We start from the raw sequence: 273888 nt of genomic DNA, 5'->3' as shown, positions 1-273888 counted from the left end.
CCTTCTTCCCCAAATTGGGCACAGACACACTGCATTTCTCTCTCAAGTGCCTGTGTTTTATAGGTGAATCTATTTACATAACATTTATCACTCCCTTCCCACGAAGTCTACAGGGGTTCTCCTTCCTCGCCTTTATTGCGGAGCGCACCACCATTATTTAGCTCCTTTTCACCGCTGTTTTTCACCCTATCACACTGGTGCAGACACTCATTAGGCAGGAGCGCCGAGGTTCCTCCAGCAGTACAGTATCGTTCGTTTAATCCAGGTTATGCATAACTAATGAAGCATGGCACATTGTTGCATGAGGAGACATATCTGATAGGACTGCTGCGGTACACGGGAAGCACGGGACTAGAATAACTTCGCTTTGGTGCCTCAGCTTCACAGCTCAGCTTACAGGGAGTCTCCTGAATCGCTGGTGCTGGGTACTGAGGAACGCAACCTGCCATCAGCCCTACAGACCATGCCTGCACTGGGCGAGGACCACAGGCAGGAGCAAAACTCCCCAGGTCCTGCCATTGCTCTGCAAGGGTCCTCACAGAATCTGGCTGCCTGTAGGACCATGCACAGTACTTGTAGGGTGTATGGGCAGGCCAAGGGGCCAGTGCTGCTGCTGGGCTCAGCAGCCTGTGTCTCTGCAGTGTGAAAATACTTTATTGGGTTACATGAATAAGCCTTTCCTGACTCAATCTTGAGTGAAGGGCTTTTAAGAGGTGATGGCGAGCAGGGAAAAAGAGATAGAGTGCAGCAGCAGCTTCACGCCTCTCTCTCTCTCTCTCCCTCCAAAGAGGGTCATCCTTAGAGAAGCTGTTCCAAGAAACCAAATTGACACAGGCAATTACAGGGATATCCACAGCAGCCGGGTCCAAGTCCCTGCAGTTCAGTAGGCAAGAGCAGACATCACTGAAGTGTACATGCTTGCTCAAACTGCCCATGCTTTGCTGCTGCTCCCCGTATTTTGGGGTGATACATCGCAGCAGCTGGGGTCAGCACACAGGCTGTCAAGCTGTGCAAGGACTGCTCCCAGCTCCAGGAGGGAGCACTGATGTAGCCAGTACATGGCACTGTGTGGCACTAAGATAGGATACGATCAGGTGCAGTCCTTAGCCCAGTGCCAAAGGGTTTGGTCACATCAGCAAGGAAGGGCTGGGCAGACAGCATTTACACGCAAGAAGCAACACTGCTCTAGCTGGAGAGAGCTGCTGCATTTGACCTTACTTTGTTCTGTTCCTCTCTGCAGCTTTTGGCCACTCTCCAGTTTCGCCAAGCATTTTTCAATTCTTCTCCTCAAAACCAGGCTGGGGCAGCCCAGCAGCAGAAGCTCTGCAGCGATGAACCCAGGATGCCGGGAAGCACCCGTCCTGCACCATGCAGCTCCTGCTGCTTTCCAGCTGCCACCTGGAAGCAGCACAGGAGCAGTGTGTGGGGACACCGTCCCTCAAGACCTGCAAGCACCGCTGCAGCCGGCCACCCCAGCCGGGGCTGGAGCCAGCCCACTGTGGCAGCGCTCCAGGAGGAGAGCAGCGCCTGTCCCACCCCAGCGCATTCTCCTCTGAAATCTTTTGGCAGGGACAGAGTCAGCTCTAATTGCAATTTCCATTCTGGTGGCTGCGCTCTGCAGGCAAAATAGGTTCTGTCTATATAATGAGTCACTCCTGAATATCAATCTACACAGGATAAAATGGAGACAATAGCTGCTTACATGCATAGTGAGTTAATTATGAGCATCTGCTATTAATCTTGCTATCAGACTGCTAATTGCTCCTTCTCCTCCACAAAGACATGCTGGAGGTGAATCAGCTCCGCCGCCCTTCCCCAAGCCCTGACTCTTTCCCAACAGGAGGTCTCGGCTCGCAGCTCTGCAGCACACAACTACAGAAGGAAAGAGCAGAAGCTCCACGCCGAGGCGTTTCAGCCTTTTCTGGAGCCAGCGGCTCCTGCCCACGTGCCTGTAGGTGCTGGGGCCTGCTCGCTGCTCAGAAACAGGCACAGGGGTGCAGACTAAGGGCTCCCACAGCCTGGAGGAGCAGAGCCTCACAGGAGGATGAGCAGGCTGGCAGCCTGCTTTCTGGCTGAAGGCACCTCCACACCAGATGGAGGGGTCCCACCCTCCCCATGGGGGCTGTGGGGCAGAGGGGAGGGGTGCACAGGTGGAAACCACCCCAAAGGGCAGCAGGGCCAGGAGGCAGGGACACCCGGGAAGGCATGTGGCAGCTCCCCTGTGCCAAGCACCTCCACGAGGACATAGCAGGGACCCTGTCAGACAGCTGCTGTGGGAGATGGAAGCATTTCAGGAGGTTTGCACGCAGAAGAGATGTCGAGCCGCACTCTCACAGGTGAGGACTTGACATATCGCGTGTAATGAGGAAAGAAAATGCATCAGGAGCATTTGGGGAAGATGACAGCGGATCAGAAATGCCTCCTTCTCCCACAGATTTATTTTGTCAACCAGTCACTCAGAAAGCGGGGGAGAGCCCAGCAGGAAGAAGGCACTTTGAGGAGCCAGGGCCCTTTGAACCCGCAGGCGTTCAGCAACTGCCTCAGACCAGCTCCTGCTCAGGGCTGGCACCCCGTTAGGTGCCCAGAGGGTAGCCAACTCCAGGCCTGTACTAAGGCTGCTCTCGGAGGAAGGCTGAGGAAGGGTTGGGGAAGCTCCAACAACAAAGAGGGCCTGGCACGGGAAGCAAGGACCTCATCAGCATGTGAATAAACGTGAGATCAAATCTAAGCCCTGAACATGTTCCCTGCCTGATGTAGGAAATGTTTACTCCTGTCTTCCGAAGAGCTGGAGAGGAAAACAAAGCCGCAGCTTCCTCCTTTTTGCCCAACAGCCCCACCATCAGGGTGCATCCCACCCCTGCCGCCGCCTGAGGGCCAGGCCCAGGCAGCCGGGGCTGGTGGTCCAAGGGCTGCAAGGGTCAGGACTGTGAGCCCCAGCCCGCTGCTCTCCCCCCGTAGCAGCTGGCAGAAGCCAGCCGTGGAACGAAGCACAGGCTGAGCACAGCTCGTGCTCGTCGCCATGAGCTTGCCTTGCTGTTCTCCATCGAAAACTCCCAGATCCCTCACCTGAAGCTGGCAGGTATGATTTGCAGAATACATATAACCTTTGAAAATGGACAAACTCATTTGTTTATCTTTAATTAGACTTCAGGCAGACGGAAAAATGGAACTAAGTTTATCAGGGCCTTTGGAACACACCACGGTCCCTTCTCCTAGCAGGAGAGCTCTTTGCGGGGTTCCTGCAGCATCCCCAGCACACCCGTAGAGCCGTGCCCCTGAAAGGCAGAGCCCTGCCACCCTCTGGTTCGTGTGGCCTGAGCCAGCCAGGAGAAGTTAAGTTAAATTGTTCTGATATCCCCGGTGCAAAATGAGTGAGCTGGGCAGGGAGCTCTGCACAGTTACCAAGAAATCCCAGAAAAAACTCCCACGTTCCCACTGAAACTATCAAGCAGCACCATGAGAGCAGAGAATTTAGGGTATTTTATGACTCTCAGAAATCTTCTGTATCGATTTCCCCTTCTCGGTAATTAGATGTAGTGATTAGACTCTCCATTACATTGCAATGCTGTTTTGAGCAGAGGCAAGTAGAGCTTAACATCCCTGTTGTAAACACTGGCAATAACATAACCTAATCCATATGCACGGCAAACAGCCCAGCTGTATGACCAGAGAAACCTCCCTATGAATCTGGATGCTATATACATAATATATAACAAGCATGTTTATCAGATGATAACACTTCGCAGCTGCTGTTAAACGCACACACAAGCCTTGAACTGCACGGAAACTTCATGTATTATTTAAAATACTTTCCCATGAATGCTGTCAAATCAAAACCAGCTACTGTGCCCACGAGGATAGTGGTCAGGGTACTGCAGCAATGTCTCTCAATGATAATGCCTGCTGTGCTCCTGCCGGCGAGCAGCGTGGAGCGCTGAGCCTGGCACACGGCCATCCCGGGCTGCGGGGAGCCCAGAGTTACACCACCAGCAAGCAGAGCATGCACGGATGGGACCAGTACAGCACAGGTTGCTCTGGTTTCCAGTGGGAAAGAAGCCTCTGTGGCCCCGAGGAACTTGACTTCTGAACCGTGGGCCTCTCCTTCCAGGAGAAGAATCAAGCGCTTCATTTTGAAGGAGATGAAGTGAAGGATTAGAAATCTCCAGTGGGATTTTATTAGATCATTTTAGGTAACTTCCCTCTGATCTCCCCAGCCTTCCCAGGTAGGATCCTGAGCAGCATAGCTCATAGCATCCACACCTTACCACCTGCACAAACAACAGGATGTGGAAGATAACCTAAACCTGACTTTTTTATTTAAGCTTACCACTTCAAAGAGTATTTCTACTGATTCATTTCCTCCAGGGAATTATGTCACATCTGAGACCATCTCAAGTATTGAAAGCTTCCAGAAACACTGCACAGACCTTGTAAAATACCATGCTCTTCACCTCCCTGCCTCTTGGTTTGTCTGTCCATACAACTCCCCTCACACATCAAGTGATGTTCAAGTGCTCCGCGCACTCCCAGCCCTGTGCCAGCCAGACCAGCTGTCTCACAACTTGGTTTTGCTTCATCTACTGAATGAAAATCCAACAGCTATCCCCTCCCACATGCAGGGCATCCCTCAGCTTGCCTCGTGCAGCCTGGGTCAAACAAATGAGGATTTAGCACCACTTCCTCCAAAATAGCAGCAGCAGGCACAGCACGCTATTGATCCATTCTAATGCAAGCAGCCAGTGTAACCTTGTTTGCTCAGAGCCAGTATAATTTGGAGATTATGCTTTAATGAACAGATGATGTATGTTTCAATATACAGAACAAGAAAAGTAATGGAAATTTCAGACATGTAAATAGAACGCATAATTCGTGACTGATGGTAACAAATCCCCGGCACTGCCATAATGAGGTCCTGCCTTCACACTTGGTCACCCGAAGCAGAGGACCTGGCCCCGCACCGCCCTCACCCAGGGCTGCTCTGGCCATGGATAGTCAGGAAGCCAGCCCATGCTGGGAATGGCAGCAGTACAGGGAAGGCTCTGCCATATCCCAGTGAGATGCTCTGATGCAGCTTCCAACAGATGAAGGCAGAGATGGAGACAAAAGTGCTCCCCTCTCACTCCCAGCGGCTGCAGCCATCCTGCCCTGCAGAGGCTGCCCCAGCTGAGAGCCTGAGCTTGCTCTCAGGGCTCAAACACAGCAGGAAAAAGAGCTGCCCTACAAGATGGGGGGGAGAGCAGTCCCTGCAAAGCAAGGGAGCTGCCTGGAGGGGCCAGACCCTGCAGCACGCCCTGTCCACAGGGCATTTTAGGGCCTCCCCAGGCTCAGCTGCACCCCATCAGCCCATGCACCCAGGCTGAGCTGCAGCCCAGCTCCAGCACAGCCCCACACAGAGGGGAAACAGCTCACAGGAAAGCACCTGCCTGCTGCCAGGGAGCCGAGCTGCCCTTTCTTCCTCCTCAGGCATCACCTGTCTGCACTGGCTTTCTCTCAAGACTTGAGGGCTCGAGCAGCCCTGTACAGTTAAGCTCAGCAGGGGAGCTAAAGACAAATGGTTTAATATGTGCTAAATCCAGACTCCAGCTTCAACACTTGTTTTTCCTCTTCTCTTTCTTCTTAATATTTCATACTGCTCCAGATAAGAATGAATACAACTACTGTTATTAAAATCTTTTTTTATATTATACACACAGGTCAATGTGGTTTGCCCTACTATCTGCATTTTTAAAGGTATTTCAAATACAGGCTTTCCTTTTCACTGGGAAAATAAACCTGCACACCAAGCAGGACTAATACATCCCCAGCCACAACTGGGGCTGGAGGCTGCTGCTGGGGAGGATTTCTCTTCCAGACTGCAACACACTCTCTGCAAGGTCACTTCCCTGCTCCTTGCCTATCCCTTCTGCCAAGAGGAGCAACCAAAGCCCAAGCCCAGGCAATTTCCAGCAGCCAGTGAGGCATCTCCCATCCCTGTTCACCTGATTTTTCTAGACATTCACTGCAGCAGCATTTGCGGGGTGCTGCCCCATCTCGTTCAGCACCCACCGCAGAGCCAGGTGCCGACCTCAGAGGCAATGCCCACCCAAACCTCCTCACCCTGGGGCACTGAAGAAGACCAAAGGGAGGAGCAGATCACCCGTCTTCCCCCTGCTGCCCCTGGTGGGGCTGGGATGCCAGCACCCAGCCACCTGCCCATGGCACCCAGCAAACACGGGGCCAAGCAGGGCTCTAGGCAGCCTTTCTGCTTATTTATTTCCATTAAGCCTTCTGCCCACATCCTGGAAGAAACAGCCATGGGATTTTTTTTGTTGTTTGAGAAAAGAAAAACTGCCATAAATTTATTTACTTAAAGGATTTCTCACCAGAAAACAGCCCCTCGAGACTCCCATTTTCCGAGAGTGAATCTCTCACCTAATCACAAAGTGCTGCTATTTACTGTATCTGCTATCAAGACAGGCAGTCTCTGTCCCGCCTTTCCTAACATCTATTTACCAAATCCATTTGCAAGTCTAAAATTTAATCAGCCAGGTTTCATCTTAGAGGTATTAACATTCAAATGGGACTCACTCCCAGAGATGGAGCTGGAGTAAACCGACAATTCAGGGGGAGTCTGTGCATTAATAACGGGCGCCTGCGAGCCGGGCGGCTCTTCGGCTGCTGATTTAGGTATTCATCGAGTTATCCACAGGTTATTCACAAGCAAACTCTCCGTGGCAGGCCTGGAGGCAGTATGTGCATGTGTGCAGGATGGGTCCACACACTGCCAGCCCCTTTGGAAAAAACAACACCGCTCTGCAGTAAAAACCCACAGAACACCAAGGAAATCTATTCAAGAAGGATTAAAAAAAAATTCCCAACCACCTCACTAACACGTGCCTCGTGGGAGGGATTCATTAGCTAATGCTCATAAAGCATGTTTTATGGCCTGCCCTTCTCTCATTGAAATGGATGGGAGGACCACACTTGACCTCAGTAGGAACAGGAGACAACAGTATTTTATACAAACCAGATCAGCAGTCCCTTTAAAGCACCCAGGCTGCCAGGCCTCCCACAGGACAGACTGAGGCTGTCTTGCTCTGAGGAGCAGAGAGCGAAAAAATTAGCAGTCCCATCAAAACCAAGAGAACCCTGATTTTTTTTTTGTTTTAGGATCTCACAAGCTTTTGGCAGGCACACAGCCTCGATGCCACCAGTGGGTGCACAGCCCCTCATCCACGCTGAGCTCCTCTCCTCAGCGCTGCCATGAACTTCTCCTACATGCTGCTTTTCCCACTTATTTCACCAGTTCCCCAGCTCCTCCCAGGAGAGGAGGTTTTTGGCCCTGCTGCTCCAATGTGCCACAAGTAAGAGATCATTAACTGACATCTCCCCTTCCCATGCCTGGCCTGGGACTGCAGCACTTTAATGAAGTGTCTGTTCCAGCTGATATAGCCAGCATGTCAGACATCATCTGAGCTTCTTTCATTATTTTCACCTTTTGCTGTCTCCAGCACTGACAGATTAAAATTATTTGCACCACTTTCTTGCATATTTCATTAGATTTGCTTTAGCATCTCTGGCACCCGGAGCCAGCAGTGCCCAGGCAGTGTGGACGGGCTGCACGCTGGTGCCACACGTGGGGGCTGTGCTTGGGAGGAGGAGGAGAGCTCAGCCAAGAGGCACTGAGCAGGCTACCCTGTCCACAGCACATCACGGACTCAACATGCAGCAGCTGATGCAGCATCTCCTGTGATCGAGGGTGGCTTTGGGAAGGCACCAGCACTCTCCCTGTTTCCCCATCAGTAAATACAGCCAGTACATGTCTCTTTCCAGAAAGGGCAGCGCAGGACAGCATCAGGTGGGCAATGAAATACTGACACACTAGTTCCTAGCATCCACCATGCTCTGCTGAAGCCTGAGATTCACTGCCAAATCCGAGCAGGCTCAGTGCTACCAGAGGGACCAACAGGTTCCAGGCTCTGCAATGTCAAGCGAGCAATGTTATGCTGTGCTGCGTGATATTTCATCTCTGCTGCAGCTCACCTTCCTCCCTGGCATCAGCACACCAAGCACAAACCCGTGGAAGGAGCTGGTGCTGGTTTGAACATGTGCAGGAGCATCGCCTGGGGATGCAGAGCCCAAACCCGCACTCAGCTCCACCAGCAGGGAGGCTCCACGGACGTTTCACCCAGTGCTGCTGGGTGCAGGCCAGCAACAGTCCCTCCTCGTGGAAATACCCTTTGTGTGATTTGTTACAAGTCATCAGAAGAGAGCAAGTGTGAGAGTAAGGAGACATTATGCGTCTTACTACAATAGCGTGCGATGTCTTCCACTCCAATAAATAAAGGCAGAAATATTCCCCCAGGTCCCTCTCGCATATCTAGCTGATATCACTGGGGATCTTCCATGCAGCAGACAGGAATCTCATCTACTGCCTCGTGCAGTCAAATGGAAGCAGCGGGGTTCCTGCCACTGAGCCTCTGGCTCCTGAGAGGGACACACATAATGAAAATGGAAACAGATTACATCCAACCTGATACCCAAATAACAAATAGGGATCCTGGAGAGAAGCTTGTTTTATTGGTGTTGGAGGGGGATTCTGCTGATTTGCCATCAGCTCATCCCCACTGTGCTCCTCAAACATGGAGCCAGGTAGAATTGTGCTCCTCCACAAGAGTGCTTGGCAGCGACGGTAAAGGCAGCAGTGTCAGTACCCAAACATTCCCTGCGTGGGAGGACATCAGTGCTCACACCTCGTCTGCACCGAGGCAGTTCGAGGAATAATTGCAGGAACAAAGAGGAGGGGCAGCCACAGGTCCCCAGGGAAGGCACCACTCCGCTCTCACCAGGCCAAGTGCTGCAGGATGGTTCTGACAGCAGGGATGGGGCAGACCCAGGAGCACCCAAATTCCTGGAAAAACTAATTTCCAGGGAAACCCAGAGTGAAGGAAAGGAATAGCAGGGGCTGCAGAAGAGACAGTGGCACTGGAATCCTGCACACCACCCCCTCCCTGAGAAGCACCAGCCCTGACGTGACCAGACAGGGTTTGAAGGCTTGCCCTCGTCTGGCGTGGTGTCCAGAGAGCAAACGTGTGAGTAGAGCCTCGCACCATGCCAGAGCTGTGCCTCTGTGGAGATGCCCCCAGCCACATCAGCTGCCACCTCCCACCTTCCTTATTTAATTAACTCCCTCCTGATGTAGGTAATGGAGCTCTGGAGCTCTTAAACAAAGATTTAATCAGCCCAGACTCTGCACTCACAGCAACTAACTCCCTTTGTTAGATTGGTGTGAAATCCAGGGCATGTTTAGCCCATGACAATGTCCTCACTGTTAATAGCTTCTAGCATCGTGCGTGTCCCTGGATAGTCCAGCACTGAGTCCTTTGGACTCTCTTCTCTGTGCATCAAAGAGTCACCTGGGTCATTGATTTTTAGCATCATGCAAATCGAGCCAGCAGGGAGCTGGCAACTCCAGTGCATTATTATTTAGGATGGATAAACTCTTATTCCTGGTTCTCAGCATCTTGCCGAGACCAAGGGAGGGTTTCTGATTTATCGTGATTGTTTTTAATCCTGCGGAGGAGCCACAACAGAAAAGCAGAGGGGAGGGGAAGCGGGCAAAATTGTTTCCATCACCAAAGACCTCGCAGAATAAGGTGCTGCCCAGGAGGAGGGTCCCCACCACATTTCCTGCTCCTCTACAAAAGGCAACATTTTTGACCCCCATCAGCTTTGTGGGGATCAGAGATGGGCACCAAGGGAATGCCCAACAGATTGCCCCACAGCACGTAGCCTTGCGCCAAGATGTCCCTCGGTAAGTCACGGCCAGCCCCACGCAGCCCAGGCAGAAGCTGGCACACGCACCGCTCACCGCAGCCGCTCCCAGGCTGCACAAAGTGCACCCCGAGTCCCTGCCAGGTTAGCAAATGATCTCCTTCAGCAGCAGACGATGAACAAGACAGTGATCTATCGGCAGAAAGTAGACATCCAAAAGCCCTTCCAGACCTCTCCCCCACCCCCAGCTCTCTCTCTGCCCCCACCAGCAGCTCCTTCCCGACCCGAAGCGAATTGCAGATAGATTGGCTCCCGGTAAATGGCAATAACTTCGCAGAATGCCATCTTAATAAGTGCATCTCCCAGCCAGGGGTGAGAAGCAGCAGCTGAAGCACCAGCGTGGATGTCAAGTTACAAATGAGACATCCAACTGCTTCATTTATTAGAGGGAATCAATTCGACTTTTCATATTCACCAGGAGTTTCAGGCAGGAAGGACCCCATCAACAGCCTGCACTCAGCCCATTGCGTTTTAGCACAATGCAACACATGGGGGGGCAAAGGGAATGAAAAATCTCTCACCGCACAGCATCACTGGAAAACACAAGTGCTATTTTCCAGAGCCAGGAAGGGAAAGCACGAGGAGAGCACGCTGGATGCACTGCCCCATCCTCCCAGCGCTGCTGGCTGCAGCTCCAGCAGATGCTGGGGAATCACAGCAGGAGCACAGGCTGTGTTCATGGAGCACGATTAAGCTACATATCTGGGAACAGCAAATGTAATTTTTGTCACTGAAAAAAAAAGGAAAAAAAATCACAGAACCATCCCAGACTCCCCTTCTCCAGCAAGAACAGCTGGCAGGCTAACAAATGGGAGCACAACAGCACAGGATCCAAATGCTAACAGGGAGCCCCAGTGCTGCTGCCAGCCGGTCCTGAGCCCAGGACCAAACCTCTGTTCCCTACAATCAAAGCCTGCTCATGTGCATTCTGGTTTTACAGTGTGCTGGCCTCATTAGGCTAAATGGGGTGAGGTAGAAGTGTTGGTTCTCTTTGCACTGGGGAGCTTCAATGCTGCCCTTTAGACTAAGTTAACAGGTTGTGTGTGTGCATGCAGTTTAATCCTCCAAGAGCTGTAATTGCGACTGTACAAAAATATTACAGGCCACTAGAAGCAATTTAATGATAATAATTTTTTTTAATAGAAAATGAAGCAGCTGTCATCCTTGATTTTCAGGCTTCTTTATCATGCAAAAACCTCCTGTTCGTTTCCCCACAGACAATTAACATATCTGCAATCACAACAAGAAGTCTGCACCAAGTATAAGGCCATGGGCAAACCTCTTCCAAGGCAGAGAACACTTGCTCAGCTAAGTGCGCTGGTGGTCTTCAAGGCAGCCCCGTTTCCCACATCTCCAATCAGTGTGGAGAGGAAGGACATAGTCGGGACCTGGGGGAACACCAAGCAGAGGTTCACAGCCAGATTTCTCATCTGTCCAGCTCCTGACTCCACACACCCACACCTCCCACATAAATGGGACTGTGCCCAGCTGCCCCATCACCTCTGCCTTCCCCACAGCTCCCCAAAGGGAACCCTCACCTTAAACCATACCTAAAACACACGTAATCACAGGCATGTCTGTTAATTAACAAATAAATCAAGTTCATCATGCCGATTAAAAGTATCGAGTGCTGCACTCGTGGCAGGACACCTCTGTCCCACCCCGCTGACTGATGGTGTTTGCCACCAGATGCGTGCAGGGGGGCTGCATCAGGAGCAATCCCCCCTCGGTGCGGTATTTGTAGCCGGATTCAGAGCACCCCAGAGCTGCTCAAGAGAGACACCTGTAGGCAAAATACCGAGAGACCCTGGAAACCAGCCCAACACAGCCCTGGATAAAGGGAATGTTTCACTGCCACCATGATCTCTCCATGAGCAGGGGCAGGGATGCAGCAGGGGATGCCCCCTGAGCTGGCGGGCAGGCAGGGCACAGAGGCTCCCAGTGTCACAATGAGGCCAGGAGCACGGCCCCACAGCTCGGCACCACCACCGAGGCAGCAGGAAAGGTCACACCACTGGAGATCACCTCCACGTCTCACCTGCCACGCTGCCCATTACAAGGCTGTCACATCCTCTCCAAGACACTTGTAATGAGAAAGGGGAAGGGAGAGGGGAAGGAAAAACACAGAGCTAAATTAATTCTGATGACAAAGATAATAACAAGATCAGGAAATGGTCAAAATGAATCCATTATAATTACAGTGTCAGCACTGTCAGCCCCAAGGTCTTCCTCCGGGCTGCTGGAGACGAGCAGAGCAGCGCTCACAGCAGCGCCAGGGCACTGGGCACAGGCAGATCAGCTCCACAGAGCAAGTTGCCATCTAGACAAATGCTCTCAGCTGGTACGAGACCTCTCCTCCACCACCCAGGGACATGTTGATTCTCACAAAGAGGGCTTTAAAGCACCCAGCAAACTCATATCCCACCTGCTTTGCTATTGCATTTATACTCCAGCTGTTACCCTCAGCCGCCGTGCACAGTGCTCACGGCCCCCTGCTCCCCTTCCCAACCTCAGACCCCGCTCCTCAAACCTTCCTCCAACAGCTGCCAAGGCTCACGCTGTTCCCAAACCCTGCTGAGCCCAGGGTATGGCCTGGCTCAAACAGTGCAGGATTTGGGATTATCGTTGGGTTTTCCAACATCAGGCTGCTGCCCTTCTGGCCCGAGCACCAACTCCCCGTGCTCCGCAGAGCCAGGTGCCATGCCCTCCTTGCTGGTGCTACTTTCCAAATGACTAACTGATAGCATTTGGCAATCTTTCAACTCTTTTCAATCTCTTCAAACACCAACTAATTAATCTTCACAACCAGAGCTTGGCTGACTCTTTGTCACAAATGATTTACCCAATTAATTTGGCCCTTTTCTTTGCTCAGCTAACTGCAATCAGATAGATTTTAGCAAATAACTTTGTTATTCACAATTGTTCAATGAACCTGCTACGTGAACTTATTTCGGTCTCTGGGCAGCTCAGATGTATTTGCTTCATTTGTGTCATTCCTCGTTATGCCTTAACAGTGGTCACAGGATTGGGTCCTCCAGAGCAGGAGCTGCACCTCGGCTTGCTGGTTGAGCAGGCGAGGCACAGCAGCCTCCGAGTGTGCAGGCAGCTGGAAACCCTTCATGGGAACACACGTGAGCCAGGGGTTCGCACAAGCAGGAGCAAAACAAAAAATCCCAGAGCACAGAACCCAGTGGTTACTGCAGCCACATAGAAGTGTTGTTTGCTTCCTTATGCACTACCTGCAAATGCCAGTGTGGTGGAGGAGGGAAGTCATCACCTGGGCAAAGCAGCACAGCCATGTGAGGAGCAAACCTCAGCTTCGTGGCCTCCAGTTTTGGCTGCAGCAGCCTGAGCAAGCAGGAACGAGATTTCTGCCAGCACTGCGCTCCCTGTCCCATGTCCCACTGACCCTTTGGGCACTTCTGCAGGGACCATCCACATGCTGCTTTCCACTGCACAACCTAAAACCACAGATCCCTGCACAGACAAGGCTGGTGCTCAGCAGCTTGGTGCTGCCCGAGCCAGCTGGGGCTGGGTGACAGCGATCCCCTGGGACAGGAGCACTGCCCCACCACGCTCTCACCCCCAGCAGCCCCCGACACCGGAGCACAGAGCAGCACATGGGAGCAGCACAGGTACTTGCAAGCTGCTCACCAGCTCTTGGCAGCACGTTCCTGCCTCGGGGTCCCCTCCGGGGCACAGAGGAGAGCAGCAGGGTCTCGGGGCCCTGTCCCCTCGTGCCATGCAGGCACTTGTCAGAGCTAGGCAATGGCGACACTGTTATTATACATGGCCTCACAGCCCATTCAAGGCACTGGAAGATGAATTATGTTTCATTTATATCAAAGAAGCAATCTCAGAGCCCATTTGTGATCAAATTTGCTGTCAGAGAAACTTTGCTTTATCTCATTACATCTGATATCTCTTGGCTTCTTGTCCTTGAGACTATTAAAGTTTAATGTCAAATTCAAGATGAAATGGAATCTTTGCTGTATCATCTCATCAGGACCTGGTGCGCCCCGTCCATCTTCACATTCCTGACAAGTCATTACAGCGGGGCAGCTGGGGGGTAAGCCTTCCTCCCCTGCCAGCACTGCCCTGCCCAGCAGCATCACACCTCAGAGGCGGTCAGCATCAAGGGAGCAGCGCCCAGATGGGCTCTGCCAGCCCCCTGTGGGGCAGAGCCACCCCCAGCATCCCTGAACACCTTCACCCATGCAATGCCTTCTCCAGAGCACGGGGCTCAGGGCAGGAAGGGGAATTGTCAAACACAAGTGGTTTTCTCTTCTGCTGGAAGCCAGCACACTGCTGTGCCCAGTGCCAGGGACGTGGCACGCTGGGGACATCTGAGCTACGTGCCCAGGTAAGCCTGGTCCTGAAAACCATCAGCGAGCAGCTTGCACTTCGGTCCTTTAGGGACCGAGCTGGGCCACAGCACAGGGAGGAATTTGAAATTCAGAGCAAGGCTGGGAAGCAGACCCCTTTGAGGTGATACGCCCTTTCTGGATCATTTAGTCTTTGCACAATGTTTCCTGCAAAGACTAAGCATCTTTGATGATAGGCTTTAGTGGGCTCCCAGGAGGCTTTCCTGGAGCTAACTTGTGCAACCTCCTAAATATGTTGTGCAGAAGGGTCTGCTGGGTCTAGATTAAAGCAAGCCCTCCTTGACTGATCCATGAAAGCTTTCTAAGATGAACACGCAGTCATTTTCAGCTCTCCAGGAAAATAACTCGCATATGCTGCTGCTCCCACCTCCCCAAAGACAGACAACATTTTCTTCTACCACCACGAAGGGGGGAAAAAATACCAGACCACAACATTCGCGAACACAGCACTCACCCTGCCTGCAGAGGCCAAGTAGCGAAGGAGAAGCAAGCAGATAGCAGCAATTCCTCATCTCCCCCATGCACAGGGGGGCAGGCACACCGGCACAGGGCAGAGTGCAGCCGGGGGGGAACACTCAAAAGAGCCTGTGCTTCCCTGGGAAAGCCATTTCTGAGGAGTTACCATCCATCACAGGAGAAAAAAGGAGAGAAAATGAACAGAAACTTCCCAACCATCGCTAGCACAAGCCCTCTAATCTCAAAGCCCGGTGCAAAAAGGGGGAGAGGAGCACAAAGACGTAATGGGGTGAGTTCTCTAAATACCCTCTCGTTTTCAGGTGCCCAACCTTAGACTCTCTGGCTGGGATTTTCAAAGCAGCCGAGGGACGCAGAGGCACAATTCCTGCCTTATTGCAAAAGTCTCAAGGAGTTCAGTCTTTCCAGATTAACAAAGAGAAGGTGATGAGGTGACTTGATCAAAGCCTTTAAATACCTACACAGAGAACAAAAAAATTGATAGTAGAGGGCTCTTCAGTCTAACAACAAAGGTGTAAAAAACTCAGTTGCTGGAAGCGAAAGCCAGACAAATGCAGACCAGACATCAGGTGCACAGTTTTACAGCAAGAGTAATTAAGCAGAGGAATTTCGTAAAAGGATTCTCAGCACCTGGAAACTGCAACCCCAACGGGGTGTTTTGGTGAGAAATCTCCCCTGCTAAACAAAAAGCCGCTTGGGAACTTCCCCATTCCCAGTAACACAGGATGCACAACTACAGCAGCCACTCCCCAGCTTTGTGATTTACTGGAAAAGTGACTCCTTTTAAATTAAGGGAAGCTGGCTATCTAGGTCCCACGTGTATATAAATCTGGAAGCCTCTGTCCACAGAGCTTCAAACTATGATGGAGGCCTTGGTAAAAGCCGAGGTCTCTGGTGCAGACCGAGGGGACGTGTGGCTGGGGAAGTGACCCCAGTTCTCAGGGTAATGAATTAGCCCAGGCAGCTGCCACGTGCCCCTTGGTTCCTCAGCCCTTGTGCAGAAGATCCTGCAGAGAGCAGTTTGTGTGATCTGCTGTCCTGGTGTGAAATCACTCTCTGCATGTTCTCCCCTGGTCAACTTCAGGCACTGTCTGCCTAAGAGAGGTACAAGAGGGGAAGCCACTGCCGCCCTGCTTCAGCTTGCATCTTGCCAGAGCTGCATTTATCCAGAGCACCGCACGATTGTTGCATTTGTCAATGTGTATTTAACCACAGAAACGGTAAGTGAACATACACCAAACGTAGCTGCACTCCTAAGCGAGGCTTTACCATTTAAAAAGCAGCTTGCAAGCAAAGCAAGCGTAGCCTGACTATTTGCATCAGTAATTTAACACGGAGACAATAAGCGATCCAATCGATGGGAGGTAATTCCCCGAGGGAACTGCCATAGACACTGTTACGTACTACCCCAGCGCCATATTTTCAGAGCCTGATCCTGTGAGATGTAACCCAGCAAGCTTCAGCCCTGCCCTGCCCAGAGCCCGTCCCGGTGCCCCCCACCAGAAGCGCAGCAGGCTGAGCCCAGCTGCCCCGGGATTACATGCAGGAACAGCACCCAGGGCCAACACTGCCAGGGATAAACACCAACGCCTTTCTTCAATGCATCAAGCAGCTTTTCCAGCCTCGGCTAAACCTCCGGCATCAATAGCTGCTAAACACATCATCATCCACACTTAAAAGAATAAACAGCAGCCTTCATTAGGGGACCCAGGCAGGGGCCAGGGCTTTTCTTTTTTGCTTTTTTGTTTTTAATGGGTTAGTTATGGCACTTTCAAAATGAATGAACTCCCAGCCCAAAACCCACAGTTCAATTGTCAGTTATTGCTGGCAGTTTATCAGCATTAGCTGATTAGACTCAGAATGATGGATTCCCCTGCCTAAGACCGGTGCAAGGCAGAGGAAAAACCTCCTTTCCCTTGGTTTTCTCTGTCACCCAGCAGTAATTGCTGTCTCTAATTCTCCCCAACTGCTTCCCCACCAGCCCCACCACAGCAACCTCTAACAGCAGCAGCTTTTGTTTTCATCCTCCTGCAATCACAGAGAAATAATAATAATAAAATAAAATTCAAATGAGAAGGAAGCTCAGCCCCAGCAGAATTTAATTGATGATCATTACACTTTGGAATCTAAACTCTTTTAATTTCATTGTGTTTCACAGAGATGAATTATGAAATTACAGCTGGCCAATTATAGATCGTGCCTTTTGCTTTGTGTGCCTTTCAATTCCTTTCTCCCTTCCAAACGTCTGACTCTTTCCTTTGAGTCAAGGATTGATATCAAAGGGGAAACGCTGTCCTTTATCATCCATGGAGCATCTTCCACCCATTGGAGGAAAGAAACAGAGGAGAAAAGCAGTGCTGGGGCGTTTAACCTGTTTGTTCCCATCGATAATTGGGGATTGATTGTGGTTCCCTACAGCACAGGCTGGGGTTCACCCTGCTCCCCAGCACCACCCCAGGCAAGGAGCAGTGCAGGAATGCCTATGGCTGGGGACAAATTGGGGATGCTGCCCTGGGCTCTGCACCCAGAGGTTGTTTCAGAGCTGGACCAGCAGGTGCCTGGCTGCAGTCCCACAGGACACCTTGCTAAAAGCCCTCACAGAATCGAGGGCGCCATCCAAGTACAGCAACATGGAGCTGCTGCTCCGTGCAGCCGGTAAGGGAGAGCCTGTCCTTAGGGCAGCGAGCACAGCCTGCACCACCCGCACAGACAGCGGGGCCTCTGCCCTCCTGGGGAGCTGGGGACACTCACTGGGGTCTGGGTGTCCCTGCTCAGCTTACCCATCGTGGCTCTGCAGAAGTCACAGCTGGCTGGCACCGAACAGGCTTGAAACCCATTTGGCACAGCATAACAGACATAAAAAGCATCACACCTGTAATCTCATTAAAGGAAGCTTTAAGGGAGCCTGTCCCTCAGGGCTCTAATAACAGTTTCACGCACTAAATTTCTTCTTGTTTTGTTTCATTTGCTGGGACAATTTTCACTATAAGTGGAGCTGTGCCTGCAAGGAAGGGGAGAGATTTAAAGACTCACATATTGCTAGGCACAGCCTCACAAGCCTCTCCCAAACCCCATCCCTGTCCCACCTGCTTCACTCCTTGCCCCTACGCTGCTCCCAGCACAAACAGAGCAGCAGCAGGGTGCAGAGCAAGTCCCAGCACCATGCCATCTGCTACCACTGCTCAGAAAGCCCAGTGCCACTCAGCACCCAATTTAAAAAATAAATAGTGGTGGACAACTGCTCCGCCACCTGAGCGGTCCAGCAGTCACTGCACCACTGCAACTGAGCACCAAGGTACCTCCTTTACCTCCATGTGGATTTTATTACAGAGCTGGCTTGCTCCTTCATTTTTTTTTTCCTAGGGCTGAATGGGAAAATAAAGCCTTTTGCAAAATGTCACTTGAAGAAAAATACATGCCACCACCACAGACTTGCAAAATAAATAAGTAAAAAGTGATAAATTTTGGCTGTCTTAAAAAGACAGGCCAGTATTGCTTATCAACCACGATTTGACCAGATAGCTGCTTCAAAAAACAGACACTGGTCTGTGTGTAATAAATGAAAGCAATAAAGCCAAAGTGCCTCCTCAGAGCTATAATTAAGAACTGCAGTGCCTCAGAGCAAGCAGAGCCAGCAGGAGCCGCTCCCCAGGCAGAGGGGCTGCAGAGGGGGAGCCTCCTGGGCACCCCAGGGGTCCGCAGGTGCCTTTGGGGCCCTGCCCCACCTCACCACACACAAACCGACCCTCAAAGCCATTCCTGCCTGTGCAGGCTGCTGGTGCTGCCGCTCAGCAAGCAGCAGGAGCAAGCCCAAGGCTGCGCGCCTCCCCGATCAACATCCCCAGAGCTGCTTTTTCTTAAAGAGGTGTCTATTTAACACCATTTCCATCACAAGCGGCTGCTTTGCATTTCTTCTGGCTTTATTAAAACTGATTTTCTATTTGCACTATACAAGCTGATCTGATTACATTTCCATTTTTTCCCCTAAAGAGAAGGGGCTCGCTCTCCAAAGACAAAATGGATATCAGGGCTGGCTCCCCCCTCCTGCTGGAGGGCTCTTCTGCAAGGGACCGGGGACAAGGGCCGACGCGCAGAGTTCGAGCTGCGAGATCAGCTCTGCAGCATCCCACATCTGTTTCCATGGGGACAAGCAGACTGCGATTCAGCAGGCCTGATCCTGCTTTTGCTTGTATAAATATCAGTCAGAAGCCATCTCACCAGAGACAGAGGATTTGCCTTGCAGAGCAACAGAAACCAGCGAGCCTGGGAAATAAATGCCTGCAGCCAGCAGCCTGCTGGGGGCCCCGCAAGACACTGCCCAGCGTTTTCCCTCTTCCTCCTCAGGGCCAGAGGCCTGGGCTGGTTAGTGCTGCTCTGTGAGCTGCATGCCCACCCACCGGTCAGGCTGTCAGGAATGGCAGCAGGCACTCGGGTCTGGCATCAGAGGGCAAAAGTGTCCCTAAAATAGGTGTTAATAGATAGGTCAGCATCTTGCCACGCAGCACAGCTCCCTGAGGTTTGGAAAGGCTGTCAAGCAGCACTATAAGCACGAAGAGAGGGGCAAATGCATGGGTCCTTCCAGGCTATTAGCAAGAGGACAAGTCAGGCTCAGCCAGGCTACCCATACACAAGACCTCGTCCCTGTGATCTCCAAACCACCCATACAGGGATCCTTCCATTAAGCATCAACGAGAAGTTTTCATTTTGGTTAAAGACTTCTTAAAATTAGGAAACATCCATTAGTGTCCCTGCATTCTACAAGGCTTCATAATTTGTCCCCATCTTCCTCTACCACTCTATCACCAACCTTGTGGGAAACCATCACTGGGAAGACACTTTGAAGTACCAACTTTATTAAGATTGATTCCGCCTGCCTCTGGTTTTGACAAGTCCAAAGCAAGCACATGGGGCCATGGGGAGATTTGGTAATAATTACCATCCTTAATTACTACTAAAACATCAATTGCTCTTGTTCAATTAGTATCACAGATTCAGGCATGGCAAATTTTGTAGCACAAAATAAGCTGAAAATTGATTTCTGAACACTTAATGCAGATCTGAAATTGCTAACCTGATAAGGGGGCAATAGCAGAACAAGCGCACCGTCAGTGAGGAATTTCGTGCTGATGTAATTGCTTTGGTGGAAGATTAATAACTTGTATACTTACATCTTGTACATCAAGTAGGAGTTACTCATTAGGGGGAGCGCAAAGAAGGGGAGAACATGTTAACAAGGACAGAGGCAATTAGACATGAAGCCACAGCAGAAACACTCGCAGCCCATTGACTAGCAAGCAGGGCAGTGGTTTGGAGGAGGCACAGCAGGGGCTGCTGCCCAGCAGCCCAGCACCACCATCCCCTCACAGCAGCAGCACAATGCCACCCACAGCAGAAGCACAAATTACTGGTCTCCCACCCAGTTCCCAGCCCCACTGAAGTAAGAACAGGGTGAGCAGAGACACCCCAACCACACCACTTATTTTCACCAAAACCAAGCAAATATTACAGCAGAACCAAGCAAACATCTACAGCAGAACATTTAAAAACTTCACCCAAATACGTATCAGCTTCGACAAGCAGCCAATGTTTTCATCCCAACTGCAGCAAGGAAGCACCTCCTCGTACCCCATCAGCACTCCGATACTGTGGCTCATTTGCAGTCCCCAGGGAGGAGGAGAAGGGGAAGGGGTGCACAGGCGAGGGGCCAGGTCTCTCATCCTGCCACCCCCAAGCCACCGAGCACCTTGAGGGAGGCAGCTAATTGCCGCAGCAATGGGCAGGAGCATTTGCATAATGAAGCACAGAAGGGATGTTTAGCTCATGTATTTTTTAGAAGGTTTATCTTTAATTTTATTTAGCTTAAGAAGGGCATGTCACTCAAACTCTGCTGGTCATTTATAAAAACATTTCAATTGTGTCTGTGCGAAGCTGTCTTTAGGCCTAAGTGGCTCTCGCACCAGCGCCGAATACTAATAGGAACAGCATCGACACGCAGGCGAGGGAGCCCACTATTAAACTGCCGGCTGGGAAGTTTTCTCCCTGCTATTCTCATGCGTGATTTTGTGCAGAAAAATCTCTACCTTTCTACATTGCAAGTAGCAGTTTTCTTTTTTTAGCCTTCTGAGAAACATTTTTGTTAGTGAAATATCAAGATTAAAGTATCGACTGCCTGTAGAAGTCCACGGGCAGCCGGTTTCTGAAGAAAGCTCTAAATGAAGGCTGCTTGCAGACTCTTTATGTAATTTAAAGATAGACTGCCTTTGTTTTTGTACAATGAGCAAGTGAATTAAATTAGCTTAACCCTCTGCTAGCCTATCCTCAGCATGCCAAAAGCCCTGTCCTACAGGTGGGGAAGGAGCTGCCCTTCAAGGACCACCTTGTCCCCAGGGCCACCAGGGCTTGGGGACACCAAGCCAAGCACCCTCAGCTAGGCCAACGAGCAGGCACCAGGCACAGCATCTCTGCCCCCTCATCCTTCCTTCAGCAACAAACCCCTGCAACAGCCCATTTTGGTGTGAGGACCAGGGGGATTGGCCAACATCTTCCCAAAGGCTGCCTGTGACTCAGCACCCAGCATCCCGCCCAACACCCCAAAGACAAGGCTTCCTCCAAATCTTTGTGACAAATGAAGGGCAAACGACTGAAAAGACACAAAGAGGGTGCAGTTGCCTATTTGCGTGTCATGTTTTATCCTCTTTTTCATCTGCTCTTCCTTCCATCTTCCCTCCCACACTGCTTCACCTCCCACACCTACCAGGAACTTAAAAGGAGAAACTTAGCTAAAATGTTGAAAGCCAGAAATTCAATGCGTGCCTTTATCTGTGTCACAGGTGGCTACAGAGACCTTTTTTACATTGTCTTTGGTCCCACACAACACAACCCTTCTTTTTCCTTCCAACACTCCCTGGAAACCTCTCACAGAGCCTATCTGCCTGTTTTGCTGTGGGTTGATAAGGTTTCTCAGCACCCCGTTACTCATCCTCATCCCAGCCACCAGCCAGGGCGCGGGGTCTGATGTGTGCCACAGAAGGGCTGCAGAAGGCTCCCGAGAAACGGCTCTACCAGGGGACAGCAGCACATCCTTCCAGGCAGCAGAGACCCCAGCGCAGCTGCCCACAGCTCAAACCACCAAGGCAGGCAGCAGCTGGCACCTGGCACCTGAAGCCATTCAGATGCGAGGACCCGGCACAGAGTGCTTCACAACTTGGGACTCAGAGACCCGTTGCAGCACAGAGAAAGGCGGCCCTCACACACAGTGCCCCACAATCAGACCTCCACTTCTCCCTTCCAAAGCCCACAAATTGTACAAAAGCCCCACAATTTGGGGAGGGACTTGCCTGGGCTTTCCAAGGCTGGAGAGCAGCTCCTCCTCGTCCCAGCAGCACGAGAAGGCCCCACCTGACCCAAGTCCTGCAGCCTTAGGGCTGGTGGGGGAAGCCTACCTCTATTTCAAGGCTCTCAATCTGCCCAATTATCCCTGCGGCTCCTGCTGAAGCCCTTGGTTGTTAATGAGCAGAACTCAGCTCAGGTGGGCAGCAGAGCTCGAGCTCACCTGAGAGCTTCTCGCCGCTGCTCGGCTCACGATGAGCTGATTAAACTGGCACGCGGACTGCAATGAAGTTGGAGAGAGGGCTCCAAACTAATTAGCACATGCACAGCCACTCATTGCTACCATTACTATGACATTATTAATTTCCCCACCTCTCATCTGCAGCTTTTCAGTCGCTTCATTTCAATCTGCTTTAGCATCGGGAGATGGGAATTAAACCCAAGCTAAACCTCTTCCTGTGCTCCATTGTGCCCAGCTGCCCCGTCCCTGTGCCCTGCTGGCTCTGCCCTTCTCCATCCTGGGCCGGGTCAGAGCTGACAGCCATTTCACCCCTAAAAGTCAGGGTTTTGCTAACAGCATCAGCATCAGGCACTCCCATCCTCTGCACAAGAGCCAGCGAACGCAGGAGCATGCGGAGGGCAGCAGCCACGCAGGGGAAGAGGATATCGTGGCTGAGACGTATTTGTTGGGAGTCATTAGCTACTCCCTGTGATCAGTCTATTACCATAAACTTAAGCTTCCATATTCTTTCATTTTAAATGAATTTTCATATCGGATTTCCAAATGAGCTCTGCCTCCAGTCAGCTCCCATTTATCTAATAATGCTATGTAAATATTTTGTTATATTTCAATGAAATATGTCGAAAACTATTACCCAGTGCGTTATCTTAGCATCAGCACGAGGGCTCCGGTCCCTGCTGCTGGCAGGCTGTCACTCATCGTGTCCCAAGTGACAGGAGGACACTAACTGCCCCGTGGCTGGAAGGTGACCCGAGGCAGGCACCAGCCCTGCCAGCGGTGGCAGGGATTTCTCAGAGGGGCCAACACTCCCTGCCTAAAGTGCCTCTAAGCATGTGCTGAGCCACAATCCTGGAGTGAGAGGAGGGCAGGACGTGGTCGCCCACCCCAAGCGTGCCCCAGCCCCACGGCAGGAGCCCTCCACACACCCTGACCCGTGGCCACGCAGGTGCCTGTTGCACGAGGATGGGTTTGTTGTGCAGAAAGGAACAGCAAAACGTCCCCTGGGGGGTGCAGACACTCGGGGGGAAGATGTGTTGCCAGCCCCTCTGGCTTTGGCAGGGATGCTTTCAGCCACATGTCCACTCGCAGAAGCTGTCCTGTTTGCGCTGACAGCAGAGGGAAATTTGGGAGTTTAGAGAAAAGGCAGACACCAGCCCGCTCTCATGGCCTTCACACAGCCCCTCCTCACACGGGTGCTGTGAGCCAGGACAGCTTCGTGGCTGCAGATCTATTTATTTACTATATACCCTGTGTCCACTTATAAGATCCACCCTCTCTTTTCCCTGGCTACCAAAAGCTCCCAAACCCCATCGCTGCAGCAGCGTTGTTGATCCCTGGATTAGCACACGGCAGAGCTGCAGCCCCATGGCCTTGTTAGAAGAAGGGAGAAACATCCCTGGGCAGGGAGGAGGCGGCACGGGAGCAGCTGGGAAGGGGAGATAGCTGATTTTACATGCTCGGAGCTTTCACACGGAGAGGCACTGTTTTCATCTCCAGCCCCTGCAGCTATCCTTCCTCCCTCTCCACGTCTCATCCACCCTGTATTTTGGGGAAATGGTGAAAAACTGAAGGGACCGTGCCCCTCCGGCTGCCCGCCCCCAGGGGAGCATAAGGACACAGCCGCTCGGAGCTCCTCCTGCACCCCCAGGGCCGTGCAGAGGCCAAGGCTCCTGTTGTCACCCGGTCCCTTCGGGCTTGGTGCTTTGTCCTTTTCCCTTGCTCCCCACAAGAGCAGAGACCTTGGTGGGCTCGGTGCCTGCAGGCAGCCTGCGAGGGCTGCGCTGGTTCATCGGCCAGCCCTCAGCAGAGGCTGGGAGCACGTTTTACACGTTAACCACCACGGCGAGCTGTAATTGCGTGTTGCTCCTTTTCTTTCCTCCCCAGGTAATGATTTCTGTCAGAGGGGCAGCTCCCCTGCACTCCCTGCTCTGCAGTCCGGGAGAGATGTGCCACTCTGCTGCAAGCCAGAGGGTGAGACACCCGGATAAATAACCCGCCTTTGATTTCCAGCAGACGCTGCTCTGGTACCCGTGCTATATCGCTTCGGTGCCCCTCCTCCCTCCCCTCAACTTGTTATTGCCAAATGACACAAAGTGCCATCCGCCCCCCTCCCCCCCGCACACACACCCCCTTCTCCTGATCTGAGGACTTGGCTTTACAGATTTTTTGTAAAAGTACTTTTATATTTTTAATTGGTATTCTGCAAACTCAGAGCCTTCCCCAAGGAACTGGGATGTTTGTCTTCAAAAAGCCTTTTTAAAACTATTTTTTTTAAAGTACAAATTTTCCTGGCACGGATGAATGAGCTGCCATGTGCCCCATGCGACCTGCCCGCAGATGAGGCTGCTCCTCCAAGTTTAAAGAGAGAGTTTGAGCTGGGGAGGAGAGGCAGCGCAGCAACACGCCACCTCCCACCAGCAATTCCTCGGGCTCGTGCCCTCGCTTTCCTCGGGGAGGAAGAAGTGGCTGCACGCCAGCAGGGCTCGCCCAGGGTGGAAGAACACAAGGTCCGGACCTGAGCCCTGCAGGAGCCAGGAAAGCAGCTGCAGCCTCCTCTGCCTGCACTCTCCTGCACTCGTACCAAATTAAATAACCGAAACTCCCTTTTTATTTTCCATTTGACAGTAACGTATTGCAAATGCAGCCAGTTTTGACATCCTAATATTCAGACTTGTATCCCTTGGGATAAACACGTCATCTGTTATCTGAGCAAATGATTTGTACCGGGACAGTACAGAGCAGGAAAATGGAGCAGACGGGCAGGGAGGGGAGCAGCGCGTGCGCCGAGCCCGGCACCCACCTGCACCCATCAGCCCAGCCCGGGCGGGCAGAGCAGCTCGCAGGGCTCTGCCTGCAGGCTGGGGAGAAATGTGTCCTCACCCCGGCCGGGGATGGACGTCCCCCTGCCTGAAGCACGGGGTTAATCTGCTGTCATCTCCGGCACCGCAGGTCACATCATTGCCAGGGTGAATAGGGAAAATGCTGAGAGCACGGTGAATAGGGCAAGAGCTGAGAGCTCGGCGGGGGACAGACGCAGTGATTAGCAGGGCGATGGCATTGCTCTGGCTTTTGTCTTTTCTCCAGCTCCGGCTGGCTGCCTTTTCTTTGCCAGGGGACGTGCCCAGACCATTTCTGGGGCCCGTGCAGAGAGCCCGGCGAAGACGATTGCCCGCTGCGCACCAGCCTCGTCCGGCTTTTCAATGGGCAGCCCTTGCATTTCACAGAGCTCTTTTGTCCCTGCTACAGGACGAGGTACGCAGGCAAAAAAAATCACAAAAAGCCTGATCGCTCCTTGTCAGCCCTGTGAACTGCTGAATAGCTCAATCACGGCCCCTCCATCGCCTCCCTTCCCAGGGAAGAGCGCGAGCCCTGCTCTGCACCACCTCGCCTCGCAGCCACGTTGTGAGCCCGGCCGTCCTGCGTGAGGCAGTGGGGACAGGACAGGACGGCTCCTGCTCGCAGTTTGGGGAGCTGGCTGCCTTGGCAGAGCAGCCACAAAGGCAGCTAATTAGCTTTGTACAGTGCCCAGCAGCACCGGGCTCGCCAAGCCGGCACTGACCCCCTTACAGAGCCCAAAACAACTTCGTTCCTGGTGCGTTAGGCACTCATCCTCCCGCTGCCGGGGCATCCCAAGGGCAGGAGAGGCAGCACCCGCAGCAGGAGACGTGCCTGGCTGCCCCGCGGGGCCTCCCAAAAGCTCAGCACCAGGGCTGCCTTTGGATGCCAGCAGCGTGGTGACCTGATCAAGATGGCAACAAAGCATCTGTCGCCCGGCTAATTTTATTAGGAGAGATCGCAAATGGCTAATTTCCTTTTACTAATGAGTAAATTAGTTGAATCTCTGATCTGTTTTTAAGGCACTTATACTAATAAAACATGGAGCGACAGCTAAATTTGTTATGAAATGTTGTGACACGTGGTGCTGAAGGCGTGAGAAAAGCACCGGCAGGGGATGCGCAGCAGATGCACAGGGCACGCGCAGGGCGCGCACGGGCCACTCGTGGCCCCCACCGAGGGCAGCCCAGGCTCGCAGCCCCTGCTGGCCCCAGGCAGCCGCACCGGAGCTTGGCCACGGACCCAGGCACAGGTGGCCATGGTGAGGAAGAGGCAAAGGAGGGATTTGTGTCCTTGTGAGCTCTGTGGTTGAAATGGCAGAAACAGTGAGCAGTGCGGCGCCCCAGCCCTGCTCTCCTGCACGGGCAGCAGCCTCCGGGGCAGCCACACCATGCCCTCATCCGTTATTCAGCCCTTCCCACTTCATAAAGACCTTCAGGCCAAAATGCTCCCGTTCTATTTCCTTTCTTTCATCTCTAAGGACATGGAAGGAATAGAGAAACCTTCTCGCAGCCCAGCCAGGGACGCCAGGGAAGGAGCTGCCCCCCTGGCAGCAGCTGTCAAGCTTTGCTGGTGTAAACGGGATAATTATTCGGGGTGGTGGAAGGCCGTGTGTGACTTCCATGCTGCACCCACCTCCGTGAGTGTCAGGCAGAAGAGACAGAGCTGCCATGCTCAGAAACCCTCCTGAAGAGGCATCAGGACGCAGCCGAGGCGCGGGGTGGCAGCACGGGCAGCCCGCCTCTCCCAGCTCACCCCCAGGCTTAGGCTGTATCAAAAAATCAATTGATTATGTTGCTATATGTTTAAGGAATAAAAGCGGGGCTTCAAAAAAAAATCCTTTGAGCACGCAAGACAAAAATGATGCTCATGGCTGAGTGCAGAGCAAATGTAGGCTTTATTTTTTATCTTCCCAAGCGCTGTTCTCCTGCACTTGCTCCACGGAGGAAATTGATTGTTGGGTGTCATTTAATCAAAGGCAGAAGCTGATTCCTGACTATCCAGCCACCCGCTGGGCCCGGCAGCTGAGCTCTAACCCAGGTACCTGTGCAGTGCCCCCTGCCCAGCTGCCCTCGTGGCACAGCCCCCGTGCTCCTGCTCCACATGCCAGGGAACAGCTCAGCATTGGGGGGGCAATGAGGCCCCTATGGGGCATGCATCGCCTTGGCAGCGGGCGTGTAGCAGCTCTGTGTGGTCAGCCACAGGGCTCAGCTGCTGGGGGGTCCCTGGGGCCTCCTCCCTGCTCCTGCCCATCTTCCAGAGTCGGTGTGCTTTGGGACATGGAAGAAGAGGATGGGGCGATGAAGGCCCTGGCAGCCAGCTTAACCTGCCCCTGCTGCAGGGGAGAGCCACGCTCGCTCTGGGAGTGGGAGAATTTCTGGGATTTTATCCTAGCCAGATCAAACAGCCTACATGGTCCCCATGGGCTTTGAGGTTTCTCTGCCGTGTGGCGCCCTCCTGTAGGACCTCGGCTGTGCCCTAGCCTGGATGGTGGATGGCAGAGGGGACTGCAGGCGGCAGAGGCTCAACCTTTTCCTCTTGTCTGAACGTGCCAGCTGAGCATCTCGCTGCTTTGCTCGCTTAATCTTCATTTTGCTCCTCCTTTTTTTGACTGGGAGGAAGGAGATTGCTCATCTCAGATGCTGTTAAGCCACCTCTTCCTGCCCAGACAGGCTGTGGTGCTTGGACCAGCAACATCCTCACACCCCAGCCAGTGCCTTGTAGGTGCCCTTTGGCTGGGACCAGCACACCAGATGTGGGTTGGGGGCAGGTGAATTGTGCTCTCCTGGCTACTCGTCTGGAGCCCAGCCCCAGGAACACGAGTTGGGTGTCCCAGAGCCCCTCCAAGCCTCTGCCTGGCAGGGTCACGCAGCTCCCCTCGTCCGTCTCGGTGCAGAGTGGCCAGGAGAGGCAGAGCAAGCTCTGAGCTGCGCCCCTGGGCTGCAGCAGCCAGAACACATCAACAGCCAAGGCTGCTTTGGGGGACTGCCAGGCTGAACCTGTAACCGTGGAGTTAATCCAACCCGCAGCCTCGCCAGCCCCGCTCTGCTGCCCCTCGCACCTCTCCCTCCCCGTGTCTGAGGATTTTGGAGGGGGGACATTTGCTGGCTGTTTGGAGGTTTTGTATTAAAATCTGTGAGGTAGGAAGAAAAGGGACCGGTGCCCATGAATATTCTGTAGGAGGAGATGGATTAGTGTCTGAGACGTATCTGAAGGGATTTGCAAGGGAATTATTTATGGTGGTAACAAGTAAGCACTCATTTAGCTTATATTATACATTATACAAACAAGGCGTCGAGCTCTGGAAGTTAAGGCAGTAATGCCACTCTAAATTAAATTCATCAGTGCCTTAATTAAGATCTATATTTAGTTCTTAATTAAGGGGAGTGGAGGTGGGGGTTAGATGTTTGTGGGGAGGGATGCTGCGTAGCAGCGAGGACGCAGAGCCCGCGCTTGGCACTTGCAGGCTGGTGCCGCTGCCTGCACCGGGGACGTGCCAGCAGTGCCATGGGCTCTCACTCACCCCAGGAGCAACCCCATCCCTCCAAAAATGAACAGCACCACCACACCAAAGCCATCAGATGGAAGGTGTGACCATGTGCTCCTTTCCTTTTGCAGGTATAAATGTCTGGGACAACTGAGCCGCTTTTCTGCATGCTTCCACTCGGCCATGGGGACCAACGGTGGAAACCACCCTGGTTCCTGCGGGCTGGGAGGGGAAAGGGAAGTTTGAGAGGAGAAAGTTAACTCGGCAACAATTGGGATATCAAAGCAGCGGCGCATGTGGCTTTCTTCTCCTGCCTCCCCTGTACCCGATTCATCAGCGGCTACCACACGCAGCTTTGATCCCAGAAATCAAACCCCAGTCTGATGGGTGACTTGAAGTTATGCTAATCCAAGTTGATTGAGCTGAGATAATTACACTTCATCCAGGTTTCCTGGGAGTTTTGAATAAATATTGATGCACAGCTGTCCCCCCACGCAGGTATGGCACGGAGCTCTTTGCCGGCTCTCCCTGCCTGCTCTGGCCAGGCCAGGCTCGAAGCTGCTTGGCACCAAGTGAGCTGCTGGTTTGTGCCAGGTGTGCAGGGGGCGGCCACCAAGGGGGGCCTTCCCCACAAGGGGACCTCCAGGAAAGCAAGAATTCCTAGGAGGTTTCTGTAGCCTACATGTCACAGCCGATGACCAGCCCCGAAGCGAGCACAGGATCAATCCCAAGCTCCATCTCCACCGCCAGGCCAGGGGCTGCCTGCACACATGCTCTTTCTTGGCGGCCTCCTTCTCCAAAGCAGGACAGCACAGCATCCTCTTGGAGGCCACCTGCCTCCCTTCCCCACCATCGCTCTCTTTCTATGCAAGAATCAGGAGCAACCATCCCAAAAACACACCAACACCACCAGCACTGCATTCCCCCAGCTCACTGGGACCAGGCTCCCCCACACTCCCAACCCCTGAAGCCCTGGGATGGGGCACCCCTTCCCAGGGCAGGAGCACTCAGCACGGGAGCACGGGCACGGGGAGCAGCAGGGGGGGCTCCAGCTGCCTGGGACCTGCCTGCGAGCACAGCTCCGTGTCCTCCAGCAACAGCGCCAAAGACAGAGGCTTGTGACGGCTTTGCTCAAGCCCGTGGCTGTCACAGCACAAACCAGCCAAGCTCTGATGCCTCTTCCCTCCCGCGTGACATTTAAATAAAATAAATAAGCACAAAGTTGTGTAAATAAATTTTGCAGAAGCAAAACACCACATTTCCCGCCCGGCTGACAACAGGCAGGCTCTGCTCCCACGCCTTCGCGTACGCAGGCGCCGCCGAGCAGCTTGGCCGGGCCAGCCTTCCCCTCGCGCCCCAGGTCTGCAAAGGGGGGATGCTCAGGGAAGATTTGGTGTGGTGTGCTGGCCCCGCTGCTGCAGGACATCTCCAGGAGGTTTTTCAGAGCCCACAGGGCCCAGGCTCCATGGCAGGGGAGGACGGGTGGGGACAGGGCTCGCCAGTGTCACCTCCGGAGGCGGAGAGCCCAGCACCGCGGGGAGCTGGAGAACAACCAGGGAGCCCCCAGGACCGGGCCTTCTCCACCAACTTGGGGATGAAAGAGATGCAAGAAAACAAGCTAATCAAATTATACATTCCTGAGAACCATTTATAAGCTGTGTGCATTCTTTAATCTTAATTAGAAATCTTAGCAGCTCCTGCCGACTCTGTAATCAACGTTTAAACACGGCTGACCCCCATCGCGCTAACCTTGAGAGTCTTGAGCAGGTATTTGATGAGGGAGCTGGGGAGAGAGCCAGCTTCGCCGCGCTCATTGTAGCTGGGGAAGCCTGGGGGTACGGAGCCTGAGATCAGAGCAGAGCTACGGGGTAATGATGAGTGTTATGTCTGAGCTCTAATTAAACAGCATTTGCTGACAACTCCACGAGCCCCTAATAATCTCTCTCATTTGGCTCAATAACATCCGTATTTGCAAATAAACATCATTTCCTTGCGCTCCCTGCAAGGGCAGGCGGCTGGGATGTGGGGAGGTGACCCCAGCACCGGAGCTCTGGGGCAGCGGGTGCAGAACAGCAAGGCAGCAGCAGGTCTTGCACACGTTCCCTCTAGTTCTCACTTCCAGAAGCTGCTGGAACAGCAATTCCCCCTAGAAGCCCCCCACTGATCAGAGCTGCGGGGCAGCCCCTGGCTCCCCATCCCGTGCTGGGTCACCGCTAGGCACCAGCACGTCCTGGGGACGCGCCAGCCTCCAGCAGCTGCTGCGCGCTGCCCTCCCGGCCCTCCCTAGCACAGGCAATTCCCTGTTGGAAGAAAACAAATGCAGATGCAACTGAAAGGCCTGTGCTTATTGGGAAATCAATAGCTGGTCGGGCGCTCCCCGGTAAGTATGACATGTTGTATACAGGCCCTCTGCAAACACCATCATCTTCTACGTTATTAATGGGCAGCGTTCACTGCCTCTTCATTAGTGCTGAATATAAACAGAAAATCGTTTACTTACTGCAGATTCCAGCTTGAGCTAAGCAAATTTAGACAGGGATAGTCAAACACAGCGTTTGTTGTCTGGCTAATTGTGCTCAGGGTGTAAAGTTTAGATGCAGCAAACCTGACAGCTGCCAAGGGTGCTGGGGCTGGCTGGGGCAGCGGTGCTGGGAGCCCAGCAGCAGCGTGGGACAGCCGAGGCAGGCTGGTGTGACTTGGCTGTCGGTTTTCCCCCTCCACCAGTCTCTCCTTATGCAGAGCCTCAGCCCGAGTCCTGCTAACTCGGTGCTAGAGGGGAGCTTTGTCTTTTCCACCAAGCGCATTGATGAGAACACGAGCGCTCGTTTGGCAGCAGGAGAAGCGGGGAGCGCCGGAGCCCAGCAGAGCCCCTGGGACATTGCCTGCGGTGTCAGGACTGCGGCTGCTATTAGGCTTGCGTCACTAGAGGAGGAATTAAAACAGTCCTGCCTCGTGCAATCGGATGAGCTTTGTGTTTTTATTATTGTTATTGCATTCTGGAGTCCTTCCAGGGTTTGGTGCCCGGCCAGCCCCTCCCTACCGAGAGCTGTGCACCTCCCAGCCCGCAGCACATACCTGCAAGAGGCGTGTTGGATGTAAATGTAAATAAACACAACGCTGCTGGGTTCATCCACACACAGACAGGGCTTTCTGCCTACGCTTTTCCCCGAGGGGAAAGGGGTATGGGGGCTCGGCCAGGCTCTGTGCCCGGCACACTGCACGCTCCCTGCCCCGCGAGCGCAGGGCCCTGGCTGCTCTCCGCATTTTCAAATTTTTCTTTGAAGCTTGGGAGTAAACAAAGCAGTGGTAATAAATAAGAGAACCACCATCCCAGGCGTTACTCATGTAATTTGCAGTTATTTAATAACCTCTTTGTGACTTTAAGCAATGCAGCCACAAATCCTTCCCTCCAAGGGAAAAACTACGGGGCATTGCATCCTGGGTACTGCCATGCATAACTGCTAATAAGCAATAAAGACAGAGTTTTAGCAATAATTAAAGCTACCAACGGAGGACTCCCACGTTCTCAGAGTTAATGACTGCAGCCGCTCGGCACAGAGCAGTCGGAAGGGGAAGGAGCATCGCGGTGCCCCCGCCACCCGAAGCATCGCCCAGCCCTCTCCCAGCCGCCCACCTCCCGCCTGCTGCCCGAACCGCCCCGTCCCCACCGAGGGACTCTGCTTTTGTTTTATTAAGGGCCTTGAAAATAACAAGACCTCACTGTTTTAATCTATTCTATAGATTAAACCAGTTGCAGACTCATGGACTGATTAAGCCGTGTCCCTCCCCTCCCAGCTGGCAGGGAGCGGGTGGCACCATCCCCGATGCCCGCAGCGCATCCCCAAACGCGGGTGCCTGCCACTCCTCCACATCAAGAAGGGAGGACTGGTTAGCATCCTTGCTTCTGGTCACAGTAAAAATAAATAAATAAGGGGGAGAAAAATCCCTGTGAACATGAGTAATGGGCCAGGAATGAGCAACCCGAGATAAAACTGAATAATAACATGTCAAAAACTACACGATGTGGGTTTTTATTCCCCAGCGGAGTTTCCTTCCTGCTAATCCATCACTGCGGAAGATGCAAGATTACTGCTTTCAGAAAAAAACTCCGGGAGATAAATGTGAGTAAATTAGGGTTTATTATATTATTTAGGATGATATAATTTCAAACATTCCGTTATTAAATTATTTATACCCCTTGTGGTGGCCATGCTGGGCAGCGGCCCGCCCCGCTAGCATCCCGCATGCCATGTGGCGATGGCTGCGTTGGGGACCACGGTGGTGGAAGCCCCCGGTGGGGCTGAGCCATCATGTCCCACAGCTGGGACACCCATGGGGTGGCTGCAGGAAGACAGGGGCTGCACCCCAGGTGTCGGCACGGCCAGCAGCACCTCGCGACGATCCGCACGCGGAGTGAATGAGCCCCGTCTCGCTCCCCTCCCTGCCGCCATTGAACCAAGGTGTCGGGCACTTTTCTGTAAATTGCAGCAAAATTACAGTCACATCAATAATGAAAGGCTTGTCCTCCTGAGGGGACGCTGGCAGGAACCAGCCATCCTGCTGAAAGACAAATGTACCCTGTATTTAAATCAAGCGGCACAAATGCTCACTGGTGTATGGCCTTTCTATTAGCAAGGAAGCAGAGCCTCGCAGATAGGTCAGGACTGTCAAAAAAAATGAAAAGAGACCACTGAGTCCGAGACAAGCAAAGCAGGTAGGGAAAGGTGAACTTTGTCACGGCAGGGAAAAGAGGCTTCTGACAGAAATTTAGCGTGCTTAATGAGCAGTTGGGCTCCTCCGTGTCAGGCCCGACGTCTCTGTTTGCCAAACCAAGCGGCACCTGCCCGTCAGCAGCACGGTGCCACCCGTCCCCTGCCCGACCTGGTGCCATGATCCCCACTCATCGCCTGCAGAACCGGGAGCCCTCGCAGCCAGCAGCCACGTGCAGAACCCAGCCTGATGCTCCGGGCTGTGGGCAGGGCTGAGCGGAGCCGGCAGAAGAAACGCCGCCTTGAAGGAAGCCTTCGGTTTGATGCCCTCGGCACGGACGGACCCCAGGGCTGCACGAGTCTCTTTGCAACCTCAGCCCCATCCGACCCCTCGCCCTCCGTGCCCCCCGACGGCATCGTCACCGCAGCTGGGGTCCCGGTGGGCAGCAGCGCCCATCCCTCTCGTTAGCAATCCCGAGCGCCTCCGCGGGCGGCTAACTAGAACGGAGCTGACAGGGGAGGATTACCCACTCCCAGGAAGCCAGCGTGATTGTGTTTACTCCGAAACCTGGGCCTATTTAGTTGTCGGTGTGCATCATTAATCTTCTTCTACAATCCCTTCCCCATCTGCTCCCACTTTTTAATGAACTGCCACTTGCCACACTCAATAAAATCAGCGCTTTGCAAGGATCGCGGCAAGAAGGGGGAAGCGAAAAGGGATGGAGGGAGGGGACAACGATAAAGATATGCGCTTTGGTTTGGGAAGATGCTGTCTTATCTACATGGGCAAATGAATCACAACATTGCTCCACGAGTCACTTTTGGCTGTCTTGCCCTCAAGCAAGTTACTAATAACCACATCAGACCGAGCTGAACGCAAATCTTACAATGCGAAATGTCAGCCCAAGTTTGAGCTCAGCTACACTGTTTTACACAATTATTTTCAGTGCGTGAATACTGCAGGCGGCACCAAGATTGTAGTTTTCCAGCTTGCTGGCAGCTCTGGGGATTCATCCGATATCAGGCTATTACCTTCTGATTACTTTACTTGGCAGTCAACCCATTCAGAGCTGGCAAATAAACAATAGGGAAGAGTGTGATGGGGAGCTTAGCTTTCAAATTACACTTTTCAATCATTTGTCACACCAAAGGTATAATGAGTGTTTAATACAAAACTCAAAAGACTGAAGGGCTGGGGTGGGGGATTGCTTTATTTCTGTGGAGAGAGCTTGGTTCAGGTGGAGCTCTGAAACTTCGGGAGCCTCCATTTCTCCACGTCTCTCCTGTGAAGGACTTCGGTCCTGCTCAAACCCTCAGCTGTGCCCTCCCTGCCACTGCCCACAGTGCTCAGGGATGGGGAGCAGGGGGGACAGGTGAGCACTCAAGGCTGAGCCCTCTTGTCTTAAAGACCCTGCAGAACAGGAGATCATCATCTTGCCCACAAGTGGTTCGAGATTCCCCTATCCCTGCCTCTCTTTTCAAAGCCCACGTTCATTAGCAGTCAGTGGTCACCAGCCCAGCCTCTCCAAACCTCGCTGCTCTCCCCGTGCTGCTTGCAGCCCCTCACTCTGTGCGAACACGCCCTTCAGAAAAGCATCTGCTCTGCATGCCGGGGACACAGCAGGGCCCCCCACCAGGCCATCACCCCATGCAGCACCACCTGGCACAACGAGCTCCACTTCACCCACCCACCCACCCCTCCCCTCCCTGCCCGCGCACTGCCTGCAGCTGCCTCATCCACGCAGTTTAAGTTTTCATGTGCTTCAGTTTGTTTTGTCTGCGAACCGTGCTGCTTTCTAGGCAGGAAGAGAGATGCTGAGCTTTCTTTTATTGTTTTCCTGCCTTCTCACCCCAAGACCTACAGCATTCCCTCGCTGCCGCCTCTCTGAGGGCTGCCTGCAGCAAGCGCAGCATTGTTGAGCATTCGCTGGTGGTGCTGAGCTGCTCCTGGTGCTGCTCCATCGCCGCGTGGGCAGCCAGGTACCTGCATGCCACCCACCCAGGCTGCCCTGCCAGCACACATCTACCTGCAGGGCACCACAGGCTTAGGCAGAAAGTGCAACCAGGCATCCTTCCTGGGGACTCAGTGCTGGAAACACATCTACAGCCTCGTACGTCACCTACAGAGCCTGGCTGTCAAAAACTGCATCAAACGCAGAGAGATGAGCATGGGCCATGCACACACACGGTGACATGGATGCCAGGACGCTGTCTTCCATATGCCCCACGCAGCTTCCTTCCCCACACAGCACACGTGAGGGACACAAGGGCAGAGCCATGCACCCACCGCAGCCCGTGCTCACTCTGCTGCATTCGCTGCCGTGATGCTGTGCGACCAGAATACCTCATGTTAATGTGGCTCTAATGTATAAATCCATACGAGCTCCAGAGTCATTCAGTATTAATTAAATGCCGCCATTATATTACTTGGATTGCTGTGTGTTTATTGCTCTCTGCAATTAGCAGATGAAACCTGCGCTGCAGCTGCGCTTGCCTCCCCACACCGAGCACCCCATGGAGGAGCCCTCTGCCTGGCACAGCAAGCAGGGTGCAGGGCAGGGAGCCCGGTCCAGGGCTCGGCGGCTCCCTCAAGTGTCCCCAGTGTCACCTATGGGTGGCCTCACCCCCGGAGCGGGGCCCTGAGACACTCGCAGGGAAAGCAGGGCAGAGAAGAGCCCAGGAGTTTAATGGGCGAGAGGTCTCCCACCAGCCCCAGCACCCACAGGCAGCCACCTCCGGCCCAGGACAAAAGTTCCTGCTGCAGAACGGGGAAGTAAAGGCAGCTTTCACAGGCAGGAGGATGCGTCTCGGTCTCGGCTCGCTCCCCCGAGGTGTTTAAGTCCTGTCTCGTTACTCAGGTTCACAGTCCCTCTGCCCACATGTCAGACGGGAGAGAAGAATAGAAATCGCTCCTTAAAGTTCACAACCCATCATCCAGCTTTCAGAAATACAAGCAAAAATGGCAAAGCAGTAGGGGGAAAATCCATTTCTTTCGTGATGATCTTTCCCTCGAACATGTCCTGTTGATTTGCAGTCAGGGAAAGGAGAGTGTGTTTGTCTGAGATAGGGGAATCAGATCTGTCTAAACTCTTCCTTACTCCAAACTATCCCCTTCAAAAGAGCTTTAAAAAAATAGAAAAACCACGAGAGAGAAATCTCTCCTGTTCGAAGGTTGTGAGTGTGCCCCTTGGGAACCTGTGGATTTGGGGTTCTGCCCTTCTCCCGCAGAGGCTGGGCACCGCGAGCAGCACCCGCAGCCAGCCGTGCTGCTGGGCCCCCCCCGGGGTGCCACTGTCGGGCTCCCAGGGGTGCTGGGGCTGGCGGGGACCTGGCACAGAGGATGATGCCCCGAGCCCTGATTTTTTTTGTCCAAAGGGACAAAGGTGTCAGCGGGGCTGCCTGAGGGCGCACAGCCCCAAAACGTGCACCAGTCAGGAGCGGGGCGCACGGGATGCTGTGGGACGGTGCCGGCAGCGGGGCCGTGAGATGCTGTATGGGGCTGAGAGAAGCTGTGCGGGGCTGTGCGGTGCGGTGCCGGTGCAGCAGTGCCACCTCCCGGCCGCGCCGTGGGGACAGCCCCAGGCTCAGCCACTGCCACCGGCAACCAGCGGGGAAGTCAGAGGGTGGCAGGTGAAATAGACCAGGAAAACATATTAAAAAAATACTAATAATAACACTAAAACCTAAATAATATAATAATTAATCTATACAATAAAACTATATAATATTATATATAACTAAATAACAAACAATATAAATAAGACTAAAAACTAAATAAGAGTATATGTAATATATTAATAATGTAAATATATGTAAAGTATATAATAAAGGAAAAACTAAAAACTGAAAAACTAAAAACTGAAAAACTAAAAACTGAAAAACTAAAAACTGAAAAACTAAAAACTGAAAAACTAAAAACTGAAAAACTAAAAACTGAAAAACTAAAAACTGAAAAACTAAAAACTGAAAAACTAAAAACTGAAAAACTAAAAACTGAAAAACTAAAAACTGAAAAACTAAAAACTGAAAAACTAAAAACTGAAAAACTAAAAACTGAAAAACTAAAAACTGAAAAACTAAAAACTGAAAAACTAAAAACTGAAAAACTAAAAACTGAAAAACTAAAAACTGAAAAACTAAAAACTGAAAAACTAAAAACTGAAAAACTAAAAACTGAAAAACTAAAAACTGAAAAACTAAAAACTGAAAAACTAAAAACTGAAAAACTAAAAACTGAAAAACTAAAAACTGAAAAACTAAAAACTGAAAAACTAAAAACTGAAAAACTAAAAACTGAAAAACTAAAAACTGAAAAACTAAAAACTGAAAAACTAAAAACTGAAAAACTAAAAACTGAAAAACTAAAAACTGAAAAACTAAAAACTGAAAAACTAAAAACTGAAAAACTAAAAACTGAAAAACTAAAAACTGAAAAACTAAAAACTGAAAAACTAAAAACTGAAAAACTAAAAACTGAAAAACTAAAAACTGAAAAACTAAAAACTGAAAAACTAAAAACTGAAAAACTAAAAACTGAAAAACTAAAAACTGAAAAACTAAAAACTGAAAAACTAAAAACTGAAAAACTAAAAACTGAAAAACTAAAAACTGAAAAACTAAAAACTGAAAAACTAAAAACTGAAAAACTAAAAACTGAAAAACTAAAAACTGAAAAACTAAAAACTGAAAAACTAAAAACTGAAAAACTAAAAACTGAAAAACTAAAAACTGAAAAACTAAAAACTGAAAAACTAAAAACTGAAAAACTAAAAACTGAAAAACTAAAAACTGAAAAACTAAAAACTGAAAAACTAAAAACTGAAAAACTAAAAACTGAAAAACTAAAAACTGAAAAACTAAAAACTGAAAAACTAAAAACTGAAAAACTAAAAACTGAAAAACTAAAAACTGAAAAACTAAAAACTGAAAAACTAAAAACTGAAAAACTAAAAACTGAAAAACTAAAAACTGAAAAACTAAAAACTGAAAAACTAAAAACTGAAAAACTAAAAACTGAAAAACTAAAAACTGAAAAACTAAAAACTGAAAAACTAAAAACTGAAAAACTAAAAACTGAAAAACTAAAAACTGAAAAACTAAAAACTGAAAAACTAAAAACTGAAAAACTAAAAACTGAAAAACTAAAAACTGAAAAACTAAAAACTGAAAAACTAAAAACTGAAAAACTAAAAACTGAAAAACTAAAAACTGAAAAACTAAAAACTGAAAAACTAAAAACTGAAAAACTAAAAACTGAAAAACTAAAAACTGAAAAACTAAAAACTGAAAAACTAAAAACTGAAAAACTAAAAACTGAAAAACTAAAAACTGAAAAACTAAAAACTGAAAAACTAAAAACTGAAAAACTAAAAACTGAAAAACTAAAAACTGAAAAACTAAAAACTGAAAAACTAAAAACTGAAAAACTAAAAACTGAAAAACTAAAAACTGAAAAACTAAAAACTGAAAAACTAAAAACTGAAAAACTAAAAACTGAAAAACTAAAAACTGAAAAACTAAAAACTGAAAAACTAAAAACTGAAAAACTAAAAACTGAAAAACTAAAAACTGAAAAACTAAAAACTGAAAAACTAAAAACTGAAAAACTAAAAACTGAAAAACTAAAAACTGAAAAACTAAAAACTGAAAAACTAAAAACTGAAAAACTAAAAACTGAAAAACTAAAAACTGAAAAACTAAAAACTGAAAAACTAAAAACTGAAAAACTAAAAACTGAAAAACTAAAAACTGAAAAACTAAAAACTGAAAAACTAAAAACTGAAAAACTAAAAACTGAAAAACTAAAAACTGAAAAACTAAAAACTGAAAAACTAAAAACTGAAAAACTAAAAACTGAAAAACTAAAAACTGAAAAACTAAAAACTGAAAAACTAAAAACTGAAAAACTAAAAACTGAAAAACTAAAAACTGAAAAACTAAAAACTGAAAAACTAAAAACTGAAAAACTAAAAACTGAAAAACTAAAAACTGAAAAACTAAAAACTGAAAAACTAAAAACTGAAAAACTAAAAACTGAAAAACTAAAAACTGAAAAACTAAAAACTGAAAAACTAAAAACTGAAAAACTAAAAACTGAAAAACTAAAAACTGAAAAACTAAAAACTGAAAAACTAAAAACTGAAAAACTAAAAACTGAAAAACTAAAAACTGAAAAACTAAAAACTGAAAAACTAAAAACTGAAAAACTAAAAACTGAAAAACTAAAAACTGAAAAACTAAAAACTGAAAAACTAAAAACTGAAAAACTAAAAACTGAAAAACTAAAAACTGAAAAACTAAAAACTGAAAAACTAAAAACTGAAAAACTAAAAACTGAAAAACTAAAAACTGAAAAACTAAAAACTGAAAAACTAAAAACTGAAAAACTAAAAACTGAAAAACTAAAAACTGAAAAACTAAAAACTGAAAAACTAAAAACTGAAAAACTAAAAACTGAAAAACTAAAAACTGAAAAACTAAAAACTGAAAAACTAAAAACTGAAAAACTAAAAACTGAAAAACTAAAAACTGAAAAACTAAAAACTGAAAAACTAAAAACTGAAAAACTAAAAACTGAAAAACTAAAAACTGAAAAACTAAAAACTGAAAAACTAAAAACTGAAAAACTAAAAACTGAAAAACTAAAAACTGAAAAACTAAAAACTGAAAAACTAAAAACTGAAAAACTAAAAACTGAAAAACTAAAAACTGAAAAACTAAAAACTGAAAAACTAAAAACTGAAAAACTAAAAACTGAAAAACTAAAAACTGAAAAACTAAAAACTGAAAAACTAAAAACTGAAAAACTAAAAACTGAAAAACTAAAAACTGAAAAACTAAAAACTGAAAAACTAAAAACTGAAAAACTAAAAACTGAAAAACTAAAAACTGAAAAACTAAAAACTGAAAAACTAAAAACTGAAAAACTAAAAACTGAAAAACTAAAAACTGAAAAACTAAAAACTGAAAAACTAAAAACTGAAAAACTAAAAACTGAAAAACTAAAAACTGAAAAACTAAAAACTGAAAAACTAAAAACTGAAAAACTAAAAACTGAAAAACTAAAAACTGAAAAACTAAAAACTGAAAAACTCAGGAGCCCGTTCCTAGCAGAGACCTGGGAGCCCCACACCCATGACAGCCAGCAACTAATGAAGGTTGAACAACGAGCCGTCCCCAAGAGAGGAGGGCACAGGTTTTATCAGACAGCCCATGGCAAAGAGGGCCCTGAGAAAGGAAGCGAAAAGCAAAACGCAGAGATAGACAAGCCACATCAGGGGAGAACAAGCTCAGGAGAGGATGGGTAAGTGGTTCGGGTAATCTTGGACACTGCAAGCAAACCAGTGGCACAGGGAGCACAGCACCAGGACGGGCATGGGCACAGCCACAGCACCACCAGCAAGCCCCTTCCCCAAAACTGCCCATGAACAGGGTGCAGGAGAGCTGGGCAAAGGGCCCCAGAACAGAGCCGAGAGCATGTGGTTCTGCGGAGAACCAATTTAGTGAAGAGAGAGCAGGAGGGTTAGGGAGATGAGATAAGGGAAGAAAAAAGAAGCAGTGCAGGAAAATAAAGAGAGAGAAGCAGAGAGGAGACGTTGATGCAGGAGAGAAGAAAAAAGATCAGATATGAAATACGAGAGAGCAAGGATAAAAGCTGTAAAGAGGCTGCACCGGCACTCCAGCTACCACGACACAGTGAGAATTGTCTGTCTTGTTAAACGCTATATCTATACTGATAAATCTTAACCATCATCACACTCTATTTCTCTAGAACAAGCAATTTCTGCAGTTCCTTCAAAACTTGGGCTTACTTTTTCCCTTTTTTATTTTTGTTTTGTTACTTTTCATCCGTCCCATCTAGCTCACTTTTTATTTTTCCCATTTTGTGGAAATCCTCTCGCATCCCACCACGGCTGTCCCTACCTGCCCGTTGCCTCCGGATTCCCTGCGGTGCCTGCGCTCGGTGCTGCCGTGCCATCCAGGGTGGGAAAAGCTGTGCCCAAACCCCTGAAAAAGTGCTTGATGGGAGCTGGTTTCAGGTGGAACAGCCAGGCGAGGAAGAGCAGAACTCGCTACCACCCCCTTTCTTTGTGGAGGAGTTGCAGTTGGAGCTAATGAGTGAGCCAGGCAGCGTTGGAGGAACATAAGGGCAACCGGGGGGGGGTGCCTTTTCTGCTGTGCCACACACAGTGTTTATGTTAAATAAGTAAAATTAACAAAAAATCCAGATTGTTACCCGTTGGGGCACAGACTCAGCAACGTGCTCTTTTACAGGGAAGCTCAGGTGGGGCCCCAGCTGCACACACTTGTTGTTGATCAGCCAGCACTGGGGTGAGGCTGAGGAGGTATGGCTCCAGAAAACAGCAGAAATCGATTTGGAAACAAAGCCTATGTTTCTGTTGCTTTGGGGAGAGGTTCATTTTCCTCTTTACTCACTGGAGCAGAGATATTTAAAAATTAGCTTTAAAAATAATTGGTAAGATACAGAAAATCTTGGAGTGCAGAGGGTGGCCTTGCTCATATACACTAAATCGTGCAGAGAGGCAGCACTACCCCGTGCAGAGAGGCAGCACTATTTTTTCCTTCATAACAAGGGACTGTGAGGCAGAGGAAGAAGAAGGCCACACCATGAGCAGGTGACAATGCTGGGAATGGGATCCAGCTGCTCTGCCACCTCCAACCCATTGCCCATGGCCTCTGCTGCAGCTTTGGGGACAGCTGCATGTCCCCTGCACGGCTCTGGAAGCAGCACCAGCCCAGGGAGCCCAGCTGCTTTCCAACCAACCCAACCACACCACACTTTGCAAGGGACAACTCGGTTAATGTAGGGCAGCAAACAGCCCACAATTAGCTCCCGATCTTAATTACACACATTACTGATGAGCTCATCAACTTAATCTAATTAGTCTGCAGAGCTCAATTGCCTGTCCCTTTTTCTTAAATAATGTGCTATGTAAGCCTATTATCCCTTTTGACAAAACCTGTTCACTTACATGATCTGTCAGCCAGGCTAACAGCCTGGCATGGGCAGCCCCACCTCGCACACCTGTGGCACACCACCCACCGTCACCTCCACGTCCCCACGGGCTGATGTGCAACAGCAACAGCGTGCCCATGTTCAGGCAGCCCTTAGCAAAGCACCAGGGTGCTGGGGCTAACCCACACACCCCAGGGGTCCTGCTCCCTGCAGAGGAGCCCTGTAGCATCGGAGCAGAAGGCAGAGAGGAGGCCAAAGGCTGAACATCCTTCCTAAAAGCCTTTCTAGATGACTGCCAAGGAGCCAGCTAGGCACCCAGCCCAGCCAGGTGCCCAACATGCCCTCCATTCGGACTAAAACAGGGAACAAAGCCTCCCATCACCCACCCAAAACTGTTCAGCTGCTGGCTGACCCTGCACCTCCCTGCTCCTCCTCTCGGCTCCCGGAGGGACACCCGGGCTGGCAACTGACCATGGCCAGAGCTGGCACTGCTGCCCCAGGGGAGCAGGGCTGGCCGAGGGGCAGCACTCGGGGGGTGGATGGCTCCGGTCCCGCTTTGGGGCATGACAAGCATGTCTCTGACAAAAACATTATGTTCATTGCTGATTTACTGCCTTTGCTTTCGGCTTGGCTGCGTTGTGTTTCTTTTCCTCCAGTGAAAGCAATAATCCCAGCGCTCACGACTGTTTAAACAGGAAACCTCTGATAGCGGCCACAGCTTTGTCACCTTTGTTCTGGTCCATCAGTCAGGGCCTGCATGGTCCGGCAAGAAAAATATCAGGCTTAAACAATTTGTTTTTCTTCCCTTAACCCAAAGCTGTCCTCTCCCAAAGCAGGGTGTGTGGATGGAGAACCTCCAGAGGTGCCCGCAGGACACAGCCCCCGCCAGCACGTGCTGCCCTCATTTTCCCCTGCCCTCTCCCTCTCTGCACAAGAATCAATGAAATCCCCTAAAAGCTCATAACTCGGAGGTAATTATAAGAAGCATCAATTACCCAGCTATGTGGATTTCATGAATTCAATTAATTTGCATAGTGATCGATTCAGGCGGGTCTTCTCCAGGTCCCTGGAGAAAGTTAGGACATTGTTCTGCACGCTATTGATTTTACAATGTAAAACCAAAGCTCTCTCTCCTCTTATTCAGAGCTGCTCATTCAGCCATATTAACTTTCAGATCATTTATTTTTGTATGTCTTTCAACTCTGTTTGTTGCTATCACACAAATGCAGAGTATTACATTGTAGAGAATAATTGAATCAATACAGTCATGGTACTCTGGGTCTCCCAGACTCTCAGGAACGCGAGCTGGCAGGAGCCTGCACGGAGGCTGAGAGGGTTTTTTTTTAACCTTTCCCGTTATTAAAACGCTCGTCTGTCTACATATTAACTTTCTGCACTGTGTATTTGTTATTGTTTCGCCTGCATTGGAGTGGGAGACGCTGGCGCTTTGCTGAATACAAGGAGAGGCTGGCTGGGTGTCTCTGAGCATCCTGCAGCCTCGGCTGAGAGGCTGTTGTGCAGCAGCCTGCACACGCCCGAGGGAGCAGGGCCGAGGAGGGCAGCTGTCCTGCTGTCCTGCTGTCCTGCTGTCCTGCTGTCCTTCCATCCCAGTGCCCAGCACCCGGGGGACGTGCAGGAGCCGGTGGCACAGGCAGCACGACCGCCCCTCGCCCAGCCAGCCCTCCTTCCCCTCTCCATTCTTCTCTGCTGTGAACGGCCACACACGCAAATAAGGGAATCAGAGAGAAAAAAACCCTTCAAGTGAAAAGCCACCAAATAAAAAGGAATCCTCCTTCAGATTCAAATGGCTCTGAAAAGAGAGACAGTTTTTAATTTTGCTTCCCCTCCCATTGGGATATTAGACAGCTAAATAGCAGCATGCCTGTTTCCTTCAGATAACCGGTTCCCAACGAGCACCCTAATTGTCCCCGGACCCTCTCTGCCACTGTACAGAGCAGGTCATTTACTGCACAGCACACGCAGCTAAATACGAATCCATTTTCCAAGGGAAAATTCTATTCTTATCTGAGTTCTGCAAGAGGGTTGCAAGCAGCCCGTGTTAATTGAAGCTTTGATGTTTGTTGGAGGAGGCCTCTAATCAGCTCCACAAAGGGGCCGCTGCGCCGCGGTGCACCTAGCCACACAGGGAGCGCGGGGCTGCGCCGGGCTCGCCTCGCCCAGAAGGGCTTTGAGAGGAAGAAATACAGGCACAGATAAATCCTGCCTGGGCAGCGAGGGGCAAGGAGCTGAGGCCCCCAAGCCCCCTGCAGGGGCACGCAGGGCTGACGGCCAGGGTCCCCTGCAGCACCCAGCGCCCAGCCGCGCACCCACGGCACGCGGGCTCTTCGGAAGGGAGAAGCGTCTTTTCAGTGCTTTGGCAGGTCTTCTGCAATATCCTCCAGCAAATCAAGCATCCCCTTCTTGGGATGTTTTCAATCTGCTTTATGTTGATTTTAATTAAAGAATTTGAAACTGAACAAACAGTTCGTAGCAGGTGGCCATACAAGTGTGAAATAAGCAAACTGTTTTATCTGCCACAAACTCCACTAGTAAATTCCTTTAAATTAATCCCAGCCTTCGAAAGGCTGCTGATTCCGACTGAAACGCTGAGCAATTTGGACTCTGCCATTCTCTAAATATTTGCCTTCATTACAGCATCAGGAGCAGGTGTGTCTGGCAGCTTGTGTGTGTGTGTGCCGACGTTGTTCACCAACAGGTCTGCCTTCCCGTTTCCACACGCCCAAGCCCTTTCCGGAGAGCAGGACGTTGGGCTTGCTGCTGGAAAACTTGCATGAGGATGGGTGAGCAGCCCCTGGAGCCCTGCAGCCCCTGCCATGCCCACCACTGCTGTTAGAAAGCCACGAGTGCGTGGTGGCACAACCTGCCCGGCACGGTGGCACCTCCTGCATGGCACGGGAGCAGCCGGTGCCGCGGTGAGGCTGGGATACTCTGCACCCTCTGCGGAGCTGAGCGTACTGCAGAACACGGCGCTGCGGTAACCTTGACGGTACAAAGGCAGCACAGGCCCTTTATCGAGGTAACGGGCCCTGCATATTGATAGAGCCCTGGGGAAGGGAGAAGTGGAGCACAGATGCCCACAAGCTTTTCTTCTTGCAAGGCTGCGCCGGAGATAGCTAGGAAAAGAATAAGAAGGGAAAAGAAACACATACGCACACTCTTCATCTTGCAGTCCTGCCCTCTCTCAGAAATCTTATCGGCACCTCTGAGAGCTAACACGTTTTGCCACCTGGAAGTGCCACACTTCCCTCCGCTGGAGGGGCAGAGACACCCCTGGCTCGGGCAGTGCTTTGGGTGCTGTGCCCCTGTGTGATCACTGGTGCCCGTGCAATCCCCAGGCGGGTGGCAAACGGCCGCGCTTCCTGGGGCTGCCGGTGCTGGTTCTGTCTGTGCTGCTGGCTCCCGTCCCCGTGGCAGAGTCCAGCACCACCCGTTGCTGCTGGCCGTGCAGGAGAGTGCTCGTGCCATGGGGCAGCCACACGTGGGCACCTCAATGCCCGGTGTCCAACGGCAGTGGGCTGGCAGGGAGGGCGGCTATCGGCTGCCTGCCCGCTCCTTCCAGGAGGAGAGACAATTGTCTGTCAGCTCCTTTTATCCCACTAATGTTCAGAGCATGTTCAACATCAGATCCATCCTGTTTGCCCTCCCTAATGACCCAGATCTGGGAAATTAGAGCAGCGCTCGTGGTCAGCATCCACTCGCGGGAACCTGTGTTTGCCTGTGCTAGCCAAGCTACTGAGATAATTACAAGATGTTCTGCTTTCCTGGGATTACAGTCAGTTTTTCTTCTCTTCCCCTCAATAAATATGGATGCACAGCTGCTGGTAAAAAGAATCAACAAAAATAAAAAGGGGCAGGCTCCAAACCCTATGTGCTTCCCTTCAGTTATGCAGTGCTGCCTCTGCCCTAAATTCAGACAGGTTGGACTGGGGGAGGGCGGGTTGTTTGGTGCTTTTTTCCCCCCAGATATCAGGCTCAGGTGGCTGCAAAACCAAAACAATGAGAACAAATGTGTTGGGAAGGATACAGTATGCAGTAGAAAACGATGCAGCACTCCCTCTCCTGCACCCTCATCCCAAAATGCGGTGTCAGACCCGCAGCAGGGCAGAGCCTGTGCAGCTGGGACCCCTGCACCCCCAGCCTCCCCTGAAGACACTCAAGCATGTTTTTTGGAAGGATGTGTTCAGATCAAACAGGGCTAGCACCTTTCTGGTAGGAATTGCTGGAGTTTCCCACCCTAATAGTTCCTTCTGGCCTTTAAAAACCAGGATATGCTCTGCTCCATATATATTAATCTCCTAATCACTAAATTAATTTCCATCTCAGTTACAGCACATTCAGAGTCTATTAGTAAATCATGTCAGAGCTGCTTAGCAACTTTTGTTATAAGACTCCTATTAGGCCGCGTCTCAAACCAGAGGAGATGGAAGAGCTATAATCCTAACAGGCGGAACTTTGAAGCCACTACAGCAGGGCCGGGCAGTGGCAGGGCCCCGGGCAGCGGCTGCCCCCAGGGGTACCCGTCCTGTGCCCTGAGCATCGCGGTGCCGCAGTGAGTATCCACACCCCAGGGGAATGGAGGGAAAGAAGTCTGTTGGCAAAGGGACAGACCCTGACCCTCAGCACGGGGATGCAGGACCCTCGAGGCATGTTGGGCAGCAGCTCCTTCGGCAGGCGTTTTATTCCCTCAGCCTCGCCCCTCTGAATGAGAAGTGGCAGCCTCCCACGGGGAGGCAGGGGAGGGCTCTGTGGTGCTGCTGAAGGAAGGAATAGCTGGCTATGGGTCCCCAAACTCCTGCCGTCACAGCACAGGGGGAAGCAGCCCCTCTTGCCGCAGTTGCCTGGGCCTGCTCGGGATGCTGGGCACAGGAGGGGCCTTCGCTCGCCGTCTCCTGGGGACCAGCCTTTGGCGAGAGCCGCTTTGAGGCGCACATCAGAGCACGAAGCACATTGCGGGGATGCTGCTGCTCCCTGTGCAGGAACGGCTGCCAGCTTGTGCTCACAGGCACCCCTGAGCCCGGGCTGACCCCTGAGGATGGGGTGAGCAGGGCTAAGCTGGGGCAAGGTGTGCGGTGTCGGTGCAGCCGTCCCCGTGGCGTCAGGGCAGCAGGGCAGCACGACATTGCATCTCTCCCTCCCTCCGGTCCAGGCAGAGCTGTCCCCCGCTGGGCTTCATTTCAGAGTCCGGGGCTGTCATTACAGGGAGAAAAAAAATATAACAGTTTGCTCACTCGTCTGTGCACCAATTTTCATCAGACCTCGCCGCTCCTCTCCCGGGGACGCTGCTCTGGAGCCGAGGAGCCCCCGCAGACCTCTGTCTCCTGGCACAGGCAGACCCGGCACAGCATCGGGGCAGCCCCCGGCTGTGGGGCCACACTCCCCCCTTGCTCCCCAGCCGTGGCAGCGCTGCGCCAGCACAAGCACCCCTGCGGAGTTCAGCCAGCACAGGCTGGGGGCTGCACAACGAGGAGCCCCAGGCAAGGCCCAGCTGGCTGCAGCCCCATTCGGCAGGGCCGGGCGCCCTACGTGCACACCAAGGCGCTGCTGGCAAGGGCTCACTGCAGGCAGCCTCGCCACCCAGCCCTCTTCCCCCCTCGCCATGCCACATGCCAGCTCCTCCGGCTCATTGCCGTGAAATTTAATTTGCAACAATCAGCTGGAGGTGAGGCAGGCGCGGAATTAACTCGACGTGCTAATGTCGCATCCTGCCTGAGCCCCGCGGCTCGCAGCCAGCTGCGGCACAGCCCCCTGCCCGGCCCCTGCCCGGCCCCCCAGCCCCCAGCACCCCTAAATTGTGCAAGTCTGAGCAGAGCGAGGGGAAGCACGAGAGCAAGGGCTCTCCCCCGCTGCCAAGCACACGTGCCCCGCAGTTAATTCAGGACTTGCCAGGGCCGTGCCGCGGAACGCAGGAGATTTCAGGACTCCTCCTGTCTCGTTCCACAAGCGACGCAAAGGGTGAGTTATAGCGTAGCTGGATGCACACATATTCTGATAAGGAAGAATAATAACTTGTCAAAGATATATATGATATGTGTTTTCTTTCCAGACAGAATATATATTGGGATAATTCATCAACTTGCCTAGCACTGGCCAAAAGAGAGAGAGAAAAGAAGAATCCTAACAAAAAGAAGCCAGCGTGGAAAAACCCCTTTGCATCAGGTGCCTCCTCCCTGCTCCCGGCCAGCCTGACAGGGCCCCACGGCTGGATTTGGGGCTCGCTGTGGCCCTGTGCCGGGCTGGGGCAGGATGAAGCTGGGGGACACCCACACGGTGCCATGCAGAGCCACTTGCTGCAGGCAGGGTGGCCGAGCGGGCAGAGGTTTTAGCACCAGCCTCTGTGTTATCCAAATGGGCCTTCTGAGATAACAGCAGCTTTACTGCACCGAGCCCTAAATCCAGCTCAAATGCTAGCGAGGAGCAAGGTGGCGTTCCCTCCGGGCGGGGAATAAAGCAGGCTGCAGCTAAACCATCCCCTGCAGCACCCACCGCCAGGGCCAGCCCTCGCCCAGCCTCCATTTCTGCCTCATTTCCTCACTGCAAACAGCGCTGCCCCTCCGCCGTCCGCCCAGACAGGCTGTTACTTCCACAAACATATGCAGAAATACATAGATCTGTCCATCGGCAATTACCTGCTCCCCAAACTGGACACCTGCTAATTATTTTCAGCCAGCCAGATGGTGCAGTCATAAAGCGCTCGCCACAGCCGTACATGTGTGCGCCCACAAAAATGGCCAGATTTCCCTCCTGTGAGCCGAGGGATTAGAAATAAAGCTCTTCGCCAATTAATTAGTAATTACTTTGTTCAAAAAATAAACATTCTGGTAAATAAAAGTCACAGCGAGGCAGGGCGGTGCTGAGAAGCAACGGCAGCATCCCCAGCGTGCGGCCGGCGGGACAGCCCCTAAGCAGGTTTCACGGCAAGGAGGAGCAACACAAGAGTGATGGAAAGAATGATCTGAGAAAAAGAGAACATATAAATGTGCCCCCACACTCTGCTTCGTAACTGAGCAAGTAGAAGTGGTACCAGTGGGAAAACCGTGCACCTCCCGTGTGTCCCCCCGCGGCTGCGTGCAGGAGCTGCTGGCACAACTCTCCCTGGTATGGGGACCTCAGGAAGCTGCAGAGCGGATTTACAAAATGATTTGTCAACTGACAAGCAAAAATATATTACCAATTTAGGGCCGTGATTTGCCTGCAACTTTTTAATCCTTGAGCTGTTGTTGAATAGATTAAAGTGTCTGCTTTGATCCAGGCTTTTAGATGGAAACATAAATATCACATCGCTGATGCTCCCCGCAGCCCGGCCAGCTCTGCCACGGCCCCGGGGGCTGGCATCCTGAGGGGTGATGTGTGACCCCAGCCCCCCAGATCCCACTGCCGTGCAGCAAGGGCTTCTCCCACCTCCTGGTTTTAGCAGGCTGCTCTTTGCCCACCTCACCGGGCTGCCACGTGCAGGGCTACATTGGCGTACAGCTCGCAGTGCGGCAGCACGCATCCCGCAGCCCCAGCCCTGGTCCCTGCCTCTGCCCCCCCATGCTCAGAGGGAGGGCTGTGCACCTCCCAGCCCCACCAACAGAGCAAATCCCTCTGGTGCTGAGCCACCAAACAGCACCGGGGTGCCCACAGTGGTGGTTCCCCCCTCTGCTGCCCAGGGCTGCGCTGGGGATGCTGCGCGCCTCCACCAGGGCTGGGGCGAGGGGAGCTCGGCTCTGCACCAGGAGGATTTTCCACTTTCCGGCTCTCCTCCACTTCTCTGCCCTTTTGCTGGGAAAACAGCTTGGTCTGGATGCAGATGTCATGCTAGAAAGCCTCTTCCGTGGCTCACAGCAAGTGCCAGGCCCTGTTTTTATTTCTGCTGTGAGCCCCCAGGCCCAGGCAGAGGCGAACAGTGGGATAAAGGTCCTGAGCAGCACCGAAGTAACAGCAAAGCCCAATAAGATCTGGGGAAAGCAGCTCCCAGCAGCATGCAATTAGCTCTCAGACAATGCCCACAGAAATGTCACGGTAGCAGGGTGAGACACGGAATTACCCTGACATTTTATTTAGTGGAAATTTCTGTGGACTTGCCAATGTTTTAATTATGGTATAAAAGCTGCTGGCTCCGGCGCTGCCTCGGCAGGAGATGCCACCTGCCAGGGGCCACTTTGGTTTGTGCCATGCAGAGGGGAACGTGGCCGCACACGGAGGTCCCCAGCTCGTTGCTCGGGCATGGGGCACGTCCTGGTGTGGGACACGGGGACCGCGGCCACTGCCACGCATGGCACAGCCAGCAGCCAGGCAGCATCCCCGCCACGGGACGTCCCCCGAGCACTTTTTGCAACCCCAGCAGTGATTGTGCTGCGAAGGCGCAACCCGAGCATCTCTTCCTGAAACAATAAGCAGAGATCAATGTTCTGGGTAATTTTATGATGCAGAAATACGGAGCATAATTCAATTTTCAGCAACATAAACAAATGAATCTCTCTTTGCTCCCCTCTCATTTTTTCCCCTCCTTCCAGCCCTCATTTGATACCGCTCCATGTGGCAACATCAAACAATCTTTGAATATTTTAGCTCCTGTAAAATATTTATATTATAATGCAAGGAAGGAAATTGGTTGCTTCCAAGCCATGTAAACATATGCCTTCTAACAGCTGGATTCCTGGCAGCGCTCGCGAGGCGAGGGAGCGGTTGTACGACTGTCACACTCTCAGGTACTTAAAACAAAACCACAACGCCTCTGCCAGCTGAAAAGCCCTTCAAGCAGGTGAGTGGCACGATGGCAGCGGGCACATGGCAGCCACTGGCACTGGCACAGGGCGCACAACCCTGCCCCGCTGGCAGTGTCAGGGGCAAGACCCCCTCCTTGGGAGCTGTGAACCCGCTCCCTGCAGAGCTGCTCGCTGGGGGCAAAGGGGGCAGCCTGTTCCCACTCATGGGGCAGAGGGGGTGCAGAATCCAGCCCCGTGGCAGCGAGCTCCGGCTTTGTCTGCACGTGATGTGGTGGCACTGGGTGCCATGCATCTCCCCGCCGCAGGAAAGCCTTCTGCAGCCTCGCCACCTTCTGAGGTTACCAGCTGCAAGGTAACCTCCCCAAAACAGCCCGCCTCTGTTCATCCCGCTCTCCTTAATCCTTTAATCAGCATTGCTAATTAATTATTAGTCTGATCCAGTGCTAAGATCCTACTCAAAGCCCGGCATCCCTGCCTGGCCAAGCGATCAGCCCGCTTCCTCCTTGTGCTCCCCCGGCAGCGCGCTGGGAATTGCAGCGGCACTTGAGGCCCCGTGTGGCCCCGACGAGCCCCAGCTGCAGAAGAGGCCGTGCCGTGCCGTGCCATACCATGCCATGCCATGCCAGGGAGCACAAGGGCCCGCCCTGCGCCCGGGGCGGGGGCTCTGCCTCCAGCCAACAGGAGATTAATTGAGGACTGCCATTAAAATGTCACCAAGAAAATTATTGAGTTAAGGTAAACCACTTCCACGCGTCAAAAGCAAAGGCAATCAGTCCCAGGCATGTCCCCCTAGGAAATTATGTGGAGTAATTAATCAAAAAGCTAATGAGAAATGTGTTTTCTTTCCCAGCCTAACACCACATCATATTCTTATTAGCCAAGGTTATTACAATAGTAATCATGCATGCTCTGAGTTCAAATTGGGTTTTTTTGCTCCACTGCCGCCAATTTAGAAAGCCATTAATGGAAAAGATAAACCCCGATACACAAACCAGCCCTTTGTGTTTATTCACCTGTCAGGTGATAATCGCCGCCTGCGACCCGCACCCCACCAACACATGTTTGCTGTTACACAGTTACGGGCTGACCCCTGCCCGCTGCGCCGGCGCCTCGGTGCCGCTGCCGTCCGTGCCTCAACCCAGGTGCTGTGCACGCATCGCCCGGCCCAAACAGGGCGAGCACCGTATGCGCCATGAGCAGGGTGTGCAGCGGAGCCGGGCAGTGATGCACCCAGCCACAGGGATGCTGCATCTGCAGTGCTAGCACCTGGCCAGTGCCGTGGGTTACGGCACGGCAGGGTTATGGCACGGCACGGTTACATCAGCCAAGTCTCTGCACTTCATTTCCTGGGCTCTCAGAGCGGGTGGCAGAGCCTTGCTCACAGCTCCATCGGGCACCACTCGCCAGGCCCTGCTGGAGCATCCTCCCACCGCGAGCTGGGGCAGGACCAGCAGGTACCAGCTCGGCGGTGCCGGCACGCAGCCAGCTCGCGCCTCGGCACCTTCCCAGCCAGGCTCGCCCCAGGCATCTTGCGGCAGCCAAAAATGCAAAAAGGAGTTGTTTTGGCGGTGCTGGTTTCGGCGGCACCGCCAGCTCCACCCCCCCCCCCCCCCCCCCGCAGGTCTCCCCTGCTCTGCTGTTCCAGCCGTTCCCAGGGATGGAAATAAATGCTCAAACTTCAGCAGATTTTCGTGCCGCACACAAAGAAACGGAAACACTCTGCCTTTGTGGGGAGTTTGTAAGTGTTTAGTGCTGGGTGTATCTCAGCAGAGCCACTGGGTGCTCAGCACTTCAGCAAATCTGGCCTATTTATTTAGACGCCTTTAAGTGGGATCTTAGTTATTCTGTAAATCTGGCTGTAAGTGGGTAATTTGCTCTGTATTATGGGTTCCCCCTCCGCCCACCTCGGAGAACAACCATCTGCCAATCTTTCCAGACCTGAAGTGCACAGTCAGCAGCCCAGCAAAGGGAAAACATCGCTGCTTAATATTCAGCATTAAATAATTCAGCCCCCCTGCAGAGAGACCGGGGAGAAGAATGAGTCTGACAAAAAATGTAAAGATTTCCTATGCCATGTTAAAAATGCATTGACCTGATTAGCTCGCTCAAGAGATGCTGAGCCAGGGTGGATCAGAGCAGGGAAGCTCGCTCTCGATGACAGGAGAAGCAGAGAGGACATCTGTGGAGCAAATAAAACTCTCCAGCATGATGGCCTTGTGTGCATTTTATAGAGAGCTTTTCCTTCTTTTCTGTGCTGGTGGAGGGGGGATCTTGCTGCAAACGGGAGTTCCCTCGTCCAGGAGCCATCTCCCACCTTCCTCTCGCAGCTCCGTGGCTGCCTTGCCTGGACTTTGCATTCCTCGTGGAGAAGAGAGCTCCTTGCTCCAAAGGCGAGATGCCCTCTGCGTGCCCATTGCTGTCCCAGGGCTGCTCCCCCAAGCTCCAAGCTCCCCGCACATGGTGCTGGTGGCCTTGGTGTGCGCCTGCCCCGCGCACCGCCCTGGCAGCCGGCACCATCCCTCCACGCTGCTTGGCAGCTCGGGCTCTGATGTGCAGCTTAACGAGAACTGACGAGCTGGAGACAAGCCTTCAGAAGCCCAAAGACAGGGCCTGGAGCAAGCCTGGAAGGGACGAGACGTCTCGGCGCCCTGCCTTTGATTGTGCCGCGCTCGGCCTTGCCTCTGGCAGCGGGGCGAGATGGCCTCAGCGGGGCCAGCACCCGCCTGGCTTGGCGAGGGCACCCGGGCACCGGCGGGCTGAGAGGCAGGGCAGTGCTCTGGGGGGTGAGGCTGGCCCCGATGTGCCCAGAGACGCCGATACCAGCATCAAGGTGCTCTGAAGAGGAGCGGATGCGCTCTCATAAACCCCTAATCTGCCAAGGGGGTGACCCCCAGGCACAGCACCTCCTGGCAGCTCAGCGGGCACACAAGGAGCAAGCCAGAGGCAGGGGCACTGCTCGGCTGTGCCCAGCACAACGCAGCTGCAGCTCCAGAGGCAGCCAAGTGCCACTAATCCCCTCCCTACAGGGGGCTTCCCTCCCTCTGGAGCCCACCACCCACAGCGCCCCACTGGCCGCCCCACCGGGACAGCCCCTGCTGGGCACCAAGCGCCCGCATCGCCCCTGGTGCCCCCACTCTGCGTTAAGCCCTCCGACGAGAAATCTATTAGCTGGTAATTACGTGCAGCCTCGAACATTGCGGTTTTATTACAGCCATAAAGCACTCCACAATTATATCTGTAAGTCCTGGTGCAGAGCGTTTACCACCAGAGGCACACCTGGGTTGCAGCGCTGCGCCGGCTTGGACCTGAGGGCTGCGGATACGCTCGCACGCACCAAGGATGCTGCTTGGAGCTGGATCCAGTGAAACAGCCCCTGGCAGGAGGAGAGGAACTGGTGCTGGTCCCCAGCGGCCAGCCTCCTGCTCCCGCTGCAGCCCCAGCCCCGTGGTGCTGGGGCAGGATGAGCCCTGCCAGCAGCCGGAGGGCTGCGCAGCCGGGCTGCTTTGGCTGATGAAGTTGCAATTTCTGAAGTTCCTCCAGAATGAATATGGATGCACATCTGTCTCCGCTTAGGTGTAACAAATTGTCCGAGACTGTGTTAAATTATCCCAAAACCGCGTCCACCGCTGACATCCCAACTACCACGGGCACGTACCGGTGGTGGCCCGGATCTGCCAGGAGCTGTTCCGTAGCCTGGAAAGAAGAAGCACTGCAGGCTTTTAATGTTTCATCAGCACCATGCACTAACACCCTCCGCTGCCTCCTCCTCCGGCCGTTCCCCGGGCACGCAGCCGCCCCTGCAGCCCCTCACCTCGCCGAGGGACGCTGCAGGGAGGCAGCAGGGGCTTGGGGCTCCCTGGGGAAACTGAGGCACGGGACTGCCCCCGCTGCCCTGCTCGCCTCGTGGCCGCTACCAAGTGGACCTGAACCTGAGCCCCAGGACTCAGTGCTTTGCTCTAACCGCTAGGTAACGCGTCTTAACTGTGTTTATTTCCATCCAGGCTGCTTTTTAATTTGATTATTTATCTCCCGTTTAGCCTTTGACAGATCAAAGGCTCGGCAGAGGGGAAGCAGAGCTGGGCTGCGCATGAGAATGAGCCTCGATACATAATTAATTAACATAAAACAGTTTCATTAGGAGACGGTGTTACACGGCTGCTTGTCTTAAAAATTTAAACTGTGTAAAGAGAACGAGGGAAAACCCATCTCCCTGCCGGGCGGCCGGCGGAGCGCTGCGGGCTGACCCAGCCTGCCCCGGGTCCGTGTCCCAGCCCTGCCCAGTGGCACCAGTGACACCAGTAAACACCAGCCCAGCTCCCCCCAGGCAGCGGGACCGAGTTTGGGAACACGCTCCCCATCCTTGCTCCCCACCCTTCCACCTTAATTGCATGCAGTGTCGCCTCCCGTTGATTATTAATCTGTTTTTAATTCTATTAAGAGATGGCCAGGAGAAAGAGTATCAATTTTAGATTAACAAGGTTATTAGCACTTCATTATGTGAGGTGTCTTTGTAATTGAAAAGGAAAAGAGGAAGCGCCATAAATATCCCCAGCCTCTAAACTCCTCAGGGTTTGCGGGTGGCTCCTTTTATTCACGAGGATATGGAACCATAAATATTAAATATCTTGTGAAAAAAATTACGAGGAAGAGAGAGGATGCCCTCTGGATATTCCCGCGCTGAACGTTCTTGCATTTACAAATATTCATTAACTGGGATCTGCAAAGTTATTTCCACCAAGACTCGGAGAATGAGCAAGAGAGAGAGGTTGTTTAAAAAAAGTAAGAGTCTAGAGTAAATATTATTGGTAATTTTTATCTCGGCATGTCCCTAATTATTCCATAATTAGGAAAAGCGCACACATGCATATACAATCACTAACCTGTCAGGCTTGGTGGTTTTCGCTCCTGGCCCCGCTGCCAGCCTGGGGAAGGGGTCGTTGCGCAGCCCAAAGCGGGGGGCTCAGGGTGAACCCCCCCACGGTGCCCTCCCCTCGGCCCCAGCTGCCCTCCCCTACCCTTCCCCTGCCCTTCCCCTGCACCCCAGGCCCTGGAGGAGGCCGCAGAGGCGCTGCCAGTTGGAGAAAAATTTAAATGACAAATCTTGGGCTCTTTTTAATTAAAAAATAATAGGAGATCTCAGCAGGAACCAGTTACAATAATGTGTCATTTGCCAGAACCTGCTTTATTGGAGCTATTTAAAAAAAAAAAAAAAAAAGAGCCTGGTGGCCGGGAGAAGCCACATTTCCCTCCGTCAGTCTCGCTGATGGATGTCTGCCCCGGGGGCACGCACGGAGACAGCGGTGGGGGTACCCCGGCCTGGAGAGCTGCGGCAGGGCACCCAGGGCTCGTTAGCTGCAGAGGGGCTCGTTAGCTGCTCCCAGGAGGCCCCAGCACCCTCCTCCCCCAGTCACCCCCTCAGGGCCCTGGTGGGGAGCAGGAGGAGAGGTCGGTGCCCCCATCCCACCTCCTGGTGGAGGCTGTAACCTGCTCAACGGAGCCAGGCGAGGAATTTAGAGGTGAGGATGGGACACCAGGGAGGGCAGGGACTGGGACCAGGAGCCCTGGAGGAGTGCACGGCCTCTGGGAGCCCCCCCAGCCCCTGCTTCCTCAGCAGGGTTTCCCAAAGCAATCCCCAGCAGCAGCAGAGCCCAGAGCAGCGCAGGGATCGGGGGAGCGGCGCATGTCGGGAACCAGAGACGGAGGGGCTGCAGGAAATTACAGCATTTCAGAGAAACCGCTTTCATCTGTTTCCCAGTGTGAAGTATCGACAGGCATACGCCTTTCTGCCTTCTGCAAATCTGCCCCATTCATCTGCGGAGGGGGGAGCACAGCGAGGGTCTGCGGCTTTCTGGGGACTTCCAGCAAAGGGCGATGGGGAGGAGGAGGCTGGCACAAGTGTCCAGAGAGCTGGCTCCAGGTCCCTGCAGAGGGCTCCCAGTCTGTCCGCAGCCACGCCTGACCCCTCAGCAGGAGGACAGGGGGGCTCTCCTGTCCCCTCTTAAGCTGGAGGGCCGGGTTAGATCCCCTACATTCACCCCACTGCACCCAGAGCAGCCAGCGCAGCACTCACCCCTTGCCAACACGTGTGTGTGACCCCTCCAGCTCCCTCCTCCTGTCCCTCCCTCACATCCCTCCTGTGCAGAGCGACTTTCCCCGGGCCGTGGTGGGGCAGAAGGACAGAGGCAGGGCTGGAACCCTCGGTCCGAGGCTGTCCCACGCCACCCACCCCCCTGTGACCGGGCAGGGGGCGTGGGGGGCAGCTGGTGTCACCCACCAGGAATTAAGCTCTTAATCTCAACTAAACACATTACTGATGAGCTCATCAACAAAAATCTAATTATTATGTGTGAGGCCAAGCTTAATTGCTTGTCCTTGACATGAATAATGCACCACGTAAGCCTATTAGCCAGTGTAAGCCTATTATTATTATTATCGTGCTCACTGTCAAAAGTATAAAAGTAAAACAGTCGAACAGGGGGAAAAAATAATGTTATGCAATTAGCAGCAAAATGCCAGACAAATAAGCTCATTAATTCTTAGAGGGAGCAAGCTCCACCAGTAATTAGCAACTGCCCGTTTTGGGGGCTGGTCAGGGGTGAAGCCTGCTCCTGGCTGCCGGGACACCGGGCAGAGGGACGGGGAGGGCAGCAGAAAGGTTATGATGGGCAGGGGCTGGCAGCCACCCCTAGCACCCCCGGGACAGCAGGAGCAGGGGCCCCCCAAAAGAGTGCAAATCCCTGGGGAAGTGTCTGAGAGGGAGCTGGAAGCCAGGAGCTGAAAGTTCACTCCCCGTCCCGGCAGCCGCAGCAGGGCCGGGGCTGGCAGCGCTCCCCCCTCCCCTGAGCGCAGGCAGCGGCCCTCGACCTCCCCCCAAACCCCGCTCGGCTCCTCCGCAGCGTTTGCTAATTAAATCCCGCTAATGAGAAAATCAGGATGCAGGAGCCGGCTGAACAACGCTGCCTCCCGCGCACCCGCTCCTCGCAGACTTATCAGTCGTCACAGGATGTTTACAATAATTTTTAATTTGTGCAATTATTAATCATTTTTCTATCTGCCTAATTTGCATAATAATTACTCTGCTTGGTGTTTGCCATGACTGTGAATGACAGTGTTTTAAATTAAATTAAGATTTTAATATTCTTTTTTTTTTGGTTAAAGCTAATCAAAGTTGCTGGTAGATGCCAACCATGGCTGCTGCCCTTCCAGGAACAGTAACGAAGAGGTTCGCTCCCGGCGGCACTCGCTCCATCTCCGCCACCCCTCTCATCCCCGAGGAGCCCGGAGCATTTTCCAATTTCTCTGCTGCCAAAAGCACTCACGCAGAGCCACGCCGGGGACAGGAGAGCTGCGTCAAAGCTCAGGACACGGACCAAGGGCGTGGGGGCAAACCAGCCTCCCTCCTCCTTGGCCCAAACCGTGCCAGGCAGCAGCTCCCCGTGCCCGCAGGGTCTCCCTTCCCCGGGCTGGCAGCCCCCTCTGTCGGCTGGCAGGGCCTGGCCGGCCCAGCGAGGGGAGGCAGGGCCCGTCCTCACCCCCCTCCTGCTGCCTCCCAGGGTGCGGGAGCCTTCAGCTTTCCTCCTTTTGCTGTCGAAGCAAAATGCGTGTTCAACATCCTCCTGACAGCGATGCTGCCGTTTCCGCTCCTTCATATCCCGGTCTTCGCCGAGCAATAAGCCAAGGGCTGACCTGAGACGAGCCTCCCAGGCCAGGCCCTGCAGCTTTCCCGAGAGCTACGAGAGCTCCGCTCTGCTTCCAAAGGGTGGCTGCTGGCCGGCCCTTCTGCTCAGAGCTACAGGGAAAAGCATTCACACCTACTGTCAAATCTCAAAACTCCCTTGGAGCCACTTCCCACTGTCCTCCCGTCCTCCTAACGGGGCCCAGCACAGCGGGACGCTGTGCTCAGCGGGTCAGGATGCTCCGCAGCAGGTCCGGGCTCCCCAGCGACTCCTGCTTGCACCAGGTGCCCGCAGAAGGGGCCCTGCGTGGATCACAGCGCTCGTGCTCCCTCCACCAGCTCATGTTTGCAGGCCGGGCCTGCGCCACACAGCACGCACCTACCCCGGGGAGGTGAGGACGGCACGAGCGGAGCAGGAGAGCCCCAGACCTGGTTTCTCCAGCGGGCACAGCCCCAGGGAGCTGCGGCAGCACCTCGGCAGCAGTCTACCAGCAGGCCCTTGGCAAGGCACCGGCACGACTCGAGGCTTTTTCAGTCCAGCGGCGCTCCCAGGCCGCTCAGCAGATGGGGAGAGGCGGCTCTCCTGTCCCTTCTCACGCTGAAGGGCCATTTCAGTTCCCCTGTGGTATTAGTCCAGCTGCATCCACAACAGCCATCACCGCACTTGCCAATTTGCATCCAGGCAACGATAGAAAAGGATTCATTTTAATGGTTAAATTGCATCATCTAAGCTCTCCTATACTCTGTTACTTCGCACAGATATATCTTGGCAAGGAAGTATCTGGTAATAAAATTGTAATAGATGTAATTATATAAATTCAGTACCGTACTGAGCTCTGCTCTAAGGTCCCTGTGGTAGGAATAAACACGTACCTCCATTTAGAATTTTAAAACTGGAGCCTTCAGAATAAGTTGCAGGAGCAGAAGTTTATGCTGTTTGCAGGTGCTAAAAAAGCACCGTGCTTAGTACCAGTGCCAAGATGGCTCTGCCTTCCTAAACAGCAACTTATGTTCCCTACTTCCATGCTAGCTAGCCAGCTGCGCTCTTCTGCTCCTCTGTAAGAAAGCAGCACGCTTCCACCCAGGCGGGGTGAACAAGAAAGTACAAGCATCTAAACACAGCAACAATTCTAAGGTGAATTCAGTAATTCAACATTAAAAAAAAAGAAAAAAAATAACAACACAAGAAAATACATCTCCAGAAGCGCTCTTAAGTGAGATCAAAAATGAGCGTGTTAAAAGTAACTTTGTCCTTCAAGGCTGCAACTCCTCCTGGTTACAGGAATAAACCAGGACCTTGGTGGTGAAGGGAAAAGTACACGCAGAACCCGCGCGTGACTGAAGAGCGGGTTTTCAATATGCTGCAGCAAGCAGCTCTGCAGCACTGAACCATTACTGCTGCTTCCCACTAGTGCCTCGCACTCCCAAACTACTTTCCTGCCTGACAGGCTACAGCAGGGCCCACACAAGCCAAGTGTTCCTTTACACCGCCTTTGTGTCCACAAAAAATGAGCCCTGCTCAGGGCTGTTTCCCTCGGTTTAGCTATTAAAGTAGAAACCACAACTCACTCCCACAGGATCTACGAATGGTGCCTCATTCTCCATTCCTCTCCTGACCCCAGTCGCTGGCTGTGGATAGAAGTCCGTGGTTTATGTACTCGCAAGCAGGGATGGAGGGTACCTGTGCCCAGCAGCGAGGCTTTTCTGACTACCCCATAAATACCAGCGGGGCTGTCAGCGCAGCTACGGTCCAGCAAGTTCCCGCTTTTAGCTGGATAGTTACCAACAGACTCAGAAAAAGATGTTAGCAAAGTACAATTTGTTCGGCCAAGCAAACCACGGACTGTGATGGCAGCAGAGGAAATTACATCCAACCCTTTTACCAGCAGGCTGACAATTATTTACCCACCTCATCCTTGCCTTGGAAAAAAACAGCACACGCAAATCAAGTAAAAAAAGAAAGCTGTTATTTACAAGTGTACATACAGATTTCAGGACGGCTAGAAACATAACAGGGAATGAAAAACAGGGAAGAAAGTCTCAAGGCTCACACACTCCAGAGAAAACTTTGTCATTATATTCTCACCCACAGCCCTCCTACTGCTCGCGAATCGCTGCAAAGAGCAATGCTGATGACTGGCCCCTGATCACTACTGAAGACAAGGCATCTCCATGGAAACTGCTGGCTGCAGTTAATACATGCTCTCTGGGACGTAAACAAGAACAACTGTATTTATTTCCAGAAGTGCTTTCTCGCAAGCAGGGTTTGAGTGAAACACTCCGCCTGGCCTCCAGCTCCAAGCCCGACAAATCTGATCACAAGAGAGGGGTTACGTCCCGCGCTGGAGCGAGCCCCCAGGCAGCAGTGGTAAGGAAGTGCCAAGCAGCACTGTCCGGAGAAACATCTGTGGGGACTAATCCATGACCATTAGCTACTCTGAAGCAAATAATGGTCAGGGGAAACAGTTTAAGCAGCCTCTGCATGTTTATTTCCACAAGAAATCGACCCCCAAGCAGCTGCCGGAGCTTCTGAAGATTTTGCCTTCAAGTATAACATCGCGTGTTGTTCTTTCAGCCTCTTCCAGGGTAGAACCAGAGCGACAGATACACAGCAAGCGGCTTCCTGCCACAGACCAACCCGCCTGGCACAACTCCAGCAGGACAAGGAGCAGCTCTGCTTTATTAATTTCACTGCACGCCGATGACTCCGTGAACTAGCGGGCACAATAGCTGCACAAAACTGAAGAGAAGCCCTCTGGGCTCACTAGCAAGGACATGGGGGCAGATCTGACAGGAGCCCAGAGGCAAATCAGCTCACAGTACTGAGCGTTAGGGCACGGATGCTCTCTGGAAGAACTCAACCACGACTGGAGCAGACTGACCTACTGGATGAGGTTAACTCTCCAGCGACCAAGTTCTCAGCATACTTTCACCATGAAAAACCCTGAGATTTAAGACACCTGAAGATCTGTAAACCACCTTCAGAGGACAAAGCATTTGGCATAAAACAATTTAGCACAGTTTCTACAGCTTGTTAGACGAGGAATACATGGGCCAGGAGTCTGTGTCTGCAGCACCACACGAGGGAGCGCCAGAGAGCAGCGGCAGGCAGCAGCCACTGCACCTCTCCAGCACACTCGGCCACTGCGGCACCCCACGTAGCACCGCTGCAGCTCTCCACACTAGTCCACGCTGGCTGGCAGGAAATCCTCTTTCAGCAGCTCTCCTCTAAATGCAGCCTTGCCTCTTGGCAGGCGGCCCACCGGGATACACTGAGGGCAGCGCTTGGTCCAGGCAGAGGGAGCCGCTACTTAATGGCCCCGGCAGCGGTAGAAGGTGGCCCTCTAGTCCAGGCGTGCTGTTCTGCATGGTTTTCTTCTGCCTACATGTCCTCAACGCTCCACTTGTACGCAAGCTCCTGAACCGCCTTCTTGTTGGCTATCCTGGCAAAGCGCTGCTGCTCGAATCCATTGGACCTACAAAGCGATACCAAGACTGCAGTACAGGAGATTTTCTAAAGCGACAACATTTTTTTTTTAGAGACATCACAAGTTTTTCACTATTTTTGCTTTGCCGTCTCCAGCTGAGCTTCCACCTTGATCTGTGGTTAACAGCAGCTAGTGCCTTTGATGAGAGTTCAGCGACTACATCCTGAGGCTGAGGCGGTCTCTCTGCCTCCTGCCCCCTGTTCCCGTTACAGAAGCTATTTGCACCGTTGCTATCAGCCAACAGATGCAACACAGTGCCAACACACAGCACAGCATGCTCCCCTGGTGCCTCGTCAGAGCCACTACAGGCCTTGAAGGACCTGATCAGATTAGAGCCTTGCTCCTTTCTGTCCCAGGCAAGGACGTATTTACCACCCACTCATAATTGTTGGCAATGTAAAGGCTGAATATGCTAAATCTCATTCACTGTAAGCTCTTTGAAGTAAAAGCCCTTTTAGTTTTACTGCTGTTCTACGATATCAATGTCTCAGGAACATTTATATACCTGTCCACGCCATCCCAGCGATGCCCCGGCCATATGTTAAATCTGTTGAGTGGAGGTGCTGGTCCATTGTACCTAGGTTTTTCTAGAGACAGAAAGAGCAATACAACCATTTACTACTACAGTGCAATCTTGTGATCACATCAACCTAAAAGCTATGTATATATACACAGACCTAACACACAGACTGCCTAAGAGCCAGCTGGAGCTCCCAGTGGAAATTCCCGACACTCCCTTAATCAAACTGCAGTATGCTGACTGCCTAAGTCACTGGATACACTCTCTAAGCTAACAAATAACAGTAACAGTTACTAGTAACAAGCCACTAATAGCAAATACTGCTGTGTCACTAACTCCAGACAAGGACTAAGCTGCCATGAAGCAACGTTATGCTATTAATTAAACAGCAGCTGCACTTCTACGCTCCTTGGGCCTTAAAACCTACACCAGTGTAGCTTAACACCCATACCTTTCTTTTCTTTGTTCTCCTTGGCCTTCCTTTTTTTGATGAAGTCAGCCATGGGGTCTCCTTCTCTCTCCTGTTCTCGCAGCATTCGATCCAGATCCTGATCATCAATATAACGGGCCAGTGGCTTCTGCATCTCTTTTATTGCATCTTCCACATTCTGCTGCTGTTGCCTCCCCTGTGCTAGCCTGAAAATGAACACAAACAAAGCTTTATCCCAAAACCACAGAATCCTTTACTGTGACTTGCAATCACAATCCTGAACTTCCGTTGCGTGCAGCATTCCCAAAGCACATGCAGCAATGGACAGGATAATTCAGGGGGTCTCTAAGACACGTTGGAGTATGTTGTACCCTGGTCCCAGGCTCAAACTCAAAACATTACTAACCTTCAGTCCCTGACCCTGTGAAACGACATGCCGCCAAAACCACCGCTATAAGCGGTACCTTTGGTGGTACCAAAACAGGACGAAAAAGCAGGGAGTGGAGTTGTGATGCGAGACCCAACGACCACGGATCTAGAAAAACCCTTACCCTTTTCCCCATCTGGCGTACTGTTCATCTCTCTCGGACTTGGCTTCATCTTTCTGCTTCTGCTCAAGTCGTTCCTGCGCAAGGTCCCTCTTGCGGCCTGACTTGTCTCGGAAGATGGTTTCAGTGTGCCGGGATTCCTCTGAGGGTGACAGATGCCCTAAGTCACTCATTTTGGAATATTTCACAGTCTCCAGATAATTCAGTGACTAATTGTAACTCATCTCAGCATATTTTCCTTTTACATGCTCTAGCCATTGAAAGAGCTTACCTACCGATAACAGGCAAGATCACAGCTTTTCCTTTTAGCTGCTGCCCCACATAGCCACGCTCATACCACGAGCTCTTTGAACACCAGTTCACTTCTTCAGATTAGGACTTGCAGTGTAAAAGCCTCTCACCTCCCCAACTATTTCACTAGCATTGCTTTGAAATCACCATTTATAAGCGTGTTTTCTTTTTCAGAGGCCCACTGACCCGACCCCCAGGAATCCATCAGCATGTCTAGATGCTGCTGCACAGAGTTGCTCTCCATCAACAACCAGCACTCAGGACAGGGCCTGACAAAGCATTGAGAACCAGCAGAAAGAAGAGAAAAATAAAGCAAGCTGGTGCTCGTCAGTGGTTTTAGACCCCTACCTTCCAAGCGCTTGTTACTTCTCTCACGCTTCTTGAGCTCTTGCTGCTCCCTCCGCAGCACATCAGCCGACACCAAGCCAGCTTTGACCCCAGACATCATCATGTTTGCCTGTGAATCAAACAAGAATCACACTTGCTGCTAGCTGAGAGCTGTCCAGTAACCCAGAGGCATAATGAGGGGATGGCCCAAAGTCAAGAGAAGTATCAGGAAGGACAGCCACGTTACAAAGCCGCACTGCTGCCAGCCCTGGGAACAGCTTCCACAGCCCTCCAAGAAAAACAGCGGACTGAGACAGAGTCCCCTTATGCCCACCTCACGCCTCATCTCATAGCAAGTTGACAGTCCAGCACAGCTGCCCGGATGAGGTGTATTTCTGCTCTACAGTCTGTAAGCCATTGGACTTGTGAAGTTTTCTATCAGAAGGAAGTCATCTAGAGCTCAGATGGAAAGACAAAACCCTTACCTTCTTGGGAGATCCCTTGGAGTCACGGTGGTGATGAGGCGAGAGATCAGTGGGACTCCTCGAGCTCTGCTGATCCTTCCCAGTGGGCAAAGTCCTTCACAGAAGAGAGAAATCAGAGTCGGAAGAGTTGCTCCGATTCTGTTGAAGAGGACCCTGCTTAGGGGAATCACTACAGAACAGGCCTAACCTGCGATCCTTCCGTTGGGGAGAAAGGTCTGCATCGGAGGCGTTCCGGGTGGCCCTCCGTGGAGGCGGCGAATCGGAGCCATGCCTCAGGCACCTCTGAGGCGAGGGCACGTGCCTAGGCTTTCTCGCGTCCGGGGAAGCACCTGTAACGCAAACACGTACTAGAATCACGGGAGGTCTAAACGTGGTGATGCACGAGGTAACTCACGGAAAAATCAATACCTTCAGAGGTGACAAGCTGCAGGGAAAAGACAAACACGCGGCATCAGTCTTTAAATTCTATTCCTTTGAACGTGCATTGCTTGGAGACAAGGTGTAAGTTTTCCTTTCAGACAAGTCTGTAAGCCTCACCCAGCTAACCTGTAGGTTAACTCTGCTCAAGCTAATAACAAGTAGGATTATGAGAACTAGTTTCACCAACGGAAGCGGCAAACTGCCTGCTACCATTCCCTGCTTACGGACTACTAATTCCACACTGCTCACCCTCAGAAGCATGCAAACACCACCACAGACCGGGCAGCCAGCAACGATCAGCAGAGACAGAACAAGCACTCTTACAGACTCACCTTTTGTTCTACTCGGCTTTTTCTGACTAGGTGACCCAGACCTCTTTTGCCGACGTGGCGATGAATCCGGGTCAGAATCGTCCCTCTTCTTCCGTGGAGGGGACAGATCTGGAGTAGCCTGCCGCTTCTGACGTGACGAGGACTTGTCAGAGAAGCCATGCTGGAGATGAGGTTGCTCTCCTTGCATCCCCCCTGACAGTGACTTTTCCGTTGTTTTGCAGCCCTTTTTTCCCATTGCTGAACTGACTCTCTTCGGAGAGACATCGGGGGAGTCATGGCGCTTCCGTCTCGGCGGGGAGAGATCCGGGGAGTCATGGCGCTGCCGGCTGGGAGCTGATGGCTCTGGAGAGTCGTGGCGCTTCCGTCTCGGAGGAGAGAGATCGGGGGAGTCGTGGCGCTGTTGCTTGGGTGGTGATGGCTCTGGAGAGTCGTGGCGCTTCCGTCTCGGCGGGGAGAGATCGGGGGAGTCGTGGCGCTTCCGTCTCGGCGGGGAGAGATCGGGGGAGTCGTGGCGCTTCCGTCTCGGCGGGGAGAGATCGGGGGAGTCGTGGCGCTTCCGTCTCGGCGGGGAGAGATCGGGGGAGTCGTGGCGCTTCCGTCTCGGCGGGGAGAGATCGGGGGAGTCGTGGCGCTTCCGTCTCGGCGGGGAGAGATCGGGGGAGTCGTGGCGCTTCCGTCTCGGCGGGGAGAGATCGGGGGAGTCGTGGCGCTGTTGCCTGGGAGGTAAGAGGCTGGGGGAATTGTTTCTCTCTCGCCTAGGAGGAGACAGATCCGGGGAGTCATGCCGCAGTTGCCTTGGTGGCGTGTTGTCTGGGGAGTCGTGGCGCTGTCGCCTAGGAGGAGGAGGGAGACTTCAAATGAGAATTAGCTTATTTGTTTTGCTTTGCTGTCTCCAGACCGGAAACAGAAACAAAATGGAACCTGTAAAGCTACAAGGAGGATAGAATAACAGCAACCTGCATCACTGAGCCACAGACTTACCAAAACAGATCCGAGAAACCTTCCAAGACAACTTAGATCACAGGAAAACTCTGTTAGTATCACTTTAAAGTCTGCAGGAACCCTCGTAACACTCAGACTATAAAACCCACTTTGTGCCCTCATAAAATCACCTTCTCACGACAAAACGCCCCACCAGGCTGTCTCTGAGCCTGGGCTCTGATCACAGAACATCCCACAACTGCTGTCAGAAGAGAGGCACATTGCAATGCTGCCATCCTCACTGTGTTCCAGGTCTGCAGCCAGTCACCACCCAGATTTCTCTGATATCAAAGGACTGCAGGATGGCTGTTTGCATATCTTGCAAAAACCTAAACGACGTGCCAGCTGACAGCTTTTCTCCCCCATCCAGAGGGGATTCAACAGCAGAAGAGGTATCCCCGTGTATGCTACTTCTCACACTGCAGCAGACTTTGAAACTGCAGAATGAGACAGAGGACGACCAAAACAAATAAAAAAAGGATTAACTAAGAGAAGAATTTCTAGCTGGAAATACAGACCTTGTGGTAGATTTGGCAGGTACTGAGATGTCCGAACTCTGTGAGTCTTCATTCTGGTCTGAAGAAAAACCATCAGTAAGTTACCATCAGTAAGGTTCTCCACAGACTGTGATCTCTTCAGCACTTAAAGACTTTTTGCGAGCTAGCAATATTTTTACCTTGCCGTTTTTTTGTTTAGAACGGCAAAGCATTCAGGGAGAAGTGACAGGAAGGCCTAGCCTCACCTCCTAGAAGCTTCCATTTCGTATTTGTTCGGAACTCCTCCATGAGCTTTACTTCATCGGGACGCTCATCAACGAACTCTGCCACCTAAGGATGAAACGCTAGAGTAAACAACGCAACTTATAAAAGGAAAAAGAAACAGAAATGGGCTTATGCTCTGCAAAAGAAGCGATTAGGTGCGACTATGTGGGTAAGAAGGATGTGTAAGCTGCCTGCTTGTGGGTGACAGCAGCAGCTGTCCAAGGGCTTGGACTCAAGGATTTTGGACTCGAGGCTTCTCTCCCCTTTGTCTTGAGTGTCCCGGGGGTGTTGGAGGAGAGGTTGGACGTGGTGCTGGGGACATGGGGACATGGTGGGAGGGGGCGGCCGGGCCGGATGATCGTGGGGGGCTTTTCCAGCCCTAACGACGCTGCGATTCCAGCCCTAACGACCACCCCGGCGGGATTCCCAACCCAACGACCCTGCGGCTCCCGGCCCGCACCGCAGCGCCCAGCAGCCCCGGTTCCTCTCCCCCCTCGCCCCCCGGGGCCGTTCCACCCCTCACAGGCCTCGCCCGGTGCCCGCCGCCCTCTCGGGGCGCTCACCACGGGCAGGTCGCCCTCGTCCTCCTCCTCCTCCTGCTCCCCGCCGGCGGCCAGGCTGCTCCAGCTCACGTCGTCGTCCACGATCCGCATCCTGCGGGCGGGCCCGGGGCCTCCGTCAGCGGGGGGGGGGGAGACCGGGAAGGGGGAACCGGGCCCGGCGGGGAGCGGGGAGCCGGGGGCCGGGCCCGGGGCGGCACTGAGGAGGGGAGGAGGCCTCGGCCCCGCACTCACCCGGCCCTGGCGGCGCCCGGCGGCTTCTTCCTGCGGCGGCGGCGGGGCTGGGCGGCGGGCGGGCCGCTGAGGTAGCGCTGCAGGTACTGCGCCTTCGACAGGCCCCGCGCCGCCATCGCGGGACGGGGACGGCGGGGGGGGGGACGGCGGCCGCCGAGGGACACGGGGCGGCGCGGGGGCGTGGCCAGGGGCGGCGCGGGCGTGGTCACCGAGCGAGGGGGCGTGGCTTGGGGAGTGGGTGTGGTCAGTGGAAGAGCGCTGTGATCGGCGGGTGGGCGTGGTCACCGGCTGTGGGGGCGTGGTCACCGGGTGTGGGCGTGGCCTCCCGCACCACCACCACCACCACCCCCCCGCGAGGAGCCGGGCGCAGGGTGGGAGCTGCAGGCGCTTTATTGGAACACCCAGAACACCCAAACCCACCCCAAACCCACCCAAACCACCCCAACACGGCCCCGGGAAGGAGCAAGTCCTGCTGCTGAGGAAGGCGGACGGAGGGGGCTTGGCCCCGCTGCTATCGGTCCTGCTATCGGTCTGCCGCCGCCGCCTCGTAGCCCTCGGTCCTCATGTCGTTGAGGCCCAGCTCCTCGTTCTGCTCGAACGTGCGCTCGTAGCGCTCCACCTTCAGCTCCGGGTCCTCCTCCGGGGCGTACACGTTCTGCGGGGCAGAGAGAAGCCTCCTGAGCCTCCCTCCCCTCCTGCCCGGGGCTGAGGAGCTCCAAACCAGACAAACCCAACAGCCCTGGACCAAGCCTCAGGCTCGTCCACCGTGCCCCAGACAGAACCACCCCATTCCCAGCCCCTAATCCCACACACAGACACTGCTGCCATCATCCCTCCCCCCAATTTACCAGCGGTCTTCCTTCCCCGGGCAGAGCCCGCAGAAACGCCCTCGTTACACAAGCCCCCAGGGAACCCTGACAGCCAACACACAAGGAAAAAAAGAAAATAGACCCAAGCTGTTCAGAACACTTCAGGAAGTCTGAGTGCACACCACTGTACCTGAAGGTAGCTGTTGCCTGCTGGATCATCCATTACAAAGTGAGCCTTTGTCCTTCCTTCTATTATCTGCAGAAAGAGAGCACGCCAATACATTAAGGCTTTCTAGTCCTTCGGCACTTCTGGTACCAAGAGATCCATGGCACACTTCAGAGAGTTTAACATCTTCCTTAGTTAACAGCAGCTGCTTGACAAACATGTGAGAGCAAAGAATACAAGCGTGGAACAGCTCAAAGAGGTTCTGTGGCACTCGCCATTGAGTTCAGTTAAACACACTCCATTAACTGCAACGACAAAACCACATTGGAGTTTGAGGGTTAAGAGGACACTCACCTCTTGCAGTCTGCCAACAAACTCTTGCAGCTTTTCTTTTTTGCTTGGAGTAGAGCTGTCCCCGAGAGTGAAGGGGTTTCTCTCAACCTGGAAGAGCAGACCCAGCGCTTACGCAGGGCAGGAGAAACCCAGTCCCACAGTGCCCTTGCCACACACAGGCCAAACATTAATACAGAGGGGTCTGAGCTCTGCTGGGTGTCAAGAAGGACCCTTCAAGCAGAAGACAAGGACCCAAGTAGACAGCATGCCCAAGTCTGACCTGTGCTGCCACTGAGCTAGGTGGGAACAGCAGAAACTGGAAGTAAGTAGCCACAAGCACAACCAGCACACTGTGCTGGGAAGGGAACAAGAAGCATGAGAGGAGCAGTGCACTGCTCTGCAGAGGAATACAAACACTTCTGGCAGAGCTCCACTAGACAGCAGCACAGGACCACTTACCAGGTCTTTGATGTCCTTCAGCAGCCCTTCCAACGTGGTGAATTTCCCTCCCAGTGCTCCCATTCCCAGCTCAAACTCCAGCTCTGGAATCTCTACGCTGCACGTCTCCGACTGTAACAGGAACCCCCACGTGAGTCCTGACAGCCCACCCCACAGCTGGGCCACCAGGCACCCTCTGCAGGAGGGGGCAGTCAACAAGCAGGGGGGCAGGTATCCAAAGGCTCTTTACCTTTAGGATGTCTCTTGTCATGTCTGAAGGATCTGTAATCCGAAGGGTAATCCTGGTGCCTTGGGGTTCTATCGCTCCTCCAGACTTCACCTAGGAACACCTGGCAGTCAGTGGCCCCGACTTTTACACTGGTCAGGCCATAATTTATATGGAAGTCAGGCCACGACGCCCTCGGAGGGCCTGCTCTGGCAGCTTTGAGCTCACAGTGCCAAGGCTGCACCAGACGCAGGGACAGCCCCTTACACTTCGGGAACCCGGGCAGGTTTGGAGCTGGATGACCCTCTTTCACTAAACGCAGCTCTTCTGTACAGAACTCTCTCCCCTCATTTGGGGAACTCAGGAGCCTTCCAGCGAGTTGAACAGACCCAGCCTAACCTCGCTGTACGCGTCAGCTTCAGCACAGCTTGCAGGTGATCTGGCCCCCACCCATAAGCAAGTCAGTTTTTCAGCTTTATGCTCAGTGCAGTGCACTTCATCAATGTACCTCATGAAACAGACTGTGAGCCCAGCCTCCCTGCTTGGCTTGCCCAAACTGCTGCGTTTTGAGCAGTGTGAAGCACTGGCAGGGAGTCTGAGAAACATCTATCCATGAAAGAATAGAAGAACTCCCCCCAACACACAAAAAGAAGAAGAGCTCCATAGTTTACCAGCTCACCTCATTTGTCCTGTGCCCACAGGAGTCACAGTTTGTGGCCATGATAATCACTTCCTTGAAGTGGGGGATTTCTGGAGCAGGCAGTCAAGGAAAATTCAACAATAGAAAAATCTCAAAGTGGCCTGCGCCCTCTGCTAGGTATCATCTATTCATGCCTTATGGATCCAGCAGAATAGATCTAGAGCAGCACACAAAGCAACCCTCACCCTGGCCTTTGCACAGACCCCAGCAGACGCCACCAGCCTGACCCCGCGCTGTCACTCACAGGATACGCACTAGCTTCATGTTTGTGTTAGCTGGAGCGTTGCACTCGGGGCAGTTGGTGTTGAACTGCAGTACCTAGATCAAAGGAACGAAAAGGGCAGTCAGGGAGTATCAGCCAGCCCCATGTACCAGAGTCACCTCAACACAGCCATCATGAGATTGCAAAGTCACCCACCTCATTCCTCAGATCCTCTGCAGAATCAGCTGGCTTCTCATCCAACTCCTCTCCCTGCAACAGGAGAGGCCAGAAACAGCATTAACTTCTACCTGCACCTGCCTTTTCATTTGGGGTCTCCCAGGCAGCGAGGGACAGAGGAGTGCATGCCCAGGCCACGTGGCCTCACACGTGCAGAAAGCTGACACCACACCACCAGCGATGGGGAGGGCACAGCCGGCCAGGAAGGGAGCACAACACCTCCACATTACCTCAATCCCCAGCATGGCAGCCTGCTGGGGAGTCCTCTTGTAATGAGTAACCACAAGAGCTTCATCCTTCTGTGGTGCATACGGGTTCTCCACAAAGCTGTTCCCTGAAGGATCATCTATGATCTACAGCAGAAGAGAGCCAAAGAAAGCCTTAGGAAGCCAGCCCACACTTCCAACGGAACGGGTCTGCCCTTCTGCACATACTTACAAATGTGAAAGGAGAATGTACTTCTTTTAGCTGCTTTAATTTAGCAATGAACTCATCTATTTTACTTGCCACCTCTTTGTCTGTTGCCTGCAAAAAGAGAGACACATTTGAGACTGACGTCAGGGGTAACCCAGAGCTGAAGATAATGCTGTCAATAGAACAAACCAGAGCCTGATACAATTCTAATCAGCAGAGTGGAGAGCAACAAAGTAAGCATGTACCAAATCTCTGAAGAGATTCCTCTTTCACAGCATCTTACCCAGCGGACAGGCTGGTCCTGCTCCAGGCCCGCAACAGCTCTGTCAATTATGCCTTCAATGGTGGTAAGAACTTGAAAGGGAGAGAAAACAGAAGCGTTGGCAGCATTAAGTACACCACAGCAGTGGTGCTGATCCTGCCAGCTCGCACCGACCACACGCACAGACACGAGGCCAGCTCCTCGCGCTGCCTTGGACGTGATGGAGGCATGCGAAGGGGCGCAGGCGCCATACCCACCTCCTTTCTGGGAGAAGGCAGGGATCTCAAAGTCCAGCTCTGGAATCCGAGTCGTGGCGCAGTCAGTCTTCACAACCTCCCTGTTCATGTCCTGCACACGACAGTTCACAATCACCACGAGCATCCTGCGCAGGCCCAGCACCTCCCACACCCTGCCGACCACGCCGGGGCACGCAGCTCTCCCGGAGCAGCCGCCTTAGCTGCGGGCCAGCTCCAGCAGCCTCCCCGCTTGCTGCGGCACACAGCCGGGACACCACGCTTGGAGTTGGGGTTTCGGGGACCGCTCAGCACCCAGCTCAACCCCAGCCCCCCCCGACCTGAGGGGCAGCCTCCTCGCAGCCCCGGCGAGGCCGGCGGACGCCCCTCATCACAGCAGGGCACGCAGGGAGAGCCCCGCACCCCCACGGCTGCGCGCTCAGCGCCACACCACCGTTACTCCCGTCACGGCTCGGGGCTCAGCGCTCTATTCCCAGCAGGATGAGGCCCGCCGTGGGACAGGGGCGCCGCTCACCTGCCGGGAGGCCACGGCCAGGGCGTAGCGCACGCCGCGCTCCTGGATGCTGCCGGCCGCCTGGATCTCGGCGTCGGCCCAGCCGCAGGCCCCGCAGGAGAAGGAGCTGACGATGAGCTCCCTGAAGAACGGCACCCGGGTCAGCAGCAGCCGCGTCACGCCCTGCAGCGGGGCACGGTGAGGCGCGGGGGCGGCTCCCGGCCCCGCCGCCGCCCCCCGGCCGCCCCCCGGCGCCTCACGTTGCGGTGGCACTTCATGCACAGCGACTCGATCTCCGCCGGCCGCTGCTCGCCGTCCTCGGCGCCCACGGGGCGGAACAGGGCGGCCGCGGCCCCCCCCGGTCCGGCTCCGGCCTCCACCGCGCCCAGCGCCGACATCTTGTGGCACGGCACGGCCCGCACCGCGCCTGCGCGCCGGGCGGCCACGTGAGGGCGGGGACACGTTGTGGGGGGGGCGGCCACGTGAGGGCGGGGACACGTGGGGAAGGGGGAGGGAACAGGGGGAAGGTGGGCGGGGCGGCGCTGCCATTGCGAATGGCCACGCCCGTGTGGCCACGCCCACTGCCCGATAACCACGCCCCCTCCTCGTGGCCCCGCCTCCTCCCACGCGTGTCCGCGTCGCCCCGCGGCCCCCCCAGAGCGCGTGGAGCCGAGGAGGAGGAGGAGGAGGAGGAGGAGGAGAGGAGGAGGAGGAGAGGAGGAAGGCCGCGGTTAGCGGAGCAGCCCGCAGAGCCCGGGGACGGCCGCCCGCAGCAGGACGTGGGGACCGGGTGAAAATCACCCAAACGTGGGTCCGGGTGGGGGTGCTCTGGGCGGGGGCAGGCGTCCCCCCGGCAGTGCTGGGTCTGTGAGCTCCTGCTGGTGGCTCAGCGAGTCACGGAACGCCCCGGGGACACGGACACGGACACGGACACGGACACGGACACGGACACGGACAGGGCGGCGCGCGGATGTCACGGGATGGGTTCAGGGCACCCTGCGAATCCACCCCTGAGCCGAGTGAGCAGGGGCGGCCTGGGGGGGGGCTGCTCCTTCACCCCCCTGCCTGGCTCTGGGCCGCCCGCATGCCCCGGGCAGCCTGGGGTAACGGTGGCACCCACCTGGCAGGGAGGCCAGGAGGGCGAGCGGAAGCGCAGCCGTCGGGGGTCGTGATCTGCGGGGCCAGCAGCGGCGGTGCTGCAGGAGGAAGAGGAAAGGAGGCGTCAGCTCGTGCCGCAGCTCCCGTCCCTTTGGTCCTGCATCGCGCTCCCCGGGCACACCGGGGTAACGTCGGTCCCCGGGGGAGCTGCGAGGCGAGGCCGGCCGTGCTCTCCTGGGGACGAGGTGTCCCAGGGCCGGGCGGCTCCCTGCCCCTTACCCGGCCGCTGCTCGCCTCCCGCGTCCCCCGTGCAGGGCGCCCGACACGGGCTCGCTTTATACAGGTGCCCGCGGGAGGCAGAAGAGCCCGGCGATAAGCGCGTCGGCAGCGGGAGGCCTTTTGGACCTCACACCGTGTAAATACAACGTGGATGTTCACCGGCGTGCCTGAGGCATGACGTGAGTGCAGGCATCTGACCGCCGCCTGCCCGCACATCCGTGCCCCCCATCAGCCCGGACCCCCGGCCGGCCGGCCTTAACCCCCCCGGGCTGCAGCCCCGAGCCCACCGGCTCCCCGAGCATCCGCACCTGGGGACCACAAAACCCCAGCCCTGGCAGGGTTCGCCCATTTCTTTTACAGATTTTCCCCCAGTGAAAAACACGTCCGTGTCCTCAGTCCGGGTCTTGTCCCCGTGAAGAGCGGCTGCTCCGAGAAGGGCAGGAGAGCCCCGGTGCCAGCCAGGCAGGGGCTGCTGCGGGCGGCTCCCCCCGGGTCGCTCACCCGAGCTGCTGACACCGGGCTTTGAGTGTTTGCTCTGAAGCAACCCAGCAAACAGGGGCAGGAGCAGACCTGCTGCAAGAGGCACCTCCGGGGCTGCCCCGCACCAGTCGGGCTGGGGGCCAGCACCTGCGGCGTCTCTGTGCGCCTCGAGCAAAGTCCGGCACGCGGGGTGAGGCCCCAGGGGACTCCTCCGGTGCCCACATCCCCCCTGCTCCTGTGCCCCTGCAACGACCCTGAGCACCCCGAGGCGCTCTGCTGGTGGAGCCACTGCGAGGTGTCCCCATCGTGTCTGGGTACCGGAGGGGCTTGGGGCTGGTCGTCCCTCTGGGGAAATGGGACCGGAGCAGGGTGTCCTGGTGCTGCAGAGAGCCTGCTGGTGAGGCTCGGGGTGCCCAGCCCCTGCCGTGCCAGTGGCTGCAGCGGGGATGCTCGGCGTTATGCCTCCTCCTCCGGAGCCCCGGGGGAGCCCAGGTGCCACCAAGACACTGCAGCACCGCGGTGCGGTGACGCCCCAGGCTCAGCCCCCGTGTGGGGGCAGCCAGCCCTGGCTGGTGTGCTCACCTGGCCGAAAGGTTCCTGGCCCCCACGCAGCACCCGCTGCCTGCCCTGGCCCCCTTCCGGCCCCACGTCTGTCCCCGGGCCCAAATCCAGAGGTGAGGCCAAGAAACACCCGGGGGGGTTCGGGACAGCAGGGTGCAGGGGGAAGGACGGACACAGACCACCGGGTGCATCACAACGCGCCAGTTTATTTCTGCCACGCGGAGAAGCCCTGAATGCTACTGGGGGAGGGGGGGAGGGGGCGGCTCAGCTCTCTGCCTGCTCTGTGGTGCTGAGGAAGGTGGCCACCTTCTCCCGCACCTCCTTCTCCAGCAGGTCCAGGTGGTCCTCCACCCCCGCGGTGCCCGACTCCAGCTTCTGCCGCATCTCCTCCAGCCGCTGCACCAGCTGCTGCCTGAAGGCCTCGCCGACGGGGGCCGCCTGCCTCTGGAAAGCCTCCACCGTCTGCCCCACGCGCTCCTCCAGCTGCTGGGCCAGCGGGGCCAGCCGCTGCTGCAGCCCCTCGGCGTCGCTCTTCAGCGCCTGCTGCAGCTCCAGCGCCAGGGGGCTGAGCTGGGAGCGCAGCTCCTCCAGGTTGGTGGCCAGGCGGGCGCGCAGCTCCTCGGCCGCCCGCTCCATCTGCAGCGAGAGGCTCTCCAGCTGCCGGTTGAGGCCGTCCTGCACCTCCTGGGTGTAGGGGCTCAGCCCCTTGCGCAGCCCCTCCACGCTCTGCGCCACCTGCCCCTTCAGGTCGTCGGCCAGCGGCGTCAGCTGCCCCCGCAGGTTCTCCACGCTGCTGTCAATCTGCTGCTGCAGCCGCTCGGCGTAGGGGCTGAGGGAGGCCTGGATGCTGCCCGCGTTGTCCCGCAGCCGCTCCCGCAGCTCGGTGGCGTAGGGCTCCAGCGCCCGCCGCAGCTCCCCGGTGCCCCGGTCCACCTGCGAGCGCAGCTCCTCGGCGTAGGGGCTCAGCTTGGCCTGCAGCTCGCGGATGTTGGTGCCGATCTGCTGGTGCACCTCGTCGGCGTAGGGCGCCAGCTTGGCCTGCAGCTCGGCCAGCTCCCTGCGGATCTGCTCCTTCAGCCGCTGCGAGTCCTGCGCCAGCCGCGCCTGCAGCTCCGTGGCGAAGGGCACCAGGCGCCGCTGCAGCTCCTCGGTGTACGAGTTCATGCTCTTCAGGTTGCTCTGCAGCAGGGTGCTGGGGAGAGCAGGTGGTCAGTGCCCAGCGCCCAGGGTCCAGAACCCAGCGCCCAGCACCCAGCACCCTCCCCTGCCCCGCAGCCCCCAGTGCCGCGGCGGCCGCTGCACTTACTTGATCTGCTTGGTGATCTCGGCTTGCTGCAGCTGGTCCACGGTCTCCTTGGCATTGCTGCCCAGCTCACTGAAGTACTTCCAGAGCACGGTGGCCACCTGGTCCGCGCTGACATCGGCCTGCGTCCCTGCAGGCGCATGGACACGGGGTCAGAGCTGGCACTTCCATGCCTTGAGACCCCCCCGGGGACGTCACGCCACATCCCCATCCCTCCCCAAGGCAGAGCCCCGTGCTCAGCCCTGCAATCCCCCCATGGGCCCAGGACCCCGTGATGCCTCACCTGCGATGGCAAGGAGCGCCAAGAAGAGGGCGGCCGCCTTCGGAGACATCCTGAGCGGTGCAGGAGAGGCTCCCCTGTGCTGCTGCCTCCTGTAGGACCTGCTGAGCCGGGCAGCGCCGCCCGCTATTTATGCTCCCCGAGCAGCCTCGCCGCTTCCACGCAGGCCTGCGCCACGGGCCCCGGGCTTGGACTTTAGCAAGGTCGCGACGTGGAAGCGCCTGACGTGTGCGCGGCGCTGATAGCACCCGCGGCTCTGCCAGCCCTCTGGCGGGGTGCCAGGGGCCAGCGCTGCCAGGACGTGTGGGCAAGGCCAGCGAGGGGACGGGGGGAGCACGGGGACCTGGGGCTGAGACCCTCCTGGGACGGGGAGGCTGGGGCAGAGGGGACAGCACTCCAGAGTGGAGGCTGGCGGGGATGTGCGGTGCTGGGGCGCAGCACAGGGGTGGCAGGGGCAGGGAGCAGCCGGGCACCGGCGATGCTGAGGTCCAGAGAGCCAAGGCCAAGGCCCTGCGCCGCTCCCGGCCTGAGCACCTCGGGGTGCCCGGGGCTGGGGACGCAGCCTGGGCACTGCCAGCAGCCCCCCCGGGGTCACAACCCCCTGAGCAGAGCCAGCCCTGCGTTACCCCACGCCAGGCGCGGGTGCCACTGGATGTCACCCTTGTGCTGTGCGAGCCCACGCCAGCCCCGGGCCTGTCCCCACGGCCAGCCTCACCCCGGTGTGTGCACACGTGTGTGCACATGCACATGCACAGCCCCCAGCCAGCCCCTGCAGCCTTGGCCCCCAGTGCTGGGGGATTTCTCAACTCGGGGCGGGGGGAGAAAAACCCATCCAGAGCAAACCTGGCAGCGGGAAAGGGCTCTGGGAACGCACCCCCTCCCCGCGGCCACTCCGCTGCTGACCTTTGCACAAGCACCCTCGGAGGCGGCTGTTGGGGAGGGTATAAAGTGGGAGGCCGGGGCTGCCCCCGCGGAGCAGAGCCCCAGCGCAGCACGGCCAGGTGAGTGGGGAAGCCCCCGGCAAGCGTCAGGGCCGGGACAGGCGCCAGGCACCGGGGAGAGGGGCTGGGGACGGGTCCCACGCCTGCCGCCCCACACCACGTGCTCTGCTCTCTCCCCAGCCATGAAGGTCTCAGTCCTGCTCCTGCTCGTCTGCGTGGCCGTCCTGGCGGTGGGAGCACGTAAGGGCGACGGGAGGAAGGCGGAGGACGGAGCTCGGGGTGCGCGGGGTGCAGGGGTGCGCACACACCGCTCCCACGGGGCTTGTGCTTGCAGGGGCCGACACGCCCGATGACACGGACACGGTGGTGAGGAAAGTGCAGGAGTACGTCAAGCAAGCCACCGACGTGGTCAAGTCGGTCTTCACCACGGTGCAGGAGTCAGAGGCAGCTCAGCAAGCCAGGTGCCCCCGCGCCCCCTCCCCCAGCTGGGCACCCTGCCCCGTGCCCCGTGCCCACGGGTGCGCCCCTGGTGCCGTGCTCTGACCCCGGTCCCCTTGCAGGAAATGGCTGTCGGACAACGCCGACGTGGTGAAGCAGCAGCTGGCCCGGCTGAAGGAGCAGCTCTCGGAGTTCTGGAAGCTGACGCCGGGCGCGTAGCCCCGCCGCGGGCTGGCGGGGGGCGGCCGGGTGCGGGTCCCACCTGGCCACCGGCCCCAGCTCCCCCACGGAGCGACGCGTCCCCTTCGTGGCGGTTCTTGTAATAAAGTGGAGCTGAAGCGAGATGGGTGGCTGTGCCGGGGGTCACCGGGGGCACGGGGTGGCGAGGAGGAGTGTGCAGCGTGGGCGAGGAAGGGCGCGGGCTGGGGGTGGGCACCTCTGCCGTGGGTGAGCACCGCGCAGCACCAACACACACACACGTGTGTCCGGGGTGGCGAGGAGATGGGGGCCTCTCCTGCAAGCTGGGGGGGTTCAGCCGACACCAAAGCAGCCCCCGCCATGCCTCCCCCCCAGCAGATGCTTCTCAAGGTGTTCAGCATGACAGAGCCCGTGCCGGCCCTGCACAGAGCCCTTAGCACAGGGAGAGCCGCGCGGGGCTGCGGCAGGCGCAGAGCTGGGGCTGTGCCCTGGGCAGAGCTGGGGCCGGCACCCGCAGGGCTCAGAGGTCGGTGGTGGCAGCAGGGAGAGCCCCGGGCACCCACCCTGCCACCTCCCTGTCCCTGCTTCCCCTGGCCCCCCCAGCACCCCCTGCCCCAGGGATGCAGCTGAGCCCGGTGCCACTCGCTGCACCCGTGCGTCCCCCCTGCAGGCTGCCCCCCTCCAGCATCCACTGCAAAGACTGAGTGAGCTCCAATAACTTAAGTCGTGTTTATTTGATAAAAGAGAGGCGAAGCTGAGACAGACTCCGGTTTGGGGAGGGAAGGGGGTGTGCGAGGAGGAGGTCCCTGGGGGGGCTCCCCGGGGCTGGCCTGGCCCGGGGCCCCCGGAGCCGGTCCCCTCGGCCACCCCGGGTGCCGGGCAGCCCGGGCAGAGGGGGGGCGGCAGCGGGGGCACTGCGGGAGCGGGACGGGGTCAGTCCCTGGCCGCACCAGCCGGCTGCTCAGGCCACGGTCTTCTGGAGTTCGTCCAGGAGGGAGATGAAGCGGGTCTTGAGGTTCTCGGCGTAGGGGGTGAGGCGCTCCTTGAAGTCCTGCACCAGGGGGGTCATCTTCTCGCGCAAGTTGCTGAGGTGCTCCACCACCTTGGCCTGGTACTCGGCGGCCTGGGGGATGCCCTTCTCCCGGATCTCCTCCAGCTTCTGGCTCAGCTTCTGCCGCAGCTCGTCGCTGTAGGGCGCCAGGTTCTTGCGCAGCTCCTCCACGTGCCCGCGCAGGCGGTCCCGCGCCTCCTCAGCCACCGGGGTCAGCTTCTGCTGCATCAGCTCCACCTTCTGCTTGGTGAGCTCCTTCAGGTCCTGGGCCACGGGTGCCAGGCGCTGGCGGTACTGCTCCAGCTCCTCCGTCCACTTGGCGGAGAACTGGTCCAGGAAAGGCCGGATCTTCTCCTTCACCTCCTCCAGGTCCTTGGTCAGCTCCGTGCGCAGGCTCTCGGTGTCCTTCAGCCACATCTCCCGCACCTCCTTGTAGTAGGGGGCCATGTCCTCCCGCAGCTTGGCGGCGGCAGCGCCCAGCGTGTCCAGGTTGTCGGCCAGCTTCAGGCTGGGGAGAGCAGAGCCAGGTCAGGCACGGCGCTGGGCGCGGGGACACGGCCGCCAGGACCCCCCCAGGCAGCCCCCCCCCCCACTTACTCCAGCTGTTTGCCCACGGCAGAGGCCTCGAACTGGGCGATGGCATCCTTGCCACTGGCCTTCACGGTCTCCAGGTAGACGTCCACCAGGTCCTTGAGGCGGTCCAGGGGCGCCTGGGGCTCATCGTGCTGCCAGAAGTAGCGGGCCTGGGTGCCTGCGGGGACAGACGGCGTGCTCAGGACAGGCAGCCAGGAGATCCAGGCAGATCCAGCCCCGCTGCTGTGCCCGGGACCCGCTGAGCCCTCACCACCCCGGGGGTATTCCTGGAGCCACAGGAGGCGCGTGGCCGTGGCTTGGCTTGCAGAGCGGTTGGGAAGCCGGGTGCTCCCCGCAGCGCTTGCACCGGGCTCGGCTGCCCCGTCTGTGGGGGTGAGGAGTGCCTGCCCCATCCCCGTCCCCGCTGCCCCCCTTTGGACCTACCCGTCAGGAAGAGCAGGGCGAGGGTCACCACCACGATTCTCATCTTCGGGCCGAACCTGGGGGCAGAGCAAGGCAGTTGGGTGAAGGGAGCCCTCAGCAGAGCCAGCCCAGGACCCGAGCCCCCCGACCCAGCACCAGACACCCCAAGGGTGTTCCCGGTGGATGAGCGTGTGGGACGGTCCCTGCGTGGCCCCCTCCCGCTCTGGGGCAGGACGCCGGTGCCGTGCCCCGGCCGGGGGTCCTGGAGCAGCCCCGGAGCCGGGGGCAGCCTGGGCGAGCATCCCGTCCCGGGGCAGCGCGGGCTCTTACCAGCGCTCTCCTGCCACCGCTCTGCTGCTGCTCGTCCCGTGTGAGCCCGCTGCTTCCCCACGGCTGCTATTTATGCAGGAGGGGCTGCTCCCGCCGGAGATAAGCCAGCGCTGCAGCCCAAGAAATCACTCCCCGGTGCGGGCGATGTGGCGCGGAGAGTTCAAGGATCGTGCGCACAGCCCGGGCGCGGGCCAGCACGCCAAGGAGCGCCGGCTTGGCAGGGCCGCGAGCAAACAGGAGCTCCCTGCGGGACGCGGCGCGCTGGCCAAGGAGCCTGTTTACGCTCCGGGTGACCCAGATTCCTGCCCGCTGCTCCGGCCCCACCAGGGCCCCTCGGCAGCCCCCAGGGATTGGCCGGGAGCCCGGGGACAAGGTTTATACCCGCAGGGATCTGGCCTGCTGAACCCGAACCCCTCGCCCTTCTTCCTCCGCTGTTGTGGGCCCCTGCCCCTTCCTTCCCCAAGCGCCCGAGCCCCTCACTGCTCACATCCCCCCAGTTCCCGGCATGTCCCCGTGCAGAGGGCCTGGAGCCGTGCCCCAGGGGCTGCTGCGTGCCCACGCCAGCATCGCCGGGGACCCGGGCAGCGAGGCAAAGGCTCAGCCCCGAGCTCAGCCAGCCTGGGCACAGCACCCCGGCACAGCCGCCCCAAAATTCCTCCTTGGTGCCCAGCTGCTCAGCAGCCAGAGCGAGCGCTCCCTGCTTGGTGCGAGGGCCGAGCCCGAGGGAAGGAGCCTGGTGGGGCCTGGGGACAGAGCAGGGCACAGCCCCCAGACAGCGCTGCGGAGGAGCACCAAGCACCAGGAGGGGCTGCTTAATGCCACCGGGAAGCCGCCTGCGGAGGAGCGATGCTCCCTGCTCTGGGGCAGCACGGGCGCTGCAGCCCCAAGCCCAGCCGAGTGGCCGGGCACCGCATCCCCATCCTGGCAGCTGCCCCCCGCTCTCCTCCCCTGCCCGCAGCTTCGGTCCTCCTGCTCCAGGCCTTGCCCCGGCTTGGGAAGGAGGCGCCTGGCACCGTGGCTTTGACCCCCGGCCCTGCCCTTCCCTGCACGCAGGGGGATGGAGAGGGGTGCAGCACGCACGGGGGGCCAACGCCGCATCCCGCTGAAGCGCTCCCACCCTGCAGGCTCCCGGGGCAGCCTGGGGGTCAGGACAGAATCAGGACGGGCACCTCGAGGCACAACCGGGGAGCAAAGGAAGCAGCAGCGACGCCGGCACCACAACAGCTGCTGGCAAAGCCAGGGTGAACGGCACCCGGCTGCACCAGCCGAGGGAGGGAAGCGCTGCAGAGGGGGCCTGGCTGCCCGCGGGCACTGGGGAAGCGCAGCTGGGAGCTCTGGGCTCGCTCTGAGAGCTCTGCTCCTGGAGCCCTCTCCCCAGGCAGGGCCCCGCAGCGAAGCCCCCGTCACCGTCACCGCGCAGGAATCATCCGCAGGATGAGTCAGCCGGGGCGCAGCGCTGCTCGGCGCCTTCGCGGGAGGCCCTATCGCTGCAGTGGGGGCAGGGAGATAAGCCAAGGATTTCAGGAAAACATCTCCAACCCAGGCTGCGGCTGCGCCTCCGCCATGCCCCGGCGCCCCTGCGGCCCCTGCCAGGAAGGCGCAGGCGAGGCCGGGAGCGAGGCAGCCCCGAGGCACCGGGCGCTGCACGGGGCCACGTGCGCCCCACGCCTGCCCCGAGGACGCGGCGCTGCGGCTGCCCCGTGCCCGGCCGCGGGAGGGGACAGCGGTGCCACCGCGCCAGCCTTCGCCCCCAGAGCCCCCGGCCGTCCCGCCTCCGCCCCCGGCGTTGAGCAACAAGGCAAACAAGAGAGCGGGGGAAGATCATAATCATGGTTTTATTTGTCATGATCCCACTGTCCAACTAATTGACTAGTTGCAAGTGACCCACAAAAAAATGGACTGAAGATTTACCGAAACTTGTTTTTTTTTTTTTAGTCCAACATAAATGAGGAAGAAAAATACTTCTGACATTTCCAAAAAACAGAAATAATAGCAAAGTATATTAATATACATTCAACATATACTGCGCGTATTGATTACTACAATACAAAGCAATGATAAAAAAAAGTGTGATACTGCGAAATGGCACGGTTAAGCGAGTCCCTGCTTTTTTTGGATGCTTACTGTAGGGTGGCTGTCAACTCTCCCAGAAATACAGTGTCATGTAAACAAAAGGAAAACAAACCGAAGGTACAGAGCGAAAGGCTTTCAGTGTTTCCTGGCATCTTCCCGCTGAAGCCCGGCAAGCCCTGCCCGGCTCCCCGCGCCCCCCGGCCCGCACAGGACCCCCTTCACCAGGTGGGGAAATAAATGCAGCAGGACAGCTACGCCCCGACTGAGCCCGAGCAGCTCGAGGGTGCCAGCAGGAACGCTGGCCGGGGAGATGCTGCTTGGCAGCTGCCGAGTTTTTCCTCCTTTCTGGTTTTCTGGGCTGCAGATCCATTTAGCATTATTTTCCTGGGGACAGGGTGGGGAGGGGGTGGGAAGAGGCATTGGTAGCAATAGCGAATTAACCTCTGCCATGCTGGTTTCACACTTCCTTCTGTGCAAATTCAGGAGGGCTGGGTCGATTTTTCCTTTTTTTTTTTTTTTTTTTAAAAAAAAAGATTCCCAAAGTGTCAATCAGAAGAATTTCAGCTGTAGCTCGTGAAGTCCCAAAGGCAATGATGACACCAGGCGCTCCCCGAGCCCCGGCTGCTGGGGGTTTGCTTTCTCTCAGTCAAGGAAAGAATGGAAAGGACAAAGAAGAGATGTATGCATGTCTGAACTGTATAAAGGAGAATACCACTTTCGCCACTGGCACGAGAGAGAAAACCAGTCACAATTACAAAGTCATTAAAAGAAATAAAATACTTTGAACAAAAGGTGCAAGTCACAATTCATATAGAACAGAATCTAGTTAAAAATTTCTCTCAAACAGAAATTCCTTTTGCCTTTTATTAATAACAATAATAATAAAACAACATTTACCAAAAAACAATTCCTACATGATCAGGAGGAAAAGCTAAGAAAACAAAGAAAAAAATCTGTCTTCCCTACATTAAGCCATGAGAAAAAAACAAAAACAAAAACAAAAAGTTGTATGCGGATTTGAAAAGAAAAGGTTAAAAAGGGGGAGGGTGGGGGAAGAAGTGATCCTCTTAGCACGATGACAAAATGAAGTAAGAACAAAAGCAGACGAAGGTGAGACAAGAAGCGTATTGCACCAGGGGTAGGTGCTCCCGCGGGGAGGGCCGGGCAGCGGGGCCCCCTCCTTCTGCCCCCGCTCCCAGGCTCGGTCCCGCCGGGTCCCTCCCCAGTGCAAAGGATTCGGGAGGGAAGGGCAGCACGGCCTCCTGGGGACGGCTCCGCTCCGGGGCTGCGATGGCTCAGCGCAGCGCTCAGCTTCCATCCCCGCCTGCTCCTTCCCCGTGCGCCGGGAGGCACCGGTCCCTCTGCTCCTGGACCAGAGCAGCCCCGCGGCCCTGCCCGGCCAGTGAAAGCCCTCCAAAACCAGACTCAGTGCTCAGGCTCCATGAATCCTCTGCTGACGTGTAGGACTCGGGTTCTCTGGTTATTTCTGTGATAGCTGGAGTTACAGGCAAATATGGCAAAAATTAAAGAAACCAAAGGAACAACACACTGGATGAACTGATTATGAGGAAAGGGGCCATGGTATTCCAGTTAGTCAGAAATACTACGGCAATTTGGCGCAATGCTGCTAGATACTGTTGGTTTAAAATGGACCTTTTTCATTTCAAAGCTGTACATAAAACCTGCAACAGAGAGAAAAAGCAGAGATGCGTTAGGGGATACCACAGGATGGCAATTCTGCTCCCACAGCCCCTTGCCATATTCATGGTCCAGACCCACAAGCTATGCCCAGAACAGAGCCACTGCCAGTGAAACGTGGCACAAATGTGTGACAGCAAGTGCGTGGAGGAGGGCACCTTCCCTGAAGGAGCAGAGGGGACAGCAGACAGCCACAGAGCGCAGAAGCTCCGAGTTGGTCTCTTCTCCAGCCTTGCACCAACACCAGAGCAAAGGCACGGGGAAGGAGACACGTGAAAGTCTGGCCAGCACATCTTTGGGTCTGCCATCCAGGTGAGCCTGGGTGAGCGGTTGGAGAGAAACGGACGACACAGATACTCACTCCCTCCTCGTTACACCCCTGCCTGCTCCATCCCAAAGGGCACCTCCGGGTGCTTGTAACTCAGTAGGACGTCCGTAATACATGTCGACGGGTAACAGGAGGTGTTTAGATGCTGGTTGCCATCACCTAGGTTGGGATGCTCTTGACCTTCCAAACCTTCTCCGCATTCTGTAAGATCAAAGACCAACATCAGGGCTTGCACTAGGAGCACTAAGGAGTTACAGCTTCTGCGTGGGGATCAGGCCAGCAGGTGAGGCTGCCTGGTGTTTCTGCAGGAAGCCCAGATCGCTGCCCCACCATCTCAGGCTCCGGCCAGGAGCACCCACGCAGTGAGCTCTGCAAGCTGTCACAGGCTCGTACCCAAACGTATGTCAGGGCCAGAGAGACCCCCTGCTGCGCTGCTCATGGGGAGCAGAGGTGGCTCTGCAAAGCAGACCGCGAGCTGTCAGGACCACATGGATTCTTCTCAGTTCCTGACCCACGCCCTGCGCAGGGTCCCACGGCCTCCACGTCTCTGCAGCTCGGCCACGTCCTTACCCTCGCTCTCCCTGTCCCGCAGCTGCTGGCTGGCCATGAGTGACGACTGGCTGAGGACGGCATCAGACATCCGAGCAGAGCTGAGTGCTTTTCCTGCCATTAAACTCATTCCAGGCAAGTTATCTAACTGCACCTGCGGAGACACCAGTGCACAGGTCAAAGGGGGATCAGAACCAGTCACCTGCTGTGCCCCCTGCTATCCCCAACAGGCTGCCCAGGGAGCTTCTGCAAGCCTTCAGTGATGGCTTCTAGGAAGAAGTAAAAAGCAGACATCGGGGACAGCAGAGGTGTGGCTGATGCCACCTCAACACCTGGGAATGGACGGGGTGATCGGACTGCGCTCCAGACCTGCATGTGACTAATGAGGGAAGAGCCCTTCTCCCTCGTAGCAGGAGGAAACTGTGGCAAGGAACACGCCAAGATGTGAGTATGACTGTTCTCAGAGATTCAAAACATGGGAAGCAGAGCAGCTGCTCTTTGTTCCTGGTCAAGGTCTGGGCTGTAACAGCCAGGTCATTTAGCAGCACTGCAGAACTGAAAGTTGGGCTTTGGGCTGCTGTAATCCTCTGCAGCCAGAGCCAAGCCTGGGGCAGCCCAAATGGCTTCACCAGAAACACCTTGGGAGAAAAAGAAGAGGTGCCATAGCTACAGCAGCCAGCTCTGGGGCAAATCAGGCAACACACGAGCAAAGCAGTACTTCCCATGTTGGTCTCTGCTAAAATGTTTTCAGTATTAGCAAACTGACGTGCTGACTGGGGCGTCTCAACAGCAATTCGTTCTCAGCAGCCCCGCGGAGCAGGGTGCTGTCCTTCCTACGTGACCCCTCGTCCATAATGCACACGCATCGAGGGGACTTGGCGCTGTCCCTAGATCTGCTGGGCACAGGCCTCTTCCCACTTACGTAGGCGTCATCGCTGTTCTGGATGGTGTGATGTCTCTGCAGGGTCCTGGGCCGTGGGTGCTCGCCGGCCGCGGGTCGCGCAGGGTAGCCCAGTCCGTTGTGGTCAGGCACCTGCATCGCTTGGCCGGGGGAGCTCCTGTCCATACAGTTCCCTACGATAGACTCTTGAAAACCAGACAAGACAGAAAAAGGACAGGTTATTACAAGGCACTGGCAGCTCTCGGTGACACGTGACGCTGTGAGGCTGCGGGTCTGCGCCCTGACAGCACGAACAAACACCGCTGCAGAGCAGCGCGCCGCCTGCCAGGTGGGACGGCACCGCTGGCTGCTCTCACACACGCGGTGCAGCATCTCCCCGAGATGGCAGGCAGGCAGACCTCTCCCTCCGTCGCACAGCGTGCCCCAGCTGCCTCCCCCTTGGACCCGAGCACGTCCTGCACCCTGCTCCGTGCACTGCCCGTATTACACAAGAGAAGAGGGAGAAGGGTCTCCCAAGCCTCCAACACAGGATGTTCTAGCAGGGCCCCTTGGCAATTGTATGCAACATATCTGGCTGGAGGAGTTGCCAGGATACTAGCTTTTATCAGATGACTTCTCCCTGCCCTCCTACAATCTGGCTGTAGGAGTACAAGAGTGTTCTGCCTGGCAAAGTCCATCTGCACCGCAAGCTCTTATGACCGAGGGTAAAGGCTACATTCCTATCAAGCAAAACCTATCGTCATCAAGTACATGATGTTTTGAATAAAGTCCTGAGGTATGGAGAGGCCTCTCATTGGCTCTGATGCATGTAAACAGTTCTCTCTTGGTGAGGAGTCCTGCAGAGCACAAACATGCAGACGTGGCCACGAGCACTGGGGAGCTGCCCCGAAGTGACACCCCGCAGGTGGGTTCCCGAAGAGTCACTGGGTTTTACAGGCCTTGCTCAGCAGGAAGCGATCCCTGCAAGACATTTCCTGGCTGGGAGATGCGAGAAGTGCTCTCTCCGGAGAGACTCGTCCCTAAAATTGCCAAAATCCAGACCAGACCTGCTCACAACCGAACTCTGCCACCCGGGCTCTCCGCGCTGCTCCCAGGCACGCGGCCACGCCAGCTCGCCCGCTCCAGCATCCTTCCCTGCGCGCAGACACGCGGGGCTGCCAGCACCACGTCCGGCAGCCAGGGACGCAGCTGGCCTCCTCTCCTTTGCACAACCAGGGGGTTAAGCTTGGTTAACGGTCAGCCTTCCCGGAAAACACAAGAAGGAAAACATGAGGTAACACCGAGCTGGCAGAGCCGTGCCACCCACGCACCGCTCGGGCCGCTCTTCCAACTGTGGGAACGGCCGCGCGGGCAGGCAGGCGCCAGCAGCCCGCTGCTGCTCCTCCATAACCCAGGCTGGGCCCGGCAGCGAGACCTGGCACCAGCCTGGGGGGGACAGGGGAAGGCCCCTCGGCCAGGCTCCGTGGCCAAACGGGGCCCCGACCCATGACAGCCGCACACCGGCGGGACACACCGGGGACACCGCCGCTCAGGCAGCAGAGGTGGGGAGCCCTGAATTCGGGCTCCTTTCCTCGCCCCGGTGCTGTTCCAGCAGCCTGAGCCCGCAGCCAGAAAGCCTGTTCTCCTCACCCCCCCCCGGCCAGGCGGGCTTTGTGTCCCCGCAGCATGTGACGCTGGCACCGCGCGGGGCCACCACCGCCAGCTCGGCTCCTGCGGCGCGGGGGAAGGCAGGGTTCCCACGGCAGGAGGCTCAGCAGGCCTGGCAGAGCTGCTCAGATGCAGTCGGGTCACATCCTGAGCGCAGGTTTGGTTGAAACGGGCACGATCCCCACTCACCACCTACGGCCGATGCAGGGGGCGAGCATCTCCCGTCCTTCAGCACCCGTGCACGGCACTCGGTAACCCCCGAGCTGTAGCACACACCAGTGAGTGACGTGAGCGCATTATGGGTGCTTACAGGGAGATTTATAGGATTTCAGTGTAGGTAAGCGTGCCCAGGCCGCTCGGATGCCCACTCCGCTGGGAGCCGAAGCAGCACAGGCCGGATTCCAAGTGGGTTATGGGAGCCCGGAGGAAGGCGCTCCGAGCAGCTGCGTCTCCGAGCATGGTTTACTACATGAGCCCTCCAAACAGCCCCTGTCAGAAGTGCTTACACAACACTATTTGTAAACATTTACTTGCTTTTACTCATTTACAAAGTCTTGTAGTCTAAAGTCCTTTTCCCTTGTGTAACCCGTTTTAGCACCATCAGTACCGGGGCAGAAATTTAGCTCTGACTTCACTAACCCCTCTCATTTCACACGTTTCAGCCTTACGATATTATGATGTAAACTCAAGATTGGGTCCAAAACACACTGCCGAGCTTCCAACCTCCGCTTAACCTGGGGCGATTCTTCCCTTCTGTGCTTCAAGCACCGCAGGGAAACCGAGGTCTGAGAAAACACCCGGTAACACAATTTCAGAAGGCTTCAGAAGAGCTGTGCCTCGCCCCCACGCCCCTGCCCCCAGGCTGAGGGCCACGGCTTGGCATGCCCGCGCTGCCCTCGGAGCCGCTCTGTTCCAACCCAGTACTTTCCCAACAAACCCATGCTGTGTCCCCAAACAAAACGCTGCCTCCTGTGCCCAGGACACTGCTCCTCTGCAACAGGGCTCTCTGTGCCAAGGGCGAGCTGATGGCTTCAGCCCAGCACAACTCAGTCCTGCAGTGAATGCCGATCCACCCCGCTCGGTCTGGAAAGCCTCCCTTCAAAGCCCTTTGAGCTAAGGGGTAGGATTTTGTTTTTCCTACAGAAAAGGCCTGCAATTGCAGCTCAGGCAGGGTTTTCTCTTACAGCACATCGCTGCCGATGCAGCCACCAAGGAGCAAGGGCACAACTGCTTCCAGCTAGCAGGGAAGGTCTTCGCACACTAATGGCAAGTTTAAACTCACTTTCTTCGGCATCATCCCCTCTAGCTCAAGCGAGCCTTGCTGCTGCTGCTGCTTCCCGACGGGCCGGAGCAGTTGGTGCAAGGCAGATTTAGCAGCAAGTCATTTATCACAGTTCTTAGGGAGCTTGTTTATGGAAGCCTTAGCAGTGCCTGGACTCAGGGGTCTGCTCAGAAGGAATACGCCCCACTGCAGTTACTGCTATACCAGTAACTTAACTTCTGGGCACTTGTTTACACAAGGTGGGGAACATCACCAAGAATAAAGGAGTCAGCAGATCACAGCATCTCTTTGGAGACCTATCTCTTTGGCATCCTGAGACCTGGCCTTTATCTGCCTGCAGAAGTAGGTCAAATTCCAAAGAGAAGAATCTGGTCAAGTTCCCTTCTTATTTAACATTGTTTATTAGAGAGACTATGCCTGCAATTTACTTACGGCCACAGAAGCCAGAAAGAATCTAGGTAATTCTGTGCTATGCAAAATATGTCACGAAATCCTTGCTGTACTGGGTAGGGATGGTGTGCTCTGGCAGAAACACGAGCAATACGCAGCCAACATGGAAAAGCATTTCATCCATGCGAGCAGCACTAAGCCTTACCTCTGCTGGGCACCTTATTCCTACTGAATCCAGCAGCGGGCTGATGTCTGTATTGATGTGTCCCCAACTCCTGCGCGTGATTAGCAGTTCCTAGCAAAGATTCTGGGTCCCCGTGCCCTCCTGCATTTACAAGCAGAGGGGTCTCGTGGCAACCTTTGGTCAATGTGTTTGAATTCTTACTGTCTGGAAAGCTGTCCCTGGCGCCCTCGCACGCACAGTCCTCCTCCATGCTCTCCGAGTGGAACAGAGCTGGCTGGTGTACATATCCGTGTGGTGGCACGGATGCAGGTACCTGCTGGATACATTCTTGCGCCCTGATTTTTAAGAGATGCTGGGGGCTGTTCTGCGGATGGTACGTGTCAGCACTCTGGTAAGGCAAAGACAACGACTGACGCTCCGACAGGCTCTGTCCCATGCTGGCGCCCATGTTCCCAGCATCCCCTTGACTCATATGCCTGAACAACTCTTGAAATTCTTGCTGCTGCTGCTGCTGCTGCTGCTGCTGCCGCCGTTTGATGAGCTGTGCAAATTCTGCCTGGGGCAGCCGCATGTCCGTGTGCCCCGTGAGCGAGTGCCGGGGAGAAAGTAGTCCCTGGAGGATGTGCGGTACCTGCTGGTGTCGGCTGTAATCGGGAGGTGTCGGGGACAACAGTGCTTGCTGTAGTGCCGATGCAGTGTAGTGCTGCTGTTGCTGATGTGCATTTTGAGGGAAATTGGGATACTGGTCAAGCTGTGGGACTTTCAGAGCTTGCTGAGCCGGAGGAAACCCAACTCCTCCCGATGGGCTGTAGTTACTGGGGGAAACACGAGGCTGCTCCGGGAACAGGTGGGGGTGTAAGTGCACCTGGTCGTAGTTGGCAGGGGAATACCTGTTCACGTTCAGACTGCAAGGAAGAGAACAGAACAAGTGACTGTACTGCGGCAGCTCCAGCTGAACAAGGCTGTTTTCTGTGGTCCTGCCGTGCACAGGGCCCACTTGATCTGCTGCGCCCACGTGAGAGCAGGGAGGCGACAGCTACTCCGATGGCAGAGTGACCACAGTCACCCAAGTGACCCATCGGGGAGAGCTGGAGCATGAGGTGGCGGAGCCCTGTCCAGAGCTGCTAAGTGCGAGGGAAGCAGGAACCCTGACTGTACCGAGAGGAAAACATGATTTGCGGGGGGGGGAAATGTTTTATGCAAAAGCACCCCCTGCTTGGCTTTTCACTTACTAGCCAACAGGCCCCTGGCAGGAGGCAGCGGCAGCCACTCTGGGCAGGAGGTGCTTCCCAAGCCACAAGGCAGTGCAGCCCTGCAGGTTCCCTGAGCCCCCACCCTGGGTGAGGAACTGCTGCTGGTGGCAGGGAGACAGCTTCATCCCCGGAACGAGTGCAGCACAGCCCGGGGCTGCTGAAGAAGCCCCATCTCCATGTGACGGACAGCAGCTCCGCCTGACACCCATCCCCACCGCTGCTCACCCCCCCAGCTCGGGGGAGCGGTGCAGGGTGTCCGGCGGCCTTACCTGTGCGACTCGGCGCTGTCGGCGCTGAGCTGCTTGGACAGCTGCCTGTGGCCGTAGGTGAGGGAGGCCATCAGGTTCGCACGGTGCTGCATCTGCATCTGGTTGGCGCTGGGGCTGATGGACATGCCCCGCGCGTGGGAGGACATGCCCTGCCCGGCCACCGAGGCGCCTTGCAGGAGGTTGTTGCTGACCATGTCACCGGGCTCCTGCACTTGGATGGTGACCTGCTGAGGCTGTGACTGCTGCTGCAGGCCCAGGCACGTCAGCCCCATGTTTGGGGGGGGGGAACAGTTACCAGACTGCGGGAAGATCGTGTTGTGGGACGGCATCCCTTGGAACTGGGACTGGGAGGCTGCACCTACGAGGAACAGAGACTCTCAGCACCTGCAGCAAGGCTCAGGAGAGAGGAGCTGCTGCTCTTTGGGACATGCTGAGAGCCCCAGCACACGTCTGCAGGTGGTGAGGGGAGAGCTGCTCCTGACTCCTGTCACACTGCACCCAGGTGCAAAAGTCACGGCTAGAGGCCCTCGCACATAAAAGGGAAACACAGCAGAGTTGACAGTGATTTGCATAAACCCAAGAATATCAGCCCTTCCTCCCCACCCCCAGGAGCGATAAGTAAGGATCTCATGACAAGAAACGTATCAACACATTCCAGCTGGCAGATCCTTGCGAGCTCTCGATAACACCAGCCCTTGCTGCCAGATGGAGAATCTTTTACATCATCAGCAAACCGCAAGGACTCGAACGCAGAGGGACCAAAGCCCCCAGCACCCACACGCACTGCTTTCCCCGGAGCTTTGCTAAGACCATACGGTTCTGCCAAGTGGCCCGCCCCGAGCAGTGCAGATGGCTCAGTAAACCGTCGGTGCTTACCGTGGGGCTGGAGCACACTGCTGCTCACAGGAGGTGGGCTACTGTTTGGTTGCCTGAAGAGATGGTTATTAGGGTGGTTCGGGGGCGGGCTGGATGGCTGAATCCGTAACCTACGCAGGGAAACAAGTGCCTTTTCATCATGCGTGCTCCTCATTAAGATGCCTTTTCAACCGAGAGAACTGACGCCAAATGCTACATCTCTGTTGTTTTAAACAAACACCATAAAGCCCGTGTTTGGGATCCCGAGCTCTCTGCAGCTTGCCTTCTATTTTGGAAGCCATCTAACTTGCCTAAGTCACAGAGGTAGTGAGCATAACCCAGTGGCTAGAACAAAAACCCCGGGGACAAGGACACCGCAAGCTCTCTTCCTGAGTCACTCTGGCCTGTGAGAAAGCCTTCCTTTCTCCTTCCCCAGAATTCCGCCTGCCTCATCCACAAGCTGGGGCGATGCAGACAAGGACTGTTACCTAACAGATAGCCTGAAGAGGACTGAGAAGCCCAGAAGCAGCTCCGAGTAGAAAGCATGATAGGAACTGGCTTACTGAAGGTAATGTTTTCAAGCTGGCCAAAAGGCAGAGCTGTCAATCACTTGTTCAAAGCAGTTTTGTGCCTTTGAATCACATTTCTCTACTTCCAGAGGTCCTTCAGACAGAATCCAGCAAACAGGACCTCGCACAGTCACCTGGGAACTGGCTCTGCCATTCTAATTTTACACGCTTCCAGCCTGGCCCTGGCCTCTAAGTGTGCTAGCTCACCCCTGGGCTTGAGGTAGAGTAAATCCTGTCCCCCGGAGCTTTACTAAAGCCATTTCTTTACCTCTGAAGCTGGTGAGTGAGCAGAGCCGGCTGGTTTTCACATTGAGCTTGCAAGGGTGGAGACGGCTGAGGTGGCCGGATACAGTCCTGAACCAGGCACCAGAAAACGAGAAGTGTTTGTGATCAATAATGGAGCAAGAAATACATTTAGGAAACGCTGCTTGGTGAAGTAGGACATATCCATGTTCTCCAAACACTTGATTCCTGACTGCAGCTTTAGCTATCATAGCAGCTGAGTAAACATTGCTGCTGAGCTCCTTCAGGCTTGCTTCTTACTACAGCAAGCTGAGCCATCTACCCTCCTCAGTCCCACAGGGACCAGCTCAGTATTTATCTGCAGCCATGCAGGAAACCCAGTTAGGACATCAGAAGGTCTGGTCCAGGCTCTAGTACCTGAATCTGCTGATGAAGAATCTGATGGTGCTGCTCCTGCTGATACAACATGTGCTGCTGCTGCGTCTTCTCCAGTGTCCTCTCATCCATGTGCCCACCATACATCTTCTGAAGCTGCTCACACTCCTGCAACAAATGCAACACAGCCTCCAAGTGACTTTTTGTGCATGGCAACAAGGCAGTCTGTTCTCTACCTATCTGAAAAATCCAGTAAAGAAAACCTGATCCATTTGACAGAATCGGGTGTGTAATAACATGGCTAGCTCAAGCCTTAGATAACAGAGAAACTGCACATGAGATCAAACCAGCACCATTGTCTTCCCTCAGAAATGCAAGCACAAAGCTTTTATAATGATAGCTTAAAGGTGAAAAGAGCATCTCATATTTCTCCTGTGTTTCAAGGTGAAAGTCCTGTCCCAGTGCCAAATCCCACTGAGGCCATTGATAAGACATACACTGGCTGCAGAAGGAATACAATACAACATACTCCAAGCTCAAGCAGTAGGAACTGCCCTTTGCCCAGACATCCTGGAACAGCCCCAAAACTTTGCTGCCATAGGAAATGTGGGAGAGCAGCAGCTGCAGTCTGGCAGTGCTGATGGGACCACAAGGGCTGGCAGAACAGCCCACGTATGGGCACAGCACCTGCATTATTTCCCCCCAGAAAGAGTGGGGTGGAAGCCCCCACGGTTCACAGATTGCAGTTGACAGCACATTTAGAGGACATTCGGCAGGGTTGCTGCAGACATACAGGAGGAGAAAGCTCCTCAGCTGGAAGGCCACTGCATGTCCACAGCCATCGGCTGTAAAGACTTCACCTTTTGCTTCCTGAAGTCTGAGACAATAAGAAACCCTCGCAGATGCTCTTTGGAGGTCCTCCACGCCCCTCTTTTACCTGCTGAAGCTGTTTGATGCTGCTGTTATTGCCCATCTTCTCCAGGTGGGCTTTGAAAGCCTGGATGCTGGCAGCACCATCAGAGAAGCGCCGAACCGGGGAGAAGCGTTCAGTGGGGAGGTGCAGAGTATTGGAGTCCTTGTAAATAGAACTGAACACATGGGGAAGTGGGTTAGTGATGCCAGATTTAAAAAACAAGCTCCGGTAGAGACATTTAATTTACAGCAGCCACGCCAAGTTCTACCTGCCCACTCATCCAGAATAAATCATGTTTTAGATTAAGAAATAATGTGCTATCATCACCGTGAACAGGAAACGGGGTTACAGAGTATCCTCAGTCCTGGGCAGATAAATGTGTCTTAGAGGCTGGACATGGTTCAACCACAAACCAGATCGGAGATGGGCAGCAACTCGTCTGCCCAAATACATCCATCCCTCAGAGAGAGAAAGTTTAGAGAAGCTATTCAGCATCCTAAACACGTAAATTCATCTCTTCAGCAGTCACTTCTGGAGCTTTCCAGCTCACGAGGTCCCTGACTACCTCTCAGGGACTACTGATGCTTGTGGACAACAGAAGAGGCACGTGGAGAAGGGAGGTTTCTCCTGCTCCCAGCCTGACGTGTTCCACAGCCACTGAGGAGGAAGGGGGGCTGGCATCCATGCTCAGAGATGCACTGAATTCAAAAAGAGGGCAAGACCATAAAACTCTGCACAGTAGGCAAAGTCTTCCTAAAGCATCAGCCAAGCTGTCACTTCACTCGCAGAGTCCTGGTTGCTTGGCCCTGTGCAGTCAGAATGGGCACCATGAAGAGCAGACATAGCCAACTGTGCCAAGAAACTACACACGCTTTCTCTTCACCGTGAGATTTCTTCTTCACCATAAGAGGGAGCCAGAATAGGATTTTTTCGGGAGCTCATTTCTTCCACAGCTGGGGTTCCCCCTTATCAGAGTCGAGCACTAAGCTCCTGCCCTGCTATCAAGGTGAAACCTGTATTATCATTAACAAGGCTAACTTCCCACACGTGTAAAAATGTGCCCTCTGACAAACAGAGGCAAGTTTCTCCGCCTGCCCTAATGGTTTCTGTTCAAATTCATTCTACAAAAGTCGTCCATGTTTAGTGGTAGGGGCTCCGACCAAAGCCCATCTGTGAGGTCGGGGAGACGTGCTCCTTCCAGCACTTCCACAGCCTGGCCCTAGACCCACGAGGAGCTCCTCTGCCTGCAGACTGGTGTGATCCTGGTGTGCGCAACTGCAGACGAGTCAGTGCCGTAGCTGCTGTGAGTACTGGCTCCTTGCTGAAGCCTGTTCCAAGAAGAACAATGATTTCTCCTGGAGAGGCTTCCCTTGTCAGAAGGTGACCGATGCTGGAACACCGCCAGCACGCTGGGCTCAGTTCCTGTCACTTGGCCTGGCTGAGCAGGACACACTTCGGTTCTATAGATTACACACGACTTTGTTCCAAGGACAGAGCTGCGCCACTGCCTTCTGATGCTATCCCATCCATTATCCTAATCCGTTTGATCTTTTGTTCTATCAGTGGAAAGCAGAAGCTACAGATAAAAATTACACCGAGGTTCCCAAACACACACGGCCAAGGCAGATCAATGCTGCCTACTGTACTTCAATTCTGCTTCCAGATCCTAAGTCGTCATGACCAAAACTGGTGCTATGTATAAAGAAGATGGCTTAAAATATGTTAAGTGCTAAAATAAGCCCCACCAGCTGTTCAATAGCCAAGGTCTATTTATGTGATGACAAGACTGCTAATGGTTTCTGTGCTGTGTGTCTCAGACAGGACTGGGGGAGTCGCTTTGGGCCGTGGTCAGATGAAGTTTCCATATTTCTCAGGCGAAATGGGAGGCAGGCTTAGAGCATGTTACGACACTGAGGGCGGAATGAACAGATGCCACCCTGTTCGTGATGCAACCAGCCTCAGGACTCCAAAGCCAAGAGGCAGAGGTGATACCAACGTATTGACTGGGTAAGCGTGTTTCAACAATTTGTTAAAGCAAAACAAAAACCAGTTCCTGCAACGCGTGAGTGACCCAGCTTACCTTCACGATTTGAAGCAATCCTTAAAGTAGGACACAGCATATTCTGGCTGTTTTGCAAGCTGCACTTCTCTTCCTATCAAGCTTTTCTGTGACCCTAGAAACCTTTCCCCCCCCTCCCGCCCCTTCCATCCCCCAAGCAGCTCTGGGGGAGTAACTTCAGCGCACGGAGGTGCTTATCTTGGTTGTCTGGAGTTCCAGCGTGGCACTGACTCTGCCTCAGTCTGCTCAGAGTTCACCTGTCTCTGCTGATTACATCAGTGCTCAGCTCAGCAGGTATCTGGCTACAATAAAAAGCGCTTTGTCAAGCTTGCCAGTGTGAGCTGGCTGAAGGATTTAGCGTGAGCACAAATCCAGCGTGGTAGGCAACTTGATTTTTCAACAGGGAGACTAACGGGCAGCAAACTGCAGTCTGCAGCTGGCACCGAGAGGTTCAGAGTGCGTGTTTTAAGCTCTCTCTGTGGCGTTAGTGTCTCCGGTTTGCTGCTGTGCCAAGTACCCTGTGTCAAATTAACACCTCTCAATCAGGAATGACCCACCCAAACATTCTGAGTGCGTTAAGATACGATCTGCAGCGGTTCCCTCCTTTCTATTGTGATTTTTCTTTCCTCCCAAGGTTCTTTTCCCCACATCATTCCCATCAGGGGTTAGAGATCAGAAATAAAATGGCTCTCCAGGAGCTTTGCAAAGAGACTTTGCAGTCTAAACACACAACTCTGGTGCAGAACAGTGAGGTTTTTAAGTCCTGGCATAGATGATTTTTGGTGCAGTCCTGCCCCTGCATCTGAGTCTAACATATTCCATAGAAAACCTGCTACCTACAGCTAACTTGACACCTACCAATACAACAGAGAAAAGCTCTCCTCTAACATGAATAGTTTACTCCCATCCCCTTCAGTGATGGCAGCCCTTCTGGCAAGTCATCTCCAGCCACAAACACGGGACTGGAGGGGAAGAGCCAGCTGATTCCTGCCCCGGCACTGCCCGCATCTGCAGGCATGGAGCCCGTGCCAGTGCAGAACTCCAACGTCCCCAGGGTGGTCAGACATCTGCCCTGGGGCCTGCTCCTGGTACTTCTTCCTCCTCCTCGCCCCTCCCTGCCAAGCAGGATGTCCTCAGAGCTCCGTTCCCGGTGACATCTGAGCAGGTTTCCTGGCGCAAAGCTGCCCGAACGGCCGGTGCCATTACTCACCGGTGCTGATCGGGTACCAGGTGTGGAGCCCAAGCCCGGGGTCGGAAGGACTGCTGTCCTAGCTGCCTCTGCAAGTCTGGAGGGATTTCAGCTGTAGGGTTGGTCATTGCCAGAGTGTGCCTTTTTGACCTATTTGCCAAGTATCTGCAACAAGCAGGAGCACATTTTATAAGAGACTGATGTGATGATACTCCAAAAACAGGGAGTGTTAGATAATCCAGAGGAAACGTGAAGGAAGAGCGCTTGCTGCAGTGCTCAGGACCAGCTGGGAGCTGCGTGACGCCCAGGGAGAAGCACGCCGCAGACACACTGCCCATGCCTGTCAGATCGCCAGGCCTGCAGTGCTCAGGGGACACCTGCAGCTTCAGCTGCTTGTGCGCTAACACCAGCCTCAGAGGGAGAGAGCAGCCGCTTGCCTTTCCCAGCAGGAAAGCCGCATCTCAGCTCGAGGGGAATGCTGGTTATTCCTCTGGGAATACCAAAATGACCAGCTGCTGTCAGCGTGGATTCACTCCACTACAACAGGCCTGCCTCCTTCTCAAGGCCCTACCGAGCCTCAGGGAAGTCTTTTCATGGAGCCAAGAGACTAGTCACGAGAAACCTCGCAAGACATGGCCAGGGAAGGGGCGCAGAGCAGAGCTGCTGCTCAGCACCCCCTTGCAGGCCGCCCTTCGCACTTCAGACCTGACCTGTCACACCCTGGGCCCAGCGCTCGAGCAGAGGCCAGCTCAGCACAGCACGGGAAGGGCGCGTAAGGGACACCCCGCCGGGGATTAAGGGTGAGTAGAGGCTCGGCTGCCTCAGGAGCATGACAAAGTGCACGGCCGAGCGAGGCCTGGTGCCCAGCCCGGTCGCAGGGCGCCATCTAGGCCCTGCTCCGCTCCCCGTGGAGCAGAAATCGCCCAGCGATGAGCAGGGGAAGAGCAGCGAGGGAAGCTGAGCAGCGAGACAGTTCCTTCTCCGGGCCACAGCCCTCGGTGAAAACCCTGGGCTTGCCCCTTGCACCAGAGCCTGGAATCAGTAGTGTAAGCTGAGGCGCCTCCTGCACTGGAATGAAAATCCTGCAGCTCCCCTCCAACCCCTCTAGGAGCGGGGAGCACGCAGAGCACAACCCAGAGCCTCCGCTTCGGTAAGGATGTGAGGAACGCTGCGCAGTCCTGACAGCGCCTGCCTGAGCTCGTAGGGACTGGTGGCAACGATGCTCGGAGAGCTAGGGGCACGGGGCCAGAAAAGATAAGGGGTGAAGCACCTACGCAGGGTGCCCTGGCTTCTGCCAAGCGCCTGGGCAGCACGCTGCCTGCTCAAGGACAGGCGGGACGAACGCCCGCTTATGAACGCAGCTATTCCTGCTGCTGAGCCAGGAGCAACGCGGCAGCTGTGGTAACTGTGGCAAAGATCGCTGGGCCAGTGACACAAGGGATACTAAGAGTGGATTCTCACCGTTTTTTAACCCTGCTAAGCCTCCTTGCAGCCGCACCTTCACCTTGTAAAGCAGAGAAGAACAGAAAGCATAAAAGTTGTCTCCTCCAAAATCAGCCTCTGCCAGCTACTACCGCCACGGAAGCAGAAGGTAGCAAGTTAACAGGAGGAGGAGCGCTTAGCATCGTGGTAACTTGCCAAAGTCTGTGCCATTAGCTGTTTAAGAATCATTTGATGCAGACAGGGAAAGTTTCCCAAAGAGCTTTACAGTTGTGGTTTGCTAAGATCATTTTATTTCAGACCTCCAGGGAACAATCCAATCATGAGCTCTAACAGTGTTTCGGGTGGAAGAAAGTTTCCCAAAGCTCAAAGGAGATGTGGCTGTTCCCTGGAGCAGAGAAAAGAATACACGCTGCTTTCAAGGTCAGATTAAGAAGGGCAAAAATTGTTCGCTGGTGGCTGCATACAGAGTGTTCAGAGTGCTGTTCTGAGAAGCTAAATATTTGCATCCCTCCCTGATGTTATTGCTATTTACCCTTCTCCTCTGATGACTAGTTATGGGTTGCAACATAAGGGGGTGGAGAGCAAGTTAACACACAACCTGGATGGGGCTTTTGCTGGGCCATCTGGTGGAAGAATGTGTGGTCTGAGAGGACAGCACTGTTGAGAATAGTGAAGTGACCTGCAGGGCTAAGGAGACCGCCCTTCAGTGGGATCTGAACACCTCCGCAGCTTGCACGCTACAAAATACTGCACGTGGGTTTTGATATCTTTCCAACTGAGCTAGTTCTTAAACAAGACTTAAGTGAAACCTGAGGTTTTAGAACAGGAGAAGTGAAAATCTGGCCAGGTAAGATGTCCAGGTATCACCTTGCCAAGTTGCCAAGAATCAGGCTCATTTATCTGATCTGAACTTCCAGAAAGACTGTCTACCGTGTGAGATGTTGTCACTGGAGATAAAAGTTGCAATTTTGAGGCCTGTAAACAGCCACCTCAGTGACACATCTGTGTACAGCTGCCAGCATAGAGAATCTTTGTTCCCGAGCCCTGCTAGGGAGGACAGTGCACAGTTAGGGTACAGCAGCTGAATGGTAACCGAACACAGCCTGCTCTGTCTGGAGGTGCGTGCTCTTCACCTGCTCAACTCTACGACTTGGCCTTATTTCTGTCATCATGTTGCTGGGGGCAAGTGGATGAACAGCAGCTCATGAAGCTGGAAAACACAGAGTGAGCACAAAGATGAGGATGGCAAAGAACTAGAGTACAAGGCTATGCAGAAAATACAAGATGTGTTCTGCTGAAGGGCTGCGTCAATTCTAAGGCAGGGTTGGAAGCACGTTCTTTCCCATGGACCAGCCTTGACTTCCTTCTGAGCTCTGGTAGGCAAAAGGAGTATCAGCACACATTCTGCACAATCCGTCACTGCACACACCCACTGTTCAAATCCCGGTGCTCTGAAGCACTGAAATGACAAGAGCTGGCAAAGGCTCTGGGATATGAGCTCTACCCACCCCAGAGCTTCTCTGCCTGCAACCAACCCCTCATCTGAATCCTTCTCCCAATCCTTCGCCCCTGAAAAAATGTTGTCTTACTTGAGGTGATGGCCTGTACAAACTCGGGGAAATCCAGAAAACTTTTCAAGTTTGAGGTAAGAAACAGGAGCACTCCATAACCAAACCCAACACACAGTGCACCAGCTGGTTAGGACAGAAGGAACTACACAAAAGCTACTGAGAAAATGTTAGCAAGGACATGGTTAGTGTTTTCATGGATTGAGAGAGTACAAGCACATTCTACCCACTTCCCAGTATGTGTCTGGAGCAGACAAGGAATAGAAGTTTCCAGCCTGATATCTAACAATCCTTCTCTTATTGGAGCAGACTGTTTTAAGGCCTACTGCTAAAATTAGAAGCCCAGAGGTACCTACATTTCCAGCAAGCTCACTTTGTTTAAGGCATCAGAGTTGGATGTTTACTGCACGTCTTGATACAAAAGCTGCATTTACACCCAAGGCCACAGATGAGCCCTTCCTACCTCCATCACTCAGCAGGGAGGGGTGAATCACTTAGCACTCATTTTGCAGGTTAGTGTGGATTGCATGCTGGTGCACACTAAGCAAAGGAATTTAGCAGTTTCAGAGTTTCTAGAGAACATACTGCTTAAATAGCTTACAGAATTTCAGGGGAAATCCAGTTTTGTAAGCACCTAGTAGCATCAGAGGAGTAATTGCCTACAGTAATCAACACCCACAAGAACAAGAGAAGTGTTAAGCCTTTGCTGTAATCAACACTGTTGCCTGTAATGAGGTTGCTCGTGTTTTAATTCAGCAGCCAGCGGAACACCACAGGGTGAGCCTCTTTGAGGGTAATAAGGGCAAATGTTAGCAGACTGGGGGTTACCTCTGCACAGCTTCCTGATCTGGCTCCCCGTCGGAGCTCTCCTCATCCACAGGAGTGACAGCTGGGACAGCCTGCGGAGAGAAGAGAAGCCATGGGCTCCAGAAGGCAGCCAGCGTGCTCCCATCCGCACAGCAGCCACCTGACCTTCCCAAACAGGCTTTCGCAGAATGATGTGCCGGCCCCTCTGCAGCACCAAGGGCACTCAGCCAAGAGCCCCTTCCCACCTTCCTTTCCCCATACACTACTGCCTGAGCAAGGCTGCTGCTTCTGGTGCTACCAGGAAAATTCATTGATATAGATGCAGCAAGGAAGACAGATTGTGCACTAACACCCAAGACTGACGTTTTAATTTTCTATCAGCAAAAGAGCAGAAAAACAACTGTAGTAAGAAGTTCACAAATCCTCCGTCAATTCCAACAAGGAAAATCACCCCAGCTTCTGCCTACAGGACACCACAGAAACTCTCCTGTGCGGGGACAGAGCCCCCCACCGCTCCGGAGGCAGGGAGCCTTTTGGAAGCACGCAGGCACTGCCTCTGCTGCGCTTCCACAGAGCGCTACAGCCTGAGCCTACTGCTTGGTCTGCTGTGACCTGGAGGCCGTTATCTCTGCCTCCAGGAGAACGTATTTTTAAACACACCACCAATTCTGCTCTTTCCTTTGGCTACTTACTGGTGTCATAGTGACAAGTGGAGATGGACCTCGAGGACGTTTCAGCAGTTGCTGTGCGTGTAACTGGATGTTAGCTCCGCCATCTGACGCTCTCCGCCCCAGAGGGCCCATGCCATTCAGCAGCTGCAGGGTGGGGGGCTGCAGCAGGGACTGCTCCTGGGAAGCACATACAGTGCAGTTACCGACCCAGTACCAGATGCTTCTAGAACCCTGGCTTAAGGCCAAGGACTGGGACGTTAGGACGAGAGAAGACAAGTCTTCTGGGCTTCAGGAGAAATGAGAAATCATCACCAACATCTCCAAGCTGAAGTGGGGCAGCGAGAAGCAGTGTCAGTGGAAAAGCAGCTTTTAACTCCCTGCTTCCCAGCACTCTTCTTTAGTTACCAGGCAGGCTGCCACTTGGAGCTTCAAAGCCAGGGAGCAGCCCTATCTCTCCCCAGCCCATTCAATTTCACATTCCTGTCTCCTTTCATTCGTAGTTTAAGTAACTAACTAGAATCATACCTCAAGCAGCAGCAAGAGTGTAATTCTTGAAGCTTACGGAGTCCAAGGAATTGGCAGATATAGTGAGAAAGCAAGCGTGAGCACAAATGCACAACCACACGTGAGTTGGTGCCGTACAGAGTGCAGCAGGGAGCACACGCAGCAGGCAGTACCTTGTACTCCAGCTGACCCGTGGGCTGCAGGTTCTGCCTGGGCAGCACGTTGTGCATGAAGTTCACGTTCGGGGTCACCTGCAGGAACGGAGCCTGAGGAGTGACACGAGGGAAGCCAGGCAGGAGCTTCTGCAGATCTTCCATGACTTCCGTCCTGTGCAATCATATTTACAGACAGGTGACTTAGCAATGATGCAAAGGGAACACCCATGGGCTCAGCGCGCTCAGCTTCCCTTCACAAAAAAGCTTTTTACTCCACTGGAAAGTGGTCACAGAAAGTAGCCAGGCCACTTTTCAGTTTTCATTTATCCTTTTTTTTTCCCCTCCAGGTTGAGCTTGTTCCAGCACTTGCTCTTTGTATTAACCTTGAAAGCACTTACCACAAAGACTTCAGCTAGGACATGACAGCAGTGCAGCTTAGGCGAAAAATTGGCTTGCACAATAGTCAACAGAGCTATAAGCTTACACAGAGCTAATCAGCAAGAAGAGAAGAATCTCATCCTAAGCTCAAATGCTAACCAAGTTGTTCAACGGGACTAGGATATTTTTAATATTTCATACACTTAAAAAGACACTATGGCTGAAGAGACACCTTGAATTTCTTTCCCCATCTAGCAAAAATTGAGTTTGCAGGAGTAACTCCAAGCCACTCACAGTAGGAGCAGAAAACCAAAGGTTTGAAACCAGCTACAATACAGATACATGCATCCATCACCACCTGGTCTGGCTAGAGTAAAGCTTAGGTCTGGAATCAACGGGCATATTGTAAGGTGTATCTCTCAGCCTGGTAAACTGGAGACCATTGCCAACCTAAAAGGTATCAACTCTTCTAATACAACAGAGCCTAGAAGTTCCCTTAAGGCAGTAACCTCTGATCTGCCAACGTAACACACGAATAAATCTGTGACATCTCAGAAGGACCAAAGTCACATTCCAGGAGTAAACCTTTACAACAGACACACTCACCATTAATAAGAGATCACAGAAACCTAGAAATAAATAGCCCCAAAGTCTAGCTAAGAAAGGGTTTACAAGTAGGGAGAATGCCCTTAATCCTCTATCAAGGAGGTAGAGTCCAGTACTAACCGTGGGTCAGCTACTCCAACCGTGTGCCTTCTCATCGAGAGGTAACGGACCAGAGCCTCAGGTGATGGCTCTTCCCCTTCATCGCTGTCCAAGTTCATCGTTCCATCAGTCTGGGCAGAAAAAATATTGGAGATGTTGAAACATAACGTGAGGGTCAATCAATCAAAAGGCTTCAGTGCAAGCCTGGGAAAAGAACTTGCAGGGGTCATCATGGGGAGTACCTCACCTCCACAATCTGGTTTTCAGGATTGATGAGCTGGACTTGTGGCACGTTGATGCTCATGGTATTGCCTGCCTGCTCTGTCTGCTGAGCAGAGGGATCAAGATCAGAAGACATGAAGGTAGCATCTCTTACAACTCCTTTACAAACACCACTAGATTAACACCAAAGATCAGACCTAACCACTTGGGAACAGAGAGATTATGGCACCCTAAGTATACAAAAAGATCTCAGACGAGGAAGATTTTGACACTCGTCAGAACGAGGATGCTTACAAGGAAGTTCAGGTTTAGCAGGTAAGGTTTAGAAGGCCAGCCTTCTAGGACTGGAAGAACGTAATACAAGCGGGACCTACCTGGATGTTAGCAGAGGTGGGGAAGGTCATGGTCCGTGGTATACTTGGAGATGGTGCAATGCGCAGATTCTTGTGTCTCTTCAGACGGTCGCACAGCAAGCTGTAGATTGCACTGTAGTGATCATAAGCATCAGCTCTCAATGACTAAAAGAAAAGGAGAAAGTGGTCAATCGCTTTCTGTCAAGCGATGAAATAAGCTACATACTGCGCTGAAGTTGCTCAGTTACCAGACGTGATAAAACAGCACAGACATTTGCTCTCCGACCAGAAGAGGCAGCACAGAACTACCAGCTGTGGTGTTACCTGAATTGTGCGTTCCTTGTCCAGCCCCATTTCTGCCATTGCTAGCAGCACATCCTCGTTCAGTGGCTCCATCTGCCTCTCAGTCTTCAGGTGCTGACACTCTGCTATCAGCTGCAAGAGCACAGACGCAGACTTCAGTGCTTACGTTCCCAAAGGCACACGGATGAGTCATAATGCTCTGCAGCACCAATTCACCAGGCTGCAAGCTGCCATGAGCTTTGAAGGCTGACGGTACAGTAATTCAAAGGGGGAAGAAAATATAAAAGCATACAGAGCTGAAGGCTGATGTGGAAAGCAAGACAAGAGGGACACAAAGTAGAAAGGCAGTACGCCGGCACTTGGAACAAGAGTTCCCAAGCAGCTGAAACACACTCTGTGGCACTACTTGCCCAGAGTCTATTTGCAGTCCTATGTGCACTGAGCAAACCCCATTCGCGCACCAGCTCGCTTCAGCTTCTCACCCTGTCAAACTCTGCATCAGCCTCTCCAAGCTTCATCCACTTGTGTTTGCAGATCTGCTCCATTGAGAGCCGCTTGCTTGGGTCCAAGACCAGCATGTGGCGGATCAGATGTTCACATTCTGCAAGAGAACAGAGCTGTGAGTAACTCACAGCGAGGGGCACAACTTCCGCAGGCGGCAGCCTTGTGCTGCAAGGGCAAAAGGAAAAAAAAGGCCAAGTCTTTCTTTCAGAAGAACATGCTTTTCCGTAGGAAGTCATACACAACAAAAATACTGCTTCTCCTCCTGCACTTCGTACCCGTTCAGTCCTCAGTGCGCCACTTGCTGCAGACATTTGATGCTACCTGCAGGCAACTGTTGGGACAAGGAACACGGCCCCTTCCAGACAGAACCAAAGGCTGATGCTCGAAGTTAACGGGGCCACATTTGACACTGAATACCCACAGCCCTCTGGCTAAGCACTGGTCTAAGTCGGGTGACACAGGAATGAAAGTCTCTCTCAAGACACCTCAATAGCTGCTGCCACCCTGACACGGGAGCATCTCCTGTTTTCAAGCTACCAAGGGCAGCGGTGGCACTGGCTCCCAGCGCCGAGCTTCCAGCGCTACCGCAGCTCCTACGGGTGAGAACATCCTCAGTCAAGGAATATTTTCAATGGTCTTCCAAAACTGATCTGAAACTACCTTTGGAGCAAAGTTTTCCTGCCAATACAGCTGTATATCAGTATGCCCCTTTCACACTTCCGAAACCTCACGTAGGATTTCCCCATGCTAGGGAGGAGGCTGGCCAGGCCACGGTGCCCTTGTGCTGCTTGCCAGCGCCCCTAGGTGGCACGCTGTCACCCTGTCCCTGCCCGCCTTGCTGGCATGGGCTGGGGACCCAACTGGCTCTTTGGGGTTGAAGAACAAACCACAGCAGCCATGGCTCAGGCTGCCAGCATGGTGCTCCTAAGGCTTACTGCAGGCACACCCGTGTGTGGCACCACCACTTGAGCCAAGCTTGGAGCGTGCAAGTGTGGTGAGACGTTCAGCTTGGAACCAGAAAAGCGGGCCTTCAACCCCCATTTCCACTTAAAGGTACCATAAAATACGAGCTGCTCTTAAGCAAAGCTGGTTTTACCTGAGAATTAATCAGACTTTTCAGAAACAGGATTTATTACTTAAGTATTCCAAAACACTTTTGCAGAAACAGGACATGGACGTTCACTTGCGGTGGGGCTATTGCTGGAAATTAATGTGCCATAATGCTGTAAAAAGCCTCGTCTAAAGCAGACATAGTGAAAGCCTCCATATTCCTACATCACTAGTCCATTTTTAGCTTTCACACTTCCCAGAATTTAGTAAGTGTATCTTTGCTAACGTTTTGCTATAGTCTGCAATTATGTATACAAGAAAGCAGATTATTTTTAGGTAAGGATATTTGGGCTTCTAAATTCTAGATTCAGAACTCATTTTAGCTTCTCTTACAAACTGCTATCCAGCAGATAAGGTTTCTGGCACATCCCTCACCCACCACACAAATCAAATGGTTTATTAAAATTTAAGTGTTTCAAGGGGTCTGTGAGCAGAGATGTGACCAGAGCCCTGCCCGGCGCTGCGGGCAGACTGCGGGGCGTGTGTGTGCCTCACCTGTGGACATGAAAAATGGAATGCGAAACTTCCCGCTGAGCACCCTTGCGCGCAGATTCTGCAGCGTGCTCCCATCGAAGGGCAGAGCGCCGCAGACCAGCACGTACAGCACCACACCGAGACTCTGCATCCAAACCCAAGGTCACGTCAGCAACAGAGGGAGAGACCGAGAGAGGTTGTGGTTAATAGCAGTAAACGTTGTTTAAATAAAATAGAAAACAAGAAAGAGCAAATCCTTGGAAAGGACCTCGTGATGTCTCAGTCCCCGGTCAGCCTCATTTCTCTCCTTCAAGCTTAATTTAGACTTTCTTCCAAGCCTCAGAAGCCAATGGCTAACCCAGCCGACAGCCCAAGCCTGCCCACGGAAGCCCTGCACCACCACGGTGCCTGCGTGCCCGGATCAACGCAGCATCAGCAGGCTGAGCACCGCTGCGATGGCAAGAATCAAAACCAAACAGAGCAAAACCAAAATCAAAGTAAAAGAGAAGGAGGTTCACCGCATACCCAAATGTCAACCTTTGGCCCATCGTATTCCTTTCCTTCAAAGAGCTCTGGAGCGGCATAGGGAGGACTTCCACACCAGGTTTTAAGCAGCTGGCCAGGTGTGAAGATGTTACTGAATCCAAAATCTGAAAGAGTAACGAGAGCTGGTTAGTGGAGTATGATCCACCTCAACTGTCACGAACAAATGGTACCGAAATAATTCGCTGTGTCTAGTAAAGTCCCACAGAATCCCACAATGGATAACTGATATTCAGACACCAGAAAAATAAAGAGTGCAAAAGAGGCACCTGGAACAGTGTGCAAATTTCTTTCCTCCATACGGAGAGAACGGACAACCAAATATCAACAGCTGCTTGTCCACTTCATACGAAAACTCGCCCCATTTAAACAACCTGCTGCAAAATACCCCAGCTTGGGCCTGCTCCACACACTCTAACTATACTGCTTTTCTTTAAGAACACAGATCTGAAGCTTGCTCCACTTTTCAGACACGTGATTTCCGAGCTGGAGTCAATAAATAGCCATCAGACCAGCCAGGGATGCTCTAAGTCGGGTGAAGGGTTTGGAATGAGGTTCCCAACTCATATCCGAGGGACCACACACACGTCTGTGTGCTAATTTCCAACCTTCAGCTCTCTGATGACAAGTTTCACAACTTCAGTAGAATCAGGGCAGCTGCCAGCAAAGACAGAACGCATACAAAGGGGAAAAAACATGCAATTTTTAAAATTTATTTTCCAGAAAGCACCACATGAACTGAAATCTTCAGTTGCGGTAGGCATCTCTACAAACCTAGTCAAATCCTTCACCCACAGCAAAGAATAAATCCTGAACGAGAAGTTAAAAGAAAGGTCTTAACTTTATGGGCAGTCAACCATCAGCTTACGTGGGCACTAACGGCATTCCCTAATTAATCTGCCGCCCCTGAATACAGCTGAGAGCTGCGCTAGAGAGAGTAAAGGAACAGATGTCTGGGTTTAAGAGAAGTGAGCTTTTTCTTATAAAATAAAAGGAATCCCCACTAACCATTTCTTTTTTTCTTTTCCTTTTTTTTTTTTTTTTTTTGACTCATTTGATCAAAAGCAAACCCAGAGTGAGAGAGAGGGTTCCAGGTCCCATGACAGGGTGTCCTTGGGAGCAATTCCTATCACGAGCGGCACCGCAGCAGTTACTTGCAAACGGCTTTGCCTGTTTTTCTGCTAGACTTGTGCCAGCAGGAAGGTGAGTGACATTAATGCACGTGGACAGGGACCCCCAGCCACAAGGACATTTTTCACAGCATTTGCACGAGCAGCAGATCCTCCCGGCAGGCCTGGGCGAGAAATGCTGGAAAAACCAAAGGCAGCCAGAAATACGCAGTTTGCAAATTCAAACCGATTAAACAAAAAAACATCGTGGAAAAATAGACAGTACGGCTGCGGAAAGTAAAACTTCTAGGAAGAGCTTCATTTTAATTTTTACTCCATCGCTGTTCCCAACTGCAGTGCATCTGGGATAACGCGAGCTGACCCGGCCTACCTGTCACCGGAGCACGAGATCCCAAAGCTCTCCAGGAGAATTTGACTGAAAATGCAGATTTTAATACAGGCATGCAAATGGCAAAAAATATTTGACATGCAAAACACAAGTTTTTCCCCCTTATTTTGTGAAAGAAATAAACATTCATCTTGAACATCCCCCTTAATTTTATCTGCCTATTTCTCCTTACAGTCTTTGTCCCTGCTTCAGAAGCTGAGGAGCTCAGCACGCGCCCTTCAGCCACCAGTGAAGGTTTGGTTTCCTAGACCATGTAAAACTGCAAGTTTGACCCGGAACGTTTGCAGTTACCCCGCTGAAAGGGAACCAGGTGTCAGCTTTTGGACAGAACCCCCCAGCCCTTGGCAGCAGTGCCCGGAGCCTCCCCCCAGCTCCCGAGCCAGCAAACCCAGCTGGCTTCCCACGGACACCCCGACCAGCCACTTGGTGCTCCTGTGTACAACCTCCGCTGCCTCGCAGGATTTCCGTGACCTGATTTCAGGGGACTGTGCTCTTCTCCTTCAAAGAGCTGCAGCACTCAGCAAACCACCTCGGCGCAGCTCGGCACAGCAGGGTGCAGCTCGCACAACCGTTTGAGCTGCATTTTGGGAACCACCTGCATCGCTGAAGCAGCAAACACGTCACGTTGTCTTCCCAAGCCCGTGGCTGTACAGAAACGTTAAGAGGTCCGGCAGGCCTGCAGCTCTTCGGAGCCGCCAGCACGCTGCCCAGGGACGGGACAGGACGGGAATTGGTATTATGCTGCTCTAGAATTTAGAGATGGGAACTGCACAGATGCAACGGGCAAAAGTTTCGCCGAAAGAAAAATGTTTGTACCCGTGTAAGCGCCAGCCCAGGGAAAAAAACCGCATGGGGAAAGCAGAAAGGGCGGACGCTGCAAACTGCTCGAGCAGCAGCCCCTGGCAGCACCAGCACTCACCCACTGCTGCCCTGGCTGCGGGATGGAAAGCCTGCGGCTGGAGGGGGCTGCAGCTTCCCCCCATGCTCCGGGGCTCACGCAGAGCCAGCAGGGTCACTTACATAGAGCTCTAGGCTGGAATCCCTCTTCTAGAGGCCACCGGTGCTTAAGGAACTGAGGCCAAGCACGGGGAAAGGAGACTTGAAAAGCTCCCCTTGCCCACCAAGTCAGTGGGGGGAATTTGAAACTCCAAAGCAACAGGAAAAAAAACACACACAAAAAGCTAAAGCAAAAAAAACCCCAACGCCCCATGATTGAAATACATTTTCTTAAATACTGCAACTCATCCCAGCCCAAGGAAAGACATGCAAATCCAATTCACCAGGGAGCAACCAGGTCCCATCCCACAAACAGCCGCAAAGGGAAAGGGGAGTTTTTGAAGGACAAACTAAAACTCAGGATGCTGCCGTACAGGGAAAATACCTCAAAACCCTCTCTCTGCACTACGAAGAAGTGGGTCCAGCCGTCCAGTCCCTCATGCTTCGCCAGAGCAGAGCTTCAGGGAGCTGACATTAGGCTGTACAACGGGGACTTCTATCCTCCGAAGGCGAAGGAGCGAGCAGGCTCTTGCAAATGAATGCAAAGCAATGCATAGATCGGATTCCTGCCTGAAATCATACCCCAGGAAGGCCTGCGTGTTTAGCAATAATCGCAACTCCTGGCTGAACCCTCGGACTGGGAGCACGAGCGAGCACAGTGCCAGCAGCTACTGACTCAGCCTGGGAGAAGGTACGCGGGGAAAAGGCATCCATGGGAAAAATGAGAACCAGGGTAACAGCACTTGTACCTTACTGCTCAGGGAAAAACGGTATGGTTACGGTCAACAAAAAAGCACACTTGTAGTTACCGCCAAGTGGAAATAGCAGCATTAACCCACTTCTAATTGCAAGTGTTAATTACTGAACTCACACCAAGTAACGCAAAGCTGCAAATGCAGGTCAGAAAGACCGACAGAAGTGCTAGAAAATCTGCACTGGTGGCGAGCTGAAAGGTAAAACTCCAACAGCTGCTGGAATTATGCAAGCTGCTAAAGATTTTACATCTGCGTATCAGAACCACATGGCTCTAGTCCCGCAGTTGTGCTCCGGGTGCTTGAGGTGATACGCTGGCTCCCTGCAGGCTCTCTGGATTCCTGCTACTCGACAGAAAACAAGCGACCAGGATTTGCCAAACGGAGCCTTCAGAAGGCACGCTCGGGGCTCAGCTGATGGAAGCTACGGACGTATTAAAGTGCATTAGGGAAGAGGTTTGAGTTAGGCAGCGTAACAGGCTTGGCAGCGAAGGTTTTGCTGCTCCTTCGCCCTGCCTTACAGGGCTCTGAGCATGCCTGCACTATTTATCCTGGGAGGTCCAGAGTGAAAGCGATCAGTTGCTATTGCTTTTCTTTTTTTTTTTCTCCTGAAACAATGGAAGAACTGGTGTCAAGTTGTAATTGATGAGTTATAGGGACCAAACTTAATACTCGGAAAATCCTATACCATAAATCAGCTTTTCCAGGCTACTTTTCAAATCACTGCTACAGCCTCCTGCCAAGTAAAACACTACCATCACCAGGGTGGGAAATACCTTCTGGAGGCTGTGCTGGGAACAGCCTTGGAAGGAAAATAGTTTCCACCTCCCCTAGATAAAGAGTCTCCACAAGTTTCAGACGTTCAATGAGCTTGTCAGTGTGCTCGCGGACATTTCTTTAAGAAACCCAGCTGCACTCCAGTTTCTTCCTGGGTTAATTTTCAAGTTTTTCGTCTCTCCGGTTTGCTAGGACCCCTCCCCTCCACACACACGGGTTAGATTGTACCCCTTGAACACATGATGGCCTCAAATCGTCAGCGCATCTGCCTGCACAGAACAGACACCAGCAAGTGCTGCCCAAAAAGACTTCCCGTGCAACCCCTCCGGTAGGAGCTCTGCCTCTCATCGCCCAGTATGGTGGCTTCCAGCAGGCAATGGCTGTTGCCTCCTTCAGCATGGAAGCTCTTACCCAACGTAGGAAACGAGTCTTGCTGCCTGGCAAAACCAAGCCATCTTCTCCACGCTGTCAGTGTGTTTCTCTTCAGCGACTGTAGGCAGCCCAGCCCTGGGAAGCGTGCGCTCTCAGGCTGTCAGCTGGCCAAGAGAGGCACTCGCAGTGCAAGGCAGCACAGATTTTGCTTAAAACATAGGAAACGTTAGAAACCACGCAAGTACTTAACAGCGACACACCTCTTGCTCAGCTTCTGCTCCCAGAACAGCGAAGCACAGGTTAGTGTCCCTGCACCGAAACAAAGCAGGACGGGGCTATCAAGTGGGCAGGGGAAGATTCATAGAAATCCTTCCCACCTTTCCCTTCCCTCCCATTCTTTCCTCACAAAGCGAGGATGAAAAAAAACCACACAGTAATAAAGGAAAAATCATGAGAGATACTACTGTGTGTGTGTTCCATACCATGATTTAAGTTTCCATAAGCTAAAATCTGAGGTTCAAAAAGGAAGGTGAGGAACCTCCTGATAGATATAAACAAGACTTTTCAGGAAATAAATACGTACATCTTGAGATATAAGCTCCCTGAAGAGTTTAAGTTAATGCATCGGTATTAACATTGCTCTCAGACTGAAGAGTTTTGCAGCAAGTTAGTCTTAGGCACTTTTTTTAATTCAAGTTACAAACCCTTGTAAAAGCTGACAAGCTCTCCAGAGAAGCCTGTTAAGATGGGGAGGAGATAAAGCGCTTTCCAAAAAACACTCTGGTATGCGTTAGGCTATAGCAGAATTAAATGGTAGGTATTGGCTGTTCCAGAGCAAAAGCCCATGAAATGAGATGACGAGGGCAGTATTAAATCCTCGTTTCAATCTGGTAGTACATAATCCAACAAAGTGAAACGAAGTCTAGGTAGTATACCACAGAGCTCAACAGCCCAGGCTCGTTCCTCATGTACAAGAGGAACACAGGCACGCAGACGCGGGAGGTCAGCACACAAACTGCCCCAGGTGCAAGCTCTCTGGAGGGGCAGTTAGTAGCAGAAGAAACCTACTGTCCAGCAAAACACCGGGAACAGACTGAAAGGGCCTGGTTTTTACTAACTTCAGCTTCTGCCCCTGCGATGAATAAAATACTGAAAGCACTGGGGCTATTCTCTTGCCCTGTCAGAGTAAGATAGTGAAATTATTCCAAGACTGCTTTTCCTCCTTCACTTATATACCAAAAATTGTCATCTGTAGTTTTCCCTTCTTTTTCTCTCACCTGGTCTGACCTGCTTCGAAGAAATCCTGAACTGGCAGCAGGACTCAGAACAAGGCCAATTTCTTTATTCTTTGCCTTGCCCATTACCCAGTGTATTGGAACCCTGCAATATCTATAGCTGCATATTTGCCTACGAAGCCAAGCCAGCATTTTTTTTCCTTTGGTTTTATTTTGCACTACTTGAAGGGAGGTATAAATCTCCTGGCTACAACCTGCCAGTTTCAGCTCCGGGCAGCAGGCCACACAGAAATCCAAAGCTTCCTTTAGCTGCACTGCGTTTCCTCCTTTCTGAATACCTGGAAGCAGCCAATGCCTACATTTATTAACTTCTGAAAGCAGCTGCCTTCCTCCCACACCGCCAGTCTTAGCTCACCTGCTATTTTGATGTTGAGGTTAGCATCCAGAAGTAGGTTTTCTGCCTTGAGATCTCTGTGAACGATATTACGACAGTGGCAGAAGTTGACAGCGGCCACTATTTGTTTGAACTTTCTCCGAGCTTCCTTCTCCGCCATGCGTCCGTGGGCCACCAGGTGATCTGTGGGGGACAGAGCGAAGGAAGACGGTTAGTCACACCCCACAGGGAGCACCCTGGGCGAGAGCCAGCCTAAATACTCCTCACACACACAGGCTCCCATGATAACGCTGCAGCTCAGTACCAAAGCAGCTTCAGGAGCTTTTTTTTAATTTTTTTTCTTCTGCAACGCAACAAAGAAAATTGTCCCACACACTCAAAATATGTGCAGGTATTCCCAGTTTCTGGGTATTTGCTACTGTTTTGGTGCAAAAGTGTATTTGTAATATTCAATACTCTTTAGTATAAAACTGGAGCTTACTTCTGTAAGGAAATCTGGATGCTCTGAAGTACTTTGCTGAAGTTATGCTCTCACTCAAAGGCAGGGCCTGTGGCCAGAGAGGCTTCCTTTGGAAGCTACCATTGCAAACAGGGACAGAAAGAGTCTCCAGCTGACCCGGAGATCACACAGGGAGGTATCCAACAGCAAGCAGACTTCAATCAATCCACTTAAAACATGAAAGCGCCAGACTTGCAAAAGCCACTGATCATACTAGCCGGTAAGTTAGGTAAACAGGGAGGAGACAGGCAGTAAAACATGTCAGAAAGGAAGCGAAAACACCTCGAGCCTCATCACAAGAGGCGACCAAACTCTACCAGGGAAAGTGTACAAGCCAAAGGAACTGGCAGTGAGTTAGGAAACAATTATTGCCCTTTCTTACTATCTACCATGTAAGCAAATCTGGTTAAATCTGATATTGCACGATAGAAGGTATGGCTAGGAATAGTGGTTTCCAAGTTCATGAAGTTGAAGACATTGCTACAAAAGGAACAGGAGAAACCTGTGAAGTGCTCTGGAGAGCCCGCAGCAACCACACGCCCCGGCCCCCACGTGGGACCAGGAGCTGGAGAAACTCGGGAAGAGCTTCCCAAAGCCAGGCCACAGCCAGCGACCCAGCGCAACGATGCTCCCAGAACAAACCGAAGACAAAACGCAAGGAATGGATGCCCAGCATTATCTCCTCGCCCACTTCAAGGGAGCACTGCTCCTCAGATTGGTCACTGCTGACCTCAGCCAACTTCCAGCCCGAAATAGGCTGAAGAGATTCGTTTCACTCCACAAACTCCATTTAAACTGGAGGGCTCGATAAAGATATCTGCTCTTGAAAATAATAAAAATAAATCACTTCTGAAGGTTTCTCATCGGGTGGCTGTATTCTTCCCAGCCACCCATTAATTAAAATACCTGCGACATAATTGACTCGCAGTAAATACTAATTACCGAGACATGAAAGCAGGTCTGCCTGCTTCTGACTGAACGGCAACCTGCTCCTCCACGTCTCACTGCGGACGTTGTGCAACAGAGCGAAGGTGTTTCCCAAAAACTTGTCAATCACATTTTATTCACTGGATAAACTTACTCCATGGGCAAATCCGAACCGGGCTGGGGAAGGGCACCCAACACCAATTCCAATGCAACTCTTAGTAAATTCTGCTATTACTAGCAAGTGAATTACATCATCCAGTCCCGAATTATCTCATCCAGTCCCGCCGCGTTTCACTAAGCCCTTCCCAGGGCCATGCACCTTTCACTCAGAAGGGCCGTGGCAGTGATGAGCAGAGCTAAGGGCCCGCTCCAACGCGAGCATCGCTGCTGATTAACAGAGAGCAGCCCGGCTCCTGAACGAGCCGAGGTCATTCACATTTTGAATGCTCTCGAATCTGGGAACGCAGCCTGCGGATGTAGTAAGCGCTCTTAAACCAAGAGCAAAGTTCCAATCTCTCAACGTTTCTGAAAACATTTAAAGAGTTCCTCCTGCAGGCAAGAAATCAAATCCAGCTACTGCAGCAGGCACGTTTCTACGAGGCTCTCAGAAGCTTCTTTTACCCAGCCCAGGCTCAGACACAAACTGAAAACACTCCAGAAGCACAGAAGTACACAATTTGGGTCACTCGGACACACTTCACAGCCCAGGAAGGAAAAGACTTCGACGCTCCTACTTCAGCACTGATACGTAGCGAAGAGCCAAGCCGGGTTCTCACGAACTGCTGATCGACAGCCCTGCAGGGAGGGCTGTCCAAACCCCTCTGCTCCTGGCCCCGCTGCGGATCTCACTCTGCCGCCGGCTCCCCCTTCCCCGTGGCTCCGGGCCCGGCCTCGCAGGGACACAGGGATGGGGCTGCTCGGTCCCACGGCCTTCAGGCACACACTCAGGCAGAAAACGCTGCTTCCCCTTCCTTTAGTCGTGCTCAGGCCGCAAAAAACTCTTTTAGGTTAGGAGTGAAATTTCACATTTATCGAAGAGACGGGGAGCGAAGGCCCGTCCCCGCGCCCCGCACGTAGGCGCAGCACTTGGAGAAGGCTGACATTTCTGCACAAGCTCCAGAGGAAGGGTAGGAACAATGAAGCTACAGAATGCTCCACATACCACCAAGGGCAACTGTATGCCAAAATTAACTATTGCGAGCTTAGTCTGCATAAACCTCTCCTGCAGAGAGGCTCCGGCGATGACCCAGCTGGGCAGCCAGCACGCCGATCCCCAGCACGCCGCCTCCAGAAGCGCAGATTCTTGCCTCTGGGTCCTGTGTGCACCAAATGCCTCTGCCAGTGTGCTCTTCTGGATCTGAGAGTGCATGGAGTTGCTTCTTGGAGTGTTTTCCATACAACAAGCAACACATGATTTTATTTCACATCCCTTAAAAACAGCAGTTGTTCTCCTGACTCACATGAAGAGCCTGATACTACTCTGCATTAAAAAAAAAAAAGTGGTTAAAGCCGATGGTGAAGAAAGCATGCTTTTTGACTAAGAGACAGGGCTGATACACAAATTCCACTTCTAACCCCTAGACAGACTCCCTGCACTTTTAGTTGCTTACTGTCTGGAAAGCAAATGCCACCTAGGCTTCGCGTCTCCGCTGTGGGGTGGATTAAGTCGAATTTGCAGAGTAATTGGTGACCTTGCGATCTCAGAAGCAGTCCGACCTTCTCACGACGGCGCTGTTTTGTTTGGTGTCTGCCCAGGTCACAAGAAAAGCTCCTGCCAAGCTGTCGGGAGGGAACACTGAGGCACGCCGGAGGCAGATGCAGCAGTGCCTGCCTCCCCGTCGCAGCTCCCACCAAGCACAGCGCCCTTCTGCTGACCAGCCACACGCCCGTGCTTTGGTCTGCCAATTATTTGGGACTGCAGATTATTTACAGTATTCGTAGTAAGCAGCTAAAAACTAAACACACTTTCAGACTGTTGTTTGACCTCCACTAAGAAGGACACTCGAGAGATGTGGCACAAAGAGCATCCTCTGTTTAGAAGGAGACATTTATTTGTTCATGGTGCCAGATCACCAGCCCAGCCACACGCAAAACATGCGCAGGGACAGAACTAACAGTTTACATTTTGCTGCTTAAGTCCCCAGCGAAAACAAGTCTTCTCCCTGATCCCCGCGCACTGCTATGCAAACAGTGAATTACCAGAGCGTTTCCAGTAACAGGCGAATCAAAGACACGGCGCAGCCTGCCCACCGAAGGAGCTACCGGCCGTGCCACAGCTTTCCTCTTACTGGAAATTCAGCTGGGGAACGTGCGAAGCTCCCTCAGGTGCTAACCGAGGAAACCTGCAAAGCTCAGACTGACGAGGGACAGGAAGGCAAGCACCCAGCCCTGACTGGCATACTGCAACAGCAGCCATTTAGAGACGCCGCCGTCCCGTCGGCTACAAATTCCATCCTGGTTACTGCCTAGGGAACATTTACAGCTGCAAGGGACAGCTTACGCCTTCCACGGGCTCTTAAAGCCTCAGAGGGAAACAGCTTAGATTTGCCTCAGACAAACTTGCGGCTCACAGCGCTGTAATGATGTAACTCAGGTTATAGGAGGCACCCAGCCCTACACCCAGTGTGCAACACACACAAAGCCGTGGTCAGCGTGCCCCTCGCGCGCACACACACACACACACACCCCTTTTGCAGCTCGGCACTCGTGCAGACATTGAAACACAACCAAGAAAGGGATGAACGACTGAGTACAAGCATGTTTAATACAGAGGACTCCCCCCGTGGCCAGAAATAGGGGTAGATAATACAAGGAAACTTGAGGTTTTTATTCATGTACCCGTGCCCTGGTGCAAGTTTTGGATGCTCCATGAGGGTGCAAGGGGACATTGTTCTGGTTTGTGGGCCACACAGTGAGGAGCCGAGCTTGAGAGCTCTTCAGGTTGTGCACATAGTACCTCTCCAAGCCTGTCTGAGGTACTGACGGGAGTTAAAGTCACTTTAACACGGAGTAAAACCTCCCTCACCAAAAGACACCACTTGGCCCTCCCCTGTCGGTGACTGCACTGCACGCACGCCCAGCAGCTACCCCTGCAGCAAGCCCAGCGATTCCCAGCAGGCCTCCCAGACAAGGCACAGATACTGAGGAGAAGAAATACACAAGCAAATGTTATCCTCAGTAAGCAGCAAGCCCCAGCATCCATCCAGCAGGCAACACTACGGAGGAGCAGGAGCAGGCCCGAGGCCAGCCCGCGCTGCAGCGCGACCTCTGCCGACACCACGAGGACGTGAGGTCCTTCAGTGCTGGGGATGCCAACAACGGCAAGGAAACGTTTCCCAAATGGGTTGCTGCTTCCTCCCAGCAAATTGCTTCCTCTGTTAGAACAAAGTATTAATGGCTACTCAGGAAACCCTGATTACAAAAAGCTGAAACTTGGGTTTTCCTCTCTCTGCTCTAACTCCGAGGGCTCGCCGGGCCTCGCGCAGTGCCTGAAATGCAAAAAACACCCTAGGAGGGCACAGCCTCCCGGCCACGGACCTGAAAAACATCATGGCCATTGAGTAACTGGCAGTGCTTGAGCTATCCGCTCCCAGCTCTGAACGAGGATAAAATGTTGGGCACTAAAATGGAAATTAGCCATTCTAATGAGCTGAATTTACTACGGCATAAAATATTTCAGAAAGCAATTAGATTTTCACTTCAAATCATGTAGAGGGCTATTTTTGTAACCAAGAGAATTCATTCCAAGTTTGTATATGAGCTTGCACATAGTTCTGGATTTATAAAAAGATGAATTGTCTCTGCCAAATTCAACAAAAGAGGGAGAAAAAGTAAAAAGGAATTCATACTTTTCTGCAGCGATCCACATACAAGTGAAGTCTCATAACCACCAGCAGTGTCTAATAAACATTCAAATGACTTTACTGCAATTATGGCTTGCTGCACAACATAAGATGAGTTTCACAAGCCCTCAGAATTGCTCAGCATCCAGCACCAAGATTAATGTTTCAGTAAACAACTGGAAAACTCAGCTGGATTAAGTCAGTTTTGTTTTTTTAACCAGGCAATCCACAATTCCCAAGCATCAGCCACTGCTCGCTTCTTCCTTCAGCTGTCACCTTCCCAAAGAAGCAGCTGAACAACACGGCCGATGTTGAGAAGGAAGCACGACAGCCATCTACAAAGGTACTAAAGAGCTGCCATTAGATTCTTGCAGTTGTGCTGCACAGATACTGCTTTTCCTTTAAGGACTAGCTTCTGTGGTCAGAAAGCTCAGCCAAAACCTCGTTAGCAGACAATGGAGTTTAAAATGGATGTATCCACTATATGCTAAGATAACATCAGATTAACAAAAAAAGAAAATACATGGGTTTGAGAACGAAATACTACAGAACTGCAGGACAGCCTTTTTTTTTGAAAGCTAACACGTGCCAACATTCGAGCTATAGCCGACAAGTTTCAGAGGACTTGCTGTGAAGCAAAGCGCTCAGTACCATGTTTTTTAAAATTTAACTGGTTGCTACTTCAACATATTTAATCCCAAAGTCATCATAAAAGAGGAGCAGCACCACCTGTCAATGAAACCTGAAGAAGAAACAGAGGTTATGGAAGTTATTTTTCCATCAGGTATCATTTATTTCTTTACCCCTCTTGTCAATGGAAAGTTCTCAGCCTGAAGGGCATCTCTCAACTGAAACAAGAGAGCGTGGCAGCTATTTTCAGTTTACTGTAGTTAACCAAGTACATTATCTGATTGAAGAATGCAATAAATGTACTTACCAAATATTTCCCCTCCGCTAGCGTACTCCGTCACTAGATAAATCATCCTCTCCGTCTCCATAACCTGGACACAAGGACAGAAAAGTGACAGGTAAGGAGACTGTTTCTTTTTGCACGAGGCAAACTAATGGAATTTTTTTATTCCTCCTATAATGCATGTAGCTGCTTTCATCACATCAAAACCGTGACCTTCCTATGGTTTATAGAGCAATGCAGAGAAAGGGATTGGAACTGGGAAAAGTAAGAATCAAAAAGCAAGTTTTAAATACTAAAGCTGTAGCTAAACACAGCACTTCACCTGTACCTTCCTCCTCCTCGGGTTCCCTTCCCTTTAGTGTCTGCTCCCTGCTCTCGTCTTGCCCCAGAAGCCCGGGAGAGCTCCCAGGGCTGCGGCCACCGAACCAGTTCACCTTTCTCATTAAGCAGTCTCTTCCGGGCACTGAAACAACTAACACACTTTTGCCAAAGCAGAGAATACCCGCTCAACTGGGAAGCGACTTCCAAAGGAGCTAAGACCTACCAGAAGTGAAGCAGAGCTAGAGCTTTGCCTCTGGGAGCCCGCAGGTAGCAACCCCTCACGTTTTAAGAGCCTGTCGGGACTCCGGAGACGCAGAGCTCCAACGCGCAAAGGCCAGGGGTTAGATGTCATTTCTTTAGAGGGCCATGTGGATCTACTGCACAGGAGAGAAAAGTGCTTGGAAGGAAGGAAGATAAGCGGCGGGGCAGCTGCTTTCCTGCGGCAGAGCAGAGCTCCGGGTGCAGGCACCAGACGGGCAGGGAGAACAGGGACGAGGCGGGAGCGAAGGGCTCGGAGGAGACCTGGTGAGGGCACGCGGGGCAGAACGGAGCTGGAGAGAAACCGAGAAGAGATCCAAGGGCTGAGCTTCAGAAGGGACCCCCTAAGCGAAGAGCCCCACAGCCCTGCCACGTCCCGAGGAAGGGAGGAAAGAGACCGGGCAGAGAGGAACGGGCGAGAAGAGCAGCGGGGCCCAGATCAGGGCTCGAGGGCGTCCAGCAGCCGGTGAGCGCAGCCCTGCCAGCCCTCGGGGCTCGTGCAGCCCAAAAGGACCCCGGGGGTCTCAAACGATCCCTATTAGCACCTGGAACTGGCAAAAAAAGCATATTGCGAGGCACTATACGCTAAAGACAAGGAAGCAGCACATAATGCCCGTCTTCAGCCACTGGGCTGTACGCTGGTAAGGGTGGCTCCGAGGGCTGTTCTGTGAGCGGATTACAAGATCCGCCTGCGGGCAAGCTCACGCTGGCAGTGTTTTTCGAAGCTTTGTGTTGTTTATTTAACGAGCTTCACAGCTTTGTCAGGGGGAAAACATCACATTGCTTCACTACCAGGGCCTCGAGCCTCTGGTACCGGGCACAACAGGTGAATTTCAGCTGGGCTGTTTGCACAAGCACGGAAACATTTGGGTTTGTTTTGGCTTTTGTCAGTGCCTGTTTCAAAGGCAAGTGAAAGTTTGCCTTTCAGCTGGGATGGACTATTACCTCAATAGAGAGGCTCCCTACTTGGAGCCCTACGCTGCCTGTTCTCACCACGAGTTAGGAGTCAAACGCGTCGGCTTCGCATTTACAAGCACACGGCTGGTCTGGGCAGCAGCAGCTGCTTCAACTGCTGCTCTGCTGTTACTGCGAGTGCTCGGACAGGAGCGTAACGGAGACAAACCCCAGTTCTGCTCAGATGTCCCAGGGCACGGCGTACTGCTCCCACGCACGGTCACGCCACGTGTCCAGAGAACTCCTAGGGGGTGGGTTTGGGGTTTTTGTCATTGCTGTTTTAATAGCACAGAGCTGTTCTGAGACAAGCCGAATCTCTTAGGACTATTATTTCCTTTTTCTCCTTTTTCACTTACACAGTTCAAGTACTGTAAGTTCAAAGAAACATGGTTTTTAAACTCGAATTCCTGATGAAAACTCTGAATTCCCAACTCCAGGTTTCAGTATTTTTTATTTAAAAACAAAATGCCACAGAAAGTACCCTTAGAGAACACCCAAATGAAATACAATCCATAGCAGGAACTCTTTTCTCAACTTAGCAAAGCCAAGCCACTACTGTCACTTGTTCAGTACCCTATCAAAAGCTTTAGATGGAACAAAATTTTTTTTTTTTGAAAAAAGGCACGAAGGAATCAGTTTGCAAAGAAGCATTCCCTAAGTACCTTAAAATGTCGAAATTCTGTAGTAGGCATCTCACTTTTGGCTGTTTGGCCAGAAGAGGTAAACATTAACCTTTCTCACGTCAACTCAATTTTAACTCTTTGGAGTCAAAACAATTGCTTACATCTATCAAGCACAGATCAGAAGCAGCCTGGTCTTGAACAGACAAGAGCTGATTCTAGGAAATGGCAACTTCCACTGAGGGTTATTTAACTTCTCCCTTAAAACGCATACGTCAGTATCACATTGCAGAAGGAAATAACCCCAGCATATTTCCCCCCGAATTTCAAGTTTTCACATTCCAATTCCGTGACTGCGAGCCCTCTGGCAGCTGTATTGCTGCATCGAGTGGGGTGGCAGTCCTGCACGCGCCAGGCAGGACTCTGGTAAGGAGCCTTTGTCCCCCAGCTTCCAGAAACGGGATCATAAGCAGAGGGAAGTTTGTACAGAGCTCTCAAGCACTCGTTGGTTGTAAGTCACTGTGAGCCCTTGAATCAAGAAGGTTCAGGGAGGGAATCTTTCATCAACAGCTTCCAAAATAGCATTTAGCGTTTCACCAAGGTGTTGGTCTCCTTTATTTCTTTGCCCCCATCACTCTGCTCGCCTCTGGCCTGTTGCAACTTCCTTGCTGCTCTGTTTGACCACGCAATCAGAGGGGCACCACCAAAAATGTGCGTAAAAAGCATCATACGTGGATTCTGCTTGATGTTGTTTGCAGAGTGAAAATGCCAAACAAGTAAAAAGTCTGCAAACAACATTAAAAAAAAAACACAACAAAAGCAGCTGCGCCATTGCTATTGATCACCTTCCAAGAAAGCAGAGAACAGCCCAGCAAGTCCTCAGAACCACAGGGCAATTGCGCAAGGAGCGGAGAGCAAGGGAGCAGCACGCTTTCGGTCCTGCAGGCAGATGGACTTACTCTCTCCTTTAAATCGAGAAGGGGAGCCCACATCCGGTTTCAACTGGGAAACTGGAAAGCACACAATAGCCATAAACAAATGGCAGGGGGCCAGCCCACAGCGGAAGTGTGATCTCCCAGAAGAGAGAAGGATTAGCCACACTTTTTGCCCACCCCCCTCTAATCGAAGCACTTTGAGACCTTGAAAACAAAGGACTTGAGAACTGGAGGGACAATTCTACAGAACACCGCTACATGGTGTACAGCTGCAGTGCAGAGGGATGGAAAAGCCACCAGAAAGCTCCTACCTGATATAACCTGATGATATGTGGGTGGCAAAGCATCTTCATGATCTGAACTTCTCTGAATATCTTCTTCAGATTCTCCTCATCCAGCTGCGTCTTATCAATTATCTTGATAGCAACCTAGCAGAAAGGAAAAAGAGAACGAGGTTATTTACCCAATCACTTATTTAGAAAAGCATTTTTAAAAACAAATGCTGCACATAAGAACCGCCTGTGCTAAACACTGTAGGAGAACAGAATATGTAGTCCGTGCCTCAGAGAGCCTGGGATCTCCGAGCAGCCTACCAAATCCAGACAGCTTGCCGTAAATTGGGCAGGAAGAAGCTTTGTTTCCTAATTGTCAGCGTGGTTTCCCTGCAGTGGGCACCTCATTAAGGGCGCAGTGCTGCAGCAGGCTGCGGGACATTTAAGCTGTTGCCCATTACCGCAGCACAGCCTGTTCACAGAGGCACCCAATGCTGTGCTGAAAAGCAAATTATTTCTAAACTCATGGATATATTGCAAGCAAGTCCAAGCGTTTGTTCAGTTTATTCGAGTCTCCTAGATCGTGCCAGTTCAGCCTTGCCGCAGCCGTGTTAACTTACCACTGAAGACGTGCCCCAGCAGCCTGAAAGCTGCAATTCCTCAGCACGACGAAGGGGCACGGAGCAGCTGGGGAGCTTGCCAGCGAGCCTCACAGCGCAGGAACAGCTCTCAGTGACCGAGATTTGGAGGCAAGTGGAACCAGGACCCAGACTTCACAAGCCCGGGAGCCCCTCGAGCAAAGGGCAGAAGGAATCCACCACGAATTCCTCCCGACACCAAGTCAGACACCGCCAGCCGTGCTCCAATCTCCCGTCGGCATCAGAGGGGAACGGAGCTGGCTGAGAGCCCCAGATGTCCTCTTACGGTGACCCGTTTCCTACTTCTCCTCAGTTACGTCGGTGAGGAGCTGCTACAGACCTCTATCAGAGGCTCTCCCGTTACCAACCCGCGCATCCAACCGTAACGGATTTATAATGGACTTCGGCTGGGTCACGCAAATTGACAGCTAGGATGTTTCTGATAAATTACATTATCCAGACGTGTATTATGAGCCCAAGTACAAGAGCAAGGCGTTTCTCGGAAGGAAGGGACAAGCCTGCAGGAGCCTCACCTGTGAAAAGCTCCAGGGACGAGGCCGTTAGAGCTTCTCAGAGATGTGGAGGTGGGGACAGGAGGCACCGAAGGCTGGGAAGGAGAAAAGGCACCAGAGCCCGGCCTCCAGCATTAGCCACAGTGCCTCGCTTCCTGTGACACGGCTGAGAAATCAGCAGCGATGGCAGGGGCTGGGTGCACGGCAGGCATCTAACAATCCTATTTATTTGTACAATTTTAAACCAGAAGTGCTCTCTAACACTACGCTGAGATCAGTTAAACAAGCCTAAGTGCTTCCAGTCAGCCGCTCTCCCGGACGTCCCAGCCTCGGCCAATTCCTCCCTCGCCTCGGCTGGAGGCTCCCTCCCCGGGGCTCACGGGCACCCCGGGTCCCTACAAATAAGTGAAGGTTTGCCCAACGCACGCAGATAAGAGCGGAGGAACCTCTTCCAGGAGGCCTGGCATAGCGGGGAGGAGAGGCAGCTCCAGCCCGCGGGACCCCTCGCCAGGCAGGAGGCCGAGGGAGAAGGCTGCTCCCAGCGGCAGGGGAAAGCCCTGGAAGCCACCCGGTGCTGCAGAGCCGGGGCCGCTGCGGGCAGGCTGCTCTCGGCAAACATTCGCACTGCCGCTCCTAAAGCACGTGTCAGCCTTGGATTAAGTCCCTTCCTCCCCACCAGCCGACGTCAGCGCAAGACAGCAGCCGTGGCACGCCAGCCTAGCTCCAGATCCGTGGGCTGAATTAACAGCCACCAGCAAGTTTTCTCGTTCGGAGGCTGGGCTATACCTGGGAAAAGAGCCACTCTTACACGTTCCCCTGGTTGCTTTCCTGAAGCATGATTTACAAAGCTTCTGCCAAGGAAGGCCGCAGGATCATGCAAAGACACGGGGAAGGGCATGCAAAGCAGCGCTGCGGCGAGGAACGCTGCTGAGGCACAGCCAGCAGGGTTGGACACGAGCTCGGAGCCCGGCTACAGAAAGGCCCGGCTCTAACAGACACCGGCGTTGGCTGGGGACGAGGACAAGTGCTTTGCACAGAGGCACGCCATGCTCAAGGTGCGCATGGGGCACGTGCTCACTGCTGGGGAAGGAGGGGAAGCCACTAAACCCCAGCCGGTACCCGACGGCCGGTGCGGCACGCGCTGCTGTTCCTTGCGGAGGGAGAGGAAGGGGTGCCAGGGGAGGGAAGAAGTCGCAGGTTCTTCCAGCCTCGATTCCACCAGCAAGACCGTCCCCGTCTGCAGGCACTGACACACGCCCCGCAGCAGCCGTGCTGCGAGAAGCGACGGTGCTGACCGAACTGCCTCGCCAGCGGCCGCTCACTGCGGGAGCGCGAGGCCCCGAAGCATCACCCGAAAAAAGAATTACACCTGAAGTCCCTCCTGATCAAAACCCGTACCCAAGTGCTATTTTCCCTCTGGAACAAGACGCTGCTAGCGAAGGGCAGGATGTGAGACTGGGCCAGCCTGCAGGAGCGGCACCACATGCACCTGGAACCTCCCCAAAGCCCGAGGGAACAGCCCTGACCTTCAAAAGGGCCGCGGGTGCTGGCGGCAGGGGAAAGCCCGAGCACAAAGGGACAAGCACGGGGTCCCCGGGAGCGCCCGCTGGCAGCACCAAGGCCCTGCAGCCCTGGGATGACGGCAGGAGCCGGGCGAAGGAGCCCCACGCACGTCCTTGAGCCAGCTGGTGTCAGCCCTGCAGGCAGCCACCAAAGCCCGTGACGCTTCCCTGCGACAAGGCCCACGAGCAAAGCCAAACGGTGCTCTAATAGGCAGGGCACTATGGGGAGGGGGAAGCATGTTCCCTTCAGATCATCTTTAGATCCTGAAGAACCTGAATCGCGTGAAAATTAAACATTTTATAACATTTTTTTTTTGCCAGGAGGATAACTGCCCTGCATGTAAGCAGAAGAGAGCAGAACCCCGGAGAGGCACCAGGTGCAAGCGGCCGTTTCCTCCACTTGAAACGCTTGGAGCAGAGGAATAATTCGGACTTGAAGTCACGGAGCGTGCTTACTGCAGCACGAACAGAAGCTGTAAGGCAGCCAGCTCTGGCGTTCAGCGTTAGGAGGAGCTGGCAGGAGCAGGGCGAGAGCCAAGACCCAAGGTGAAACGGCAAAGCCAGCCCCCACAACAGCTCTGCCGAGCGGCAGCGATCAGCAGGCGATGGTGTTCAAGGACAAAGCTCACGGGTCGGCTGGAAAGCTTCCTAGAGGGGGCTTGGAAAACACTCGCTGCACGCTTTTCACCGAGGACTTTCCTCGTACGAACAAGCTTTTGTAAAGCTTAGACCAGTAATATTAAAAGAAACAAAAGTAAGAGCTTCCTCAAAGAGCGAAGCCAAGATGTCTACCCAGAGACATGAGTCATTTTCAGGCACAAATATTTAAATGAAAATCCTCAGGTCTGGAGTGCTCCTAGGTTCCTTACTCCTTTCCCAGCTGCGTATTTGCTCTAAGGAAATCTCATTTCCCAGCTTAATTGTGTGACTCGAGTTGACACTTTTGGCCAAGTTCAAGGAATGTGGAGAATTTGACGGAATGTAACGCTGTCACTGAGTCCAGACAAAGCAGAAGAACCGAATTTCTCTGCTTTTCTCCCCGGTAACGCAGGGCGCAGAGAACCGTGCTGCCATCCTGCACGGCACCCTGCCACGCGTGGCACCCGGTACGGGTGGTGTCTTCAGCCTCTGCGAGGCACAAAACGCCCGAGTCCGTGGCACATGAACACAAGCACCATCCCGAAGATGTCTTCTGACAAAGGCTCCTGCTTCGAGATCAAATGGGCGGCCCTTGAGCAACCCAAAATCCAGCCTCAGAAGCCGAAGGAGGGGAGCGCTGGCGTTTCTGGAGGAGTTCCTTCGACATGCGTTCATTCAGTTCAGGTGCCTCCAGCGACGGATAGAATATAAAAGGTAAAAGTCTCCTGAAGGAGCCTGGGGAAACCACCTAGCGCTCCAGTTTCAGGAAATTCAGAGCTTCCTCGCGAGGGTGGAAGTAGGAAATCCCCTCGGAGCGCCCCGCGGCAGGCAGAGCGCAGGGAGTTTCAGGGGTGGGGGCTCACCGGGGCCCGGCGGAGCAGCTCCCTTCGGTTTGTTGCAGAGGTTCCGGATCGCCTTTTTTCCAGGGGGAAGGAGCGGTTTAAAGGCTTTCCAAAACAGACCAAGTTTCTCCATTTCTGCGTCTCCCAGCTGGCTCATGTTCCCACTCCCTTGAAAGATGATTCAGGATTTCAACACAGAGAAGCCTGGCTTCAGTGCTCCGGGCGCTTCAGCCAGACTGACTTCACGAAAACCCGGCCGTGGGGAAACAGCCGCAGTGAATCCTGCTCTGAGCGAGGGTTTTCCTGCCGCTGGGAAAGCGAGCCCCGTCTGAACGCACCCTACCAGGGAAGAGCTCTTCTTGCAGGGGCCCAGCAGCTTGCCCGAGGCAGCTTGGCCCCGCTGAGGACGAAGATAACCCTGCCGTGGGTTAACCAGCCCCGAAGCAGGGCTGCAAGTTCCCTCCACAGCGCCGGCACTAAACGTTCAAGGGGGTGGTTAGCCAGTTCCTCCATACAGCTTTTCTTTGGGTTCTGCGTCCTTTTGCTGGTGCTCCCTGACCAGCCCGACCGCCCCGCTGGGGAGCTGCCTGCTCTCGGATCCTGGCTGACCCTCCTCGGACGCCCCACGGCTGCTGCGCTGCCCTAGGCCAGGGGGATCCTGGCTGGCAGCAAGTGAAGGTTTTGCCCCGGTAACCTTTACTTGGCGAGGCTCCAGCTCCTCAGGAACCAAACCCAGCACCATCTCCCCGCCTTCCCCATCCCTGCTCTGCCCACCAGCCTTCCTCAAGGAGACGCCGGGTCCACGCTGGTGAGCCGGCCAGCACCTGCCTTGGCATCTCTGACCACGTGTGACAGCACACGCCAGACATTTAGCACAGCACGCATGTCCACTGGGGTGCTGTGCCACCAGGAGGGACGCCCGGTGCAGTCACTTGGGCAGGTTTAAGACAGGAGAGCTGCGGTGCTCCGCGAGGGACACGACGCTTCCGTGGCAGAGGCAGCAGGAAGGGGACAGGCAAAGAGGCTCCTGCTCCAGCTGGGACAGCTCACGTGCACGGCCCCACTAGCAGCACTACAGCCCTGTGCTGGCGTCTGTAGAGAAGAAACTGCTTCCAGGTAGCCTCACGGAGCACCAAGAAACAGCCCCGAATGCACTCCCTCATCCCTGCAAATACCACATAAAATAGCGAGGGGAGAGAGCAAGACTAAACGTCATTAAAGAAAGTACAAGTCGGGCTGCAATTAAAAGTGAGAGAAAACCATAATCTAATTTCTTAGACAATGAAGAACTATAAAAAACAGTCTGAAAAAATTAACTATTCTTTTATCAAAAGTTAATGAAGCTTACAGGCAGCAGGATCTATGCCAAGTCTGGAGCATACACGCTGCTACCAATTAACAAAATGTTCCCTCCATTTCTAAACATTTCATTTTTTGTTTCTTCTTGGATCCCATTAAAACTTACACTAGCAGTCTGAGGAACACGCTATTTGGAAGAAAAGTTAAGGTCCTAACAACAGCAGTTTGTAAAAAGGAGGTGAATTGGTCGAGTTGACTGCACGTCAGCGCGGAGGTCTAGCTCAGAGCCAGAAGGCTTGGCTTGGCCGTCCCATTTCCAGACTTCTCCCTTCCTGGTGCACTTGTGCTGGACGCTGCTCCGTGTCGGTTTGATTCCCGAGCTGTGCTAGGTGTGTGCGCATGCCAGGTAAAAGCCTAATGAAAAGCAGTGGGAGTTTCGATCACGGATTAGCAGGAACACAGCAGTGGGCAGCTCAGTAACAGGACAGGCACAAGCTCCGGGAGCCCCGAAGCACACCTCGTTGTCACCGACATCACCAGCACGGCTCGCTGCTCCGCACGGGAAGTCAAGAGGGACAGAAACTGCATCTCAAACCAAAACAGCAAGTTGCTTCACTGCACCCCAAAATGCTCGCAGATGTGAACTCCCGGGTGTTCCCCATGAGCTCCAGCAACCTCTTCCGCTCCAAGCTCCTGCTGTTTTCTGCATCCCAGGACACGGAGCAGGTTTATGTACAAAAATAAAAAAAGTAAACCTTAAAGAGGCTTGAAAAATTGGGAAAACTGGAAGTGAAACACAGACTCCAAACTTGGTCCCTGTTCTGGGCTGACTTCATCACGCCGAAAGCCCAGGGCAGCCCAGAAGCCTGGTGCTGCTCCTCTGAGACAGACCAGGCCAATTCAGCGGCTGAACAGCACACGCCAAGTGTCAGTGTCTGAACAGATGCCGAAGTCCTGGTACAGGAAATAATGCCTGCTTGGAGGACTTCACATTTATACAGACATCCTGTTTATTAGCGAAGTGTGCCTAATGTTCATACACACTTCCTTGAATCAATCCTGTCCTGCCAACAAGGCAGACAAATTCACGCTGGCACAGGAGGACACAGCAGGCGGAGGCAGGACAGGCTGGGTGCCCCGGCAGGCGTCCGGCAGGAGGAAGACCTGGGGCAGGCTGCGAGCGCGCAGCAGCACCTCCCCAGACGGCACGAGTCCTCCGCTGCAGTTGGTGTATGAGAGAAACGCAACTGCAGAGGGTGGCAGGGGGAACGGCTGCTTCCCCGTCAGGTAACTGCGTGTAACACTTCTTCAGAACTTGTTCTGGCATTACAGAGGCTTCGTAATCCAGTCCCCATTCGGAGTATTTATTTCTGACCCTTTGAATTGGCCTTCTCACACGTTTTTGAACGCTTGTCATCGCCCTTTTGTTCAACATCTCAAAACCAACCAGCGCTAAGGACACACCGAACAGGTATGCCCGCAACATCCCCCGTGCGCTGAGGGTAAGCAGGGAAGAACGGCAGCCCGGCGCTCGCAGCGCGCACGCGGCAGAGCACGCCGTCTGCATTTGGGCTACAGATGGAGTCCGAGAAGGAGAGGCAGAAACACGGCACCGAGCTCACCCCGGCTGCCCTCCCACATCGGGTCATCTTCCACCGGGTTCACTGGTAGCGGCGAGGCCGATACCCAGAGCTTACGGACACCAGCCCGGTGCTTGCTAAGCTGCGCGCCGCGCGGAAGGGCCCCAGCCTGAGGTCCCGGCCACGTCCGGAGCGAGCTGGGGAGGCCGAGCACCTACTGGGAACGAACGTCCGACTGACTGGAGAGTGGAAGAGGGAAAGCGGATAGGAAATAGCGGTCTGTTGGCAGTGGAAGGAAGCCCTGAAAAAAGAGGACATCTCCTTTTTCTGCAGTGCAGTGAACACAGGAAAAAGCGCGAGACCCCGTCCTGGGCTAACATCTCCTTCGCGCCACCCTGGCTCCGCTCCCGCTGTACCTAACTCACCTTCCCTGCATCGGGGACTGTTCCAGAAAGAAACCACCTCTTCTAGTTCAGTGCAGTTGCTTCTGCAGTGGCATAAGTTAAAACTCAGGAAAAAACACGCACTCATCTCATACTGTGACGCTGTGATCAATCTAACCAGTAATAGTTATAAAAGAATATTTATGCCGCTAATTGTTCCCGTAAGTCAGCAATTGATCACCTCTGTGTAACGAGCCAACAGATGGCACTGACAAGTTGACTGCATTGAAAAAAATAAAGCTTTTTTTTTTTTTTTAGGAAAAACATTTCCTAGAATTGTTCAGAGGAGTCCTGTTCCAAATTCCTCCTGGAAAGCCCTCAGACGTTCCCTAGATGTGCTGTGGACGAGCACGCCCACGTGGCTTGGTTCCTCTCCCACAGCCGGCCCTCCACGGCACAGCACGCAGCAGGCAAAGCGGCCACCGAGGTGGGGCTGCGGGCTAATAAATAGGCTCGCAGGAGGCTGACTGAGATGCAAGGAAGCCGGCGTCCTCTGGGACAGCACCCGGCTCAGCAGGGCAGGCAACCCAGGGCACGGCTCTTGCTGTGACGTCCAACTAATGGCGCCAGCCCACAGCACCTGCTGCGGGCACTGGGCTCTGCTCACACCGCTGCGCCCTGGGAAGGCTCCTCGCGGAGGAGTCATCTCAGACAAAACCCACCTGAATCCTTTTTACGCTCACAATTCCGAGCTGCGCCAGCCCGGAAGCCCTCTGCTGCCCGTCGTGCTAAGGCTAGCATCCTCCTGGACACCACGGACTGTCAGAGGCAGCAACAGGACAACTTCTCTTTCCAGCTGCTCCCGCCTGCCAGGAGCGCTTGGGGAGCTCCGACACAGCCTGCTTGGGTTAGGCAGCTGCTGGGGGGGTCACCAGCACCCCAGTAAGCAGATACCAAAGCTGCGCGGAGCCTGAAGGAGAAGTCCAAGAGCAGAGACCGGCATTAAGGTGGGGAAGGGGGAACGGGATCCTTCAGCAGGTCAGGATCCTCCAGCTGGTCGGGATCCTTTACTCCACGCCGGAGCTGGCCGCTCAGAAGAGCTCTGCAGACCAGATAAGCGAGCAAGCATACATAGAAAACAAAATGCATGCTGGCTGCGTGTCAAAACACCTCACCAGCATACGGACACAAGTGTGTGATAAACAAAACTTGAACTCTAGGCTACCGTAGGTCACGTCCCAGTTCAGGAGCTCGGCTTGATGTACGTCACTCCACAGCAACTCTGCTTTCCGTACGGACAGCCTGGTGGCACAGGCACATGTTTGTCAGGCAGGCTGTCACCGCAAGTCTGCTTGTATGGTTAGGGTCACTCGGAGCGATCTCTGGATATGCAAATAGGTAATTTGTGGCATTTTAGTCATAAGAAAGTGTCCAAAAAAAAAAAAAGATGCACTCCTAACTGCCATTCTACGCAGCTTGACGCTAGCAAGCTTGTGACCAAAGCAGAAAAAACTTCTCTTGACAAGCTCGCAGGCAAGAGGCATCCACAGCTCAGAATTAGCAACCAGCAGAACCAACTTCATGGTGATGCTGCAGATAAAACTAGGCCATTTTGCAGCAAAATTGGTGGCTTTTAGAGGTGGCATAAACGCAAATATTGGCAACTGAAAGCAGGAAACTGTGGACCAAAATGCGCATCGAGAAGTTGCATTTGCTCAGGAAGGAAGTTATCACCTTGTCCACATCCCTCGTCAGAATCAATGCAGCGACTTGTCTGCACAAGGTGAAGAAAATACCGATGGTGTTCTGCAAAAAGTCAATACGCCCAAATCCTCTAGGCCTGCGGCACCGTTAATACCCTGCTTGTGTGAACGCTGCGCTCCGCTACGACCCTTCCGTGTCCCAGGGGAGCAGGGCTGGGATTTCAATGACAGAAGCACAAAACCAACATTCACGTCGACAGCTCGGTACGGGAGCTAAGCCCTGGTACGGACATCTCATCACTTCGGTGCCCACACAACAGCCCACAGACGCTGTAGGGCCATCACAGCCAGGAGAAACTCAACTGCACCGCCCTCTGGGAGCCCAGCCTTTACCCGCATACAGCCAAAACTCCAAGTCCTCCTCTTGGTGGGTGCCCACGACCTCCAAACCACGCTGCTTCCCAGCACGAGCCTCAGGGCCAAACAGTGGCTCAATCCCAGACGCAAATCCCCCTTTTTTTGCCCTGTTCTGAAGGATAAAGGGGATGAGGGGCAGACTCCTGCACGTTCAGCCACAGCAAGTTAGAAATTAGGTTCTGCAAGCAACAAGCAGGGCCGACTGCCCTGCTAAAGCTGGCCTGCGGTACCTGTATTCCCCTTCACTTGTCACGGTTACCTTGCAGCACAGTGCAGTGCTACAGAGCTTCCCTGCGTATTTCGTCACCGTGGGTAGCAATGGGCAACAAGAGACTCCCAGTTACTCTCACTGGCTGCTGAGCATGCTAACACACGCTGGGTCACAGGCTTGTTGGACAGCACCACGGACACGAAGATCCTGGAGAAAGGCAAGGGAAACATAACAGGCGACACCAGTAAGAACAGCCCATCTCAGTACACGAAGATGTTCCGCAAATCCCACGTGCTGTAGTTTCAAGTTCTCCAGCCCGTAACGGCAACATTTCCAGACTTTTTCCCCCCTCTCCGAGCCCTAGACAGATGCTCGATGTCCTGATCCCAAACACCACTGCCCTCTCCTCCTCAGTTGCAGGGCAGGACCACACTTGATTGAGCAGAAGTCAGCAAGCGCTCACAAACCGGATTTTAGATGCCACATCTAACCAACTCAAACAAAACCAAGGCAGGTATAGTCAATTCCTCTCGCTTCTAAGTTCAGCTCTCATCGTACCATGTTTACACGTCAGCTGATCTCTCCATCTTTTTCTTTAGCACTCTTTGGTACAGGAGAAGGAAAAACCCCAGCTCCAAGGCTCACCTGTGCCAGTGATTCGTGTTTGGCTCGGAAGCCTTTCAGAGCTGTTACGGTGCTTAACAGATGGCAGGAAGAACTTCGCGGAGTCAGAGCCATGAATTAGAGCTGGTATGGAAAATTTCTTTTTTCTCCTGGTTGAGGAAGAAAACAAACCCCCCACCCACAAATGCCAGCCCACACCGAAGGCCGGTATTACTACACGTAGGCACGTCCACGCGTCCATCCGCAGGTGGCGGGCCTGGAAAACCGAACGCCTGCTTACAGGGCTTAGTTCTGCTTCTTCGCTGGCCTAGAAAGGCAGACTATCCAAGAACCACTGCTAAAGTTAGCTTCAGCACAGGGAACCACGGCTCAGGTAAGAGCTAAGTGAAGGCCCCCTGCCCACCCCTGCCGGTCCCCCAGGGCTAGAGCTCTGCCCAGACTTCCTTACGCCCTGCTGCTGCCTGGGGACACCTGAGCTAACAGGAGCCTGCCTTCTGCAGGAGGCGAGATCCCCAAACCAGGGCACGCTTTAATCAGTTCGCAAAGATTAAGCTGCAAATGAGGCCGCTATCTGGCCAAATCTAACCTGGGCTGCAGGTGTAAAAGGCAGGCAGACAGGTAATGGGAAAGCAGCTCCTGCTCGCAGCGTTAGCAGCGGCCCTGCGTTAATCCCAGCGGGATCCACCACGGCAACACAGGCACCGCGCGGGTTTGCTGGAGAGGGGAAGGAGCACTGAGACATGCACGCTGCCAGGGCTCAGCCTTACGATCTGCTGACAGTCTGCAGAGCTACCTCCGCGGGTTCTGCGCAAATTAAAAGCAATCTTGGCACTTGGTGCGCAGGCTGCACTTGTTAATTAAAACCAGTTTTTGCCTGAGCTCGGTTAAGCCAGCGCAGAGCCTAATGGAGGTACGCTTAAACTGATTTCAACCGGTTAACTTGTCAAACGCAACGTGAAAAAGCAGATCCTGGTTAAGTAAGCATGACCTACTCCGTAGGCAAGGCTTGGATCCTCTCATCGTGACACGCAGAGAGGAATGCAGCATTTTTGTTTGGGTCCAGGCGGACTCCTGCCCCTGCTATAGCTTGGCCTCCGGCCAACCTGCATGCACGAGAGGTCAAGAAACGCATCCAGATTTGGGAGGAAACGTGCCCACCTCGGGCCCCGTTCAGTACAGGTTATCCTTTACTTCAGGGCACCGCATTCAGACTGTTTTCTTAGCCTTCCTTCACCCACCACGCACCCAAGCAGCTGAACCTCTGTCTCAGAGCAGATAAGCAGGCCGGGGCCATGCCCGCGCAACGCCGGCCACCAGCACACGGCGCCAACCTCGGCTTAAACCAGGGAGAAGAGAAGGAGGTCTGGGAAAGGTCTGGGAAAAATCAGATGACAACACAGGATGTTCTTGTCTTTATCTGCTGCATTTCCCACACATGTAGAGAAGTGCACATCACTCTGCACGTAGGAGGGGAAACAAAAAGCAGCTTGCACGCGTTCAGCTCTGCACCTCAGCAGCGACGGAAAAAGCTGAGCATCTGAGGGGGAGAGCAGCAAGGACGTCACGGGGACACGGATCCTGCGGGAGGCCAGGTTGCCTGGAGACAGAGCGGGCAGGAATCAGAGGAAAAGCCATTACTGGGGAGAAAGTTGAAACGCCTTTCACAAGCAGAGTTCAGTCCCAGGCCCCAGCACACAGCCACCGGCAGGAGCCTAAGCAGAAACGGCAGCGTCCTTCGGCACTGCAGCAGCCGCTGGGAGCTGTTCTGAGCACTGCGTTGTGACTCTGGAGGGCTCCACGTTTGTATTTAACACAGGTTTCAGCGACCTCAAACGTACGTTAGATCTCCCCCGTTTCACACCTTCCGACAAGCTGAAGAAGTGCGGGTGCTGCTCTACAGGTCTGCTCCAAAATGCCGTCTGCACCAGGCGAGACCCGGACCGTCCCAGCTGCCCTCGGAGGGGATTTGTGCTCCAGGCCTAGCAGAGCTACGTTATTTCCCGAGACAGCAGAGGGGAGGGAGGAGACTACGGTGAGCTCAGGTATAGCATCGGTCTGACCAGTGCCATCCAGTGCCTCCCAGCAGCCCGTAACAACACCCTCCTGAGAGTATCAGAACGAGCGTGCTGTTAGGAGCTGGGGACTCCGAGACTTGCAGGAATTCCCCCCCAGAGGAGCCAGCCCGGCACTGCACGGAGGCCAACCACCAGCTCGCACTGAACGCGGGCACAGCCTCTTTTCCTTAATTTGCCCCTGCCTCAGAATCTCCCTGAAAACCCCGGTGAAGGAACAGGAGAATAAAACCCGTGCGTAGAAGTGTGCTACATCACCTAGGACTAAGGCCACGAACGTTTTCTTCTGGACTACCTCACACACGAGCCCCTTGGGGTTTACCTCCTCCATTTCCTCCTTCCCTCCCTCCACGGCCTCTGCTTCCGACCGGCGCGACGAACGCGGGCTGGGTCCGGCGGCACAGCCAGCCGCTCGGCTCCGAGGCTGCACCGCAGCCCAGACACCCAGCAAAGACCAGGTGGGGCTGCCCGACACCTAGTGCCCGTTTGTCCGCAGCACCCCAGCCGGCTCTGGCAGAACACAACTGACTTCCCCTCAGACATGGGTTTGCGACGTCTTTTGGGATTGCCCTTTTAAAATGTGAAGTGGCTGCCGAAGAGCCGATGCTGCTGAAAATAAAAAGCACCACGTCCGATCAGCGAGGCTCGTTACTACGCATCACACTGAGCTACGAGCATCCTGCAAAAGCAAGAGTGTGAACTCGTGGTACCACTGACTTGGTTTTGCTTTGCCCAGAGCCAAGCGATGGCTGAAGCAGCTCCGCACCAAAATATCCAGCCCCTTTCAGCAGCCAGAGTCAAGACCTGCTTGCAAGATCCCCCGTAATTATCGTGTTCCTCGTATTGCTAACGCTCCTGCCTGCAGTCAGCAGAGCTGGAGGAAATCATAGAGGCCTGTTACTCACTGACACCACGTTAGAGCACCGCTAGGCTCTCGGAGTTGCTTAGCAGCACAGTTTTGGAAATGTAGTCGCATGCAGGAAGAAATCTGTCACAGCAGGCTCCACATCAAGAATGCCGTGCGGCAGTGGCCACCGCTCCGCCTGCTGCGTCACCGAGCCGCGCTTGCTGCCTCGCAGAGCTCTCCTCGAGACAAGGCGGCGAGGAGCAGGACACAGCCACCTTCCGCGCTTTTAGGGAAAGACCTGCCTCCAGTGTCCACGGGAAGCCTCCGCTTCCAGGATATTAGGAACCGAGAGGATATTGGAGCAAGCGGGTTTTAAAAGTTACTGAAAATTACCCTGGACCACCATTTCGCTCTGCCTCGGTGAAGACCCAAAGACACAAATGAGAAGGAAAAGGAGTAAATTTCAGATACACGGCTGAAGAAAATGAGCCTCGGATCTGAATGCAAGTGATTTGGGTTATTAAAAAGCAAAAGCTCAGAAGTAAAGAGCTATTAGATGGCGTGCATGAAGTGTTAAGAAACATAATGAAGATTTGGTTTGGGATGTTTTTAAGCAGCACGTATAATGCCAAGTTCACCGCTCAGCTCTAGAGACCTCCAGCGAGAGGAGTGCCCTAGCCCAGCTCGGAAGGGATCACGTACCCAGCAGGCAGCGCCGACGTGCAGCCGCGAGTCTCCAACACCTAGGGAGTAGCCGGCTGGGTGTTAACGACAAGGGCAACGTGCGCACACCACCAGGTCCCCGTACAACACCAGGAGCTCCGCTCCCTGCGAGCCACGAGTTGCAGCCAGGACAAACAACCGGCACCGGCCCGGGGCACGCGGCAGGGCCACAGGGAGGGCGTCACACAGGCTCTCGATTCGCTTCCTGAGGCTCCTTAGGGGTTAAAGCGGAGGACTTCTGGAAGATATTAGGCGCTGATGTCTTGGCTCCCCTTCTGCAAACAGCAACAGCCCCCCGAGGAATCTGTCACTCCGCATAACCACCCCGTCCCTCAGCCTCGGCCCCTCCGCAGCCCGACGGCCGTGCCCGGGCACCGCAGCACCATCGCACCGTGCTTTAACAGAGCTGCACCACGGGCAGCGATACGCAAAGTGTAATAGCTCCCAGTTAGCAGAGCTGCAGGAGCACGGTGTACCACGCTGCGATCACAAAGGTACCGGAGAAGTCCTAAAGAGGCAGGCGAGGTGGCACAGGAGGCCATACAGCGCTTCAGCCCCCGTCCCTTTGGGAACGTGGCATTCCGGGCTCTGAACTGCAGACACGCACAGGGGCTTTCCCAAGCCATGTTGGGTCTTTTCTTTTTTTTAAATAGCAAAGTGAATCTCCCTGGGTTTTCAGAACAAACCAAGAGCAACAGCTAACGCTACAACGTGTGCTGGCAGAAAAGGGAATTACAATACGACGCTACATCTTCACGGCTGCCAACCAGTGAAAGCTCACGCAAAACACTGGATTATGGGCGCCTCTCGAGAGGTCCCAGCTAGCTCTGCTCCCTGTCACCTTCCGTGGGCTCTGTGCCGAGGGACCCTGCAGCAGCTCACTTGCTCCCACGGAGACCGCACCAGGACCAGGGCGAGCGACCGGTCCCGAGCAGCCGTCAGCTTGTCCCCCCCAGCACCACCAAAGGCCGCTGAGCGAGCACAAATGCTGCGACAGCAGCCCTGAACGCAGTCCGGCCTGATGCACAAACCACACAGCAGCCGTCACCTATCAGCAAGCCAAGGCTCTGCACCTGGCCCTCGGCAGGTAAATATCTGAGAGGCACCGGGCGCGGCGCGGCAGCTCGCCGGGAGCACAGCGCTGCCGGCAGCACGCCCGCGACCCAGAGCCCGGCTCCGAGCCCGGCCGGGCTCCCCGTGCCTGGGTAACAGGGCTCCGCAGGCCGGGTGAGAGATGCTGCGTGCAAACAAGCGCCTCTCCCTTATCCAGCACGTTTAACGTCCCATTGAAGGCGATATTGTCGCGTTCCTTTGTGATTAAAGGTGTCAGGTGTACACATGCTACTGGACCGAGTGTACTCGGCGGGACGGGACCGAGACTTGGACAGGGAAGCAAAGGATAAAGCGAAGCACACGCCGGATCTGGACGAGGTATTCAGAAATTTTTAGAGGCTGCACTTCCAGCAACAGCCGTTATAAGCTTGCCACGATGAGATGGCAGTTTCTATGGGAACAAATAAGCAGTGGCCCTGTCACGGGATGCCTCGTCAACTGCACTTTCTTACGGCTGAGCACCGAACCCGCCATCTACCCAGTGCATCTGGAGACCCCGGGCCCAGAACGGTGTTTGAAGTGCTGAGGGCAGCGCACGTGCGCATCGCTGGTGAAAATCCACCGCTCTGCGAGGCTTTGTGCTCGCCCTCGGGATCCGTCCGCTCTCAGCTGCGGCCAACCCGTTCAACAGCCGCTTTAATTCACGCGGCTTCTCCTCCCCGCACAGACGCCCGTTCCGGGAGCAGCCCCCTCCTGCCCGCGAGCCGCAGGCAGTCGTTAGACACAACCAGGACGGGTGACCCTGGAGGGCTAACGTCAGACCTGAGCTAGCATGCGCAGCCCTGGAGAGGCTGCCTGCCCCTGTGGGAGCACGGCAACCCGACGGCGAGCACCACGCCGGGGGCTAAGCAGTTCTCAGCTGCTCTGCCAGCCGTCAGGTCTCGGTGTTTCCCCCAGACCGCTCGTCCTCTTCCCACCCAAAATGCCCCCGAACCGCAGGGCTGAAGGACTGACGAAGCACCCGAGCCAGCAGGAGCCCCGCTCGCAGAAGACCTCGCGTCGCAGTTATCCCGCTCGGGTTATCAGCTCCCGAGGCACAGGTACAAAGGGCTGCACGCACAAAGCCAGCGCTGTCATGCTCAAAGCGCCTGGCACCTGCGTGCACGTGCGGCACCAGCACACAGCACCAGATAGCCAAGGCTGGTGTCAGACCCCCGGGCCGTGCCAGACCTCACACCAGGACCTGCACCAGCAGTGAGCAATCACAGAAAGCCAGCCTTAAAATTACCCGTTACTCGGTTAAACCACTGCCTGCTTGGAACAGTTTACAACAGGCTGCAGTTTACCTCTCCAAGACTTCTCCATCAAATCCGAAGTTTACTACGTGCCTGCGAAACCCGGCAACTTGGCTTGGTGCTTGAAGGGATCAAGTCAGTGGGGCACGGTTTTACCCTTAAGATGTCAAAATTTATAACTTTCACAGGAAAACGGTAGAAAGTGATTTTCTTCTCAAAACCACTGCCTCTATTTACTACCTCTACCCCTTAATTTAATTACAGATCCCTCAGTTTAGGGAGTGCTGAAATTATTGGTAAACAAGATCTGTTCCAGGCTCCCCCGGGCCTGAAAACAATCGTGGCCGACCCCATCCATCCCTGCCGCTCACGCAAAAGCACGTTTCCAATCTCGGCGGGCAAAGGTTCCGGAGTATCACCACCCCTCACTCCACAACTGTTATGAAATGAAGTGGAAATTTTTAGGAAGAGAAGCCAAAAGTGAAGCTAAGGAATGCAGCCGTCAAGACATTAACCCTCGAGTACCAAGAAAAAGAAATGCAGGCACCCGACAGCCCCTTCCTTGCCCTCACCTCGCGTGTTCCTCGCATCCAAAGCGAACCGAGATGTCCCAGAGCGAGTGCCACAAGCTCCGGGACAGCCGTGCCCCCGCGCCACCCGCTGCACGCATTTCTAGCTGTTTGCGCAGACCCAGAAAGACACTTAGGGGACGTAGTCCGAGTAGTGGCTGTCAGCGTGGTTTCCAGCAGCACCTCACCGCAAAGCGGGCAGGCAGCGAGGGGCACGGCCCCCGGGAGCCAGCGCCTGCCTGCCTGCGACCGGCCGCTGGTGCCGTGCCTGCAGACCCTCCTCAGGAGGGAGCACCCACGGCTGCCTTCATCCACCCCGTGCTTCCAGCGCAGCGGCTACGTCGGGGACACGCTGACGGCTTGCTCTCCCAAACCTTTGGGGTTATTTCCCCTGACGGCTCTGGCGATGCCAGAAGACAGCGCCTGCTTCTTGGAGCTTTCGGGGCTTTGCCTCTCCCCTGGAAACTTCAAGGACATTTTCTGGTGGGAACACGGAGATTAGCTTAAATTTTAAGTTTGTCAAGCTTGCTGGTTAAACAAAAGCTCCTTTCACAGCCGTAGCTGCACAGACCACCTTTATAAAGAGTTACCTTCCACTTGGTCTGGAGCTGAGTTACAGCCTAGAGAAGCGATTTCCAACAATAGTATCTGATTCCCTTATCAGTACAAGCGGCTTAAACCCACAGATAAGGCGCCGAGGAGCTGAAAACATACTTCAAAGCCAAAACGTGGCACGGCAATGGCCTCCCGGGGAAGCAGGGCACAGGAGGGTCCGTGCAGAAGGGCGGCCAGGCTGCAACCCCCCGAGCAGCGAGAGGAGGCTGCGAAGCCACCCGGGTCGGGGGACTCCTACCTGCCCGTGCCAGGCGGCAGAGGGAAGCGTCTCCCTGGCACGGCGCTGCCGCAGGCCCAGCTTCCTCGAGGACCTCTGTTTATATTTGGTCTTGAAGTGGAGATGCACGTCGTGGACGTATCGCTGCAGCTCCATTTATGCGAACTGCACACGTCGCTCTGTCCCAGCAGGCCAGCAGCTTCGGCTGGAAAAGCGCGAGGCCCGCAGCAACGAGGGACCTCATCCCTCAGCACCGACATCCTGGCATGGCAAACACCCGGTGCTGCACCCAACCTCGGAAAAACTAAAACAAGGGACAAGCGAGTATTTTTAGAGCAGGGAGACACTGCTATTTTGAAAGCAGGCTGCAGAGCCGTAACAGCGCGGCGCTCGCCGGAGCTGCTGCCTCGCCGCTGTAAATCACGCTCCGAGGGAGTGAGGCAGCAGCCAACACACGAGCGTGGGCATTGCACAACTGGGCTTCTACAAGCACTTGGTGTGAAGAATAATGTTCTTAAAAGATTTAATTTCTAGGGAACGTTTAAATACTGAAGAGTAAACACTGAGTCAGAGACAGGCACTAAATACAGGTAAATGCAGCAGGGGCACGTGGAAGCAAAGCCGCAGCCTGGAATTTGCTCAATGCCTCCCCTTGTACACGCGAAATTCAGGGCCCTGCAGAGGACAAAGCCTCTTTTATACCCGCAGAAACTGCAAGAAAACAAAAACCAAACAAATAAATACAATCTACAGATCCATTTGGGGGTCTTAAAACAAGCCTGCGATACACAACTTCACGTCTGAATTTGCAGTATTTGAGCTTTTTCCTACGGCAGGATGGGCAGGGAAAAGGCGTCACAACTCAAGGAATCACGGAGCACAAGAAAAGCTGGGCTGATAATCACTGCCCGTGTCTAAGAAGTGTCTGTGCATCTTTGGGGAGGTGACCCGGTGTTTCTGCAAAGCAAGCGTTGCTCCCTTCCATGCATAACCGTAATACCCCAGAAATGGGGCGGTTTTCCCCCTTCACATTATTTCCTATTCCTCACGGCGACCAGACAGGCATTCAGTGCACCAGGCGTTAACTGCGCCTGAAATTAACAACACATTTTGATTTTTCTTTCAGCAGAAAACAAAGCATTTACCTTCCCGAGAACAAACTGGTGGAGTTTTGAATTATTTTAGTTATCCTAGACCCTGTAAGCACAGCAAAATGCACAGAAAAGCAAGAGACCTGTACATTCAGGTAACTCATTTTGTAAACCAAGTGGCAACACAATTAACGGCTCAAACTGCAAACACGGCACCAGCAGTTCTGCCTTCGTACCCGTCCTTCTGAGCATCCGCTGTCAGGCCCTGTGCAATGCAGCCTGCAGACCCCTTCTCCTTCCCCGGCCTGCCCCGTGCAGGTTTGTGCTGCTCCCCGCGCTCCTCTCGCTGGGCTGCCGCTCCTCGGGGGGGTCCCCCCATCACTTCAACCAGGAAATCAAGCGTGGGGCTGGATCGTTTTATTACAGGAAAAGTTTGGTTCTCTCTCATCCTGCTCAGCTCAGCACTAGGAAGAAAAAACATCAACCTCTTCTGGTCAAATATTTGTAAATCATCAAACCCTTGGTGTAACACACAGGAAGCACGCAGGCAGGGTGACTGCGTATGCTCCCAGAGCTCCGGTTCAGTCTGACAGCCACCGAACTCAGAGGCAGACGTTTCCCACAAATTCCCAACGCACCACACAGATAACGCGCATCTGCTGTTATCGAAGTGGCCTTCCTGAAGGGCACTGCTGGGAAATAACACTCGCTGTGACAACGCTGGCGCTAACCAGAAGCACCAAACTTCACCCTGCAGAACAAACCCCCGCAGGTGATGGCATCTGACACTCTCACACACCTAAACTGCTGTTCCAACCCAAACTTTAACCGCGACGAGGTACAGAAGGACAGCTAGAAGCTTGTATAGCCCCCAGCCCCACAAACACAGCCCGAGGCAGCTCGTTCAGTGGAGCCACGGTGCCGGGTCCCCTGCCTGCAGCCCCGCACGCCGTCCCCAGAGCAAAGCCCAGGCAGCTCCGGGCCGGGGGGGCTTTGCCTCGCCAGAAGGGGAAGGGGGCTGCGGGAGGCTCTCTGCAAACTTGGCAGGCCATGTGGGAACTGATACAGCCAGGGTGGGCAAGCTGGAGTCGGGAGAACAGTTTTGGCTCCTAAACTGGAAGCCTGAAAAATTGGAAGTGGCACTCCATTTGTTTAAATTACCTTCTGAAACCATGCTCCATATGTGGGAATAAACAGTCACTCTGGTAGCCCTAAACACAACCAGGAGTAAATTGTTCCAAGATGCACATCTGCATTTCCCAAAGATTAGACAGACAGGCTGCCAAGTCGGGATTTGATTTTCCTTATAAGATTTTTCTGAAGGAACTGAGAATGGCAGCACAGCAGAGGGCTATATATGGAGCAGATCCCCATGACCACTACCTCGCTCCAGCAGAGCTCTCAGCCTGTCCTGCTGCCCTGCGCAAGCAACGACCGCCGCACGGAGCGCAGCCTGTCTGTCCCTCTTACAATGCGCTTCAACAGCCCGTGTCGCTGCGGAGTCCAAGAGAAAAATAAAATCTCTCCCCGAGCAGCCGGCAGAAAGAGCCGCTTTCGAATTCAGTCCCACATTTACGCATCGTGCCCCCATGGACGTCGTTCTGAGGGCAAGAGAAATGCAGCAAGCAGCTTTTGCAGTTCAGCTGTGAGGCACCGAAGTCTCCTGCAACCCTCCTATGTGCCACCCCCCAGAAGATGTCCAACCCTTCACAGAACCCCAGGCAGGGGTTCTTTTATTGCTCCCGTGGGACAGAGGTACAGAGGAGAGGTCCCAGCCACAGCCAGAAGATGTCTGCGGGTAAAATCTGTCCTAAGGACAATGTCAGACAGCACAGCACACTGAGCGAAGTGGGTGCTGGAGAGGGTTTGGGGCATACGAACTCTCTTTTTTGCCCAAATGACGCTGTAAATTGAGCCTGGAGGGCAGCTACGCAGATGCTGGGACGGGGCGGGATTAGGCGCAGCCCTCCAACAACAAGCAGTTAGCTCTCGTTCGCACAAACTGGGGGATCTGGAGACAGCTGCCTGAGCTGTAGCTTGCCGACACCTTCGGTGGATAACAGCTCTCCCTATCTCGGTCAGCGCTGCTCAGGTCCCACATCCATCACTCTGACACTTCAAGCAGTTTTTCCGTCTTCCTGCACGAGAGTAAAACACAACAAAATTAGGAGCACAGACGCAAGCTTTGCAGTGATTCTTTCACAAGCGTTGCCGGAGTCCTGGCTTGTGGGCACGACCTCCATTCTGGAGCGAGCCTGCTCTGCCCACATCGGGAATGGGCTTTGTACACCCTGCCTGGCCCTCGAGCTCTAACGCTTGAGAGCACTTGTCCCACTTGTACTGTACTCGGAGGGGATTTGAGCCTGGAGCTCACACTGTACAGATATCGAATGGCACGGCCAGTAAAACAAGCTGCTCGCTTTCTAAACCTGGAGTATCACAAGACCACCACATAAATGTCAAGAGCAGCACGGCCGCCGAGCAGCCGCAAGCTCGCTTGCTGCCGGCTGGCGCTGGGACGCGACCGCAGAGCAGGGAGGCACACGTGGGGTGTGGAAGGGCACACGGAGCTGAGGCACTGCTCGGCTCCCAGGTAACCCTCACGCGTGTGCCACAAGGCCTGCAAGTAACTCCGCACGCTTCGAGCAGCGACCTGCGTGGTTCTGGGGTCCCCCTTCCTGGAGTCCTCTCCTCTGAGCGTTTTCAGGACAGAAGCTAGCGGGTAACGGGGCTCTCGCTTTCATCGCGCACCCCCATCGCTCTAACCAACTGCCCAGGTTTGGGTCAACCACAAAAACCCACCCCTCGCCCAAAAGCAGACGGCGAGTCTTAGGAAACTTCTCACTTGGCACCACTGGAGGTGGCCCTGGCTGTAGCTGTAAGGCCGTCTCCCAAAGCTAAGCACCACTCTTCTGCGCCTCGCCTGCTAGCCCTGGACTTGCGTTTACCTGGTGCACACGCCTTGGTCAACGCGCTTCCAAACGCATCGCTGCTTCTGAGGAGCACGACCAGAAGGGGCAGGAGGCCGAGTTAACGAGAGACTGACTGATCTCGAGGAAGACTGATGTACGGCAGCCATACAAGAGAGCGTGAAGAAGCGTACCCAAACGCAGCACCTGGCTTATTCACGTTTGATGTCAACCTTTTATCCAAATATTGACTGTCTGGCCTTAGGAAGCCCATTTACAAGTTAGCCGTGCTCTTCCACTGATTAGCGTTTTTAACCTAGCGTGCACTCAAAGTCCAAGAAGTCTGAAACAGCTGCAGCACCAGAGAAAACAGTGATATGAAAGCCAAAAGGGATCCACAGACCTAAGGGAAACGGCTCCCTAACACCAACTCTCTCCATGCAGCTGCAGAGCGGTACAGAAGTGCTGCGCAGCTCTCCGCTGAGCGCATACTGAACCAATTATACGGGAGCCTCGTAAGACCCACACAACCTCAGAAACTATCACATTATAGATCCTTATGTAAGGCACAGTGACGTAAATTCGGTCTCCCTTGACACACGGAGGGTGCAAGATGAGCGAGCCTGCAGGAATTTCAGATCACATTTCCGATCTCGTCTGTTCATTCATTTGTACCATTTGTGATGACCTTGCTCTCCAGGGACAGGCATTACTAGAAGCAGATAAATGAGATTTCTATTAACTTAAACTATACCAGCAAGAAAATAAAGCCCCTATCTGGCAAGGCTGAGCACCATTTTCTCTCTTTAAATGCAGAGGAGAAAAGGCTTATTCGCCAACTGCAAGGCTGGTAACACTACCAAACTGGTCTTCGCTAGAAACCGGATAACCCAGAGCTTGCGTTTCAACTGCAGTACCTCTTCTTGGGAAGAGAAAGAACCTCACGAGAAGCGTTCAGGCTGGCGCAGCAGCCTTCAAGGCAGCGTGTTGTTCCTCCCTCCGCCCAGTCCCCCCCTTACCCCCTGCCCTCCCCAATCCCAACAAATTTATTTCCATGCGGAACATTTATCTCTTATCCTCTAGACATGCCCAAATAAATTTAAAACCACGTATCGAAATCCCAGCCAACTACGACTAAATAAAAGCACTAAAATAGACCTTCAGCGTATGGCAGTGCAGTCCCGACACCGTTCAGCCCAGCAGCAGAGCACGGGAGGATGCCGGCCACCAGAAGAGACGGCTGCCTGTGCCTCAGTGCTGCCTTCTCCCCGCTGCAGCACATTCTACCAGACCCAGAGGCCGGCAAGCCGACCTCTTTCAGCAGCCCCACTTGTGCCTGCTCGCGTCTGACACGCAGAGATCTGGCTTTGGTCAGGCCAGGCGCACGTGCGTGCGGGCGGGCTGCTCCCGTAACCACATCGCGTGCCACCCAGCCTTTCCAGGAAGGTCTCTTTCAACACAGGCTTCCCCCCCAAGCGTCCACTCTGGATGGAAGAGCATGCAAAGTTCAAGGGTACTTCGAACTGGGACGCTCAGCAGAAACACAACCTCCCCTTCATCACCACGCCAGCCATGCCTGGTTTTCTTTCTGAGGCCCAGCATTCAGAAATGTCACTTCCAAGGGGCTGCTCTCACTGCGAAAACAGCTACAAGCGCAAAGAGTCTCCGCCCGAGGCAAATGGGATTCAGCAGCAGCCCTGAGAAACCCAAGAAACCTTTTCCCCAGCGAGGCGACACAACCCTGGTGCTCCAGAACCCAAGTGCAACCCAGCAGCGTGCAGCCAGCCGTTCACTTACCTTCCAGGTCACAGCACAGAAACCAGCTCCATTAGCATAAGCCAACCGCTTCAGCTCTGCCAACAGAAACACCTATGTGCTGTCCCTGCCTGAGCAGCACCGCACAGCATTTCCTGTAAGCAGGCAGAGAGCCTCAGCCTTCCCCCACGCACCAGCCAGCGGAGAGCCAAGCGCTGCAGAACCTCGCCCCGAGCCGAGCACCCTTCCCTGCCCGCCCCGTACAATTCTGTTAGGGCTGGGGGGCGACGAGGAGGAGGTCAGGCAGAGCTGGCACAGCCACAGGAGCTTACACTGCGCGGGAGAACCTTCTGGGGAGAACGGGAGAGAAGCTGAGAAACGACCTTCAGCCACATGAGCCTGAACTCCTGTGAAACAGGTACAAAACGGAACGGAGCTTTCTATTCCAGCAGCTATCAAAAATTCTTTAAATGCGGCAGCTGCCCCAGGGGAAACGAGAACTTTTCCCTGGTTGTGAAATGCGGTAGAGTCTCCGAGAACAACTAACTAACAGTGACATCTGAGATAACTGCAATGGGCCGCGGCCAGGACGTGCACCTCCTCAAGAAGCCACAAGCCCGCAGAGGGTAACTCATTCCCATCAGCGGGGCTCTGCAAAAACGTGTTCCTCACAGGCTACGGCTTCCACGAGTGCCTGGGAACGGGAAGAGGAACGTGATGCCAAACAGCCACGGGGCTCGGAGGTCAGAGCACAAAACCTGACCACGGAGCAGCCAGCTGCACCACCCCGGCACACACAGGGAGCTGCAAGGGGGAGAGCTGCTGTGCCAGCAGGATCAAAGGCTTGGCAAGGCTCCAGGTTTAAAAAAAAAAAAAATCACAAAAAGGAGAGTTAAAGGAACGGATTCGCACCCCGCCACAGGTGAGTACAGCTTTAGGATTAGCGTCGGGAGTGACGTAGCCCAGCCGCGTGTCACTGCTGCAGCCCCTGCACCGACGGGAGCCAGGGTTAACGCCGTTACACCTCCGAGCATCGGCCCTGCCACACACACAACGCCTGGCGCAGACTGGGAAGTTCAAGATGACCAAGGGGCGCAGAATACTTAAACACTGCCTTGCTGAAGTTGTTTTCCAGCTGGTTGTCCGGGAACAGCTCGTCCACGGAGCACAGCTCACAGTAGGCACATCTCGATGGCGAGGAGCAACGGGCGCACATACGAAGCAAACCAGACCGTGAGCCAGCGGAGCACTGCCCGCGTAGGAAGATGCGGCTGCAAACAAGCCAGCCAGGCGAACGACCCTACGAAGATACGGCGTACGCCAAGGAGAGTTTCACAGCCACCAAGAAAAAACCTGAGCAAGGCACGGCCTGGAACTATCCTCCTGCGGACCCCCCAGGATACCCCAGTCACGTTCCCACCACCGATGCACGGGCTCCGGCACCGGCAGCTTTAGGACAGAGCTTTGGCACAGCCCGCGAAAGGCCGAAGAGCTGAGGGAACAGCTGCAGAAGGAAAACCAAGAGGAGCGTGGTGATGGCAGAGCACCTGACGGGACGAAGACCAAACATCAGCGCCCCTTGCCTGGGTCTCTCTGGCCACCCTTCTCTCCCCCAGCCTTACGGTGCTTGAGAACCCTTGGGAAGCCGGCTAGCTGAGGGTAAACAGCTCTGCTCGGTCCCTCTGGGGAAGGAAGAAAAAAAGATTTCCAACGTCACTTAGATGGAATGTGAGGGAACCGAGCGCGTTCGGTAAGCGGACAAAGAGGGCAGCGCCACACGCCGACCTGTCTGCCCGCCCCGCGGGGCTACGGCAAAGGCAGAACTCCAGCCACAAAAGTATGGGTTTGTGCTCAAGAGCCCGTGTGCTCCGAGGGTCTGAAGAGATATTTTGGTTCGCAGAAAACTTATGTTCATCAAATGAATCACTTGATAGGAATGTACAGTCATCCCAATGAAATGGAAAATCTAGAGATGAAAATGTTCAATCGACGCATCCAGCATAAAGGTTAGAGTAACATTTCTTTCAAAAGCATTACTCATCCCTGCTTCAGCCGTACATCACTGCAGAGGTGCGGAGAAGGGAGGATGAACAGCACCCATTGCTTTCATCAGCCGCGGTACAAAACAACCGGGTGAGAGTCACAGAAAGCACAAGGCCAGACCTAACCCACCCCGAGTGTCGGCGCAGGGCAGCCACTTCGCAGACGCCAAGCCGTGAAGGGGCTGGGATCTCGGGCTGGTTTCCAGTCCTATCACATCCTCACCATGCCCAAAGCCACGCATATCACGGTGTAAAACTCACGTGCCTCTTCAAACACTGCACGGAGAAACTCCCCGTCTCAGAGATGGCAGTGTTTGCTGGAGCACTGTAGCTATTCATCTAGGGAGAAGAAATAAAACGATGCAAGCCCAGGTTGAAGGTCCCAAGCTCTGCATTCACACACGCTTTCCTGGGCTTCTGCAGCTATACTCAAGAAGTGCAGATATGCAGTTATGTTTATTCAGTGGCTGTTTAAGTAAATGACTAATTAACAAAGGGGCTTATGTAAAGGGGGTTACATAAAGACTTTTTAAGTTACCCATTCCAGCTCGATTTTATGGGCCGACAACATTTGATGATCTAAAAGGCAAGAGCACACAAGCAGATCGCTGCCTCACAGACCAGGCTCTCTGCACCACCACCCTGCAGGAAGCCTGGAAACCAGGCAGCGAGCTCACCCAAACAGGAGGCGCGCTGGAACCTCTCCCACGCCACACGCCCTCCTCAACCCCCTCCTGGACTGCATTCATGCCCGCTGAAAAGTAGCGCAACAAAGAGCATATGGATAGATCCAAAGATATTCTGATTCACTACAGAACGCCAGCATACATATTGCTGTAATTAGCCTCCAGCGCAGTCACAAAATTTGTTTCTGAAAAGCCTTAGAGCCAACGGATTTGGTTATATAAAGCTCAGACCCTTCGCTTTCTGCATGAGCCGGTGGCTTCTTAACGGGGGACGGCTGTCTGCCAGCGAAGCGTCAGTGCCTCCGCAGCAGAAGGCGCGCCTCGCCAAAACACCTTCCCTGTCCCACAGCCTGCTGGTGTCCAGCCACCCTGGGCATTGCCCCGCCACGAAGCCCCTGCAGGAGCTCAGCCTCGATCCGAACGGGTCCTGCTGCGGAGAGCGAGAACCGCACCAGCCTGGCAGCAGCCGGCACCGGGGGCTGCGGGTTCAGCACGAGACGTCAGCGGGCCCCTCGCGTCGGCCACCGGCCCGCGTCTCACCCTGAGCCAGCGGGGCAGCGCTTGAGAAACGCGGCTCGTTTGCCGTAACGCCAGCCGTGTGTCCTTTCACGGGACACACACCGTGCCCTGAGGGTAACGCGCCCCTGGCTGAGCACAGCCGACCAGCCGAGCGCGCGGCGCAGCAGAGGAGGTCGGTGCGTCACCCCGTGCCCTGAAGTCCCTGCAGGTTGCTGCCAAACGCTCTCAGTATCTTTTATCTAAACAAAGTGCTGCAGGACCAGGCTTGTTTTGTGCACCACCACCCCGGTAGCTTCTGCTCCCGACAGCCAGCCGTTGGTTTCGTGCACCTCTCCGAGGAGCGAGCAGCTTATCTTTTTCCACCTTTTACAAACCCGCGTCTGAAAAAGCAAGAAGGTGTTGGGCCTGTGAGCTGAGCCTCACCTTTTTGGTTCCTTTCTAGCAAATAGACAACAGGGTTCCCCCCCACCCCCAAGATAATGACAAACCTCTTGTGGTTTAAGATTTACTGGAAACCCTGCTTCCTACCCTGCTAGTTTTTCATACTCTCTCTCATCAAGCAATTTGAATACTTAAGTAGAGTTAGAAGTGAAAAGAAGTTTCTTAATCCCGAGATCTACACACAACCGGTCCTTTGTCAGCTGGCGGCTCCCGACAGCTCTCTGCAGAAGCCGAGGCAGTCATCTAACCCTCGGTTATCTTTACACCACTCATCTGAAGGGGACCAAACTAACAGACTGCACTTGCCAAAGACTGGCAGGGCTCCCGTGGCTGGCTGACACTCGCAGCTGGGATGTATTAATGCACCAAGCCACAGTAACCCGACTGCTTGCAGCCACCTGTAAATAACCCAGGTCCCCTTCCTAAAAACGCCCGGCAGAGGAGACAAGCCAAGGACAGCAAGCCTCAGCGGCAGTGAAATACAGTTAGCTATCCGAGCCTGCCCGAATTATTGCTCAGAAACTCGTTGGCTGCTCACAGGACTGCAGCTCTGGCTGTGCTGCATCCAACAGTTCTCAACACAAAATACATAAACAGTCCCTGGAGCACAGATGGAAACCGATGCCTATCCCCTCCCAGGGGAGTTCCCTCATCACCAGGCTACAAAATCATGTTCCCTCTTGCTTTCTGCCTTTGATGATACAAATCTTACGTTCCTTCCTACACAGCACCCCGGTTCCAACATGAGGAGAGCATCCCCTCCCTTATTAGCCTGTGGCGGAGCGATTCGGGCGCTCTCAGGAGATGGAGTCACGGCTGCCCCAAGGAGGCTCATCCCTGCTGCCACCCTGAGCGCCATTCCCCACCTCCCTTTCACTCGCCTCCGGTGACCTCGGGGCAGGCACCGACCTGCACGCAGACCCCACGAGCACTCATCTGCCCCTGCACGGCTTTGCTCCTCCCCTGAGAGCAGGGCGCTGAGGAAGAGGGTCAAGCTCCTCAAGAGCAGAAGGAATTCAGTTTTTCTCCTCGTAGGAAAGCCACACAACAGCATTCTGCTTAGAGACCTGGGAAAGGAGAGGGAAGTATTAAAAGCCAGCTTTAATCCTCTTTTCGCCAATAAACAAATGAGATAGAACAGGTTTATTGAGAAGCGCCGCCTTGTTTATGAAGCTTTAAGATTTAAGCCAAAACGTATGGAGCAAGGTGAAGCTTCATCTGCCTATAGCGCCGTCACTTAAACCTCTCTGCAGTCCCAACATTTCACCACGAACCGGAGAGCTGCACGGAATCAGCACAGAGGTGCTGCTCCCGCTTCTGCCTCCTGAGTCCCTCTGCACTTCACCAGGCTTTTTTTGGACATCACGGACAGGCTGCAAAGCTTCAACTCTTGTCCCTGCTGTCCCAGCCCAAGCCAAGGCTCAGAAATAACAGAAGCTTGTACTACTTTAATCGAGGAGAGGAGCCTTGAGGGGTAACAAAACCACCACTATTCAGACTAAATTCACATCTACGTTCTCACCGTTTCATCTCCTTCCACCTACTTTCTCCAAGTGAGGCGATTTATAAGGTGTCTTACCAGCGGAGGTACATGCGAGATCGGGTTGTGTAGTTAAGAAAACAGACCCAGGTGAAACACGGCTCCTTTACTGCGCATTCCCCGGCCTGGCACTTCGCTGCAGAAAGAGCCCATTGTCAGCCAGCTTCGTGAAACTTCATCTGCACAACCTGAATGTTCCTGTTCAACAGAAAGGCTACGGCCAGCATGACACTGATACGGAAAAAAGGAATTAGTCTGCTTGGAAGCCAGCGTTCACCATCAACATTCCTGCTCCTCAGTTAAGAGGCGAGAGAGGACTCCGCAGGAGCCTGGAAGCTACGAGCAACTGATCATAGGAAGCGAAACGAGCAGAGAGAGGCAAAGCCAAGTGGCACAGAAGTGACTGCAAGGCCCTTTGGGTTCTTAACCCTTCTAGGATGGCCTTGGTAGCAGAGCCAATTCCCCTGGCTTTGTTGCTAGGCTCATCATATTTGGTCAAGTCAGCTCCTGCAGGTCAATCGCTGGCAAACTGACAGCTATTTTCCTATTTGTAAAGCAAGTTTCTAATCTTCAGCGTTTCAAACAGCTCCTGAAATACCGACCTGGCTCTAAAAACCTGGTAGGCAAAGAAATCCTTGGTTTTTGCCACCCTTGCAGTTAACACTTCTGGGCTCTGGGTCTAACCTTCTCCGAGATCCCGCGCAGGTGCCCTGCCGGCTCCCAGGGCCAGAAGCACGGGGACGTCTCACCGGTCGCTTTTTCAGTCCAAGCCCCATGAACCCGGGGCGCTGCCTCAACAGCCGCAGCCCTGACAGGGACCTGGGTTTTCACGCATCTCACCGACGGTCACCTGAAGAGGAGGCAGCGGCTGAGCAGCTCCACGAGCTCCAGGAGCCCGTCTGAGTGGCTGACAACATTTGGAAGCACTCAGGTTTCCATGAAGTTTGGGGAAAGCCACCGGCCTTAAAGTCAGCCGTGCAGCGCACAGCCGCGCCGCCAGCACTCCGAGCTGCCCCGGGCAAACTTCCCCTGGGCTACCGCTGAAATGACGTTAGCTGGGGGCTGGCCTCCAGAATTATTCAGCTGGCAGGATGAGGTGCTTCTCCAGCACATTTCCTTCAATCTCCTTTACAAGGGAGGAAATGAAGGTAACACAGAATTGGCCGGATGAATGCAGTAAAAGCAGAGGGGTTTAGGAGCTTTCTCAGACAACGCACAGCTTTCCCTCCCCAAGTTTTTCAAGCCTGTGGCTCCACCATATGTGAAAAAACGTAATATATTAGAGACCAGAGAAGCCTAACTGAAAATAAATCGTTACCTAGCCACAAACAGCAGACCAGCAGCAGCTCCGCACCCAGCCCAGCGGCAGCTCCCTCTCTTGCCCAGCTCCCCAGGGGCAGAGATGGCCCCGGACCCCACCGGAGCCACCTCGCCGCTGCCTCTTCCTTCAGCCGGCCCCGGCAGCGAGGCTCCCCAGGCCTACCAGCTGGACGAGCACGTCGCTTCCCATGCAGCACTAAGTCCCTGTGATAAGCTGAGGCGCTCCGGAAAAACCAAGGACAAGGCTCATCAGCTTGGGCAAACGGCGCTAAGGGCCAGCGCCTTCATGAAGTGTTTATCACGGCGATCAGCACCTGCCCAGCCGTCCTGTTCGACCGTTTCCCTTGTGGCCACTGCCCAGCCCCACGCTGGACGCAGCACGGCTCCTTACAGGGATCGCCAGCACCCACATCCACCTCCAAAGCAACGCAGCTCACCCGGCGTGTGCAGACAGAGCACGGCACAGGCACAAGCAGGGCTGACCTACTGGAAATCATCCGTTTCGGCTAAGAGCTTATAAAATTTCATTTACAGGTCAGAAATTAACATCAGTTCCTAGACCTTGGAAGTAGTCGTTCCTGACAACGCTGCCCTGGAGTTCTCCTCACCTGTCTGTAAGGCTGGAGTCCAACCCTCACGCTGAACTCACCTCAAAGCACGCTCAGAAGCTACGCACACAAAATTTTTCCACCTGTAACACGTGTGCTTGACACCAAACCTCTGCAAAACATAACTCTTGCTACCCGAGTCCTTTGAAACAGAAGCAAGTTTGACACCACACGGGGAATCTCGACTCCTTCAAAGGAAAATAAAAAAATGAAGCAGTACCGTAAGGTAGGCTAGCTTCAAGCCCCTAAATAAGTAAGTTTGGGAGGTGTGGAATTCACTCAGGTTTAGTATTTCTGCCACCAAAGTAGGGGAGGAAGGAAAGAGAGGCGACCAAGAAGGAAAGCAGTATCTGCTGAATGAGGCTCACTAAAGAAGCCCCGTCACACTTCCACGCAGTTCCTCGATCTCACTGCCTGGCGGTTTTAAAAGACAAAGCCGATTAAAAAGCACTGCAGAGAACCGCCCCTGTCCGGCAGCCCTCCTTTGCAGCTGCTCCCAGAGGCCGCGCTGCCACGGCTGAGCCTGCCTCGTGGCCGCTACCTGCACGAGAAGAAGCTCTGCACGGCCGCTGCCCCGTCCTGCGCACCGCCTGCAGTGAAGACCCGGAGGAAACGCTTCCACGGACACGTGAGCGAAGGACACATTTTTCCAAAACGACGTTAGTGGTTTCACAGCGTTTCCCCGACGACTTCTAATTATACTTCTAACTTCTAATTTGCTTTTTATCGAACACAGATCTAAAGTGCATCGCAGGTGCACAAGGCAGCTTGCCGGAAGACGCAATTCCAGCCTACGTGAATGTATGGGCGCATACAGCGCAGCTGCGCAGGGTGAGCGAGAGCTTGCAGGGACGCTGCCTGTCATTCTTCCTAAGGTGAGATCTCGGCCTCTGCCCCTCGCGCAACGTCTCCTGCGACTGCACCGGCAGCCCCGGACACCCAGGATCCTCCCGAGGGTGCGGAGGAAGGGAGGCGGGCAGGCTGACTCCACGGGTACCAGCGAGCATCCATCGCCGAGCGAGTGACTCAAGGGCTGACTTGTGTCCACGCCAACAACCAAGCCCGCTCCTACATTAGGCATCTTCTCAGGAGTTACTCAAAAGCTGGCAGCTGACTGCCTCCTGGAAAACAAACCGCTGACGTCTGAAGCGATCCTGTCGGCTGCTCGCGCTCACGCTAACGCCGTGAGGCCTGGGAAGGAAGCTCTGCACTGCTCCTCACTTCTTCCGCTCCACGAGGCAGCAGCGACCGCCTCGCTGGAGACCCGCGCGGACAGCCGCTTTCTGGGGATCCGCAGGGCCGGGGCTGAGCTGCCGCCAGCACCGGGCCTCCACCGGGGCCGAGCAGCCAGGACCTCGGCAGGACCTGGTTTCGGGGCGGGCCGCAGCTCTCCTTCGGGCCTCCCGCCAGCTGCGTGATCTTCCACCAGAAGCACGACCCCGGGTTCTCGCGAGGGCCGGGAGGGCGCCGCGGAGGCACGTGGCTTGGGTGACCGGCCCCGCGCCGCCTCTGCCACCAAGGGGAGCGCCGACAGCCAGCAGCCAACACAGGAGCCCAAGGACAGAGGGGCCCGACACAAACACAAACCCTACCCAAAGCCAAAGCAGCGTCCTGCAACGCTTTCCGCCCAGCAGCAGGGCCGGGGTGCTGCTGGCTTCCTAACGACACCGAAACGGAACCAAAAAGGGGCGGGTATCACAGCAGTGGCCGGCGGACGGCCACTCCTCCGGGGCATGGTGGGGAGATGGGCGAGCGGCCGCGACCATGGAAGGAGGCAGAGCCGAGCTGGAACAGCGCTGCAGAGCTGGAGCACCGCTGCTTCTCCCCCACGGGTCTCTGAGGGGCTCCCAGGCCCTGCTCACAGACCGCAGCCCCGCCGCGCAGCCACGGAGGTGCCCTCGCTGCGGGGAGCATCAGGCACAGGGTTTCTGGCGCGTGTTCAAGTCGATGTGGTTGACAGCTGCCTCTGACTCCGTATCAGGTGACTCACTGAAGTCACACATCATAAATTGTTCCTGCTCAAGCTAGGAATTAGCACTGCGGGTTTTTAAAGGAGTCTGAAGACAAAGCCAGGCACAGGTCCTGCTAACAACACGCGGCGACCTTGCGGAGCCACCCGTACCCTTCTCTGCGCAAAGCCAGCTGGAGCCAAAGGATCAGAACAACCACGTTTGGAACTACAACTCGCGATCTCAAAACACGTTTAGCATGAAAAAACTCCTAACAAAAAAGAAAAAAGCAATCCTAATCACTCTTTCAGCTGGGAGATGATCTTCGTTCTCTAACAGACACCTGAACGTTCAGGCACTGCATTTTGCCACCACCAACTCGGATCGCAGCTGAGCCTTGCGCAGACGGGAAGGCGGACGCCACCTCAGGCTGTTCAAAGAGCAGCTTCTGGTTCGGTACCCGGGAAGGAAAGTGCGTCCACCTGGCCCAAACCACCTTTCCCCCCAGCCTGAATCAGGAGGACAGGAAGCTAGCTTTGTTTCGGGCCAGGAGGAGCGCAGCCTTATCACCAGGACCAATGCGTCGGGTGTTCAAGTTTCAAGCCCTCCATGTGGCAAAACAAAGGCGTTCGCCTGTTTGCCTCGGAGAGCTGTAACTCGCTCTAAAACTGCAGAGACACCCAGGCAGGCTAAGCGCCTCTTGTTTGGACAAGCACGTTTGCTTTGGTGACTATTTGAATTATGACTCACTCAAACAAGCCAGGGCACCCTACCGTACAAAACCCCAAACTGCTGACTTAGGGTTTGCGATGCAAATGTGTCAGGAAGCCGCGCTTCCCTGCCGAGCGCCGGGACGCGGTGCAGCAGGAGCCACTGCGGGCGGGCAGAGCAAGCTCCTCAAACAGCTGCTAGGAGAGCTTCTCCAACGAGGTGCGCGTGTGTATGACCATTAAATGTCGTTTTATGCAATGAAAGAATGGTACCTACGGCGAAACAGTCCAGTTAACGTTAGTGCTGCGAGACAGGGAAAGGGAAGGGGAAGCAGAGCAGTGAAACGCCGAGCCACCAGCTGAAAGGCTGCTCCAGCTGCCACTGCCCGCCTTCAGGACGAACTCAAAGCAAAGAAGGCAGGAATAAGCAAGTTTTATACAGGATTCTTGCTCTCATTCCATTTCTAAAGTTGTTCCCTTTGTTCCTCTCTCCAATACTCGAGCTCGGCACACCTGACACCGCGCTGAAGCTCCTTCGGTCGCCCCGCACAGGGCAGCGCCACGTCCCCGCGTGGCAGCCCCTTGGGACGTGCGCCCACGCCAGCCCCGTTCCCACCCCGGTGGCACCGTGCAGCGGGCCCCGCTTCCACCCCACGAGGTCTGCGAGGGAGCCACAGCCTCGACCAGCCCCGTGGCAAGCGCTGTGTCGATTCCGACGCTCCTCTGGCCGGAGCAGCGCCTGTAACCGAACACCACGAACCTTTTAATGCCCTGCTCAGTGCCAAGGGCAGCCTCCGAACAGCTGCACCGTGCGTGGCTCCGAGCCCGCCGCGCTGCTCGGGCAGGCAGGGGTTGCTCCTTGTGGTCTCGCTGGTGGTGTCGGTGCCGCGCAGCCCCTCCGCTGCTGGCCTCAAAGAGCCCAAACCACCGGAACGCACAGATTTCACCTCGCCCCCACACGCCTCCCAAAGCGAGCAGTACCTGCACCCCAACCAATTATTGCTCCTCGATGGGTTTTTGTTTTGCATGGCTTTGACCAAACCGCGGTAACCGTGAGAGAAGCACCTGCCAGCTTGTAGCACCTGTGTGCGGACAGCAGTGCGCGCAGGCACAAGGGAACACCGACGGGTATCGGCTTCTGTCCGACAGAAATTCCTCCGTGGCTTAAGTCTTGGGATTTTAGGTCTCCTGATTTAGTTCTGACCTAGCTGCAATTTTACCCGATTCATTCGGCAGCAAACGCGCACAGCTACGCACCTTCCCAAAAGGGAAAGAAGTGAACAAATTCACGGCACGCCATCAGAAAGCGATTTGGTGCTGGTGCAGCCCCGTGGGCTGTTTACAAATCCAAGAGAAAGAGCCCAAGAATTAAACAGCTAAGCCGCACGCCGGCCTACAAAGTAGTCGTACAACTGCACTCTGTTATTTAGGAACAATTATCAAGGAAAGGTAAACAATCTGAATGACTGTTTGGAGTTTGTAAAACATTCCAGTTCGCTGCAGCCATTAAAAAGCAAGCCAGATGCTTCGCTGGAGCGTGACCCAGCTGAGCAGAGCTCCCTCCTAATCCCTAATGCCAACCCCTGGAGTTCACCGCCACCTCACCACCACCGAGGGCAGCTTCTCTTCCCCAGGAATTGAGGCAGTCACGGCTGCAGGTGCCAGGGCTGCCGCTCCGCTGACTGCTTTGGAGGCGGGCGAGCAGCCTCGCCATGCCCGAGAGGAGAGGCGGCACGGCCCCGCAGCCCCACGCCCGTCGTGCAGCTCTTGAACCATCACAGCTCACACGTGGGGGGACTACCTCCGCACCCAGCCGTCCCCACGGCCAGCGTACGAGCAGCCGATGCCCCGGCTCTGCCTGCTGCACCGACCCGGGACCTGCGGCACCACAGCACACAAACAGCGGGAAGCGGAGACGAAGGCCCACACAGCTCGCAAATGACTCAAGCGGCAGGAGCGCCGACCGAGTGGGAAAATACCTACAGTCAGCCCTCGCTCGTCTTTTTACTATGTAATCCGAGTCCCAGCTTGGCTGAAAAAAATATTAATATTTTGTTCTGACTAAGCAAAGGTTTCCCCATATAACTCAGCCGCTGTGGGAAATGCACAGCCCCTGCGCCTCTGCCAGGGCAGCGGGCACCGACCGCCCACGCGGCAGCAAGCCCCGCGGACGTCAGCGCCGAGGTTTCCTTCTCCTCCAGCAGCCCCGTGCTCTGCCCCTACCGACACAGAGCGGCCAGCAACAGCAGAAAGGAAAGCTGCTCTTCAATCCCGCGCTCCCCAAAGCAGCTCAGGCGAAGCCAGATGTTGAACCCCCGGTGCCCAGCACGGATCTGGCTGATTCCTGTTGCTTTCCGACGAGACCCCGCTCGGGAACGAACTGCTGCTGCACAGCCGGCAAGCGTCGCGCTGCGCCAGAACGCTCGCGAGGTGCAAGAACAGAGCCGGGCTTCGTACTCGAGGAGCACACTGCTCGGTGGTTGCTGGATGACGAGCCTGTTCAACGAGACGTTTACACGTGCAGGAAGCGGCACCAACTGCGGCATGCAGCAATGGGTCTGGGGGGAGCCCTCCGACCCCGAGCGCTGCCGAAGCCGGCCCCAGCTGCCAGCAGCCCCGGGGACACGCAGACACCCGGCGCGGCACAAGCTCCCCACAGCCACCGCTCCCGTTCCCCGGCCGCCTGGAGCCCAGGGAGCCGCCCGCACCCCGAGCAGCACGGGAGCCCTTCCAGGCTTCCCGGCACGGGGAGGCCAGGAGGAGTCCCTGCAGTGACCCAAGGGGCTCCGGCACGCGAGGCTGAGCGCGGGCGGCTGCAGCCCCACGGGACGCCGCGCGCGCTGCCCCCGGCAGGATCTGCCGCCCGCACTCCAGGCCGGCCGATAACCTTGACAGGGCCACTCGCGAGATCGCAGCTCAAGGATTTCCTACGAGCGTTTCTGGAGAGAGAAGAGCAAGCACAAAGAGCAGCGCTCTTTATCTGCAGCTCCCGACGGTGCTGCTGAGCTCAAACTAACACGTCTGAAGCCCAGAGACGTGCCTGGGCACTCCCAGCGAGTGGCGAAAGGCGAACGCTTTTCTCTAGCGCTGATGGTTCCCCTGCAAAGCTAAGTATGGGCACGGTTAGGGCTTAGTGCCTCCTTATCCCGAGGCAGCGCACAGAGCCGAGGTCCCCAGGCTCAGCCAGCCGGCAGAGCGGCCCCCAGCACAGCTGCCTCTGCTGCTTCACCCGCGGGAGAGCTGCTCCGGGCCTCGGGGCGGGGGGGAGCACGGCGCCTTCCTTCGCCAGGCACCCCGAGGAGCAAACACGGTGAGAAGCGGCACTGCCAGCTAAGGGAAAGCACGGACAGACGCCTCGGCAGGAACCCACCCAGGTGGTGAGGGGCTTTGCCCACCCAGGTTCCTCACACGCGATACAACGCGACCCACAGAAATCCCCAAACACGACCCCAGGGGTCCCCAAACGCCTGCCCCCCCTCGCAGGTGATCGCTTTGCCTGGCCGGGGCCACCCCGGGCACAGCTCCAAGCAGCAGCACCGCACCGAACAAATCGGCTCCTTTCACCCCACAGGCGGCAACCGGCCCCAAATCAGGATCCCCGCTGCGGGTCAGCACGTTACCTGGTCGGGCTCGCACGGCTACACACAGCTCACGGGCTGATTCCTGCAAAGTCCGTTAAAAGGACTCGCATGTTGTTGAACGCCACAATCAGGTTTTAGGGGAAGCCTCATCAGCTCCAACTCGCCCGCCCTTGGCCGCTAGAGAGAAGCCTCTGGGCTTGAGCGAGACCCCACGAGAGGGACCAGAAACAGACCTGGAGCCAACCGAGGAGAGAGATTCGGGAGCACCGCAGGCTGAGCGAGTGTTTCCCCCAGCAGACGGCCGAGCCGCACGAGAAGCCCCCTGCCAGCAGCGCGGTGTCACACCTGTGCGCGTGTTACAGGGCTGCTGCTGCTCCTGCGTCCTCTGCACGGTGAGGACACGCAGGAAGGGAGGCAGTCAAAGCGAGCACGAGCTGAGAGGGCTGGCAGAGAAGGAAAAGCCTGAAGGAAACGTGTCTTTTTGCAGAAATCCACGCACGCTTTCTCAGCCTTGAAAGCATTTCGCCAGGTCCATTTCATCAAGACTGCTTCACATGGCACTAACCATATTTTAGAAGTCATTGGAAGGAGACACGAAGCATCCATCTGTTTGCTGAAAGGCAGCAGACATTCACGGCCTCGAGATCCAGATTTTATTTGCAATACTTGAATCTGACGCCTGAGCCCCACGTTCTCCTTTATCCCCATCAGCACCGAGCCGTGCGCCTTCCCCTGGCACCGCCAGCCTCCTGCGCCTGGCGCTCTGACAAACCACGGCAGCCTCGCGCTCCAGCCCCGCAGTGGCACGCGGACGCCCTACAGAGACTCCTTTCCTTCTAAGTGATCTTCAAACCTTGGTAATTAATGCGCTGTAATTGCATCAGGTCCTTTAGGAAACTGAAGGCAGAGCTCCTGATTGCTGCACAGCAAAGCAGCGAACACCGAGGAGGCACCGAAACGGCACAAAACACGGAATTTGGCTGTCGGTAGCGAAGACACCGCCGGCGTTACGTGATACCGACCCGAGGCCGCTCACCGCATCCACGAGGAACACCTCGATGCCCGCAGACGGCTCCGGTCACCCGGCACACCGAGATGGCAGCGCCAGGACCGGCCGCCTTCTGCCGTCGGTGCGTGCCGAGGCCCCGGACGGGCGCTGCTCCCCGCTGCCGAGGGGTCCCGCCTGCACCGCGGAGGACGCAGCTCCTGCAGGCTTCCTGCGGCGTCCCCGCGCGGTTCTCCCGTCACGTCCCCGTCAGCTGGCTCGCACGGGCGTGCTCCCGGAGGCTTCTCCATGGAAGCGTTCACACGAACTCGACCGCAAGGCAGCCGCGTTGCACAGCACGGCACCGGCACGCGCTCCAATCAAGGGGCACAAACCCGACGCTCGCGCTCACACCTCCGTCTGGTCTCCAACCTCCTCAGGCCCAAAGCTTTGGGAAGAGCCCGCGCTCCGGCCACACGCACGAGATAACCGAGCGGCACCAGCTCTCCCGGACCGGCCAATTCAGCCTGTCTTCCACCACCCGCTGCGCGCCTCCCCGGGCGGCACGCTGGAGTCGCTCCAACCCAGCTCCCGCTGTGCGAGGACAACGTCTCCTCCACGGCGCGCTGGCGTCCCCAGCACACCTCTCCAGGCGCAGGCTGCTGGGACAACCAGCGACACGTCAGTGCAACCAGGACCCGTGCTAGGTAAGAATTCAACGCTTCGAGACCACGTTCGGCAGGGCCCATGGCCGAACACCACGGCCAAGCCCCAGCCAGAGCCACCTCGGTGGCGATGCTCGGGCAGCCCCGGGATATCCTGCCCGGCCTCCGAGGAGCACAGCCGAGCCGCGCTCGTCTCCCCCCGCACACGCAGGCAAAAGCTGGGCTATTTTTGGGCACAACGTGTCGGTTCCACCGGCTGTGGGAGTTTGTTTGTGTGGGTTAGTACGATTCGACTACTTTGAAACTTGGCTGAAGCCAGCCACATAATTCCCTTGTTATGGAGCCCCTTTGATGGCCATTTAGCTGAGGGCGAGGCTCAGCCTCAACTGCAGAGACTCGGGGTCAGAGCTCCTAGAAGAGAGACGCACAATGACTAACAGTGAATCAGCCCTCGGTGGTTTCTTCATTTAAGTGTTAATGCAGCGTGTTAAGCCCCTGGCCTGGGACCAGCAGAAAGGCCCCGTCTGCAATAAGCGAGCACAATGGTTTAACTACGGGATTTCAAAATTGCTCTGGTCGGACCCACGCAAGCTCCGAGGGGAGACACTTGAGCCCGTTTAACCCTTGCTCGCGTACGAACCCTGGCTGCAGCGTGCGGCCGCAGGACCGACACCTGACAGGTGCCAGCGCCCATCGCAGCCCCCCGGGGAAGCAGAATCCACGCAAGAATCTCTTCGGCCGGGCAGAATTTCAACCACAAACCTTCACCTCTGCTGTGCCGGCAGCCCCGCAGCAACGTCCCAGCACTCGAGCTGCTGCTTACCCGTGACAGCATCCAGCACCAAGGAGCCCGCTCTCCCAGCAGCGCGCTGCTATTCCCCCATCTCCTCCTAACGGGATTCCCCCTTCCAACCCGAAGGAGAGCACTGGCTCTCCAAACCCTCATCCGTCACCCGCGGAGCCTTCGCAGGGCACCTCCGAGGAAGAGAGACGGGCGCCGCTCGGCACCGCTCAGCCACCTGCTGCGGCAGCTCCGGCGCTGCAAGGCCCCCAGCGCCCGGGAGGCAGCGACGCCGGGCGCAAGGCGGGAGGCTGCCGTGCCGGAGGCACAAAAGCCGTAGCCCCCTCAGCTCCCAGTGAAGCTACCTCCGGCACAGCACAACGGCAGGCACCGATTAGCTCCGCTGCCTCAGACTGCTCCCCCGGCCAGGGGCGGCTGAGCCAGGGCAGGTTCCGCGGGGCCATTCCCCCGCCCTGCCCTCGCAGGGCACTGCTGCCGCCGGTAGCAGCTACGCGCAGCCCTGCTCCTGACTGTTCGCAGCGTTAGGCTCCTCAGGAAGAGCCCTGGTCTCAAATTTAACCGTGCTCCTGCATTAATCTCTTGGTAACCGTATGTTATTTCCTACAGCAAGGAAACCGCCTTAATGAAACGTGTAATGCCACTATTTCGGCTCGCAGCTGATAGAGTTAATGCCTCTGTGGGGCTTAATAAATATCCCCCCTTATCCCCACTGCAGCAACTGTGCTTAGCCTCGGTCCATTTCTAGCTCCTCGGCTTTCGCTGCACCTCTCCCCCACCTAGAACAACCCTCTTGCAGCACACAGACGACGAGAACCAAAGGCCGTGTAAGCGGTGTTATAATAGCTGCGGATCACCAACTCCTCTGGCATCCACTGGCCCTCCTTATGGCCCAGAGCAATACGAAGCGGGGCAGATGGCGCACCAACAAACACTGAAAAAGAGAAGGACCGAAGCGGTCACCATGCAGGGCCCTTGCACGGCTCACTGCGAAGGGAACAGCACCGGAAACAAACAATTGCCCCCCGACAAGGCGGGGAACCCGAGCACGCCGCCACGCGCACCGCTGGGGTTATCACGCACCCAACACCAACAGCTCCCGGCTATCCCGCAGCCCCACAGCTCGCTGCTGCGTGCCGCGGGTCGGGAGGAGCGGGATAACGGGCAGCAGCCCAGACCTCTCCAGCGACTCGTCCGTGAGCAGCTCTGCCTTCGCTTCACGCAGACAAACCCAGACCCACCACGGCGGCCGCGGGGGCCTCCCGCGTTCAGCCACCAACGTGCGCCGGGCTGAGCCAGGCTCCTCCAAGGGCTTCAAAGCCCCATCAGGAGCAAAGCCTCCCAGCTGGATTTTTATCCCGGTTCCAAGGCGCCTACCTCCACGAACTCAGCGCAAGATTTTGACCGGTAACTCTAGTGCTCCCGAACGCAAGCCACAGGAACTACAGCCGGTCTCCGACGGCAGCACCCCCTCCCAGCTACAGCAGCGAGGTCGCCGATTCCCCGGGAAACGCTCAGCTCCTTAAAAACCTGGCAAAAGAAATCAGCTTAATTACAGCGTTTGTCCAACCGCACTACAGCTGGTGCTGGCCGTGGCAGAAGGGCTGCGTTCCGTCACGGACTGAAGCGTCATGGTTTGGGTTGTGACCCGGTAAGGCAGCTCCAGGGAGCCCCCCAAACAGGAGGCCACGATGCAAAACTAGCTCGAACTGTTCTAGCTTTGTCCATCACCCGGCTGCTGTTTAAAGCTCCCAGAAACTTGAAAATAAGTAGAGAGCCAGTTGAAAACAGTTGAGACGACGGAGCAGGCAGAGCGCAGGACTCGGGAGGCGGCGACGCTCTGCCAGCACCGTGAACTCCCATCGCCATGGCGAGAGAAGAACGGAGATGGAACGAACGCTCACCTCCTGGCGAGGAGCTCGGTACGCACAGCGCAATGCCTTGAACTCAGAGAAACACCGTCCATAAAGAAGGGAAGGCTTAACATTTACACTGCCGTGCTACGTGGGACCGCACCGGGGAAACCGCCAAGGAGAAGACTCGCAGGCCCGCTCCGCGGCGGGGCCGGCTCCAGCTGGAGGGGCACAAACAAGAGCAGCAGCTCCTGAAGCCTGCAGCGCAACACCGAAGAGAGGGGGACAGGAGGTACCTGCTCACCCCGTGTTCCCCAAGTCCCCCCCCGTTAACACGCATCCGTCAGCTCTTGTGAAGAACGGCGGCGCTGAGCACAACTCTGAGCGGAGCTGGAGTTCCAGCGCGGGCACCTGTGCGATGGATCAGTGGAAGCCGCCTGGCAAACAGCTCCTTCAGCCACTCGGAGGGTTTTCAGAGCCCCAGTAAAAAAGGGTTTCTCGTGAAACGTCAGAAGGGACAAAGGGAAGCAGGACAGAAGCGGGGAGATGCAGCAAGATATCCTGCGGGTGGGTGGATCCCAGCCAGAGAGCCAGCCCCGGGTCCCGTGCCGCTACGGGAGCGGCGCTCGTACAGGGCACAGGATTCCAGCTTCGCGTGGCCAGGGACTGAATGGAAATCGCCGGCCTGGTTAACACACAAATTGTCAACCGTCCCTTGCTATTTCATTAGTTCCAGCAAAGACAATTACGAATACAGGCCTCCTGCCCTTTAGGATGATTAACATTCCCTTTCGGTAGTGTCCCCAACGCCGCTGACCCACATTCAACTTGTGAAATCCAGTTATACGTAAACTGCGATGCTCTGTGTCAGCAGGACGTGCCAGGCCATTAGAGCCAGGCGCGCCCAGCGCACGCTCTCCTCCTCCTCTCTGTAAATAAACGCAGTCCTTCAGTTTCAAAGCGGCACAGAAATCCCAGTCCTTTAATACGAGAACAGCCACCAAAGCGCTCTGCCTTTTTTTTTAGAGGTAAGAGGGAACGCAAGCCAGGAACGCTCAAGCTGTTATCTTCAGATGTCACATCAAAGTCCGCTCGCCCTGGTAAATGTCCACAGGAAAGGAAAACAGGCTGCAGAACCTTACCAAGAGACCACCTTTTACATTCGCGAGCAGCAATGAACACAAGTTATTAATTTTTATCTTCGCCGTAACCTAAAAAGACAGGGTACGACGTTTTTAACATCCGCACGGACGCTTGCGCTGGAATTCCTCCCAAGGCAGAGGAGCACGGGTCCCGAGGAGGGGCCGTGATGAGCAAACCAGCCTTTCTCTACGGGAACGTGACACGGGGTCAGGTCCGCGCAGGGACTTGGTGGCTATATTTGAACGCCGCCTGGGTCGTCCACGCAGCTACCGCTGGAAGAGCGCATCTCTGGAAGGAGCTGCCAGCACACGCAACAACCGTGCCCCAGTTGCGTGTCACGTCCAAAGGGTTCTTGCAGATCACTGGTGGGAACACTTCCCAGCGCCTTTGCTTTCCTCTAAGCCATTTCCATGAAGCCGAACTGTTTAAAGTACGGCTGGGCTGAAAACAAAGCTGCCGGCGGCTGTTTGCTGTTCCCCCTGCCGTTTCAAGACGACTTTCCATGCAGATTTGCCCTTTCCGAGGTATTTTACACCTGCACCTCCCCTCCAACCTCACGAGTCCCAGAGCCCGAAGCAAACAGCTCTTCCCCCCTCCCTCCCTCCCTCCTCTCCCCGAGCCAGCAGCGACAGCCCCAGCAGAGAAGGAAGAGTCCTGAGCCAGCAGCACTTGGGACCGAAGGCAAACCAAGCCCCTTCGCTTGCGCTCCTCTTGGCAGGGTGGGATTTTAAAGGAAACCCGACCTCGGAGTTAGGAAGGCTCCCAGGTCCCGTTTCAGCTCCCCGCTACTCCACCTCTGCCGCTCGCTGAGCCCGGCAGACGCCAGTTGCTCCCAGCGCAGGTACCTCATTCACCCAGCGCAGCCGCGCGCGCAGGGGCTGCCCCTGCCCCGCCAGCCGAGGGGCGTTTCAGAAGCACGGAGGACACCGCAGACACCACCTCCGCCGGGCTCGGCGACACAAGGCAACAAGGAGACCTCCCATCCCACAGCGAACCCGACCACCCGCACCACCGTCAGAGCAGACGTTCGGGAGCTGCCGGTCAGCACAGCCACGTCCTTCCCACCCACCACGGTCCCAGTTTCGCCTCTCCCCTCAGTCATACACAAAGCATCGAACCTCGCTCCCGTCCCGTCACCCTTGAAGACAGCTTCCAAAGATAACTTTGTGTACGTTTTGCCATTCTCCAGAAAAATCAACCGTCCGAACGCAAAAAGAGAGTCTCTGCTTCGGTGTTCTGCAAACTTTGAGTTAACACCACCCGAGAGAAGCCTTGGCTCGAAAAGAGAGGCTGAAAACAGGGATGCGGCTCGGAGTTAAAGGGCTGATCCCTACTCGAGAGGATCAGGCGTTCGAGCATCCGAGCTGTTGTCACCCCCGATCCTACGGGGAAAGCTCAGCCCTGTCATGGCGAAACCAACGGCCGGGCCCTGCAGAGCACGACAGGAGCTGAGCTGCAGGTGGAACCGCAGCATCGAGCGCTCGAGGGCCCAGCGGCCGGTGTCAGTTCGCACAACGCACGCGAACAAAACCCGTTTCCGAACAGAACCGTCCGGGGGACGGTGCGGAACCGATTGCCGAACAGAAGCGACCGAGGCGAATTTTACTCGGTTACCTGGGCGAAAAGCCAGGCCGTCACCACGCAGGACAACTCTCTCTTGTACGCTGATGTACCCACGGAACGCGGCTCTCGGCATTCACATAACGACGCCGGCACGGAGGCCGAGCCCCCCGTCCCGCCCCCCCCCAGCGAGGCGCTCCCCAGCCGCCCGGGCAGCCCGGTGCCGGCGCGGGGCCCGAGGGGGGCTCGGGGGGGCTGCCACCGCCGCGCGGCCCCTGCCGGGGGTACCGCGGGGCCGGCCAGGGGCTGGCCGCCCGTCAGCCCGCCGCGCCCGCAGCTCGCCGGGCAGCGCGGAGGCGCCGAGCCCAGGCCCGGCGCCCGCGGCCCGGAGCCCCCCGCCCCCGGCAGCCGCGGTTTGGCGGCGCCCGGCCCCGCTCCTCGCGGCCCCCCGCGGCCCCCAAGGGCCGGGCCGGGCCCCGGCGGCGGGCGGGGCCCCGTCAGCCGCCGGAGCGGGGCGGGGGCGGCCGGGGCAGGCCGCGGGAGGCGCGGGGGGGGACCCGGGCCGGGCCGGGCCGCGCCTCACCGGGCCGTGCCCTCACCTTGGCGCGGGTCACCAGGTGCGTGGCCAGCTTGACGACGGCGAAGTTGCCCTTGCCGATGGTGCGCTCGATCTCGTAGTAGCCGATGCGGGCGGGCCCCGGGGGCCGCGGGGGCGGCGGGGCCGGGGGCAGGCGCGGGGCCGGAGGGGGCCCCCCCGCGCCGCTCGCCGCCGCCGCCGCCGCTGCAGCCGCCGCCATCTTGTCGCGAGGAGCGCGCCCCCTCCCCCCCCGCGGGGCTGCGGCACCGCGTGAGCTCACCGGGGGGGGGGGCGGCTGCCATGGCAACCCCGCGGGGCGGGGCGGGGCGCGTGACGGCAGCGCGGCGGGGGCGGGGGGAGGCGGGCGTCAGCGCGCGGCGATTGGCCGGGGGGCGGGGCCAGAGGGAAGGGGGCGGGGCTTGGGGGAAGGGGCGTGGTCAGCGGGAGAGGGGCGGGGCCGGGAGCCGAGCGCGCCCCCGCGCGGCCTCGGGAGCGCGCAGCCCACCTTTGGGGAGGGGCGGGGGGCGCCGGGGGGGGCCCAGGCCGGGATCTCGGGGTCCGCTCCGAGCACAGCCCCGGGGGGGGGGGGGGGGGGCTCGGCCCCAGCCTCACCGCCGGGAGCAGGGGCCCAGGACCCCCGCGGTGCCCCCGTAGGAGCGTCACGGGCCCGGTACCGCCAGGCAGCGGCAGCCCGAGCCCTGCCCGCCCCCCCGAAGCGCAGCACGGCCCCGCGTGGGGGCAGGGCACGGCCTCGGGCCCCGCCGGGAGGGCTCGGCTTGAGCCTGGAGCCCCCGCAGGCAGCGCTGGTCACGGTGCGGGGCCGCCCGCTGCCGGTACCGGCGGGCAGGGCGCGGGGACGGGGCCTGCTGTGAGGCACGGCGCGCCCCCGGCGGGGCCCTTCCTCACACGGGGGCACAAACGCGAGGCCCCCGGGGCTCCGTGCCCGCAGACGGGGGCCTGAGGCGGCTCCGGGACCGGCGGCGGGACCGGCAGCGCAGGGGGAGGGGCAGGGCCCCGGCCCCTCACGGCCCCGGCCCGCACTGACAGGCCCGCGGGAAGCAGCGCGGTGACGTCACGGCCGCCCCGGTGACGTCACGCCGCCCCCGCCCCGCTCCCCCCCCTAGGGGCGGGACTTCCGGCAGCGCGCCCGGAAGCGGCCCGCGCGCGGCCCCGCCGGGGTTGGCCGCGAGGCGGCGGCGGAAGCGGAAGCGGCGGCGGCGCAGGCGCGGAGCGGAGCGGGCCCGGGCCGAGGCAGGAGGGAGGCGCCCGGCCGAGCGCCATGGAGTCGCGGGGCGAGCCGTGAGTGCGGGGCGGCGCCGGGGCCTGGGCCGCGTCCCCTCCGCGACACGGGGGGCGCCGCACCGGCAGCTGCAACGCCGGTGGATGCCGGCGGCGGGGCCCGGCCTCGCCCCGCGGCCTGGCGCTGCCGCCGCCGCCGCCGCCTCACGCCGTGCGCGCAGGCCGTGCCGGGGATCGGGCCCGGCCGGCCCCGGAATTACCGTGGTTTGCCCCAAAAATCATCCCCGCTCCGTCCTTAGGAACGGGGATCCCCGCGCCGCAGCCCCGGCCGGGGGGCTCCCGTCACAGCCCGCCAGGCGGAGCTGCCCGCGGCAAAGCGCCCTTCGGTGGCGGTTAGAGACCGGCGCGCCCGTTCAACGGTCCCGGATCGGCCGCTAAACGGTCGCGGGCCGCGCCCCGGGGTTGCTCGGGGTTGTGTTTTTGCGTTGTTTTTTTTTTTTTCCTTTTTTTTCTTCCCGGGGCCGGCACTGAGCGCGGCCCGCCTGCCCTGTTCTCTCCGCAGGAACCGGATGAGCCACGGGGACTCGAACCCAGCAGCCGTCCCGCACGCCGCCGAGGACGTCCAGGGAGACGACCGGTGGATGTCGCAGGTGCGGCGGGGCGGGAGGGGGAGGCGCAGGGCAGCTCCCCCCCGAGGGGCTGGGGGCGGCTGGCAGCGCGCTGGCTGCGCTGTGCCCCGCCTGCGGCCCTGAAGCCAGGCGACGAGCGGCGGCGTTACGAGGCCTGAGCGCTGGGCTGTGAAACGCCCTTAGCAAATGCTCCGCTCGGTCCGTTAACGGGGGGAAATCGCCGGCCCCTTCGTTAAACAGAGCGCAAAACAGCGCTCCGCTCCACGCCTGCCTTCGCAAGGCCGTGTGTCTTTGAAAAGAGCAGAGGCGAAGCGTCTGAAGCGTCTGCGCTCCCAGCCTCCTGCTGCAGCGCTTCCTCCTGCGCTCAGGGTGGAGCAGCCAGAGGATGCTCGCGGTGACCGCCCGCGGGTAGCGCCCGGAGCAGGCAAAACGCTGCTCTCAGAGCCAGGAGCTCGTCCCTCGTCGGGGTTCGTGCGGCTGGGAGGGGTGCCCAGCAGCTCGCGGGTTAACACGGAGAAAGAAGCGTGCAGGGGGGAGCAGGGGGAGCTGCTCGGGCCCCGCAGCAGAGGTGCTGGTGAGGAGAGATCGGTCTGAGCTGACACGGCGCTGCTTTCTTTCAACAGCACAATAGGTTTGTCTCGGACTGCAAAGACAAGGAACCCGACGTGCTCTTCGTGGGGGACTCCATGGTGCAGTTGCTGCAGCAGTATGAGGTACTGCCGGGCAGTAAGCACAGCTGGGGGGTCCCGCGGCTTAGCGATTCCCACCCAGCAGCGTGCGGTCGTGCGCGGTCCTGACAACTTCTTCCGTTCCGTTCTGGTTTTACTGCTGTCTCTTCTGGCTCGCTCTGCCCCGTTTCCTTCGTTCCCCAACGCCTGTGCAAAGTCTCCCTGGTTTATCTCCGGCCGTTTGCAGTCCTGCTCTGAAGCAATTAATAACAGCCTCCCCTTGGACACGCGCACGGCCCTTCGCTCCTTCCGTGGACCTCTGGTTCCAACCTCCCCGGAGCGAAATCTCTGTGGGTGTGTCTTGGCCAGAGCACGTTTAACCCTCGGCGTGCTGCGTGCACGAACCTAGTTTTCTGGTGCCAAAGGGAAGGTGTTAGAGACGCCCTGAGAAAGGGAACTTTGGTTAAGGCGCTGGCTAGGTTTTACGCATTTCCTTAATCCCTAAAACTTTGCTGGAGCAAAACAAGAATTTTGCTGCTCCCCGGTGGCAGTAGCCGAGTAACTTTGTTTGAGAGCCGCTTCCCAGGGTGCATCAGGTTTTTTTAGTTCTGTTACCCGGCAATAGAAGGGATTTCCTCAGATCCTAGACGCCTTCAGCAGTCACGTAATTAACTGAGGTTAGGGACACCGTGGTCTACAGCAGCGCCAGCGCTCTGTGTTCCTGACACCAAGTAGCTGTTCAAGAGAACTTCCCCTTCCTTTGTGCCAGGACTGAGTGAGTGAACACCAGCAATTCCACCTCTTCTGGACCTTGGAGTAAAGCCCTGTCCTGTGCTTAAATGCCATTTCTGGAAGTGAGTTTTTGGGTATCGCACTGCTCCTTTCAGTGTCGCTGGCGACGCTGCGTGTCTGTGCGGTATCTCTGTCACGGTCAGGCTGCTCCTCTGAAATAGGAAACTGATCTCTGCTTGCAGATATGGCGAGAGCTCTTCTCACCGCTTCATGCGCTGAATTTTGGGATCGGCGGGGACACCACCGGCCACGTTCTGTGGAGACTGAAGAACGGTGAACTGGAGAACATTAAACCGAAGGTATGACCAGGAAGCCAAACGGGCAGCCTTGTGCTGACTCACCGGAGACGTCAGCGGTGCACAACCGAGGGAGCTGCTAGCTCTTAAGAGACCTTTTTGTTTGAGCAACTCCTGGCACTAAGCATGCATAAAGTGCTGAACTGTGTTCGGCTAAACCGGAAGTGTCTGGGAACAGGGCCGTGCTTTCACACGCGCGGGTTTCGCTGCCGAGTGTGCAAATGCCGGAGGAACCTTCGGGAGAGATGGCCTTGCAGTCCCAGCGCAGGTGGTGATCGGGCCTGTGATTTGCCATCGCCAGGCGCAGGTTGGAGTTGCAGCGTGTCTCAGGCCTGAGTATTCTCAGCCTCTAGATAGGGGTGGTGAAATCTTTGATAGGAAGCCAGCAAAGATGTTCAGGACGCGTAGCGAAGAACGGCTTCCCAGTCTGCACCTGAGCCGAATTCCTTTACTGAAGGCACCGAGCGGCCCACCAAGGCGCTGTGGTGCGAGGCAGTGACGCAGGGTGTGCTCCAGCAGGAAGGCAGTGTCGCTCGCATTTCTGTTATTTAACAGCATTTAGTCTTTCCTTAAAGAAGTTGAGCTGCACGCTTGTCCCTGTGCTGAAGGAGCGCGCGCTGTGTAAATGTCGTCGTCGTTTCGACCAGCGCGGGCTCCTGCAGCGTGTTGGCCAAGAGGCTTTGTGGGATGGGGCGGACTCGGGCATCTCCGAGGCTGAACAGAAAACCTTCGGTAATCCTGGTTCGTCTGTACCGAGGCCTGTGAGGTGCTATTCAAAAGCCAGCGTAACTGACGGCTGAAGACCTCTTGCGTTGTGGGTTTATACTTAAACATTCTTAACCGAGCTTTCTGGTCGCAGATGATGTTTATACAGGGTTTTCAGGGTCAGCAAGAGCATTAGAACTTGTTCTGAAAAAGCTGCGAACGTTTCTTCTCCTCGTAGGTCATTGTTGTTTGGGTTGGAACAAATAATCACGAAAACACAGCAGAAGAAGTAGCAGGCGGAATCGAGGCCATCGTGCGCCTGATAAATACCCAGCAGCCGCAGGCCAAAGTTATTGTACTGGTATGTCCCGGAGTGCTGCGAAAACAAAGCGCTGTGAGGAGGCCCCGTGTTCTCTGCGCTGTGTCTGCCTGATACTGGGCGTGGGGGGGGGCGGGAGGGCGGTCGCTTCGTTTATCTTCTGCGTTGCCCGTGCCTCCCCTGCCTCGCTCGGCCCTGCAGAAGTTCAGCTCTGCCAGAGGTGGATGCGATCGTTCCCACTAGCAGCATCGCTGTCCCACGTGGTAATTTGGTGGAAGAAGTCCTGTAAGGGATAAAAGCGCCCAGATCAGAGCTGGGATTTGGAAGTCTTGGTTTGCCTCCTTGTTTTAGCAGGTCGGCTGGTGGCTGTCCCGTTGAGAAGCTTAGCGGAGGCATTGAGTGCACCGCTGACAGCTTTCGGAAAGAGCACAAGCCGATAGCTTTAAACAAGCAAGTGCCCTGCCAGGTGTGCTTATAGCCCATCTTCAGTTGCATTTGAAATTAGAGCTGAGTGGACCGATCCGAGGAGTGAGATCCCTCTGTCACAGACACCCTGAGTCCTGAAAGGATGCTTGAGCTGACAGGGAAATCGTTACTGTGTGAAAGCTCCTCACTGCCTCTTTCTTGTGTCAGGGCCTGCTGCCCCGCGGAGAGAAGCCGAACCCTCTGCGGCAGAAGAATGCCAAGGTGAACCACCTGCTCAAAGCCTCCCTCCCCAAACTGCCCAACGTCCAGCTGCTGGATGTAGACGCCGGCTTCGTGCACTCGGATGGCACCATCTCGTACCACGACATGTTTGATTTCCTGCACCTGACGGGAGGGGGCTACGCCAAGATCTGCAAACCCCTCCATGAACTGATCATGCAGCTACTGGAGGAGACCCCTGAGGAGAAACGAGCTGCTCTGGCCTGATTAGCTGACGTCAGCGTTAACATCCTCCAGCCCATCAGATCAGTTCTGTCACTGGCACTACAGAATCCTTCTTTCTTAAAGCACTTTCCATTGTAGAATGTTACGGATGCTCGTACCTAGTGTTTTGAGGGGGAAGGCTGATGTTTAACTGGTCTTGTACATATGAGGGCCGGCTTGGTTGGTTTTATTGCAGGAGGAAATTAGCTGAAGAAGAGTTTTACTTTTAAACCATTCCTCATTTAAAATGAGAACAGGACTGTCACCCTGTGCCCCTCACGTATTGTTGCTCTGTGGTTGTCCTAGAACCTGTTAGCCTGTCTCTGACAGCCCACACACAGCTCCTGGCTCACCGTTCCTGGCTGTAGGGGTTGTGCTCTGTGTATTAGCCTCTGAACAAGAGTCACTTCCCGCTTGCTAATAACAGAACAGATGCATTTTTTCAGTCTCGGTCCCACCTTTTAACATTTTCTTTCTTTCCTTTTTTTCTTTTTTTTTTCCCACCGGGGGGTTTAAGCGACACGTGTCGCTTTCTCACTCCTTTCTGAAGCAGCATGAAACTGGAATTCAGAAGTGTAACGAAACAAACTGCTAACTGAACGTGTGTAACACTGCCAGGTGCTTGTGCTCTGCTTGCTTCACCATGCCGAGCAGCTGGGGCACTCCTCGTTCCGCGCAGCTTTCCCTGCGGGCAGCCTCATTGAGGCGCTGCTGGCTGTCCTGTTCTCTGCTCCTGTCTGTGTATGGTGTTGCTGGCTTTTAACAGTTGTTCAGTTTAGGACTTTTAATTATCCAGTTAATATCACACAAGGTAGTTACTTCCTCGCTACTATAGAACTGACATTTCATTCCTTTGAGTTGCCTGTGCTACAGGGCTCTTTACAGTGCTGTTCATCGTTCTTTTCTTTGTTTTTTTTTTGAAGTATGACTGTTACACCCTTTTTTTTTCTAAAGAAAACCCGTATGAATAACCCCTTTTTGCAAGGCCTAAATCAGTCTGAAGCTTTACAGATTCAAAGGTGTATATTTCTTTACTGCTTCTGTTTTACTTGTATAAACATTTTATTCAAGCAACTACAGCCTCTTACAGTAAAAAGCGAAGCCAAGGTGTAGCCTCTTCCTGCCCTGGACGCGGCTCACCTCCAGGCAAGGGAGCCAGTGCAGCGAGCGCCCTCTTACAGGGGCTGCGAGTAGGTGGGATTTTTTTTGTTGTTGTTATGAGAGCTGGTTATAGTCTACTAGTGGTGGTATGAAAACAGCCTTTCATCTAAAAGTGAAAGCTGCTCTTTTTCGAAAAGAAACCGTTTTGGACCCTAAACGCAGAGCCCTAGACGAATAGCTAAATATACTTGCAAATAAAGTAATTTTAACTCAAGTCTGTTCTTCCTCGGCTTACCTGCCGCAGCTGGAGCGTGGCAGCGCTGGGCAGACACGGCAGCGATTCGCACTGCGGTAGCTGCCAGCGCAGGTCCCTGCACCTCTCCGGGTGTGAGAGCCATCTGCAGCCAGACACGCTCCTCTGGGCAGGTAAATGGGAGAGGAACCGACAGCTTCTTAGCGGGCACTCCGTGCTGTATGCTTAACGAGGGGTGTTGAGGTGTCCAGGTTGCTTGCTGTGCCCTGCTGCAATGAAAGTACATAGGTACTGTATATAGTCTGTCTGCCCTTTTTTATAATAAAGGGTGCTGGTGTTTAACGCAGTCTATAATCTAGCATTAAGGAATACTTTTATGTCCCCACTACGTTCCCCTCTTCCTGTAGATTTGATCATAGCAGGATTTCTGCCTGGATTGCATGCATAGTGTGTGTTTTGTTTCCAGTATATGTGATCTACACACAGATGAAGGAAGGATGAAGCTTTCCAATTCCCCGAAATAAAAGTAAAAAGTGTTGGAGTGCTGTAGTAGCAGAAGGATGATTGTCTTACCCCCGTGAACCAGGCCAGGAATGCGCTGTTCCCCACGCCCCGCTCAGCCTATGCACTCTGTAGCCCTGCTGCCTTGCGGAGGGGGCTTTAAGATAAAGGTATCCACGCTTCTGAGTAGATGCTTGCTGGAGAAGCCGGTGTAAGAAAAAGTGTAAAATCAAGCGCTGAAAGTCCATTGCAGTGGAGCATTCTTGGGGAAAAGATTTATTGCCCCCCCTCCACACACACACACCCCTAGGGAGGAGGGATAAAGCGCCCTGCTCCCTGCGAGCTTTTCAGCTTTCTAGGCTTTTATAAGAAGGCAGTGCGATAGTTTAATCTATGCATCCCTGCTTCCCTCCGTGCAGTCACTGCGTTTGGTTAGAGAGACGCTAACCAGGAATGTGTCCTCCAATAAAAAGCTCTAACTTCTCAACTAAGCACCCGTGCAACTGAGGCTGTGTCCGGCTGTGAGTCAGCCGCTCTCGGCGGGGCGCTGAGTGGAAGCAGAGAGGTTGGGCAGGTTCGTGGCTCCTCTGCAACGTGACCGAGGGCGGCTCTGCTTAAGCTTGGCTTGCTGAGGTGCCACGCTCTGTGCTTGGTTCGGTGTTCGCAGCCCTCCTCCTCGGCTGCCGCAACCGTCACGGGTAGGTGCTGATGCTGCACAAGGAAAGGAAGGACAGCTTTTTTTTTTTTTCTCCTATGAGACTTTAGCTGTGCTTGGGGCTGTCTAGTGAGAGAAACTGTCCCGCGCGAAATTGAGAAATTTCGTGTGAGGGCAAGGAGGGATTGTGCCTCCTCGCTGAGCAAATACTAAAAACCGAGTGCCTCACCAAAGGAAGCATAGAAAAGCTTCAGTTGCAGCTTTGGGCGACCGATGTCCCTCGGGATCGGGGCTGGGCTGGGCTGCCCCAGCCCGGCCAGCATGAATTATTTCATTGTTAACGGTTGGCTGTGAAAGAACTGGCCCTTTGGGGCTTTTTTCCTTCTGTAAACAATCCAGTTGCATTTTTCAGTTCTGTGCTGAAGCCTGGTGTCTTGTCTGTACAGTGGCCTGCGAGCACTGCCAGTTCCCTATTTATTGCAGCAAAGAGAAAAGATGTGAAAGGACAGAAAAAAGTGTCTGGGGACCTGTTGGGGAGGAGGGGGGTGACGCTCCAGGCACATGGTGGGGACCTCCGAGGAGGCAGCGGCCTCCCCACCTGCTCGGAGGCGCTGCCCTGTTTCTGCTCACTGACTTGAACCTTCCCAGGAAGAAATTGTGATTCTGCTTTGGCAAAAAAAAAAAAAAAAAAAAAGCATCAACTGGTAGAACTCACTCTGTCTAGTGCATATTTCAATATAAATGTAAATGTTTCACCCCAACGTGTTCCGGCGTGTGTGTGTGTGCGCGTGCGTCTCCCGTTCCCTGTGTTGGCTGCCTCGTGTGTCCCGTTGGTGCTGGGGGCCCCGCCGGGCCGGCTGCCGAGGTGCTGCTGGGTCGGGGGGAGCTTCCAAAGAGAAGCCTTTCACCAGGTAAATCCGCAGCATTCCCTCCCGTGGGTATTTGGAGTCGCGCTTGTCTGGGTCCTCACTTCTCGTTTAGCCTCCGTTCTTACTTCTAGTCTTTGGTTTTTGGTTGTTCCTGTGTTTTCCTTTCTTTTCACCACCGTTTTAAAGCGATGCGGAATTTGTCTGTACCTGAGGCTCTACGTAACGTTCCGCAAGTGGAGGTAACTGGTGTTTTGGCCCTAGACGGGAGGTGTTAGCTTGCCTCCGCTTGCTCTGTGATTTCTTCTTAAGCCTTGACATGAACAGGGAGTGCGCGGCGCTCCAGCATCGACCTCCGAGTCGGTCCAGCGCAGGCGATACTTGGACGGGAGTCGGGCGTCAGCTGCAGCTCAGCTCCCGGCTCTGGCTCTGCCCCGAGCACGCCGTGGCTGCCGCCAGCCGCCAGCCCGCAACCTGGGAGCAGCGTGCGCCCGGCGGGCGCTCGGAGCCCCTCACCTGCAGGGATAAAGCTGCGGGGACCCGGGGCGGGGGCTTTGGGGCTCCTGCCCGGGAGGGGGCTCGGGGCGCTGGGCGAGGGTTTGGGAACGGGGGGCGCGCAGGAGCGGGGGTGTTCGGGAGCAGCCCCAGCGCCCTCGTGCTGTGAGGCCCCCGGGTAAGAGGGGAGGCCCGCGGGCGCCCCGGGGCTGCGGCGGTCGGTCGGTCTGTCGGTCGGTCTGTCGGTCGGTCTGTCCCCGTGCCCCCCCGCCCGTCCCAGGGCCCCGCTCCCCCCGGTGGCTCCGGGGCCGCCCTCGGTCGGCGCCGCCCGCGCGTCACTTCCCCGCCCGGCCGTGACGTCACCGCCGGGACGTGTTTACCGGCGGGCGCCACCGGGACCGGCACCGGGCATCGGCACCGGGACTGCCGCCGGCACCGGGCATCGCCATCCGCACCGCCACCGGGAATTGCCACCGGGAACCGGGCACCGAGCACCGGCCCCGCGATCCGCACCGGGAACCGGGCACCGGGCACCGGGATCCGCACCGGGAACCGGGCACCGGGATCCGCACCGGGCACTGCCACCGGGAACTGAGCACCGGCACCGCCTCGCCCCCCGTGCCATGGGTCCGGGCTCCCCGGCGCGCCCCGGCTGACCCCCCCGGTCCGCCCCCGGTCCCCCCCCGGCCCCCCCCCCCCGGTCCGCCGCAGCCCAGCCGGGGATGCTGGCAGGATGCCGCCCGCCGGGGCCGCCGCGCTGGCCTGGGCGCTGCTGTGGGCGCTCGCCCCGCCGCCAGCCCTGCCCGAGCCCCAGCAGCGCCGGCGGGTGCAGGAGAAGGAGGCCACCTTCGACAGGACCTACTCGGACTGGGTGGACGGCGACCTGCTCAACATCTACGCCTTCAACCACACCGTGCTGCGCAACAGGGTGAGCGGGGCGCCGGCCCGAGGGGGCTCGCGGTGGCCTTTTGGGGACTGGGGCCCGTTTTTGCGGCGCGTTCCCATTTTTGGGGTGTTCCCCCTCGTTGGGCTGCGTTCCCCTCGTTGGGCTGCGTTCCCCTTGTTGCGGTGCGTTCCCGTTTTCGGGGTGTTCCCCTTGTTGCGGTGCGTTCCCCTTGTTGGGGTGCGTTCCTGTTTTTGGGCTGTGCTCCCCGTGTTGGGCAGTGTCCCCACTTTTGGGCTGTGTCCCCACTTTTGGGCTGCGTTCCCCATTTGGGCACCCAGGAGTCGGCCCAAGGCAGTGCCTCTGCCACCCCAGGGAGCCCCGGGCACCAGCGTGGCCGTGCAGCCCCGCGTCGCCTTGCCCCGGCGGGTGGCAGCAGAGCCGGGCGCCCTGGGGACAGCAGACGGGCGGTGTCCCCCCATCAGCAAGGGCCAACGTGTCTGCCGAGCAAAGTCCATCCAGCGGGGCGCTGCTGCCCGGCCAAAGCGTCGCCTTCGCGCTGTCCCCGCAGACAGAGGGAGTCCGGGTGTCGGTGAACGTCCTGTCCGACCACAAGGACCTGCCCGTGCTCTTCGTGGTGAGGCAGAAGGAGGCGGTGGTCTCGTTCCAGGTGCCGCTCATCCTACGGGGCCTGTGAGTATCGGCGGGGCTCAGGACCCCCCGGTGGGGGTCCCGTGGGCACGGGGTGGGCAGGGGTCGGTGGCACGGCACGGCACGGCGGGGTCTGCCTGCCCCAGGTACCAGAGGAAGTACGCGTACCAGGAGGTGAGCCGCACGCTGTGCCAGCCGCAGACCAAGGCGGAGGTGGAGACCCAGCACTTCTACGTGGACGTCTCCACGCTGTCCCTCAACGCCTCCTACCAGCTGCGCGTCACCCGCGTGGAGAACTTCGTGCTGCGGTGAGGGGCCCGACCCCGTCTCCCTGCCCGCTGCCACCCGGGGCTGCTCCTCCCCGGGCAGCCGCTGCCCTGGCCGGCCCTCATCCTTCCTTCCCTGCTCTCCGCAGGACGAGCGAAGCCTTCAGCTTCAATGCCACGGCATCGCAGCCGCAGGTGAGGGGCTGGGCTGGCAGGGCAGAGGCTCCGCGCCGGGGGGAGCGGCACGGGCAGCGACGTGCCCTTCTCCCCCCAGTACTTCAAGTACGAGTTCCCCGAGGGAGTGGACTCGGTGATTGTGAAGGTGACCTCGGCCATGGCTTTCCCCTGCTCCGTCATCTCCATCCAGGACATCCTGGTAGGTTTGGCCTCTGGGGACTCCCCCGGGGGACCCGCGGTGCTCAGCAGAGCTGACTGCCCCTTGCACCCCGCAGTGCCCCGTCTACGACCTGGACAACAACGTGGCCTTCATCGGCATGTACCAGACCATGACCAAGAAGGCAGCCATCACGGTGCAGGTGGGCGCGGGGCCGTGCCGCTGCCGGCCGGTGTCACTTAGCATGGGGACAGGCCCCGGCCGTGGGGCTCAGCCCCTCAGGGACCCACACGGCCCGGCCCGGCGCTGCTGATCCTTGTCTCTCGCCCCGGGACGGCCGCTGCAGAAGAAGGATTTCCCCAGCAACAGCTTCTACGTGGTGGTGGTGGTAAAGACGGAGGACGAGGCGTGCGGGGGGGCTCTGCCCTACTACCCCCTCTCCAAACACACCTCCCCAGGTAGGCGCCTGGCGGGGGGAGGCTTGCTGCTGCGGGGCCGGTGCTGGGCACGGGGCTGACCCCCACCCCGCAGAGCTGACCGCTGCCCTTGCCTCCTGCAGATGAGCCCGTGGATCAACACAACCGGCAGAAGATGCTGGAGGTGATGGTGTCCCCTGCCATAACCTGTAAGCCTGGGTGGGAGACTGCTCCAGGCGCTGTTAGCGGCTGGGAGCTGCGGGGTGCTGCAGGGACCCCGGGACAGGTCCCCGGGGCCACCGCTCGCCCTGAGCCTCGTCCCGGCTCTGTCCGCAGCGGAGGCATACGTGAGCAGCATGCTCTTCTGCCTGGGCATCTTCCTCTCCTTCTATGTCCTCACGCTGCTCATCGCCTGCTGGGAGAGCTGCCGGTGAGCACTCTGTGGCCCCCCAGCCCCTGTCGACCACCCCCTCCCCTCCCGGTGCTGCGCCCGTGGCAGCCGTGCCCCTGTCCCTGCCCCACGGAGCGGTGCCACCCACAGCCCCGGCACCACGGCCGCCCTGCGGCGCTGCTCACGGCCGCTTCCTTCGGCAGGCAGCAGAAGAGGAAGGGGCTCCTGGCAGCCATGGACTCGCCCAGCCTGGACACGGGTGAGGGGTATTGGGGGCGGCAGCGAGGGGATGTCCCTGGGGTTGGTGGGTTTTTTCCCCTTTCAAGTAAGGCCAAAAAGCAGGGATGGGAATGTCCTGGGGTTTGGCTTCTCCGCTCTGGGGCTGACGCAGCTGAGCTGGGGCTTGAGCGCCTGACTGAGTCTCTCTCTCTTTTTCCATGACTTTCTGGCGACTCCCAGCATCTTTACTGGGTAGGTGCCAGCGTTTGCTCTGTCCGTGCGAGCTGCTGCCCGGGCCGTGCCCCCATGCCCAGCCTCAGGCAGGGGCGCAGGGCACTGCCCCGCACCGAAAGGCTGCACAGCCCCGTGCTGGGGGTGCTGCTGGTGGCTGCCCCCGGCTGATGGAGCTGTGCGTCCCTTCCTCTCCTGCAGGGCACTCCCACAGCATCCCCGACTCCTTCCTGGGGCACGTCCCCTACGACACCTACGGTTACGGCTCCTTCGGTGAGTGCCGCGCGCTGCCCCTCACCTCCCTGCCCGCGGGGGCCGGTGGCCGTGCCGCATGCCCACCCTGTCCCTCCCCCCAGAGAACGGCTCCTCCGGCAGCACCGAGGCCGCCTCGGGCAGCATGGGCTCTGCAGAGGTCCCCTACGGATACGTGGGTGAGTCCTGCGCTGCGCCGCGCCGCGGAGCCAGCGTGCCAGGGCGAGGGCACCGACCGGTGGCGGCTCAGCTCTGCCTCCTTCCGTCCCCTGGCAGCCCCTGTCCCTCCCTGGGAGCCCGCGTTGGGGTCTCCAGGTGGGCACCACCGGCTGGCGACGTGCCGGGGAGCCTCCCGAGGTGCCGGCGGTGCGCTGGGTCCCTGTCCTGCCCCAGTAACTCTCGCTTTCCTTTGAAGGGCAGGACCAGTTCAAGCGGCGCATCCCCTCCGCCCCGATGAGGCAGCTGTGCATTGCTATGGGTAGATGTTGGTGCTGAGCAGGGACGGTCCAATCAAACCAATCTGCCCTGCCCCAAGCTTTGCCCCGGGCACAGCCCCCGCCGTGCCCGCAGCCGCTCTGCCCCAGCCCCGCACGGCCCAGGGCTGCCCCCGGTGCGGCCGAGTCCCGGGGCAGGACCGGGCTGAGCTAGAGGGGAGGCGCGGGTGTAATTGGGGGTGATTGGTGTCGGCGAGGAGGGCTTGGTCCCGCGGGGTGCTGTGGTCCTGGCGCCGCTGATCCCCCCGGCTCTGGCGCAGGGGAGCGGTCGCTGGAGAACGTGGCCGGCCGGCCCCGCCTGGACTCGCTCAGCTCGGTCGAGGAGGACGACTACGACACGCTGGCCGACATCGACTACGACAAGAACGTCATCCGCACCAAGGTGTGTCCCCGTCGGGGCTGCGCGGGGCCGTGCCGGGGCGCCCAGCCCTGCCCTGCCGCCTGCCCCCCTGCGACCCTGCCTCTCCTTCCAGCAATACCTCTGCGTGGCCGACCTGGCCCGCAAGGACAAGCGGGTGCTGCGGAAGAAATACCAGATCTACTTCTGGTGAGCAGGGGAGGTGCGGGTAGGGGGGGCTCGGGACGGCGACCCCACGGTGCCCCCGGCGGGTGGCAGGGCACCCTGGTGACACCGCTGTGCCCCCCCAGGAACATCGCCACCATCGCCGTCTTCTATGCCCTCCCCGTCATCCAGCTCGTCATCACCTACCAGACGGTGAGCGGGGTCTGGGTGCCCGGCCCGTTCCCGGGGAGCTGTCCCAAACCGTTCTCCAGCCGCGATGGGAACGTCCCTGTGTCCCCGGGTGTCCCCCTGTGTCCTCTCCCTGCCACCTCCCGCTCTCACTGTGCCATGCCTGCAGGTGGTGAACGTCACCGGCAACCAGGACATCTGCTACTACAACTTTCTGTGCGCCCACCCGCTGGGGAACCTCAGGTAGGGGCGGCGGGCGTGCAGCCGGGGTGCCCCGCGCGTGGGGCAGGGCTGCGGGGGGATGGATGGGGGGGGGGTACCGGGGCACTGACGGGCTGAACCGCTTCCCGCAGCGCCTTCAACAACATCCTCAGCAACCTGGGCTACGTCCTGCTGGGCTTGCTCTTCCTGCTCATCATCCTGCAGCGGGAGATCAACTACAACCGGGCGCTCATGCGCAACGACACGCACGCCCTGGTAGGGGACGTGTGGCCACGGGGCTCTGCGCCCGGGGGGGTCTCGGCTTCCCCGAGCGCCCCTTCCCCTCCTCTCTGGCCCCGCAGGAGTGCGGCATCCCCAAGCACTTCGGGCTCTTCTACGCCATGGGCACGGCCCTGATGATGGAGGGGCTGCTCAGCGCCTGCTACCACGTCTGCCCCAACTACACCAATTTCCAGTTCGGTGAGTGCCGCCCTGGCGCCGCGCCGGGGGCCGCCCCCAACCCCGCTGACCGCTGCCGTCCCGCAGACACCTCCTTCATGTACATGATCGCCGGGCTCTGCATGCTGAAGCTGTACCAGAAGCGGCACCCCGACATCAACGCCAGCGCCTACAGCGCCTACGCCTGCCTGGCCGTCGTCATCTTCTTCTCCGTCGTCGGCGTCGTGAGTGCGGGCGCGCGGCGGGGCCGGGCACGGCTCGGGGTGGCCACTTCCCCAGCCCGCTGCCCGCTCCTCTCTCCCCCCAGGTCTTCGGCAAAGGAAACATGGCCTTCTGGATCGTCTTCTCCGTCATCCACATCGTGGCCACCCTCCTGCTCAGCACCCAGCTCTACTACATGGGGCGCTGGAAGCTCGGTGAGGGCTGGGTGGGTTTACCTGGGGGCCTGGCCCCAAGCAGGGCAGGGCTGGGATGGGCAGGGGCTGGCTCTGGGACCCCCAGCACTACCTCCGGGACCCCCAGCACTACCTCCCCTCTCCCTGCAGACTCGGGCATCCTGCGCAGGATCCTGCACGTGCTGTACACGGACTGCGTCCGGCAGTGCAGTGGGCCCATGTACGTGGTGAGTGATGGGAGGGGAAGGGACGTCGCTGCCCGCGAGCTTGCTGGCCGCCGGCCTGGGGCTGTGCTGAGACGTGGCACACAGCAGACCCTCCCCAGCCTGGCCGGGTGCCCCCCAGGCCCTCTCCTCACCCCGTCCCATCTCCCTTCGCAGGACCGAATGGTGCTCTTGGTCATGGGAAACATCATCAACTGGTCGCTGTAAGTGCGGAGCCGGGGGCAGGCGAGGCCCCCACGCTGCTTCCTCCACGGCCAGGCCCCCCCCATCCCCGCTGCTGCCCCTGCCCTGCTCCCCCCGGCCCGGGCCAGCCCCCGGGCTGAGGACACCCAGCTCGTGGCAGCTGTGGGCTGAGCACGGCCCCTGCACCCGCGGCACCGCAGCGTCCCCCTGCACCGCCCCATCCCCTGCAGGAGCAGCCCTTGGGGGAGCTGCCAGCAGATCTCGGGGGGGCAGCAGGGCACGGGGGGGGACACCCCAGGCTGAGCTGACCCCGCTGCCTCTCCCTGCCTCCCCAGCGCTGCCTACGGCCTCATTGTCCACCCCAATGACTTTGCTTCCTACCTGCTGGCCATCGGCATCTGCAACCTGCTCCTCTACTTCGCCTTCTACATCATCATGAAGGTGCGAGCGGAGCCCAGCCCCGGGCCGGCCGTGCGGGGAGGGCACCGGGGACGGGCGTTTTGGGGGTGCTCAGCCGGAGGCTGCCCGCTGGGGCTGCTGGGCACCGCCTGCGCGGTGACCCCGGCCTCTCCTCCAGCTCCGCAGCGGCGAACGCATCAAGCTCATCCCCTTGCTCTGCATTATCGGCACCTCCGTGGTCTGGGGCTTCGCCCTCTTCTTCTTCTTCCAGGGGCTCAGCACCTGGCAGGTAGGCGGGCGGGCGGCGCGGGGCGCGGGGTGGCTGCGGGGCGGGCACGGTGACAGCTCGCCCTGTCCCGGACAGAAAACGCCGGCCGAGTCTCGGGAGCACAACCGCGACTGCATCCTGCTCGACTTCTTCGACGACCACGACATCTGGCACTTCCTCTCCTCCATCGCCATGTTCGGCTCCTTCCTGGTAGGTGCCGCCCGCCCGCACAGCGCCCGGGATTGTCCCCACAGCCATGGGAGCCCAGGGGCTCAGTGAGGGGGCGCAGCTCCCGGCCCTGCCTGCAGCCCCGGCCCACCGCGCCTCCGCTCCCCTCTCCGCAGGTGCTGCTGACGCTGGACGATGACTTGGACTGCGTCCAGCGGGACAAGATCTACGTCTTCTAGGGGCCCGGCAGCAGAGGGGCCGCTGCTCCGCGGTGTCGCCGCCCGGGGCTGTGCCAAAAGCCCGGCCGGAGCCCCCCGGGGAGGGATGCCCGTGCTGGGGGTCCGCCAGCCTCTCCGTCCCCTCCCCGCCGTGCCTCCTCCTCACTGTGCTGGGCCCCCAGCGGGTGCCTGTGGCTCCCCCCCCCCCCGGCCTGCCCAGCACGTGTCTTAGCCGAAAATGGGGCTGGGGACCCCCTTTGGTGGCCTGGCCCTTCTCTTGCACCGGGGGCTGCGTGGCCGCGTGTTGTCCCCCGTGGCGCCCGTCCGTGGTGACAAGTGACACTGGAAAAGGTGCTGCTGCTGCTGCTGCTGGGACGCGCGGCCCCATACGCACACGGGTGCGGGACCTTCAGTGCCTACTGCCAGTTTTGGGGAGCGGAGCGCGGCGGCGATGCCTTCGCACCCCGGTGCCGGGGTGGCCAGCGGGGCCGCATCCTGCCGAGCCCCTCGCCGAGGCTGCCGGCCGGTTTTCTCCTCCCGTCCGCTGCTCCTGCAGCCGGCTGCGCGGGTGTGCTCCGGGCGGCCGTGCCGGGAAGCGGCTCCCATTAAAGTGTCTGCACTTTACCCGTGCCTGCCTCCTCCTGCGGGGCCGGGGCTGGGGCACCCCGTGTCCTGCACCCGGGGCGGGGGGGGCTCGGCGGGGCTGCCCGCGCTGCCGCTGGGTGTCAGCCGCACTCTGCTGCTCCGCCAGCCTCCCCCTCGCCTCTTGGGAAGCTGAGAGGCCCCCCCAGGGCTGCCCCCCTCCAGGCTGTGGGGCTGGTGCTGTGCCCCAGGGGCTGGGAGCTGCTGGGAGCGGGGTTTGGGGTGGGGGGGGGTTTGGGGAGGCAGGCAGCGCACCCGTGGATGTAGGGGTGCCCAGGGAGGCTGCGGGTCGTGGGGCTGTGCCCCCTCGCTGAGCCCCTGGGCTCCCGTGGCTGTGGGGACAGTCCTGGAGCTGTGGCTGTGTCCTGCTGGAGCTCCTGGTACTGCGGGGGGGGCCGGGGAGGGCTGGGGACGGAGCCATGGATGCGCTGTGAGGTCCTGGGGGGCTGCGGGTCCTCGGGGCTGAGGGTCCCTGTCGCATCCCCACCTGGCACCAGGGCTGCCTGGCCGCATCCTGCCCTCCTCGACGGGGGCAGAGCAATTCTTGGGGACACTCCTGCGCCCTGGCCAGACGCCCGCAGGATGCCCAAGGCCTCGCCACCCCGTGCAGGCCCGCCCTGGCTCGCTTTGCTCCCCAGCAGCCCCCCCCGGCACACACCGCAGCCATCGCGTGGCCCGTCCCTGCCGCTCGGGTCCCCCCCGTGCCCCCAGCCCCGCAGAGCCCCGCTCGTCCCGTCCCAGCGGTGAGCGCAGGGGAAAGCCAGCCATGAAGTCAGGGCAGAAAACCTCGGCGAGCGCCTGCCTATAAAAGGACTTACTCCATCAGAGCCCGGGGCCCCGCTTCCTCCCTGCCCCAAAACTGCCGGGGCTGAGGCACGCGGGGAATGCTCCGGCACGGGCCTTAGTCACCGCTTTTCGGAGTCTTTCCCCAAATATGGTGCCGGGGCTGGAGTCCGGGTGCGCTGCGGGGCTGGCGCGCCCCGCGAGGGAGGGATGGGGGGCTGGCCGCGGGCTGGCTGACATCACTGTCCCGGCACCGGCCTTTTAGCTCGGCGTCGGCCTCCTAACTGTGCAGAGCGCCGGCTCCCGCGCAGAGCATCGCCCCTCGCCTCCGTCAGCAGCCGCTCGTGAGTCCTGCTGCGGGGGGGGGGGGGTGGGGGTGGCGGGCACGGAGGGTGCCCCGCTCGGGATGCCAGCTCCTGGGACATGGGGATGCTGCTCCCCGGGATGGGATCGTGCTCCCCGGGTTGGGATGCTGCTCGCTGGGATGGGGTCGTGCTCCCCGGATTGGGTCCTGCTCCCTGGGATGGGGTCGTGCTCCCCGGATTGGGTCCTGCTCCCCGGGATGGGGTCGTGCTCCCCGGATTGGGATGCTGCTCTCTGGATTGGGATGCTGCTCCCCAAATCGGGATGCTGCTCCCTGGGATGGGATCATGCTCCCCAGATCGGGAGGCTGCTCCCCAGGATGGGGAGGCTGCTCCCCGGGTTAGGGTCCCGCTCCCACGGGGAGGGACGCAGTTCCATGGGCTGGGGACGCTGCCCATGGTGCGCTGCTGCCCCTGGTCCTCAGCACCGCGTTGCCACCGGGGCTCCGCGGCTCACGGGAGCAGAGCTGGGGTGGGCGCTGGCTCTGCCCAGCCCTGGGGCACTCGGGGAGCACTCGGAGCAGCCCCAGCCCCCAGTTACTGCGTTCCTGCGGGAAGGGGCGCAGCCCAGTGCGGGGGCGATGAGGGCAGGAGGTGGGCACGGGCTGGCGGTCAGCGCCCCGTGGCCAGGCGAGCTGTGACGGCCGAGCGGCACTGCCTGCGGCATCGGGGACGTGCCCGGGACTGGGCACAGCCTGTCGGGGGACTCATGCAGTACTGCTGCCTGAACCCCGGGGCTGGGGGCTCCCTGCCCCGCTGGCAGCAGCCAGGCTCGGTGTTACCCGCACCCAGCCCTGCCGCGTCCTGGGGCTGTGCTGCCGGAGCCGGGCTGCATCTGCCCGGTGCGCGGGGCGAGCCGGTGGCCGGGGAGCTCAGGGGACGCGGGCACGCAGCTCCTCCACGGCTCAGCCCCGGCACTCGGCTGGCTCAAACCCAACCAGGAGCCGTGTGGGGAGGAGTGAGGCCGCCTCGGCGGGGGGCTTGGCTGCCGGCTCCCCACCGCCTCTCCCCGCTGGCACCCTTCCTGGCACCCTCCGGCACTGCCCGCCCCGGCCACCGCCGTCCCTGCCCGCACCATGTCCTTACAAGGGCACGGGCACGGCTCCTGGGGACTGGCCTCCTGGCACGGGCATGGGGACACGGAGAGCCGTGGCCACCCCACGGCACCCCGCTGTGCCCCAGGCACCCAGCCCTGCTGCCCAGAGCCCTCCGCTCTCCAGTCGTGCTGGTTCCTTCCCGGGCACTTTCCGGGCAGTGCGGCTGCTCCAGGCGCACCACGGCCACCGGCTGCTTGATGCCGGGGACATTGGCACCCTTGGGACCTGCTGGTGGCTGAGCAGGTGCTGCGCACCCTGAGCTGGAGAGCAGGGACAAAGCACCTCTGCCGGGATGGGAACCGTCTGTCTGGGCACACCGCAAGGATCACGGCCGTGTGCTCATCTCTGGATGTGCCGTTTGGCATCGAACAGCACCTGCTTGGCACGGGGAGAGCAGGAGGTGGATGCCACGGGGTGCCCTGTGCTGGGCGAGGGGGAGGCAGCACCCCCGCAGCCTCACGTGCCCCCCCTCCTGCCCCAGGTCTCCCGCCCGCCGCAGTCATGGCCAACAAGGGCCCGGCGTACGGCATGAGCAGGGACGTCCAGTCCAAGATCGAGAAGAAGTACGACGACGAGCTGGAGGACCGCCTGGTGGAGTGGATCGTGGCGCAGTGCGGGGCCAGCGTGGGCCGTCCCGACCGGGGCCGCCTGGGCTTCCAGGTCTGGCTGAAGAACGGCATCGTAAGTGCGGGGCCGGACGGGTGGGAGCGGTGCTGTGCGGCGCTGTGCGGCGAGCTCAGCCTCCCTCTGCCCGCAGGTCCTCTGCCGGCTGGTGAACAGCCTCTACCCCGACGGCTCCAAGCCCGTCAAGATCCCCGACAGCCCCCCCACCATGGTCTTCAAGCAGATGGAGCAGATCGCCCAGTTCCTCAAGGCGGCCGAGGACTACGGCGTGGTGAAGACAGACATCTTCCAGACCGTCGACCTCTTTGAAGGTGTGCTGGGCGGGCGGCTGCGGGCGGGGGGGCTACAAGGGGGCCGGGGCTGCCAGCACCATGCCAGCGCTCACACTCTGCTGTCCTTCGGCAGCCAAGGACATGGCGGCGGTGCAGAGGACGCTGATGGCCCTGGGGAGCCTGGCGGTGACCAAGAACGACGGGAACTACCACGGGGACCCCAACTGGTTCATGAAGTAAGTGCGGGACCCTTGCGCCCCGGCCCCCTGCCTGCCAGCTCCCCCCAAGACCCGGCTGGGGCTGGCGCCGTCCCCTTCCCGCTGCCCAGCGGCAGCCCCGGGAGGTTTCGGTCCCTTCTTGGGTGCCCCAGGGAGCAGAGGGCTGGGGCTATGGCCCTGGGGAGGGGAATGGGGGGAATTCCAATGCCAGGGCGAGGATCCAAGGATCCGGCAGCTGGGGGGGGGTGGGGGGTGGGGTGGGTGCCGCATGGCCTCTCCCTCCGCCCCGCAGGAAGGCGCAGGAGCACAAGCGGGAGTTCACCGAGAGCCAGCTGAAGGAGGGCAAGAACGTCATCGGCTTACAGATGGGGAGCAACAAGGGCGCATCACAGGCGGGGATGAGCTACGGCCGGCCCCGGCAGATCATCAGCTAGGCAGCCCCCCGCCTCCCCCAGCCCCAGCCAGGACCTCCGTCTTCGCTCCCTCCAGCCCCGCGTGCCGCAGCTGCTGGGGCGCCGGCGACTCCAGCCGCCCCCCACCGATTGGTATTTATTTAAAACCAAAAGCCAGCCAGCCCAAACGACCCCTCCGGCGCCACGACCGGCACCGAGCCGCAGCCCAGCCGTGCCCCGCCGTGCTCGCTCCGGCTCCCGCTCCCGGGCGGCCTCTCCTCTCCTCCTCTCCTCTCCGGCCTCGCACGCTCCCCGCTTCACTCCTGCGAGCCCCGCCGCCAGCTGGTCCCGTCCCCCCTGCGCCCAGCCGCGCTCGCGGGCACCCGCGGGTGCCCCGTGGCCCTTCCCCGGGGAGGGCGCGCGCCCCAGCACCCGGAGCCACCCTGCCCGCCCGCCACCCCGCACCAGCCAAGCGCCACTCTCGCAGAGATCCTTGCGAATGGGGAGAAAAGAAAATTGGCCTCGGTTTTGTACTTCGTTTTTGTCAAAATTAAAAGGTTATTCATCTAGCGCCGCGTGCCGAGGTTTCCTCCTGCCCGCCGCCTCGCGCCCGGTCCCGCGGGCATGGCCTGCGGGCGCGCCAGGAAAGCCGAAGCCCCGGAGACGTGGATGGTGCAGACCCGGGGGGGGCTCAGCCCTCCCCACCCCAAGCCGCTGCCGTTCCTCCTTCCAACCCCTCCGGCCCTTGCCAGGAGCAGCCCTGGCCCCCAGCAGAGCATCCCCCCAGCCCTGGGCACTCGGTGACTCGGGTTCCCAAAGCGAGCAAGCGCTGGGAGGGCAGAGGAGTCACGGCTCGGGGAGAGGAGGGTTTTTAGAAGACTTTATTTGGAAAGCTACACAAAAGGACTTTGCTGTTTAAAAAACAAACCCCCAACTTTAAAAAAATAAACCAGCGAACCCAAAGACACGTGAACAAACCAGCCCTGCTCGCAGACGAGCCGCTGCCAGAGCAACTCGAGCCTCCCTCCCCAGCCCAAGCCAGGCACTGCGCGCAGCCTTGGCGCTCCCCTCGTGCCCCAGCGAGCGGCAGGACGCAGACCGGGGGGGGCGGCAGCCACAGCGAGCTCGCACTGCCACAACACTGCCGGGGGTGCTCTCGTGTCCCCCGAAGCGAGTCCCCAAGCAGGGACACCCCCCGGCCCTCCGCCCTCCCTGCAGCAGATGGGAAGGGGGGTGTGGGGGAGGCAGCACCCAGCACCCTCCGGGTTGCGTCGTCTACTCCCTGCAGCCTCTGGGCAGGACGATGGAGGAAGCCCCGCTGCCTTCTGCCCCCCCCAAGCGTACGCCTGCTCGTGTGCTTGCCGGAGAGGACGGGGTGGCGGGGTCAGAGCACAGGGGACAGGGAGCAAGCTCCTCTAGGAACGGGCTTAAGGCTTGCTTTGTTTTCCAGAGCAAGGGAAAGGAAAGCTCCCCTTCCACTGCCAGCAGACTTTCTCCTTGTTTGAGCCACTTCCAACACCCCTTTTCGCAGGACACAGCGGCAATGGTCCCCGGGGGCTCAGGAAGTCTCTGCTGCCCACGCTCAGGAAGGACGTACCGAGGGGGGGGACGCAGCCCAAGCCCCCAGCCCCAGCTAGCATGCCTGGTGCTCCCTGCCCTCCGAGAGGAGCTCAGCTGCTGCCTCCCGGCCGAGGTACCCTGCTGCGGCGGGGGCTGCCTCGTGGAAGCCGGCAGCTCTGCTGCTGGTGGGAGGCTTGGGGTGGGTGGGGGTCCAGGACCCCTCCTCCCCCCTGCCCTCCTGGGCAGGCTCCAGCTGCTCGCACTCCATCTCGACATCCTCGGCTTCCTTCTCCCTGTAGAGCGGCACAGACTCCATCTCCAGGCCGTTCTCGAGGGCTCTGTGCTTCCCGCCCTGCTGGTACCACTTGCAGGTGCTGGAGCCGCTGCAGCTCAGGTCAAAGCCCACGTTGTTCCTGGTCAGGCACACCTCCAGCATGTAGTAGAAAGTCCAGAACACAGCAAAGCATCCCACCAGCAGGAGGGTCTGTGGAGGAGGAAGCCCCTTGAGAAACAGCCTCAACTACCCCCCCGCTCTGCCCTGTCACCCTGCGCCTCCCAGGGGAGAGGACACAGTGCCAGTAGGATCAGAGACGCAGGTTTCCCCTTCCCCAGTGACTCCTGCAGAGGATGGGTACCCCTGCTTCGTGCGCCCCGTGCCTCTCCCCAGCCCCAGCAGGCTCACCTTGAGCGTGTTGGCCGTGACGGTGTAGTGCTGCTCCTCGGGGATCTCCAGCCCCGGAGGGCAGGGCAGGGAGAAGTTGCTGTTCAGGTACTGCCCGCTCATGGCTTCTTCCAGCAGCCTGCAGGACAGAGGCACCAGTGAGGGTCCCGCAGGTTTGGCTGTACCAGGGAGGATCCCAAACGCCCGTGAAGGCTCCGGAGTGCCTTTCACACCACTGGGGGTTGCCAGCTCTGCAACGGAGCTGTTTTGTGCAGCCCAAGGCCCTCCTCTGCCACCTATTGAGGGCAGCCCTGTGCGAGGTGCCAGCTGCTGGGCTGCAGCCCCTCTTCCTCACCCTGCCATCACCTCGCCGTGACAGCTCCGGCCCAGAGACCTCTGTAACGTCCCCTAGCCTGCCAGCTCCCGCTCCCCACCAAGACGGGGCTGCGGTCTCCTACCTCTGCCGCTCCTTCATCTCCGCTGGGGACCAGGAGGAGCCGTACAAGGTCAGCTGCCACTGCTTCAAGGTCCCAGGCCTCAGGCTCTCATCTCCTGGAGAAGAAACAGGTTGCACCAGTGGGGAACTCTTCCACCTGGCACTGCGTCAGGCTAACCCGCAGCAAGCAGCCCAGGTGCTGGGCTGGCAGCTCCCCAGGGCACGGCACGAAGCCAGGCGCAGGGGTACGAGGGCACACCCAGCAGCTCCGGGAGGGGACGCTCCCACCTCCGCCGCTCCCAGACCCAGCCTGACCTCGCTGCCACTACCCCCAGCAGCAGGACTCACCGGTGTCCCTGATGACCAGTCTGTAGGTGCCCTGTGCCTCCTCGCCCCAGCATCGCACTGTGGAGAAGGTCCAGTCAGCGAAGCCGTTGGGATCCCTGCCAGAGGGGGGAGGAAGAACCCCTGAGCGTAACGCAGCCTGAGCGGCGAGGCCGGGCACGTGCCTCGGCGCTGCTGCTCGGGGCTGCTGGGTGCCCTGCCCTGCAGTCCCTGCCCCCCCGGCGCTTACGAGTCCATGCTCCTGGTGGTTCCTATCAGGGACATCATGCCGCTGGGGCAGAAGAGCCTGATCTCCAGGTTGCCGCGGCGGGGGTGTGTGATGGTGACGGTGACTGCCACGTGCTCCAGGGTTCTCATACCGGAGAGCTCCAGGTCGGCGGCGCTGACTGGAAAAGGGGAGGCAGGGTTGGCCGAGGCCGGTGGCTGCTGCCAGCCGGCCCTGAGGTGCTGCCGTGCCACTTAACAGGACACAAATTGCTGCCTCCTCCCGGCTGCCCCCGTGTGTGTGTGTGTGTGTGTGTGCCGGGGGAGCCAAGCAGCAGGAGCCGGGGCAGTCACACCCCGCACAGCTCAGCAGCCCACCCAGAGCGCTTTGGCCACTGCAGTGAAATAATTCCTCGTCCCTCACCAGACCATCCCACCCTGCATTTGCGCAAGCTTTCGGCAACCCCAGAGGCTGCCCCGAACCGCAGCGACACAGGAGCCGGGTTTGGGGAGAGGTCTGGGATGAGAAACCTGGTGGCCAGACTTGACGTGCCGGTCCCAAACCATTCCCAGCTCCGCAGACGCTCAGCCCCAGAGCTGCTAATTATAGCAGGGGAAACCCTGGCACGCTGCGGAGCAGATGGCAGCCTGCGGCCCCTCCTGGCAGCCCCGGCCACGCAGCAGGTGGGTGCAGGTGGGTGCTCCCCGGCCTCCCCCCAGGCAGGAGCACCCCAGGATGGGGCAGCCCCTTCCTGGTGCTTCCCGGGGCTGCGTGGGGAAGGGATAACTCTGGGCCAGGTACCTGGGGGACAGCAGTGCCCCCGGCCGCACATTGCCCTGCACACACTCCTCCAAACCGCCTTTTTCGCCTCTTCCCAGGGCTGCTTTGCTGCCCAGCTGTCGGCTCACAGCTCCATTTAGGGCAAAAGGAGCTGCCTGACCCCCAGCCCTTGCCTTAGGGCTGGAGCAGGGTGTCACCCCTCTGTCCCCTGGGGTCCCGCAGTGCTGGTACCTGCACGGGAGCCAGGTGGCTGTGTGCTGCCCAGGGGTCTAGCCCGCTGCCATGCGGGGCAGGGGCAGGACAGAGGGAAAGCCTGTGGCCAGCACCCGCCCAGCACCTCCCAGCAAGGAGGGAAGGGAGAGGACCGTCTGCGGGGAGGCGCTGGCCTGCTGAGCTCCAAACTCCTCCCTGAGGGACCCCCGTGCTTGGGTGCTGCCAAGCCCCAGACCCCTGCCAGGGGGCAGCCAGGGGTGCGGAGGCCCCAGGATGGGACAGGAGCTCCCCAGCTGCGCCCTGGTGCGGGGCCGGGCTGCCCCCGAGCCCGGCTCTCCTTCCCACTGGTAGCAGCCCGAGCATCGCCTTGTTTATGTGGACAGCGGCCGGCCAAGTCGGGAGCTGGAGATTACCTAACATGGACAAAGCCCGAGGAACGGCTCTGGCTGCTGCCCAGCCGGGCCCTGCGCTAGGGCCCTCTGGCTCCTCTGTCCATGGCGGGGCTTATCGAGGGGGCGCAGACCCAGGGACAGATCCCCTGGGGAAGGGCAGCGGAAGGAGAGAAGGAAAAGGCCAGGCAGCCCGGCACTTAACCCCTCGGTGGTGTGCCCTGCCAGGCCGTCAGCTGGCTGGCTCTGGGGCCTCGGCGCGCACGAGCACAGGCTGTGGCGTGGCACGCCTGCTCTTACCGTTCCACGTGGCCTCCAGCTCCTGCGGCAGCAGCGGGATGCTCCTGCCCTCCTTCAGGGCAGGGCTCACGTACGAGGCGAGGTAGGGAACGGACTCCCAGATCTGCCAGGTGAGAGGCAAGAGGAGTTAGTACGAGGTCGCTCCCTCCCTGCAGGCCCACCTCCTCATCTCCCACCACCCCTGCAAGCCTCCCGGCAGTAACACACCTCCTGGCAGTAACACACCTCCTACACGTGGACGTGGGCTGCAGCAAGCACCACAGGGCTGGCGAGGGGCGCCCACGTGTCTAAGAGCGGAAGGAAAGCAACTGCCTGGGGGCTGGAGGTGCTGACTGAGACTCAGGACTCTCCGAAACCAGCACCTGTGGTTTTGTCTCTGCAGCCACCTGAGTGGCTTTGAGCAGTTTCTTGAAGCTGTTTTGTTGCAGCACAGAGGGGCAGGACCCACAGCCCTGGGGGAAAAGCAAGCAGCCTGAAAATCCCCATGAAAGAGGGGGAATTGCTGGCAACCGGCAGCACCCCTGCACACAGCATGGTGCTCTGCGCGTGGGTGAGGACCAAGTGCCAGGGGGTGTGCTCTGGTCTCCAGGCAGCTGGTGGCACAGGGAGCAGGAGGTGGGGATGTCCCTGCCGGATCTAACCACGCCACACCACATCCCCGCAGGCCGTGGGACAGGATGCTGCCAGCTGGATCCGCAGGGCACGATCCCCTCCCCGGAGCCTGGTGCCCAGGGAGGAAGGTGCTGGGGCTGCTGACAAACCTCCCCAAGCTATGAATCAGAGCTGTTGTCTCCCACGAGCAAAGGCTCTCGCCCATGGCTATATATAGTTGTGAGAGAGCAGCAGCTCGGGGGCAGGTTTCAGCCTCATTACTTCATACCAAAAGCAGCCTCGTAGTGAGGGCCGCAGGGGGACAGCCCGAGTGCTGGCCTGGAGTGCAGGAGTCACCCCGCGGTGCTGCCAGGACAGGAACTGTCCCTGCCACCGGGGTGGGTCTGCCCTAGGAGCCTGCGGAGCACGCGCGGGGCAGGGGCAGGATTACCTTGGCAGCGTTAACCAGCCTCCAGGCGTTCAGCAAGCCAAAGCCGTGCTGATGGCTGTGGCTGAAGCCAGCCCGGTTGGTGTCCCACTTCGCGTGACGATCCTCGTACTGGAAAGAAATGCAGGGCACTCGTTACCTTGGGGGACACCCACAGCCCTGTAAACCCAGAGCAGAAGGAACCGGGCCTGAGGGGAAGGTGGCTCAGAAGTCTCCTGCAGCAGCAGGGAAGCAAACCCACATGGCCTTATTAGAAAGAAACAGGTTGACCTTTGTTTGAAACAAGTCCCAGGACAAACAGGCTTCCCAGCTCCTCGGAAAGGAAATCAAGCAGCACAAAAGGGCACAAATGCCTCCGCTCTGAAACATCCCAGCTGCTCCCTTCTCCATGCCACCCAAGCCACAGCCTGTGGGACGGCAGAAGCCTCGGGGAGAAGGAACCTAGTCTTTTAAATCAACAAGATTCAGGCCAGGGTGGATCTGGGTCCCATCACTTATCAGGTTGTCATACTCTGGCAATGCTTGCCTGCAGTTGTGGAAAACGCTGCCCTGTGCCAAAGTGAGTTTTCTTTTACGTACAGCATTAGCTGGACACAGATTCCTGCTCCCCAGGGGGGTGCAGAAGAAGCCCTGTCCCCGGCCGAATCAGACAGCTCCGACCAGTTCCCACTCTGCCTCTCCGTCGTGAGCTCCACTGGGTCAGCAGGAGCCGGGCAGCAGGCAGGGCTGAGCAAAAGCAGGGGCTGTGTTTGCTGCTGAGCTCTCTGTTATGTCTGTTTCTAAGAGCTCAACTCTCTGGAGAAAACAAGGCAAGGCCAGAGCAGGGCAGAGCTCCTCTCCTCGCCTTCCCACTGCACAGGGTCTGGCACGGCCGGGCACACCGCGCGCTCACGTACGCTCCCCGGGTCTGCAGGCAGGCACGGCGAGCCCGTGGCAGACCTGTACAGTGGCAGACAGAGGCATTCCTGGAGCAAATACCCCATTCGTTATCATGACAGCGGAAAATGCCTCTGCCGCATTCCTGGGAGGAACGTGGGGCAAGGGGAGAACGCAATCCATTTGCTGGGAGCCAGACAACGGAGAGATTTATGGAGGGGCAGGCAGACATAAACAGAGATGTGCCGCAGGACCGCGGCCATCCCGCAGCATCCTCGCAGGGAAGCTGCAGCAGGAGGGAGGGCCAGTCGCTCACCTTGGTGGCTGTGAAGACGATGATGTGCTGGACGTCTCGCCAGGTGAGGCACGGCCGCACCTGCAGCATCAGCGCGATCATCCCGGCGGCGAGAGGAGCCGCAGCCGACGTCCCCGTGTGGCCCTCCGTGCACCCCGTGCCCTTCTGCAAATCCCAGTCTGTTGTCACCTTCGGAGACAGAGGGGAGAGGCCTCCTGTCAGGCCACGCTTTGCCGTGCTGGTGGGCCCGGGCTGGGAACTGGGCAGCCCACGCTCAGCCTGCAACAACGGCCAGCAAAAGCCCTGGGGGCACAGGGCGGTGCTGGCTGCTCCAGAGGGGCACCGGGAGGAGAGCACTGCCCCCCGAACTATGCAAATAGTGCCAGAGGTGGGGGTTCTGGGGCTCCCCACCGCTGCCCACAGCTAAGGAATGAGCAGTGTGAGCACGACGTGCAGGAGGAGGGCCAGCAGCTGCCCTCCTGGCAGGGAACAAGGCAGATGGCGGAGAGCCTGTGAGTGAGCGCAGCCCGGGGGCGCTACGTGGAGGCAAGGCTCCTCCTTTCCTGCATGAGCACCCCCAGCAGCGTGCAGGATGGTGCACAAGCTGGTAGGTTTTCTTGACAGCCCCGCAGTGCTGATCTATTGCTCACGCATTACCATCAGCAGTGCTCACATAATTGCTGCTGCTCTACCGCAAGTCTGGAGAGGAGGAAAAGATCCCCCAAGGGCTGGCTGGAAACATGATGAGGAGGCTCGGAAAACTGGGAGTGGGAGGGGAGAAAACAGAGTCAGCAGTTGTCCTCATTAGGACCAGGCTTCCCCCACCACCCCCTCCTGCACTGCCAGGGGCCCCAGATTATTATTTGCTCAGGATGGTGAAAACCTTCTCCACCTCGGGCTGCCTTTGCTGGGCTGAGAGGACTGTCCTGGGGGAGAGAGGGGCTGACCCAGCCCCTGCTCACCGAGGCTGCGGCGGGCACGAGCAGCAGCAGCGCACCTCCCTGCCCTCCCAGGCAGCCAGCCCAGCCAGGGGTGTGTTTGAATGCTGCCTGCCTCAGGTGAGCAGATGGGAAGCCTCTGAGCAGGGAGAGCAGCGCGGGGTTTGGCGCGGGGATGCTGGAGGAGTCGGAGCGTGGCAGCCCGGGTAGGGGAGAGCACTGCCCCACGGGGTGCTGAGCACCCTGCAGTGTCCCGGTACAAACACAGCACCCCAAGGCAGCATCCAGGCAACCCCCCACATGCAAGGGCTTTCACACAAAATGAGAGAGGAAGCTCTTAGGATGCCCAAGGATTCCCCCTCCGCAGCACGGACGCAGGGACGTGGTCCTAAACCCCCTGCCCGCACACACCACCGCCAATCTGCCTGTCTCCCCGCCGTCCCTGCCGCATCAGCAGCTTCCCCCCAGACAGCAGGGAGGAATTTGCAGCACGCGAGCTTTCCCTCTCTCTGTGGTTGCTGAGATCAGGCTCGGAGACAGAAGGGGCAGCCAGAGATCCCGTCAGCCTCCCTCAGCCTGGAGCAGAACAACAACAAGAGCGGGGCAGCAGCAGGGGGAGGGGGTCAGGGATTAGCTGCTGGAAAGCCTGAAACGTTTCCCAGGCAGTTCCTAGCCAGGCCTCGGGTACGGAGCAAAAACCAGTACCGGGTGGGAAAGGAAACGCCCCAGCTTCCCTGCTGAGAGCTTCATCCCTGTGCTGGGGCTGGGCTGCAGCTCGGTGAGGAAGGGACCTGAGCAACACAAACGTGCCCCCGCTCCAAGGGACGGGTGCCGCTTCTCCCCCGGACACACGTCGGAGGTGCCCCAACGCCACAGAACCTGGGCCGGGTCTAGAGAAAAGCTTCGATTTCAGGTCTCATCCCTGGGGGGCCTTTGGAGGTGACACCTCTCAGCTCTGCTGCCCACGCATCAAAAGCAGCACCGGGTCAGGGGCGGGCACCACGCACCCAACTCAAATGCTGCAGTTAGGACCAAAATACCAGTTAGGATGAGCCACTGCTGCTTGAGGGAGGCACTGCCTATAGGGAGCTCAGGCTCCCCACAGACACTCCCGGGAGACCCTTGTTTCACCAATAACACATCACAGCCATGAAACGATGAAAGCAGACGGCTTCCTTTGGAGGGAGAAAGGAGCTGGGCCTCAACTAAGCCACTCCGGGAGAAACTCAAGGCAGTTTTGGTTTGGGACCTTCCAGGAGGGTTCTGAATTTCAGCTGTGCCCATGGCTCACCTTCTCCGCTGACCACGGCGTCGCCCCAGCACGACTGGGCCTCTGCAGAGGGATCGTACGGGGCTGCAGGAGCACACAGAGCCTCAAAAGAGGCGAGTGTCCGTCTCCCTCTGCTCTCAGCGGGAGACACCCTGCCCTGCCAAGAGCTGTGGTTTTTGTGGCCTCCCGTGTTTGACGCCGTACCGTTCCGTCAGCTGCTAACGACTCCAGCTTGCGCTCGGACACTGCACGTCCGACAGAGAACACCCTGGGCAGCACAAACTTTCAGTAGGAAATGCAGCTTGTGCCAGAAGCTGTATTAAATTCTTCCCATTAAGGAAACCATACAAAGTTTATAGTCTGGTAAAAGAAAAAAGCCCAGCAGATGGCTGCAGAGAAGTTAACTCTGCCATCCCTAAAGCACAGCTACCAGCAGGCGCTTCGGAGCAGGAGGCTCTCGTCCAGAAAGGGGTGTGTAAGATTTAACATGAAAGGAGCTCATAAAGGATGGATCGCATCAGTGCAAAGAAAAAGGATGACGCTCTGGCGTAAACCGTTCCTAGGCCACGCACAGCCCCTCATTCTGGAGCCCTGCTGGAACAGCAGCTCCCACATTACTGCAGCGTTCAAAATGAAAGCACGTCTGAGACCTCCAAGGCTACCTCACCAGCAGCAGGCTGTGGGAAGATGGACATGAAACCAAAGACTTGTAACTCCTAATGAGAGCGCAGCAACTCCTGATGGGAGCACAGCCCTTTCTTGGGAAAACCAACTTGGGATGACTGCAGTTATTTCTGAAACAAAAAATTAGCTCCGTTCTGGGTTTCGCTTTCCCCACTGCACGAGCTGAGCCATTGCTGTGGGCAGGTTGTGCCGTGCTCCAGTTTGGGGCTGATTTTTGCCGTGGTCCCGGACAAGAGGAGCTGCATGAGAGCTTGCTGAGCCTTACGCAGGCGGCTGAGAAAGCCAGGCTCTCCCTGTTCCCCGGCGTGTTTCTGTCCCAGGCTCTCCCCGTTCCCCTGGTTCACCCAGCACGCAGGGCAGCCTGTCTGACAGGTCTGCAGTCGGCGCCTCTTCTACCAGGCACGGAGCCACGGCCACAATTCCCTGCTCACGAGACCATCCCTCATCTGTCCTGCCTGGGAATGGGATGCCCCACGGTGGCCTGGGCTCTTGCAGCCCCTGGAGGCACCCGGGGCCAGGGGCAGCACCCAGCCGCAGGGGCTGGTTAGGCTGAGAGCCGGCCGAGGGCACCACCACCGAGGGAGGAACACCCAGGGTCAGGCCTGGGGCTGGTGGAAACAGGCTCGGCTGCTTGGCTCGGGGAAAAAAAAGGACATTTTGTTGACAAGAAGTCATTTTTTGGCAAAAAAGGAAAAGCTGATAAAAATATTCAGGAAAAAATCAGCTGGGAGAGGCCCACGTGCCAGAAGAGGGAAGAGCTGTGGCCAAGTAGTTTAAAGAGCCCGATGCTGCTCCTGGCCCTCTGTGGGGGTGACGGGGCTGCCTGGGGGGAGCCCCCACAGAGCCCCCCTGCCCTTCTGAGCCCACGGTGGCACAGGAGCCTCGTTCCAGCCCCATCCTTGCTGTGTAAATGGGGCACACACGGATGGGATTGTCTCTTGCTGGCTGTCAGCAGGGGAGCTCCCCAGACGCCACTCCCAGGGACGCAGCGCAGAGGAATTTCTCGGGGGTCACCCAAGTGGCCCCTGTCCCACAGGATGTCTCCCTGCAGTTCCCAGCAGCGCAGGGCAGGGAGATAGGGGCGTGCAATCCCCGTCCCTTTCGGTCTGACGTCCTGCCTGCACTCAGAGGCAGACCTCACAGACGGGGCCTGCATTTGGAGCCAGGCACACGGCGTGCCCAGGAACACCCCTGCTGGGAGAGGGTCGCTGCACTGCGGGTTACCTGCTGGCAGGCAGTGACGACACCGGGAACAGCCAGAAATAGGAACCTGCCTCTCAGAGCACTGTTTATGTAGGGCCCAGATACAGAGCGTGTTCATTCCCTGCCTTACAGAGAAGCCCACTACGAGCCTAAGGCCGCTGTGCGGCACTCAGCAGACACAGAGCCTCGTCCCTTCTCTGCACCGGGCTGTTACAGCCCCGCGGCCAGGTGAGGCAGGCAGAGCAGAGGGGAGGACGTGCGCCTCGCGTGCTACTCACGATGCTCCTCATCATCTTGTCCCCACCGCTGAAGGTCACGGCTAACATGGAGGCACACTCCTCGGCATAGAACGGCATGGAGCCCATCTCGTCCACTGCGCCTGGGGAAGAGCAAAGGCAGTGACTGTACGGAGCCAGTCTCATCTAACTGCAGAAACTGCACGGTGACGAGCCCCTGGGGACCTGTCCTGCTACCTGTACCTTTTCCACAGGCTCCCCCATCTGCTACCACGGTCTCTACTTGCGGGTGGGCTCTTCCCTTCCCTAGACAGCGGTGTGCGAGCCCTGCGGTCCTCGTCCCAGCCCAGCTCTGTGAGCACAGCTGACCCTTGGTAAGGCTTTCGGAGCGCTGGGGTTGCTTCCAGTGCAAGCACTGCCAGCAGAGACAGAGCCCTGACAAGGCCCGCTGCTGCGAGCGGGGCAGGGAAACCAGACCCAAGGCTGTATTTTTCATGGCCGGAAGATCTACAGGAAAGGCAGCCACAAAAAACAACCCTTCACCAGCCTAAATATTAAACAGATTTTCTACCCCCCATGTAGCTTCTGTCCCCAAGATTAGATGTTTCTGTTCTATCACACGTAACAGGAGTGCTGTATCTCAGGCCATTCCCTGAACACAGCAGCGTGTCTGTCGCAGCCTCAGCGACGGATGCCTGAATGCAGGCAACGATTTCTGTGGGCTCCTCTTGCTCTGTAGCTCAAAAGAAAACTGCAGACCTGAAGATGGCAGCCCAGCACCTCTGCACAATGCCACGTTCATTGCCAGAGGAGAGTTTCCTACATATTCCCACTATCCAGCCAGCCCCCAGCTGGGCAGGTTCTGCACTTTCGAGACGATTTCAGTTCTCCACGTTGGGGAGGAGCAGGACGGAAGACCCACGCACTCACCTATTGTGACGGTGTAGATGGAGTTGGCATAACCATCGTAGTTGCAGTTGTCGCTGTGCTGCCCCCCGTTGCCGCTGGCCACTACGAAAATGCTCCCAAACCCCCTGCGACCTGCGATCACGCCATGCTGCAGGGCGGCCTGCGGAGAAGAAAGGGCCATGGTTGGGACAGGAACAGAGGTTCTCCCTTCCCCTGGCTCCCCCCGGCACCCGCTGAGGGTTTCTGCCAGGAGGCACGGCTGGCACAGGCGGCCGTGAGCCGCGGGAGGAGCGGGCTGCCCCAAACCTCGCCGCTCCACAGGCACAGGACGTGCTGCACAGCCGTGTCCTGGCATTTCCAGCCGGCAACCAAAAAGCACGCTCAGAAATTTCAACAACCAGCCCTGCCAAGTGCTCGGGGTGACAGCGGGGGCAGCCGCAGCACCCCCAGGCTGTATTCCACCCCGCCAGCGGAGTCAGGGAGCTGCGGCTGCTACAGCCCTGACCAGACACTGGGATTCCTGAGCGAGCCTAACAAAGGGAGAGATGCGGCCAACATCTGGGCTGGGGAACTGTTCATCTAGAGTTTACTGTAATTTTGAGTGGATTCTGCATTAAAAATAAAAAAAAGAGGAAAAGGGAAAACAACCTTCCAGGCAATCACAGCACAAAGACTGACCAGATTTTGAACTCCAGAAGAAACACAGCATGCCCAGCCCTCCCCGCTCCCAGGGTTCACTCTGGGACTGGCTTTTCCGCAGCACCGATGCCTTCCTGCTGACACAGACAGCCTACGCGTGCCTGCTGCCCCTCTGCAAGGCCTCAGCCCTGACATGCACCGGGGCTTTGCCTTTACTGAGAAACACAATGACATCAGCCCCGCTTGGGAAGCCCATTTTCAGGCTGACACCTTGCACAGATGTCATTCCTGCCTAGAGGAAGGACACGTGTCTGATGGACAAGACAGAAAGCACCCCGCTGGAACCCAACCCTCCTCCTCCGCCCACCTTCGGGGGGTGAAGGCACGTCGTGCATTGGCCAGAAAAGCCAGTTCCAGAGCGAAGGGTCTCTCTGCTGCTGCAAAGCAAGCTTTGCTTCTGCTCTGTGTCCCAGAGCTTCTTAGAGCTGTTTCTGCATTCAGGAAGGGAATGAATTGCAGGACTGGAAACCATTCGTCATCTTGAACCGATACCTCAGTTGTCAGCACTGCTCTGCACAGCACAGAGCAGCTATCTCCTGGTTAGAAAAGTACAGCAGGAGGCTGCCGAGCAAAAGAGAAATCAAGCAGAACCGCATCCCATGAGCAACGCGGAGTCAGTTTTGGGGCTCCCTCCAGTGAGTCCCCTCGCTGCGGGACCTGGGCAGCAGGAGCCATGCACAGGCAGGCTGGGTGTACTCTGCAGGTGATTCTTAGCACAGGGATGCTTGGTCTCCTGAGCAGAGCGTCCCTTGGGTTGCAAAAGGTGTCGGAATAATACCACAGGTTGCGAAATAGCACGTTCCTGCTGGAACGAGCCTCTCCTTGGAAAGCTCATCTAATAGTGCCTGAACACCGCCCTCCCGCTGCAACGTCGCCTCTCCCTACCACACAGCGAGGTGCAACACCTCCGCTGGCAGCGATGGGAGCAAACAGACGCAGCAACACCCCTCCCGGCCTGTTCAGGCAGGCAAGGAACCACAAGCGCTGGAGGGCCAGGCCAGGGGCAACTGGTGCTGCTGGAGCTGCTCTGTACCTTTCCCAGCTGATGGGGGCCATCCACGGTTTTCCCATCGTCATCTGGACCCCAGCTGCAAAGAGAGACACCACGGTGTAACGCGAGCCACAAACAGCAACGCTTCCTCCCGTGGAGGCTTGCCCTTAGAATGAGCAACGAGGTGTTGCAATAATGCCCAGAGGAGGCTTACAAGGGCATTGCTCCTAACAGCAGCTACAAAGAGCACCCCACCTCAGGCACCTGGCTGCAGCCCCTCGAGGCCCAGCAGCACAGAGACCCCGAGAAAACCAAGTGCAGGGCGAAGGCAGGCACCGAGCCGGCCCTCGCAGCCCTGCCCAAGGGGAGCAGGCGGCTGCTCGGTGCCGTGAAGCACGGAGCTGCCAGCTCGCAGCCCGGCTGCGTGCCTGCCAGGCACGGCACCGAAAGGTGGCAACTGGTTCTGGTGCCTCCTGACTAACTGGAGGAGCTGGTGGGAGCAGTCAGCCACCAACCGTGACCCTCTCCCCAGGCAGAGCAGGGCGTGCAGCATTTTGCTGGGTAGTGGCGTGGCCTGGCTCACCTGCAGCTGTAGATGTCGTTGATCTGATAATGCTTGTTGAAGGCGATGGCCTCCATGCTGTCGGTGAGGGGCCCATCCAGCACTCGAATGCCTGCAGACAGAGGACAATGGACGTGGCTGAAGTGGATCAAAGCAAGCTGTGCAAACAGTGCGCACAAATTCCTCGGCGGGTTCACAGGAGGGACACTCGCTCTCCCAGCCTGACCGAACCAGGTCTGGAGCTACAAGCAGAGAGCAGTCTGCGGGGGGAGATTTAAGCCAGGGTCTGGGGTTGCAGACACATCCTCACGCTCAGCTCCACATCCTCTGCCAGACACGGCTTTTCTGCTAAGCAAGTTGTCCAGTCCCATGGCCAGGACCAAGCTGGTGAGGGGCGACAGGACACCTGAACACTGGTTGGGCTCACTTCCATGTGCTCCCAAGTCCCCATGCCCAGAGCACTGCTCCCCAGGGGCTTTTTCACATCCCACCCTCAGTTATGGTGCTGCTCTTCAGAGCTGGTCCCTGCCTGGAGCAATTGCTTCCCCATCCAGGTCACCAAATGGCCAGGCATCGCTCTGGGATGGGTGGCACGCTTGACTGCTGAGGAAAGGGCTCGAGAGATGAGGACACCCCAACCGCTGCGCTCAGACCAGGAGGGCAACCCCACCTGGGGGCTACAGAAGTGCAAACGAAGGCTCGATGCCGAGTTTTCCATGACCCGAACCCTTAATAATTACAGTTTTGCATCACGGTTTCGGCTGGCAAAGGACGTTACGAATGGAAAGCAGGCACACAGCTCAATTAAGCCTATTTATAAACAGCACAACCGCCCACCCATCCCAGCTCTCGCCTGGCGCAGCGTGCGGCTTTTCCCTGTCGCATCCGAGCCTTGCCCCGTGGAGGAGCCGCGCGGCCCCGCCAGGGACGAGCTGGCTCTGCCTGCCCCAGCTGGTGCTGAGCTGGCTGCAGCAGTTCCTCGCCGCCGTGGCACGTCTCCCTGTCCCAGCCCAGAGCTCATGTCTCCCCGTCCCAGAGCTCACGGCTGCCACGCTGCGTCGCCCTGCAGGGCCAGGCGCACGTTTGGAGAGCCGAAGCCCAAAAGAAACACCGCGTCCCGCCTCAATAGCCTGGGCTAAACCCTCCCTGCTCCTGCATTGCCAGTGCTGCGGTTAAACCGTGAGCTCATCTCCCCTCCTGCCAGCCCGGCGCCACTTGCAGCCTCCATCCGCAGCCTCCCTGGCGGGCTGGAGCCCAGGGACTGTGCTGGGACCCGGGCGGCTGCTCAGGAAGCGCCCCACAAGGAGAGCAGCGGGCAGGGCAGGGGTGTGGAGCTGCCCTCGGTGCCCCGGGGGAGCCCCAGGCCCCCAGCACCCTCCTGGCACCCCGGGGCCCACCCTGCGCCCCAGCCCGGCCTTCTCTCGGGGCCGGGCCCATCACAGGGACCGTGGCACCACCTGCCGGGTGCGGAGAGAATCACGTCCGCAGCGCGGTCCCCTGCCCCGCCAAGGACACGTCCTGCCAGGCAGACATCTCACCTCCCTCTGCAAAGCGGAGTCGGAGGTCCGGAGGCAGCCAAGGCCACGGCAGCACATCCCCTGGCTTCGCACAGGACAGTGCAGGGCCCTTTGCACCCTGCATCACCCTCTGCACAAGGCTGGGTCGAGACCACAGGCCCGGGGAGCACGGGGAATTGGGAAAAATCTGCTTCCCTGGTGCCTCCAGACAGCCTGCAGCTCTGCACCAGTGCGGGCACACGTTTGCATCGCTGCACATTCGCTTGGCTCCAGCTGTGTGGTGGGGATGTGCAGCTGCTGCAAGCTCTAGGGGCAGGCAGGCGGCGCTGGGAGGATTTGGGGAGCCCCCCAGCACACACCTATCCTGCTCTGTCAGTCAGAGGAGCTGAGGCAGACGCAGGTCCCTCCCTCGGAGGGACAAACCAGTCTGGGCAAGGCGCTGGCTGATTCAGAGCCGCCTGTGCCAGCCACCCCTCCCAGGAGCCGTGCGGGGCGGCACAGGGGAGGAGAGGAGAGGAGCGAGGCGTCAGCTCAGCACGTCGGGGTGCTGTCGTGTGCACGTACCTGCGATGCGGCTCCCGTAGGCAACCCCCACCGTGCAAAAGCTGTTGTTGGGCACGGCGGCGATCTCCCCCGCGCAGCGGGTCCCGTGGTGGTTGCCGTTCTCCTCGTCAGGGTGAGGCATAGGGTCGGGGTCGTTGGAGTTCAAGTCATAGCTGCCTTCTGGGCTCTGAAAACAGAGCCACAGTCACAGCTCAGGGACCTGCTCTTCTCTCTTCTGGAAAAGCAGAACTTAAGGGCACTCTGTGAGGCCTGAAACGCGACCTGGAGGTCACAGGAACGTAGAGATTGCTGCTACACAGGGCTGCAGCTCAAGAGGACTACCTAGTGCTGTGGGAAAGGGACCGACAGAGGAAGCTTTAGCAACTGCAGTGGGTCAGGAGGAAGCCAGCTCCCACATCCAAGCAGCCACCTATCAGGGGAGCACGGGAATACAAGTGCCGGTAACCCTGCAGCTCGGGTGCAAAGCCCCTGGCCAAGCCTAGGGCAACATCGTGGGCCAGGCTCTGCTGAGCTCTCGCACGCTGGAGGCCTGGGTGAGCCGTGTCCCCGCACCCAGCCGCCGGCTGTCCATCTGTCCCTCGCCCCATCCCTTGGCAGAACCGGCACTCACGTAATTTGGCTGTATGTCTTTGATGGTGTGCTCCACACCGTCATCCACCACCACCACCGTCACGCCGCGCCCTGTCACGTTCCGCTCCCACACGCCGGTGACGTTGATGTCCTTCCCGGGGCTCTTGCGGTTGTTCTAAGCACCAGAAAGGACAGTGAGAGCAGAGCATGAGCAGGGCAGCGGGTCTGCCCCGAGGACAGGGGCTCCGAGACCTTTCGTGTGCTCTGGCTACGAAGCACGGGGATAGGGCAAGGCTGGGAGTGACGGTCACTAAAGGTTCGCTCAGGCCACTAGGCAGAGTGCTCCCAGCGCGTGGCCAGCACTGGGCAGGATGCTGCCTCCTCCCGTTATCACGGCGAGCACGAGGAGGGCAGGGCAAGCTCTCGGCCTGCTTCCTCCTGGCTGCAAGGAGAGATAGTCGCTGCTTTGCCCACCACGTGACAGCTCGCTTGTAACCACACAAAGGGCCCGAGATCGCTGGCGAGACTGGAGCAGGAAAACCACTCACCAGATGCCACTGCTGGGGGTATTTGGGATCATTAAAGTGCAGGCTGCGTTTGGAGCGTTTCAGAAGCTTCTGTTCCGAATGCCACCGCACGCTGTCATGCTGTGCAAACAAAGTGTCCACCGATCTCCTTATTGCTTCGTGTTCGGGCGCCGTGTGGCTGTCGGGCTGGTAGGCGAAGAGGTAATGGCCCTTGAGCTCCCCGATGCGGCCCATGTTCACCAGCCCCGCAGTCCGGGCCAGCTCTTCTGCCTGCTGCTCCAGTTCCTCCTCTGGCACGTCCAGGCTGACAGCCCACACCAGCTTGCCGTGCCCGTGCGCCGTACCCCGGCCGTCAGCGCTGGCAGCGAGCTCTGTGCCGGAGGCGAGTCCGTGCGGCAGCACGAAGGGGATCCAGGCTGCGCTCAGCCAAAGGCACGTGTGGATACAGCGCGTGGCCTCCATCCCGGCACTCCATAGCGGCGCCCTCCGCTTCCGATGCGGCATCAGACAGGCAGGCTGCAAAGAGCAAAGCAAATGGACGGTGAGAGGCTCAGCCACGGCTCCCCAGGAGCCCAGGGTTCGCTGCCGACCCCCAGATCTCCTCCCAGGACAGCGCCAGCGCACGGTGCGGGCACGGACCCGGCACCGCCAGGCCTCGGGGCCCTCCCGGTGAGGCAGCACGGGGAGAGCCGCCGGTGCCCGGGCTGCGCTCGGGCCTCGCGTGGCGGGGCCGTGAGGGTCCCCGCGCCCCGGCTGTCCCCCGAGGAGCACCCGCAGCTTCCTCCTGCCGCCAGGGCCCAGCCTGCGCCGCAGAAACCCGAACAGAAACCAGCGGCGCCCGGCTCCCCCGGGACAAACCCCGCGGGAAGCGCCCCGCTGCCCGCACCCCGCTGCCTCCTGCGGGCCTCGGGGGTCGCACCGAGCCCCCTGCCCGCCGCCGCCACCGCCTCCCCGGGGCTCCCACCCCGCACCTCACGGGGCCCACCTCGGGGCCCTTCCCCCCCCCCCGGCCTCCCGCACCCCCCGGCCCGGTGTCCCGGCGGTGGGCTCCCGCCGGCCCCGAGCCCTCCGCCCTCCTCCCCGCTCGCTCCCAGGCCCGGGGCCAAAGTCCGCGGCGGCGTGGCCGGCCGGGAGCCTGCGGCGGCCCCCCCGGGACGGACGGCGCTGGTACCGGGGGGGGGGGAGCCCGCCGCTCCCCGCCGGTCCCCGCCGGCCCCCGCTCACCGGGCATGGGCCGGCGGCGGCCGCCGGTGCCGCTCCGCTGCCGGTGCCCGCGGCCGCTGACAGCCCCGCCCGGCCTCCGCTCCGCCAGAGGGCGGCCGCCGCTCCACCGCTGCCCCGCCGCCGCCGGCGGCGGAAGGGGCGGCCCGGGGCGGGCGGAGCGGCGCCGCGCCGAGCCCAGCCCCGGCCCCGGCTCCCAGCCCCAGCCATGGCCCTGGAGCGGGCGCAGGCCGAGGGCCCCGCCGCCGCCCCGCGCCTCAGCGAGCCCGGCCCCGCCGCGCCGCCCGCCAGGTGGGCCCCGGGGGGCCGGGCGGGGCGGGCCGGGCCGGGCCGGGCGGCGCCGTGACCGGGTGTTTGTTCCGAGCAGCACCGAGAGCCACGGCGAGGCGGCGGCCGGAGGAGACGCGGAGACCGCGGCGGCCCCCGGCGAGGCCCCGGTGCCGTCGGGGGGCGAGGGGGCGGCGGCGGAGGACGAGGAGGAGGAGGAGGAGGAGGAGGAGGGGGAGGAAGGCCCGGGCCCTGGCGGCGGCCCCCCCGAGGCCGGCGGGCAGCGCGGAGGGGCGGCGGAGGAGCCCGAGCCCGAGGCGGCCCCCGCGAAGCCGTCGCAGAACATCGCGGTGCAGGTGGGGGCTGCGGGGCCGGCCCCGTCCCGGTCCCCGCCGGTGTTCCCCGGGGGGTCGTCGGGGCTGGCCGGGCTGCGGCTTGACGGGGTGCGTGTGCCTTTGCAGACCGACTTCAAGACGGCCGATGTGGACGCCAGCACGGATCAGGACATCGAGAAGAACTTGGTGGGTGCTGAAGCCCCGCGGACGGTCCCAGCCCTCCCGTCTGCGGTTCTGCTGGGCAGCTCGGCTGGGCCGCTGATGCCTTGGGAGCCCGTGTTCTCTGAGCACGGGTGACAAAAAGGCTCTTGGGGCGCTTCCACGGTCAGCAAAAATGACCCGAATTCTGAAACGCTGCAGAGCGGTGGTGGTGGGGATGGCGTTGGTGGTATTTGGCGGCTCTAGCGTGTGCTGTAGTTAATATGCGACCAAGAAAGATCACCCCGGCAATTCAGTGGACACCTGATATGAATCTTGGTCTCTCTCTGGCTGCTCAGCAAGTGAAACACCCCTGGTTTGTTTCTTTCTAAACATCTTGTTTATAAAACAAGAACGTTCCCACCCAAGCAGTGGATTTTCATTATTTGCATACCAAATCATCCCAGAGAGTTGGGAGAAGCTTAAAAATGTTCCCAGGATGTCCCACAGCAAAGTTTTATAGCGATGTGCTGGTAAAGGAAGTAGCCGGAGGCAGGGCTATTCCTGGCGCTAGGCATCCTGATGCTGGGTCCCCTGCCCTTCCCACAGGATGTTTTTTCTCATTTAAATGCCAGCCTCGGCCTTCTTGAGCTGTCCTCTTTAGCAGGGGAAATGTAGTGGTAGCTGCAGCTCCAGGCAGTGCCTCCATTCAACTTCTCTGACCTAGGGAGTCTGAGCTTTGAAAGTGGGAGCCGATAATGTGGCTCTTGACAATATCAACCTTGGCGTCCAGTGGGCTTTCACACACCGCTGAGCTTTCCTGCTTGCATCCGTGCTGTCTCTGGTGTGAGGGAAAGGGAAGGTTCTCCCTGAATTTCTGCTCTCCCCTGCAGGACAAAATGATGTCTGAGAGGGCTTTGCTGAAGGAACGTTACCAGGAGGTGTTGGACAAACAGAGGCAAGTGGAGAACCAGCTCCAGGTACAGCTTAAGCAGCTCCAGCAGCGGAGGGAGGAAGAGATGAAGAACCACCAGGTATTTAGCCAAGTCTTCTTCCTGTGTAACCTGCCCCTTAGCCCTACGCGATGAAGGTGGGCTGATTTGACCTCGTGTGCCCATGCAAGCACATTTTGTAGCGTTAAGGCTAGGTCCCTGCCCAAATCTGGATGCTGAGCCTGAGCAGTTCAGAAGTAAGTTATAATACAGCATCTTGCGTATATGTCTGTTCCTGCTGGCGATCTTGCAGCATCTCTTCAACAAGCACAGGAGCTTTTCCCCATGAGTGCTGACCGGGAGAGCAGTGTGAAGTGAGGAGAACTAACTCCACAGCATTAAGTAGATCTCTGTAGCCACTGCTCACGGATCCCTAGCTTAAATAATAGATTTGCAACTAGCTCTGCAGTGGCTCAGGTTAGGATAAAAGGAACCATCGGTGGTGTATCGCCTAGAACTAGAGTAGGGAGCAGGAGAAGGAGTGCCCCAAAGTTCTTCTAAGGAGACAGGAGAACACGTAGTTCAGACTTTCTGTCTGTCTCCTGTGTTTCCTTGTGATAACCTCTATGAATCATGTCTAGATCTACTAAAAAGAAAGATTCCGATGACGTGTGTAATCTCATAATCTCTCTTCAATTTTGTTAAGATATTAATGGATTTAAAAACAAAGAAAAACATTCCTTGGGAATTTTGCTCTTCATTTGTGCGATGCTTATGTTACTCTAGGAGATTTTGAAAGCAATTCAGGATGTTACAATCAAGCGAGAAGAGACAAAGAAGAAGATGGAGAAAGAAAAGAAAGAATTCCTGCAGAAAGAGCAGGATCTGAAAGCAGAAATTGAGAAACTCTGTGAGAAAGGCAGAAGGTATTAGTATGAAAAAACAAGTATTTTTTTAGGAAGAAAAGTGTAAGTTAACTTCGATGTATATCTGATCAAGTAAAAGAGGATCACCTGAAACTTTTTGGAAGCAGCAAGTATTTTGCTGAGCATTTCAGGACGGGCCTGTGCAGTTTTGAGTGGATTCAACTACAGCAGAGCAGCTTTTGTATACAGACGATCTCAAAGTGAAATTCCGGGCAGCAGGTTGTTCTACCTGTTAGATATTTGTATGGACAGAACTTGGCAAAAATAACATGCAGTTCTGCTGGGCTCTGCTGCATCTTTGTGAGTCCAGAGCCTTTCAGCAGGGGGCAGGACCGTTCAGTTACGGTATCAGGGTTAGGGTCTTGTTCTTTTCTGTTGTACGTTTCTTGGTTTCTTGTTAAGCTTCCCTCTTAAGCAGCCTAGCTATACCTAATGGTTTGAAAGACTCGGCTGTGGTCAGACTTTGCTGTGAGGTAGGCAGCATGCTCTGTGCAAAGAGTCTTGCTAGTTTCAGAGGGGTTCTAAAGCAGGCAATGTGATTCCTTTGCAAAGAGCCTAGGGTTCCTTTGCATGGTGAATTTGTGCTTTTATAGAGCCATTCTGACATGTCTTCAAGGTCTGATTTTTTTAGTTTTAATTTTTAATTTGAGGGCTCAGTGATGTTTTTGGATAAGCCGTTTTGGTAACGGCTCCAAGTACTCAGCCTGCTTCCCCCCTGCAAAGTACGTGTCAGAGTGGCACAGCTCTGTGGTGGGCTCAGGTTAAATGCTACAGTCGTTGTGCAGTGTCATGATACAGCAAAATTGTTGCTTGTGAGGATGTTGGTGATTGAACTATTCAATACGTGTTTGAAAACAGTCTTCAGAGTGTGCTGTTGTGTTGGGCACACAGCTGTGCAAATACGTTGTTTAAACTTGAGAGCTGCATCATTAGGGGCTGTGCGATAACACCGCTACGGTGGATGACTCCATCTGTCCTTTTTTTCTCGTGCAGGTTGCTGAAAGAACAGGAGGAGAAGGAAAACAAGATAGCTTCTCTGATTGCAGAGCAGTCTGATGAAAAGTAAGGCACTTAGCTGTTCCCAGATTAATAGCGTTGAACACTCTTATTTCATCATTTTGGTTTGGAGTGCGGCTTGTGCTTCTGATGGCATAGGCTGCAGAGGGGGGTCTAGCAGTGCTGTCCACCTGGGCGCCCTAGAGGTTTTATGTCCCCTTTCAGCAGGCTGGTGCTCGCAGTCTCTGGATTAAATTCTCTTTGATCCTGGTCACAAGAAGGCTCCTGGATACTTGTTACATAAAGATCCCATAAGATTAGCATTTATGTGTAGTGGATTGACTCAGCTTGTAACTGCTACCTCTGACTGAATTTCAGCTTCCCAGAAATCAGGCAAACCTATTCCTCCATGCTGTTCCCTGCAGCTGCCCAACTGCTCTAAACTCTGGAGCACTTCAGGTATTTTAACAGTGCGCAGAGATGTTCCAGGTCCAGGCACAGGTGGAAAGGGCCACCTTTGAACTTCTACAGGATCAGAATGACTTTAGTTCTGTGTGTTGGTTCAGGTTGCTTTTTAGTTCAGAGCTGTGCACCGTTCCTTGGAATTGGACAGAATTTGGTGAGGGGAATTCTTGCCTCCCCTCTTTGCTCATCTCTACATGTATATTTGCACAGTGGCTGTCTGCATGCTCTGGAACAGCTCACTCTTGGGACTGTGACTCATGCAGCCTTGGGAAATGTGACTGGTGTCATGGTCTGGAAGCTGTCGGTATCCCACAGTTCCACCCCATCAAGAGCTACGAGGATCAATTGGCTTTGTGGGAGTTTGTCAGCTCTCCTGTTTCAAGTCATTCCAGTGCCGAAGCAGATTTGTTCTGTCTCTATTTGCAGGCAGCTGTGGGAGATGGAGCTAGATAAGCTGAAGAACCAGCACAATGAAATCAACAGGAACATTCTTGAGGAGACAGAACGGGCCTGGAAAGCAGAGGTTAGTAGATGACTTCTTACCTGCAAAGCAGTTGAAGAGGGTCTTCCTGAGATTCTAGATGACTGATTGATTGATGACAGATTATGTGAAATTAGGAGCAGTGAAGGATGAGGCTCTTCATGGGGCTGGAGAAGGGGTAAGCAAATGTCAGTGCAGTAAACGTTAGTTGGGACTGTTGCTAGATCCTGTCCCTGGAGAGCCGAAAGGAGCTGCTGGTGTTGAAACTAGAAGAAGCAGAAAAAGAAGCAGAGCTACACCTCACCTACCTCAAGTAAGTTCCTGTCTCAGAAGTGATAGGCGCGCCAGAACACTGATATTACCTAATCTCCTCTTCTGCTTATACTAGCGGTTTGACTGAAATAGTTCAGGGTTTCCTGTGGCTTTCTTTATTAATCTAATGTGATTCAGTAATGTCACAAAACAGGGGTTGGTGGGACCATGCTTATTTATTCTGTCACTGTTCATCTGCTGAACATCTGCTGTGCTCTAGACTATATGCTGTAGGCACTGGGTTGTCTGTGGGGTTGATGTCTCTGTCCACCAGATCAGTCTCTGCACTCGGGCAGCACTGTGTGCTCCCCTCTTGCGGGGTTCCTCGCCTGGGTTTGAGCTCTCCTTCCTGCCCAGCCAGTGGAGGGGAGCCCTGCTGGGCAAGGCAGGAGGTTTGGAGGAGTTTGTTGCTTTGAGCTGCTCCCACTTTGCTGCAAGTGAGAGCATGCTTGCAAGAGGGAAGGTTAAATTGTTCTTGCAGGTCTGCGCCACCAACGCTGGAGACAATGAGGCCAAAGCAGGAGTGGGAGATGAGGCTGAACAGGATACGAATGACAAAGGAGAGTGTCAGAGTAAGTTGCTATCAGACAGCTCCTGGCCTAAGAACGTGTGGTTCACATCAACGCTGCTTTGCATGCTTAATTTCAACTCTCTTTGAGAGGAGACTTAAGACCCGGGAAAGAGGTTTGTGCCCAAACGCGTGGCACAGTCAGGGTGTTTGTGAGCAGCTGCAGAGATCTGCCTGCCTCTTCAGGCTCGTGCGTGTGGATAAGCCACGTGGATGCGAAAGCAGTGTTGGGTTAACCACAGAAGCCGTTTCTCTTTCCAGGTCCTTTTTCATTCTCTTTTGTTCTGTGAAACCAAGTGACCTGCTTAGGGCCTGTGACCGTTCTGGGGCTGAGAATGCTTTGCTCAGGCAGCTGCGGCTGGGGAATTTGCCTGTTCTAGGCATTCGGTGCCCAGAACTTCCCGAGGCAGAGGCTTTGATAAATGCGTCTGTTTTCTTTTCTCTCTGCTAGGACCAGTTCAATGACCACATTCAGATGGTGAGAAATGGAACAAAGCTGAGCAGCCTCCCACAGATCCCAACCCCAACACTGCCACCTCCACCCTCAGAAGTGAGTGCCTCTCCAGCCTAACAAACACAAGCTTTGATTGCTCTGATGCTTCTGTGAGGCTCTGGGGACAGCCTGTTTGTTGGCCTGTGACTGGTACTGCCTGTGCTGCGTGCATTGGAGGAGACTGTAGGATTACATTTCTTGGAGCCCTGGGCTTGTCCCCTGAGGCAGCTCTGGGTTTACCTGCTTTCCCTGGTGAGAAGGGAAAGGGTCTGCACAGCCCTCCCTCACCACGAGGAGTGTAGTGGCCGGTGTCTGTGGCTCAGCCCCCCTCCCGTCTGGCTGGGGAGGAAGGTGCTCAGCTCTGCTTCAGGATGGGCTTATTCTAACCAGCCTTTTCTTCCCCCAACCCCGTTTTTCTTTCTCAGACAGATTTCATGCTGACGGCATTCCAGCCCAACCCATCCCTCACTCCCAGGCTCCCGTTTCCCATAGGACCAGTCCCCGTTCCCATGGTCATGCCGAGCGCCGATCCTAGGGCGCTCTCCTTTCCTCTCCTGAACCCCGCGATCTCCAGGCCCAACCAGCCTTCCCCACCGCTGCCTGCTTCCCAAGGAAGAAACAGCCCTGTCGTGGCGTCGCTCATCGGCACCCACAGTCCTCATATGACTCCTGCTGCCTCCATCCCTCCTCCGCCGGGCCTGGGAGGAGTTAAGGTCACTCCAGAGTTTCACAGGCCGCAGCCGGCGGATAAGCTGGAAAAGCTTTTGGAGAAGTTGTTGACTCGGTTTCCGCAGTGCAACAAGTACGTGCCTCGTGTTGTCCTTCCCGGAGGACGAAGACGTGCGTGTGAGGTGTCAGCTGGGACAGGGGGAAGCGGAGCTCAGCTTGGGGCTGGAGGGAAGTAAAGGAAGCCTAAAGGCAAGGAGCAACGGGCGGGTGCTCTCTGTCAGGTTTGCCACAGCCCTGAGCAAGGCAGGTTTGGAGCCCAGCAGCGATAAGTGAACGTAGCCAGGAGCTCTCTGCCTGCAGCCTTGCCTTAAGCTTCTGAGGTGCTGCGTCCTGGAGCTGCGTGGCAGGTGGGCGCTGTCTCTCGCTCCAGCTGGGATTTCCCACTCTTTCCCAGCATTTTAGGGACAGAAGCTCAGCGTGTGATTTGTCTCACTTACACGGCTGAGAGCACGTACCCTTGTGCTGTGCCAGAGCCTTCCCCTGGCACGGGGCTGGCTGGCGCGCGGTATCGTCGGCCCTTTGGTGGGGGGGGACCCGCTGGCGGTGGGTGGGAGCTCTTAGCAGGCTGCTGTTCTGCAGGGCCCAGCTCACCAACATCCTGCAGCAGATCAAGACTGCTCGGAGGACCATGGCGGGGCTGACCATGGAGGAGCTCAACCAGCTGGTGGCGGCCAAGCTCGCAGAGCAGCAGGAGCGGGCAGCAGCCGGGGCTCAGGTGGGAGAGCTGGGGTGGTGCTGGGGGTAGGGGGGCTGCAGAGAAGGGCAACCTGGGTGGTGGCAGTGAGAAGTTTCCTGTTCCTTGGCTCCCCGCAGGCTGAGCTGCACGGGGCCTGCTGCTGGATCCACGCAGAGCTCAGGCTTGGGCTGTGTGCACCAGGCGTGTCCTGTGGGTTCCCCTCTCTGCTGACTGGGGCGTTTACTCTAGGGGAGTTTTGCCCTGCGTTGACTTGGGGTAGCTCGGCTGTCCTTTCCTTCGGCGCTGTTTGATAATGCCTTGTTTGCCTCCCTGCAGCCTCTCAGTCGAATCAGGGCCCCCATGTTTTCTGCTCCGCTGCCTCAAATCAGCACGCCCATGTTCCTGCCCCCAGCCCAGGTGGCTTACCCTGGAACAGCATCACATGTAAGACTTTTTTTTCTTTTTTTTTTTTTTGCCTTCCTAGAGCACTTCACCATCCCCAGGGAAAGCTACCTGGGGAGGGAGCCCTTCTGAGAAGTGGCCAAAGGGACAAGCCAGTGAAGTTGGGACCTCTCTCTCTTGTCACACAGCTACTCGTGCTGGTGGGGTAGAAGGGACGGGTTAGCAGCTTGGGTTCTGCACGCCCTGCGTTGGGGGAGGAGGGAATGGCTGCAGGATTGGTGTGCAGAGGGAGGAACTGGGCAAACTGTGGCCCCTGGCTGCAGCGGGCAAGACACGTAGCTGGAACACGTCTTGTGGGATCTGAGGTGGGATGTGGGACTGCTGTGACTATCTGCTCTGTGTTCCCTCGCTGCTTGCGCCAGACGCCCGCTGCCTGTAAGCTGTGTCTCATGTGCCAGAAGCTTGTGCAGCCCGGTGACCTTCACCCCATGGCCTGTTCGCATGTGCTTCACAAGGAGGTGAGTGTGCTTCCCTGCTACGTGCGCGTCTTTTTGTTCCTCATAAGGTTCCCGGTGCAGGCAGTAGATCATGGTGGTCTGCTAGGTTGGAGAGGGCTCCCTTGTGACCTTTCGATGGGGGCTGTTTCTAAGGAGCAAAGTAAACCATCCCTTAAAATGAGCGCCCCTTGCCAGCACTGTTCTGGAAAAGTAATGCCACGCTCCGTTCACGGCGCCTTTGAGTTGTGCCAGTGGCTCTTGACTAATTCTCTCTCTTCCAGTGCATCAAATTCTGGGCACAAACCAACACAAATGACACTTGCCCCTTTTGTCCAAGTCTCAAATGACGGCTACTCGAACAAAGTGGTCCCACGGGAGGAGTTGCTGTGAATAGACAGGATCAGTTCTAAGATTTCTACAGTTCTATATTTATACGACCATGTATACACATGTACATTTTTATTATATAGGTAATGTGTGTATAGAAAGTCTGTATACATACAAATTCATAAATAAAGTGTGTATATTATGCAGTGATCTGGTGCTGCTGCTCATTTCTTAGTGTGTAGCCTTACTGGCTTCCTTTCTAACGTGTTAAAGCAAAAGCTCCTTGCTGGGGGGCTGCTGTAACTGCCTCTTCCCCCTTAGCTGCGCGTATTCTTCCCTGGGGGCAGCGCTCCCACCAGCTCCACGCTTACCACAGCCGCTCCCCTTGGCAGGACCTCTCGCATCCCCACGCCCCAGCCGAGCAGTCCCCTGCCACGCCACGTCCATCTGGGGCTGCGTGGGCTCTGAACAGTTCCCCTCTTAGCAACGAACAGGTTCTAGGTGAGAAGTATTTTTGTCTTTTTCTTTTTAATGTAATAATTTACCGTGTTAACATTCATTGTTCTTACACAGACGATAGGTTACAGAGTACTGGAGTCTACAGCGGCAGCCTGCGGCAGCCAGCCCCATCCCTCCTCCCGCCGGGCAGAGTCCTGCACACGCTTTCACCTGGTGTTTCCTGGTGTAACTCCGGGTCCTGGGGAAGGAGCACTGGGGCGTGAACAAATTTGGCTGTGCTGCAGCTCAGGATAACCAACCAGTTGCAGATTCTAGTTTTCCCTTTCCTGTACTTTCTCCTAAAACACGGGCTGAGGCACCAACCCTTTCTCCATGGATTTCGGTGGGATCACGAGGTGCTCAGCACCACTTAAAATCTTGCACTTACTCTGTAGGTTTTTTCCTTTTTTTTTTTTTTTTTTTTTTTGCAGTCTGTAGCACAAACTCAGCGCTGCTGGAAGCAGCTTTGCCTTGGGGCTGGTCAGTGCAGGCACTGCCAGGGTACCTACGGCGTGCCTGAATTTGGCCACAGTCTGAATCTCTCCACACGTGCACACACACGCTTGTCAGCATGTTTTAAGGCAGTGGTCCACAACAGAGTCTCTGGGATCCTGGGGAGGGTCCTGGGCAGGCACAAGGGTGTGGAGGTCTGTGTGCACTCTGCAATTGCATAACTTTGCCCTCGCGCTGGAGCTGAATTGCAGGACGAGCAGAGTTTGGGAGCACAGCACGGGAACTGGCGGCTGTTTCCAGACCCAGCAAAGGGGGATGGTTTAGGGGTGCGTGTAACGGGCTGTCGGGGCAGTTCCCAGTGTTAGGGCTGGGTTGCCTCTTCTGTGGTCTCCTACGCTGTGCTTTCTCCTGCCTCGCTCACTGGCTCCCTCACTGCTTTTTTGAAGAAATATTTAAGTGAAGGATTGTGTTAACAAGCTTTATCCCTGGTGATTACTGTAGGCTTGTAGTGCTCCAGCCCTTGGCCCCAGCTGAACTCGGGGCTCAGCTCTGCCCAGGCCCCAGCACCACAGGTAGCTCTGACTTTCGCTTGCGGGTGAACGTTGCCTTTTTAGTTAGTGAATCTCGCTGCTAAAAACAAAGCACTTTCACGTCCCAGGCTGAGGCAGAGAAGTAAGGAAACTGAGCGGTATCGACTGTCTGCAAGCTTAAGAGCATGTGCTCTGGGGAAGGGAGGAGGGGACTGCGGGGGGGGGCTGACAGAGGAAGAAAGGGAGGGTTGTTTCACTCCATGAAGTCCTCCCTTTGCTGTATGAACAAGTTGAGGGCAAAACTGCCTCCTCTGCCACGCGTCCTTTCAGCTTGAGACCCACCACGCTGTGATCCAGCTGTGCCCTCCTCCTGCACCCCTCCGTCGTTACCCCCAGATCCCTTACACGCAATGCTGCCTCTGAAACCAACTCCAGGTCGCCTACGATCTATAAAGTGCTTCCATCCAAGCGTGCCGCTGCCGAGCGAGCCCTGGGCTTGGGTGGTGGCCAAGGCCCTAGGACTGAGCAGAGGGCTAAACCTATTTAAAAAAAGCAGAACAGGACCAAATCCCCTCATGGTGGGTTTGGAACAGTGGCTTTCAGCGCTAGAATTAAAAATATAGCTATATGTCAATATTGTACAGGTGAGAAGCGACCGCTATTTGTACCCCTGGGTGCAGTACGGACCTGCTATATACACACCTTGATTCTGCGCAGCTGTACTACCAGTGACTTGCATTGTAAAAAAAAAAAAACACAAAACAAAACAAACAACCCCCTAAAATAATAAATACAACCACGTGTTTAAAAAATAATAACCGCTGCAGTCCCCAGAGCCACCTCCCGTTGCCCAGAGCTGCCGGGGTGTCTCATGCCTTGAGAGCAGGAGCCCGGGTCCGAGCGTGTCTGGTGCCGGGGCGCGAGGACGCGTGGCGCGAGCGCAGCAGCACGGAGCCGCCGCGGGTCTGGCCGGCTGGTGAGGCGAGGCAAGGCAGCAGCTGCAGGCGGGGGCCACCGAGCCCGGCACTGGCTCCCCTATGGCTTTCAAACAGGCGAGTGGGCCGGGGAAACGGGCTGGCGCTGGGCTTCAGCGCTCGGCTGCCTCCCGGCACTCGGTTTCTGCTTGTTCCAGGCTGTGCAGCGCGCGAGGGGAAAGCTCCTTCCTTCGTTCCCCGTGCGGTCCGAGGGCTGCGAAGCGCAGGGAGGAGAGCCCCGTGTCCCGGAGCAGAGGCTGTTGTCCCCAGGCCCGGAGGGCAGCAGCCACCAGCTTCTACGCGGCAAACGCTGTTGGTGCTGGAATGGAGGTGAGGCGGTTCCCGGTCCCCAGAGGGGCCGTGGTGATCGGAAGGAGCAGGGGCAGGATGGGTGCCCGTCCTGGGAGGCAGCCAGGGCGGGGTGAGCAGAGAGCCTGGGGCCGGCAGCAGAGGGAGGACAGGCCGGGAGGGCAGGGAAATGCCACGGTAAATGTTAGAGCGAGCGGTACACAGGAGAGCAGCAGGATGGGAGCAGCCGCTAGGAAAGCCCCCTGCTTGCCTTCCCACGTCCCCGGGCAGCTCCAGGCTGGCACCGTGGGGTATTTCCCAAGAGCCCGGGGCTGGGGCTGGAGGCTCTGGAGACGCACTCGCTGGAGTCCAGCTCACAGGCGTCCTGGGGAGGGGAGCTGCGTGGGGAAGGCACAGCCACAGCGCACATGCACACACGCACACGTCACTACACGGAGGGCCCAGGCCAGCAGCTTCCCTGCGGAGCAGGCTGAGGAGGGCAGGTAGGCAGGACGGGGTGAGGGGGAAGGGGACAGACATGGGATGGCTCATCAGTCTGACTGTCACGCTCGGCAGGCCTGGGCAGGACAGCTAGGGGAAGCCCAGCTCATCCTTGTACCGGAGCAGAGACCTGTACCCGGCCCTACCGGGGGCTGCAGGCGGGACAGGGTTGCTGTGCTGTCACCCCCCAGCTCCCACACTGTTTCTGCAGGTCCCAGATAAAAGCAGCTGAAACCTGGGGCTCCCGGGGCTGCCCTCGCACACGCTGCTTCCCCACAGGCTGCAAGCACACGCTGAACACGTGCTGGTGGCCAGCTACAGGTCAGCAAGGGGTGGCTGGTGTCAGGAACCAGGGCAAAGCCCTGGAGCACAGAGGGGGATCCTAACGTTAAAGGGATCAGACTTCCACCTGCTCCCCAGTGCTGGTGTTCCCTCTCCTGTCCTGCTACCCAAATGCTGCCCTAGGCGATGGTGACCCAGGGACACAAGGGCCTAACCTCGAGGCTGGCCTGCTCCTGGCAGTGGGTCACTCCTGGCCCGCTAGACCCAAAGGGCACAGCGTCCCCTGGGGCCAGAAGGGCTTCGGCTGACTGTCTGAGCTCCCCACGCTGCTGTCCTGCCTCTGTTCTCCAGCCTTCAGAAAAAGGACCTACCTCTCCTTGCCCTGCTACCTCACCTGCGGGCCCCGGGACTGCCCCCAAGCTCCGGTGTCACTTCAGCAAGGATATGTCGTCGGCAAAGTCGTCGTGGTCCCGCCGCAGGCAGTGGAAGCAGCGCCACTGAAACACCATGAGGCAGAGAGGCAGCATGAACAGGGCGCAGATGGCTGCCATGACGTACGCGATGGTCATCAAGGTGGACTCGTCCGTCTGCGGGATGTTGTAGCCACAGTCCTCCATGTTGGGGTGCAGGTAGGGCCCCTCCACTGCGGCCGTCCGAAACTCGTCGTGCACTGCGGGCAGGATAAGGCAAGGCTCTGGTCACCGTGAAACCGCTGCGCGTTCGCATCCCTTCCCCCTGGCTCCGCTCCTTCCCTGCTTCCCTCCCTCGCCCGTCCCTTACCGTGGCAGGCACTGACAGCAAAGCCGATGCGCTTGCGGGCGCGGTCGAAGACCACGTAGAAGCCCTCCATGATGACTGCGCCCATGACGGTGCCGGTGGAGGACTGAGAGATGGCGAACTTGTAGCAGTCGTCCTGAGAGGTGGCCACATCCTCCACTGGACGCAGGTATTGCTGCACGAAGGGAAGCGCCGTCAGCTCTGTCCCAGGGACGCACGTGCAGGGCAGGGAGCTGCGCCCACCCCGCACAGACCAGCTCCCGCCCGCTCTCCTGCTCAGCGCTCACCTGGGGCAGGATGGTGATGCGGAAGGACTGGTTGGTGGCCTCCCCCATCAGGTAGAGGGACAGGACAGGGAAGATGTGCCAGGGGGTGGTGCCGACCTGCCAGCAAACCAGCTGCTCCCCCAGCCAGAAGCCGTCTGGGAACTTCTCTGTCTGCCGGAGGGAAAGGGGAGGTGAGCGGGGCCGTGCGGGCAGAGAGCTGAGATGCTGGGGCTGGTGACGGGCAGCCGCCCTGCCCGCAGCACCACACCGGGGACGTGGCTGCTTTCAGGGGCCACACTGACCGAGGAAGCTGTTTTGATGGATTTCACCGCAGCCTCAAACACCTTCTTCGGCAGCCGGAGGTTGGTGGTCCCGCTGTCCACGATGCTCTTGTCGTAGTTATACTGGGGGCAGCGAGAGGAAGAGTGACCCAGGCTGAACGCCCCGGCCCAGCTCCTCTCCTCCCTCCCGGCACCTGGCTGCCCTGGCTACCCCTGCACAGCTACCGAGGCTGGGCCAGGGCCAAGCCCCGCTTCCTTTGAGCCCATCGCCACATCCCAGGCTCTGGTCTCAAGCAGCCTGCTGCCCCCGGCTTCCTTCGACAACGAGCCCCTGATCCACAGGCACCCACAGCATTCACTGCCCTGGGCGACGTTAGCCATAACGGAAGGACGAACGCCTCCAGCAGCGGCAACAAAACCAGGCCGGTTCCCCTGGCGCCCGTCACCTCTTTGCAGTCCATGTTCAGGTCCTGCCCGTTGACCTCCAGCCTGACGATGATCACCTCGTAGTACCACTCCTTGCGGATGGGCGTGTACCAGATGTCACCCACGTACAGCGAGCGGTCGATGCCACCGATGATCTGCGACGGGGACAGGAAGGTGCTGCCGCCACGTGTCGCCACCTCCAGCCAGAGCAGGTCCCACGTGGCCAGCCCTGCCCTCGGGGACCACTGCATCGCAGGAGGAGGCCCCAGCCTCCCCCCACCACGCTGGCTCCGGACCGCTCACCATGCTGCCTCCCACCGAGGCCAGGGCCTCCGTCTCGTTGAGCGAGAAGCCTGCCCCGCAAAGCTGGAGGGAGAAGATGTTGGGCACCTGGGTCTGCTTCACCAAGGAGTCAAAGAAGGGCTCCAGGCTGTCGTCGGGCTGGTGGGAGGAGAAAAGCAGAGGCAGGGCAGGGATGTGTCAGTGCTGCCCCTTCTCCAGGGGCTCTCCGCGCCTGCGGGAGGACAGCCGGGAGGTGTCCTCTCGCTGCGCCCCCAGGAATCACGTCTCTGCATGCTGCTGGAGCAGGGCTCAACGTCAGCAGCGCAGCTGCGCACCACGGTTGGGCCCGCTGGGACCGAGTGGAGCTAGGAGGCGATCTGAACCCTTGGGCGAGACGTGCTGTGCTGGGACAGGACGCCCCTGGCTGCCAGCGTGTGCGCGAGCCCCTCCGCGCTCCCAGGGTGCTGCAGGGTGGCGCCTGGCAGGCAGGTCTCACGCTGCTCAGCTCCCGGGAGAAGCTGGCCCTAAAGGCCCTGCTCTGGGCGGCCGGAGGTGCCCACAAAGCAGGAGCAAGGTGGGGACGGAGGTGCAGGCAGCCTGTCCGAGGGGCAGCAGGGCCCCAGAGCGGCCAGCACTCACCCGGGCGATCTCAGCGTAGGCCAGCCCCAGGATCCCTTCCCAGTTGGAGCCGTTGATGAAGAATTTGTCCGACTCGGTGATGGCAGCGATGTTGGCTCTGACGGTGACGTTGGGGCCGTGGGGGATGGTGACGAGGTCAGTGCCCAGCTCCCCTTCCCACTTGCCCTGCGTGTAGGGCACGTACACGCCCTTCCGCAGGTCGCGGTAGGTGCTGGACCTGCAGCGGTGTCAAAGAGCCAGAGTGAAAGCAGGGCAGAGGAGCGGGTGCCTGTGGACGTCTGGCGGCCGGGTCTGGCCCGACGCCCCCCAAGACGTGAGACCGCCCGCGGGGCTGGGGCACGGGCACAAGGACCGGCGGCCGTGCTGCTTTCCCCCAGCCCCTGGCCCCGCAGCGTACTCACAGCTGCCGCTGGTAGTATCTCCGGAGAAAGGGGTGAGGTGCGGCTCCCACGGCGAAGTTACTGCTCCCGGTGTCCACCAGGATATTCAGCTGGGGAAGGAAGAGAGACAGGGAGCTCGCCGCTGCCGTGGGACCCAGGCTGCACCCGGCAGCACCCAGCTCCGTTCGGCACCGCAGGCGAGCGATGCCCTCCCCGTCCCCGCGCCGCGGGGCTGCCGTGCCCTGCTCGCCCCCGGCCGGCAGAAAAGGCAGGGCTCTGCGCCTGCCCCCCCCGGGGTGCTGGGACAGGCGGAGGCAGGGCAGGGAGGCTGCCCGGGGGGGGCTGGAGCGCAGGAGGGGCTGAGCTGAGCACGGCTCGGAGCAGTTGTGCAAGAGAGGGCTCGGTGCTGGGGCAGGAGTCGGTGACATCAGGCTGCTGCACAGACAGCAAACGCCGCCGGGCTCTGTGCAAACAGCGTGAGCTCCCCTGCCCTGCCCGGCCTCCGGACCCTGCAGCCGGCGCTGGGTACCCCCAGCTGGAGGGGGCAGCACCAAGGCGGGGTCCCCGGGCTCCCCCCGCCACGAAATGCAATTTGCTCGCCCGGCTGGGGCTGGGGGTGGGGGGAGGACTGCTGGTACACGAGCTGCCACGGACCGCTGGGGCCGCTAATCAGCCGTCCATATGCTGAGCTCTGCTCCCGCTTCATTTCTGCCGCTGCCCTGGCTTAGCAGCTCCCGGGCAGGGTTGGCAAACATCCCGCAGGGCCACGATCCCTGCCTGCGGCCCCCCTGCCCCGCCGGCAGCTGGGGCTCATCTCCAGGGCGCCCGGGGAGGCGTTTCCCTGGAGAGAGACCTGCTGAGCTGACGCTGCAGGGGGAGGACGCGGGAAGGGGGTTTTGCTCGGGAGACTTCGCCTCGCCGAGAACGACGACGGCGTCAGGAAGCTGGGGACACCTGCGGCTCCCCAGGACCCGCACGCACGCCCCGGGCCTGGCTGCTGCCCCCAGGCTCTCACAGGCGCTGCCACGTGCGGCCTTTTGTGCCGGCGTAAGCGGCGGGGGGAGCTCGCAGGCCGTGCTCTGCTGACTCGGGTTTGCTGTCGCACGCGTTGCGCCCGCATCCTTCAGGCTCAGCCCAGGACGCGACGTGCACCAGCGAGGCCGGGCCGCGCGTGGCAGGGCTGCTTCCCGAACCCGCCCGCAGCTCCCGGGATGTGACAGCCCCTCCGGGCGCCTCGGCAGCAGCACTCGTGGGGTCGCGGGGGGACAAGTCGGGCAGCTGCGGCTCCGAGCCTCTGCCATCTGTCCCGGAGCTGGCGCTGGCTGCTCCGCTGCCGCCCTCCTCCTGGCGCTGGGCTGGATCAGCCGGCGCTGGGGGCACGGGCACAAGCGTGCAGTGCAACCAACACGCCGAGGGACGGGGGGAGCGAGGAATTCGTTGTTGACAGAGGCTCTGCGGCCAGAATTAAAGCACGACAGAACGCAGGAGCTCCTTCGTTGGCAGCAGGAAGGTGGAAAGGAAAGGCAAGGAGGGAGGTGGGCTGCACGTGGGCCTTCGGAGGGGACGCACGCATCCTCCCGGATAAACACGCACCGTGCTCCCCCATCTCCTGCCTATGCACAAACGTTCCCTTTCACGTGAGTCTTTTAATTCCATTAAAATGCCCGGAGGGATTTTGCTCCGGCACGCAAACACGCACGCAGGCACGTGCACACACCCCACATCCGCGGCTGGCAGGAGGCCCAGGCTGGGAGGTGCTGCCCAAACGGGGGGCTGTTTCTGAAATCCACGAGTGCCCGGGAACAGGTGGTTCTCACTGAAATTGTTTGGCAGCTGCGACACATGGCAGGTTCCAGGCAAGAGCTCCAGTAGGGCTGGATGATGAAATCACATTTAAGACCAGATTTCAGAAATAATCTCCTTTCTCCCTAAACACACCCCGCCAGGGCGGAAAAACACATCCTAAAGACCCACGGACAACACGAAACCGCCTCGAGGGACCTGATTTCTGTGCGTGATGTTCTGTGACGGCGGTATGAACCCCCCAGCCGGGGGGAGCTCTGCTCCTTCTGCTGCTTTTCCCCTGCCGTTCCCAGCAGACGCGCGCTGGGAGCGCACCCCCAGCGCAAAAACGGGCTGGGCACCCGAGGAAGGAGGCAGGTCGCGCAAGAGGTGCACGCAGAGAAGCCAGCCGCTATTTCCGAGCCTACGTGGGCACGGGGAGTTTTGGCAGAGCCGGCCTACCCCGTGGGCGGCAGAAGGACGGAACCCGGCCGTGCACTTGCAGGAAGGTGGCCCCCCAGGCGTTTCGCCGGCACCCACCCCGGCGGGCCAAACGCAGCGCTGACGGCGGTGGGCGTGGGCGTCCAGGTGCAGACGGACGGGGCAGCGGGGAATTCCGCCACCTCACCCGCAGCAGAGAGGAGGAGCCGGCTCCTCCGGGCCGCGAGGCCGGCACGCGGTCCTCAGCGTGCCTCCCGACCCTCGGGCACCCCGAAAACGGCGCTCGAGGGCAGGCGGGGCAGCCCGCGGGACGCAAGGGGTGCTGACGAAAAGCGCCCGGGGCCGACGGGGCTGAGCCCCGCGGGTCCCCTTCCCGGGGAGGCTGAGCCCTGGGGGGGGCCTCTGGGCGCAGAGGGGCCGGGCTGGGGGGCGCGGGGCGCTTACCTTCTGCGGGGGGCTGCCCACCGTCATCTCCACGTAGTAGCCCTGGCCGGACTTGCCGCGCAGGTTATCGATCATCTCCACGAAGCTCCCCCTCCGCCCGGCCTCCTCCTCCGGGGCCCGGCGAGCCCGGGGGCCCGGCGGCGGGGCCGCGCCCCCCCTCAGCGGCAGGCGGATGCGCGGCGGGGCCGGGCCGGCTCGCAGGGCCGCGGCGCCGAGGCAGAGCAGCAGGCAGGGCCAGGCGGGAGCCATGGCCGCGCGGCGGGGGGCTGCCCGCCCCCAACCCCCCGCTCCCGACGCCCTCAGCGGGCCCGCAGCGCCCCGCGCCTCGGCCGGGCGGCCGCGCCGGGGCGGGCAGGCGGCGCGGGGCCGAGCGGGGCGGCGGCCATGGCGGAGCGACGCTCCCCGCCCCTGCGCCCGCCCGCTCCGGACGCCGTCGCCCCGCCCGCCCGCCGCCGGCGGAAGCGCTCCGGGCACGGAACGGAGCCGCCCGGCCCTGCCCGGCCCGGCCCGGCCCGGAGGAGCGCGGCCCGCTCGGGGCCCGCTCGGGGCCTAGGTCGGGCCGCGGGGCCCCGGGCCCGGCGCCGTGGCGACGCGCGGCGGCACCCCGCTTCGGCCCGGACTACGACTCCCGGCAGGCACCGGGGGCGGCTCCCGCCCCGCCCGCCCTTCTTTCGGCCAATGGAACGCCGGGCGGCTCCCCGCGGGGACCAATGGCGCGCGGGAGGGGGCGGGACGCGCGGTTGCCAGGGGCAACGCGACCCGGATGCGGTTGCGGAGCGGGCCCGGGCGGCGGCGGGGCCCGGGACCGGCACCGGTAACCACGGCAACCCCGGGACCGGGAACCCCGGGACCGGTAACCCCGGTAACCACGGGACCGGTAACCACGGGACCGGCACCGGTAACCACGGCAACCCCGGGACCGGGAACCCCGGCCCCAGCCGCCCCCCGCCCCGCACAGCCCCTCAGGCCCGGCCGACCCCCCCGAGGCCCGGCCCCGGCGCTGCGGGCGGCGTGAGGGAGCCGCGGGGGCCCTGAGGGGCCGCTCACGGGGGGCGGGGGACGGGGGGGGGGGGGGGGGGCAGTTTTTCAGCTCCCCAAAGGCCCTCCGGGAGGTGGGGGAGGCCGGGGCGAGCGGGGCGCTGACAGAAGCCCGCCTGTCCCCGGGCAGCGCAGCTTCAGCCCAAGGAGGCCTCGGTGCGCTGCTCCGCGTTCGGGCAAAGCCGCTCGCTTTCTCCTTGCTCCTTCTCCTCCCAGCCCCTTTAACCCGTTTAAAATTGCCCAAAGCCGGCGCTCGTCTTGTCTGTAGAAACTTCTGCGTCAGCGTCAGCGCGGCTCCCTGCTCCTGCAGGGCCTGGGACGGGGGGGTCTCTGATTCAGGGCTGCACTGGGAGCGGAGCGGGGAGCCCAGCCCCGCCACGTCTTCCTTCCCTCGGGTGCCGCGGTCCCGTGGCGAGGGGTGATGCAGGGAACTCCTTGCCCCCCGGCCTCAGAAGAGGTGCAGGAGTGTGAAGGGGGAGAGGTCCTGGCCCTGCCCCACGCCGCGTGGCCGAGCAGTGCAAAGCCAGCAGGCGGGCTCTGTCTCCGCTACTAAAGGAATAATTAAAAAGCCAAAATTAAGTGCAAGCGGCCTTTACCTTTTGTAGGAGAGGCGTGGAAGCGTGCTTACAAACACCGCAACATCATTCCCTGCTTGGTGCCGTTAATTAGCCTCTAGGCCGTGGTTTGTTCCCCGGTGTTTTACCCGTGCCCTCCTGCCTTTCCCAAGCCCCGCCAGTTCCAGCTGCCTGCGCTTTGTTCCTCCCGTCTGCATCCGCGCTTGGCACCCCCAGCGCACCTTGTTCCCCTCCACGGCCCCAGCGCTGAGTTCCTTCTGGGGCTTTGCCACGCGCTGTGTGACGAGGGAGCTTTGCTTCTGCCTGACTGCGGTTGTTCGTTGTGATTTTTGGGTTGTTTCCTTCCTGCCGCCAGGTGCAGGGAGCCATGGCAGGAGCTATGGTACGCATTGGTGACCAGCTCATCCTGGAAGAAGATTACGACGAGACGTACATTCCCAGCGAACAAGGTAGCAGATGCCTGTCCTCCTGGGAGCTGCAGTAAGGGGCTCAAGCTTGCCAAACCATTTCTAGGCGTATTAAGGAAATGGGAGCTGGGGAGAGCATGAGCCAAGAGGGCAGAAAAAAATGGAATCTCATGTAGAGTTGAAAAATTAGCTCTTTGATTGGCAAGGATATTTGACAGCTCGCAGCCTCCGTCTCCCTGCTTCACCAGCCTGGCAGGACGCTCACTGAGACACAGGGCCATTTTGACAGCTTTGAGCAGTGTCCTTTCAGGATCGGGATTTCCCATTGTGTCCATCGCTTTCGCTGAGGAAGATGGCTTTGTTGCGTACTGCCTGGTGTAGTCCAGCTCCACAGATTCCTGTTCTGTTTCCTAGAAATCCAGGATTTTGCAAGGGACATCGGGATCGACCCTGAGAAGGAGCCGGAGCTGATGTGGCTGGCCAAGGAAGGCATTGTGGCCCCGTTACCACCCGAGTGGAAGCCCTGGTGAGAGATCTCTGTCAGAAGCTGCTTTCTAAGATTGCTGGCCTCTGCTGGCCTTCGTGCAGAGCGCTGCCTGTTTGGGTGTCAGAGCAGGGTGCCGGGTGGGAAGTGAGGGTAACGTACACAGGCTCTTCCTGGGGGCAGGGGCGCTCAGTTCTTCTTGGGGCGGTGGAAGAAGAAGGAAGATGTTTGAGAAGTTGGATAAGGACGTGAGCAATCTCCAGGAGAGCTGCTTCCCACACCGATGCCTCCGGGTTCTTGGAGACATGGTGCTCCTATTCACTGAATGTAGGGTGGTCACGTTGCCCAGTAGGAATATTTTTAGAGCCTTCAAAAACCCTTGAATGAAGCCGTGTCCTTGTGCAGAGCACAGAGCTGCTGCTTGCGTGCGCAGAGCTGATGTGCTGCTCCTTCATGTTCTCCTGCTGTTTTTGCTACGCAGCCAGGATATCACTGGTGATATCTACTACTTCAACTTTGCTAACGGCCAGTCCATGTGGGACCACCCCTGCGATGACCACTACAGAGAACTTGTCGCTCAGGAGCGAAAGAAGCTGCTGGCACGCGGCGGTTTGAAAAAGAAAGAGAAGAAGAAGAAAGACAAGAAAGAAAAGAAAGACAAGAAGGATAAGCAGTCACCGAAGCGATCCACTGTGAGTAGGCCCTGCTGCTTGCGGTGACTGGGGAGGAGCAAGAAGGCTGGCTGAGGATGAGCGGCTGTGAATTAGGGGGCGATGCTGTACTGGTGCTGCTTCGGAACGGGAACAGCGATCGCCTGGTTGCTGGGTCACACACACGCAGAAAACTTGGGAAGTTTTGGTTTAGGCGGGCACACCCCTAGTGGCTGTGCCGCAGCCCCATAGCGTTGTTGCTGAGAAGCAAGTGGGCCAAGGCTGCTGGCGCTAGTCGTAGCAGATACTGACTGTTCTTAAGGAAATTTAGACAAATACCCAAATACCTTAGTAATGCTAAGGTAAAGACACCATGTGGCAGGAAGGTCCTGGGACTTTTTCCTTAGCCACTTCCATACAGAAACTCCTCCCCCTTCCCAAGCCTGGCTTGTGTTTAATAAATCAGCTGTGAGATTCTGGGAGATCCCAGGCCACTTCCCAAGAGAGGGGCTCCCCTGGAAGGAGGCTGCCCTCCTCCGTTGCCCAGCCGGCCTTACCCAGCGCTTTGGGATGCCATCAGAACCAGACATGGAGACTGAGATGGCTGTTCTGCCATCTGTGGGGTCTTGTCATACCAAGTGCAGCCTCTGCCCCATGAAGTCATGGTTGCCTCTGGCTTGTGCAAACAACTGACCAGAGGTTCTGGGGGATTCTTCTCAAGGACCTTGGCTAAGCGTCAGGCTGCCCATTTGGCTGTTGGAATTACAGTGAACTGGAACACGGATTTCCAGCTTAAAAGCATTAAAAACATTTTCGTGTTAGACTTTGAACCTGAGCTTGTTGCTTCTTCATGACGTAGTGTCTTTTGGACAGGGAACAATTATTATCCTGCAGTTGTGTGTGTGAGTGGAGGGAGGGGAGCTGGAAAACACTTGGAGTGCTGGAAAAAAATCTTTCTTTGAAGAAGACAATAAAAGGTGCCTATGCAGGTTCCGTGCATACATTGCTGTGATATCTGGGCATTGAACCCAGGTTTAGATGTGTGAGGCTCTCCTGCTCTGCTTTTGGCAGCTGCAGACATAGCCAAATGCGCTTTAGGTCCCAAGTGATGGCAATTCTTTCCTGCCTTCTGGTAGCCAGTCACAAGGTAAATATCGGTGGGGAAAGGGAGTGTTATTACTGAAGGCATAGACGTCTTCAACCCAGAAAACCTCAGGCCTTCGATTTGAGTATTTTCTATTATGTGCATACAGATTGCTTTAAGCGCTCCAAAATTTGCACACCGATTTGTATATAAATCACTTTAAATATGGCTGTACTTTAAATAACGGTTATGTATGTACAGTTACATGTTAAGTTTTAGTTGTTATTTGCTAATATTTATCTACTTAGGAAATGCAGCCAGGGATTCTTCCTTCGACACCCTTTTGTCAAATACCCTGCGCCATTCTGTCCCCTGGGCAGGAGAGTCCCGAGCCAGAACCAGATAGCCAGATTAGAAATGAAGGCCTCTTTGACAAAGGCAAAGGGAGAGCATCGTGCGTAACGGATTCATGGAGGCAGTTTGCAGACATGTGGCCGAATAACCTGCACCCTATTCTTGTATCAGAGTTCAGCAGCCCATGCCAGACCTTAACTGATGCGGTGAAAATTTTAGGAAACGGCCCACCTTTCGGCAGCTTTGATGTAGACATCCACCAGGAGCAAGGTATACCTTTGGCAATACAAGAAAATCTTTGTTCCAGTTCTGACTCACAGTCTGACGATGTAGAGGTTAGGCCAACGGTACAACCTTTGCATGTGTTAAAGAAATCCTGTTCGCAAGACTTTGAGAATGTTCAAACTCCACCAGAGTCCCCTGAAGACAAAATCCTGCTCTTTGATGAAAAGCTGAAAGGAAAGCAGAAGATTAAAGACGTGATGGATGACTGTGTCCGTAAATCCGATCGTCCTTTCTCAGCTGGAGAGAAATCTACAGGACCTGGTGGGGATGTGAAAAGAAGTCCAAGCTTATTGCAAGCCAGAGAAGAAAGGTTTTACTGCAGGAACCTTGAAATGACTCTTTTTGATGCCAGTGCCACAAATGACTGGGGTTTGCAGGAGACAGTTGATGCTCCACACGCTCGAGAAGAGCTAAGCTCCCGCACCAGAGTATCTCAGAGCAGAAGTAAGAGAAAAGTTCAAGGTGGTGAGGCTTTGGCTCAAGCTACCAGTCTCCGCAGGAGCAATGAGAGCAGCAGCAGACCTGAGAGAGAGGGCTCAAAGCAAATGGATCTGACGAAACTAGGAGTAGATACAAAAGGAGACGGCATGAATGGTGTGCTAGGGAGCCTACCCACGGCCCCTGCAGAGATCGTGGGAACACGACACTGCTTCCAAGGAATAGATGCAAAGGGAGGAACTGATGTGGGTCTTCAATCCGCAGTGCATCCTACATCGAAACATGTTTTTTCATCTGCCAAAGACGGCTGTAAAGATGACGAAAGAGGCGGTTTGATGTCAGAGTGTGATAGCAGTGATTTGGACAGTTCTCAGAACGATAATGCACCCCAGATACTGGGAGTCTCCTCTCTACACAATGAGTCTGGGAGACCGAAGGACGTGTACTCTGTCACAGAAGAGCCTGTGCTGCCTTGTCCCGTCCTGGGATCATCCCTGTCTCAGATATTAAGTCCTGCCGAGGAGTCAGAGAGAGAGTGTAGCTCCAAGGACATGAAACTGTGCCACGCGTTGCAGGAATGTGAAGAAGGTGCCAGCCCAGAACCTGACTGTGTTAGTTTTTTGGTGGATTCGTGTGGGAAATGCACTGCCCAGGAGTCTAATGGTGCTGGAGTGCAAACAGAAGTGAAGGAAGAAAATGGCAGGACAGATCAAGCTCCCGGAGCGTGGGGAGATGAAGTCCCAGAAGAATTGCAGCTTCCCCCTGAGTATCTCCGCCAGATGGCTGACTGCCAGGGAAGCACCAGTCTCTGTCAGCACGTGGAAGCGGAGGTGACCCAAACCAGACAAACTGCTGAGAACTGCAGCAAAATAGAGGCTGGTGAAGGAGCAGGGGGGAACGAGGTAGGACTAAATCCTTTGTGCTGGCACTTCTGTTGTAAACGTTTCTGGAGACCTGAGAGGGAAATCTTGATTTGTAGCTAACTTTCAGGAGCAAAGGGAGAAAGCAGACTGCTGGAAGTTATATAAGGAAATGTGACATTTGTTATAGTGCCTTTCCTAAAGCTCAAGAGGTAGGATGAAAAATCCTTTGTTCACAATCCTCATTGCATGGCAAACGCTGTACAATTTACATCTTGAATTAATTTTGTATTAGGACAGGTGCCTTCTGCACTAAAAAAGAGGTGATGGGCAGCAATCAAATGGGATTGCAATATTGAATACAAAACCATCTTTAATCATGGCACTAAGACCCTTTGTGGTAAGCACAGTATAAACTCAATCTTTTTCTTGTAAATCCCACAATCTAAATTGAGAGTGAAATAAGTTATTTTTAGCCTAATTTTGCTCACTGAATCTCAAGGCCCAGAGCGAGTGAGTTGGTTAAGGCAATATAGAAGCTGTAAATCAAAGCCAGGTCTCCCACGTACATGTCCAGTATCTTGACAAATGGTCTCTGTTCCCTCCTAAATGAGGAAAAACAGGAAAAAGTTTAAATGAGTTAGCTTTCCTTAAAGAGAAGGATTATTCCCAGTGGTTACAGGCAATTGACTTGCAGGCAGGTGCAGTGTAATTTAGCACAGTGTAGTCCTTGGACCACTGGTGCTGTGGTCTTAGGACACCAAGATGATTTACAGGTGTGATGGACCATCTATAAACGTAACTTTCTCCTTCCTCTGTGAATACCAAGCACCCCAAAAAAGCTATTAGAAGTGGTGCTGCTCCATAAACCCGGCACTCAGCTTGCAGCAGTTGAAGAAAGTGGCAGGTAGTAGGCACGGCTCTCTGACACTGTTTGTACACTAGCACCATGGGATATGTTCTGCACCGAGCCTCCCCGTCACTGGAAGAACGCTCCAGGTTGTTCTGTCTTTGTCAAGAAGTAATTGCCTCAAGTTAATAAGAATTTACCAAATCTCTTGTTCTGAAAACATCCCCCCCCACCCCAAACCAACAAACAGCCACCACAACAAAAGCCGTGAAACAAACAAAAACCAAAAAACTCAAAACAACAACAAAAACCCCAACCCTATAAGGGAGGTCACTGTGTAGTGGTAAGGAATTGCTTTGCTCTGCTAGTGCAGGTACCCGTCTGTGACTCCACCAAGTCGCTAGCTTAGGTTTCTAATTAACAGTACGTGCTAGTGCTCAGTTAGCTGATAGTACCTATGCCTATAAATATAGATAAACTGCAGGTTATCCTCAAAGTTTTAATTAGCCCAGCGGAAGTGAGTTTATCTTTGCTGAAGGACAGCTAACTTCTACTGCTCTGCACACATAGTTAATGGCCATCTGGTAGGAAATAATTAGGTAAGCCCAGAATATGTAATTTGTTCTGTTACCATTGGCGTGGCAGGGACTTGGTGGAAGAAAGATCGATATACATTCATCTCTCTCCCCATCCCTCAGTGTGCAAGTGAATTAACTCCGTTTTCAGTCTGTAATTTCGTATTAACACAGAGTACAGGAACTGTGATTTATGAATAAGCATGTGCTCTGCTGAAGGAACAGCGCTTGGCTGTACTGGCAAGCTACAGAGAAAATCCTGGCGTACCCCTCCTTCTAGTTTAACCGGTGCGGTGTATCAAAGGCGAGACTTCTTGGGTGGGGAATTCCACAAAGTAAAAGAGAACGGTCCCGCTTCTTGGTGAAGACAGCTCGAAATGTCAGGCTTGCATTGTTCGGAGGTGAGGATGTTGGGTGGCTCCCAGGGCTCTTGCTGTGCTTTGAAAGGTAAAGATGTATTCAGGAGGTTCTTACTGATGTGCTGCCGCAGAACTGCTTTCTACTTTCAGTAGTGGTGGAAAAAGTGCACTTCCACCGGTGTGAGGTAAGGAGGCAGCCTGGGTTTCTGTCTGGAGATGGTAATTGCAGCTTGCGGGGTGTAGGAAACGTTCTGCCGTCAGGGGCTTCTCCTTCACTTGTTCCACGCTGTGCAGAGTAGCAAGGCAAAGCAGGAAGGGAAGCTGCCGAGGTTGCCTAGGATGGTGTGGTGTCGAGCCTCTCCCAGAGGGTGCTGTGTTTGGTTGCGTGCAGGTGTGTGAGTTAGTGTGGCTGTTGTTGTTCTCTTGCTCCCATTTTGGAGTAATGTCTGTTTATTTTCCGGATGACCGTGCTGCTGTAAGGTGAATCACAGCATTCAGATGGGTCTTTGGAAGACAAAACACACGAGTAAATCAAGCTGCTGTTCCCCACGCATGTCATGTGCTGGTCGTTGTTTGGTGTTAGCTCGAGAGCAGTTTCTTGGGCCATAGGTTCGGTGTTAGCAGACAGTGTTTGCGCGGGGGAGCGCCTTCGTTCTGAAACGAGTGTCAACTGCGAGCCCGTGCTCTCCTCTTGCACCCTCTAGTCTTCAGGATCCCCGCTAGCACCTGTGCAGGCGCCCCTGGGGAACCTTGCTCCGTTGCGTGGCCCCGTGGCTTCTCCAGCTGGCATCCTTCGAGGTTCGCTGAACTCGGACGTGGGAAGCTCTGTGGACTCCAGTCTTGCAGCCAGAGGAGAAACTCGGGTAAGACTCTGTCTTCTCTGGAAATATGCCCAGAAAAGCAGGCTCTGCGAGAGGTCACGGGCTTGGCAATACATAGAGGTTTAAAAGGCAGTGTTTGTGACCTCTCCTCAGCTTTGAAATATTTCAGACCGTTTAAAAAAACAAACAAACAAAACCTTCCCCAACTATTGCTTGTTTTTTTTTTTTTTTTGCTATTTCTAGGGAGCCCAGTGCCAGATTTTGAACGGTTAGCAGCTTTAAAGAAAGGACATTTTCAGTTACTGTTGAAACGCTGTCAAGTTCATTTTAGGTGATCTTTAATTTCTATCCAAATGAAGCATGGCATACAGTACAGATGATGTAATCTAAAAAATAAAATTTCCACTCTCCCATCTAATGAGAAAGAAAGTGAAAACATTTTCTGGATAAAAATAAGACTTACAATCACATTGATTGTTTATAGAATGTGTTCTTCAGGATAATAAATCAAGAATGCTTTATGTAGTATCTTTTTTTATTTAAAGGATAAATCAAATAATATACTTGCAAAACGTTATCCAAATGAACATTTTCACTGAAGGGTTTTTTTGCTGACTTAAGTCCTGATTGTCACTGGCGAGTGCAAACATTTTGTTTTATTGTGTTCGCCCTGTGGAACTAGCTGTATGCCACTCTCTACCTTCACCAGAGCGATCCAAACAAAACATCTGCTACGGATGGTCGTGACTGAATCACTGTTCGGAGGCACAGGAAGGTTTTGCATATGTTCTTCTTTTGGATGGGAGACCCCTTTTTCGTAACAGGAAGGTGCACCCTCATAACGAATGTCATCTCCTAGCTGGCTGTGGCTCTGAAAAGCAAGGATAGCTGTGTAATCCTGAGCAAGATCTCAGAACTCAAAAACTTCTTGCCATCGGCAGCTTTCAAAGTCCAGTGGGTTTCAGTGGGTTTGCATCTCCCCTGTTACTTTGCCTGTCCTCTGACTTCCCTTTCTTTTTGACTTTGCAGCCCGCAGAGCCCTGTAAGCCCACTGGCCACACCAAGAAGTTGCTGGGATTGGTCTGTGAAGAGAAGAGTTCTCTGAACACAGTACCTTTAGATAAAGGGAGAAACGAAGAGGAAGAAAGTGAGAATGAGGTAGTCTGTGTATTGGTTCCTACTCCGTGTCAGTGACTGTAGTGCATGGAGCCTCAGCGAATGGAAGACTGTGATGCTACCCCCAGTAACAGCTGCCTGACCATGGTCATTCAGTTTAACTTCAGGCCTTAATTTGCCCTGCGCTTCCTGTGTGTGTCGCTTGGTTGCCAAAAAGTGTCTGATCTTTTTTCTCCTTGTGCTCTCTATAAATCAGCATCTGCCACAATGCATTTCTAAGACTAATTGACTGTAGGCTTATTGCTGTCGTGTGTTGCTGTGGCTCTGCTCCCTTATTTCCACTAATTATGAACCCTCAAGTTCCTTCGGTGTGGCCTATGGGATTGCAGAGATCAGAACTCAGTTTCAACCATTTCCTTTCTTTGAATACGTTTAGAGCCTCCGTGGGACACGAAGACTGTTCAAAAACCTGCACATGGATGTCAGTGCCTTGGGAGGCAGCTTTGAGTCTGAGGTAAGAAAGACAATGTGAAACAGCCACGTAAAACTGCCCAGATAGAAGAGGAGCTATGACAGTGCACTGCCCACGCGTGGGCTGCGGGAAAGGTGCCCAATGAATGTTTGTAATTCGCAAGAATTAACAGCCTGGAGTGGGGCTGATGGAGAAAGCACAGCAGCGGTGCTGAGTGCAGTATGAGGGTAGCAGGTGTGAGAAGCCAGATGCAGGCTGTAGAGGGGCATGGTGTGGGTACCAGAAGGCAGACTTGTGCTTGAAGGAGAATGCTTCCAGTCTGAGAGATGGCATTTGAGTTGACTGCACGTTTGCACAAGGCGGAGTTGTAATTATTTCTGAATGAAGAAAGAGAGAAGGTCGCATAGGTGTGATGGGCGAGACAGGAATCAGCTCTTCCAAGGAAGGGCAGAAAGGAGAGGGTCTCAGATCTGAGTGGCACAACTGTGCCCATTGTGGGAGGAAGGACTGATGAGGAAGAGGCATGGTTTGTTTCCTCAGTGCTTTTTTCAGTCGGTGTAGAAGGAAGGCTCATCCTCTGCTGAAATTGCAGTGGTCTCATTTAGAGAGAGGAGAAGGGAATTTAGTCTGGATACACCATCCTTGCATTCTCATCCAATTCCACAAGACACACACACACACAGACACACAGATTTCTAGGTTGGAAGAGACCTCAAGATCATCGAGTCCAACCTCCGACCTAACACTAAGTACTCCACTAAACCATATCGCTAAGCTCTACATCTAAACGTCTTTTAAAGACCTCCAGGGATGGCGACTCCACCACCTCCCTGGGCAGCCCGTTCCAATGCTTAGTAACCCTTTCCGTAAAGAAGTATTTCCTAACATCCAACCTAAAACTCCCCTGTCGCAACTTTCGCCCATTCCCCCTCGTCCTGTCACCAGGCACGTGGGAGAACAGACCAACCCCCACCTCGCTACAGCCTCCTTTAAGGTAACTGTAGGGGGCGATAAGGTCGCCCCTGAGCCTCCTCTTCTCCAGGCTGAACAAGCCCAGCTCCCTCAGCCGCTCCTCGTAAGACTTGTTCTCCAGACCCCTCACCAGCTTGGTCGCCCTTCTCTGGACTCGCTCGAGCACCTCCATGTCCTTCTTGTAGCGAGGGGCCCAAAACTGAACACAGTACTTGAGGTGCGGCCTCACCAGAGCTGAGTACAGGGGCACAATCACTTCCCTAGACCTGCTGGCCACACTGCTTCTTATACAGGCCAGGATGCTGTTGGCCTTCTTGGCCACCTGAGCACACTGCTGGCTCATATTCAGCCGACTATCAGCCAATACTCCCAGGTCCTTCTCGGCCAGGCAGCTTTCCAACCACTCATCTCCCAGCCTGTAGCTCTGCTTGGGGTTGTTGCGCCCCAGGTGCAGGACCCGGCACTTGGCCTTGTTGAACTTCATACAGTTGACCTCAGCCCATCGCTCCAGCCTATCCAGATCCTCCTGCAGAAGAATCTCTTAGGTTCTTCATAGTGGACTGGGTATGGCCTCTTTTTTTTTTTGTGTGTGGTAATATGAAACCCGTTTTCTATTTTGCATGCTGATAAATTCCATTGCTCAGGCTCAGAGCATCAGCAATGAGTTTAGTACATGTGTTGCCGTGTGCAGACATCTTGCTTTCCCTGCGGGTGTGCATTCTTTGCCAGCACTTTCTTAGCAGTGATCAGGCTTAAGATGACAAAGGGACAATGTGAAGTGCGTTGCAAGCAGCTCTAGTGATTCAGCCTGTTTGTGCTGACATTAATCCTCTCTTATCACTTTGAAAATTCTGTTTCAGTATCTGAAAGGCAAATTAATTTCTCTTAAAACGTTTTCAGTATTTCCCTCACCCTTTTCACAGTACACAAAAAAATCAAGCTGTAAAATACTTTGGAGAACCTTTTGAACAGCACTGGGCAAGAACTGCAAAGGTTTCTGTTAAAGTGGATGTAAAAAAAAGGCTCAACTCTCTCATCTCCAAACAACAAGAAGCCCGTTGGAGCCCAATTTGTCACTGAAATGTTAATGTGTCCAGGAGCAAAGAGCTGTCCTGGCATTTCAGTGACATGGTGGGGCTTCAGGAATCTATTATAAAATGGCAATTGCTGCCCAACAGCCAAGCTCTGTCTTAAAAGCTAGTAAATCAGATATCTCAGTCCTGATAAGATATTAGTGCCCCAATGAAAAATATAATTCACTTGTAGCTCCATGAGATGGCAGTAGAAAAACATTCTTACGAGTGAGCGCTCAGCCTGCATCCCAAACCATTCTCCAGCTTCTTTTCAAAATGGAGAGAAGGAAGGAATTCATAAAACAAGCCCTACAGAAAGTAAATCTAACAAGTAAAGGGATGAAAAAAGCTGGTTTCGTGTAGTCTGCGGATCAGTGTCGAATATCCATATTCAAAAGAAATATGTGAGGGTTTAGTGACTTACTGAGATGCAAGGAAGTTGGGTAGAAGTAGAGGCCGCACTGAATATGGCACAACTGTCTGGAAGCAGGGACGGGCAGAAATGCTACCACTTTCAGTGGCCTCTTGTGGAGCAAGGAGTAATTTAGCTGGGAAAAAGCACTGAAAATAAAACCAAAGACAGATGCTGGAGAACTTGAGGTGTGAGGTTTATGTGTAACAGCTCAAATGTCCTTTTAGGAAGAGGGCCTCCTCTAGGTGGCTTGGTTTGCTTGGCTGTTCATGGGGTTAGTTCTCACCTGAAGCCAGCTTTCTTGCCTCCTGATTTCCTGGGATGGAACAGTTGCTGCAGATGTGCAAGACTGCTGTTAAAATGTGAAAGAACTTTGGGAACCCCTGAAAGGGGCAAGTAGAGGAAAAGACCTGGAAGCATCTCACTCTGGGTGCCTGGAGAGAGGGTCCAATGACAGCAGAAGTGATCCGCAAACTGCAGAGCCTGCAGCTTGGGAAGCTTTGGTACTCTGCCTTCTGTACAGGTCAATCTCTGGGTAAACAGTTGGAGTCAAGGGGGTCCTTTATGTGGTGGGGAATTAACATGCAGAGCTCTCTTACCAGATGGAAACGTGTGAAAGAGAGCAGTCTCTGTAAGTAAACATTGCACAATACAGCATACATCTTAGTGCAGAGATGCATGTGCAGGAGGCAGCGTTGCTGGTTCCAAGGCAATTAAGACGTCCATAAGGTGTCAGTGCAGTGATGACTAGTTAAGGGGGAGGAATGACTGGTGGGTTCATTGCCTTGCTCTCTCCCATCCTGGGGAAGCCTGGTGAAGAACTGCTGTAGTAAGTCAGCAGTTCTCACTCGTGGGAAGTAGAGCAAGCCTTGATCTGGAAAGAGTCTGGTGCAGTCTGAACAGCAAGTTCACCGGGCGGGCCAGCAGTAGAAGCAGCACCGGTGCGTGTGTGCTGGTAAGGAGAGTGCGATGTGTGGGAGTCTGAGGCTGTGCGCCCCTGAGTCCGGGTTGGAAAGCTCTTCAGCTGGAGGGGTTTCTGCTGTCTGGGTGCACGCAGTAGTGAACAAACAGAGTGCTGACTTGTCACGGGTGGATGGCCCTACCAGTGCAGAGAGGTGTGTGTGACTATTTGCTAGCAGATGTCACCCCATCCATTAGGAGAACAGCAAAGCGGAGGAGGAGAACTTTGGCCGCCGCTTAGCCGATGTCACTGAAGCTCGTCTCCAGCACCAGAGGAGTCCCGCAGAGGAAGCTGGCAGTCTGAGAGAGGTGACGAGTGGCTCTCTGACATCACGGTCCCGCTTGCATGATGTCATTGAGCTTTGCATGCCGTAGGCAGCTTCCAGTGTTGTGGTGTGGATCTCGTAGTTGCTCGGCTTGTTTCTCTTGCTGGTTAAAGTACGATATTTATGGAGAGGGGTGCAAACATAAAGAACAAATGATTCCCAGATGAGGTCTGCCAGACCTATCCCACTCTGTACTTCTCTGCCTGAGAACATCCTGAAAACAGGAAGCACGTTCAGCTTTCAAAGGAGTTCTGTATGCAGTATGAGTATTTTTCTTTTTTTTCCCCCTTTTTAGAGACAGAAAGATGGTGAAGGTTTTTGTCGTAATCTCTCATGTTCAAGCTGTTACACAGGATGACTGTGCCGCTTTGGATTTTCCTGAGATGAGTAGGATTCAGTTTTGGTGTCTGCTGTTTATGCTGATTGTTTTTCTCTGAATTGGATGCCTTTCTAAAAGCTGGTCCCCGTGTGTTTTTTTGTTTTCCCCCGCTTATGCTGATCACTTGAAGTCTGGAAGCAATATATCTGATAGGGGGAAATTTCATATTTTTTAGTGTCACTCAGCCACAGGTAAAATGTGTTACAGCTTGTGAAAAGATCAGCTAAAGCCAATTATAGCCTGGCTGACTCTTCCTAGCTCTGAAATCCATAGAAAATCCGCCGTCTATTTTTGACAGAAGGAAATCCTCCCTTCCCTTCCACCTGTGTATCTGATTCTCCAGAAGGGGGAACTGTGTGAGTTGCACTAGTGATCATTAAGGCGTAATGTTAACCAAAGTCTTGTCTGCATCTGTCCTTAAAATAGGGTTCTACCAGCTAAAGAGGTTATTCTGGGATATTCTAGTAACTGAGGTGAATTTGCCTGGAGAGAAATCTTTTTGTGTGCACAGTATTAAAGGCCACATCAGCATATTGTTGTGTGCCTCTCAAAGGGAAATACCCGTTTCCTGTTTTTAAGCATAAGAATCCTGGTTGGTCTCATCTGGCGTACCTTTTCTTGGGCGTTGTCAGATGTCCTGGGAGAAGGTTCTCATAAAAACTCTAAAACCAAACTATCCAAACGGGAGCACAATCGGTGACTGGTCTTTCCAGACGTGCTTATCCCCAGATAAGAGGGATTATAGCAAAGACGGGCCGACTGGAGGATCACTGCAGAGATGACACCTGCATACAAATTTGTCTGCGTTCTGGACCAAAGGTGTTATCAAGGCCTTTGGAGAGCTTCATGTGGCTGGCTAGTGATTCAGTGGTGTTTGTGAGCCTTCGCTAACCAGGCACTGGGCTGGAAAGAGGCCGTAAGCTTTCATTTATTACTTGGCAAATTGCAGGCGAGTCTCTGAACTGTAGTTTTTTTGGAAAGTATCCAGTGATTTGATTTCTCTGTCCTCCCCTCCGGTTTGATTGATGATTCTCTCAGCCCTGAGAAGGTCTCGCAGACAAATGACATGTCCAAGACATCCCTTCGGTTTGCCGCAGCTCCGTGTTTAAAACTGACAGCATTCCAGTTGCACTTTGATAAAAATACATCGTTAAAATATGCAGTCTGTGTATGGTACACGCTGTACACAGGATGCAGCTAATGTTTGACAAGACACCACAGCATTAATAAAACAGCGAGAAAATAGGAAGTGCTAGCAGTTGTGTTTGCATACTGATGAGGGAACCTTTTCCTGCTTCCTCCTGGCTATCACGCTTTTTATTGTCGGTTTTGTGGGCCTCCCCACTGCTGGGAGAGGCAGCCAAACCTTTGGGTGACTAAGCTTTTGGGATTGTTTTTCCCAGGGCCAGTGGATTCTGCCATTTCTTAGTCTAGAACATTGGCTGGTCCTGGTCTTGTTCTGAGCTCAGAGTGGCAGCTTAAATCGGGGCCTGTCTGTAAGTTTGTGCCACTGGACGGTGGGGTGGCTGCATCCTGCCTACCCTTCTCTAGTTATTTCAGCCAGAAGTTAAACATCTGGTAATTCTCCTGCAAGCTTCCATCTCTCGCTGAACAGACTCAGTGTGAAAGCATGGATGAGCCTATTGCAGAGCATTTAAGGTGCTCCCAGGGACTGATGATCCCTGCAACAGACACTGCTAGTGCTGAGACCCCATGAATACAAAAACAATAGAGTAAAAAAAAAAAGCCTCAACCCCAGGAAATGAGTGGGTTTATCTTAACGTTCCTTTCCTTTGAGATGGACTGTATGAAAATAAGTCAAATCGGTCTTGTTGAAGTCACCCAAAGCTTTGTGATTTTTTTTGCTTCTTGCTGTGGAAGAACCCATACTATTTTCACCCCAGCATCTTCCCAGAGAAGGGATTAAACAATGTTGTAGCTGTAATTGTGTTTGACTTGCTGCCTAGAAGGAGTCTTTAAAATCAAGACATGCCGAAGAAGGGCAAGAGTCTTCCTTGGATGCTGATGATGCATGCCCTCCAACGCCGGTTAAAGTCCTTTCCGGAGATGCTGACGGTAGCCTTTCTGGCCAGAACAAAGGGGATTCTGATGGGAAACTCGCTGGGAATGAACTACTGGGCGAGAAAGATGCTGAGGTGGAAGGTGACGTCTCGGCAGCTGATGAGCTGCCACAGTCTCTGGAGGAAAGGAGAGCAACAGGGACAGATGTGCCCGGCAGTCCCGTGCAACCCAGAGCTGCATCTCCAGATGCTGAAGCTGCTGAGGCAGATCAGCTGGCAAGCCTGGCTGTCACCGTTGACACCGTGTCTGTTGATGAAAATATAGTAAATGAAATGAGGGAAGAAGCAGCTGATCTGAAAACAGACAGCAGGCTGGATGCTGGCAAAGTAAGAGACCTGCCTGCACGGATTGGGTTTGGTGTGGAATCTGCTGTGGCTCTTCCCATTGCTTTGTAGGGCCGTGATTCAGGGAAGCACTTGGAACACTTACTCATCTTCTGTTAAGTCAGCATAAGTGCTTTCCTAATCAGCAGCCTGTTCCTGTGGGGGCACGAGTGCTCTGAATTCCCAGATCGGCAACTTTAGTACTGAGCTAGGAAATATTCTATGCGTACACAAAGTGCTGCCCAAAGCAACTGACAGGCAAAAATCCTGGACGGGGCTGTGTGTTTCAAGTCTTAGAGGAGAAATAAGTCTCAGCTTTCAGTGCTGCCATCTGTACTAAGCAAGCAGGTTTTATAATGAAGTTCACACCAAGCCCAGCTGTCCGTGCTGCTTTGTTTCTCTCCTTCTGTTGTTTCTCTCAGCTTATGTAGAGATAGGGCAAAAGTGTAAAGTGAGCTGCCAGTTGTGATGTTTACAGCTCCGCGGGAGGATGCTGAGAGGGAAGCGTGAGCTCAGCGTGGGGAAGGACTGTGGGACTGTACCTGGGGGCTGGCTCCAGAGCTGCAGCTCGAGCCTGGAGCCTTCCTTCCAGTCTGTGCACTGCCTCTGTGATGCTGTCTGAGAGGGAAACGGACGGACAGCTGGCGGCAGCGGGCTGGAATGAGGAGCTCCCTGTGCAGGCCCCGGCAGGGGGTGGGCTGCTCTGCATCACGAGGTGCAGGTGGGGTAACAGCCTGGACCCCGCAGCTCTGGGGTCAGGTGCACACCTTCCAGGTTTGTTCAGTGTCGCGCAGAAGCGTTAGCGTGAGACCTGATAAATGATGTCTCTCCAATCTAATTTTCCTCCAGCTAATTTTGATGACTTATCTCATTCCATTGATGGACAATGTCTAAGAAATTATAAACTGTAAAACTGAGCCTAAAAAAAAGTGCTCTGTCCTGAAGAGCTTAAAGCTGAAATCTTTGCTTTTATAAACACCATCTGCGTGCTTTCTTTACATTTCCGGGTAGTTGTGCTGAAGTCAGCAGGACTGCACGGGTGCTAGTGGTGAACAGCTCTGCGTTGTTTCACGATGGCTGGGAACACAGCAGTCCTCGCTGCACGGGGGCACAGCTCAGCAAGGTGTTGGACTTCTGCAGTCACTGAGGAAGCATGCTGCTGTTCTGGGTGGCTTCGCACGCTTACTTGGTGGTCTAGGGAGATCTCAGAGCTGTGGAGATTCTTGCAGAAGGAACAGGACCATAAGCAAGTGCCTTTTATCAGGGATATTTGAAGAGCACTTCCTTGTCCTCCCCAGTCCCATCCTCTGCACCTGTCTTCCCTCCCCAGTCCTTTCTCTGTGAAGTGGTGTTTCGTGATTGTCTTGTGGGTCACACCCTTGGTCTTTCCTAAGATGTTCAGTCACCTCAGACACATGCTATTTTACTTCCCAATGGTATACAGAGACCAGATTTGTCTTCCGAGTATCATTTGTCTTCTTTTTAGTTGGAAATGCCTAAATGAAGTGGCAGGGCTAGCACATCTACAGGCCATAATGCGTATCTCCTTTCAGCTTTCAAAGGCATCTGAGACCAGTGAATGTGTGGAGGACTTGCAGGCTTCCAACCGCTCAGACCACGACCTGATTCAGCATATGGTGAGTCGCTAAAAGTCCCTCTCCCTTGGGCATGGGCTTTGCATTCCCTGGGAACGTGCAGCCAGTTTAAGATCATGGCCATCTCGTGCACTCTTACTGCCCTGACTCCCTGCTAAGCAGTGACATTACAGCTGTGGCACAGGCCACTAACGTCGTCCTTTGTGTAGCTTTGGTATTCAGCGGGGTTCTTGAGATACTGAAGCACAGTTGTGCTTAGCAAATTCCTGAGCAAGCACAGGCTTTATCAGATGAATGACTTGACCAGGAACTGCCTGTGTACATAGAGCAGTGTTGGCAGAACCAGCTCTCACTCCCAAACCTTCTCTTACTCCATGGCTATGCTTCCCAGGGAGAAGCCAGCCCCAGGTCAGGCACTCAGAAGCGTTCGCAGGTCTGCTCTGTGAGGTCCTGACGTGGGTATTCTCGTGGTGGGGAGGCTGTGGTACTTCCACGGTCAGGTGTGATGACAGGCTTTTACCGAGCGGGAGCAGAGACTGCAGAAAAGTGCAGGTTCGTTCTGCGGGTGAGGTAATATCCCTGCAAAAGTAGGTCGCTCATAGCTGGGACTCCACTCAGATAATTGCAAAATGGAAAATAATAAGCAATATAAAATCATGCTTTAAGGGACTAAACAGCTTTTTCTATTGGAAGTGTGTATGGCTGGGGGACCTGGCTTCTGAGTGTCCCAGAGGGAGAACATGCAGGAGGGTAGCCCTGAGATGGGGGGTGAAGTGCCCATCAGCATCTCTTTGTCTCTACAGGAAACTGCCGCTGCCATCTGCCACTGGGAGCAGAGGCAGCATGGCCAGAAAATGGCTGAGAATATCATTATTTACCAGTGTTAGTACAAGCCTGTGTTGGCAAGTGGCTGCTGCATCAAACGATACCTGTTCTAGTGCTTGCTTGTGGGCACGTGTACACACGCACACACGCTGTGTCTGCAGCCAGGTGCACGAACCCACTGCCAGTCGGGAGAACTGTACGAGTGACCGGCCTGCGGGCAACTTGCAGGAGCTGGCTTTTAGGGAAAAAAAAAATCTCAGAAAAATCTGCAACAATATTGGAAATTGGGTCGGGGGCCGAGGGGGGAGATCTGCTGCTTGCTGTAGACGTGCTGTGTGTCACCCTGCCTGCTGTGACCTGTGGCGTGGAGGAGTGCATGGGGTGGTATGGCAGAGCTCACTGCCCTGCAGCAATTCCATGGCGTCCTTGGGTGGAACTGCAGTCCCCTGGCACCGCAGGGGGAGTTTCCTCCGGGATCATCAGTGAAAAGAGCCTCGCTGCAGCACAGTGCCACTGCCCCACCTGTCATCCACGCAGGTAGCTCTGGGTAACCCACGGTATCTGCCTGTGCCCCTACAGCACGGGGAGCAGAAAACCCAGCTTGCTGCTGGTCAAGCCACTACCAGAGCCATCTGACTGCAGTACAGATATGATCTGGTCTTGGATGCAGGCCTGAGTCTTGATGTAGCTGTCTCCTGTGTCCTGTAAACCTTTGTAATTGTAGTAGCACTAGATGTTTGAACTGACTTGCTATCAGTGGAATGATGAGCATGGATTCCAAACTGCATTTGGATTTTATTCTAATCTCTCAGGAGCTCTGGCAAAACCAGCGCGTGCTTGTCAGACACTGATCGTTTTCTTTCTTCTTCAGGACTTGGCTTTCCAGAGTCATTTTTCTGAGCAGGTATTGGATGTGGGTGTTCTGTCTCCTGTTTTAGACAGCCCCATGTGCAAGGTAAGTGCTTTACGTGTGATCAGGGACCAATCTCTGAACCAGCAGGTTAAAATACTGCATTGTGGTGTACTAAGCACAGGATGAAGCTACTGGCATAAGGTTTTGAGGCAAACAGGAGAGAGATGTTAAGCACCCTGCCTTTGGGGCAGGGATTGGAGCAGCAGTTCTGGTGCACTATTTTATCTGCAGAGAAGCAGGTAGTTGCAGTCCTTCCCATGAGGGGAAGCTATACAACGAACATACTCTTCGAGTAGAGGTGATTTGAGTGGTGCATGTGTGCGGGCTCACAGACGCGTCCTTTCACTGCCCCCACTACAAGTGTAGACAACTGGCTTTTCCAGAGAGTGGTGGGAAGCAGAGTCTATTTTACTTTTTTTCTTTTTTATTTTTTTTGTCCTTTTCTTTCTCTTAAGCAAATAAAGAGGACTCGTGTAGCAGAACACAATAGTGTAAAATGAAGAAAAGGAGGTTGCCTCCCCTTGACAGGTTTTGTAATAGGGAAGCCTATTGCTGAGCATTTGCTTGTCTTGCCTGCTTTCATGTAGCTGCGAAATAGGATCCGTTCAGTGAGTCTGTGGCATATGGGGGAGCGTACATATGCCTGCACGTGTCTGCTTCCTACATCACATCAGCCCCATATGTAGCTATGTTAGGGCAGTCCTGACTGGAGAAGATTACTGTGCCTCTTGAGGTTTTATCTTGTCTTCTCAGCATGTTACTGAGTTGTCTTCCGCAGCCCCACTTTCCTGTTGAGCCATCGCAGCTACCCCTCTCCTGCACCATCCTCTCAGCTCATCAGCGCGTTGGCTGGAAGAGCGTGCTGCACGGGGAGGCAGAGGGTCAGGCTCCAGCTGGGGTTTACTCAGCCTTGCTCTGATTGTAAGTGAGTTGATCAGCTGCACTGGAGGAGACCTTGAGTGGCAAACTCACCACCTGTCCAGCAGAGAGGAGCAATCCAGTTTGTTAGGTTGTCTGGAGAATACACCTGTCCTCTTGTGCCTAATAATGAGCATAATCAGATGTGAAGGGAAAACAAAACATATGCCTGCTGTGTTCTCCCCCTCTCCCTCTTGCTACAGCACAGTCCTCGTGCATACAAATGTCTTGTTGGAGCAGGCACATTTTGAGTTTATTACAGCCTTGTCTTGAGGAGAGAGAGGTAGGTTTGAAATGGTGCCCCCTGCAGAACTGCAGCTGCTCTTTTCTTCTGTTGAAAGACAGAGGCTATTTTGAAATGAGACTGGATTGTTGCAATGTGTTTACGTTCATGCAATGAGCTTGCCTTGCTTTAAATATATTGGCAAAATGCTCTCTTTCAAAAAAAAGACTGCCTCTGTGACACTACACGTGCGCAGCATTGGAAGCTTTTGGTTAGCGTGCTTTGGCAGGAGCTGTGGTAGATTGCAGAGGCAGTGTGGGCTGCTGCCTGCAAGAGTTGACTTCTCTGCTGGCAATGGGGAGGTTGATCCTTTCACCCTTCACTTAGCAGGCATTTGAAGTGTTGGCATCCTGCTTTGCTGGCATCATTGCTGTGATAGCGGTGAGGAGCTGGAAGCAGGCATGGGATCTGAGCTGTTGTGTGCTGGAGACCGTGGAAATCCTCCTGTCGAGGCCCCTTGGGGGCTATGCTCTGCAGAGAGAAGACGGCCTGTTATCTGTCATCCTGCTTTCATGTGTCCAGGAGCCTGGCTTTGTATTGCGAGCGCGTGAGATTTTTCCTGTGGGACTCAGCCTGGTGTTTAAGCAGGACAGAAAACCAAGCTGCTAGCAGTATTTGGTGCTTCCTCTGGGACTGCTGGGGATCCTGAGGCAACAAGAGGGGCAAGACTCCAGCAATTTCACAGACAGGGCTTAAAAGCCAGCCCTTGTTCCCTGCAGACAGGCGCTCCAGTCACCTTCTCAGTATGTCCGGAGGTATCTGCAGTCGGTGGTTTCTGCGGAGGGACTGCCCCTGGGAAGGCGTGTTGGGCAGGAGTGTCGCGGTGGCCCCAGGCTTGAGCTCGGCAGCATTACTCTGTAACCGGTTACCTTTATTCCCCGAAAGATCTCGTTCTTCATTTGTTTGGCTTCTCTCCTTTCACAGGCGGCACAGCCTGGTTTGAGCCAGGAGATGTTTGTAGGGCTCCTCAGCTCTCAGGAGTTAAGTCATTATTTAGGCTGGGGTGGCAGGGAGCTGCCTGGGAGAGCTCTGACCAGGCTGATGTGATGGAAGGTGACAGCACTTCCAGGGAATCCTTCTGCTGTTTGCTCTGCTGAACATTTGCATAAATTACTGCTGTTTTAATTGCTTTTTTGGCCCTGCTCCACAGTACATTCCTGCATGGCAAGGGAAGAGCTCACCTGCTGTTTCTGTGGTCCCCAAGAGCTTATGAGTGGGCTACTCCTCTCTGGACAAGAGACCTCATATCCAGAAGCCTCAGCAGGCAGGATGAGCTGTTAATCCTTTCTCGTGTGGGACTGAGAGTTTGGAGAGGGAAGCTGTTCCCTCTCCCCAGGCGAATTACACAACGCGTGTTTGTGTGGCCCTGCTGGAGGGACAGAGGTGCCTGGTAGCTGGCAGGTGGGAACAGGAGCAGCTGACTATTGAAACAGCAAGTACTTGAATATAAACGTGTTTCCTATTTCATAAGTAAGCCATCTGAAGTCACTCTGAGTGTGTTACCAAGGGAGCTGGCTTTGTCTGCAGCACCCAGACGGATTTCTGCCGGATGGCGTAGTCAGCAGTCTGTAGGTAGATGTGGCTGCATGAAGTATGCTGCCCATCATCATCTGTTTGAGAGCCAGGATGCAAGGCAGGATCAAGTCCTGTTGTGATTCTGGTCACAGTCAATATATCAATGTTATTGTTACTTGGATGTGTTAAGATGACCTTCAGGGCCGGGGGGGAAATAACCCAAGCCTGTGCTAGGAGTGCTGAGTCCTGGCAGAGGGCTCATCTTCTGTACTGAAAAAAGCCAACCTGAGCCCACAGTCTGACACCACAGCCTGGAGAGCCGAGCTCCCAGATGTCTCTGGGCTGATGGATCTCTTCCTCCAAGGTGCCCCTGCAATATCTCAAGACTTTGGTTCCATTGCAGGAGAGGAAGCTAACACGTTCAGCCGGGCATTCTGAGTACTCTGTGATGCAGTTTGGTCCGTGGGCTTGGTGCTGGTGTGTTGGAGCAGGGTGGCACTGCTTTTCAGTGGAGCCTCTGTGAGGTCCTGAGAGGCTTTGATGGCAAAGGAGCCAGCGAACTCCACACTGTTTGCTTTTACCTGCAGGCCCAGGAGCTGGGAGGAGAAGAAAAAGATCAAAGCAAAGCCAGTATAGAAGAAGAGCAAAGCAAAAGAACAAAAGCTGCTGAGAGGTATGGTACAACCAGTCAGAGCTAGAAAGGAGGCATGGACAGCTTTAGCTCCAGATGATTTTCCTGTCTTGTCTGCCTCTGCTGTGCTGTAGTCACTGTAACCTGTACAGGAGCTCCCTGTAGGACATCCTGAGACCCTGCAGCTTCTCACAGGATTTCTTCCATTCAGTCTTTCTCCCACCACCTCTTTGGTATTGTCTCAACAGATTTCAGCTTCGTTTCAGCTTCTGGCTGGGAAGGCTGCAAAACTGCCTGCCTTCCACTTCCTTGCGACTACCCCCAGCCATGGAGCTGGCCTCTCCATTTCCCTTACAGCTATCCGACTTTGCTCCAAGGTTGGGAACGTCAGTCTCTTGCCAAGACGGTCTGACTTTGTCCTCGTTGCGTTGTGCCTTATGTCATTTAGCCGTAGGAGACAGGCACTGGCCATTGCCTGCTAACAGACCTTCAGGTTCTGAGGCAGGTCCCAGTCTCGGTCAGTACTGGTTCTGCTGGGCTGCCAGCTCTTCGCTGGGAAGAGCCATAGCTGGAGGCTCTCGGGGCCTGGCTCCTGCTACTGATGGCAGGGCAGTTCAGCTCCAGTGCGAACAGTTCCGTTCAGCTTCCTCCCACAGGGATGGCATAGGGGAAGTCACCGTTTAGCCAGGTGTAAGTGGTAAGCTGTTTTATTGTCCTGGTGTGTGGGCATCTCTCGAATGCAACAGCTGTTACCCCGAGAGCAGCGCAGGCTTTCCAGACCCTTAGTTACTGTGAGAACTATAGACTCTCTAGGGGAGCTATTTCCCTCCTGCTTGTGGAGACTTGTTTAAAACAATTGGAATATTGTGCTGAGCAGTGAGCTCCATGGTCTCCTGAGCTCCCGCTCTGCCTTTGAGAGTTGTAGCATGTGGCATTTATAGATGAGTTGTGTCCAAACTCTTAGCTTCCACACAGAGCTACACAGCACTCTGGGGCACTGGGAACCAAGAAGCTGCTGGCTGTGCCAGGAAAACTTGTGAACAGAAGAGGTTGCAGTCCATCTTAATGACTGGCTGCGTGCACTTGGGATTCACAACTTTGTGCTTGGAGGAGCTGTTCACGTGAAGGTCCCTGAAAATGTGTTCTGCCCCCAGGAATTGTCTCCTTATCACTTGGTACCCGCTTCCCAGCTACGTGTCCTCTTGCTCTGCCTGCAAAGCTACCTTGTGCTTGCCTAGTCTCTCTTCTCTGTGCTTCCAAGATGAAGTAGAACTGTAGATGTAGACATGCCTGCCAATATTTCTCTCTCTAATTTAGACAACAACTTGAGTATTACTAATAGGGCTGATGTATCCTGGGGAAATCCTGTAAGAACTTGCAAAGAGAGGGAGGTAATCCAGCAACGAGATTCAGTATTTTGAGGTTGACAGACGCATTAAATCCTCAGCTGCCTGTTACTTTGGCAGGGCTTGAGGTGGTGTGAATGGTTTGGCTCTTGGGAGCTTTCCTGGGGTTTTGGCAGCCCTATATTGGACAATGGAGTCCCCTTGGCAGGCATGAGCTGGTGCTGCCGACTGCCCATCTAAGTCAGCTGCACGTCCCATCTTCCCTCTGTCTTTGTGTACCTGGAGCAGCCACGAGAATCTGATCTGTGCTAATTGATATTCTGTTACCTTTTTTGTGCTGCAAAGTGAGAGGGATCAGAGTGGTTGTGAAACATCAGGACAGAAGTGTGTTGCTTTAGGAAATCCCAAACAAGACGAGGCGGTGGCCCTGGAGCTGGCGGAGGGATCGCTGGATAGCCTGATCAATCTGGAAGAGCTTGCTGCCCCACAGAAAGAGTAAGGGCTTCGTTTAAGTTCGTTTAAGTCTCTGGTGTTGTAAGCATAACAGCTTTTGTCCTCCCCTCCCCGACCCCATTACTGTTTGAAGGTACTGTGTGATGTTAGCACGCTAGGAGATGTGGCTTGGTGGGCACAACAAAGCTTGAGAACATCTCCACGTGCAAATCCCAGCAGCTGTTCTGTGGCGAGAGTGCCAAGGTAACAGTCTGTACGCGAGGGTGAGAACAGCAGCTCAGCCCCTGGGGCCTGGGGCGTAGGGCTCTGTGGTATGGAGAAAGATCTGTTTGCTTTGGTCTTGGAAAAGCCTCCTTACCGGTGTCGCTAACAAGGCTAAGCACTCACACACCTTGATAAACATTTTCCTACAGATCCTGAGTTCTCTTGCTGAGTACTACTGAGGTCTCAGTGTGTGTGGGGGGAGGTAACCACTTCACTTTTAGTCACTGGGATCACTGGTTTGAGATAGTGAAGTCAGAGCACACGATGGCAGAGCTCGGGTTCCCTGCAAAAGCCGGTGGTCTCTCATGGTACTAAACTGGTGGTGTTTGCTGGTCTGTTCCTGCAGCTCCACTGCAATAGAAGTGAACACGCTGACCTTGCTTTCTGTGTCAAATGACAGATCAGCAGACGTAATTGGGAAAAAATAGGCAATGGATCTGTCAAGACAAAGTGGTGGAGTAGCAATCCTTGGTGTGAGGACAAGCACAGCACCTCCCTTTTTATTAGGGATTGTTTGTGTAGATGTGTGTGTGTTGGTTGGATGGCTTTTAAAACAAAAATTAGAGCAAAAGCAAGAGATAAAAAGGTAGAAATGCCCGCGTTGCTCTGCAGAGCAGCCTGATAAACGGTACCTCCTGTAGGCATCTGTGCAGTTGGCCCAGAGCATGTGGTGTTACGGGGGAATGCTGGGGAAGCAGGATTTTTTCAGGACCCTACTACCCTTTCCTCTCTCGTTCTTTTGCTAATGGCTGCATGAGTAACCTTTTTGCTCTGACTAAAGGTTATATTACTAGAGCTATTATTTCCCTGATTCCTGGCAAGACAGAAGTCTCTCTGCCTTATGCTAGCAGTCTTAGAGCATGATGAAACCTCGCTGCTTCAGTTTTCACTAGCAAAGAATAAAAATGTTGTCCTTAGACTACTCTTCATTTGTCCTCCTTCCCCTTCAGCCTCTTTCAGACAGACCTTATAATTTTGCTGTTCTATGTCTGGGAAAAAAAACATAAAACACACACACAAAAAAACCACCTTAATTATAAACAGATTGGTTCTGAATTTTTGGAGAGCTTAGGGCATTCTGTTGCCTAGGGCTGGCAAACTCCCAGCACACTTTAGATTGCAATTGCAGAAAAATACCTGGTCCATCAGAAGTGTATTGCCAGTCCCTGGGTTAGAAACCAGTACTGATTGCATCTGCTTTCATGCCTGGCAGTCAGATCCATGTTTTCAAAGCTACTAGGTCCTTCACGAGGTGCGGCTGTGTTACCCTCACGAGGTGAGCTGTAAGTGTGCCAAAAGAAGAGTCGTTCAGGACCTAAGTGCTGTTAGGGCTAGGGTCAGTAATTTATCAGTCCGAGGGTCTCTGGGAGTCGATGAGAGTTCCAACCAGTGGTGCCTGGGGACACCCCAAGCTGTTACCTAAGATAACATGCTACTCGAAGCTTGGAGCCTGGGCCGTGTATCCCTCAATAGCCTTGTGGAAAATGCTTTCCTGGATCTGCAGCTGAAAAGGTTCAGGGTGTGAGGCCCGTGAGTTTGGCTGGCAAGCAGGTGAACGGATTTATTCTCCAGGAATGTTGCAGGGGATGCTGGCAGGAGGAGCTCTGTAGCAAGGTTGTCTTCTGCCTCCGTGTCCTCCACCTGCCTCCACTGCTGTTCCTCGCCTCCTGTGAGCTAAACAGCAAGCGTTCCGCAGCAGCCTGCAAGTGGCTGCAGTCTAGGGGAGCTTCTGCACATCCTTTCCCTTCGTAGACTGGCAAGCTTGTAGAGTAGGTGGCTTTGAGATTTTTGGTTTGGAGGTAATACTGTGTGGGGGAATGTTGCTGTTCCCTTCGTGTTACTCAGTTCTCTCACCCTTTTGCCAAAGGAACTTTCTTTTTTTGGTAGGCAACCTGAAAAGGAAATAAAACAAGAGCAGTCCCTGAGCCAGCCTAGTGAAGAATCTCTGGAGGAAATAGCCAAGGAGCTGGAGAAGGAGATTGAACGAGAGAAAATGCACTTACTGCAAGCAAAGGAAGAGAAAATTCAGCAATTCCAGGAGGAGATGCGGCAGCAGGAAGAAGAAGAAGCTCAGAAGCTTCATCAGCAAAAAGAAAAATCCCTCAGGTACTCTTCTTTTGTCCTGTTTCCCCCGAGCCTTTCCCAGCTGCAATTCACTGTTGGTGGCAGCAGGTTTGTGCTGTGCTCTAGGCCACCACCTTGAAACGGGTGCTGCTTTGCAGAGCTGTGGGTAAAAGAGGCAAGAAAAGGGCTCTCGGGGTGGGAAGGAGCATGGGACTGTCCTGGCCCAGGCAGTCCTGCGGGTGAGGATCTGCACATCTTGAAATGAGCAGTGGTCTGCTGTCAGAGCTGTAAATGCTCAAAGCAGCTATGCAGAGGATGCAGTCTGCCTGAGGAAATCTCTCTCCAGTGCAGACAAGAGAGCATCTTCCTCATGTCCTGCACGAAGAGCTACCATTTGGTACACGTGCAGCTTTCATATAGCTGTGAACCTGTCTCTTATTGTTAACCTGGGAAAAGTTTCCAGTTCAGTACTTGGAGCTTTACCACCTGGCAGACTTTCAAATTCTGGGCTAAACGGTAGTAATAGGACTGGAAATTGGAACATTAGAGAAGATGAGGTTACCCCAGAGGAACTATTTGAAACTCTGGTACTGTATGTTTTAAGGAGGGACTTCCAAACAAGACTTTAAGGAATAGGGCATGGATTTCTGTGTAAAACCCAGCCAATGCCTGAAGTTCTAATAGCAATCCAGGGAGCAGAACAGCAATGGGAGTGGCGTCCTCTATTTGGGAGATTTTTCTCTCAGGACTTGTACTAGAATTACCAGGGCCACCCCAAATAAGTTGTTAGCAGCACACAGGGAGGCAGAAAAGGTATCGTGGTGTGAAATGTTGTGGGAATGTTGTCTTGGGTGCAAGGGGCAGCACAGAAATTGGACCTGGAGAGAGAGATGTCTGAAGCAGTGGGAAAAGGAGGTGCTGTATGCAAGTATGAAGCTTACAGATGTGCTAATGCTTCCAGTTACCTTGGCTGGGAGTCTGGCTTCACTTAATAGCAGTTGATTTCACTTACTGAAAAAAGTGCCACCTGTGGTGGTACAGTACACTTTAAAAATACACCACAGAAGCTTGATGCTCAGGGGCTGTGTCTCCTGTGCCAGCAGCCAGACTGGGAAGGTATGGAAAAGAATTAACTGGCTAGAGTCTTGGGGATGCATCGCTCAGGAGGCACAGGTAGTGGGAGCTGATCTGTAGGCCCTGGGGAGGCAGTTGGAAGATACTAGAGCTTCCTGAACTTTTGTTGTTGTTGTTCATTTCTCAGGACTCTGAAAGAGGATTTGGCAAAGGTTTCTGAGGAAGAAGAGTTGCGTGTGAGAAAGGAAGAAACTGAGAGACTCTCAAAGCTGCGAGCCAAAATCGCCTCAGAGACTGAGGCAGAGAAGGAGAAGATAAGGTGAAAAGTTTTCCTGCAAATAGTAGGAAGCTGCCATCCCTAGGGATATAAACTCGGGGGGTTTGGGAGGGACGCATCTTGCATGCCTCCAGCAACCATGCAGAGGAAGTACTAGCCAGCCTGAGCCTCCCATAGCTGCTACCTGGCCTGGTTAGTAAGTACGAGGGCCTAACTGTGATGCTGTACGTGCTGGGGAGCTGAGTATTGGTTGGAGGTGAAACTGATGGGCCGTAATGGCTGGCAGATACGTCTGTACTTGATTGCTCTGCTGTTTATTTCCAAAACCTTAGCTGATACGCTTGTGAATCAAAGTGTGCTTTGGTTCTCCATTTCTTCTGGATTTTGCATGTCCTGTCCTGTACCAGTGTATTTTCTTAGCTCTGGTTCCTAAATGGGGCACAGTGTTAAAAGTACCAAATTCTGACCTGCTTCTGTCTCTCTTTTTGTTGCAAACCTGCCAGGGCAGAGCAAGAGTTCATGCTGCAAAAATTGAGAGAAGAGTGGGAATCTCTGCAGGTAACAGAGAAGAAGAGCCTGGAGAGGAAGAAGCAACTTGTTTTGGAGAAAATGAAGCTGGAAATGGAGGAAGCTCAACAGGAAGAGATGGTCAGGCTGGAAGAAGAGAAGGAACAATTCCTGAGGGAGCTTAAGGAGAGATTAGAAACAGAAAAGAGAAAGGTGAGACTTGCTTTTTTACCAACTAGGGTCAGACCCATGCTGTTTATGCTGACCTGGCTTGCATTGCAATGCTAAAATTAAATAAGAATAAATAACTCCTTCATGTGCTTTAATAATGACTCAGTTAAAACACAAAGGAAAGATGTTTGGCATGCTGTTGGGGGTACGATTGGGCTGAGGAGGAGTACTCCCCCATTTTTATTACAATGGTGATTAAGTAATGATTATTTAAGTGGCCACGTTGCATCTGCAGAAGAGAGGAAGAACACTGTGCCTTTGCCAAGCTAAAGCAAACTATTTTATCAGGCTGGGATACCTGTTTGGCTGCTGCTTTAGTCCTCCAGAAAGCTTGGGGTTCTTGAATGGAGGCAGTTTGTAATTCTTCCAGCATAGCACAGCATGACTGAGATCCATTGAGGTCTTCTAGGAGGGAAAGCACATACAGAGTAAAAGCACCTTGTATGTAACTTGGTTTGAAAGGGGTTGACTGTTGTGCTTTTTTGATGCTTATGGATAGACGTTAATTGCAACAACATCTTGCACAGCATGTCCCTACAAATAGAAGTTTTCCAGCAGATTGTTTTGCTCGTGTTCCTGTAGGCAACAGAGGAGCTGGAGAAACAGTTTGCAACTGAACTCCAGCAGCTGAAATCTGCAGCAGAAGAGAAGCATCAAAAGGTAAAAGATAGTGTCCCTAGAATGTAAATTGTTTTTTCCTTCCCACAGTGTCTCCAAATGTGGCCAGGGCGGGTGGCACTAGTTTTTTCCACTTCCTAAACATGGTTCTGGTCTGGCTCAGCATTTGGACATGCTCCAAGTAGGGGGTGGTGAGACTGTATACACCGGTTCTTGCCATGCTGTTTGCTCTTTGTGGGGTGGCACTAAATGGATCTTGTCAGAAGGGTGACAAGTCTCTGTGGGTGGTTTTCATGGCAGGCCATTTCTAGCTTACAAACCCAGGCGGCGGAGGCACAGAGGAGTAAGGAGACTTGGCTGCATGAAGACTTGCAGAGAGCAGAGCAGAAAACGCAGCAAAAAGCATATCAAGTAATGGCATATGAACATGAGGCAAGTATTTGTCTTGGATGCTGACAATTCTTCACCCTCTCTCCTTGGAGCTTTGAGGTCTGAGATGCCGAGTCCCCTGCCCAAGGGTGACTGGTGCATCCGGGGAAGGGGAACTCCTGCACCATCTCATCTCAGTGGGGTGATCGTTTCCTACTGTCCAGGCCATGGCCTGATCCTCCTTGCAAGGTACTCTGAACTTCAGTCTCTCTGTTCATGTGGGAAGCTGCTCTCCTGGGGAGCCACTGCAGTGCACTGCAGTGGTTCAGTGAAACCTCTTTGTGTCATCATTGCAGCTCAGTGAGCTTATGAGAGAGAAACGCCAGGGAGTGGAAAAAGACCATGAGAGGAAAATGGAGAGGATGAAAGAGGAGCACCAGGAGGTCCTGGCAAGGATTCAGGATCAGTATGAAGAGGAGGTACTGCTGGGGGAGAGCAGTGAGCTGGGAGGTCACTGTAATGGCTCAGTCGGTCTGTTCCTGGGCTGGCACTGCTGCTTGCCAGGCCTGCTTATCTCAACCACCCAAAAAACTGGGGGATCTCCTTTGTTTTAAGAGAACTGGCTGCTGGTGCCACTATGTAAAGCGAATTTAGGACAGGTTGTAAGGTTAACCTGTCAAAACATTCTGTGCAGCCATGCATGCTTTGACTTCCGCCTAGAAGGCCCAGTTCTCTTAACAATGCTGCGCCTATAAGCAAGAGGTTTTAATCTTGCTTTTAAATTGGTATTTGCTAAGGAGCTGTTATGTGATGGCTTTCCAGAGGGTGTGTGTCCTGCGTGTTCGTGGTGGCTCGCTGGAGAACCCTGTGTTTCACTCAGCCGCTTTTCTTGTTTGTATTCTGTAACAAACAGGAGAGAAAGCAAAGAGCAGAACTGTTTGAAGGCCTGCGAAGTGAGATGGCACGCCTCCGACAGCTTCATGAAGTGGAGGTGAAAGCTCTGCAGGCAGAGCTGGATGAACGGCTGACCCTATTGCAGAGTAGGCATAGGGAGAAGGTGAGGAGACTGCCTAGCATTTTGTGGCTTGGCTGCTTTGCGTTGGCCGGGGTACTGTGACACCTCAGTGCATCACCCTCTACAGCCAAGGGTGATACAAGAGACAGGTCACAATTTCCCATTATTTTTTTTCCCCCTGTTCCCTCTGGTGGCAGAGCTCTGCCTGGTGAGTGAGGAACTTGTGTCGTTCTCTCTTTAAGTTGACATCTCTGTGCAGGAAAGAAAACTACAGGATTCAGAAAATGAGCTTGAAATACGTGCAAAGAATGTCAAAGCAAGATCCGTGCAGCTTCTTAGCCAGGTGAGTCAGCCATGTTGGACCTGCGGACATTTCCTAGCCTGAGCTGCTCCTCTGGCTGCTTCCTCCTGGGTGACTTCTGAGGAGTGATCAGCCAGGGTTTTAGCTACCATCCAAATTACAGGTTAAAACTTCTGTTGTGAGTCAGAGCAGGGCTAAGCATTCTTAGCGGTACAGCCTTATGGCTAGTGGGATTTGTGGTGAGAGTCAGTGCTTTGGGTGTACTCTCCTGCCTTGGGAGGCATTATGTGGCTGTGACAGAGGGCTCGTAAAATCCTTTCATGGCAGCATGTCCTGTTCAGTGTCGCTTTAGATTTCAGACAAACCTTTCCTGATTTACCTCCTCCTTTCTTCTGTGATGAAAAGAGCGTTTCTCGATCTTGGGCACAAGAGTGGGAGGGGGAGGCACTCCAGATGTTCCTGTGGAGCTGGCAAAAATCACTGGCTGATATGTCTGTGTGCCAAATCTCTTAAGTCCCGTCCTGCTACAATGGCTTGCTTCTGTTAGCCCTTCCTTTCCAAGGAGCACCGGAGTGAGGAAGGGAAAAGGTAGAGAAATGCTGGATGCAACCGTAAACTTCGCAAAGTGAGGTGCTGCAGAAATGGCTATACGCCTTGAATGCTCTCACAGCTGAACAGAAAGGGGATGTTCTTTCCACAGGAATACAAACTTTCCTAGCAAATATAATGAAATATTCCTACAAGTATTTCTGTTGTTGAAGTTAAAGGGAAGGGAATGGGATGGGGATGGGATAAAGCAAAACTCAGAACAATGCTCAGGTATTTTGAAATGGTCTTGAAACTGCTGAGCATCAGCAGTCTCCTCTGCTGCCACCCCCATGCTCTGACACTTACACTGTCTACCATATCTAGGAGGAATCTCTGAGGAAGAAAAGGCAGCAGCTGCTGGATGAAGACAGACGGACTGAGCTAGAAAGAGATGTATGTCTTAGCTCTGGAGAGGAGCTGCACTGCTTTTATTTTGGGGAGGGTAGAGTGGGCACGCTAGAATCATGGCTTTATAAAAGCAAGCTATGTTGCTCCTTAATTGTGAGTCTGCAAATCCCTCCCTGCCACCTTGCCTCAGCCTGGAGTGCCATCCTGCTGGGAGTTTGATTAGCTTGCAGCTGTTTCTCAAAAAGAGAAGACAGTCTTGTTCCCCTAGGAGGGCACGTGGTCTGTGCGTTTGTAGCTCTGGGATCTCCTGTGAACTGTGCAGATAGCAAAAGTCTCTTGCACACTCTGCGCTTTCACTCGTTGTCAGGGAAGTCTGAGGGATTTTCTGTTTGCTTCTAGGAAGCTGCTTTAGCTTCTCAACTCCGCCTCGAGGAGAATCGGAAGGAGCACACCAACCTTCTTGAGTCCATCCGGCAACTGCGCAGGTCTCTTGAAGAGCTCCAAGACCAGAAGTCTGAACTGGAGGCCCAGGTGGATTTGTTGCAGACCCGAAGCCAAAGGCTGCAGAAACGTATCAGGTGTGCGTGTGTGAGAAATTTCCTTTAGTGTACAAATTCTACCTGATAGCAGTGTTGTCTGGAGGTGTTGCATGAACGGTTCAGCTGTGTTTAGCAGCCAAGGGCAGCAGAAGCCTGTCTTACTGGTTATTCAGCTTGATAGCCTCCATTGTCTGATGTACCCCAGCCCTGGATCTAGTAGTCGGTATCTGCCAACTGCCATAGTGTGAAGTCTCTTACTTGTGTCTGTTCCTGTGTGGGGGGAACTGAATGAGACACAGCTGCTGTAAGCTGTTAACGATTCCTTGTCATCAGTATGTTTGTGTTCCCGCTTGTCTTGCACATCTGGTCCTTTCCTTCCTGGAAACTGGAGGTTGCTTTGGACACTTGCAGGTAGATTACTGGCTAGATGGACCCGCAGTCTAACCAACTGCTGCCGTTGTTACCTTTTCATGTGACAGTGAGCTTGAGGCAGCTGTCAGGAGCAAGCAGGAGATTTTGAAAGAACTGGAGGCAGAAGAAAGCGTGGAGTCTCCAAGAAGGAAAGCTGAGCTCCATGTTGAAGACCTGAGAGAAACTATTCAAGCTGTGAGTAAAGCTGGCTGCAAAGTCATTTGCCTTGTGAGATTTGAGGCTGTAACTCCTGGAAAATCCCAACTTTGGTTCTTTCTGCCTGAATTTATTTGAGATGCAATGATGTGTTTTCTTTACCATGAGAGATCAGTGTTTTGTACTTTTTGTTGCTTTCTGTATATTAGGGGAAAGGAGTGTAGGATACCTGAGTGTCCTTGGAGTCAAACGCAGGACTTGAGTCAGGGACAGAAATGTCCTTATTACTTATTTTAAAATATCACATAAAGAATATCTCCAGCACTGATCTCGGATCAGGGTGATAACATGGTGATTTCATCCAGAATTTTTGCCCCTAATTTGATTCTAAGGGGGGCCCTAGGGTTCTGTTTTCCCATACATATTTATTAGCTTTTGAAATGTTTCAACTCCTCAGCACTCATCCAGAGAGTCTGCTTCCCCACCTTCTCAAAGCCACGAGGACAGCAACTTGCAATTTGACCAGTGAGTATCTGTATACCAGCTACTTCAGAAAATGGGTATTGTTTTTTCTTTTCTTGGGTTTTACAAGCAAATGTTTTTGCTTCAGCTTACGTGCTTTACGCAGACAATCTATTTTTGGGGAGGGAGCTGCATGAGGCTTGCCAGATGGAACAGAGAGCACAGAAAGCCAGGAGCATACCTGTCTCTTTCTTGTAGTGTCAGAAGCTACATCTCTGCCGAAGGGATCTCCATTAGGAATGCCAAGGAATTCCTGGTGCGCCAGACCCGCTCCATGAGGAAGAGGCACACGGCGCTGAAAGCTGCCAAGCAGCAGTGGCACCAAGATATGCAGAAAGCGCAGGAGGTGGTGCAGGATCTTGACAGCTCCCAACTCCTGGAGGGAGTGCGCAAGAACCTGGAAGAGGTGAGTCACTGGGCGCTGGCAGGTGTCCATCCCATCACTAAGTACAAGTTTGCAGCTGTAGCTCTGCAGTGGTTTAACTATTGCATGAAAAGGGATTCCAGAGTACTTGTCAGTTCTGCTGATATACCAACTAAAGACAGGGAAAAGATAATTTCCTTTGCTGCCAGAACACTCCTACCTGCAGACTATAGCTGCAAAGCTGTTGACCCTGCTGGATGCAGCGTTAGGAATTGAAACCTCCTTTTCCTTGGGGTGAACTTGCCAGAGGCATGTGCTCTCCCCTCTGTATACTCATTTCCCTATGCTCTGGAAGACTTGGAAGCAGTTTTATTCCAGCAGCACGATTTCCTGTGCTGAGCAGAAGCGAGACAGTGAAAGTCATCATGACAACTAAAGCAGATTTTCCTCCTTGGCTTGGCTGTTTGATCCCCTGCAGGAAGCAAAGCAGCTGGACAAGATGAAGTCAGTTATGCGGAAAGGACAGGTGCTGCTGAAGAAGAAGGAAGAGAAACTAAGCCAGCTGGAGTCATCGCTGTTGGAGGAGGTAAGCACCAGCATCCTGCTTGGACCTGCCCAACTGCACTCCCACAGTTCCCAGAGCTCTTGACCTCCTCCCCTGTGCTGGAGTCTCTGTAGAGCTTTTGGTACAAATGGGGGCTATTTAGCTGGTGGCAGAAGACTGGTGTTTGCAAGGGAAGCTGGATTATTAGAAACACGTTCTTTGAGAGCAGAATGGTGTGTCTGTGAGAACTGCAGGAGAGAATAGGCTGGTCACGGAGCCGGAGAGAATGACAAACCTGGTTAGGCTATAATCCACATGATTCACTAGGTCTGCAGTCAGCTGAACAAACGTAGGCTGAGGCTTGGGATGGTGAGTTTCTGGCTGATGGCAACTTGCCAGGCAGGGTTGCTGGCATCAGGGATCAAGTTGGCTGGAGAAAACCTGCTGAATGAGCCTTTGATCTTCTTAGGCCAGAAACAAATGCATGTTAACACCAATATGCTGAAGTATCCTACAATATAAACTAAACTCTTGCGTTAGAATTGTTATATATTTTATTAGCTGTTCGTGTCTTGGGCAAGGTGGCAAATATTTCCCTCTGCTGAAGACACCTGGACTCACTATTAAGTGTATGACTGCAGAGTAGATACAGAAAGCAACCTGAAAAATCTGCATGAGTTCTGCCTAGAGAAAACAAGGGCAGGTCACCTCATGTGAGCTAGGATCTAGTCTGCTTTCCTGTTCAATGCAAGCCTTAGAATCTGTCCAGCTGTGCCTGTGACTATGTAGCCTTAGGGCAGCATGAAATGTGAGTGTGCATTGCTTTAAATAGTCAAGCACTTGTTGGTGCAAAGAGAGAACCCAGCCATGCAAGAATTATAAGGCGTATTTATTGCACAAAACACTTTGACTTCTGCCTGGAAGGGCCAGTTCATACAACTGTTAAATTGGCCTCCAGTGCATGCACAGCTTCTTCCAGAGACCAGGCAGTCTTTTTTCTTTTAGATTTTGCTGTTGGAGACCGAGGATGAATATCCCTACCTTCACTTGGTCTGTGCCTGACCGTGCAGTCCAGCCTGTGTAGATGAGCCGTAGGCAGTATTCCAATAGCTTTGCTATTCCAGGGACAGAACAACAGGTTTTATTTGCAACGTTTCCCTTCTTCTGATCAGCTTTCAGATGAAGATACACTGAAAAGTACTGCATGCAAGAAGATGGTGACTTTTGATCTCAGCAACTCTGAGGACACAAACAGCATGTCCAGTGCAAGCTTAGGTCAGCCTAAATGTAAGTGCCTGACCGGTTTGATACGCTGTACCCTATGTATAATGCTTTAAACAGTGTCTGCCGTTCCCTCTTGCCTCTCTGATGTACCTGATGTTTTTCTCACTTGTGCTCATTTGAGTTTAAAGAGACTGATCAAACTCAGCTCAGTGAAACACTCCAGAAAGTGAGTCTCCTGCCAGGGAGGCAGCGTCTCCCTCACCTTCCCAGTGATCCCTTTATTCCTTCTGTCCTCTGCTAGTTGACTTGAGAACGGATCTACAGGTTGGCCCACAGCTGGACAAGATCCAATGCCTGACAGACTCTCTGCAGCACATCACCAGAGAACTGAATGGGGTCCTCGGCGTTTTGAGCTCTCTGAACAACCGCCAGTCTCCACTCTTCACTTCGACACAGGTGCACTCCAATGGTGTCCCTCTTTCTACGTATGCATCCTTGGCAGGACTTCAGGCAGGTGGCTCCTTGGTGCCCCCCGCTGGGGTGTCTCTGGTGGACCAGTGGGTCCGGAGCACTGGGCTGAGCTCCAGTCGCTCTTTCACAGCCGGGCAGACAGTGGACAGCATCCTGGCAGAAAAGTGGCACAAGTACTTCCCAGGTAGGTCTTGTAACCTTAATTCATCTACTTGTTTGCTTACAACTTTTGATTTCAGTCCTGCAAATTCTAATCAGCTCATCATGCCAGTGCTGATAAGGCCAGATCAGCTGGTGGTGCTCTTAGGAAGAGCGCTAATGAGATCGAGAATGAGAACATCCCCGTGCAACATATGGCTGACCATGTTATCCTGCTTCCAGAGCAGTTTAGGTACTGATGTACACAGAAGGAAAGTTATTAAAGAAGTGAGCAAAAGAGAAACCAGACCTGGTCCACTAGAAGTATCCTGTGGACTGGGGATAGGTTCACCATCTCAGTTTCCTTAACACCACTATGCTCTTGGCTGGTGGCTCAGCTTGTAGGGATAGTGTGTCCGTAACACAAGAAAGCAAATGCACCCAGGCTTAAAGACTGTTGATTTGGATCAGGGGGACCTGTTCTTAATGTCTGTTTTTCCAGGTGGGTTCCCATCACTCAGTGGAAGTTCCGGTACTCTGGACAACAAGCTGGGATACGTACCTGCAGAGTAAGAGTCTTTTTCCTCAAGTGTTCTTGTTTCATTGTGCTGCATTTACTTCTCTGGAATAATTTCTAGATCAGATATGATTTTGTTCTTACCTACCTTGTTATGTGAAATAAGCTGGCTATGAGGCAGGTAAGTTAGATAGTGTTAGCATTTTACTGCCACGTGCTCAGCACTGCCTTGTAACAGCGGCTTTCCTGCAGAGTTGTGCTGCTAACCCTAATTAAAGGAGCAGGATCCAAGGGTGGCAGCCATGGGCCAAGTGGAACTCAGGCTGGCTTTGCTGTGACAGATGATCCTGGAGGCTACCACCTGAACCTTTCTGATGCTGCACAGACCAAAGTGGGTGGCTGCTGCAGGTCTTCTCCATAATGTGGTTGGACAGAACGTTTGGAGCCAATAAGAAGTTACTTCTTGCTAACTGTGGCTCTTTCTGTAGAGGTTCTTCACTTTTTCTCAGCTCTAGGATTGTTCCTGTCTAGGCATTTTTCCCATTTCCACCGTCTTTCTCTCTCTGACAACAGTGAGCAGATTCGCCTGTTCCAGCACTCCCAGTTCCAGAGCTGTGAGTCAGACAAGATGAGTATTCAAGGAATGATTGAGACCAACAAGAAATGGCTAGAAGACTTCAAGAGGGATTCAAAGGTGTATCCTTTGCCTGAGTTTGGTCTCTAATTGCACTCCAGCTTCCTGCAGCAGGTAGGAGGGAACAGCAGGAGGTGAGTGAATCAGGAGCTCTAAAGCACTGAACAGCAATTTCAAAGCCTTAGCCTCTATTTTAGTGTCCAGTTCTGCAAAAGAATGTTATTTAGTAGTTACAGCACGAGTGACCTGTTTTTTCCATCTTCGAGCTGCACTTGACTGAGAGTCTCTCTCTCCCTGTCCCCAGTTGTTCTGTGATACACAGCAGCTGGAGCTGGTCATGTGAGAATTTAATAAATAAATAACAAAACAAAGTGCAGAATGGAGGAGGAGGCAGGGCATGGTGCTGGTGCTGGTGGTACAATCCCAGCCAGCGTCAGTGGATTTGCTGCAGGCAGCCTGCAATGAGGGAGCCATGAGGCACAGTGGAGGCAGCTCCGTGTGTGGTGCAGCACCTTGGTGAGGTGGCGGTGCCTGAGCTAAGGCTCGCCAGGAGTCGCATGGACCTGACGTGGGGTGGCCACGTGGCCGTGCAGGGAGGGTCCGGGCTCAGCCTGTCCAGCTCAGTTTTCTGAGGCATCCAGCTGCATATGGTTGGATCAAACGAGTGGAACCTCGCAGTGCTATTAATGGGAGTGTTTCCAGGTTTGTGTTGTAACAGCATTATGCTGGGGCTGAAAGTATCTCCTTTGCAGTGTACACTGATATTAGCAGCAAATCCCTCAGGGCCTCCGATAGCGCACGCTGTCCTGAGCACAGTGCTCCTTTGAATTCCATAATCCCTCTTTAATTCCATTTGACTTGGATGCAGCAGGCTAAAGACAGCACGTGTGCGCAAGGCTGGTTCCTGCCCCTCAGTACGTGTCCTGCCTCCTGGCTCATGCGTGCTAATCCCTTGTGTAAGCCATGCTTTTCCTTCACCCAGCTGCCAGACCTCTCTTCCCAGGTGCACAGAAGCCCTCTGCCAGCAGCCCCAGCCTACTTCAGCTAGGACTGGATGAAAACAGACAAATAAAAGTGTACCATTACTGAAAGGTGGGACTTGGCATTTTCGGCCCTCAGCCTCAGGGTGCAGGACCTGGAGAGGTGGTAGCTGGGGCCTGTGTAGTCCCCCTAACAATTTGTTGGGGTTTGGTCATACCCAGCCAACACTGTTCTTTGTGCTCTGCCCTTGAAATAAAGTCTCTTTACGAGAGAGTGGGGGAAGGAGGAAGTGAACTTCCCAGGTGGATTCTTCTAATCCTGTAATGTGTCCAAATATACTTTATAGACTGTTTAATCCAGTGGTGAAATATCAGGGCTTCAATAAATCAACAGTTCTCTCATTAGTATTCTAGCAATCATGAAGCAGAGCTGTGAATCATGGAGGACTTTGAGTAACTGGTCAAGGGGGAGGAGGTGAATCTGTCTGAGACTTTGCTGGAGGAAATGTGTCAGGAAATGAGCCCACGCTGATGCCCCACAAATGCTTAATTGCAGGTGAGCCAAGTCATCTGGCTTTTGTGGCAAGTGCTCGAGGAGGGGAGAATGAACAGCAAAACGGGTAGAGTCTGGGGATATAACTGGGGAATAGTAGATTGTAACTCTCTGGAAAATGTTCCTGTCTTCTGGGATGGAAGCAATAGGAACAAAACCAGGGATGGCTTTCATGGCAGATTTTCTAGAAAAGAGCTCCCTGCTTCCTCCTTTTTCTGCCAGGCTGGCCAGAACTGCACAGCATAGCTGTGCTGTGGGAGCTCGTCGCATGTATTACAAATGTGCTGATGGCAATGCAGAGCAGGGATGGCAAGAGAGCACGGAGCAGTTCCTGCTGGTGCAGGCGCTGTTAGGGCTCTCAGCCTAGTGCGAATGTTCAGAGGAGACAAAGCCCCACCTGCGTCCTTCCGTGCCCTGGGGAGAGGGATCCGGAGCTCAGCAGCTGGGGTCTGCTCCCACGCAGCAGGGCTGTGCAGGCAAACCTGAGCCCTCGGTGCCCAGCCTGGGACCTGGGCAGCAGCTCCTGGAGCAGCTCTGCTGGGCTCCGGGGAGAGCAGTCTCCTGAGGCCACGAACCAGGGCTTTGCGTGGCTGGGAGCAAGGCTGAGGGGTTGGGATGTGTTGCTCTCAGATACGAGGAGGTGGCACATCGCTCTGCGCACCGGGTGGATGTACTTGTGGTGCTGGAGGGGCTTTACGCAGAGCATGGCAGCACCCTGCCGGAACGCAGAGCTGCGAGGGGGCAGATGGTGCTGCTCGAGCCAGTGGGGAGAAGTCACGCTAGGCTTTCATACTGCTAAGTGGGAAAAGTGGTATTTGGTTGTTTTGTCAGTCTTTCCTCCAAGCTGACTTTAAATATTTAATGATTTAAAAAATGCTGTACCATTTGCCATTTTGTCTGATGAGGAAGTCTGCATTTCAAGGGATCCCATCTGTGAGAAATCATCTTCAAAGTCGTTCTCTCTAGAGACAGCTGATGCAGGGAGGATGGTAAAGTTGCTGTTCTTCACCCTTCAGTGCTGTTTGTGTTTCTCAGTGTGGCTAATGATGCGCAGCAAAGTGAGGCAGAACTCCCCCTCCTGCTTTGCTTCCTGGTTGTTGTATACTGGCACAACATTGGAACAGTTCATGCTGTGAGTGTGGCAGGGGAATGTTTACATGCAAATAGAAATATATTTTTGATGAACATTTTAAAACTCGAGAAGAATGTCTGTATTTACTTTTTTTTTTTTTTGCTGGACTCTAAAATTTTCTGAATTCCTCCTCCCACCTTTGTCCTGGGATCTTCTGGCCAGGCTCCCGTTTGTGGGTCTGACCAGAGGCTTCAGGCCTCCGCATGGATCCTCTAGCCCCCTGCTTGCTAACAAAGCAGGGGTAGTCATCGTGCAGGCCCCGTCACACTGGTGTCCTTGCTGAAGAAATCCTAGCCAGCTCGTACTGGCCCTGGACGAATGAGGAGACCTCAGGTGACCACAGGGAACGGCAGCTGGCCAGGGGAATCCCTCCTCCATAGGAAGGGATGGATCAAAACGCAGATTTCCTGTCTGCTGTCGGATTTACACCGATCCCCGTCTGCAGGGATTTTGCTTTTAGTTTCCCAGCTCTTGGAGGAACTCATGGCAGTAGCTCCAGCTGATTTTGTAGTAACCCCGCTGTGCTGGCTTCCTGCAGCACGGGGAGGTTGTCAGTCTGTTGGACACTGTCCGCAAAGCCACGTAGCTGCGCCCAGTCTGTGTCCTGAGAAGCGTGGATTAATGTGGAGAAATGCCTGCTTCCTTAGCAATAATATGTTTTCAAATACGTTTATCTTTCCTGTTGAAACTTGTGATAGCTGTATCTGGTTTTGTAAGCAAATTAAATCAACATGAGTCTGTTTTGTATGATGGTGACATTTGTAGCTTTCTTTTTTCCTTGTCGAGCTGTGCTGTTGTAGCCCTCGATAGCCAGCTTGTACTTACCTTTCACATCTTCCCCTCACTTGTCTCCAGGCTGCTTCATGTTTTGTCTTGTCAAGGTCATTTCTGGCAATTTTTCAAGACCACTTCAGCTTGCTGTAGCTTTATTACCATTATTCTATTAAGTGTCTGGCCACGGTAGCAAATGCAGGGGCAGATAGAAAGCTAAAAACAAAACTACAAAAGCAATTCTTCATGGGGCTTTCAGCCAGCAGGACAGCTTTTCATGGGCTTGTAGCCTGCCCTTTTCATAAAGCAGTCATCCAGACCTGTTACAATGGTTATCTCCCTCCTGAGCTTCGTGTCAAGGCTGCAAGGCGGGCGCTGTGCCGGAGGAGACCAAGGCCAGCTCAGCTGGGGCTGAAGGAGGGCGGGCGGAGGGGCTCTCCCGGTGCCCCGTGGCTCTGCCGTGGCTGGCGGGGGCTCATCCGTGGGGCATGGAGCCGGGTCACCCCCGTGGAAAATGGGGCCTGCTCTCCGGTAACTCGGGGTGTGTGAGAATTGGTTCTCTCTGCAGGCTGGTGGCTGCTGCAGAGTTCTTCCTTCCTTTTGGAGCAGTCGTGAATTTCCCCCAGGTGGTGGCTGAGCTTCGGCTGCCGCCGTGGTGTGCTTGCTGCAGTCCTGGTGGCTGGGTCGCTGAGTAACGTTCCCTCCGTCAGCCAAGGAGGACTGGGGATGTGCTTTTCTCTTCCCAGCGCTTATTCCTTCCCCTGCCTCCTTCCTTCCAGCAGCCCTGGGACACCCATAGCCAGCCCTTCCAGCTGTGCACGTTTGCACTTTTGGGGCTTTCTTTCAAGCGGTCCGGTTAAAGGCTCAGCTCGTCTGCTCTCCGAGCACTGCAGTGAAGGCTGCCTCTGCGCCCTGCCTGGGGGCTCTCCAGTGCCGAGAGACTGCAGACGTATAACACGGACAGTGGCAGAAATGGTGAGGAGAGAGCCTTTCAACACGTGCCCTTATCCTTCCAGCTCTGGCTCCTCTGGGCCCCGTGCTGTTAGCTGGAAACCCGACGTTCAGATGGCTGGGGGCTGGGGGCCTCTGGCGATCACAGAATGCTCGGAGCCAAAAAGACAAACGTGGTCCTCAGCTGCGTGGGGCACGCGGGCACGCGGAGGGGCTGGGGTGGATGCTGCTGTGCACAGCTGTGTCTGCCTGCGGAGGGAGGGCTGGGAGGGAAGGAGGATGGCTGCTGAACGTGCTGGGGAGAGGAGGGCTGCTGGAGCTGAGGGACAGAGTAGGCACAGGAAGAACAGCGTGTGGATCTGCTGGCCGTGCAGAAATTGAGCCCATCCTTTAGGTTTTTCCAGGTGATAATTGGAGCAACCGAGTCACTTGGTCCCCTACCCCACTCCTGAAGCAGTGACTGTGCAGAGAGCACAGGATGGCCCCGAGAAACCCCAAATCCCATCTGAAATACAGATGCCTTCTGGGCCTGGGAGGTTTTGCTGTAATCCTGCAGAGAAGCAGTCCAGCGGAGGTTTGCTGCGTGCCATGGCTCTGAGGTGTGGGGGCTGTGTTCATGTGGGAGTGTACTGGCCTGTATGTACGTAGGGAAGAAGAGGATTTGCTTTTCCTGGAATGCCAGCACCATGTATGTTGGAGAAATTCAGTGATTAGAAGAGCAAAAGGACAGTGGGTGATTACTCTGCCGGGATGAACATGAGCCCTAAGCTCATTAAGGGGCTTGGAGTCTGCCTGCTGCAGAAGGGGACGTTTCAGTCGCCAGCTACTCAGCCCGTTGCGCGTCGCTCCCAGAGCTCGGACTTCCCAGGACGCTGGGAGCCCCTCGGAGATCCCAGCCATGCTGGCGACCCTGATGACAGCGCTGTTTTTTGTGGTGAGAGCGTTTGGGCAGGTGAGTCTGGGCTGGCCAGGCAGCAGGCAGGATTTGATGCTTTCAGTCTTATTTCTAGGGGTGTGTTGTTTCGTGGGCAGTGCGGAATCCAGGCTTAGCTACTTCTGTGGGCCTGAGGTGCACCAAGCTCCCTGCAGCACAGCTGGGGCTGTGCCATGAACTGCTGCTGATTTTCGGCCCTGGCAGTGGCTGCGTGACCCCGTGGCTCTGTTTGTCCTCCACGAGCTGGCCGGGGTGGTGGCTTGGGTGCACGTTCTGGTTTCTGTCGTTGTAGCAAAGCACTTGGCCCAAGAGAAGCAACTCAGGACTGGGGGAAGAGGCAGAGAACTCTGTACTTGCCCTGGTGGGCACATCCTTCTGTCATCCCTAACCCAGACCACCCTGGGGTGAGGTCTGGGCCACCTGTACTTAACACGGTGCTACGTGGCATCAGCCTTACCCGTGATGGCTGCATTTGCTTTGCCAATTTCCTTAGTTTTAGTTCTCGTCCCTTAAGAGCTCAGCAGCAAAGTCCTCCACCTCCGTATCTTTCCTGGGTCCAGGCACCTGCTTTTTGAGGGCAGCTGTGGGAATCGCCCATCGTCGTGGTGCCAGGAAGGGCAGCTGAGCATCACCACAGTTAGCAGGGTCACCGGGGGCTGTGATCCCTGGTGATGTGTATGCGGGAGCAGCTCTTGGTGTTGTTTAATTGCAGCTCTTTGAGTTGCTCATCAGCTTCTCCCCTGTCCTCCTACCTGCTGCACATCCTTTCTCCATCCAGCTCGGGACCAGCCTGTTCCGTGAAGAGCCCCTGCCCTACCTCGTGTACCAGCCCCTGCCCTGGCAGATCCAGTGCGTGACGCAGAGCCGCCGCACCAGCCGGGACAGCGAGGTGAGTGCTGCCTTCCTCGTTTCCTCGCGTAGTCAGCCAAGGCAAGAGATAGGGAGAGAGGGCTCGTTCGCTGGCCGTCCCAGAGCTTGTTTAAAACCTGGTTGCCAGCTCTGCCAGTGTGACTTTTCAGCAAGTCCCAGCCTCTCCAGGTCTCATCTCTCCTCTCCTGCTCCCTCTGCCTTGGGGGGGACCTGCCATGGGTTATTAACTCTGCGGGGTGCCTGCTGAGAGCGGCACGGCGGCCTCTGCAGACTGAGAGCAAGCTGTCCTCGAGGGGACACCCTGTGCTCCTTGCCTGCCTCTTGAGAGCTCCTGGGGCCAGCTCCGTGAAGCCCTTGCTGGCTGTGAGCGATGTGCTGCCAGGGCTGGCTCCCGTCCATGGCAGCCCCAGATGCTCAGCACCCGGTGTGCTGGGGCTGGGCAGGAGGCGCTGGGTGCGGTGCCCTGCTCGGACGTGCTGTGCCAGCTGGTGACAGCGGGACTTGTGCAGCCCCAGGCTGTTCTCTGGCAATGCGGTGCCAGCCTGGGACACCTGAATCAGACTGCAAGGGAAAGGTCCCCGAGCGTCCCGGCGGGCTGGGTGAGCGTCGGGTGGCCCTCGACTGGCACAAAGGGAAATAGCAGCGGTCAGTGGGGGCTTGGCGTGCACCGGGAGCTGCAGCCAGGGCAGTGACTGGGGCAGAGCTCAGTGAAGAGCAGCAAACATCTGCTGACAAACAGCCTGCTCAGAACAGAAGGCTTGGGCAAGGGGGAGAGATCTGTGCTTTCCCTTGAAAGACAGAGAACGGGGCAATTCCAGGAGGCAGGGCAAGCTGAAAAACGTAGGACCGCTTTTGTAGATTAACAAGCTGTTACCTTCCAGGGCTGACAATGTTCCCTGGCAGACCTGACACCCCAGGTGCTGCGGTATTGCGGTGGGGGCTGGAGCTGAGGGAACAAACCTGCCAGGGTGCTTCTGTGCTGATTGCAGTGCAGACCTAGTGGGGCTGGGCCGCGCCAATGTGCGCCCTGAGATGTTACCAGCAGCTTTCACAGATCTGATTTTCGATACAAAGCTCTTCCCTGATTCTCCTTGGAGGACTTCTTACAAATGCAAATTAATTAATCAGTGCTCTGTAATGCTCTTTAAGGGAGCAACAGTAAGTATTTTCAAGGTTCCCAAAGGGAATGGGTAGCAGAAAGCTCAGGGAAGCTAGCCCTGTCCCTCTCAGAGCTTCCCAGCTGGCCTGGCAGGGACTGCTCCCACTGCCTCTGCCTGGAGATGGAGCTGATTGTATTTCTGTTCTCTACCTTTCCAGAGAGGCAGGAGCTCTCGTCATAACAGCATCTACTCAGTTTCTGGAGAGAAAGGTGAGTGTGGGGCAGGTGGGGAGACAGGGAATGTCTAAGCAGAGGGGGAAACTCTTGGTGAGACTGGGCGTCATGACAGAACAGGCACTGCAGTACCTAGGCCCTTCTTGGGGTCTCTTCTTCCAGAAGATCTGTCCCTGCGACATTATTAAGGGGTATTTTGGAAGTCAGCTTTGCGTGAGGGAAGTCTCCTCCCTCCCCCTTGCCCCCTTTATATATTTTTTCCTTTCCTTCACTTCGCTTTCTGTGGTCAGTTCTCCCTGCGGAGGGCCCCCTGCTTGCCACCCCCAAGAGGGTGCGTGAGCATGGAAAGGAAGGTGGCATGTTCATTAAAACACGTAGTGTCATTAAGTGAAGGCACCAGTATCACAAAGTTGAATACAGAGCAGCAAATATGTGTGTGTTTGCAGATCCCTGCCTCCCCCCTCCCATGCAACCTGCCCCACTGAATCACAGGGCTTGGGCCGTCCCCAGAACAGCCCCCCGTCTTCTCCTCCGCCTGGCAAAACCACCCTGAGTTTGTCCCTTTTCCTCCTCTCTGCTCTTCTTTCTAAGTCTGACAGCTTTACTGAAGTCAAGTGCTCGGCAAATAGGATTTGTGCCCTTCTATTCTCAGAGCAACTTGGCCAGTAATCGGATAAAGGCAGGTACGGCGACGTCTGGCAGCACAGGGCTGGGACGGATGCTGCAGGCAGGAGCGGGCAGGGTGCTGAGCAGCTGGAGAGCTCGCTGTGGCAGCGCGGGGCGCTCTCCTTATCAATGAACCGGCAGCCCTGACGGACCTGCCCGCTGCTCCGGGGGTTTTCACTGCCCCACAAGTAGGGGAAGGTCCCCGGGGCTTTCTGGGCTGGCAGCGGCACTCGCGTGGGTTTGGCGGTGGGGTGTTATTGATGGGCCCTGCCAGTACTGAGCCCTGCGAGCTCCTTTACTCGGTGCATTTCTCACAGAGCTGTCAGCAGCCCGCACAGCTGGGGGCTTGTTTCTGGAAACATAGAGCAGTAAATGCCCCCAGTGGCTCCCCAGCCTCTGGCATTTGATTTTTGCGGCGGGCAGGATTTACGGCTGACAATGTGTCTTGTTAAGCAGGGCAGGAGGGAGCTGATTCCCAATGTGGACTTTTTTTTATGTGTCTTTTTACTTTGCAATTTCTTTTAGGATGTGAATAAAAATGGGTTCAGGTGACATTGGTGAGTTTATACAGCAGCATCTGGCATCAGGATTTCTGATCGCTGCTCGGGGGGTGCTTAGCAGTGACACACTTGGTTAAAAGAGCACTGCTGAGTGGCTTTGATTCAGTTCCTGTTGAATTTCACAATACTTCCCTAATGCCACATTAAGCATGGAGTGGGGAGGGCTCCCATTTATCAGCATGAGAGCTTTATTGCTGTACAGTGCCGGGCTTTTTTTCTAATCTTATTTGTGTGTGTGAAAGTAAGTGAGTATCATACTTGGTGATTAAACGTGGGGAAGCTGAGGTCTTTGGGGAGTAAAGCTGTGTAAATAGAGGGCTTAGTGCTGCCAGGGAGGCTGGGCTTTTCCATGCCTCCCGTTTCCCTGCTCCATCTCCCTCTGCTCTCCGTGAGCTGGCGGAGTCGTGGTTTCGTGCTGCCTCTGCAAGCCGGGGGCCGAGCCCTGTTGGTGCGAGCAGGAGGTGTGTTCAGGGCCACCAGCACCGCCTGTGCTCGCCGTGACGCTCGGTTGTCATCCTAGGCAACGTCACCCCTGACGCCAGCAGCGAGAGCAAGTTCTTCAGCGACCCTTCAGAGAAGGCGGCTGTCACCATCCAGACCCACTTCAGGAGGTACCAGCAGCAGAAGCAGGAGAAGAAGTAGATGCCTTGGCCGCCCACACCCTGCACCATCCCTCCTCTTGTCTCTTGTGTACCCCAGCGAGATTTGTGGCCGTGATGACCGTGAACCCGATACGTAGCTCCTGGTGTATGCCCAGCTGTAGGTACTCTGCTGTTGGTGTTGGCTGCGGGTCGGTGGGGTCCTGGTGGCTCCTTCCTTCCCCAGACAGCACTGCCCTGTAGCCAGGGACCACCAGCGAGGGGCTCTTGGCTGGGACCTCAGTGCCCAGCAGCGCTGGCACTTGCAGGCCTTTCCCTGGTGGCAGCATCCCCAGCTGCACGGTGGCAGGCGCGGAGCTGCACAGCTGAGAGCTGTTGTGCCCGGCCAGCCGCCCTGCTGGGGCTCGTTCTGCTCACAACAGCTCCGTGCCTACACTTTGCAGCTGGAGCCGAGGTGGAACAACACCTTTCTTCCCTGACCCAACACGGTGCCTACAAGCTGGCTGGGAATGGGGTGCTGCCAGGCAGCAAGGGGAGCAGGAGGCGTGCCACGTGCTGAGTGTGAGCAGATTTTTACTTTTCTTGGGGAGCACTGGGTGTCTTGGCTTCGGAATGGGGGTGAGACTGTCTCCTGTGGTTGCACGTGCTGGGGCTGAACCTGCTTTTCCTTCCCAAGGCAGCCCTCTGTTAACACCAGGCTTTGGGTCAGCTGCCTGTTATCAGCCACTGTCCCATTCTGGTCTTTTGCTCCAAAACATCACCCAGGCCGTGAGTTGAACAGGGACATATTCCAGGTCTGGCAGGGACAGGGCTCAAGGTGATCACGTTTTTTAGCACTTATTTTTGAGTACTGGCTTTCATAGTGTGCAGAGTTCTTGAGAAAGAGGGGAAAAT

At 55.5% G+C, this 273888-nt stretch overlaps 13 protein-coding genes across 40 annotated transcripts; 6 read left to right on the top strand and 7 right to left on the bottom strand.

Annotated features, from left to right (window-relative positions):
- Window positions 1-60600: 60600 nt before the first annotated feature.
- On the bottom strand, window positions 60601-68199 carry BUD13 (BUD13 homolog). 2 transcript variants are annotated; one of them, XM_035555567.1, is made up of 12 exons: window positions 68032-68199; window positions 67801-67891; window positions 67219-67303; window positions 66995-67052; window positions 65496-66328; window positions 64931-65072; window positions 64744-64837; window positions 64280-64388; window positions 63644-63782; window positions 63114-63298; window positions 62648-62729; window positions 60601-62130 (listed from the first exon to the last, which is right to left on the bottom strand). In XM_035555567.1, exons 1-12 carry the CDS (start codon window positions 68145-68147, stop codon window positions 62037-62039), a joined length of 2028 nt encoding a protein of 675 aa, XP_035411460.1. In that variant the 5' UTR covers window positions 68148-68199; the 3' UTR covers window positions 60601-62036. The 2 variants fall into 2 exon arrangements, with proteins under 2 accessions (XP_035411460.1, XP_035411461.1); XM_035555568.2 differs by lacking the exon at window positions 68032-68199 and having other exon boundaries at window positions 60628-62130; window positions 67219-67317; window positions 67801-67863.
- Window positions 68200-68403: 204 nt separating this feature from the next.
- Window positions 68404-73007, bottom strand: ZPR1 (ZPR1 zinc finger). The gene is made up of 14 exons (XM_035555569.2): window positions 72826-73007; window positions 72587-72748; window positions 72076-72166; window positions 71840-71910; window positions 71581-71667; window positions 71373-71495; window positions 71122-71175; window positions 70955-71021; window positions 70683-70753; window positions 70028-70117; window positions 69799-69909; window positions 69361-69447; window positions 69031-69096; window positions 68404-68686 (listed from the first exon to the last, which is right to left on the bottom strand). The coding sequence occupies exons 1-14, from the start codon at window positions 72961-72963 to the stop codon at window positions 68555-68557; spliced, it is 1350 nt and encodes a 449-aa protein (XP_035411462.1). The 5' UTR covers window positions 72964-73007; the 3' UTR covers window positions 68404-68554.
- Window positions 73008-75247: 2240 nt separating this feature from the next.
- Window positions 75248-76638, bottom strand: APOA4 (apolipoprotein A4). Its single transcript, XM_035555570.1, has 3 exons — window positions 76570-76638; window positions 76290-76416; window positions 75248-76175 (listed from the first exon to the last, which is right to left on the bottom strand). The coding sequence occupies exons 1-3, from the start codon at window positions 76616-76618 to the stop codon at window positions 75248-75250; spliced, it is 1104 nt and encodes a 367-aa protein (XP_035411463.1). The 5' UTR covers window positions 76619-76638.
- Window positions 76537-78288, top strand: APOC3 (apolipoprotein C3). 2 transcript variants are annotated; one of them, XM_035555572.2, is made up of 4 exons: window positions 76537-77567; window positions 77688-77747; window positions 77842-77968; window positions 78068-78288. In XM_035555572.2, the coding sequence occupies exons 1-4, from the start codon at window positions 77045-77047 to the stop codon at window positions 78162-78164; spliced, it is 807 nt and encodes a 268-aa protein (XP_035411465.1). In that variant the 5' UTR covers window positions 76537-77044; the 3' UTR covers window positions 78165-78288. The 2 variants fall into 2 exon arrangements, with proteins under 2 accessions (XP_035411465.1, XP_035411464.1); XM_035555571.2 differs by having other exon boundaries at window positions 76812-77747; window positions 78068-78286.
- A 560-nt stretch (window positions 78289-78848) lies between these two features.
- APOA1 (apolipoprotein A1) lies at window positions 78849-81784 on the bottom strand. 2 transcript variants are annotated; one of them, XM_035555573.2, is made up of 4 exons: window positions 80521-80703; window positions 80212-80267; window positions 79792-79945; window positions 78849-79702 (listed from the first exon to the last, which is right to left on the bottom strand). In XM_035555573.2, the coding sequence occupies exons 2-4, from the start codon at window positions 80252-80254 to the stop codon at window positions 79105-79107; spliced, it is 795 nt and encodes a 264-aa protein (XP_035411466.1). In that variant the 5' UTR covers window positions 80255-80267; window positions 80521-80703; the 3' UTR covers window positions 78849-79104. The 2 variants fall into 2 exon arrangements, with proteins under 2 accessions (XP_035411466.1, XP_035411467.1); XM_035555574.2 differs by lacking the exon at window positions 80521-80703 and adding an exon at window positions 81690-81784 and having other exon boundaries at window positions 78857-79702.
- Window positions 81785-82342: 558 nt separating this feature from the next.
- SIK3 (SIK family kinase 3) lies at window positions 82343-167308 on the bottom strand. 4 transcript variants are annotated; one of them, XM_035555579.2, is made up of 25 exons: window positions 167179-167308; window positions 122662-122778; window positions 119287-119350; window positions 113103-113264; window positions 107020-107144; window positions 106516-106639; window positions 104889-105007; window positions 104428-104538; window positions 104125-104268; window positions 103776-103856; window positions 103550-103659; window positions 102464-102617; window positions 101808-101963; window positions 101137-101207; window positions 97319-97462; window positions 94074-94224; window positions 93179-93304; window positions 92787-92872; window positions 91971-92080; window positions 91095-91452; window positions 89594-90477; window positions 86091-86254; window positions 85190-85322; window positions 84653-84820; window positions 82343-84275 (listed from the first exon to the last, which is right to left on the bottom strand). In XM_035555579.2, exons 2-24 carry the CDS (start codon window positions 122701-122703, stop codon window positions 84663-84665), a joined length of 3777 nt encoding a protein of 1258 aa, XP_035411472.1. In that variant the 5' UTR covers window positions 122704-122778; window positions 167179-167308; the 3' UTR covers window positions 82343-84275; window positions 84653-84662. The 4 variants fall into 4 exon arrangements, with proteins under 4 accessions (XP_035411472.1, XP_035411470.1, XP_035411471.1 ...); XM_035555577.2 differs by having other exon boundaries at window positions 103776-103853; window positions 167179-167304; XM_035555578.2 differs by lacking the exon at window positions 97319-97462 and having other exon boundaries at window positions 103776-103853; window positions 167179-167304.
- A 1024-nt stretch (window positions 167309-168332) lies between these two features.
- PAFAH1B2 (platelet activating factor acetylhydrolase 1b catalytic subunit 2) lies at window positions 168333-174608 on the top strand. Of its 2 annotated transcripts, XM_035555580.2 has the most exons (6): window positions 168333-168455; window positions 168958-169045; window positions 169648-169737; window positions 170667-170783; window positions 171724-171846; window positions 172438-174608. In XM_035555580.2, exons 1-6 carry the CDS (start codon window positions 168436-168438, stop codon window positions 172714-172716), a joined length of 717 nt encoding a protein of 238 aa, XP_035411473.1. In that variant the 5' UTR covers window positions 168333-168435; the 3' UTR covers window positions 172717-174608. The 2 variants fall into 2 exon arrangements, with proteins under 2 accessions (XP_035411473.1, XP_050571052.1); XM_050715095.1 differs by lacking the exon at window positions 171724-171846.
- Window positions 174609-177317: 2709 nt separating this feature from the next.
- On the top strand, window positions 177318-184547 carry SIDT2 (SID1 transmembrane family member 2). 4 transcript variants are annotated; one of them, XM_035555681.2, is made up of 27 exons: window positions 177318-177512; window positions 178039-178160; window positions 178265-178426; window positions 178534-178579; window positions 178659-178760; window positions 178837-178920; window positions 179065-179176; window positions 179278-179343; window positions 179471-179564; window positions 179729-179784; window positions 180177-180248; window positions 180332-180406; window positions 180643-180705; window positions 180982-181103; window positions 181195-181268; window positions 181370-181436; window positions 181582-181655; window positions 181766-181889; window positions 181976-182093; window positions 182160-182296; window positions 182380-182488; window positions 182618-182694; window positions 182848-182894; window positions 183210-183315; window positions 183452-183562; window positions 183638-183751; window positions 183886-184547. In XM_035555681.2, exons 1-27 carry the CDS (start codon window positions 177318-177320, stop codon window positions 183946-183948), a joined length of 2592 nt encoding a protein of 863 aa, XP_035411574.1. In that variant the 3' UTR covers window positions 183949-184547. The 4 variants fall into 4 exon arrangements, with proteins under 4 accessions (XP_035411574.1, XP_035411576.1, XP_050570969.1 ...); XM_035555683.2 differs by lacking the exon at window positions 180643-180705; XM_050715012.1 differs by lacking the exons at window positions 177318-177512; window positions 178039-178160; window positions 178265-178426; ... (5 more) ...; window positions 179471-179564; window positions 179729-179784 and adding an exon at window positions 179948-179996.
- A 989-nt stretch (window positions 184548-185536) lies between these two features.
- Window positions 185537-188886, top strand: TAGLN (transgelin). Its single transcript, XM_035555923.2, has 5 exons — window positions 185537-185696; window positions 187293-187492; window positions 187569-187746; window positions 187841-187943; window positions 188218-188886. Exons 2-5 carry the CDS (start codon window positions 187313-187315, stop codon window positions 188357-188359), a joined length of 603 nt encoding a protein of 200 aa, XP_035411816.1. The 5' UTR covers window positions 185537-185696; window positions 187293-187312; the 3' UTR covers window positions 188360-188886.
- Window positions 188887-189176: 290 nt separating this feature from the next.
- On the bottom strand, window positions 189177-207415 carry PCSK7 (proprotein convertase subtilisin/kexin type 7). The gene is made up of 16 exons (XM_035555922.2): window positions 207311-207415; window positions 206108-206602; window positions 205600-205734; window positions 204990-205155; window positions 202930-203020; window positions 202389-202443; window positions 200678-200816; window positions 199790-199890; window positions 195438-195605; window positions 194249-194356; window positions 193207-193309; window positions 191549-191705; window positions 191323-191417; window positions 190997-191090; window positions 190560-190677; window positions 189177-190361 (listed from the first exon to the last, which is right to left on the bottom strand). Exons 2-16 carry the CDS (start codon window positions 206588-206590, stop codon window positions 189951-189953), a joined length of 2424 nt encoding a protein of 807 aa, XP_035411815.1. The 5' UTR covers window positions 206591-206602; window positions 207311-207415; the 3' UTR covers window positions 189177-189950.
- A 71-nt stretch (window positions 207416-207486) lies between these two features.
- RNF214 (ring finger protein 214) lies at window positions 207487-216782 on the top strand. Of its 3 annotated transcripts, XM_050715085.1 has the most exons (16): window positions 207487-207598; window positions 207675-207930; window positions 208036-208095; window positions 208941-209081; window positions 209766-209905; window positions 210899-210967; window positions 211793-211889; window positions 212072-212160; window positions 212641-212731; window positions 213179-213277; window positions 213646-214022; window positions 214529-214664; window positions 214962-215069; window positions 215450-215545; window positions 216244-216352; window positions 216425-216782. In XM_050715085.1, the coding sequence occupies exons 1-16, from the start codon at window positions 207516-207518 to the stop codon at window positions 216571-216573; spliced, it is 2100 nt and encodes a 699-aa protein (XP_050571042.1). In that variant the 5' UTR covers window positions 207487-207515; the 3' UTR covers window positions 216574-216782. The 3 variants fall into 3 exon arrangements, with proteins under 3 accessions (XP_050571042.1, XP_050571041.1, XP_050571043.1); XM_050715084.1 differs by having other exon boundaries at window positions 216244-216573; XM_050715086.1 differs by lacking the exons at window positions 216244-216352; window positions 216425-216782 and adding an exon at window positions 215806-216215.
- On the bottom strand, window positions 215539-225486 carry BACE1 (beta-secretase 1). Of its 3 annotated transcripts, none has more exons than XM_035555933.2 (10): window positions 225096-225486; window positions 222450-222538; window positions 222049-222265; window positions 221431-221568; window positions 221148-221282; window positions 220723-220824; window positions 220442-220591; window positions 220158-220329; window positions 219772-220047; window positions 215539-215908 (listed from the first exon to the last, which is right to left on the bottom strand). In XM_035555933.2, the coding sequence occupies exons 1-9, from the start codon at window positions 225342-225344 to the stop codon at window positions 219806-219808; spliced, it is 1494 nt and encodes a 497-aa protein (XP_035411826.1). In that variant the 5' UTR covers window positions 225345-225486; the 3' UTR covers window positions 215539-215908; window positions 219772-219805. The 3 variants fall into 3 exon arrangements, with proteins under 3 accessions (XP_035411826.1, XP_035411825.1, XP_035411824.1); XM_035555932.2 differs by lacking the exon at window positions 215539-215908 and adding an exon at window positions 218112-218625 and having other exon boundaries at window positions 225096-225345; XM_035555931.2 differs by lacking the exon at window positions 215539-215908 and having other exon boundaries at window positions 218112-220047; window positions 225096-225345.
- CEP164 (centrosomal protein 164) lies at window positions 224367-267057 on the top strand. 14 transcript variants are annotated; one of them, XM_050715081.1, is made up of 32 exons: window positions 224367-224438; window positions 227064-227157; window positions 227530-227641; window positions 228081-228291; window positions 233759-233917; window positions 234905-235033; window positions 235428-235505; window positions 239079-239189; window positions 241553-241993; window positions 243544-243627; window positions 245282-245365; window positions 248627-248712; window positions 250362-250511; window positions 252621-252839; window positions 254059-254190; window positions 254652-254868; window positions 255469-255546; window positions 255805-255936; window positions 256230-256352; window positions 256787-256930; window positions 257148-257231; window positions 258102-258170; window positions 258525-258703; window positions 259144-259270; window positions 259689-259756; window positions 259952-260159; window positions 260596-260703; window positions 261834-261948; window positions 262187-262540; window positions 262997-263063; window positions 263585-263707; window positions 264635-267057. In XM_050715081.1, exons 2-32 carry the CDS (start codon window positions 227076-227078, stop codon window positions 264732-264734), a joined length of 4374 nt encoding a protein of 1457 aa, XP_050571038.1. In that variant the 5' UTR covers window positions 224367-224438; window positions 227064-227075; the 3' UTR covers window positions 264735-267057. The 14 variants fall into 14 exon arrangements, 13 of the variants coding, with proteins under 13 accessions (XP_050571038.1, XP_050571037.1, XP_050571036.1 ...); XM_050715080.1 differs by lacking the exon at window positions 224367-224438 and adding an exon at window positions 224682-224798; XM_050715079.1 differs by lacking the exon at window positions 224367-224438 and adding an exon at window positions 225641-225726.
- The last annotated feature ends 6831 nt before the right edge of the window (window positions 267058-273888 follow it).

The sequence above is a fragment of the Cygnus atratus genome, chromosome 22, assembly GCF_013377495.2.
Source record: "Cygnus atratus isolate AKBS03 ecotype Queensland, Australia chromosome 22, CAtr_DNAZoo_HiC_assembly, whole genome shotgun sequence".
NCBI lineage: Eukaryota > Metazoa > Chordata > Aves > Anseriformes > Anatidae > Cygnus > Cygnus atratus.
This window is presented reverse-complemented; position numbering and strand designations above follow the sequence as displayed.

Coding starts and splice junctions, on each gene's coding strand:
- BUD13 (XM_035555567.1), bottom strand. CDS start 68,147: ATGGCGGCGCGGGGCCTGTCGAAGGCGCAGTACCTGCAGCGCTACCTC. Junction 67,304..67,800: donor ACGAGGGCGACCTGCCCGTG/GTGAGCGCCCCG, acceptor TTTCATCCTTAG/GTGGCAGAGTTCGTTGATGA. Junction 62,730..63,113: donor GGAGAACAAAGAAAAGAAAG/GTATGGGTGTTA, acceptor TTCTGTCTCTAG/AAAAACCTAGGTACAATGGA.
- ZPR1 (XM_035555569.2), bottom strand. CDS start 72,963: ATGTCGGCGCTGGGCGCGGTGGAGGCCGGAGCCGGACCGGGGGGGGCC. Junction 70,754..70,954: donor CACAAACATGAAGCTAGTGC/GTATCCTGTGAG, acceptor TGCCTGCTCCAG/AAATCCCCCACTTCAAGGAA. Junction 69,097..69,360: donor TTGTTGGCAGACTGCAAGAG/GTGAGTGTCCTC, acceptor CTCTTTCTGCAG/ATAATAGAAGGAAGGACAAA.
- APOA4 (XM_035555570.1), bottom strand. CDS start 76,618: ATGTCTCCGAAGGCGGCCGCCCTCTTCTTGGCGCTCCTTGCCATCGCA. Junction 76,417..76,569: donor GGCGCTCCTTGCCATCGCAG/GTGAGGCATCAC, acceptor ATGCGCCTGCAG/GGACGCAGGCCGATGTCAGC. Junction 76,176..76,289: donor GAGATCACCAAGCAGATCAA/GTAAGTGCAGCG, acceptor TGCTCTCCCCAG/CACCCTGCTGCAGAGCAACC.
- APOC3 (XM_035555571.2), top strand. CDS start 77,045: ATGCTGAGGTCCAGAGAGCCAAGGCCAAGGCCCTGCGCCGCTCCCGGC. Junction 77,748..77,841: donor CGTCCTGGCGGTGGGAGCAC/GTAAGGGCGACG, acceptor TTGTGCTTGCAG/GGGCCGACACGCCCGATGAC. Junction 77,969..78,067: donor GAGGCAGCTCAGCAAGCCAG/GTGCCCCCGCGC, acceptor GTCCCCTTGCAG/GAAATGGCTGTCGGACAACG.
- APOA1 (XM_035555574.2), bottom strand. CDS start 80,254: ATGAGAATCGTGGTGGTGACCCTCGCCCTGCTCTTCCTGACGG. Junction 79,946..80,211: donor CGCCCTGCTCTTCCTGACGG/GTAGGTCCAAAG, acceptor CTGTCCCCGCAG/GCACCCAGGCCCGCTACTTC. Junction 79,703..79,791: donor GCCGTGGGCAAACAGCTGGA/GTAAGTGGGGGG, acceptor TGCTCTCCCCAG/CCTGAAGCTGGCCGACAACC.
- SIK3 (XM_035555579.2), bottom strand. CDS start 122,703: ATGAAGATGCTTTGCCACCCACATATCATCAGGTTATATCAG. Junction 119,351..122,661: donor ATATCATCAGGTTATATCAG/GTAGGAGCTTTC, acceptor CCTTGTGTCCAG/GTTATGGAGACGGAGAGGAT. Junction 86,255..89,593: donor GAATAAGGTGCCCAGCAGAG/GTAAGGCTTAGT, acceptor CTGGTTTTCAAG/AGTCTATCGTAGGGAACTGT.
- PAFAH1B2 (XM_035555580.2), top strand. CDS start 168,436: ATGGAGTCGCGGGGCGAGCC. Junction 168,456..168,957: donor ATGGAGTCGCGGGGCGAGCC/GTGAGTGCGGGG, acceptor TTCTCTCCGCAG/GAACCGGATGAGCCACGGGG. Junction 169,046..169,647: donor ACGACCGGTGGATGTCGCAG/GTGCGGCGGGGC, acceptor TTCTTTCAACAG/CACAATAGGTTTGTCTCGGA.
- SIDT2 (XM_035555681.2), top strand. CDS start 177,318: ATGCCGCCCGCCGGGGCCGCCGCGCTGGCCTGGGCGCTGCTGTGGGCG. Junction 181,104..181,194: donor AGAACGTCATCCGCACCAAG/GTGTGTCCCCGT, acceptor CTCTCCTTCCAG/CAATACCTCTGCGTGGCCGA. Junction 182,489..182,617: donor CATGGGGCGCTGGAAGCTCG/GTGAGGGCTGGG, acceptor CTCTCCCTGCAG/ACTCGGGCATCCTGCGCAGG.
- TAGLN (XM_035555923.2), top strand. CDS start 187,313: ATGGCCAACAAGGGCCCGGCGTACGGCATGAGCAGGGACGTCCAGTCC. Junction 187,747..187,840: donor GACCGTCGACCTCTTTGAAG/GTGTGCTGGGCG, acceptor GTCCTTCGGCAG/CCAAGGACATGGCGGCGGTG. Junction 187,944..188,217: donor GACCCCAACTGGTTCATGAA/GTAAGTGCGGGA, acceptor TCCGCCCCGCAG/GAAGGCGCAGGAGCACAAGC.
- PCSK7 (XM_035555922.2), bottom strand. CDS start 206,590: ATGCCGCATCGGAAGCGGAGGGCGCCGCTATGGAGTGCCGGGATGGAG. Junction 191,706..193,206: donor GCTGGAGGCCACGTGGAACG/GTAAGAGCAGGC, acceptor CCCCTTTTCCAG/TCAGCGCCGCCGACCTGGAG. Junction 190,362..190,559: donor TCACGGCCAACACGCTCAAG/GTGAGCCTGCTG, acceptor CCTCCTCCACAG/ACCCTCCTGCTGGTGGGATG.
- RNF214 (XM_050715084.1), top strand. CDS start 207,516: ATGGCCCTGGAGCGGGCGCAGGCCGAGGGCCCCGCCGCCGCCCCGCGC. Junction 207,599..207,674: donor CCCGCCGCGCCGCCCGCCAG/GTGGGCCCCGGG, acceptor TGTTCCGAGCAG/CACCGAGAGCCACGGCGAGG. Junction 214,023..214,528: donor CGGTTTCCGCAGTGCAACAA/GTACGTGCCTCG, acceptor GCTGTTCTGCAG/GGCCCAGCTCACCAACATCC.
- BACE1 (XM_035555933.2), bottom strand. CDS start 225,344: ATGGCTCCCGCCTGGCCCTGCCTGCTGCTCTGCCTCGGCGCCGCGGCC. Junction 222,539..225,095: donor TGGGCAGCCCCCCGCAGAAG/GTAAGCGCCCCG, acceptor TTCCTTCCCCAG/CTGAATATCCTGGTGGACAC. Junction 221,283..221,430: donor CCTCGGTGGGAGGCAGCATG/GTGAGCGGTCCG, acceptor TCCCCGTCGCAG/ATCATCGGTGGCATCGACCG.
- CEP164 (XM_050715077.1), top strand. CDS start 225,859: ATGCGGTTGCGGAGCGGGCCCGGGCGGCGGCGGGGCCCGGGACCGGCA. Junction 227,158..227,529: donor GTACATTCCCAGCGAACAAG/GTAGCAGATGCC, acceptor TCTGTTTCCTAG/AAATCCAGGATTTTGCAAGG. Junction 258,704..259,143: donor AGGCTGCAGAAACGTATCAG/GTGTGCGTGTGT, acceptor TTCATGTGACAG/TGAGCTTGAGGCAGCTGTCA.